This window comes from Gnatocerus cornutus, chromosome 1 (assembly GCF_029298725.1).
Source record: "Gnatocerus cornutus isolate USDA-ARS CGAHR chromosome 1, icGnaCorn1.1, whole genome shotgun sequence".
In the NCBI taxonomy this organism is placed as follows: Eukaryota; Metazoa; Arthropoda; class Insecta; order Coleoptera; family Tenebrionidae; genus Gnatocerus; species Gnatocerus cornutus.
Genome location: NC_142233.1, coordinates 10,585,592 through 10,833,027, shown reverse-complemented (window position 1 = coordinate 10,833,027; position 247,436 = coordinate 10,585,592). Strand labels below are relative to the sequence as shown.

General features: G+C 32.3%; 23 protein-coding genes and 1 non-coding gene across 38 annotated transcripts; 13 read left to right on the top strand and 11 right to left on the bottom strand.

Annotated features, from left to right (window-relative positions):
- Positions 1–18,577: 18,577 nt before the first annotated feature.
- On the top strand, positions 18,578–20,584 carry LOC148180336 (cytochrome P450 6k1-like). Its single transcript, XM_088049231.1, has 3 exons — positions 18,578–19,904; positions 19,953–20,198; positions 20,385–20,584. Exons 1-3 carry the CDS (start codon positions 18,983–18,985, stop codon positions 20,549–20,551), a joined length of 1,335 nt encoding a protein of 444 aa, XP_087905357.1. The 5' UTR covers positions 18,578–18,982; the 3' UTR covers positions 20,552–20,584.
- Positions 20,585–20,661: 77 nt separating this feature from the next.
- Positions 20,662–27,374, bottom strand: LOC148180335 (O-acyltransferase like protein-like). The gene is made up of 11 exons (XM_088049220.1): positions 27,291–27,374; positions 27,078–27,223; positions 26,814–27,028; positions 26,494–26,761; positions 26,271–26,446; positions 26,049–26,220; positions 24,556–24,749; positions 24,353–24,497; positions 24,124–24,295; positions 20,984–21,126; positions 20,662–20,936 (listed from the first exon to the last, which is right to left on the bottom strand). The coding sequence occupies exons 1-11, from the start codon at positions 27,361–27,363 to the stop codon at positions 20,787–20,789; spliced, it is 1,854 nt and encodes a 617-aa protein (XP_087905346.1). The 5' UTR covers positions 27,364–27,374; the 3' UTR covers positions 20,662–20,786.
- Positions 27,375–31,622: 4,248 nt separating this feature from the next.
- On the top strand, positions 31,623–32,563 carry Psf3 (DNA replication complex GINS protein Psf3). The gene is made up of 3 exons (XM_088030825.1): positions 31,623–31,869; positions 31,922–32,190; positions 32,238–32,563. Exons 1-3 carry the CDS (start codon positions 31,764–31,766, stop codon positions 32,460–32,462), a joined length of 600 nt encoding a protein of 199 aa, XP_087886951.1. The 5' UTR covers positions 31,623–31,763; the 3' UTR covers positions 32,463–32,563.
- On the bottom strand, positions 32,561–73,420 carry Hnf4 (Hepatocyte nuclear factor 4). Of its 9 annotated transcripts, none has more exons than XM_088030753.1 (10): positions 73,175–73,420; positions 46,852–47,062; positions 42,659–42,753; positions 42,468–42,601; positions 42,256–42,411; positions 42,056–42,176; positions 38,194–38,346; positions 37,829–38,065; positions 37,040–37,069; positions 32,561–33,804 (listed from the first exon to the last, which is right to left on the bottom strand). In XM_088030753.1, exons 1-10 carry the CDS (start codon positions 73,296–73,298, stop codon positions 33,509–33,511), a joined length of 1,557 nt encoding a protein of 518 aa, XP_087886879.1. In that variant the 5' UTR covers positions 73,299–73,420; the 3' UTR covers positions 32,561–33,508. The 9 variants fall into 9 exon arrangements, with proteins under 9 accessions (XP_087886879.1, XP_087886894.1, XP_087886902.1 ...); XM_088030768.1 differs by having other exon boundaries at positions 32,561–33,792; XM_088030776.1 differs by having other exon boundaries at positions 38,194–38,331.
- A 6,380-nt stretch (positions 73,421–79,800) lies between these two features.
- On the top strand, positions 79,801–79,919 carry LOC148180332 (5S ribosomal RNA). The gene has a single exon (XR_015771745.1). It is a non-coding gene; the product is annotated as a 5S ribosomal RNA (ribosomal RNA).
- A 1,415-nt stretch (positions 79,920–81,334) lies between these two features.
- On the top strand, positions 81,335–83,012 carry Prosalpha3 (proteasome alpha3 subunit). The gene is made up of 7 exons (XM_088035481.1): positions 81,335–81,463; positions 81,618–81,660; positions 81,711–81,873; positions 81,925–82,091; positions 82,138–82,268; positions 82,321–82,444; positions 82,818–83,012. Exons 1-7 carry the CDS (start codon positions 81,461–81,463, stop codon positions 82,961–82,963), a joined length of 777 nt encoding a protein of 258 aa, XP_087891607.1. The 5' UTR covers positions 81,335–81,460; the 3' UTR covers positions 82,964–83,012.
- A 62-nt stretch (positions 83,013–83,074) lies between these two features.
- blw (ATP synthase subunit alpha blw, mitochondrial) lies at positions 83,075–87,351 on the top strand. The gene is made up of 7 exons (XM_088041432.1): positions 83,075–83,259; positions 83,575–83,811; positions 85,574–85,727; positions 85,777–85,963; positions 86,014–86,332; positions 86,384–86,961; positions 87,014–87,351. The coding sequence occupies exons 1-7, from the start codon at positions 83,194–83,196 to the stop codon at positions 87,126–87,128; spliced, it is 1,656 nt and encodes a 551-aa protein (XP_087897558.1). The 5' UTR covers positions 83,075–83,193; the 3' UTR covers positions 87,129–87,351.
- A 4,946-nt stretch (positions 87,352–92,297) lies between these two features.
- On the bottom strand, positions 92,298–113,425 carry LOC148180328 (tetratricopeptide repeat protein 37). The gene is made up of 17 exons (XM_088050104.1): positions 113,342–113,425; positions 110,209–110,441; positions 109,967–110,159; positions 109,329–109,913; positions 108,989–109,279; positions 108,760–108,936; positions 107,407–107,567; positions 104,402–104,537; positions 104,168–104,352; positions 103,721–104,115; positions 103,482–103,669; positions 103,220–103,427; positions 93,302–93,559; positions 93,101–93,254; positions 92,874–93,048; positions 92,633–92,821; positions 92,298–92,583 (listed from the first exon to the last, which is right to left on the bottom strand). Exons 1-17 carry the CDS (start codon positions 113,423–113,425, stop codon positions 92,344–92,346), a joined length of 3,852 nt encoding a protein of 1,283 aa, XP_087906230.1. The 3' UTR covers positions 92,298–92,343.
- LOC148180329 (uncharacterized) lies at positions 100,164–101,257 on the top strand. The gene is made up of 5 exons (XM_088048534.1): positions 100,164–100,290; positions 100,343–100,477; positions 100,525–100,831; positions 100,980–101,111; positions 101,164–101,257. The coding sequence occupies exons 1-5, from the start codon at positions 100,164–100,166 to the stop codon at positions 101,255–101,257; spliced, it is 795 nt and encodes a 264-aa protein (XP_087904660.1).
- A 194-nt stretch (positions 113,426–113,619) lies between the features above and the next one.
- HSPC300 (hematopoietic stem/progenitor cell protein 300) lies at positions 113,620–114,169 on the top strand. Its single transcript, XM_088050108.1, has 4 exons — positions 113,620–113,700; positions 113,744–113,874; positions 113,927–114,009; positions 114,063–114,169. Exons 2-4 carry the CDS (start codon positions 113,757–113,759, stop codon positions 114,087–114,089), a joined length of 228 nt encoding a protein of 75 aa, XP_087906234.1. The 5' UTR covers positions 113,620–113,700; positions 113,744–113,756; the 3' UTR covers positions 114,090–114,169.
- On the top strand, positions 114,122–114,714 carry LOC148180326 (ATP synthase subunit s, mitochondrial). Its single transcript, XM_088050107.1, has one exon. It carries the CDS (start codon positions 114,122–114,124, stop codon positions 114,686–114,688), a length of 567 nt encoding a protein of 188 aa, XP_087906233.1. The 3' UTR covers positions 114,689–114,714.
- On the bottom strand, positions 114,703–118,864 carry Not11 (CCR4-NOT transcription complex subunit 11). Its single transcript, XM_088050105.1, has 8 exons — positions 118,778–118,864; positions 118,631–118,722; positions 118,434–118,579; positions 118,256–118,381; positions 118,040–118,206; positions 115,485–115,617; positions 115,231–115,440; positions 114,703–115,185 (listed from the first exon to the last, which is right to left on the bottom strand). Exons 1-8 carry the CDS (start codon positions 118,813–118,815, stop codon positions 114,727–114,729), a joined length of 1,371 nt encoding a protein of 456 aa, XP_087906231.1. The 5' UTR covers positions 118,816–118,864; the 3' UTR covers positions 114,703–114,726.
- A 135-nt stretch (positions 118,865–118,999) lies between these two features.
- LOC148180324 (nucleosomal histone kinase 1-like) lies at positions 119,000–123,313 on the top strand. The gene is made up of 5 exons (XM_088050106.1): positions 119,000–119,378; positions 119,424–119,620; positions 122,215–122,434; positions 122,487–122,660; positions 122,708–123,313. Exons 1-5 carry the CDS (start codon positions 119,108–119,110, stop codon positions 123,184–123,186), a joined length of 1,341 nt encoding a protein of 446 aa, XP_087906232.1. The 5' UTR covers positions 119,000–119,107; the 3' UTR covers positions 123,187–123,313.
- Positions 123,314–124,487: 1,174 nt separating this feature from the next.
- LOC148180323 (uncharacterized) lies at positions 124,488–131,013 on the top strand. Of its 3 annotated transcripts, XM_088047334.1 has the most exons (10): positions 124,488–125,149; positions 125,209–125,356; positions 125,405–125,537; positions 125,585–125,760; positions 125,807–125,969; positions 126,018–126,154; positions 126,265–126,553; positions 126,611–126,880; positions 129,577–129,704; positions 129,751–131,013. In XM_088047334.1, the coding sequence occupies exons 1-10, from the start codon at positions 124,860–124,862 to the stop codon at positions 130,453–130,455; spliced, it is 2,439 nt and encodes an 812-aa protein (XP_087903460.1). In that variant the 5' UTR covers positions 124,488–124,859; the 3' UTR covers positions 130,456–131,013. The 3 variants fall into 3 exon arrangements, with proteins under 3 accessions (XP_087903460.1, XP_087903451.1, XP_087903441.1); XM_088047325.1 differs by having other exon boundaries at positions 125,807–126,154; positions 129,580–129,704; XM_088047315.1 differs by having other exon boundaries at positions 125,807–126,154.
- A 6,284-nt stretch (positions 131,014–137,297) lies between these two features.
- On the bottom strand, positions 137,298–137,885 carry LOC148180322 (uncharacterized). Its single transcript, XM_088036481.1, has 2 exons — positions 137,681–137,885; positions 137,298–137,626 (listed from the first exon to the last, which is right to left on the bottom strand). The coding sequence occupies exons 1-2, from the start codon at positions 137,883–137,885 to the stop codon at positions 137,298–137,300; spliced, it is 534 nt and encodes a 177-aa protein (XP_087892607.1).
- Positions 137,886–138,066: 181 nt separating this feature from the next.
- On the bottom strand, positions 138,067–138,704 carry LOC148180321 (uncharacterized). Its single transcript, XM_088036356.1, has 3 exons — positions 138,490–138,704; positions 138,175–138,444; positions 138,067–138,124 (listed from the first exon to the last, which is right to left on the bottom strand). The coding sequence occupies exons 1-3, from the start codon at positions 138,702–138,704 to the stop codon at positions 138,067–138,069; spliced, it is 543 nt and encodes a 180-aa protein (XP_087892482.1).
- A 3,797-nt stretch (positions 138,705–142,501) lies between these two features.
- LOC148180320 (juvenile hormone esterase-like) lies at positions 142,502–145,352 on the bottom strand. The gene is made up of 8 exons (XM_088030044.1): positions 145,264–145,352; positions 145,011–145,146; positions 144,827–144,964; positions 144,616–144,778; positions 144,193–144,569; positions 143,636–143,971; positions 143,441–143,588; positions 142,502–143,275 (listed from the first exon to the last, which is right to left on the bottom strand). The coding sequence occupies exons 1-8, from the start codon at positions 145,272–145,274 to the stop codon at positions 142,968–142,970; spliced, it is 1,617 nt and encodes a 538-aa protein (XP_087886170.1). The 5' UTR covers positions 145,275–145,352; the 3' UTR covers positions 142,502–142,967.
- A 2,998-nt stretch (positions 145,353–148,350) lies between these two features.
- LOC148180318 (uncharacterized) lies at positions 148,351–190,238 on the bottom strand. Of its 5 annotated transcripts, none has more exons than XM_088050120.1 (12): positions 190,048–190,238; positions 179,411–179,455; positions 170,784–170,981; positions 165,092–165,310; positions 164,326–164,631; positions 163,203–163,312; positions 155,500–155,630; positions 154,305–154,460; positions 149,700–149,907; positions 149,473–149,653; positions 149,028–149,417; positions 148,351–148,977 (listed from the first exon to the last, which is right to left on the bottom strand). In XM_088050120.1, exons 1-12 carry the CDS (start codon positions 190,117–190,119, stop codon positions 148,786–148,788), a joined length of 2,208 nt encoding a protein of 735 aa, XP_087906246.1. In that variant the 5' UTR covers positions 190,120–190,238; the 3' UTR covers positions 148,351–148,785. The 5 variants fall into 5 exon arrangements, with proteins under 5 accessions (XP_087906246.1, XP_087906247.1, XP_087906248.1 ...); XM_088050121.1 differs by having other exon boundaries at positions 154,305–154,427; XM_088050122.1 differs by lacking the exon at positions 154,305–154,460.
- On the top strand, positions 159,290–161,660 carry LOC148180319 (vanin-like protein 1). Its single transcript, XM_088037583.1, has 4 exons — positions 159,290–159,395; positions 159,491–160,076; positions 160,123–160,546; positions 160,589–161,660. Exons 1-4 carry the CDS (start codon positions 159,339–159,341, stop codon positions 160,989–160,991), a joined length of 1,470 nt encoding a protein of 489 aa, XP_087893709.1. The 5' UTR covers positions 159,290–159,338; the 3' UTR covers positions 160,992–161,660.
- A 4,224-nt stretch (positions 190,239–194,462) lies between the features above and the next one.
- Positions 194,463–205,161, bottom strand: LOC148180317 (uncharacterized). The gene is made up of 19 exons (XM_088036238.1): positions 205,067–205,161; positions 203,617–203,730; positions 203,423–203,568; positions 203,215–203,377; positions 202,845–203,165; positions 201,473–201,610; positions 201,295–201,431; positions 201,086–201,251; positions 200,944–201,035; positions 199,901–200,302; positions 199,763–199,856; positions 198,753–198,829; positions 198,250–198,707; positions 198,063–198,198; positions 197,687–198,013; positions 197,499–197,633; positions 197,298–197,446; positions 197,113–197,248; positions 194,463–194,546 (listed from the first exon to the last, which is right to left on the bottom strand). The coding sequence occupies exons 1-19, from the start codon at positions 205,143–205,145 to the stop codon at positions 194,463–194,465; spliced, it is 3,354 nt and encodes a 1,117-aa protein (XP_087892364.1). The 5' UTR covers positions 205,146–205,161.
- Positions 205,162–208,497: 3,336 nt separating this feature from the next.
- LOC148180316 (uncharacterized) lies at positions 208,498–211,676 on the bottom strand. The gene is made up of 3 exons (XM_088044463.1): positions 211,624–211,676; positions 211,265–211,324; positions 208,498–211,065 (listed from the first exon to the last, which is right to left on the bottom strand). Exons 1-3 carry the CDS (start codon positions 211,633–211,635, stop codon positions 208,984–208,986), a joined length of 2,154 nt encoding a protein of 717 aa, XP_087900589.1. The 5' UTR covers positions 211,636–211,676; the 3' UTR covers positions 208,498–208,983.
- A 2,388-nt stretch (positions 211,677–214,064) lies between these two features.
- LOC148180315 (uncharacterized) lies at positions 214,065–221,360 on the top strand. The gene is made up of 17 exons (XM_088039602.1): positions 214,065–214,192; positions 214,344–214,670; positions 214,718–214,838; positions 214,886–215,181; positions 215,235–215,543; positions 215,591–215,711; positions 218,230–218,584; positions 218,635–218,749; positions 218,800–218,919; positions 218,968–219,153; positions 219,205–219,477; positions 219,527–219,751; positions 219,804–219,948; positions 219,997–220,276; positions 220,322–220,533; positions 220,584–220,689; positions 220,742–221,360. Exons 1-17 carry the CDS (start codon positions 214,147–214,149, stop codon positions 220,907–220,909), a joined length of 3,405 nt encoding a protein of 1,134 aa, XP_087895728.1. The 5' UTR covers positions 214,065–214,146; the 3' UTR covers positions 220,910–221,360.
- Positions 221,361–223,751: 2,391 nt separating this feature from the next.
- Positions 223,752–231,712, top strand: LOC148180314 (uncharacterized). The gene is made up of 17 exons (XM_088049771.1): positions 223,752–223,879; positions 224,045–224,371; positions 224,419–224,539; positions 224,587–224,882; positions 224,936–225,244; positions 225,292–225,412; positions 228,867–229,227; positions 229,275–229,392; positions 229,442–229,561; positions 229,607–229,792; positions 229,835–230,107; positions 230,157–230,381; positions 230,434–230,578; positions 230,627–230,906; positions 230,952–231,163; positions 231,214–231,319; positions 231,374–231,712. Exons 1-17 carry the CDS (start codon positions 223,822–223,824, stop codon positions 231,539–231,541), a joined length of 3,426 nt encoding a protein of 1,141 aa, XP_087905897.1. The 5' UTR covers positions 223,752–223,821; the 3' UTR covers positions 231,542–231,712.
- Positions 231,713–237,696: 5,984 nt separating this feature from the next.
- On the bottom strand, positions 237,697–245,627 carry LOC148180313 (solute carrier family 22 member 1-like). The gene is made up of 8 exons (XM_088046867.1): positions 245,296–245,627; positions 241,061–241,283; positions 240,904–241,010; positions 239,073–239,227; positions 238,751–238,865; positions 238,210–238,703; positions 237,978–238,159; positions 237,697–237,928 (listed from the first exon to the last, which is right to left on the bottom strand). The coding sequence occupies exons 1-8, from the start codon at positions 245,451–245,453 to the stop codon at positions 237,755–237,757; spliced, it is 1,608 nt and encodes a 535-aa protein (XP_087902993.1). The 5' UTR covers positions 245,454–245,627; the 3' UTR covers positions 237,697–237,754.
- Between the last annotated feature and the right edge of the window lie 1,809 nt (positions 245,628–247,436).

Here is a 247,436-nt window from a genome sequence, read left to right as displayed (position 1 = left end):
GGCTTACCTTGGCGCTGGCAATCGGCAGTTATTTATAAGCATGGAGTGAAAAACACACAACCGTTCTTCGTGACTTACGGCCAGTTTCATAATCTAATTTAAAAGCTCCTTTAGCTTAAAGGGACTTTTAACTCAAAAATTTTGTTTCATAATCTTAAATGTTCCTTTAAATCCTCCTTGAACTTAAAGGACCGACATCGACCATTTAACTGCTAAAAGGCGCCTTTAAAGCAATTCTAACCTCAAAAACTGCTCACATTTGTGCGTTCGGATCTACTAATTCTTTGATACATCTACGTAAACTGACTTTTTAGTTAATACAAATTAAACATTTAATATTTATAATTTCTAGAACCAACCGGTTGGCACTCTTCATTAAACTTGTTTAAAAATGTATTAAATAGAAAATGCTGTTTCCTTCAACTTTTTGTCTTTATTGGCTGACCATCGAACAAATCTAAAAGATCCGATCTACGATGAGACATTTTCATAAAATTTTGGTCTCACATAACGAAAATCATTGTGAAAAGTATGAAATTTGTTCGTCTTGCTGTTTATAAGATAATCGGAATACTAAAACTAGCCTCAAATAGCTAAAAACATCCCTTGCATTTTTGCTACAAATGTTGAAATTAAAAACAGGTGCCATAAATTTATTATTCCAACACTACATACAAGTTCAAACCTGTACTTAGTAGCTATGTAAAAAAAAATTCACTTACTACTATCCATACTCAAACAGAATTTTCAAAGTTCCCGGTTGATTATACGAACATTAACACGAAACTCCCTATTTTTAGTGAAGTTTAGAATGTGATTTCCCCTAAAAGCGCTTTTAGTTAAAAATTCGTCTGTCACTGTTTATGAAACAGCGGGCCGCTTTAAAGGAGCTGTTAGCGTAAAGGTACCTTTTGTTAAAGGCGCTTTTAAGGCCCGATTATGAAACTGGCCCTTAACGGATGGCGCTAACGACTCGTGTTTTTCGGTCGAAATTTGACGATGATTGACGGAAGCGGTCGAGTGCTTACGATCGCGCGAGTGTGCCTACTTTTCATTCAATTACAATCGCTCTCATTACCCGACCGCTCCCATTACCCCGCGTTCCCCTACATTTTGTATGCCTTAGGACGCCACACTATCAATGATTAAATAGCTATTTTTGTTACGAGTACAGTTTTTGCGGACTAATAGTTACTGTTTACAAACGAGGCGTAGCCAAAGTTTCGTTTTAATGTTTTATAATGTATGTATGTACATAGCTGCCTTAATTTGTAAATGAGCACAAGTTTTATTTACACAGTTCGTTATTCGTTTTCGTACGTGGATTTTGATTCTGCGTAAATGAGCTTCAATAACGCCAGTTTTCTCCAAAAATAAGCAAGAAATCGACAATCAAATTTTCGACTTCTAGAAAGTCGAATTCTCAGCAAACAAAATACGAGAAAAACCGGTGAAAACTACATCTCTCTCTGTCCTAGTTTCCGAGATATGGAAAAGCAACGATATTTTCGAACCTTCAAAAGTTTGGTCTTTTAGCGACTACCCAAAATTTTAATCGGTTATAAGTCAGTTATTTGTTGCCATACGGATAAAAGTAAAACAGTTTTGGATTCTCTACGAAATTCTGAGTTAAATGAGAACCAATAAGTTTGCTTTACACATAAACAAAATACTGAATAAAAACTGTTCTTTCTGGAGCGATTTTCATAGAACTTTGTTGGGGCAAAAACGACGTTAAATACATACGTTTATAAAGGACAGTTCGAGATTTATCAATTGGCCAAATATCAGATGGGTAGGTTAAATAGTTTACGAGTGGCGGTCAAAAAACGAAATACCCAAAAAAATACATTGATTAAGTCGAATTTTTTTTCACGAAAAAAATGGACAATAGAATTTTGCATTTTTGAGAGCGAACTCTAAAGCTAATAAGCGTAAGAAAAATGATGGCGCAGACTGTTTCTTTTTATCTGTCATAGTTTCAAAGGTATTAAAGTTTAGAAAATGTGGAACTGAAAATTCACAATCCAAAACTTTGCTTGGCCATAACTCAGTTACTTGTTATCTTACTTGGATTTGATATCTGCGTGAAATTCTGCGTAAAATGAGGCCCAAAAATGCAAATTTACTCCAAAAATAAGCGATAAATGGGCTTAAGAAGATTTACATAGTTCTAGTCATTATTTTTTTTGCCTTATTAGTTGTCATCTCAAGTTTTTGAGATTAAGTCTAAAAACGACTTGTTTTAGTCCGTAAAATAGCTATTTTTAGAGCTTATGCCTATAAACAATTATTGCGTCAGTATTTAAAATGTAAAAAAAATAAAGTTTAGTTTCCATACTTATGATGTCACAATTGAAAATTTTTATGACTTTATAATAAAAATTGATTAAATTGATTTCCACAAAAACTCAAAAATAACCAAAAATACTAGCAAGTTTTAGATTGTCAGATTTAATACAACGTGTTTATAAATGTTTCTAGCATCAAGGGTGACTATGAAATGTCAAAGAAATTTGCCGATTTTTACAAATGTGGGTTTCGATTTGTCAACTGACATTTGCAGTTAACCTCAAATATGAAGCAAAGTAAGTTTTGAGAAATAAACTGGTCTAGTTGTGGTTTAAAACATAAAAATCAAAAACTTGGACACAAAACCATAACTAAAACGTCATTGAAGTAAGTAACATTATAAATAATTTTTCTGATAGTTATATTTACTATGAAAACAAAGCGGCACAATAGTGTACGACAAGAATTCCAAAGCCACGCTTGATGCTAGAAACATTTATAAACACCTTGTTTAACTGTGTTAAATTTTTCTCTGTTTTGTTTTAAATCTTATGTTTATTGCATTTAAAATTTAAAAAGAACCTGAATGTTGAAAGCAAGAAAATAAAAAAAATTTGAAAATTAAACCAAAATGACAAATCCGACGAATTTGAAGATTCTGAAAAACAACTCAAGAAATGTAACAAAACTGAGGTACTTTAAGATTTCCAAAAAACCTAAAGAGTTGAAATTGTCTAATGGAAATGAAAAGAAATAGGAGAAATTAATAAAATTCAAACGAATTAATAGTAAGATTCACAGGATCCAAAAGTTGAAGGGATTTCAAAAACCCGAAACCAAATAGTTTAAATAATTTGTTTTTTAAATTTACTTCCCGTACAACTTTACATACCTGTACATTATTATTTATCTTAAAAATGTTTGCGTTTTCCAGCATTTCCTAAAACTCCTCCTTTCCAGGATAAATCTAAACTGGTTGGACTTCCTAGTCGTCTTCCTCTACCTACTTTACGTCGTTGTATACATAATTTCCAAGGCCAAAGTGGATATTAAGTTTGGCTTGTGGTGTTTAGACCTGGTGATGAATCTTCTTCTACTGCTGAGACTTTCAAGAATTCTATTATACTTTAGACTGGGCGTCTTTACACATAAAATTCTGACTTCACTATCTCGTTACTGGGCCATAAAAGAAGACCAACACAGAGCTCTAGCGTACGAAATTGGAAGATCAACCATCACAGGCGAAGCAAACGTTTTGAAATCTCTTCAGAAGTTGGTCGATAACAACAAACTCAGAAGTGAACTAAGAGAACGAATTGAATGTGATAGAGGCATTTTGACAAGAAAATTGGGTTTGGTGCAGATTGAGTCGCCGTGGGTTACCACAAGAGTGAAGACAAAAATGGCTGTTAGGATAGTCCTTAACGCTCTTAAATATGAAATTACAGCACTAAAACTCGCAGGTTGAAGTTTTAAGTATGTTTTACATACTTATTGTGTTTCCAGGCTGGGTCGATGATTTTGAACATCACCAATTGCTCGCCGCTCTCGCCGAAAACCACACGATCATTTTTCCCGCGATTAAGATAGTGGAACCGTCGTCACCAAAAACCATCTTCAGAGAACAAGCTTACATGGGCGGAAACGACGAGCTTATCGAATTCCTGTTTGAAAATATTTCTTGCAGGAAATTCGATCCCGGTAATATCGTGTACCAACAAGGAGACGTGGTCGATGGCATCTGCATTCTCATAACAGGTCTTGTACACTTGCGTGCAAATGTATCGGGCCATTTTGAAAATTTCACTTCAACTGAAAAATTTTCTAAAACAAATATGTCAGTTTTGAACAAAAAGGGCATTATTTGAAAGATTGTTTTCTTCTGTTTAAGATGACAAAAAAATTCAAAGTTAATTTTATTAATAAACATATTACTATCTTTTAAAGTAAAAATGTTCAATTTTTTCACTGTTAGAAATCCGATTTCATGCCTTTTTTAGGCTGAAAATGCGTAGCAAACCATTTTGTGGTAACTTCTATTTGACGCGTTTGACATATCAAACAGGCAAAAAATAACACTGATCAGCAATGATTTTGTTGCCCTTAGGGCCGCTTTTACAAAGCAGGTATAAATTGAGAATAGCATTATTCCTTATATTATTCCTTCCTGGAAATGGGTTTTACAATCAGTGGTTAGCTCGTAGAATAGATAAACTTGAGTATAACCATGGGTATTTCCAGTGGCAAATTCAAAAAAGCTCTATAATTTTGCATCAAAATTGGCGTCTAAAAAATAATGATTTGCATGAGACATTTTTAATTTTTTTGCAACTTTTGTGTTTTCTGATATAAACTTATCCAAAAAATATAATAGAGAATGTATAAAGAAACCAAAAATAACCAGCAAGTTAAAAAAAATTAAATATACAAAAATTATTAGAAAAATTAAGATACAAATACTCAAAGATTTCGAGGAACTTTATCTAAAGCAAATGAAGATAAACTCCAAATAGAGAATGTAAACGAATTTAAAAAAGATGAATGATCTAGTAAGATTTGTACAAATGTGTAAAATATGTACGATTTGAAATTGCAAATTAGGAAAAAAAATAATCATATTTAAATTTAAAGAATAGTAAATAAATAAATAAATAAATAAATAAATTTAGTGAAGTGGAAGTTAGAAAACCTTGTTGAATTTTAAATAATCTTGGATAGATAAATAATATCTGAAAAGTTCTAAAAAAGGAGGAAACTGAGAATATATTTATAGCCATAAATAGGTTAATATTATAAATAAACCTGAATAAAGGTATGTTAGCAATATTTTTTCTAGATTTTTTTACGCTTTTTTAATTTCACATAACAAAAAAATTATACGTGATACAAAGTTATTGAGACAAAGGTGTTGTTTAGTACTTTGCTTAGATTTCAAAACACCAACTTTCAAAAAAGGTACTCAAAATTAATTTCAATTTATCGAACAGTGTAATTAATTACATCCAATTGATTCATTGAAGCTACAAAAGTCTGCTTGTACATATTAGGATCATGGTTCCAGTCGCATCACGTGAATACGATTAGTTGTAGAACGAATTCTATTTTGAATTAACCTCAACAAATTTCCAAATGTCTCATTAGGTTAAACGGAACCTTCAAATTTTTTATCATTTTCAATAACTAATTTTTCTTATAAATACATACGTAAAAATCAATCTACAAACCGTTTAGGGCCTCGTACTTATGAAAGTTGTTCGACAATTTCCTCATCATCATCCGAATCAAATATTGGTACATCATTTATCAACATTTTGTGATTTTAATAATTGCAAACCAAAACGTAAACCGTCTTTGTCCCGTTCATTTGACAAAGAAAATTGAATAAAACTTGGGGAATTTTATTTCCAATGTTACTAATTTCGCTTATCTCCGGTATAGCTAACCTAGACCGAAAAAGTACCTACTTGTAAAATTGGTCACCATTTATACCAGGAATTAACCGGGAGTATAAAATTATGCCTAGGATAACTACCCTGAGCTTATACGGTTTATGCCTGATTTGTAAAAGCGGCCCTTATGTAAGAGTAGTTTCGAATACTTCTATGCCAACAATTTAGGAAACTATACATGGTTTTGCAAGATTGGCTCTGATTTTTTTTTCAATTTTCATATTTTACTAAAAATCGGTGAAATTGAGAAAAAAATAACAAGTATATTTTTAAATATCTTTTTTATTGAAAATTATTACAAATTGTTTCGTTTGAGTAGTTAATTAATGTACATAGAAGTTGAAAAAGAAAAAAAATATAAAACACATGTTAAACTTTAATAAAACGCATTTTATAAGCGCGTCTTTTATATTTTTTTAGAAACAATCTCTGTTTAAAGATCAGCAGTAATCTGCCATCAAGTGACGATTTCATCTACCCTGATACCATTTTTTCATCAGTTTTAGAATGGTGAAAGCCTTTTCCCTGTTCTTCACTATAATTTCCTAGATTCTCAGGAAATCTATCTAGATGACTAGAGAAAGTGTAACTTTATGCCCATATTTACTGAAAATCTTGAAGCATTCCAACTTTTGTTGATCACGTGGCACGCACAAAGCGAATTTTAACACGATAATAAACACTTTATTATAATTCGTGTTCTGAAGAGCCGCCTCAAAGTCTAAATCATTAAAAATATAAAATACGCCAAAATCATAAAAACCAGAGCTAATTCAATACTTCCAAGAATATATTTGAAAACTATGCTCTTGAAAATATAGAAATCCACATAGATATTCAGGGCAACAAAAATTTTTCAAATCTTTCAAATGGTACCATTTTTCCTAAATTCGAATAAGTCGTTTTTGAATCATTTTCATTTGAAATTAAATTTTTTAAGTGGCCCGATACATTTGCACGCAAGTGTAGTCAATTTTTGAAGTTCAATATCTCTCTATTTTTTTCAGGAATGTTTAAAATATTATTTGAGCCTGTTCAAAGCGTGACTGACCGCTTAAAGAGAATGGGGTACTTACCAGTAATGGAGCATGTTGGTGGAGTCGTTGCGTGCGAGAAAAAGTCCTTGGAGTACGCTCTTCCCGGAAATAGCTTGGGAGAGCTCTCAGCTGTTACCGGAAGGCAGTACGATGGAACTTTAGTAGCTGAAAAACACAGCGAGGTCTATCTGATCAGTCGGGATCTCTTGAAGAGGGGGATGGAAATGGATAATGATCCTGTTTTAGGGTAACTAACCAAAACTATACATTTTTTATTACGGTTTGCTTTGGAAAACAAAAAGTGAGTAGACGTATGTTGTAATGTAAGCAAGCTGTCAATTGATAATTGTCAAAATTAACACCTTTTAAATAACACCAAGTTTTAATTCAAAGCAATGTAAAACAAAAATGTAAAGAAAATTTTAAGAGAATCTGCAAAAAATGTACACTGGCGGCCTTTAGTTTGGAAACACCAAAATTTTTCTAATGTAAAAACGTTGGTTACTTGTCAAGCTTGTCAATTTTATAAAAATAAAAATTTTATAAAAATATGCCTCGAAACCTTACAGAAGCAGCAAAAGTACGAGCCATCAGTAAATCAGAAGAGACGAATTGCTTAAGACGAATTGCAAGAGACCTAAACGTTAGCCACAGCTGCATTTCAAAAATCATAAAGAAGTGGAGATTACAGCATACAGTGGCACGTGCTAGAATTCCTGGCAGACCAAAAATTTCGACCAACGTGGAAGATGCAGCCTTGGTTGACCACATCGACCAGGAGCCTTTTTCAAGTGCTGTAAAAGCTCGCCAAGAAACTAATTTTCCAGGTTCTGTAAGAACCGCTAGAAAAAGAATTAAAACAGCAGGTTTGGCTAATAGGGCGGCAGCTAGAAAGCCATTTTTAACTGAGGCGCATAAGGAAAACAGAGTCGGATTTGCTCTTCAGTACTTGAATGAAGGTGTAGACTTTAATTTTTTCCGTTCAATGATAAAAAGGCTAACGATACTTATACAATAGAGAAAATTCAAAATTTCCAGTGAACTCGATTAGCTTGGTGTTTCCAAATTAAAGGCCGCCAGTGTAAGTAGCACTTCATTGTTTTGCCGCTTTGTTTTAATAGTGAATATAACTAAAGGCTATTTTTCCTGCAGAGATTATTTTGTAGGCGCCAAATTTAAAATGCGTCTCTGTGATTAGTTGCACAATGCTGATTTTTTAAAATTTCTGCCGAATATCAAACAATTGTCACTAACTTGTTTTTGTTATTTCATTACAAATTAGCAGGTATTCTATTATAACTTATAATTTTCATCAACATATTTTGCTATTATTATTACCTTTATATTGAGTTGTGGAGCCATTTATTAATCAAAATTGACGTGTATCCACTACAGGTATCTAACTTATTATAACATATTTTCCAAACCCGTTGATGTTTAAAATTGTCTGCAGACAAATAATCTATAGAACAGTTTTTTTTAATTGACTTTGCTTTACGATTGAGGTTAACTACAAATGTCAGTTGAAAAAGTCTAAACTCACATTTATAGAGGATCTAAGGAACATCTATGCAGTTATAGAAAATTTAAAGACTCTATAATAATAAATATGTAGAATTTAAGGGAAATCGAAAGGAAGCCAAAGACTCAAAAAGAACCTACGGAAAATCTAAACAGAATTAACAGGATTAAAAATAAAATTAACAAGATCTATTAAACCCAAAGAAAATCTGAAAAATTTTAACAGAACTGGAGATTTTCTAGAAATTTGAGATGAATTTCAAAGAAAATCTAAAAAGTATATAGGTTAAAACTATTAATTAATTAGTTTGGCACCTACCATACGTTTTATCCGAAAATAAGAGTTGGGCGTATTGTAAAAGCCTGACGAACATTTTATAATTATGAAACTAGTGTTTTAATACAACGGGTTAATCAAGATAGTTTATTATCAAGACGCCTATGACATATCGTGTTATTAAACTACTCTTACAACTGTGAAAGTGACAGTTTAAATCCAAAAGTTTGTTTCAAAGAAAAATTGTAACACAGTGCAGACACAACCAAAATCTTCAACTCGCACAATTTGACACCATTTAACATTTTATGACAACTTTTCCATTTTTAGCCTTAGAACTGTGACTTTGACAACCACGTATGATTCAGTAAAGGCGGTTTGACATTAACACATTTTTTCTCAAATTTTTGCGAATAAAAACTTGAGAATTTTGCTTTCAAATTGTCGTTCAAGATTTGTCACAAGATTAATGCAGAAATTTTTTTCTGTTCGCTAACCTGTAAAATTAGCGGTTTGGGGGTTTCTTCTCTTCACTTGGCGCATTTTACTACGCAAAATTGCGAAAAATTATTTTCTTCAATTTCGCTGTTTGTCACGAAAATATTTGTTTGAAAATAAAAAGAAAAAATGTGATCATGTCAACCCTATTCAACTTTCCGAACAAATTCATAGCCGTCTTGATGACAAATTATCTTGATGGCCCGTTATTATTGGCCGATGGTGGAATGATTCTTTGCTCCTAGCTTTGAATCCAGACTATGGAAAAAGATCTTCTATCACAAAGCAGTTGCTGTTCTAATGAATGTAGCCCATTATCGCTCGTTGGCGTACGTCGATATGAAATATGTCATAGAGCGTGCGTTTGTCCCTGACATGTCCAATTACAAAGCCTTCGTCATGATCGAAATGATACAGGATGCCATTCTCATGCAAGGAATTGCTGTCGATCACAACAACAAGGAAACGTTTATAGCCCCAAGTTATATTCCCAGGTCTAAATGAAACATTTTTCTTTGTACTTTTTAAACTGAGAATTTTAGAACCGTTCAAAAGTTACTTCTGCCTTACAATGGTTTCAATAATGCAATTGAGAAAATCGAAACGAAGCTTGTAATCGTCCCTGCGAAGGATCATAATGAATACGACATTATGCTAGCAGAAGAAAAAGTGGCCGATTTGGTGAGCTATGCTCCGGACAAATCTCTGCATCACTTCATTGAAGAGTCAACGCAGAAGTGGGTAAAACAAACGAAAATTAAAGCTGAAGAAGATTTCAAACATCGGTTTTTGAAAATGACAGCCAAGGAGGAGATGAAAAGGAAATCATCGTTTGTGAGTCTTATGAATTGTGGTGTATAAATAATCTTTTTGGATTAGTTTTCTAGCAATTTACCGCAATTATAGAAGAATGAAACAAGTCTTTGTATGTAGTTATACTTATTGTTGAATAAACACAAACAAAATAACAAAAAAAAAGGACAAAATTATGTTGTTATTTTTGCAAAAAGTTGCCAAATTTCTACTGTTTTACGCACAAGATGTGGTTTGTCTAACAAGGTTGTCAACGTCGTCATTGAGTATAAAAATTTTAATACTCAAGGACGTCGTGAACATCCATTTCGCACGAGTAGGAAACAAGATTTTTTCTACAATCGCAGCAAAATCGAGAAAAACTTAAAGATAAGCAAATTCCACGATTGTATTCATTACACAGTGTTATTCACATAAGATGACGAGCCTGTTGACAATCAAATGCAACATAAAATTGCAACAAACTCACAGATCAGACTTCACCATCCACCACGATACCCACAACAATATACAGGTGTCCGGAAAGTCGCGCACCACCGTGAAACTGTATCATCAGACAATGTCATAGATCATCGAAAAAATGTTAAAAAAAATCCATGTCTTTATTTTTTCGAGGTATGATGGATTGAAGAGGCAAAGTTGGATGCGAAAATTAACGATTTCTGTGCAATAATTTTACGTTCAAATGAATTTGTTACCTAATGGACATTTTGCGCAAAGGCATGGCGCAAAGAAAATCAGAAAAATCCTGTAAGAAATGCCTGAAAACCGTTAAGAAGATTTTTTAATCAACAATCTCGTTCACGAACCGACCTGACTAACGCCAACAATACAACAGCAATGTTACTATGGCTTTGAATACTGGAAATTTAAATTATGGGGGTACAGTTCTGCAATGTTGCCATTTGCGCAATTTTCTTTTGGTTCTCCTGCGAAAATAGATAGTCTGGATTTTTTTTTTACATTTTTTGGTGATCTGGGAAATCACCCAATTCAAGGTGGTGCGCCACTTTCCGGACAACTGTATCTAGAATGCTTTTAAATTCTCAATGTATCTTTCTAATTTTTTGTTTTTCAATAAGATTTTGTGAAAGTTTCTACGATTATGCCACTCATCTTGCACTTCGACATCATTAGAATATAGGTAGTACCCCCATTCTCTCCATAACACGCACGATATTTAAAGTAAGCAAATTCAAAACTCCCGCCACCCACCCTGTTGGTAGGCCTGCTTACTGGCGGTTCTGTCATTCTTCATTTTCGTGCCATAACACGTTCACGTTTTTTTCCCGAGTTTTGAAGAAATTAGCCAACAAACGTTAGGCAATGGGAAAATATCGTAAAAGAAGACATCGTGGCCACAGTTCGAGTTGCAGTCCGTTCACAGGAACGAGAGAGAACAGCGAACTCGATCAGAAATTTCATCGCCTAGAAAAAGAGGAGTTGCAGCATTTTCAGGAATATTCGGCCTTCCTTGGCCTTGAATGAACGCAATTGCGCTTTCTTCTGATGGAGAATTGCGTTGCAACTTGCAGGTGTTCTTATTGGTTGCAGTGTACGTTTTTGTATGACCTAGCAGCGTTGTCTGAGGTGACCTTTCTTCACGTTGCGCTTTCTTCTTATGGGGAAATGCGCTGCAAAATTGCTGATTTTCCTGCTGATTGCGGAGTACGTTTTACGTTACTGAGATTATCTTCTTCAGAGTTGCTTTCTTATAGAGAATTGCGTTGCAACTTGCAGGTTATTCTGCTGGTTGCGGTACGTTACTGAGACTATCCTAACGGATGAGGTGAGCCCGAGGATGCGCCTGTTTAGAGCAAGAAGTGTTGTCACTTCTTGTGCAGATTCCAGTTGGGGCGTCAACGATAGGTGATCCTGTTCATGCAAATTTGTCGGCGCGTTGGGCCTCTATTCTAACACAAGGTTTGCCTTCTGTATCTCGCTCCACTTTGGTCCCAAATACCCATTGGATGGTAATTGTCCTTTGTTCAACGCGCAAAAATCCAATCCAGAATCAGTCGTCTGTGTCCCTGAAAGGGTAATCTATTGCGACACTCGTTAAGCTGGACTTCAAGTTCAGATGAGGCGGCCCTCTTCAATACCAAACGGTTTTATACCACCTTTTGCAAAAGGGGGGGGGGGGCGACAATGATGTGCAGATTATAGGATGATTATCGGATGCAGCTCGCCTTTTGGCAAATGTAATTACACTCAAATCTGCTTTCCGTCTAGAATTAATTCTCAAACGTTAAAAAGTCGAATCTCGTTCCCATTTTTGGCAATAATCTTGAAGAACGACTTTTAGGAAACAAAAACACTTGGAAAGACGGCCTCTCCAAGGGATCTGACTTTGTCAAGGCGTCCTTAAAACTGCCGAGGTTCATACCAGCACTGGTCATCCCGTTTGGGCACACCAATCAGAAATGGACGAAGAATTTTTACCCAAGAAAACACAATTTAAACGATCCGAACCACAGAAGACCAGTCACGGAGGTTTGAGATTAGCAGTGGCGGCCTCCACTGTAAGATTTGCCGAACGATTGCAGTCTTTTATTGATGCTTGACAGTCAATCACCAGCAACTAGACAAATTTGTCGTTGATTTGGGGTTTTAAAATCCTTTTTTTCTTAATCTCCTACACCAAGGTCATCTTCTGCTGAAAGATTGATGTCTTTCTCAGAAAATCAAGCGACTTTGGTCGCAGTTAATGTTATTAAAGAAGGGTGTTATAAATTTATAACCAAGTAAACCAAACCAGTTGAAGTACAATTCGTTACTACTGTTTTACAGTCTGTAAGCCTAATGGTTCTCAGCGACGAATTTTAAATTTAAAACACTTAAGCATTAGGTATTTGCCCTAAGTTGCTTCTTAGCTTCAATTGATCTAATGGTTGCATATTTCCTTGTTTGATTATTCACACTGATAGGCGATTTCTTCGCTTTTGTTCAAATGGAAAACTATGAATATTCGCCTTTACCCTTTAGGTTAGCGTTGGCTTCTTAGCTGTTCAACAAGTTAAAAACTTGTTGTTCTTTGTCAGTTTTATAATAAGATGACTTATTGCTCTTTGATGACACGATGAATCTTGCTCTGGTATCTCCAAGACTGCTAGAATCTTTCAGATTTCTAATTAATATTAAAAAATCAAGTCCATCCTGCAAGGTCGTGAAAATTTTTAGGAATTCTTTTGAATTCGGAACGAATGACTGTAGAGTTGCAACCGGAAAAGAGGATCAAAGTTAGAGCTAGAGTTTTCAAAGAAACTTTCTTGCACAATTAGAGAATATACTAGATTGTACACCCGTCTGTACAGCTGTACAGTATGGCTGGCTTAATACAAGGTACATGGAAAGAGCGAAGGTTTAGCCCTTCAACAATTTTGAGATAAATATGACGCTCGCATGTTGTTTATCTCCCTCTTTAACAGACGATTATCTTAAGTGGCAGCTTAAAGTTTCTCTATCAGACTGTCAAATAAAGTCGTTTGACTTTTCAACTGAGATTTACTCTGATGCCTCGTGGACCGACTGGTGAGTTGTAAATGGAAATTAATGGGCGTTTAGACATTGGATGAAGAAAAAGAAGTGTCACTTCCATTATCTTGAATTCCTAGCACCTTTTGGTCTAAGGTGGTTAGCTTCCAAATCACGTCATGCAAAAATTTATTAAGGCTTGACAACGCCACCGCCGCTGTTAATATAAATAGGATGGGTGGTATTCAATTTCCATTACTTTCTAAATTATCCAGAAGGATTCACAATTTTGTGAGCAGCAGAACTATGGATCTTTGCTTCTTATGCAAGCTCTTTAAATAATGCCATGGCTGTTTAGGAGTCCAGAGGGATACTTGCATTAACAAAATGGTAGCTTCTATTTCCAGTTCAACATACAAACAATGGCGTGGCGTGGAAGAAATGTAGTCACGGAGCCACTTTTGCGTTAAACGTTATAGTGAAATCAGTAGACAATGTTTTGTCCTTTCTGACATACGAATTTAAGACGGATTTTCGTACGGGAGTCTTAACAGTTTCAATTCGGCTTTGGCCTTTCTTTTTACTCCTAAATTAGGGGAGAATCACAGGATTAAACTTTTTTTTTTTTTTAAGCATATCTATCACTTGAGGTCATCAAGTCCTAAGTAGGATAAAGTTTGGATCTCAGTGTTGCCTTAGCACACCTTCGCACAATTTCATTAAACGCAGACATATCTCTCTGTTTTTTAACATTGAAGCTTGCACTTCACCAAACGGAGAAGATAAGACGTTTTGTTTTCGTCTTTTTTCCAACTTTCCAAAAGAATGCCTCTTTCGCTACAATTAGTCGAGCCATAAAGGATGTTTTGGAAACAGCAGGTGTTGACGCCTCTATTTTCTGGGCAAATGCCGCTTCAGCCTTTAGGAAAGGATTATTCTTAGGATGGTCCAAAAATCCGTTGTGTGCGGCATTATAACCGTTCTATTATGTAAAATAGATGTGGTTCTTTTGCTAAGATTGTTTTAAATTATCCCTAATATACGTTTATATTAGGTTAGCCTTGTCATTGGTGACACTGACAGAGTTTATTTTCATCTTTTACGTTTACCGATATTTATTCCAGTTTTAAATTGAGAATGGAATAAATAAAAGTCGAGTCGCAACGTACTTTAAACATCTACCTATATTCTAATGATGTCGAAGTGCAAGATGAGTGGCATAATTAACAAGATCAAACGAACTTACCAAGTGAAGTTCGATCTTGATTATGCTATCATCTTGCACAACGACATCACTCCCACCCTTTGCATCTTCAAAAAGATGCAACCCTGATCTTCCCAAGTTGCGACATCGAAGACTTTAAAATAATGACAGAACCGCCAGTAAGCAGGCCTACCAACAGGGTGGGTGGCGGGAGTTTTGAATTTGCTTACTTTAAATATCGTGCGTGTTATGGAGAGAATGGGGGTACTACCTATATTCTAATGATGTCGTTGTGCAAGATGATAGCATAATCAAGATCGAACTTCACTTGGTAAGTTCGTTTGATCTTGTTAATTATCTAAGACTTTGTAGGATTCTTTTTAGAATCCTCTAAACAATCGAGGAATGATTTAATAATTTCAAAATTTTTCTAGAATGCTAAAAAATTCAGGACTTCCAGAATTCTCTAGAATTATTAGAATTAAATGAACGAGAGAGACATTAGTATTCTCTGGGTGCTTGAAGAAGAATGCTTCATTTAATTGACTATTTATAGGATTAGGATTCATTGAAATAGAAGATAATCAGATTTTTGAGAATATTTTCTCTTTTCCTAAAACTCTATCAGATTCTCTAGACGCTTGACATTTTGAATTTTCTTACATATGGAATATTCTTCAAAATTAGATATTTTTTCAAGAATTTTTAGGCAAAGTTTCGTGAAAAAAGTCGACCTTATTGTATCTGCTCTAAAGGATTAGAATTAGAAGGTCTTATTTTCAAGCACAGCACAGCAATACAGGTGTCCCAGAACGCTTGCACTTCCTTTTAATGGGGAATTCTCCATCAAAATCTGAGTTGATTGACGTATCGCACATTGTTCAGACCCTTACAGTTTTTGAGTTATAAGCACTTTGAGTTGGCCAATCACAGCCCATAAATCGTTAGATAGCATTCTGTTGCTACATTACCTGCGAAATTTTTTCCTTAAATTGCACGAAGGTGCGCTGTGAATGGCCAACTTTAAATGCTTCTAACTTAAATGCAAGGTGTTTTATAAATGTTTCTAGCATCAAGGGTGGCTCTGGAATTCCTGTCATGCACTATTTTGCCGCTTTGTTATTATAGTGAATATAACTAGCTTGAAAATTATTCATGTCACTTCCGTTAATGACACTTTAGTTACGGTTTTATGATTTTTTAGGTTTCAAACCATAATAGAACAGTTTGTTTTTCAAAACTTACTTTGCTCCATGATCGAAGTTAACCACAAATGTCAGTTGAAAAATCTAAACCCACATTTCTAATGAGTGGCCAATTTCTTTGACATTTTATAGCCACTATTGATGCTAGAAACATTTATAAACACCTTGTACTTACTATAAATGCCTGAACATTGTGCGATACGGCAATCAACTAAGATTTTTATAGAGAATTTCTCAGTAAAATAAAGTGCGAGCGTTCTGGGACACCTGTATTTAAGTAATTAAATTGCCTATCCCAGATGCTGGAACCTTTTTACTTTGCTCTAGTTGTGATAGAATAGAGCAATTTTTAGAGTTGCAATTTCCGAAATAAGATCGGTCTGTAATTCAATGTCTTACGGCGACCAATGAAAGACGGCGGAAGAATTGAAGTAGCCAATACCGTAACAAAGTTAGATACACCACACAGAATGCAGGTAAGAATATTGCTGGTCGTTTATTCAGAAATTAAATTCCATTGTTTATTTTTGTTTAAAATTCCTCAAAATATTTAATGGTGGCATAAAGGACCCTAGCAGCAACCACTGAAATAGTCTGGACGGCCAACAAAAGCTCAAAAACTCTTTTTAAAACCACCATTTGACATTTGACAGATGAAAAGTTAAGAAATAAGTAAAGTGCGCTGACGTTGCACTGAATTTCTTAATTCGCTGTCTTTTTGAATATTTTATATTATATTTTAAGTTTATATACTTTTTAGAAAGACAATGTAAAACAAGGTGTTTATAAATGTTTCTAGCATCAAGAATGGCTATGAAATGTCAAAGAAATTTGCCGCTCGTTACAAATGTTGGTTTAGATTTGTCAACTGACATTTGCAGTTAACCTCAACCATAGAACAAAGTCAATTTTGACAAAAAACTGTTCTAGTTATGGTTGGAATTCTGAAAATCAAAAAATTTAAACAGGAAATGGTAACTAAAACGTCGTTAGCGTGAGTAGCATTGTAAGTGTAGTTAAACATATAATGCATTCACGATCTTTTTAGACCGCGGCAAGCCATGGAAATCTAGTAACTTGGTTGGTAGTCAACCTTTGTGAGCCAAAGTTTCCTGAAAATGATTGACATTTGTTCTGTCGATTGGAGTTGTCACCTTTTTTTGGTTATGAATTGTGTCTGAAACCTTTCCTCTGTTGCCAGTTTGAACCGAACATTCAGAACTTGATAATTTTATTAAATTTTTATCTAAAATTTTGAAATTATTTTTCAACAAATGCAATATTAATCATAATGGAAGACATTACTGCTGCTAGTACATTCCATTGGCAAGAAGTTTACCATTCTCAAGAAGCAATTCTGCCAGGTCTTGATTCTAGTCATAAAACCTTAAAAAAGTTTATTTGATCGAATTAGCATTTGAGCCAGGGTTTTATGTTATGGAATCTCACACTAAAAGCAAACTTTGGCGAATTTCGTTAACTAAAAAGTGCAGCAATTTAGAATTTGAATTGTTTTTGTTTACATAAAGTCTTGTGATCGTTCACTTCTCTGTGTTTGTAACTCATAGACTTAATAATTTTGAAAAGTGTTGTTTTCTCGGCATAAAATTCTAATTGTTGCCGCTTATCAGCCAAAACTTTTCATCTTTGGTGTCCAGAACATTGGAAACGGTTGCACGCCGCATCTAAAAATATTTTGAAAACAAACGTCTATGGGACCTTGTACCTTACAAAGAATATATTTGTAACACCTCAGATCGTTTGTTCCCGTCTTAAATCAAGGCGATCTTTTTGAAACTGCAAATAGCACATTTTTTGTTCGAAAACGAAATCACTTTAGGCATTTTATTGCAATATTTTGAAGATAATGCCTTTAAACTGTTACTTTCACGATTAAAAGGAAACACACGATTTTTCCGGTATCAGAAAAGTGGCAAACTTGCATGCATGAAAGACACATGTCAGATGTGACAGTGAAAAAACTACCTCTGTCAGTCATTGTAGCCAACAAAAAGAAAAAAAAACATGGCCTACTCTGGTCTAAAAAGATCGTGAATGCATTATAGTTATATTCACTATAAAAAAACACGGCAAAATAGTGCATGACAAGAATTCTAGAGCCACTCTTGATGTTAGAAACATTTATAAACACTTTGTATAAAGGTTTAACAGCCATAGATCCAAGTTTTTTTAATATTTCAAATAATACATGCAATTTGCTAGCAACAAGATGCTTGGATATTTTGATCCTTAAAGACATTATACATAAGGTTCAGTTTTAAACCAACTTTTTCAAGTAGGAAAGGAACGTTCGCGCTTGGTGTAACGTCATCACTACTGGACCTTATTCACAAAGATTCTAAAAATTCATTGCGTTTTTCCGATTCTCTTACTAAAAAACTTGTCAATTGCTTGTGAAGACATCTATTAACTAAAATTGGCATGTAACCATTACAGGTATCTAATTTATCTCTTTCAAATCCTGTTGATTTCCAAAATTGTTTTTAGTAAATCGGTAAATTTTCTGCAGGAAAAGTCTCTCAGATTTTTTTGGACTCTTTTAGGATGTTCCAGGATTCTCCAGACTACTCCAAGAAGTTCAAGATTTCTTTAAAATCTCCAGGAATTATTGGAAAAACCACCCTAATTACCTCAGACTACAAAAATCTGGGAAAAAGTTCGGTACCTACCCAAACCAAACAAATAAGTTAAAAATTTAAACAATCGTTCGCCAAGATTAGAAATCAAGATAATGCTAATCCGTTTAATTACACTTATCAAAATATTCACTCAAGGTCTACAGCATAAACCAGTTTCCATTGTGGAGAAAAACATTATGTTCTAGTCACGTTGTTTCAGTACTGTTCGGTACTTCCGCAGTGTCCATTTTATTCCTCCTTTTTCATAACAATTGATTACAGCATAATTAAACAGTTTGTTTTACGTCGACGACACATGAAGCTGCAAATTCAACAATATCGAGTTTCTATTTGATGTTATTTCGCAAGAACGTGAACTGTGTTACATAAGTGAAGGTGAAAACCACCTGTTTTGACTGCAACCTGCAGTAGGTTATTTACCTGCACTGGCAAGCGTGTCATCGTGTGAAAAGATAAGTTTTTGATGATAACTTAACAGTGAATGTCGCCTAAAAAGTGTCACGTGCTGGCATGTGCTGCTCCAATTAACACTGTGTCGTAAATTCCACCAAAATGGATGAAGATTGGGTGATATATTCGGCAACTTCTTTTACATTTGTTGTAATTTTCGCGTTTTGTTACATCCGTCACATCCTTACGTTTTTCGAAAGAAACAAGATTCAACACGTGTCAACACCAAGTTTCCCTTTTGGTAATGTGTACGATGTAGTTTCGCAAAGAACGCCGATGTTTATGCAACTATGGAAGTTTCACAACAAATTGAAGAGGAAGGACAGTGCCATCGGAGGTTTTTACGTCTTCACAAAACCTGTGCTTCTCGTGGTGAAGTCTGAAGAGGTACAAGCTATTCTTTCCACGAATAAATCGAGCTCGTTTGATGATCTTAGTCTCTCCCCTTCCGACTGTTTAAATAATATTGACAAGGAGTTAAGCGAGAAGTTACAAGAGAGGATTTTTAAAAGTGTTGACAGGATGTGGTCCAAAGTACTACCACAAGAAGACGATGAAGTAAATATCACCAATATTATGAATAAACTGGTGGGAGTAACAGTACAAGAACTCTTTGGTGGTACCTTAGAGTGGCCCGAAACTAAGTTTGCCAAGTTGGGAAAACAGAATTTTGTTTCTTTACTACGAGAGTTCCTGTGTATAAATCACCCACAATTGAAGAAGATGTTTTCGCGAAACGGAGAATACGACGTTTTCAATAAACTGGTTAAAGACAACTTGGCGGAAAACCTCTTGGAGGTGCTCACACAAAAGCACCTTTCGCATGAAGAAAAAGTGGATTTTCTTCAATCTGTGATTTACGAACTGAAGACTGTTAACAATTTAATGTTGTTTATACTCTTTGAGTTGAGCATCAATGAAGAAATTCAGGACGAACTTAGACACGAACTTACCAAGTTTAAGAAGACTGAAGCTGCTTGTAAAGAATTCATCACACTTCCGTACTTAGAAGCTGTCATTGCTGGTAATTCACCATTTATTTGTTTATAGTCTTCTAATTTTGTCGTTTTAGAAAGTCTGAGGAAGTACCCTTCTCAACCCTTCATTGGTAAAATCAGTAAGACAGATTATTGCAATGGTAATGTGCACATGCCCAGCGGCACTCCTTTGTTTGTGTCAGTTTTTGGGATCCATCATGATAAACAGAACTACACGGATCCAGAGATCTTTGATCCCGACAGGTTTTTTGAAGAAAATTTGAAGTTTATCAAGTCTGAAAAGTACATTCCTTTTGGATGCAGAGATGAAAATTCTTTCGGTATGAACAATATAGTTTTTCTACGATTGTGAAACGTGTTCAATAGAAAAAGCACAGTGCAGAACTCGCATGGAATGTCCATTTCCCACTCGTTTGAATTGCCGTACTTGCGGGGAAATGAGTATCATTCCATGCTCGTTGTACAATATACTATTTAACGACTATTCTAACAATTTTGAATTTTAGGATGCAAGTTTATGAAATTAATGATGAAAATGGTACTCGCTGGACTAATCCTTAAGTTCAAATTTTCGCTCGGGAAGAAATCTCCGAAACAACTGGATTTTGATGCTTCTTGTTTTGAATCCTTGAAGCTGAAGAAAGATATATTCTTGAAAGTTCATAAATTGTAATGTACAAATGATTAATAAATTTATTGTTGTTAATTTAGATTAAAATTTTATTGCCATTAACATTTACAATCCATAATAATTATTTTTTGTCATAAAATGTTTATTAACCAATGAGGGATTTATGTATTTAGCATTATTTTTTTGTAATGTGCACTCAATATGTGATAAAATAATAAATAATAAATATCGACGTTTTATGTGGTAATAAACTTATTCTTGATTTATATTATTTACATTATTTTATCTTATGATCGGATTTAATTTTTCTAACACTATACTTAAAAACTAACATGTTTTGGAGTTGTGTCGCTGGCATTTCCAGCAATAAATGCAGAAAAAATCCACAAATAAACGAAAGAAGTGTATCCTGTACCGACGCAGTAAGCTACAATGAAATTTATTTATTTTAAGACAAATTCATTTTTTACTTACCAAAACATAATCTGAAATAAAAACTGGTTTGGTTGTCAAAGCAGTCCTGGAAAATACTATCGCCAAGTGTCCTACATAAGTACAATACGTAAAGTTTCCCAAAAATATAGCGGGTTTCCACTCAAATATTCTCTTCAGGAATCCTACAAATTTTACAGGTGTTATAGATTAAATATTTAACATGTGACTGTTTTTCCGCCTATCAAACCAGCAAATTAGTTGCTAGATCGCAATTAGATTATCGTGTAAACCGGGCTTCTATAAAATATAACATCGTAGGTGGAACAAACCCTGTTTCCGTTTTCTGTTTCCGATTTAAGCTCAGAAATTGATTCTTTCAACTCTACTGGCTCTGTAAAATTGTTCACTGCCAAATCCTAGCTATAAGTTTAAATCTTCTGTTTTACAAATGTTATGGTCTTTTGTAGAAACCCTGTATACCTAGTCGGTGCCAAAAGCAAGAAACGAACAGCTGTTGATTTCAATGGGTAAAAACTAAAAGTACTTAAATTTTCTGATTTGAAATGAAATTTACATACGTCAAGTTAACCTTATTTTTAATTCCACAATTAGGTAGTATTTTACAAAAAAATACGACGTTGGTGATTTTTTAATTGTCGCAAATGTCGTAAATGACTATAAATAAAAATTTACATCGGAGTAAATAGTTATTTGTGATATGTAAACTAAAAATGTTAAACTGCTTACAAACAAGTACTTATAAATTTCAAATTAGTGTAAATATAAAATATATATAAAAACGTCACAAACTAATGTATAATATGAATTATGCAGAGTGTCCCAGAACGCTCACACATTCTTTTAATGGGAAATTCTCCATCTAAAACTGAATTGATTGCAGTGTTCAGGCTTTTATAGTATTCAAGCATTTACAGTTGACCATTTACAATGTATCGACGTGCAATTTAAGAATAAATATTCGCAGGTAAATAACAAAATGCAACTTACAGTGCTTGCATCTCAAAAATTGTAAGGGCCTGAACATTGTGCAACACAAAAATTAACTCATATTTTGGTAGAAAATTGTCGGTTAAAAGAAAGTGCGAGCGTTCTGGGACACCTATGTATGTTTAAAAAATAAAACATAGAAACCTAAATTATTTATAAAACATTATCAATATTTCATATAGTGGACAAATAACAAAAATTAGGTTTTATAAACAACTACATCACTAACCACGTCGCCAAATTTCGTTGTTATCAGCTGAAGGGTTATTGGATACAGTTTTGTACGGCATACGTGGTTTATTTGACATTATTTCGAAGACAAAATAATTAAATTTAACCACTTACACCAACAATAAAATAATATCAGTCAAGAAAAGTAAAAAAATAATATTTTTATTGAGGTATTTTGATTTTTCAAAATTAAGTGGGTTTATAATAAATCTGGATGTATTTTACTTAGACAATTGCGTTGACAATGTGAGCAATTTTTAAAATAAAGTTCTTTGTTCATTTATTAGGTTAAGGACTCGGTCATATTTAATGTTTATTTAAAATAACTTAAAGTTTATTACTAAAAAAAAACATCAATATTAGTGAAAACCAATGGAAAAACAAAAACAAACACGTAAAATAATATTGCTTGTTTCAATAAGAATTGAGAAACTAAAAGAAAATGACAGTGGTATAACTAAATCTTATTTTTCCTGCAGAGACTTTTTTATAGGCGCCAAATAAAAAATGCGGCTCTGTAATTGGTCGTTTAGCAGAGCTGATTTTTTAAACTCCTGCGGAATGTTAAACAAGAACTGTCACATTATAGCATCAGCTATAAATATGGTGTTGTTACACAACAGGTATTTCATTATAACCTTATGTTTTTCATCATTATATTTTAAGATTAGTATAAAACGTGTGATCTGCTTGTAGAAACATATGTTAACCAAAATTGACATGTATCCACTACAGGTGTATCAAACTTTTTCTTTGCAAGTCGGTAAATGCTTTGCAGGAAAAATTACGTAGAGTTTGGACTGCATGACTTTCATTTAATAGGGTAGAACATGGACCATATTGTTTCTTCTATTTTAGATACATATGTATACAGAGTGTTAGGTAATGTGATGGGCACACATCACATACAGGTGTTAAAGTCGACCGTGAAAATTAATTGAAAGTTTTTTTTTTATTTTCTTCACTTGTTGAATGGCTATATACAACAATTTGCAAAGTTCTGCGGAACTGATAATGAAACTCATCTTTTAATTAATCAACTTCAAGTTTCAACCCGCGACACAGGGGCAAACAAAGTTTTGTATAAATTAACCCAAAATTTAATTTTACCTTACTGCTGCTACAAGCAGAGGAACAAATTATAAACTAGAATGTTTGCTGACATTCTATTGACGGAGAAATAGTCACATGTCATTTTAACACGGAGAGAAATATTTTTAAACAGATTTATTCAATTATTTAGTTTCTGTAAACCGGGACTTGAATTTTAAATTTTTGGATATGATAATATAAGTAGAGGAGAGGGGGGCATAGTGGGGAACTTAACAATCAATTAGTCACGCATCGTAAAATAATAGGAATTAACAAAATTTTTTTACTAAATATCATAGTAATGATACTATCGATACTATACGAATGATTTTTGTTGTACTTTTTTTGATTACAATAAAAAACTTACGACATGTGAGCATTAATTTGGAAAATGGGATTTGGCCCGCTTTGCCCCGCATATAGGGGTAAAATGGGGTACCCTATGGGACAATCAAATTTTTGAATAACTGTGTACTTACTTAGAAAAAGTAACATTTTAAAATTACTTAGTCATCAACGCTTATTGCACATAAATGAGTTGGTTCATCATATTTAGCCACTACATTTGTATGACTAAATTTAAAAAAAACTTTCTCCTTAACTTCGCGAATTTTTTAACGAAAACACTGAATTTCACATTTTGTTTTATAAAACATATAGGTTTTCACACTTCGTTTTATAAAACACACATGGTCATTGGTCAACTGTCAACTGACAACCAATCAAAACATGCTATTCGACTTTTTTCAGGGCGTTTGATTTGAGCAGCAGCAGTGTTGCCCCGCTACGTCCCGGTACCCCACTATGCCCCCCTCTCCCCTACCTAAGTATAAAATTTTCTAACTTACCCCCAATTTTTTGCGACATTCCAAAAATTCCAATTCCAAACCCTAGAGAGTACATCGGTCGTACCACACCAGCTAGAATGATTGAGGTAACTTTACTGTACTCGTAATTACAAACAATTATGGCTGTTAGAGGTAAACCAATTGTGGAAATCCACCAGAAAATAACTGAAGCCTAAAAACGACAAAGTAACATACATTTGCTTGATTTAAAGAAAAAGTAACTTTATACATTACTGGTAAAGACAGGTTTGTCTTCTAGCCTGAAATAGATATAACCAAAAATCAGGCCTAAGAAGTACGACGCCATGTTTACATATGTTGAGGTGTAACCAGCATTAAACTCCCAAATAAGAAACGGAAAGTTTTTGGTATTTCTAAAACATATGTTAAATATTAAAATTAAATGGCCAAACGATTGAAAAGAATGCTTACTCTGGTGTAAGCCTGAAGATTATATCAAGATCATACCAATAAGTAATGAGAGATTGAATAATGATACTAAGAACGAAACATGCTATGAAGAAAACCATTTTATGCTTCTTTGTTTTCATAGCGATTGATAACAAAATTAGAGATAAAACGTAAAGTTGAGTGTCTGCAGATAGGTACCAACTAGTAAAGTAGCACTGGAAATAAGTGGTAATTTGTAAGAAATTATAAACACTAGTCAACAAATTTTGGAATAAAAATTGTATTGGCAAATTGGAAAGTGGCCCAATGATTTAGAAATCTTTTTTTAGATTCTAATGTACAAAAATTTATTTTTTCTGAAAGCTGAGCGAAAGTACTATTTTGACGACGAAAATGAACATTGAAAAGTTTTTCAAAAAATTAAGACTTTTTGTTATTTTTTTGCAATTACATAAAAACAAAATTACAAAATCGTAATTTCTAGGCACATATTTAGTTTTAAAATGGCTTTAATGCTACCGCAGCCCATAATCATACATTTTAAAAGACTTCTTGATGATAATCAGTTTTTAGTTTGCTTATGGACTAAATAAACTAGAAGGTGGAAATCTTTGAAAGGAATTTTTCAAAATTTTCTGGGAAACACAATGGGCACAATTAAACACAAATACTTGCCAATCTGTTGGAAAATTAGAAAAAAATGGAGAAAGTTAATAAAATGTTTTTTTTTTTACTTACTTAACTTCTAAACTCCAAAAGATAATAACGTGGTTTACAGCGCATTAGAAAGCAACGTTTATTGTGACGTATTTCATTGAAAAATCAAAGTAGCAATTTTGGAGTTCTATGCAAAATTATATATATTTTTTTTAAATGTTAGGTTTTTGGAAAGTTTTATTATTTTTTCTCAAATGTCTTGCGAAATAATTACTTTTATAACGACTTCTATAGTTTGTTGGAAACCTTATTTAATTACTTTTTCAATGATGTTTAATAAAGTTTTATGATTTTGCAAGTTGTTAAACAAAACTGAAAAAAACAAAAGTGTACCCGGTGTACAAAAAGAAAATCTTATTTTAAACGACCTCTGATGATAATCCAAAACTGTTAATTCTGCGTTAAATGAGCACCAATAACTTTAGTATGACAGAATTAGGTTTTCAGAGGATCTTTTCGGGGTAATTTTTAGCCAACTTTTTAGTGCGAAAATGATGTTTAATACCGTTATTTACATCATTGAAAGAGCAGGACGAAATCTATCAACTGGCCAAAAATCAGATCCGTAGGTTAAATAGTTTACGAGTGGCTGTCAAAAAACCGAAAATTCTAAATTTTTCAATAGTTTGAGTCGGAGCTAAAAAGGGCGAGAAAAAAACTATTTTAAACGGATTCAAAATAAGGAGGCAATTTTACTTTAGAAATGACTTTTTGTCCAAAATTTGTTGACTAGTATAACTAACCTGAAACAGGTCGTTCAACACAATTTAGATTTTCAAAGGCACAGTATAACTTACCAATTCGTGATGCCGATAGTGGTTATTTAAAAATAGAAGAGTTATCCACCCGTTTTGTCTACAACGTTGGTACTCCTTATCGGAATAAGATTCTTTAACAGGACCTGAAAAAAAGCGGAAAATCCATACACTGCTGGCAAGGCATACTGTCGTTAAAACAGGTGGAATAATCCTGCAATCGAAATATTACGGTAAAAGAATTTCTTCAATTTTGTTACTCACCGTAAATACCTATTTATCGAGGTAATAATTGAGTATTTGACAACACTAATATTTCTATTGCGTTGAAAAACTGTAAAGGTTTGGTATGATAAGAGCCATCCTGAGATTAAAAAAAATGTCTGAACAAGAAACAAGAACAGATTTCTAATGGAATGTCTTATGAAATTCAATGGTATCTAAAAAGAAGTTTGTAGACATTTTCAAAGAATATTGAGAACTTTACGTCTTCAAGATATTTCGTATTGTTGATATAACCTCCAGCAAAACTGTTAAATGTATGACAAAATATAATCCAAACAGTCGTATAAAAGCGTACTCCTTGGATGCATCTTAATTTTCCAAAATCATCATTATGATACGTTTTGATGCATTTCTTAAAATTGTGATAAATTGAAAATAATATAACATAGGGGTTTCCTTCTCTGTTTTTCGTAAAAATGTGGTAACAAGTTGCAAAAATAATTACGAAGGAGTAAAAAATTATAACTGTCCTATAACGAAATTTTAAAAATTCAAAATTTGTAATCCCAACTGGATACTTACAACCAAATTATATCAAACGTGGTGGCATCGTATTTGAAACTCGTGCAATCTAAATCGGATATTGTCAAGTTTAAACCTTTGCTTCTGAGCTTTTCGGTGTAAATGTTTGTCACAATTTCACTAAGAGAAGTGTTGTCGAGATTAAAACTGTCGTTGATGCAAATTGCATGAAAGAGTTCATCGTGATTATAATGTCTTTTAGACTTTTTGGTTTCCTACAAAATCACAGAAATTAGAGTTTTAGTGGGAGCGAAATTTTTTTACCTCGATAAGTTTCCATATTTTGGAAGGATTCTCTGGATCTAAAGGTTTCAGTTTCAAACATGATCTACAGAATATTTTGTTTTCTGTCATGCATTTTTCGTAAGGATCGATCGAAAATATTGGTGGCAAAACTGCGTATTCATCTTCTAAAATTATTTTAATATTTATGACAAAAAGCAAAACTTTATAAATGTAGAAAAAATTAGTTTTTACCTGAAATATTGATGTCACCACTTGCATTTATAACAACACTGAAAACAAATACTATCACATATGAAACAAACATTTTTAATATGTGTGTCTACAACGAGGAATTAAAATAGGTATGTGTTATAAAGAAGTGTCGTGTCAGCGATTTTCGTCATTTACACAATCATTTCTATTCAGTAAGTTAATTATTATTATTATTATTATAGATAGTTAGGTCTGATATCATAGAATTGATATCGCGAAAAACAAACATGTTTTTGTAAAAACTAGTAGTAAATTACTTCTACTATTTTTGCGGCAGGACCGGCACTAGACATTTTCTCGACCTGTGCAGAAAAGAATAAAAATGCATCTCTCCACAATTTGTCTTGTCTTTAATAGTTCTTTAGCACGTAGTTCAAAGATTTATAGAAAAACAAATCCAATTGCCACTGTTCTATCATTTTTGAACCAAAATGTATACAGGGTGAACTTATTCAACATTTTATTGAAAAACTACAAACAATAATAATACAAATCGAATGAAAATATCATTTTAATTTTGTAAACACTTAAAATTCTGTTTTCAAAATATCTAAGTAAACGTAAAAATAAAAGATCTGGTCAAAAGCGCCTCTTTAATTTGGAAAATAATATGCAGTTTGTGTTTTATAGGGAATTAATTTGTAAATAACACACTGTAAAGTAAATAACTTTCTTATTTTTCCATATTTTTTTATCATGGACTAACATAACATTAAATTTTGCGTTGATCTCACTCACCTATTTGCAACCAAAATTTAGGAAAAAGAAATATTTTAATTTTAATTGTAACTAATACCATGAGTAACTGTTCCAATGTAAAAAACAGCTCTATTTACGTTTTAGCAAATTTCCAAAAAAATCTGTTGCCAACACAAAATGTTGCAACTTTTCCTTTTGAATCATTAAACCGAATTCAAGATTTATTTTTAGCAATAAACTGTGTTAAAAGTAAAAAAAAAACTGAAACGTTGTACAGTCAGTTTAGATTGCAAGCACAAATCTTCTTGGTTGCAAGTATTTCTTTATTTAAGGTTGAAATCTTGAAGAATTAACTTTGGAAGAGTTGGCATTATTGTCCCCCTCGAATTTGATATTTGTCATTTTTTAATGATAAGTTCTTTGCATCAACGTTACGTAATTAATAATAAAATTAGTGCGAGCCCTTAAACATTCCAAATAAAGTGAACTTTTCCTCAGATACCAATGCTGCTTAAAAACGGTAACAAACAATTTGAATTTTGATACTTATACAGGTGTCCCAGAACTCGGGCCCCAGAGAGCAAGAGAGGGTGCCGACAGCAATACAACAAAAATTGACTAAGTTTAATAGTATTCTAATAAAAAGTTAACAATCAATCCTGACAGCTTATTCGAGAAGTGAAGTAAAAGACCATCCCAATTTCTTACGCAACAACAGTGTTCAACTGACCAACAGATGATAGAGGTGCGTCAAGTTTGAGCATCATACATCGCAAAAAAAAATTCAAACATCTGCCATAATTTTGTGCTAATTCTGTGCTAATTTGTGCTGCGATTCTTAAATTCTGTGCTCTTTTCGTTTTCGAGTTATGCGAGAAACAAGAATGATGCTCAAACTTGACGATGAGCATCATATGTCATCAAAATTAATCAAACTAGTCTTATAATTTTGTGCTATTCTGTGCAAATTTGTGCTGTAATTTTTAAATTATGTGCTCTTTTGGTTTTTTAGCTATTGCCAAAACAAAAATGATGCTCAAACTTGACGCTGAGCATCATAAGTCACGAAAATTGATCTAATTGGTCTTATAATTTCGTGCTAATTTGGTGCTAATTAGTGCTGCAATTTTTAAGTTCTTTGCTCTTTTCGAACTTTATGAATTGTTTATATAGGGATTCAACTAAGATGATCCATGTACACTCTCCTAAAAGGCCAAAATATTGATTTCAATGGCTTCTGGATTCCAAAGAATATTTTTTTAATTGTTTTCAATCCGAGTCTGTTTAAAAAAATATCGAAAACTGTCGCTGCTGAATGAACTTTTGCTAATTAAACTAGGTACATAAACACTAAACAGTAAAAGGCTTAGAACTAAAAAGCTCGTTATTATAATGTCCCTTGATGAACGTATTTTAAAAGTAAAAAACTACTGCCACTCTAATCAACACGAATGACAAATCAAATTTAAGTTGTTGAATCTTGCATACGTAGATTTATTATTTAGTTTAATGTGAAAATATTATTTAGAATTTATAATACGTTTAAATCTGTATTTTGGGTTTCCTTCTATTCTCTGTATGTTTTTTTAAATAACTCGAAATCTTCTCGACGCTTCTTCAAAGAAAGTTCGTTGAAATCTGTATTTTGGGTTGCCTTCGATTCCTAGTATCTTTTTTGAAATAAGTCAAAATCGAAAAAAACACTGAATTTGGAAATTGCATCACTAATTAGCACAGAATTAGCACAAAATTATGGCATTTTAATTAATCTGTATCGCGATGTATAATGCTCAAACTTGACGCACACCTATTTTTGTTTTTGAAATAACTCAAAGACGAAAAGAGCACAGAACTCAAAAATTGCAGCACAAATTACCACAGAATTAGCACAAAATTATAAGACCAATTTCATCAATTTTCTTGACTTATGATGCTCAGCGTCAAGTTTGAGCATCAATTTTGTTTTGGTAATAACTTAAAAACCCAAAGAGCAAAGAATTAATCACAGAATTAGCACGAAATTAACTAGTTTGATTCATTTCGATGACATATGATGCTTAGCGTCTATGTTCGCCTTATCTCGAATATTTTTGGAGTTTAAAAATTATAGTTTTAAAATTTTGGTTCAGAATTGTTGCCTCCATAAGCCCTGCTTTACCCTTCATGATAATCAAATGACTTTAGCGTTCAAAACACTTTGACCGCGACTGTAACATCGCCATTGCAGAATTTGTAACACGACGAAATTACACAATTTTACACGGCTTTTAATTCTTAAGGAGAAAATTAGGGGAAAATTTAATGTTACGAGTTTTGAGGTTCACACTTTGTCAATGTGTTAATAATGTTAATAATTGATAATTAATTAACAATAATAATTAATTAAAATTTTGTTGTAAAAGAGATTTCAACAGATATTTAACAAGTTTTGGCCATCTTGCGCAGAACGATTAGCTTCTACGCATATCACAGTTGCGTCAAGGACAATTTCTTGTGCTACCAACTGTTACCGATAAGAATCGCTAGCGACTGCTGCCACCTTAACTTTTTAATGTGTGGACCAATAATAATAATTAACTATAGTATATTCTATATTTGTAGGTGAAGTTTCTTTGTAAGATTGTAAGACATGTTGTAAATACTGTTAGAATTAACCCCAGACCTCAAATTTACGTAATCCGGGCATGTCCCCTACCTAGAAAAGCTGGTTTATACAGGTGTCCTAGAACTCGTGACCCAGAAAAAACGGGCTTATGGACGCAACAATTCTGAACCAAGATTTAAAAACAAATTTTTTTTTTTTAAATCGGTAACTACGAACACATATTTACCATCATCCATTGGTCAAGTGAACATTACACTCTCGTTGCTTAGGAAATTGGGAGAGCCTTTTGCTCCACCTCTAGAATAAGCTTTCGGGATTGGTTGTTAATTTTTTATCCTTTCTCGAATACTAATAAACTTTCACAATTTTTGGTTTGAAATTTACTACCTGTATTGGTGTCGGCACCTCCCCTTGTTTTCTAAGTCATGAGTTCTGGGACAGCCTGTAGATATGTATTACATAATGTATGTTTAAAAGTCAAAATAAATATTTGTGCATATTTTTCGTTCCAAATTGTGCTTTTATTTGTGATATTAAAGACATTTAGACCTATGTGTATAAACCACCATTTCACATTTCAGTGTTTGCTGTTAGGATTCATTGTGTCTACAGTTGGTATAATTCTGAACAAACAACAATAAAGAATTTCATTTGATACACTTTGGCTTCTGATTGGTCAATCAGCAACATTATTTTCAATTGCATTACTCTATTGCCTATTTAATTTCTTTTTCGATTTTTCTCATTAACTGTTATAACATGCTTAATTAACATTGTAGGTTTATTACAGCACTATATCGTTAATTTCAATCTAAAATCTATAAATTGTTTTTTTATAGCGGTAGTAAAATGGATCGAAAATCTAGAATAGACAGTGTCATAAATATGTATAGAAAAAAAGGATAAAATAAAGTCGATTTTTATCAAGAAATTTTGCTTAAGGAGAAAAGTTTGAACTTGGCGCTTTGTGTGACGTCACACTATACTTCATGTCATGCAGCCAATCACAGCTGTTGTTGATTCCAACCGCGTCGTGTCAACATAACCTTAAATAATTTCGAAAGAGCTTGCAAGACGGAAAATTAGTTCACGATTAAAACCGAATTAAAAAAACAATACAAAATTGTGCTTTAAGTGAAATTGGTGCTATGCCGTTACCAGCTGGATATTATCCCAATTACTTCTCAATCGATGATATTTTAGCCACACAAGAACGAATTTCGTGCACGTTTCTCCAAGATGTACCAAAATTAGGTAAGACCCGCTCAAAACCCACTTTGTATCGTATTAATTTCATTTATTTTAGGACAACTGAATCCAACTGAAGAAGAAACCATTTTAAAATCTGGCACAACTTTGGAACTACCAATGTGGCTAGCTCTTGAAATTGCCACAACTCGTCAACCTTTAGTAACTCCATCTTTGCCAAAAGTCTTCAATAACGTGTATTCGGAAATTTTAAAAGCCGATCCTTGTGCTGTAGATTTGCATAAGTTTGGCTCTCATTTTTATGACTTGGGTTTTCATGCTAAACAACTTGATACTAGAGGAGTTGTAGCTGATGTTCTCTTGGAGGTAAGAGACAATTCACCTTGAAGTGGAGATTTAGAAGTTTGTTTTAGACGTTTACACAGAGATTTCGCCGTGTTATGGATTTAACTGATGTCACACTGGATCCTTCTTTATTACAAAGATTAGATTCGCTAGAAAAAGGGATATTTAAAAGCTCCAATCATGCTAAAATGAAGTTGGCTTCTTGGTTGATGGTTTCAGAAGCACCGTTAGAAGCAGCGACGATGGTTACCAACCACAAAAAAAGAAAAAGAGTGGATGATGATCTCTTTTGATGGTTGCTGAAAATGTATGTTAGATGTAAAAACAGAATGTATAAAAGAAGATGTTCAAGATCACGTAAGTTTTATCTAGGTATAATAAATATTTACAATAACTTTTTAAAAATGTTTATTGATATAAAAAATATTTGCCACCTCCAGCTTGTGTATGTTTACCTACACACATAATATGAATTTTGCATTGAAATGGCATTAATTTAGACAACTTAAAGTGCTTTAAAATAGGCGCAACTTAATATCAAAAAATTGAAATTAACAACAATAATATGTAACAAGTAAACATACAAACACCTAGTACAGAAAAATAACAATGAGACCTAAAATAATTGGTACCAAAACAAAACTCTATTTGCCACCATAATATAAAAAAATACAAACTAAATAAAAGAAAACAAATTAGGTTAAATTACCCTTACTTAGCACACATCGAGGGTGAGTGACCTCGATGACAACCAAACAACCGTTAAAATATGATAAAATGATATTACCACGTAATGTATCTTCCACCACATGAATTTAAATATTAAATCATTAATGGAAGAACCCCACAAATCGTCTAAACTAACTTAAAATTACGTCTATCATTTAATTTATACAATATACAAAGGGCTATCAGAACTTGGCAACTGTAACATGTAATTTATTAAGTGTACTTTGACAGACGTTGCCAAAATCGATCACCTTCTATGTAAAAATGTAAATATATTTTGTTCTTAAAAATTGAGCAATTACGTCTTTGTTTTAAAATATCAATATCATTTTAAATTATGACTACCATAACTGGCAAGCAATAAAAACTCTATAAACCAATTAACTATTGGTCTGTACAGTTCATTTCACAGCCTCTGTATACTTTATTACATCAGTTGTAAGGCACTGTGATTTTAGAACAAGTTACAACTTATGGAAGACTATAATATGTCACACTCTGGTAACGACAACGGTGTGATGACTAATAAATAAAATTTCACCAACACGAAAGCAAGAATATTACCCTGTAAATACTTTCTGATTAAACACTGAAATTAAATATTCCTTGTTTAGAATGTATGTTGCTCCACTTCTTGAATGGGTTCTTGTTTGAATGCCATATAGGAATTTTCATCTATTGGTGTAATGTCCCTCATGATTAAAACGTTGGATGACGATGTATTTGACGGGCTTGAAATGTTGCCGTTGATGAGATGGTCGGTGGGACTGTTACACTGTGTGGTTGTAGGTGATGTGACAGGACTATCTGTTGAATCACTGGTACCTTGATAACTGTTGACGTTGTTGGCGTTGGCGGCCGTCATCATTGTTGGATTTGCCTCTATGCTGGTACCTAGAACCGAGTCTATATTTTAATTAGTTGCATTCAAAGTTTTAATGTTAATAGGGAATGATAGTGTGTGGAATGGGGATGAAAGTGTGCTTTATCATCATTATGATATTAATTTTTAAATATAAACCTACACGAAACTTGAATGTTAATTTAGTTTCATACAAGGTGTTTATAAATGTTTCTAGCAAAGCGTGGCTTTGGAATTCCTGTCGTACACTATTTTGCCGCTTTATTTTCATGGTGAATATAACCATCTTGAAAATTATTCATAATGTTACTTACTTCAATGGCGTTTTAGTTACGGTTTTGCGCCCAAGTTTTCGGTTTTCAGGTTTTAAACCACAATTCGAACAGTTTATTTTTCAAAACTTACTTTGCTTCATGTTTGAGGTTAACTGCAAATGTCAGTTGACAAATCGAAACCCACATTTATAATGAGCGGCATATTTCTTTGACATTTCATAGCCACCCTTGATGCTAGAAACATTTATAAACACGTTGTATATCGGATATTCATTTAAATGTCTCCTTAAGTTATCCCCGACTTCTTTTGATCAATTCTGACGCTGTCAGTTGTTAAAATGAGTCGTAGTCGTGTTATTAACGTTTTCTTTTATTTTTCATACATTATATCCTTTTTTAACATTTGTAATAAATTTTGATATTTTTTTTTTTTGTAAATTGGTTTGAATAAATTGTAAATTTTATTAGACTACCAAGAAGAACGACATCAAAAAGAAAGAATTACGTACAGGCGTTAAAAAAAAACGTATTTTTGGTCTTTACTTTTGAAATTAGAACTTTAATATGACAGTCAATCTCGACAAATTTATTTATAATCGCGTCAGGAATGAAGAAAATAAAAATCTTAGTTCATAAATTCAAAAATTTCTAAAAATTCTTCTATTTAAATATTTGATTTAAATTTTTGTAAATTGGTTCTTTTGCTAGAACAGACAAGAGGAACAACGAGTATAAATTTCGTTATTGTGATACCAAAAATGAAGGTATTACAGAGTGTTGAAAAAATTTGATAAACTAAGTTAAGTTCTCCTAAAAAGTCTCTAAAAAATTCGTATTTTCTGGCAATTTTTTTTCTAAATTAGTACTTTTAATAAGACAAATTTCCTTAAAATACCTTCAAGCATGAAGAAATGGCAAGATTTTAAATTTTGTTTTGTTTTTAGTAAATATACTATCGCGGAATCAAAATTTCGAACATCACTTTTTGACATGGCAATGTAAATCAAGCTTTATTGTCATTGTGAGTGACATATGACTGACATAGCAAATTTCTGACACTTGCTGAGTCTTTTATAAATTTTAAGGTTATAAAGACAAAGGACAGTTTACAATTTTTAAACATCAATCAATTTGATGTTCGAAATTTTGTTTCCGCGATAGTAATAGTAGTATAAATCGAAAATTTCTAAAAATTTGTCTCATTGATATAATTTTTTTCAAATTGATAAACATACAAGGAACAGATACAATCAATATGTAAAAAATTCTCTTTATGACACCAGTAATGAAGCAGTTACAGCTGTTTTGATGACATTTTCGCAGTTCCCAAGATAAAATTTCGAAAAATTCTTACTTTCGATCTACAAATTTTCTAAATTAGCGCTTTTAATAAGACTGTCAAGAGTGATGATACTCTCGAGAAATTTCGTCAAAATCGCACCAAGAATAAAGAAATTATAAGGGCTTAAAGTTGATGAATTTTGTACTTTTTTTCTAGTTTGTAAATCGAAATTTTCTAGAAATTCCTCTATTTGATCTGAAATTTTGTAAATTTGTGGTATTACTAGAAATGACACGAGAAAAGACAAATTTTGTTCTTGTGGAAGGAATTACAGGGTGTTGAAAAATTTGATTAGTTTCTCGCAGTTCTCCAAATGAAAATTCCAAAAATTCATATTTTCGGGCAAAATTTTTGGTGACAATCTTAACAAATTAAAATTAAAATCGCACTATGAATGAAGATATTACTATTTCTTAAAAATATTTAACAAATCTTGTAATTTTTTTTAGTTTATAAATCTCAAAATTTCCAAAAATTCGTTTATTCAATCTAAATTTTTGTAAATTAGTGGCGTTAATAAAACGGGCAAGAAAAAAAACCTGTATAAATTTCGTATTTAGGACACCAAAAATAAAGGAATTACAGGATGTTGAAAAAAGTTGATTAGCTTTTGGCACTTTCAAATATTCAGAAATTGATATTTTCGATTTAAATTTTTCTAAATTGGCACTTTTAATAAGACAGTAGAGTCATAACCTCGAGAAATTTTGTTAAAATTGCTTTAAGAAAGTAGAATTTACAAGATATTTAACAATCTGGTAAATTTTAATATTTTAGTTTTTGGTTCCCATAAATCGAAATTTTCAAAAAATTCGTCTATGGATTTAATTTTTTGTAAATTGATGGTTTTACTAGGACAGACAAGAGGCACAACGTGTATAGACTTCGTTCTTGTGACACCAAAACTGAAGGAATTACAGTGTGTTGAAAAAATGTGATCACCCCTTTTTTTTAGTTTTCCAAATTAAATTTCCAAAAATTCATATTTTGGGTCTGAATTTTAGTGATAATCTTGACAAATTTCGTTAAAATCGCACCATGAATGAAGAAATTACAATTTCTTAGAAATGCTTGGTAAATTTTGTAATTTTTATTTAGTTTGTAAATCTAAAAAAATTCTAAAAATTCGTGTAGTCGATCTAAATTTTTGTAAATTGATGGTTTTACTAGAACGTATAAATTTCGTTTTTGTGACAATAAAAGTGTTGAAAAAATTTGGTTTTGACACTCCTCCAAATAAAATTTCCAAACATTCGTATTACTAAATACGTTTACAAATTTGATTTAAATTTTTGTAAATTGTATAAATCATATAATTTGGCTTGCAAGCCCAAAATTGGATGATATTCGTCAACCACTCTGTATAATTCACTAACTCAAATCCACGAAAATACCTAAAATATAAATAACAGTCACTAAAAAGGTGAGCAGAAAGTTACGACATTAGAGCAGGTCATGCAAATATTTCTAGTTTCTCTAGCCAAAACTATTTAAAAATGTGTCATAAACTTTCATTCTAAGAGGTTCTTTGTGTACCAGCAGTGCTCAAAATGTCATGAGTGGTGCCCATACGTTACAATGTTACATTTTGACGTTTTTAAGTGTAATCAAAGACACGTCGAAATCTTCATGGTCTGCTCTAATCCTGAAACTTTTGCTCACCTGTTAAATGTCCTGCCTCGGCGGACAGAGCTGGAAAGAGAGAAATTTATTATTCATTTAACTTTTTTAAGGAAATTGTTAGTAAAACCCAGTGAATTATCCAAAATTTGTACGTGCAAAAATTTTAATTAGTTTTTCGCTCTTACTCATAGTGCTTAATTATATTTAATTCAATTACTTAATTAATAAAACCCAATCAATAACGAATTTTAATATCAAACTTGTTTTGAAGTTCAGCCATTCCATTCAAACGGAACAATTCTCACTGGCATTTTTCCGTTTCTAATTTTTAAAGGAAATCATATCTAAAATGAAGTCTTGACGAACTAAAATTAGATTGTTTGTTAACTTCTCGAATAAAATATCGATGACGTAAAGACAGTTTATATTTAAACAGGTGATTTTGAAATACTCTCTTTGATGTTTTCATAACAACTGGCTGCTTGTGAAATTTGAATTATATCATTTAATTAATCTCATTAATGAGTTACTCGAAAGCTAAATATATACAAAAATCCAAATATTTTGTTTGTGTGATTCTCAATGTTCAATGAATGAAGACAATTAAGTAACAACTTCAAAATGAATGAGATTCCAACTTCAACATACAAGTGCAAGCAAAACTGGCAGCTCTATACTTTTACTAGTGTTCCTGCTGGTTGCAAAAGGTGCCATTTCCCACACGCTAGTAAAAAAACGCTTTTTTTCAACATGCAAGTTCGTGTAAGCAGTTAGTGCCTTTGTATGATATGTTAGATGCCAACCAGTTAAAACCTCTGCAGATATTACCTCCTAACAACATCTCCTGCAACAAGCTGTCGATGTGTGCTACACCGAACAGCTTTGCGAATTGAATTTGTTCAATCATTTGCCACGTGATTGATTGGAGAGCAGGAAGTGTCAGTAATAGTTCCCCAAATCTCCCTCTGCTATCGTACTGCCGATCACTGATGTAATCTTCTAGATTGATCTGTATTTGATATCGCAGGGCCTTAATTCTTGCCGGCTCGCTCAGTCCTTTGGCATCTAAAAAAGGATAATTAAATCAAAACGAAGAAGATTTGTAATAACTTAGAAACAGCGTTCTATTTTTAAGATTCTAGACAAACACTTGAAGCATATCTCGTTATCTGATTAAAATAAACATTACTTACTTGGATCAAAAAACACTATGGCCTTGAGGCAAGCGAATTCAGTGTCATCCACCTGGACTTCTGTCATGGGTTTGACGAGTTCATCCATTATTCTGCTACCAACACGTGAGATATCCAAATCGGGAGAAACTCTCGAGTCTGTCAACATCATCACTGCATTGGAACATTGTCCATTTAATTAAGGTCGGCCTTCATGTTCGTACATTTTTTAAAATTTCCACCAACAAAATCATTCAATTAAAGAAACACTGTTGCATCATGCGGATTAAAATTAATTCCATCATTTCGTTATGTTTCAACGGTTCTTATGAATCATTCATGCGATATAATATTTATAATAAAATAACAGATTGTAGTTTCATCCTTAAGTGGAACAAAACAGTTTTATTTCTTTGTACCATAAAAACTATGAATGGCAACTACGACACTATTCTGAACATGCAAAATGATGTGAATATCACTATGACGGAATAAATGTACGAACATGCTTAACCCTTATTAATTAAAACAATACTTATGATTCGTCATGAGATTTATGATAATAGTATAAATATGATGAAAATAACTCCCATTGAACATAATAATTTAGTGTTAAAATGATAAAACGAAATGTTACAAACAACAAAACACCCATGAAAATCATACACGCTCCTAAATATTGTCTTTTTACAGTAGCCCAAACCACAATTTTTATACCGACTACCATTTTAAAAGCATAACAGCAAATAGTTGCTAAAACAGTTTTTATGTCTTTTATGTTGGTAGCTCTATCGACTTTAAATTCCAGAATTGCCGTGACGATTTTTTTGTGTTTAATATCAAACTGCCGAAAAGTGAGACCACAGTGAGACATTGGGTACCAATAAATTTAGAATTTCTTCAAACGATCAGTTTTAAGTTGTAATTATCTTTCAGCTTGTTTTGCTTGTGTTGTTGCCTTTTTATATAACTAACTGCACTTGTTTTCTTTAAGGGAATCGATTATTCTGTGACGAATTTTAATTTTGCACTATTTTGAAATGTTAGCAAATTTTGGGGTAAATCAGAGTTTAACCCAGAAGCGGATTAAAGGTTGATTGGACCCATTAAAAAAAGATTCAATCTTAAGGTTCTGTTTAAATTTTGTAAGTTTTCTTTAGATGTTTTTAGATTATCTAGAAGAACCTTTACTTTTGATTCTGGTTAATTCTGGAGGTGTCGCCAGAAACTTGCATGAAATCCTCACTCAATATTCGTCGAAAAATCAACTAAATTTGAAGCAAAATAACAATTTTTTCTATATACCGACGGTTTTTGAGGCTGAATTCGCAAAAAAGAGGTCTAAATGCATTAAATAATGAGTTCTTATTAAAATTCAACGGTTAATTCTGGAGAAATCGGCTGAAATGTGCTTGAAATCCTCAAAATTCTTTGAAAAATCAACTATGTAGATTTGAAGCTAATGACAATTTGCTTTATAAACAAATGAGGCTCTCTACCTGCAAAAGAAGATATCGAAATGCATAAAATAATGAAGAAGTATCTATATTTTTGGATATCTTTACATTACATTCTCCTTGTGCTCTAGCTTCTATTTTGATTTTGTCTGTCTTGTCTATAATTTTCTTTTGATTTTTTTATAGTTTCTGGTTCTTTTTAAGTTAACTTTAGATCCCCACTAATTTCTTTAATTACAATTTTCGTTTCAGACTTCTATTAAATTCTCACCTTTTGTATAGATTTAAATTTTTATTGATTTTTCTTTAAATTTGCTGTTTTCTTAATTTTTTGATATTTTCTTTTTAATTTTCGACAATTTCACTTTAAACTTTAGATTCAGTCTGGGATTAATCCTTTTTGGATTCTTTTTAGACCCTCTCTAAAATCCGACGAATTCTCCGTAGTTTTTAAACATTCTTACACTTTATGTTCTTCGATTTCCTCTCATTTTTAGATTCTCTGTACTCTTTTCGATTTTTTTACATCCTTTTTATTTTGTTACATCATTGAATTCTTTTTGATTATTTACATTTACTTTACATTCTTTCAATTCTCTTTAGATTATTCCTATATTTTCTAAATATTATATGAGATTCTGTTTACATTATCTTCAGATTCCTCGGCTTTGTGTCTTCAAGATTTTTTTAGACTACAAAATTATTAATTGAATTTTCTTCAAATTACGTTAAATTCTATCCCGATTTTCATTGTATTATCAAGATTTTTTATCTATAATTTCATTTCTTAATTGTTTTTAAGAGTCTACTTCGTTTTAGATTACTTAAGATCCTTTCTAATTTCTAATTCTGTCAGTCCTGTGAATTTTATTTATATTCCGTCCAATTCTCCTTAGATTTTCTGAACTTTCTTCAGATTTTTTCTCAAATTCTGTTAAAATTTTCTAGATTCTTCTTGGATTTTATATTCATTTCCTTTAGATTGTAGACAAATTCTCTTTCAAATTTTCGTAGATCCACTTCAGTTTGTTTAGAGTTCCTTCGGATTCTTCTTATATTTTTCTTAAATTCCGTTTCCGAGTCTCTAGATTTTCTACACTTATCCAGATTCTCCAGATTTCCATACATTCTTTCCAATTTTTCTTAGAATATCAAATTTCTCTTTATATTTTCCCTACATTCTCTATATATTCTCTTTGTATTTTCTCTAAATTTGTGCAAACTCTTTTTAGACTATTATTTTTACATTTTCGGTGTATTGTTTTTGTTTTCAATTTTGAAAAAAAAGGGCAAAGTTGGGATTTTGCGGACCCTTACTAAGTTAGCGCTCAAAAGTTTTTCTAATTATGCCACAATTTTTTTAATTAATATTATTAATCCATCAAGTATCGTCTTATAAATTACTTACAATTTGTTTTTAACAAAAAACATGTTAAAAGATAAAATAATGCGCAAAAGACTGCTTATTTTAAATCCGTCAGAAGTACATAATCCACCTAATCTAGATAAAAAAAAATTGAGGAAAAAGTTTGCTTTGATTGATTAATTTTAAATAGGATCAAATTCAAAATATAATGAGTTTAGAATTTTTTTTTTCGAAAATTCACCCTTCGAATGGTTAACGGGTCTTTTACGAGTTTTGGGACTTTCAATCATTCAATTCTTCTACAATCGGTACATAAAATTGTAAAAAACTCATGTTTTATCAACTTGGTGAATACTTATTATTTTATATTTTTTTATTAAAAAACTGAAATCGATAAATAATTTTAGTACATACATTAAAAATTTAAATAGTTAATTAAATTTTGTGGTTAATATGAGTCGGTCAGATATCAGAATTACCAATATACAGAGTGTTCATTTATATGTTCACCCCTGAACATGATTGCATATGCAACACATTATACAGACCATAAGCAACTTCAAACAAAACAAAAATAAAATTGTTCAAATTTTTGTAATTTTTTGTCGAAGTTTGAACAATAGCACTTCAAACCCAATATTAGCAGAGTCAGTTTTTTGAGAACTCAAAACATCGCTCATAGAAGATTTGACTACTAGAAGTGATTTGGCACAATTTTTGCCATAATCATTCCTGCCTATACGTTAGTTATTATTTACTTATTATAACAAAGGATAAAGTGGTTTGTGGAACGTAAAATGTGTTATCTACACAGAAAACAGATAAAATGAACGCCTTGTATAATTCAAATCATGGATACATTTTGTAAACACCCCGTAAAACTGATATCTAGAAACAACATGCTTGAAAAACTATAAAACACTTGTTTAGTCCCTGTTTTGTTTACGTAAATCCCAGCACGTGAAAAACAATAACAGTCATTACAATCAAGCAATAACAATTAACGACACATGCACAACCAAAGAGGAGCTCTACATATTTGGTTTGCAAATTAGCTCACCTGGACTATGTTTGGTAATAATGCAATTATTTCCAAGAAGAAGAACGTCCTTCAGGTGCATAGAACGTCGGGCAAGACCCAAAAGTAAATGTTCTCCTGCATGTGCTCGCAGTAGTGCCACCTAAAGGAATAAACCAACATTAACTACCGTACTTACAAAACGGTATTAAATCAGATATGCAATAATGAAAATATCAAACCTGATCATCTAATTGAAGTTCAGTAAAGGCTGGAATGTATTTGGCCCACTCGACTAAAATTAAAAGTTGTTGTTTCATCGAATCACATACGTCATTTATGCTAGCTAGTTGCCTATTTGATAAATCGTAATCGTTAACAGGAGCTGGCCCCATTTGCTGTAACAGATTCGTTTAAACATCAATTAGTTACAATGTGAGGGTGCGTTACACACTTCTAATGCTGCTCCCACTTGACGAGACAACATTTCGGCATTCAATAAGGAACTAACGGAAAGGCCATTATTTTGACTACTTTCTTCATAACTTGGTCGCCGACAGCTTATTCTATCTCTTTCATTTTGTACAGCTGCAACAATCAACGGTTTTATACAAACAGAACACAATGCGTCATTTCGATTTTTACCTTCTTTCTTCATTCCTGCTTTGAAACACTTCCGCAAACGGCAGTATCTACATTGATTCCTTTTGTCTTTGTCTACGATACAATTTCGACTAAACCTGCAAATAAAAACGGCTTAATTAAGCTTCGTTTCCAAATTAGAAAAAATAGCGTAATAAACTTGTTTGATCACTCGTGCGGCGTGGAAATTCCATCCGTATTCAAGTACATAGATTTGTATCTTCATTACCTTCAGTAAATGTCTTTTTCAAGTTTTATGCAGTTATCATAAGCAAGTACAAGTAATTACTTAGTAAAACAATGAATTATCATTTATTTTTTCTTTTAAGGAGGAAACGTACTTTGTTTATATTATTAGATTTTGTTTTTATGTTATCTGTCTTATCTCCCATTAAATTAATCTCTACAAGACTCTCAAAGGCCAGTATAACATGGCTGTGATCTTATTTATCCATTTGTGTTAAAATATTGCTCAAATTTTCGTTAATTTGAATGAGTAATAACAACAGGGTCAATGTTATGCTCTGTCTGACTTGGTGAGACAATTAGCAAATTCACAGTTCTTTGAAAAAGTCTTCTAATCAATTAATATGCATTGAGTTCTGGAAAAATTATACCGCAGAATATTCCGCTTCTTCTCTTATCGTTTTTGATTTCCAGAAAATACTTATCAATCGCTTGTATCCTGTTATACCTTTTTTTACTTCATTTCAAAACCTTTTGTTCCCACACTAATTCAACATGCATAAATGAAACAATGCAAGTTATTTTGGATTGAAAATACGACAAACATCCAACCAGACTTGTTTTTCGTTTCATTGTGTTGTATTTAAATACAGCAAACACAGAAATCTAAAATTGATTTCTTTTTGATTTGCGTAACAGAATTTATTATGGACGCGTTGAGGTACAGAGGTGTATGTTGATATTAGCTTAGTTATTGAAAATAAAGTATTCTCGAGTAACAAATTTTGCTAGCATGTATAAAAAACGGAAATATATTAAAAAGAAATTCTGTTGTAATGAGCTGAAAGTGTCAACAAACTATCCGCACGTGTCGCTCTAAATGCTTTGATATTAATGAAGAATTGTATGACGATTTTGACAATTTTGTGACATTTCAGTTCTTGACAATTTTGTGACATTTCAGTTCTGTACAGTCCAAATTGAGAAGACGTATGTCGTAGTGTAAGCAGCCAAATGTCGCTTGTCAAAGATGTCATTAATTATTGGATGAAATTATACCAATGCGGTAATTAATGTCCATAAATAATTGTCTTTAGAGGCCTTCAACGGCTTTACGCACAACAACACAATTATTTCGTAATATAACGTCAACTTTTTACAGTTGCCTGTATAGAATGTTCAAACTAAGACATACGTTTTGTGAAATTCACATTGCAGAACTGTCACTTTCCAAATGACACTTGGCATTAAATTTAATTAGTAATGAATTGCCAGAACAGTTCTCCAGATGTTTTAAAATAATTTAGTGTTTGAATTAAAATAACAATTTGTAATATAAACAACAATAAACTACAAAATATAATTGACTAGCATTAAAAAATTCATCAATGGCGACTCACATCAACTTTTACCGAGAATTTCCTTACTTGTTAAGCTCATCAAACTTTTAAATGAGTACACACTTGCACTGCGTTTAAATTAAGCTTCTTTGGGGTGATTCCTTAATTGGAAGATGTTTTCTGTTCATTTGCAGAATAAAATATCATGAGATCAAAAAAAAACTCGTTTTTAAAGTTATGTCTGATAGAAAAAACTGTGTTTTGTTTCAAAGTGAGATTTTGTGGAAATTTTACAAACATCAATAATAATGACAATTATTAAAGTATGTTCACATTAGTATTTCTTGACAGATCTTATTCAAAATTATACAAATATTCACTCATATTTTACACTTTGTTGCATTTCAAGACAGTTTTCCTATAAAAATTTTAAATTTGGCAGCTGCCAAAGCAACAATTAAGGACATATGTCATTCTGTTGCACTGTATGGAATCGTTATTAACATTCGAGCAACTATAAGTAGGATTTTACGGAACGTTTGCAGCATTTGTCAGTGAGCCATAAAATTCTTATCGTGCCAGATTTGTAAAAAGCATTTTGATCGATACATTGTTAAATGTTATTTGCAATGATCAATTCTTCTAATAGATGGCGCCACAACAATATATTTTTACTTTTATTTTGAAAGTGGAAAAATCATCTTGAATAGTAAAATAACTTGCGTAAGTAATATCTTTATTGTGGTAAATTCCTTCTAAATGTCCCTGTACCATCTGACTTTTTTGCCGCACTGCTAGAGCTTTTTACGCATTGTCAGATTACGGTTGGTGCGATTGAATAATGTACTTTGAAATTGAAGAGATCAAAAAGTAAAATGCAGTAAAGTAATGAGCATAGGCGTAGATAGGGTTTGAGAGAAAAAGAGGGCAAATGTAGATAACATAATATTCTTATTTTTGACATCCTTATAAACGGTGCAAAATTATAGATTCATTAAAACTTGATTAGAATTAAGTTAATTAAGTGTGGGAACCTACTATTGTGAACATCTAATTTAAAGTTGGGAAACTGCCCCCTTGGCTGCATGTATAATAATTTCATACTGCACATTGTTATATCAAATGACAAAACAAAAAGTCTAAATGTATTTTTTTCATATTGGTAGCCTTGTTATCCATATAACAGTTTCAAATTTTTTACCAGAATAGTTCAAATGACGCTTTATTACAATAATAAGAAATGCCTCAAAACCGCTAGGGTGACAATTGATGTTTTACCTCTAAACTGTCATTTAAATACCCAAGGCTAACAACAAATTTCAAATTATTAAGACTTCTAGTCATAAACCTTATTTTTCCTGAAAAGAATTTTTTGTAGGCGCCAAATGTAAAATATGGTTCTGTTACAGCTGCGGTACACAATGCTGATTTTTTTAAACTCCTGAAATTCCTGCGGAATGTCAAACAAGAACTGTGACTGGAGTCAAATTGTAGGAGCAATAGACTTGTTTTTGTTATTTTCAAAGCATATTTGCAGGCATTTCATTATGTTTATGATTATTATATTGTATTTTGCGATTACTAAAAACTTGTCAGTTGCTTGTGGAGCCATGTATTAATCAAAATTGACATGTATCCATTACAGGTATCAAACTTATTCTTTTCAAATCCTGCTAAAATTTCTAAAATTGCTCCTTGAAAAATCAAGTTTTGAAACATCAATGACGATTAAGTATGTTTCACGTTATTTATATTGACATGCGTAAAAATGGTGAAAAATCATCTCCAAAATACAATGACCTCTTGTGTGCTAACGGGTGTTCAATTAAAAAAGTCATCAAGTTAAACGCCTGTCTGTTATTAGCCCATACTATCATCGCATTTGACATTTGACCGACAGAACTGTTATCTTTCATTTTCTATGCATCGAGCCCAAAATATTAAATATCGTTAATATCGTTGTCTAGATTTTTTCGACCATATCAAATTGTTTACGAAAAAGTAATGTCATTTTGATGACTTTTTCAACTGAACACCCGTTACCAAAAATTACACAAATGTCAATAATTTAGTAATAACGCACTATAATCTCGTCATTATTGTTATCGCTTCACGTACTACCTATAATTTATTTATGGAAGAAGGAGCGATGGGAATATCCTAGAACAAATTCGGAAATCCCATCTCTTCGTCTACACAAGTGAACGTAAACTGTTGAAATTAGCATCATTTACTTGACCTTCCAATTATATTTTAAATCCACCTTGAAATAATAAACTTCGAAAAGGAATACGTTTATAAAAGCCGAGTTTCTCGTAATAGCAAACGAATATTTAATGTTGTCGTTTCGCCGGTTGTTCGTAAAGACATGTTTAGCCAACAAGAACTAGGTAAATGTAATAAAAAAGTTATTATTCAGTCGATCATTAACAGCAACATCATCGTAAACACTCTTTATCAAATACATGAAATTATCATCATAATTACTACCAGCGCAAGGTAACGTTCATCCATTACCGCATAATTATTTCTCAGCAAAAATTTGCCCAGTTACATTGACGCAAGGTCGTTAATAAAAACTCGTCAATTTTGCTTCGACATCGTGACTCTTGAAAACAATATTACATAAAGAATTCATTAGAAATTATCCTCATTAAGGAAGTTGATTACCTGCATGTGTACAAATGATTCTTTCTAACGGAACGTCTGAAGAATCCTTTACAACCGTCGCATGATGCAGCTCCGTAATGTTTTCCGGTTGCTCTATCACCACAAATGGCACAGTGTTGTTGAGTTAGAGATATCACCCCTGCCGAGCCGGAGTTGCTCAGCGTTGTCGTTAGCGAGTTGTTACTCGCTGCCATGGTCATTTCCGAATCTGCTAAAACAAAAATGAGGATGTTAAAAAAATATTTTAAAATGGAGATAGTATCGGATGTTCATTATATTTCCCCATCCATTCGGTACGTCATTTTGATTGTCGTAGCTTGACTCGGACACTGTCAGTGACAGTTGACAAAACTAAATTGCGTTATTCATTTTTCCTGTGTATTTCCCCCATTTAATTAACCAGAGAGAAAATTTAAATGAACACCCGTTACCAGAGAAGGCAGTTTGATAGAACTATTTTTTTAGGCGATTTAAACTGAAAATGGAATTTTTAGGTCTCAAAAGCGGCCTAAAAGTAAATCTTTTCTGGCCGCAAACATTTTTGGCCGATCTATGGTGGCGCCATCTATGCATAGTTTTGCATATTACATCAAGATGCCGACATTACCCCCAATTTTATAATTATTTGGGTAAAACCAAATCGACAAACTGCTGTAAAGTGCAACAAAGACGTGTTGAATTATTGAAAATGAACATGTCTAGCAGTGCTGCTGCAACAACATCAAAGAGCACATTAAATCTAATTCATACAAATTGTGAAGCTACACATGCCGAAACGGCAAATGTAAATAAGAAAATATGAACTTTTCTGAAGGATTAATAAATATTTACAATTATTCAGTTGTAATAAATGATTAAATCAATAAATCATAATTAAAAATTCATTAACTTGTAAATTTAATGGTTTCGCCTAAAAATCTTGTGTGTAACACGGCCAAAAAGAAACACTTTTTGGCCTTGGTACACAAATAACTATTTTTTAAACTTACAATTACTTCACTCTAGGCTGCTAATAATAATACTTTTATACAATCATTAAAGTGCTTTATCAGAAATCATTGTTTTATTGTCAATCATAAATATTTCTAGATTATGCTATTTAGAGTCAACAAGTTGGTCGTGGAGCTTGGAAAATTACCGCCAATTTTTTGATAAATTTCAAGTTGGTATTTCCAGCTAGATCAAATAATTACAACAATAGCATAGGCTAAGAAAAAAACGCATAATCTAGACCATGTTGGTAGCATTGCCATTTTTGCGTTTTAGCACTGTCATAAAACAGCAATGACATGTTACGTCAGTTTTCAGAATGTAGATATGGACGTATCACAGACATACGTTCTTTTTTTACTTCTAAATTGTGAAGCTGCGATCTGTAATATATTTGAGACTTGTCAATAAATAGGCAAGTTACATAACCGCCAATGTTGAAATAGCGGCTATGTGACCATGGCTCTAAACAAACGTAATTTTAAGATGTATTCATAACTTTTTTATAACAACAGTTGAGTTAACCGTTTAGTTGTAAATAATTTAAGTTTTTGTTACCTTCACTGCTAAAGAAATCGTTTGAAGTCAATATTTCGCAATATTTAATGGCAAGTTGTATTTATAATTTTTTTAGTTTTTGCTTCACTATCATGTGACATCCTGTGTGTTAAAAATGCCCACGTGGAAATATAGACGATTACAAAACACATCAAGTTAACATTGGATCTTGGCGCACGTGTCTTTTTTTGCCAGTTGTCTGTCAGTCGTGGCAATGAAAAACTGCAAATTTGGGTGTTTTGCAGCCATTTAGATAGAAAGTTTTTAGTTATAATACGTAATTTAGGACCTATCCGTAGCAATTAAGAATCCGACATACGTTTGGCTGTCTAAAAATTGTCATATCCTGGGCTAATGTGGTTCTAATATAAAAGCGGTGACTTTGTAACATGAAACATGTTGGTAGCTTTGTTTGTCTTTTTGACAGTTACAAGTTAAAAGTGTTTTATTCTATACCAGAGCTCATTACTATCGGCCTACTCATTAAAAAGTTAAGTTGGCAGCAGCCCCTAGCGATTTTTATCAATAATAGTTGGCAGCAATAGCGTTTAACCTTGATCTAACTGTGGCATGCGCAGAAGCTAATCGTCTTTCGCAAGATTGCCAAAACTTGTTAAATCTTTATTGAAATCTTTCTTTTGCAGCAAATTTTTAATTAAATATTGATTAATACACTCAACTCTGACAACGTGTTAACCTTAAAAATCGCTACATTTTATTTTCCCATAATTTTTTCCCTAACGAATTGAAAGCCTGATTTACACCCAAGAATTTTCGAAAATTTACACAGGAGAGTGAACTGATAGCAATGAGCCGCACTTTATAAATATTTTTGTGACAGATTTGGTAGCAATCAGAGCCTCCCATATTAAAATAAAAAACGTGTAGTGGAAAACATCCCTACTTTTAAGGAACTTAAACAGTGTAAAAACAAAGTAACTGCGATGTTTTTGTTAGGTTGGTAGCATTTTCGAAGATGTGTTTTAAATTTCATTTCGAGCATTTATATAATTCGACCTATTTTTTATCATTTAGGTATTGTTACTAAACCTTCAACATTATTTAAATACTTCAACATTAGTGTCGATTATTCAATAACGTGATTGATTACAAATAGTGGGAATCCTTAACCTAAAAAAATGGATGAAGAAATGTCAAAAATTACAAAGACTGTCAGGAATGCCAACTTTATCAACAATTTCTGGTGTTTTAGGATGTGATATAAAATGGGGGTTCACAATTTGAATGTTTTACGAACGCAACAGAAATAAAATTTTAACAGAATGACCCTAAATGGGCTGTTAAAATCAAAGTAATGTGCGATCATTCAAAACGTCAATTAAGCGGGCCGTGACTTTGTTTCATAATTTGGTAACACTGAAAAAACAATTAAAAAATTACACCTGGAATGGCACTTCGTTTTCTTACATAGCTTACATATCAGCTCAAATGGGTTTAAACGTCCGTCGTCGAGAATGACATTCCGTGTCGTTGAAAGTCATGGCCTGCTTGATTTTTTTTAAATGCTCACTCGGTACAATTCAAATGATTTATACGATAATTTACATATTTGTTGGTAATAATCATTTCAGTTTTAGCGCCTATTTTATAATTTACCACCTGATTTTCAAATACATTTTTGCCGATAGTTGTCATGATTATTTATTGTTGTAATCAACCTTGTCTTCACATTATTTAAACACTAGGGTCGAGTATGAAAGCAATAAATATCTTTAATCCGTTTTAAACCGGGAATCCTTAACCCACAAACGACATGAAGAAGTACCTGTCAAAAATTACCAGGATTGCCAACTGATCTATTATTTCTACTGTCAACTTCATCGAGCCTACAAATTTTATCTCGCATTATTTAGATTATTTTACTTCTATAATTAAACAGGCAATCAACAGATATGCTACATATTTTCTGAGATAACCAAGTGCAAAAACCCAGTAATCAAAGGCACGACACGTAGTTTACAATATAGTAATATAGATAACCACTTCAAAAACGATTGTGTATCACGTAGCTTGTTGGAAATGTAGACAAGTACTATGCAGGAGCTTTAATGTATAAGTAAAAAGCCGATGTTCCAAACAGTCAGTTAATTGTCAAATGTCTCACGGGTCGATTTCAAGTCACTGCGTTAACGCAAATTTGCAACCGTTGCCAAGGTATGAGCAATGTGATTGGCGTTGCTATGTTGCAAATGGGATTTGCAGTAACGCAGGTCACACTTGAAATCGACCCCTCAATGACCAAGTGACTGGGAATATTGAAATAGGTTGGTAGACACTGCATATTTGACAGTTTGACGTGGCGCCAATGTTTCAAACTACTTTATCTCGAGACAATTACTTAAGCTGATGTAGATCTAAGATTGCTAGATTGTTTTTTTTTCTTAAATTGAAAAACATATTGTTCAGCTTAGATGTCTATCGTGAACATTACCGTCTTTACAATTATTTTTTTATCTTAGCTATCGTAGTTTTCTCGAGATTTTTAATTTATTTCAGAATAAGTGGAGAAGGCAATGTCCAACGGACACACCTCCATTACAGCAGGAAAAACATGCTTTATCTTGCTTAAAAGTATTGTTTAATGTTTTTTTCCTATAATCGAGCCAAGTGTGAAAAATTACACATCGAAGTGATTGTATTGTCTGATAGATCGTCTTCGATTTGTTATCATTGTAGAAATTAGAGGTCACACGTTATAAATTGACAGTAGTGGGAAATAATTGCGCCCAATTTTGAACATTTTGCACCCGAATACATGCGAAAGCTTCCTGTTGCTTGTACTTTTACTCTTAAAATTTAGGAATTCCATGGGGAAAATGTATCAAAAAGTTTTTAAAAACCGGTTTTTTTTTTCGAGATTTGCTTCATTTTTTCGCAAATTTGGCAAAAAATTAGTGCAAGTTGTTAAGAAAAACTCGGCCCTGTGTAATTTGACCACAACACCCTCGTGTTTTTCTCTGGGTGCGTTTAGAACAGAATTTTAATCAAATACAAATTTTTTTTGATCGCTCCATCAGTTCTTAAAGAAATGAACGGAATTTGTGTATGAATGGAATTCAAATTAGACAACAGTTTTACCGTAAACTCAACTCAAAAGTACTTAATTGATGCTGAATATAAATGACTGATCAAGGTGTAATGTAGAAATGAGATGGAAAGTGTGTAACGGACCATTATCTAACTACACGTTCTTTAAGTGCATGCAATTCCATCGGAAATTGTTCTCATGATTTCAAGCTGAGTGCGCAAATGCACACATTATCAGATTTTACAACGAAAATCAACTCAAAGAAATTTATTACACAACTAATTTCACTACTATGAATTTCATTTCATTTCCAACTAACTTGTGAGCGAATACTGTAAGCAAATAAACAAATGTAAATATTTGTTGGGATTATAGGTATTTATTTTACGCACGATTTTACGGTGTGATTTGTTGCAAACTCATGCCAATTTTTGGAAAACGGATTCTGTGTAAACTGCCCACATAAAGTCATTAATTCTGATTGGTTTAAAGAAAAAAGATTACGCGCCATATAGTCACCTACTTTTATAATTCGCCATAAAAAAGTAGTATTTCAGGTACGGTATAAATAGGTAATTACTTGCTTGTAAAAAATTAATAACCTCTACGTACTGGAAAATTTCAGCATATATAAATATGACGCCAATGAAAACCAGAATAGCAATAAAAACAATTAAATAAATTAACCAGAATTGTATTGCAGTGACAATTAATAGACTGAATATTGTAGCCATTAAGTACTACACCTAATAGACGATAATTACCTTTATTTTAAATACAGGCAGTTGTAGATAATCGAGGAGCTTTTACGTTTTTAAGTCATGCGGTATATTTTTCTACCTTGATACGATTTTTAAAAGACATTTGATTACAGGGAATAGACGAAAAATATGAACTGCGTAAGTCCATGAATTTTGTGTACAAACTTTGTTTACAACGAGAAACAATTTCTTCATGACGTTAAATTATTCTGAATTAGTTTAAATTATAGTGGACACACTGGTCTGCATTTGTGTACACTATTATATTGTAATTTGCAGGTTATATCGTATGATCACACATTTTTCATGAAGGAAACTCATAAGAAACAAAATTTCATTTGCAACTGTAAAATCAGTCATAACTGTCAAGAAAATTTGACAGTTCTACCGCACACGTTTTCGGAACTTTAGTTTTTCAAGGCTGCTTTGATTTACACTAATTGGATCATCAAAATGAAAGATAAAGATTGGCCTTTGCTTTTTTTGTCCTTATTGCCATGGTTACTACGACATTAAGATTGAATAAAAATGATCAGTGGCGTTGAATTTTGAATTCTGTTGGCAATTCTGTCTCACTCTGTTTCTACGTTGTTTTTTAGATCGTATGGTATATCATAGATCCACTTGAGTATATTTAGTTTTACTCTTTATTAAGTACCAAATTGCTTTTCACAAAGACAATAGGTATACAGATTACAATATAATATTATCGATATCCTTATCTTTGTCAGTTCTTATCAGTTACCCAGAATGACAAACAAATGAACTTTCCCCTCTTGAAAAGAAAAATGAGAGATTATTGGTCTTACATTAGGACGAATGCCAATAATAAATCAACTGAAATTTAATATATCTTGACATTGGGAAGATAAAAGATGAGATGTCGAAGAATATGATAAATCTACAATTTTCTTCATTCTCTATTGGATAAGTTACAGATAAGATGGCACCGTATCATCTCTCTTTCAGCGGTTTTTGTAGATTTTATTAAGACTGCATGCATGTAAACGAGGTTATTTAAATCGACAGCAAAACTCTCAGTTTTACAACAATAAATCACTTGACAGAAACAAAAGACGGTTTCTTCAATCAAAGACATGACTTGAAATTCCAAAGCCAACTATGAATGAGTTTTGTTTTTGATCGCAGAGTATCACGTCAGTGTTCATTTTTGAAGCATTTATTTGCAACATATTAAATGAAAATTACACAAAATATTTGACGTGACACTTTTCACATTTCAACGCTTGCTTTGATCACCTCTTGGTGTCTTGACGTAATCCGAAAATGAGCTCAGAGATTAGACACAGGTCAGGGTTTTCAAAAACTTGTTCGTTCCTCACACTTTATTTGTGCCAAAAAATCTGTGTATTTATAAATAGTATTTATCATTCTCTGAGAAACTATTGAAAAATCTAAAATTCTCTTAAAGTATGAAGCTTTATTTATGTCAAAAAAGTGAATGTTTATTTTGTAATGCTCCACAGCTCATGGCATTTATTTTCTGGTTTCTTGAGAATGCACCTGAATTTAAACACGTTAATTAATCAATACTGGGAAACATATGTACGATGGTATTCATTGTGCGTACGAAATACCGTTGGACTTGTTAATAGTCATTTAGGATCGTTATAAGAATAAATTGTTATACAAATTGTCGATAATTAAATGTTCAATCGCAATCTGCGGCGTTCGAAATACTCCACTTGCCAATTATTTTCCGCAGTTAAGACAGTCAACACACTAAAAACAGCTTCAAAGTAGGCTTTGGAACGAGTTTTGTCACGAAGGTGACTTCTAAATGTCACATTTTGAAAAATTCTGTTCAGAGGTTGTAATTCTTAATGTCTACAAGTAACCAACTTTACATAAACAATATCTCTAATTGAAAAAATAATTTTAGCAGTCACGGTAATTAAGCAGCTTCTTAAATTACGTGAAACAAATAACCATATAATTTTAAGAGAACACAAAATTCATGTGGTGCTTAATAGCAACAGAATCGTGCAACCAAACTTCTCTAACTATTTTTTACAATTAAAATCAACCTTCATTCAATGTTTCATGGTTAGACATCTGTCAGGTGTCAATGCTTCTAGAAACAAATTAGGCTAAAAAGGAATTGTTATTTCACTTGGCTAATTATACCAGTGCATGTGTCTTCAGAAATGTTTGCATTCGTATTGAAATGTCCGGTAAAAATGTATATGTAGGCCATGCAAATAGTAACGTTAAAAATTCGGTCGGTGTTAGTTACGACATGCAATTTTTACCAAAGCCAAAACTGCGAATTCGAATTTTGAAATTCTTGGGACTATTATTTTACCATCAACGTAACGAGTCTGCTCATAATTAAATCTAAATATGTAAAACAATTGTTGTATAAAACATTTACGTATGTTTCGTAATCTTCTTGTCATTAATTACTATTTACTAAAGATAATACCTACTCCTAATAATGATAATTTATGATCTAATACACCTTGTATTGATATGTTGTGTTGGCAGCACTATTAGGGACTTTTTTCCAATCGGTAATGTAATGTAGTACCAACCTTATTTTTATAGAAATAATTATGCAAAATTGTTATACGATAAGGTTACAATAAACTTGGCGAACAATTTGCAAAAGCTGTCTAATATGATAAGAAACACGTAAACAATGCTATCATTGAAAATCAATTAGTGATCAACCTCACCGAAAGCTTGCTTGAAAAACAAATCTGTTGGCAGCTCTGTCTTTTATGTCAGATTGTCAAAGCGTATTTTTAATAGTTTGAGGTTAAATATATTCATTGCCATATGTATATTCTAAAATTCAAACTGGTTAACTAGCAGGGCTGCAATTGACATAAGTTAATTTAATCATTTTAAAAATTTTTGCTTCTCGTGATGTTAACCCAAAATCTACGGGTTAAAATATATTTGCATATATTTTGATTATACTCAATGCAGTTTTAATGTAAATATTTTTCAACAATGGTAATTAAATTAGCACCACCATGCGAATCAATTTCGTGCTTTGAAGAAATCTATCAAAATTACTTAACATTTAACACAAGTGTCTCCAATCTTATTTTTTATCGAATTCTTGTAATTATTTCTATCACAAGAATGAGCAGTGAAAATCGCAATCAGTAATTGAATGCAGGAGATGCATATAATTGATTATCATGCTTGAATACCGTGTAATTAATTCAGTTCAATAAATTATCACAACATCCGACAAAAAAAAAGTTTGTTTGGTGTTGTCGGAAAGTAGAAAGTACCAAAACAAAATGAAGAATTCAAATTTTGCGCCATGTAAATCTTTAACAAACGTAATTTGACGATGATTTTGATTGAAGTACACTTGCGATCATGGAATTTTGGACAATTGCAACTGTCATTTCGCATGTTTCGTTGTGTTAAAGCAGCAATTATACTAACGTTCTTGACAACATAGTATGATACGTGTTTATAAATGTTTCTAGCATCAAGGGTGGCTGTGAAATGTCAAAGACATTTGCCGATCATTACAAATGTGGGTTTCGATTTGTCAACTGACATTTGCAGTTAACCTCAAACATGAAGCAAAGTAAGTTTTGAGAAATAACATTATAAATAATTTTCGTGACAGTTATATTCACAATAGTGTACAATTCCAAAGCCACGCTTGATGCTAGAAACATTTATAAACACCTTGTATAATATCTTGCCCGAAATTCTATGACCCCATGTGTATCTACCTGTCTGACGTTTTGTCATCTCAAATTCAAAATTAGCAATTATCAAAATGTCAAAGTGACAGAAACGATTTTTTCAGTCATGCGTTGAAATTGCATACGACACCAAAAGTGAATTTGTGAACCAAATTGTCATAGTATTTGGTGATTTTTATTTTACGAGGTCATTTTTGTTTCCAAGATAACCTCAATTCTTTAACGAAAAAAATATAAAAAAATAAATTAAAAACTGGGCGAGCTAAAAAAGTTGAACGAGAGGATCTCAAGTTCAATAACGAATGAAAATGAATTGAAAATAAATCAACAGTCGAAAATTTTTACACGTCGGTGTCTACTCGGACACCATTCTTTTTGGACCACACTTTATGTTTGACAAATTTAGCGACGAAAATCCTCGTTCAGTGGTCACTTTGGGAAAAACGATACCAATAAGACCAATACCTCATTGTTTGCTCAAAATACGATAAGATAGTATGAAAATTTCAATAACGCAATGCTATCTCCATGGAAACAACCACTCAGGTTGTAGGTTACAGCGGTGCCATAAAAGTTTAGCTTTGCCATAATCCCAAGTTTATTGTACCCTAATTAGGAACGATTTAAAGACAACCTATATTAATTTGCATCAATAAAAGCAATTACTGATCAATAACGCGTCAAGACAGTTTTACCCAGGCGGATTCTAATAAAACAATAGATTAGGTAAACGTGATATTGCTATCATGGGTTAACCAACCTGACATTGCGTCTTACTCAACTTTAATCGAAATTGGATGTCATTGAAGTGTGAATCATATCATTGTATATAAAGAAGTGGAAAATTTGAGGCATTGTCTATTTAAATCGTTGTTTTCTTTCAATCGATATATCTTGAGAATGACAGATAATTTATTTGCCCGTGTTTCTTTATTCTTACCTTGTAAAAGCACTAATTAAAAAGCCACTTGTTTTACACATTTCAAAGTCAAGTCAAGTAAATTATATCAAAACAGCGGAAAAATAAATATTCATAAGTCATGCAGTGTCGTCTTGTCATTGATAACCACATTAAACTTGAGTCATAATTATTGTTTTCTAAATTTAAAAGTTCAGATAAATCCCACACGAAATCACGTGAATAGCATCACTTCGGTAGTTTTCATCCCATGCGATGTACTAATTACAAAAAACAACGCATTTAAATGCTAAAATAACCAGTTCTAGCTGCAACGGCAATTCTAGGAGAGTTTCAACTCTCTTCAGACTGCGGGTGTATTTAAAAACAGTTAAGTCAATTACAATTCAAGTAGTTCAGAGTCCAAACTCAATTCGGAGTTTCCTTGTGGTAGGTTCGGTTTGACTTTTGGACACTCTATAAAGGTTCGCCGCGATTTTATACCATTACCATTCTCCTAACTACGCGGTTAATCGTATTCGTGACGTTTATCAAAGCTGTGACGAAACCGTTACGTCATGTCACGCCCCTGCTTTTGAAAGTAATACGGAGCGACGATGCTGGATGGAATTTTGACCCGGACAGGTGTATCAGTCTGCAAAAATTATTGATAAGACGGCGTGAACTTTAGCACGCATCGTCATCTGTGAATTCTCCGAAAATTCAAGGAAGTGAGACACATAATGACGCATAGATAACTGGTAGTTCTGCTGCTACCATAAATATTCAAAATGTGGAATTTTATGCTAACGCAACTGACGTGAAAAAATATAACTTCAAACATTCGAAAGCGACGTCTGTGGATATTTTTAACGAGCCAAGCGTACATTTCCATAACTCTATTTACGAAGAGCAAGTTTGATAAGTATTAAACTAACAATAATTCATTGTTCTCTTAGATAACTGTAAGATATCATTACCATTTGACTGCGGAATGTCTGAGTGACAAATTAATTTCAACTATTCTTGAGGTAAAAAAAACTTATTCATCTTCTTACGTAATGTTTGAAGTTTTCGAATAACAAAGCAAACATAATTTGAAAGACGTTTTATTAGTTATTATTACTATTACACACGTTTTCTGAAGCCTTCGAATATAATTTGTCCGAGTTTTTGCTCCGGCATAAATTTATTTTATAATTCAATTTAAATGTAAAACCCGAATGACTACTCTTCACAATAACAATTCACCATCATTTTGATAAACCAATTAAGTGGAATTTCCCAGCGGTTTCGTTACAAAAAAGTGGAGATCTCCAAACTGGTTCCGTGATGTAGCTCAAAATATTTATTCGATGCAGTGATATTTGCCCTCCTATCAATATTGACTTGCATATAATGGCAATGCGACAACGTCAAGAAATTCTTTACTAATTTAATATTTAAACTACGTAATCTGAGAGTAAGCAGAATGTCTTGTTTCAACTCAACTTGTGTAGATAATAATAAGAATGTTTGCTTTCATTTGAAGGGAATAAACTAAAAAAAACGTTGTTGCGAGCTCGTTACAATTTCACAATGTCTTTTTTTGCTTTTAAGCATGTTGGTAGCTCTGGTTGTTCTGTCAAAACTTTTGTGTGACAATTCTGTTAACTGTTATCATGCTGGCAGCATTGAAACGTTTCCGTATCCGATCATATCTGAAGGTTACATTTTTTGCATTTTTTCATGTTGGTAGCCGTGTTCGCTTTCAAATTTGACTTTCGAAAGTTCTGATTGGTCAAGAATGATATTTTTCCGAATCAATCGTAAACTGACGGCTGAACTGTCTAAACGCCGTTTTTATTGGCCTGCGTTGAATTTAATTTGCAAAAACGACTAATGAAGGATCATTAAGTCTCAATGAAAGTTCTTGTAAATTAGTAAATGGGACCTTGACTTTAAAATGAATCTGTTGCACAGGATTTCGTTGATTGAAATAAAAACAAAGTTGGTAACACTAATGCTTTTTTGACAGATGGATGACAGATTCTATGATACAGAGATGTAAAGATCCAAAATGTTAGGTTAAAATGTCATTAGTTAAAGAATTGAGGTGGTAGTTAAGGTTGCAAATGTCCTCTCTGGCAGTTATTTGTTTATTTCAGTTTGCAATCTTGATTCACTAACTTCAGCAGTTTTAAGATGACAAAGTTGGTATCCCAGAAATTGACAGTTGACCATTTTGACACAAAATTTGTTGTGTATTTAGGTTACGTAATAACGTCGTTCCATGTGAAGAGAAATTGTAACTGCTTAAAACGGTAACAAAGAAATTTTGAAATATTACATTGATATAACTTACATGATCGTTATTTGTATTACAAAACCCCAATTTACATCGCCTTTGCAACATTTGCAACATTTGCAACAATCACAAACTACACGATGATAATTTTACAATTTGTGACCTTGAGTGGCTGTGATTTGTAAAGCCTACTATCAAGACATGACAAATTTTTAAAACCTCTTTTTGATACCAACTTTATTTATAGATATAAGCTTCATAGAATACCTGATCTTAAAATGTTTGACACATGAGGGAGATAATTTCATTATGCAATTTTTTATTTCATCTCGATATTTTATCTTGACAGCACTTCGAAAACTACTTAAATTTAATTAAAAAACACTGAACTGTGTCTGGTACGTAGTAAACCTCGATATTATTGTTAATTTACTTCGAATTGGGTGAAAAACCATCGAATTATAAAAAAAATAAATGGCTATATAATTTTTTTTATGAGTAGGCAATGAAAGAGAGAGATGGACACAGAAATCATGTCTGAGCGAAGCATAATTCAAATTTCCCGCTTAAACTAATCCCAAAATGAAAATAATAAACACTGATTTCAACGCCTACTATGAAAAAAAGTGGCTCGCATTACATTTCTTTGACAGCTGAAGGTTTAATTAACTGAAATATACGATTCTTGAAATGAAAGTTCTACCAACATAAAAAAAAATCAACGCCCCCTTGGCTAACATTGACGCCAAATTCTATTTATTTCTTCTAATGTGGTAAATACGTCTGGCACATCCTGGAGAAGCCAATAAATTATGTAGAAAAAATGAGGTAATTAATCCCGCAGTGTAACATAACAAAATAAATACGACGAAGACTGTTAAAACAAGGAATAAAAAATTGACTGAGCTACAAATGTGTAATACTGTAATCACCCCTTACACCATTTTTTTTGTAATGTCAAAAATAGAACGCTAATTTAATACGCAAACGTTTATTAGGTATTCTTCGCGTAAAAAGGCAGGTAAAACTATTAATTTTTACATACTAATTTTAGGTCTTTTGAACTACTTTATTGTAGTTTCGGGACAAGTTATCTTGCAAGACTTTGTTGTACTAACACTAAGTACAACATACACCGTACAGATACAGAAGAAACGCGTTATTTACAGTAAAACTTAAACAATCTAATCAATCATTTTAAAGTGCATATGCATGCCCATTATGTTATGAAGGACGAATTTAAGCCTACTGTAATTAACCAGACACTTAAACTCCTTTATGAAAATGTCATTTAAAAAGTTTTTTCGGACCATTAGGTAGGTTTTGCGTAATTATAATGGAAATTGCTAGTAATTAAATATTATTCTTGAAAAAAAATCGCATTCAAACAAGTGCACCTAATGACTGAAATTTATACAATATGCACGTGGAAACAATGTGTTGAACTGTAAATGTTAATTGTAGGTGTTTAAAGACATAAAATTTGCCAAAAGGAAGAAGGATTTTCACTCCCTCATATTTAGAAACGAAATATTGATTTTTTTTAAATGTCACACCATTTCTTCACAATTTTGAGGTTATGAAGTGAACTGTCAAACAACAGAGCTGCCAACATTTGTAAAAATCAAAGGCCTTTTCAACTTTTGTTGACATGAACTATTTTAAATTGTCTTTATGACTTGATAACGACACAAATACTGTTTACGACGTATATGTAGACTTGCTTTAAAAACGACGGGCATACTGTGAATTTATACATTAAAAATTGTATTTTTTCAATTCATGAATATTTTAGAATAAAAATAAATGGTTATTTACCTGCCCCCATGAATGTTAACAATTATTATGAACATTTGAACTCTTTTTTCACTTGTTAAATACACACAAACAATCTTTATTCAGCCAAACTTTTTATTTGTAATACGGTTATAATTGCTGACTATGCATCTATCATTTTCAATGTGATAACATGATTTTCTGTATTCTTATTGATGTCCGGGTCACTGACCCGAATTTGATTAATTCCTAAAATTGTGACTGTAAAATTTAAGTGTAGGTAAATTTAAAACTGTCATAAAATTAACGCATATTGCGTCACGAAATTAAATATTGTTTAGCAGATCCTTTAACACAATTAACTATTTCCAGAAGTAATGTCAACATTGTCATGGGCATTCTATACAGTTTTTTTTATCATAAAAAGTCCTGCTGAAGATTTTTATCTCAATTTATTTCATAAAAAATTAAACAGGTTTTTGATTTCTCGCAGAAAACTTTATATTTTTCATTTTCTGTGTGTAACTTGATATCAATTTTACGGGCAATTCAAAAATAGAATAACATACAGTAGACTCTCGATAATTTGAAACTCAAGGGACCTGGCGAAAAGTTCAAATTATCGAGAGTTCAAAATATAGTGTGATTCAAATAATCGAGAGAAAGGGAAGAAAAACATTCAAATAAACGGGAGTTTAAAGGCAAACAGACAATAGTTAGAATAAGCAAAACAATCAGAGATGAGAGCGAAAAAATTGTAAAATCTGATTTTAACGTTGCAATTGAATTTTACGAAGGGCTTCAAATTAACGAGAATTCGGGAGGGAAAAATTCAAATTATAGTGTTGGTGAGAAAAAAGTTCTCGATTTTAGAATCACGGTTAAAATTTCCAACTTTCTATGTAGATAATATTATCAAAAATTTGGAAAAAAATTAATGCAGACCTCAGTTACGCCTCGGTTTGTATACTATTTTATTTACAATCATGACTAAAACATATAAAGGCTTCATTTTTCAATTTTCAGAAATCCATCGGATTAAAGAATTTTGAAATTTTTTTAAAAATTTTAGAAAAATTAAATTGCAAACCTCGGTACGCCTCGGTTTGTATACTATTTTATTCACAATCATGACTAAAATTGATAATAAATCATTTTTCAACTTTCTAAAATCTATCACATCAAATTATTCTGAAAAATTTAGAAAAAAAACTCAAAACTTGGAAAACGTTTGATAAATTAATAAATTAACTTATATGTGATCGGAATGGTAGGTATTTAAGCTCAAAAACTTAAAATTTGGTATTTCGAACAGAGATGCTACTTAAATTTCAATAATTACGGTATAAATAGGTTGGTATTCCTAGTTTGCAGGTATTGGAAGTAAGAAGAGTTGTAAATTATACGAACTCTACGAAATTGCTGAACTAATGTCAAGTTCGCTTGTCATCTCTGTGTTTTCTGTGTTAAAAGTGTTTGTTCTGGCAGTTTGAGATTAATTATGAATTGACGTTTCACTAATAACAAGACGGAAATGTCAAAAATTGGTCCAATACTACCAACGTTGAAATAATAGAATGCCTACTAGAATAGCATGGATATGACTTTAGACAGACGTCAGTAGGCTCCAGGCGTGTGAAACCGCCGAACGGGAATGCAGATAAATCGGTGACTGTTCTACTGACAGTCATATCCTATTAATTAGTAATTAATTGCCTACGTCGTCACTAACTGCTCAATTTGCTTTAGGTCGGTTTACTTTGGTAAAAGTCTATTCGCACCTCATGACAGTGGCACTTAATTTTTAGTTCATTTAAATTGCAAAAATGCCAAGTGTCAGCAGGTGAAAAAAATTAGATTTGAATACTTAAACAGATGATCTGAAGGTAAATGAGTTGGGCTTTTACCTTTCCCAATAGTAAAATATGTAATTTTTGTGACAATTAAAAGATCGAAAGGGGTAAAATGAAGATTCTCCTGCCGGTTACAAATGCAGCTCTGTCACGACATCGCATTCGTAGTTAACATATCACGAATGTTATTAAATTGGTGTTATAAAATTTATCTGCCATTCGTGCTTATAATAGACAGGACATGTATAAAGCCATCATATAAACATCAGTCAATATCTTAAACTGATCTTTTAATCTTGCCTAAGAAAACATGAGCATTTACTGTATTTACGTTAAATAAAAGTAAATGGTAAAAAAAGTGTCCGTTTTTCCGAGGTAATAAATCTCAACGATGCAGTTTTCGAATAAAAAAAATGTCACGTGCGACTTAAAATAGAATTTTCTTCCAGAAATAACGCTGGACTTTGGTCAATCATTGCATAACAAAGTGAATCTCCGGAATCCCTCAGTGATGACATGACGTTTCGCTCGGTTAGGCCGCGTGTTACCATTTTTTCGGAAAAGCGCGCGCATATTTGACTTTCCGGGCAATAAATTCAGTTTCGATGTTTATTTCAATAAACAAGGAGCTAAATTTCTAATCAGCCTTGTCCTTGATAGTTAAACAATCATGTAGTTAAGTGCAATTATAATGATTTTCTACTTACACAGCAAGTACTAAAGTTTCGAAGTTGAGGTCTTTGCATTGTAAACAGCGAAATAATACGAAAAGTAATGAAAAAAATACCTTCATATAATCCCATATCAGCTGTGTTTGAATTATAGTTTCAACACTGGGACTGTCCACGCTGTTATTCACTTAAAAAACTTGGCTGTTGCTTTCCAAACAGTTCTGATAAGTCTATAAATATCAGTTGCTCCCTTGTTGTTTGGTAGCTGGCTTAGGTCACTAGATTACAGCGACACCATCATAAAAACCATTAACAGAGGCGTGTATTTCACATCGAATTTAAAAGTATTCTGCCAAGTCACCGCCGTCACCGCACCACACACTCACCGCAAACTGCGTATAATCGCAGCGTATTCGTTCGTAACTTACGAAGTGTGCTCGATGTTTGTTCGCATTTCTTGGTGATACGTTAGCACGGGGACGACCCACCAGTTTTGTTCATTTATCAGTACAAGTGTTATGACGTCAGACTCGACAACCAATAACAGACTGTGTAATCAATTACAGGACTCGAAATTCTGTGGTACCACTGTATTTTTCAAAAGTTATTTCCGCACCTGTTGATACACCTTGCTCGAAATAGCTTGCAGTTTCTATTAACTAGAAATGTTCAATTATATACCCACCGCTGGCTAAAAATAGGTCATTTACAGGAGAAGCGTCCAAACAAATATAAATCTACCTCGAGTTAGGTAACTAAATAAATAATCTCCCAATTGCTAGACTTGTCGATTTTCAAATTTGTGTAGTGTTGCGACACACACATCTCCACTTCCTTGTATTATTTTGAAATTTATTTTCATAGTGATAACGTGATTAGTTGATAACGATGATGTGATGTACAGCTGGGAGTGCCTAATAATAATAAGTTATGATCAACTTTTGACAAACAGTCCTCTTAAAATTTGATAGGTTACTTTTAATAACATATTTGTAACTTCTTTGTTTTTGCATCAATGGTAATCAATATCCATCTTTCAAATGTTTTAATATAGACCAACAAAAACAAATCTGGTACAAGTTCGGAATTAACACTTCTTTAACAAACTTACTACACACTTTTATTCATATAACATAATTATACTATACCTCTAATATTATAAATGAGGCGAATTTAATAGGTTGGCATCCCTGAGTAGTTGGCGTTCATTTATCTGTTCACATTTTACTTTTTTGTGTAGGCAACACATTTTACGTTCCACAGACCACTTCGTCGTATTTTTTCTAATAAATGGTAACTATTTTACGCAATAATTACGGCAAAATTTGTGACAAATCACTTATGACAATTGAATTTTCTGAAAGACCTGACCTGACCTGACATCTGAAAGATTTTATCCATTCTTTGTAAAAAAAGCATTTAACAAAAGAAAATTTTAATCTTTTACTACAGGTGTCCCAGACCTCTCACTCCAGAGAGAAATGGCTTATGGAGGAAACAATTCTGAACCAAAATTTCGAAATACAGTTTTTTAGCTCAAAAAATAACCGATTTAAAAAAGAAAAAACAGTAGCCAATCTCGAAACTGAACAGAATTTGAAAATCGGTAATACTAGTCAGACGAACATTACACACTCGTTGGCTAAGCTAAGAAATTGGGATGACCTTTTTCTCCACCTCTAGAATAAGCTTTCGGGATTGGTTCTTAATTTTTTATCCTTTCTCGAATACTATTAAACTTAATCAATTTTTGTTTTGAAATTAGCCATCTGTGTTGCTGTTCGCACCTTCCTTGCTCTCTGGGGCACGAGTTCTAGGACAGTCTGTATATTTTAGTAAATTTGTGAGGCTCATTTGGCGTTTGACGTCTTTGTTGTCATTTTCGTCGTGAAATCTTCTACTATGATCACTTATTTTTCAAAAATAGTGTTTTTAGTGACATTTTTTATAATGTGTATTATAGATTGCCTATGCAAAAAAAATTCGGGCATGACTGATAAAATGGACCCTCTGTATTGCCATACTTTACAGTATCGCTATTGTTTTGATTCAGAGGTGATGGCAACTTTTATTTTGTCTGACATCACTTAAAAAACTTTGAAAGGAAAACAATTTTGTCGGCTTAGGTCGTTAAGTTACTAAATCCATTTTTTAACCGAGGTCGAGAAATTTTAATTTTTTACATATTTATTGTCAAATCTGGGATTTGAAAATTTGAGGAATGAAAATAGAATGTTTTTTAATTCTGAAATAATAACACATAAAAGGATTTAACGCTGTACCATGCTGTTATCCTTTTTGTAAAATTGAAAACACATTTTGTTTAAAAATGGACTTAGCAGCTTAAGCTGACGATTTACTCCTTTACATACAGGTGTCCGGAAAGTCGCGCACCACCTTGAAAGAGAGTAAGTGGGAAAAATGTCTAAAAAAGTCTCTCTTGTTTTGTTTTCGCAAACAAAATAAAGAAAATTGGCAACATTGCTGAACTGCGCACTCAATAATTTAAATTTCTTTTTGCACTACATTTTTCCACCTAATGCATTGAAATTTGAAATTATTGATCTTGACTTTTTACTTTTGACTAAATTTTCACTTTTTAATTCATCATAATATTTTGAAAAATAAAAGATTTTTTACATTTACATTTTTCTGTTACTTATGATACAGTGTCACGATGGAGCGCGACTTTCCGAACATTCTGTATAATGAAATGTTTCCATAGAAAAGCATTTTCATAACTAGAAGTTAAATTCAAACAAAATAAAATGGGGATTTGATTGTAACATTGTTATTTCGTTTTTTTTTTTAATTTCAGCAAATCCTTATAGGCAACCAAAAATACAACTGCAAGTTTTTGTAACTCGTCAAAAGTTCAAAAGTGGCATTTTCGAATCTTGTAATTGATAGTGCACAACAAAATAATTCTAATTTTATTTTAAAAGTGGAAAAATTGTCTTGAATAATAATTTTTTTTTGTGTAAATAACACAGCATGCTATCTGCATAATTTAAACGAAATATTTTAGTTTTTTTGTAAGCTTACATTACAGAATAAATCTTAAGTCCATCTTGTGGTACGTAATACTTTCTAATTATTTTTTTTGAAACGTCAAAAAATAGATTTTCGTTTATCTTAATTATCAAGGGAAAAGTTTCACTTTTGTGTTTAAGCAGATAAAGCACTTAATACATATGCATACAGCTCTACCGCAACTATAAAAATATTTCTATTGCACTGTGATTCTCCACGAATATTTTTTTTAAGTAAAAGAGAGTAATTTTCTTAAACTACACAATCATTTAAAAAATATATCGTATATGTCGTTCTGACCAAAAATTGCTTGTGTGCTTCGCCTTCACTACGTTCGACTAGACACTCGAACAGACCCACACAACGGTTTTTTTTGCTGATATAATGTATATATTATGATATAATATACTATTTTTTTGACTAAAAATGTAACAATTTTTAAATGTGTCTTTAGCATAATTAAATATTTATCAACGATAATGGTTACGAAATTTATAATTTACAAAAGTAAGCCATCTAAACAGACGTAAAAGATTCAAACTAGGCTTCTGTACTGCCATTTAAAAAATTAAATTATTACTGTAAACGTAAACGCTATTTTAATTTTTTTCTTGCATTTTTTTGGTGTATGAGCAGTGACATGAAGAATCTAGAATAAATTCTGGGTATAAAATAAATTTCTATTATAGAATACTTCCGGTGTCAGCGACACGTAGAAGTGGTAAATCTTCTTAAGCGCCACATTCGAGCTTTTATCAGCCAAGGACTTTTTTATTTGACAAAATCGAAAACTTTGAGCGTTTTGGAGAATAATAGAAATTATATTATTGTCAATAACAGAAGAAATATCTTAGATTGTCAGTTCTTTTTAAAAATAGAGTTAGACCATTTAATTGTAATGATTACTAATCCCTTCCTAAATGAGATTATGCGGGTAGTCAAAATAAAGTTAACAAGATTGAAATCTATTAGGTCATGGGGTTCTGACCCACCGGTTTTAAGCAAATAATTTACTCAAACACAACATATTTATTCGTACTAATTTTCATCATGTGCGATACATAAATATTTACGTGCTCTCTTTACTATTCATTCTTTGCCAATGCTTAATACATACATGTAGTTTTGTCGCGATTAAATATTGCAATAGTTTATTTATTTTAAGAAATAATAAAAACGAACTTGACTTCAACGCAACCCAAAATACTTGACTAGAATGACCCAGTAATTTGCTGGCTTATAACTTTCAAAGCAAACCGCTAGCCGGGTAGTCCCAGTCCATTTGTCACTATCAAAAATATAATGCCAAGACAGATAATTTTCGCGCTTATCTCTCGGGAGGCAACCAAATATAAAATTTTGTATACATTTTTATTGTTTATAAAATGTTATCGTATTACTTGAATGTTTTAACGGTTTTTTGGTGAAATGTTTTTTTACGACTTGAGAACAGTAAATTTCCAGAAAATCCCACTTTCTATCAAAATCTGTCAACTGCAATTGACAAGTACTTAATACATATGAGATAAAATGAAAAAAAGAAATCTTGACAAAAATACTTGTAATAAGTTGTGATTTGATAAGTGATAAGATTATTTCAACAAGCTCTGAATGCGAGACGTCCACAAGCATTGCAAAAATTTAATTGTATTACAATGTCTCTGACATGAACGAATGAAAAAAATTCCAAGAGTTGTTTATCAAAGCTTGGAAACTTTCGTTACTTTACAAATAACGCCGTTGATTAATTATCTAACACAAACATTACTTGCAATCTTTAAGTTTACGATGACTAAATGAATTATTGTTGTGATTTCATTTACTTATAGAGTTATTGCAAAACTTGATTCACATTTTTTTATTACAATACATACAGAATATCTTCAAAATAGTACATATTTAAAGAAGTAAAAAAGACTGTAAATTATATATTTTATCAACCAAATTACCAGTCAACCAATAAATTCAGGCAAAAAGAAGTAGAATTCACGACTGATTCTGAATCCGAAGCCCGCCAGGTCAGGACTCAGAGGTATTTGTAAAATTACGTAATAATGTAATTATTTTGAGTACATAATTTTGACACATAATTAAATTTTATAAAGCAATTGTGGTTTAACAGTAGATAATAAAGTAACAAGTAGTATGCGTTCCAGCCTTGAGAAGTTTTTACACGTGTTGTATACTATACCTTTTCTATGACACCGAATCAAAACCATAAGAATTGAAAGTTAGATATACATATTGCAGTACAAAAATTGAGCATAAACATTCATTTAATTTTTGGAAGAAATCTTTAATTAATTCTTGATAGATGTTAATACTTACTATTATTGGCGACACCGAAATGTAAACGATTTTTTCTACTCCTGTTATAGTAATCTACAAATTACAAACGGTTGTCCTTCAAAGTAAATCCATGGTTACACACACTGCAATGTAATGACCAGTGGGTAATATATATAATTACATAATAGTACAGAGGAATAGCAGTTGCTGTGGATGCCATAAAAAATTGTCAAAATTGACATTTGCAATTTGTATTGGTGTGTTTCATCATGATCAGTGACTCCGAGTGTGAACTACAAGCTACACCCTCAAAATTGCGGCACAAGCAGTTAGTGCAACTGATAATCTTATGTCGAAAATGTCAAAAGAGCGGTTTGAGTCGGTGTATAGCAAGTTAATGACCTGACGTGCGGGCGGCGGAGTGCAGTCCTTCTCCAAGAGTGTTTTACTAGCGTATTTTGGCAAGTTAAAATAAGATTTCAAACCTGCTTCGTCCCTATGGGCTTTTTATTCAATGTTGAGACTACGTTAACCTTCAAACACGTCGTTACTATTGCAAATTACGAGAAATTACGGGAATTCTTGATGAGACAATCGGATGGATTCAAGTAATTCATAGTTTACTATAACAGGAGTTGAAAAACATTGTGAAATTGTTCATAATTTGTGAAAATGGTTCTTTGTTCTTGTTGAGTTGTTTCTTATAATAATGTTTGAATTAACAATGTCTTAATAAAAATCATGTAAAATTCAACTTTAGGTGTAATTTATCAAAAATTTCACGGCTGCGGGAAAGCAAGTCGTAGAAAAAGTATAGTACGCAACTCGGGGGTAAGGCCAATTACGCTCTCGTGGAATTATAGCGCTCGGCTTCGCCTCGCGTACAATTTTTCCCCTCATGCGTAATTGGCTTCTTACCCCACACGTTGCGTAATGTACTATTTTCGTTGTCTTGTATTTTCCTCTTAATTTCTATAATGTAAATCAGACTTTGAGCATTGGAGTTCTTCTCTAAACATTTTATATTAGTTATACAACTCTTACTAATCAGTAGCCACTATTCTTAGCGACCGGTTTTCTTCAAGTTTTGAAATGTTTTTCGACTACAATTTAATGTTTAGCCGAATTTAACTAACTACTGTCACTGTCAGAAGTGCGCTTCGAATTCAAAGTGAAAATTACGCTAGACAATTTTGCCGTACACATTTCATTGTTGTCAATAGCCAACACTAGTGTCCCGACCCAAAATCCGCTATTAATTATGAAGTTATAAAAATTATTTTTTGTACATGTAGAGGAAACAGAGCGCTTCAAATTAAGGTAATCAGTTTTAATCTAGTGCTAACCATATGTGATTTAAATGCCGAAAACTACGTTTTTTAAAAATCAAAATTCAGAAATCGGTGGCAAACTTAACCTATTATGTTCCTTTTATCCCCAAAAACATGAAAATGATATAAAAATGTGAATTAAAAAATGTGCTAACGAGATATTTAATAATTCTTAAAAATTTTTTTAATTACCGACAGATTTCAGGATCTTCAAAATTGTCTTTGATTTCATAGCCGCCGATGATTTCGTAGCTTTTGGAAATGTTAGCTTGGTTTTTGCTTTTTTTCTTGGAAACTGGACCTGCTAGACGGTTCATTTTCAGCGAACGCATGTTAGACTGGACGCTTTATAAAATGCCATTAATTTTATATGAATTACATTTAAATTAATCATTTTTAAGAAAAGTGTGTCGTTTGTCTGTCATCAAATTAATTTTTACCACTTCAGTTTTCTTAGTTTATAAACATCCGTTTACAAATAACAAAGATATTGGGCTTGAAAGTCTTTTGTACGCCACCTGATGTAGATATTATCTTTTTTACAAATAAGTTATATGACATTTTTTATTATGCAGCAACTGGGAGCTTTCGTTAGCCTTTTCTTTGAAAGTGCATGTTCCCCTAAGTCTCACTTTTATAAAAATTCCGCAAACTGCACTGCGTTGAAGGGTGAAAACGCCAACATCGAAACATCCAATAGGAATGCAACAAAAACTGTACTGGCCGGTTTTTACACAGAATTCCTTGTTTTGACGCGATGATTCGTTTTCGTGAATATGCTATATACTAGAGCTCGTTATTATAGGTATACTTATTAAAAAGTAAATTTCGCAGCAGCTTCTAGCAATTTTAATTATTAATGACAGTTGGTAGCTTAAGCGTTTGACTTTGACGTATCTGTGACATGCGTAGAAGCTAATCGTCTTGCGCAAATTTACCTAAATTTGTTTAATTTTTTTTTGAAACATACCTTTTATTAATTATTAATTAATTTGAAATCAAAAATTGTCACAGTCGGATTAGGTTGCAAGTGTCCACTTTGACATTTATTTCTTTATTATTTAAGGTTGAAATCGTGATAAATGAACTTCCAAGATTACAAGGTTGGCATCATTTCCCTCCAGAATTTGACCTTTGCCAATTTTGACAAGAAAATTGTTGTGAATTAAGCTTACGTAATCCATTAGGGTGAGCTCTTTGACATGTTCCAAGTGAACTGAAATTTTGTTTCGATGCGACTGAAAATAAAAATTTTAAAAAAATTTGTGACCTTGGGTGGACATTTGCAACCTAAACTAACTGTACACCCAAGAGTTTTCGAAAATTTACACAGTAGAGTGGACCGATTAGCAATGGGGTCTACTTTAAATACATATACTAATGATTTGGGAACTGTTAAATGGCCGGAACTGTACGAATATGCTTATTGTTGTCCGATGATTTTAATGCAATTACTTTACAACAGATTTGTTTGTTTTGGTGCCGATAGTTTTGTTATTCTTGTTTATTTATTCCTCGAAAAAGTTTTCAAGTTCTGATAATTTTCCCGCATTTATGATTTTTTATTTCAAATTATCTCCTCGTGCTCGTGCTTAAAAACACTCTTGCAACATCGTTCCGTTTTGCCGTCTAGATGTCTAGCATAATAATATACTAATTCAATTCTCAGACTATATTTTCCATATTACAACATTAGAATGACGTTATTATAGGTTTAAAAATCATACTAGTCCAAGCTTCATTTTTGAACGATTTTCAGTGACTTTTATTTAGACACCAAAAATCGTACTGGAATGAGAAGTCACCGAAAATCGTTTAAGAATGGCTCATTTCAAAATCATTTTTGGTGTCAGAAAAAAAACTCAGCAAAATCGATTAAGAATGAAGGTTATATGTGTTGGGTGTTAACTTGACTTTTGGAGAAAATTTTTTAATATTACATAATCGCAATATACCGAGAGATCAAAAAAAATCCATTCTCAGTTGGCTTTGAAATTTCAAGTCATGTCTTTGATTGAAGGAACAGTCTTTTGTTTCTGTCAAGAAATTTGACGTTGTCAAACTGGAAAATTGTGAAACTTTTAATGAACGATTTTGACAACACTGTCATGTTTAATTCATATTGCAAAAAGTTCTCTTATGAAAAACATTTTCAGACAGTTTTTATCTTATAACCGTAAAATTGGCAGCTGTCAAGTGGCAATTAAGGACACGCTGTGAAATTTCACAGGTAACAAGATGAGTTTTTATTTGATCTCTCGATATAAAATAATACCTAAAACTCATTGCAGAAGACAAATTCAGTACTCGTTCGTTCGACCACTTGTGCTGGAATATACCCCATTTTGCAACTTGTTTTTCACAGAAAAGCCGGTTCGTACTTTATAAGCCAAAGGGTGGAAAATCTGACTAAATCGGGATATAAAAAAATTTGCAATTTCGCTTTCTAACAATAAGCTGTCTTCAGTTTTGCTTAAAATATAATAAATGACATCCTTTTTCTGGGCTTATCGTAATTTATCTTATCATCTCATTGTTTTATATTGCTTAATACAATTAAATACGCTCGAGAGTATAAAAAATAAACTTGGCAACAAATTATGTAAAAAGGTTTAAATTGTGTGCAATACTCAAATCATGACCCCATATTACAAAATAACGTTTTGATTTACATAAGTCATATGATTGAATAATCTGATTTTCATTTTGCAAGAGTCTAATCTGTTCTGTTCCAAGAAACATTTAGGATTTAAGGAAACAAATTCACAAGAACAATTATTTATTATTAATTATTAATTATTAATTCAATTATTTATCCTGCAAATTTTCAACACTACTTTGTTTTGACTTTTTGAGGTAGTGGTCTTCAAATAAGTCCAGAATGTAATTGGTATCCACGAGCCTGATTTAAATCAAACCAATTAGTTTTGAGTATAATCCTAAACTGTAAACAATCAGAAAATGTTTGTTCATAAAGCAAAGTAGGTCACTTAAAACACAATTTAAGACAATTCGTTCGTTGATATAAAAATACGTGAAGTGGAGCACGAGGCAAAATTTACTTCAATTCACTTTTTATTAGTTTTGTGTTAACATTTTTATTAAAAGAAACTAGTTTGTACTCACCCAGTATATGTAAAAAATTTTCATCCAGCCTTATGGTACTGCTAAGCAAATAATCGGTGCCATCGACTTCACCATCCGAAACGGATATTTCTCCGGGGCTCGTGGAACAGTACGAGGATGGCATACTGATAACTAAGAAATGCACTACCAAACACTTAATTTTGCACAACCTACTTAAAACTGCACAGGACTTTATTGGTCATTCTCTTCAGCGTCTCTAAAATGACTAAGTCTGTCATTAAAATCCAATCCGAAATATTTTTAGAGGCGGATTGTTTATGTAGGAGAATACTACTTATCTTTAAGATAACTATATAAAGAATTGTTGCGATAGCTATTTTTGAAGCGGTAATGCTTGAATCGCAAACAACATGTTATTCTAGGATTAAAAATATACACGTGTATGAGGTTCCGAAGTAGTAAACGAAGAAACTAATTAATTAAACTTTATTTAAACGGTTATTACTTTTGTCAATTGTGGTAAGACTCTAATAACTCTAACTTTAAAAATAATTCTTTGTTATCAGTTGATTAATACTATAAAATGATTTTGCATAAAATTTGTATAAAGATTACGAAAGTAATGTCAAAAACGAGACCATTTTTGTAGGTCAAAGTTTATTTTTTCCAGTCTAGGACGAACGGTGAAATTTTACCCGGATTTAATTAAATTAAATGTTATCTACAGTTGGTTTCCAGACAACTTTCCAGACTTGCAATAAATTAGATCTGTATTTGACAACAATTTTTTTTTGTAAAATCGTCAATTTAATGTAATCGGTAGCATTAATTAGGAAATTTTGAGAACAAATTGAAGTCATTTTAAAATAAAATTGCCGCTTTTGATTCTGAATTCGAAACCCGTTTCGCTTTATCAGGACAGGGCTTAAACATGTTTTTCTGATGAAATTTTACTTCCGTAAGTTTTAGAGAAATATTGAAGAAAACAAATTTAGGATTTATTTACTAGAATCTAAAAAATCATTTTTTAAGAGTTTTGACCCGATAGAGCAAGACGGACGACCAATTCTACTTCAGAAAATTCTATTCTCTTTTCTACTACATATTAAATTTTGTTGACCAGTGTAGCTTATTAATATGCATCTTCAAAGTTATTTAAGATACAAGTTTAAAATGACATTCTTTATTAGGTAAGTACATTAGTGGTTGGTTTAAAACACAAGTTTACGAGTGTTTTTAAAAGCCACAAATACCATGAAGAGTCTTTTTAAACGTGTATCTTACAACATTTTATCTACGATTGTTCTCCATTTCTAATTTATAAAAAAAAGTTAATTAGAAACCAAATGGTAGAATACATAAAATTTGTCAGCTAATTGGTCGTATCTAAACAGAAAGTTTGCAACCTGAACTAAACGGCTACTTTTTGAACTAAAATCTATTCAAAAACATCTACTTTTTGCACGATTTTAGATAAAATTAGTTTTTTTTCTACTGTGGAACTGTTGAAAAGTTTTTAATTTGCCATAGTTCACATTTGACAATTTCCTTTCACCAGTCAAGTATGTATATTATGTAATTGATAAAATAATTATTTATTTTACTAAATTATATCAAAGAAATCGCTCAAAGATACATATTTACAATTTTGCGCGGTGTCCCACAGTATCAAAAATCAACTGTCATTTAATAGTCATAACTTGACCTTGGAAATACAATTAATTGCGGTTAGCTACTTTTATGGGTGCCATAGCTTAGATTAAATACTATTTAAAAGAGAAATCAGAAGTTATTTATTTATTACCTCATTTTTCTTGCAGAGAATTTACCGATTTATGAAGGAGCATTTTTAGAAAGCAGCAAAATTTGAAGGGAATAAGTTAGATTCTTGTTGTGGAAGTTTACGGCTCGATAGCAACGTTTGGGGCATTTGCTAGAGAGCCGTAAAATTATTGCAATGCGAGACCTGTCTACTAAAAGCTTTTTGGCCGATAGACCATTCAAACCAGATTTAACAATATTGATTTGACTATTTTTTACCAGTGTCGTTAACAATTTTTGAATCTTTTAATAGATGGCGACACAACAATTTTTATTTTGATGCTAAAAGTGGAAAAAATTACTTGAATATTTGTAAATAACATTTTGGCGTAAAATTTTTATGTTGGTCCAAATTGCTTTTTTTCTAAATGAACCTGAATGGCTAATATAATCTGACAATTTTGCCGCATTGCAGGAGCATTTTACGCACTGCCAATGCTGACTAAAAGTTTTTACCAAAAGTTTAAACACTGCAAGAAGCTAAAAATAAAAGCATTTTGCATAGTTTTGCAGAGTCAAAAATCATAATTTCTTGAGACTATCGTGAAAAATATAATAGATTTTTCTCAAAAAATGTGTTTGTTTTTTTACCACTATTATAACCGTCGCTGTCATCTTCCTTTTGTGTTCCTAATTTCAATTTATCATCATCCTGTTACTTTTATTCCATCTAGGTATCTCATTTTCGCTAAAGTTTGTATAGCAGCCTCCACCTGCAAATATAATTTCATGCATTTAGTTCTGTTTGTTTCTTTGGCATTGGGATCCTAATTTTAGTGTTTCCAACTTTTTCCTTACATTTTTTGCTTCGTCTGGTAAGTACTGCTAAAAATAGACTAGCGCTAGAACACATTCCTGTATTCCTCTTATTTTGATTTTGAATTCTTTGTAATTCTTCATTTTTTTTGTGTTTTTTGTCTATTTCTTACTGTCTTTCCCACCTTTCTTTTTTAGACTTTTTATGTTTTTTTTTTCTTACTCAGTCAAAGACAGTTTCTTCTATATCTGAAAATATGTAAGCAAGTACTTTATATTTATACAGGGTGTACCTACAATAGATTTTAAAACATTGATATTATTAAATATTTTTGCTACAATGGATATACAGGATATCTCAGAGTTTGTAACTCAGAGAAAAATGGCTTATGGAGACAATTCTCAATCAAAATTTTGAAACAAAAATTTCTTAGCTCAAAAAATAATCAAGTAAAGACGAAAAAACGGTAGTCAATCCTGAAGCTGGACAGAATTTGAAAATCGGTAACTACGGACACATACTATCATCCATTGGTCAAGTGAACATTACACTCTCGTTGCCTAGGAAATTGAGATGGCATTCCACTTTTAGAATAAGCTTCCGGGATTGGTTGTTAATTTTTTATCCTTTCTCGAATACTATTAAACTTAATCAATTATTGTATTAAAATTTACGATCTGTATTGTTGTCGGCACCTTCCCTTGTTCTCTGGGTCATGAGTTAACTCAGTTCTGGGACACCTGTATAAAGTTGACATTTTAGGCACTAATGCGTAAAAGTGACACAAGAGTGTGTAATAGTTATTTAGGTACAAAAGGTCGAAAGAAACATATATAGGTACTCCCCAGTTCGTCTAACAGCGTAATCGATATTTCGGCCAGAGATGCGTACAACGTTTTATGCACAAAGCAATTCATTAAAAGATCCTGAAAATATAAAATGTGTTTCCACTTTTTGATTTTTTTGACAGGTAAGTCTAATAAAGTTATTCTTATTATTTTTCGTTTTACGACCAAGTGGGCTTTCGGTAACTTTTACAGTCTGCTAAGTATTTGCTCTATCTTCATCTGAGTAATTTAAACGAGAATGGCGTAAGTTTGGAAATATGTTTGAACATTCAGTTCAAATGTTGACAGTAAACACGTTTTAACAAGTTTTAGTCATGGTGAAAATTAAAGACATTTGCTGTTTACATTTTCTGTAAAATTTTACGAAAAACTAAATACAGGGTGTTCAAAAAATGGCGGACCAACTGTTCACTACGTGAATCTTCAGATAATAACTAGTAGCTAAATTAAGTTTTTTCAATTATTGAGTGCTTCGTTGGAAATCTACAGCCACTTAAAGGGGCGCTAATTATGGCACAAATTTTTCCTTATAATGAACTCAAAGTTTACAAAATTCTACTAGAGTTCATGTTTTGGGTGACATTTACATACTTACAGTCTTTAAATGCCTTAAATGTTGATGCAAAACGTTATTTTGCACTTTTAAAATTAAGCTCAAAAGCGCAAAATTAATCTGGCAACATTTCACTTCAAGAATTCAGTAATTAATTGTTGCCTAGTGCCTGACAATGACCATTTTTTTAGAAAAGTCAAACATTTTTTAGGTGTCACAAACTAGAGGTGTTTATTTCTCTAAAGATGTATAATTTTGCTGAATATACCGACACGTGAAGGAAACAGTCGAGAAGCAGTAAAGGGCAGTAAGGCTTGTGAATTTTCTAACTGGCAAATTCCCTCCAAAAATACTTTTCAACGAGTTTATCAACAGGTACGTGAGACGGGCCGATTGGAACCAAATTTATCAGCATCATGGAGGACCCAGGACTATTCGCACACCAAGAAGAGAACAAATGGTTCTTGATCTACTTTGTGACTTTTACTGGTCAGGTGTATCAAAATTAATTGCAAACCATAGCAACCAATTACATGATTTATTAATAATTGTAACTACCAAAGTGTTGCTCTGGTCTCAAAATTATACTCCTAATAATTACCGAAAGAATTGAACACTGTTGCCGTTTTTCGCAATATTTAAAGTTATTTTGCTCCCTTACAAAGCTTCAAATAAAAATTTTAAACAGCATTTCCAATTCACAGCGTCTTTTAGAGTTTGACTTGATATTTTCGAATACCTTTATAACCACAAAAGTCTTTAAAGAAAAAAAGTAATGCGGAAATACGGCTAAAAATAATCTTAAAATATGCATTTTTTGAAGAAATTGCGTTTCTAAAGAATTAATAGCTCCACGAAGAATAAAATTTCGGCTCCATTTGAGTGAAAAATCTTGCGATTTTCTCGAGGTTTCTTCACCATTGACTGCAAACTTTTCAAAATATTATTACAGAAACATGTAATTACGAAAACAAATTAAAACCGTAAATGCTGACTTGTTTTTGTCGGCCAAATGTGCAGGTAAACAAATTGACGAATGACTCATCAGCTTCAACTTCACATCATAAACCGATTAGTTTGAAAAATCTTGTTTTGAAAGTAGTAATGAATTGTTTTTATCGAAAAAGTAAATAAATATGTCATTGGATGATTAATCGTTAAAAGAAAAACGGAAATAAAGGTCTGATGCATGCAATTTTTAGACGGAAAAATAAGTGGCACATCCGTATCTTCCTTGCAATAAATGGTTTGCAATTGTAATCAATTAAATGTCACCCAGATGAGTAAATACTCATTTGTCATTCGTTAGTAATGTTTGTTTAATTAAAGAATATTTTAAATCACGTTTCATTCACTCTCAAATCACGTTTTAAGTCTGTTTAGAATTTTATAAGATGCATTTCAATGTTTACTCGAAATTATCTCTTATTTAAAAACTTGGAAATTACATTGAATCGCAGTTATAAATGGGTGGCTCAGAGGAAAAATGAACCAAGTCCATAAATTAAAATGTTTGCATTAATATATGCATCAATCAAAAGTTTATTTGGTGTTTGAACCAAAAATGTTATCTGGCCTTAAGACAAGAATTCAAATTCAAATATTTTTTACATAGTGAAAACAATAAAAAAATACGACTAAATTCTGAGTAAAACAAGTTTAAATGAGTGCATTTTTAAATTTACTCAAATGGACTTGGTCCACTTTTCCTCTGAACCCCCCAAATATAGGTGTATTATTACAGAGTGGACTAATGGAAATTAAAGCTGGAATAAATATGATGTTGAATTCAAATTTGTAAATCACTAGTTAGTGTAACTTTAGCAATTTTACTTACAACGAGTGGGCACGAAGTTTTACAATTTTTGAGAGTTTGAAGAGCCCCGGGTCGATTAAAAACTAAATTTATATTTAAAAGAGACTTTTTTTGAACCAAGATCACACATAGGCAGTATTCAGAGATCGGCCATACCACGTTGAAAGCATCTTTTCTCGTTTATTTGACATTGACATATTTTTTTTTTGTTGAAGAGTCACATTTAAAGGAATTCTGATTCCAAATGTGAAGCTCGTTGTTGCGTTAGATGAAGACTAAACAATTTTTTTAAATATTTTTCACATACCTACACTAAACAGAACCTAAGGAAAATCTAAAGAGACTGAAGAGAATTAAAGAAATATTCAAATATGTACAATAAATATATGCACAATAATTCAATAATTAGAGAAAATCAACATAAAATTTAACCAAAATTGAAGAAAATGGAAAGCAATTTAGAGAATAGAACCGAATTTAAGGAAAATTCAGAGAAAAAAAAATCTGAATAGAACTAGAGTCTAAAGACAACTATGATAAAAATATAAATTAAATATGTTTCTAAAAACTGTTTGTCAATCTGTATAGGTAATTATTTTTTAACATTTTAAAGGGTTGTTTTAAATTCTGAGATTTTTATACTTCTGTCCTCTCCATATTTCCGAGATTTTTCAAATTTTTAGATGTTCTGATTTTTTTTGACATTTTTTGAAATTTTCGAAATGTTAATTTTTTTCCAACGCATCCACCATTTAGAATAATTGCAGTTATTGTAATTTTTTGAAGTTTCAAGGCTTATCTGGATCTATAAAAGTTTAATTTATGATAAAAAACGGTTGCTTTTGAACCAAGATCACACCTTAATGAACAGGCAACGGCCACACCACGTTGAAAACACCGTTTCTCGTCTGATCAGCGAAGTTAAGCAACGTCGGGCGCGGATAGTACTTGGATGGGTGACCGCTTGGGAACACCGCGTGTCGTTGCCTCATTTTTTTTTTAACTGACCTGACCTGACCTGACGGGACGAAATTTTAATTATGTTGATAGCACGTCTCTTATGTCACTTTGACATGGTTTGCTTCGGATTTGAGCTAACGATAAAACTTCGAATTTTAAAAATTGTTTTATCGAAAATCTATATTTGAACGATTATAAAAATGCATGAGAATAAAAAAAATGCGAAACCAAACCTAACCAAAATCAAAAATAAGTGAACAAGTTGAGTGTCCTATTTAAAGTTTTCCAAAATTCTGGAGATTTGTTAGCTCCCGCCACAGCGCCTCCTAAAATCGAAATTATTGAAACTTTTAGGAATTTGTAACTTTTTTAAAACAGTAGAACCTCGATTCGAGTGTGTATGTTCGCTCGATTGGTGTAGTTTAGTAACATTTAAATCACTGTTTCCGAGAACAAATGATTAAAGTTTTCTGCAGAAATCGATGTGCGCCACTGGATTGTTGGGGGTGGGTCAGTTCCAATACCAATGTCAGTCAAGACCGCCGAAAAGTTGAGAATAAAAACCCTAATAAAAAGTCATTCTTTAATAAGAGCGGCTGGTCATGAACAGACTTTTTATACGTGTATAAATATATCTTACAACGTTTTGAATACGATTGTTTTCCAGTTCTAATTTATAAAAAAAGTTAATAGAAATAAGTAAAAAGTAAAAAGTACAAAAGGCATACTGAAGTATCTTGTTAAGACCATAAAACAAGAACGAATAGATGCAAGAGCGTTAACTTAAGTTGTTTACCGTTTTTTTGGGGGTTTTAAACCAATAAGACACGAACGCAATACAAAATTTTATTTGCAACCGCAACAGCAAATTCAGAATGACTCTTTTTATAGTTTACTTGTACACATTTGTGAAATATGGCGGGAAGATATGATTGGCCTAGATAAATTGTCATTTGGTAGTTCAGGTAATGGGTTACGAAGGATGCTCCATTGGTTAGTATTTAGAACTTGAGAAAGCAACTTTAGATCTATGGCCTAAAGACGCATATGAAAAGTAGTTTGCTGAGTTTAGCACTTGAAGAACATAAAAAAGCCATCAGCAAGTACCATCAGCAATAAACAAAGATTAATAAAAATAAATTGTTTTATGAAAATACCAATGTTAATCCCGTAAGATCTTTCTTTCTAAACAGTAGTATTATGGCCTTACAATGTCTCGGATATCAAATACAAAATTTTAGCCAAATAGTCCATAATACAACAAAACTGGATCATAAGTGAACACTAAATTAACCCTTTTATGGATTTCATTCTAAAACAGAAAACTGCGATTTAAAATGTTAACTTTCTCTTAAAAATTGTTGCATTAACGTTAGTCCGGCTTGCAAAGTTAGATGAATCACTCTGTATATTTTTTATTTGAATTTCCCGGGCTAGACGCTGAATTTTAGTTGGCCGATTGATTTATGTTGGTATTAGTTTGACAGTTAAGCAGTGGCAAAATTCCGAATCATTTTGTTTTAGTTGCAAAAGCCGAGTAAAGAATTGAAAATACGCGGATTTCTTCAGAATGGTATGTATTTAAAAACAACCCATTTTTACATTTTGCAAAATTTTCATTGATACTAACAGTAAAAAATATAATTTTCATTACTTTTACATTGAGGTTATGTTTTTGTTTCATGCACTGTCATCTTCTCGAATATTTCATAATAATTATATTTCAGGCTCGCCGGTATGATACAAGAACAACAATATTTTCTCCAGAAGGTATTAATTCATTCAAACTCAAGAAATGTAATAAAACGGTTTAATTTCAGGGAGATTATATCAAGTTGAATATGCCATGGAAGCCATTAGTCATGCAGGCACTTGCTTAGGAATTCTAGCTAATGATGGCATCCTTCTTGCTGCTGAACGACGAAACACCAATAAGCTGCTAGATGAGGTTTTCACCTCTGAAAAAATCTACAAACTTAATGAGTACTGAGATCAACAAATCACTCGATTTTTCTATTAAAATGTGAATTTTAGTGACATGGTTTGCAGTGTGGCTGGTATTACTTCAGACGCCAACGTCCTAACAAATGAACTTCGCCTTATTGGACAGAGATATCTGTTTCAGTATGGAGAGTCAATTCCCTGTGAACAACTGGTTTCATGGCTTTGTGATGTTAAGCAAGCCTATACACAATATGGAGGTTTGTATTCATGGAAATATCACTTTTGGGTACATTTTTACTGTAGGAAAACGTCCTTTTGGTGTCTCTATTTTGTATATGGGCTGGGACAAACATTATGGGTACCAACTGTACCAGTCAGATCCCAGTGGGAATTACAGTGGATGGAAAGCCACGTGCATTGGAAATAACAGCGCGGTAAGTTAAAATAGAATGGCTGTTTGTATGTGCGCTTATTAATTTTTTTCAGGCTGCTATATCCAGTTTAAAACAAGAGTATAAAGAAGGTGACATGACCCTTGAAGACGCCAAGAGTCTAGCCGTTAAAGTGCTTGTTAAAACTTTGGATATGACTAAGCTTACTTCAGAGAAAGGTATGTAAAAACAAATTTTAAGTAATGTTATTTAAGTATATTATTTTACGAATATATTATGAATTATTATTGTACGAGGATGAAAATTAATTTTAATCATACAAGTGCAATAATACCTTGATAATATGAGTTAAATACTACATTTTATTTTCAATCATAATTTTTTATTTTTATCTATGACTACTTATTGAAATAAGTGTTATTAATTTAATTTTTGGAGTGCGGAACATTTCAACTAGTCTACACATTTATATGTGACTTGTTCAGAAGTATTGTAAGCGAATTATTTATTAAATGGTTGTAGATAAAATTACTTGTAAGATATTTTAATGGTTCCTGAAAACATGAGAAATTAATCTTTTTTTTGTTTTAGTTGAAATGGCTACTCTTACTCGCGTCAACAACAAAACCATAATTCGCATCCTCACAAGCAAAGAAGTTGAAGCTTTAATCAACCATCATGAAAAGAAAGAGGCTGAAGCTGAAGCCTCAAAGAAGGAACAGAAGGGTTCATCTTAAATGTATTTTGCGTATCTTTATATTAATGATTATAAAACTTTCTCATTTCTATGCGTTCGTTTTTTATCCCGAACTTTTAAATTTGGCGCTCTTTTTCAAACGTCACGTTCATAGATGTCGCTAGGATCGCACTTCCGCAAAGGATTGTGGGAGTGGGGTTCCGACAACTTTTCGTAGCCGTGGTCGTCTGTGGTGCTCCATTTGCCGTGTTTGTCACAAATCGATTAAAAATGTCGTTCCTCTCAGCGCGACTGGCGACCACCGTCGCAAGACGTTTCCCGAACAATGCTGCACAGGTAAATTTTTGTTAAATCCTCGGCGATGTAGTCTTTACGTAACACGTCCATGACTGCGATTCCACCCGGTCACCTACAGTAAAAAAAAGTCCTCCCAATTATTGTAATTTTAGCACCCTCAGCGCTCTGGTTTGCAGAAAATGTTTCATTGCATTCAGTTTTCTGCATTTCGAAGGTATTGAAAGCATCGGAGAAGGAATTAAAATGGATCTGTTATGTAATCATGTGCTTAGCCATCGTGAACTTTATAACCACTGAAGTTCAAATAAAAAATCAGTTTCAAAGATTAAGATGTAATAATGAATTGATTTTTAGGTCGCTGGTGTGGTCTTCCCTGCTGCATCAACAGGAGCCCGCAAAATTCATGTTACCCCTAATAATCGTGGTGCTGAAATCTCCTCCATCCTTGAGGAACGCATTTTGGGGGCTGCGCCAAAAGCCGATCTCGATGAAACTGGCCGAGTACTGAGCATTGGTGACGGTATTGCCCGTGTCTATGGGTTGAAGAACATTCAGGCTGATGAGATGGTGGAATTCTCATCTGGACTTAAGGTATTGATTAAAGAAGATTGCAGTTATTTGGGGTTTATAGGAAGCGTGTCATAATAACCATTATTTAATATACAGAACTAAAATCGTAGAGTTTAGGGGAAACACCTGAATCAGATAGTCGTCTTAAATTCAAGCATTTCATGTTATTGTGGCTGCATGTCACATGTTTGCTTATGTCTTTACCTGATGTTGAAATCTTGAGGTATTAATAACTTTGGTATTTTTAATACGACAAGGTTGGTACCCCCAGGTTTACATTACGGCCTGCTGTTTTGTTAAAAAATTGAGTACTGATTTGGGGAAGTTACCACTTTGGGTGTTCTTATTATAACATATTATAAATTTAAAATTTATTATAAAATAAAGCAAAAAAGTCAAATTTTAGACAAATTTGGAAGTTTCAGCGATGTAGCAATGAAATTTGGGAAGTTTACTACTTTGGAGGGTCTTGGTTTAATTGTGCAGAATTACAATATGAAGACAGAAAAAGACAAATTTTGCAAATATTGGTTCTCAATTGGCTAAAAAATTGATCGTTTTTTATTATAGGCTGTAATTTTAGTAGTTTCAACGATAGAACAGTTTTTTTGTGGAAGGTACAACTTAGGGTTTCTTTATTAACTGAACAGAATCTCAAAATTATTGAGCAAAGAATACAAGTTGGAAGTTGTAGTTTTAGATATGTAGATTCAGAAATTTCGATCAATTTATATTATAGCCTGTAATTTTGGTACTTTCAGCAATAGCGAAATGAAATTTTGAGAGAATACCACTGTTAATCTTAATAATTCTTCCAAACCAGCAAATTATAGACCTGAAGAGTCAAATTTTAGTGTTTTTCTTTTTTAATAGAATGGTACAAAAATTTCTATTATTTTTTATTGATAAAATTATAGAACAAAACAAATTTTACAAAATTTCGTTTTTTGATCTCTAAAATATCATTTTTCTCTGTAATTTGCCCCTTGGGGTTTTCTCGTGTACAAAATTATAAAATTATAGAGAAAAAAAGATAAATTTTTGAATTTTTCGTATTTGGAAGGGGTCAAAAATTTCAGATTTTATGTTTTATTATGGTCTGTAATCCTGGAAGTTTCAGCGATTTCGCAATAAAAATTAAATTTATTGGAGTTACTACTCGGGGGTTTTCGTATTAAATTATAGAGCCGAGAATACAAATTTTGGAAATTTTTGTTTTTAGATTGAACTGTAATGGCCCAAAAATTTCCTTTTCATTAACTGTGAGGAATTATAAAATCATAGAGCAAAAAAGCAAAATTTTTCAAAATTTCGTTTTTTGATGAATAAAATATCCAATCAAGTTTTTATAGTCTCTTATTTTGGAAATTTTAACCATATAGCAATGATGTTTGGGGAAATTACTACTTGGAGTCTTCTTATTAAGTGTACAAAATCACAAAAAAAAACAAATTTTAGAAATTTTTGGTTTTGGAAGGGGCCAAAATTGGATTATATCTTGTCATTGTGATAGATTCAATATATCAATGAAATTTGGAGAGATTACAAATTTGTCCATTGTGATTAACTGTGCAGAATCAAAAATTTATGAGCAAAAAGAGAAATTTTGTTTTTAGAATGAAATAAAAGCATTAAAAAAATGTTGATAAAGACATTTTTATAGGACTTGGAATTGATTAAGTACCAAAAAGTGCCTGCAATATTAGAAACATGACGGAGGACCGGTTATTTTCATGCTCGTAATTGTTGCAAAATATTTCATAATTTTTAACGTAATTTTCAGGGTATGGCTCTCAACTTGGAACCCGACAACGTCGGTGTTGTAGTATTCGGTAACGACAAACTCATCAAGGAAGGCGACATCGTCAAACGTACCGGAGCTATCGTCGACGTTCCAGTCGGTGATCAAATTTTGGGACGTGTGGTAGACGCTTTGGGTACGACCGCCTCCTCCAATGTTAACAATCCTTCATGTGCCACTTCTAGGTAACCCCATTGATGGTAAAGGCCCCATCAACACCAAACAACGTTTCCGTGTGGGTATCAAAGCCCCCGGCATCATCCCCCGTATCTCTGTAAGGGAGCCCATGCAAACTGGTATTAAAGCCGTCGATTCCCTTGTCCCCATCGGTCGTGGTCAACGTGAATTGATCATTGGTGACCGTCAAACAGGGTTTGTATTTCGTTAAGTGTCTGTGGTTGGTACTTATGACGATGATTTAGTAAAACCGCTCTCGCCATCGACACCATCATCAACCAGAAGCGTTTCAACGATGCCGATGATGAAAAGAAGAAGTTGTACTGTATCTACGTCGCTATTGGTCAGAAGAGATCAACTGTGGCCCAGATCTTGAAACGTCTAACAGATTCTGGAGCCATCAACTACACCATCATTGTCTCTGCCACCGCTTCCGACGCCGCTCCTTTGCAGTATTTGGCCCCATACTCTGGATGCGCCATGGGTGAATACTTCAGAGATAATGGAAAACACGCTCTCATCATCTACGACGATTTGTCCAAACAAGCCGTGGCTTACCGTCAAGTAAGCTCAAGCTACTTAAACTGTTCCATTGATAATTTTTTGAAATTTTAGATGTCTCTGCTGTTGCGTCGTCCTCCAGGTCGTGAGGCTTACCCAGGAGACGTATTCTACCTCCACTCCCGTTTACTTGAACGTGCCGCCAAGATGTCCGAAGCCCACGGTGGAGGTTCTTTGACCGCTTTGCCCATCATTGAAACCCAAGCCGGTGATGTGTCAGCTTACATTCCTACCAACGTGATCTCCATTACCGATGGCCAGATCTTCTTGGAAACTGAATTGTTCTACAAAGGTATTCGTCCTGCCATCAACGTCGGTTTGTCCGTATCCCGTGTAGGATCCGCTGCCCAAACCAAAGCCATGAAGCAAGTCGCCGGTTCCATGAAACTGGAGTTGGCTCAGTACCGTGAAGTAGCAGCTTTCGCCCAGTTCGGTTCCGATTTGGACGCTGCCACTCAACAACTTTTGAATCGTGGTGTTCGTCTCACTGAATTGCTTAAACAGGGACAGTATGTACCTATGGCCATTGAGGAGCAAGTCGCTGTCATCTACTGTGGTGTAAGAGGACATCTTGATAAGTTGGATCCTTCAAAGATCACTGTATTCGAAAAAGAGTTCTCTCAATTCATCAAGTGAGTAGAAATTTATTTTTGGAAGTAACAAATTTTGATGAATTCCTTCTAGGACGAACCACCAAGGCATCCTTCAAAGCATCGCCAAAGAAGGCAAAATCACAGATGAGACAGATGCGCAATTGAAGAAGCTTGTAACAGATTTCATCTCGAGTTTCTCTGGTTAAATTAGTTACATTTTTCTTAACATGTTATTTTTCGTTGAAAGTCTTGATGATTTTCAACCAAAAATAAGGTTCTAAAAACACTAGATTAAGTTCATAGACTCATTGGCAAAATTCAATGTAAACAAGAATTATATCCAACATTTCTACTTTTAATTGTACAGCGTTTTGTTTTATTATCGTTGGCCACAGTGAACCGAAAATATATGATAATTTATTATCTAAACATGATTTTATTTAAACCTCTAAAGTATTGATTAAGATGACTGTAAACTTTGTATTGTGTTGAACGAATATGTTGTCAATAAATGACCATCGTTTTCCGAAGTTTTGCAAGCATTTTAGTAGAAATATTATGTACAAAAACTAGTAAAAGTGACTAAAAAAATCTGAACTTCTAAGCATCTCAGGATTGATCAAAAATCTATTAGGGCTCTTGCCTAATTGTTGCATTTTTGGATGTCCACCCACTAGCCACCCTGAACCGAAGATGTAAACGCACCCCGTTATACCCCCGTTACCATTTTCTCAGTGACGTTTGTGCAAGAAAGTGGACCATAGTTTTTCACAGAAAGTTTTGAAAATAAAATTATCGGTGCGCTGCTGAAAAAGTCGAGTAAATAAGGGCAAACTGAGTCATAATGAACCTTGCACTTGACGTCGCGTCTGTCTATGCAAACTTATAGTGGTCGATTGGAAGGCGGGGTTAGATACTTGGAACTGTTTTCTGGTCAAAACGTCCTTTTTTTGTGTACCACTCGAAAAAAAGTGAATGCGACGTAAATAATTTACAGATTCTTAAAAAAGGTTGGTTGAACTCACGGGCGCATCTGAAAGTTGAGCTCACCGGCCCCATTAAAATTCAAACCTTTTTTGGATTGTCTAAATTTTCCTTGCTTTCTCTTCTAATTATCTAGTTTCGATATACATTTTCTCTCAATGGTTCTTTCGATTCTCTCTTAGTCCTTATACAGGGTGTCCCAAAACAGGCGTGCCAAATTATTATTACGTTGGTGGTGAAGGTTCTAAAAACCCGAGATAAGTGTTAAAAAAATTCAATCTGTTGTAGTTTTTAAGATACATGGTTCCAAAGAGACACATTTGAAACTTTTATTTTTATGTTTGAAATTATTATGAGTATTAGAGCTCCTGCATTGGGTTCTGTTAACACCTTTGAATGATATAAGATGCTTTTGAGCGTAATTTATTACATTGTTTCTTGTATTTTCAGAAGATTTAGGTGTCGATTTCACCTGAAAAATCATTTGACAACATTGCTTTTCCACCCCACGTCATAACCATAATAATCAAAATTTTCATTGTTAGTGGAAGTCAATGTTGTGTATGTCAAAAAGAGCTGTCAGTGTTTTCCTTCTCTAAAATTTGCGGTATTTGCTGTTCTAAAATGGAAAAAGTAAGTGGTTTGGCATGAGCGATTTGTATATGAATTTGGCAGAAGTAAAAGCGATAACATGAAGCCCTGACTGGTCTTATGTAGCTCTTCAAAATCTGGTTTTGTTCTGAGTTGTGGCAATCCTTGATTCATAGTAAAATGGCATCTAAATGAACATTTTACGGACATTTTGCTCTAATGAAACAAAAATGTCATGAAACTATTTCATCGTGGATCGGAACCTTTGGTGTTTCCAGCGTTTTCTAGTAAAATTTCAATATTTATTTCTTTGGTATTATTATTATATCACCCCAGTCACTATTACTGTGCATTGTCTATTCGTCAGTGAATGTGTTTCTTGTTTTACGTTGATAATAAAAGTTTTCATTGCTGAAAATTGTTAAGCTTTAGAAACGAAGCGTAATAAAACAAGAAATACTTGTTGTTAGTCTTTGAGAATTACCTCTACCATTTTAAATATAGTTTTTCTGAGATTTATTATGTAAAAATGCATTAAAAAGAGCATTCAGTTTTAGAAGGTTTAAAGCACATGTTCAAAGTTCCGACCATTGGCTTGAAGACACCTATTCACCCTTCTAATTTTATTTAACTAAACATCTTCTAACATCTCGGGCGTTACTGCATTAGCAGCCATTGTGATTCTTTCCAAGAGTTCTTCTCTCCTTTCTGGCACAGTGGCATAAACCATTTGTTTCGCATGTCCCCGAAAGAAAAAATCCAATGGATTGAGATCCGGCGATCGGGCCGGCCAATAAACAGAACCTGCTCGGGCGATCCATTTTTGAGGAAAATTTGTATTTAGTCATTCACGTACTGGACCAGCATGGTGAGTTGGTGCACCGTCCAATTGGAACCACATTTGGCGCAACATATTTAGAGGTAAATCATCGAAAAAAAGTTTGATTGTTATTTAGGAAATCTAAAAAATTTTAGTGATTTGGAAAAATGAAAGGACCGACAAGCGATTTCCTAAAATTCCGGCCTACATATTAACTGAAAACTTCTGCTGGTGTTTACTTGCTCTAAACACATGAGGGTTTTCAATGAACCAGTAATGATAATTGTGATAATTGAAAACTCCTTCTCGCGTAAATGTTTCTTCATCAGTCCATGACACATTACGCACACTAAATTCAGGATTTTGATTCTGTTGATCCATCACCCAGTTGCAAGAATTCAACCTTCGATTATAATCGTCAGGTTCCAGAGCTTGAACTCGTGTATAAGGGTGCAATCTCTTGGTCCTCAAGATTCTTTCTATTAAGCTAGAATTGACTTCTACTTCTTGAGCAATTTGGCGAATGCTTTTATTTGAAAATTCTTTAACCTGATCAAGAACAACTTCTTCAAGTTAAGGGATCCTTGTGGTTTTTGGTCTCCCACTATCATGATTTTCTCCCAAATCGATCTCTAATACTAGGTATAATTCATTTTAAAATGCTTCAAAATTTGGCTTTTGGCTTTTGACTTTTTAAATGTCGAATTTTGCTCCTTCATTGTTCCTTCTAATTTCTATGGATACAAAAGAAATGTGTAGGTGGGTACAATATTCTTATGTATCATGTTGCCAAATTTACTCTTAGAACTTTATTCTTAGAAAACTCTGAATATGAAAATGAATTTTTTTAACTATTTTTCTCGAGCTGCTGGGACCCTAATTGACAACGTACCGACACTTTGGCACGCTTGTTTTGGGACAGCCTGTAGAATCATTAGATTCCTTAGACACTCTAGGCTATTTGATTCTTTAGATTGATGAGATTTTTTATGCAGGTGTCTTAGAACGCTTCCACTTCCTTTTAACGGGAAATTTTCCATCAAAATCCGAGTTGACTGCCGTATCGCACAATGTTCAGGCATTTATAGTATTAAAGTTACAAGCATTTAAAGTTGACCATAGCGCATCTTCGTGCAATTTAAGAAACAATTTTTACAAGAGAATGTTATCTAGCGATTTATGGTCTATGATTGGCCAACTTGAAGTGCTTGCAATTCAAAAACTGTAAGGGCCTGAACATTATGCAAATCCACTCAGATTTTGATGAAGAATTCCTCATTGAAAAGAAGTGCGAACGTTCTGGGACATCTGTATTCTTTGAACTTTTTCAATCACTCTCTACATTTAACCATAGATTCCTTTTTTAGATTTCCCCTAATATTTCTTAAACTTCCTAAACACTACATGCTCGACTTTTTAGATTATTAAGATTTTTTAGATTCCTTGTTAGATTCTTTAGACTTTTTAGATTCTACCTTGCATTCCTCTTTTAGATTCGTCCTTAGATTTCTTAAATTCCTTGGATTCCTTAGACTTCTTAGATTCTTCCATAGACTCATCTTTTAGTTTTCTTCTTAGACTTTTAGAACTCTTTAGACATTTTAGACTTCTTATATTCCACGTTACAAACCTTTTTACATTATTTAGACTCTTGAGATTTTTTAGATTCCTCTTTTAGATCTCTCCTTAAACTCTTTAGATTTCATTTTTAGATCCTTCCTTAGATTATACTTCTTTTAAATTCCTCATCCTTAAATTCCCTGGGTTTCTTAGGCTGTTTAGATTCTTTCGATCTCTAGTTTTTTTAGAATCTTTAGATTTATTCCTCTTTAAGGCTTCATCTTTAGATTCTTCTTTTAGACTCCTATTGTAGATTCCTTCTTCTATTCTTTAGGCTCCTTCGATTCTTTTTTAGATTCCTTGGATTTTCCAGACCTTTAGATTGTTCTAAGGCTCTTTAGAATCCCGTTTTTTAGGGCTTTTAGACTCCCTCCTTAGATTCCTTACACTCTTTAAACTCCAATTTTAGATTCCTTGGATTAGTTTTTTTTAATTTCTTCAGAATCTTCTTTAGGCTTTACATTTAGATTCTATAGATTCCTTAGACTCTTTAGACTTTTAAGTTTTTTTATACTCCTTAGATTCTTTAGACATTTTAGACTTTTTAGAATCTTTAGATTCATTTCTCTTTTAGATTCCTCAGATTCTATTTAGACCCTTTCGATTTTTTAGAATCCTCTAGATTTCATATGCTCTTTAAAATCTTCTTTTAGATGCCTGTCTTTTGGATTCCTTATATTTCTTGGAAGTTTAGGCTGTTTAAACTCTTAAGGCTCTTTAGCTTCCTCTTTTAGCTTTTAATGTCCTCCTTAGATTCCTTAGAGTCTTGACATTTCTCTTTAGATTTCTTAAACTCTATAAACTCCTTAAATTTTTCTTTAGATCCCTTAAGTTCTTTAGACTCCTCTTTTAGATTTATCCTTAGATTCCTTAGTCTTTTAGATACCTTAGATTTTTTTTAATTTCTTCTTAATTTCCTTCAACTGTTTAGTCTACATGAGATTCCTCCGTACAATCCATAAATTCTCGTCAGATTTTTTTCTTCAATTTTGTTTATATTTTTGCTAAATTGTCCTTACATTGTTTAGATCTATAGATTGACTGAACATTCTACTTTTTCCTCAAATTCGTTCGACTCTCATTGTGTATTCTAAATTTTATTTAAATCTTTTATTACTGTTTACATTTTTAGATTTTCAAATTTTTGCTTTGATTCTTCTGAGTACTTATTATGTTTAATTTCGGTAAATTCTCTTTGAATTTTCTAGATTTGTTACAGACTTTTTTTGGATTTCTCTAGAACTTTATTTTTTAGATTTTATTTTCTGTCGAGCCTATGCATTTTCTTTTTAGATATTATACAAAATTGGACGCACACCATAAAAACCGTAAATTAAGATTTTAAACTTACAACACATGATTAATAGAAAAAAGCATTTTATTGTAGAGAAAACACAACATAAAACCTAACAAGAAATTCCTTGTAGCCACTTAACTAAATCTTCTCGCTTACACAAACTCTCTGTAAAACTGAAAATATTTTTCACGTTAGTTTTTGTTAGTTTTGAAATCTTTGATAAAATAACAGTAAGGATAGCCCAAGCTTCTGCCAAATCGGGATAACAGTGTACCGCCTTTTGAGCCATCAAAAGGGCATCTTGTTTATCACCGGTAAGGAAGAGAGATAAAGCAACCAAAGGTAAAACCTGAAAGACGAGGATGAAATAACAATTTTGTAATATTGTTCGAACTTACTTTTCTAACATCCATGGTGCACTGCCCCAATTTCATTGCCATTTGTGCACACTTTGCCGCGGCTTTTGATGACGCTTTACCTTTATTCACTCGCATTAAAATTAACGACAAAGTCAACCAAATCTGCGCTTGATCTGGATATTTATGAATGATTCTGCTAACTTCACGGGTTGCAGTTTTACCATCTTCCTATAAGAAAACAAATAAACAAAACAAAACTTAATACAAAAATATAACGCACTCTTAACAAATAGAAGTATCCCGAAAGAGCGGCGAGGTGTTGTATACAGTCTCTTCTATTCTTAAAAGCCTGAAGTTCACTTAGAACAAGTTGGGCTAAATTAAAATCGTTGTGAAGTAAACCTAGAGCTAGAGTAGCGTAAAAACCCCACGGAGATGGATTTTCTAGTCGGATACTAAAATAATTCGTCTTAAAATAGCGATTTTCAACACGTCAATACGAATTACCTTTGGAAAAGCAAAGTTTTCGCCGCTTCTGAACCTTCAAACATGTACGCCATTGACGCTAAAGCTGTTAGAAGATCGGACTGATATTGGGAATCATCAGATAACCAATGTAACGTCGATTCGTACACTTCGTAAGATTCCTTGTACCGTTTATCTGAAAACTTCGGTTAAATTTCAAGAGGATTATTTCTTAAAGTAAACCTTTGAATAGGGCAAGAGCTAATCCACTGCTACTGTTGAACGTTGCGGCGTCAATTTTCGCAAATACGTCCACTGCTTGGGAGTATTTATGCAGGTGGGCCAGTAATCGACCATAGTTGACTCTAGCCAAGTCAAGGGATTCTTTTTTGGACAAATTTACGGAGATTTTGAATGCTTCGGCAGCTCCTGATTTTAATCCGAGGCGTTCTTTGAAAATGCCGAGCATATTCCATCCTGTTTCGTCGCGTGGATTGTGTTCTGAAATCAAAGAGGCAAAGGGGTATACAGGGTGTTCAAAAAATGGCGGACCAACTATTCACTACGTGAATCTTCAGATAATAACTAGTAGCTCAATTAAGTTTTTTCAATTATTGAGTGCTTCGTTGGAAATCTACAGCCACTTAAAGGGGCGCTAATTATGGCACAAATTTTTCCTTATAATGAACTCAAGGTTTACAAAATTCTACTAGAGTTCATGTTTTGGGTGATATTTACATACCTAAATGCCTTAAATGCCTTAAATGTTGATGCAAAACGTTATTTTGCACTTTTAAAATTAAGCTCAAAAGCGCAAAATTAATCTGGCAACATTTCACTTCAAGAATTCAGTAATTAATTGTTGCCTAGTGCCTGACAATGACCATTTTTTTAGAAAAGTCAAACATTTTTTAGGTGTCACAAACTAGAGGAGTTTATTTCTCTAAAGATGTATAATTTTGCTGAATATACCGACACCTGAAGGAAACAGTCGAGAAGCAGTAAGGGGGAGTAAGGCTTGTGAATTTCCTAACTGGCAAAATCCCTCCAAGAATACTTTTTAACGAGTTTATTAACAGGTACGTGAGATGGGCCGATTGAAACCAAATTTATCAGGATCATGGAGGACCCCAGACTATTCGCACACCAAGAAGAGAACAAATGGTTCTTGATCTGCTTTGTGACTTTTACTGGTCAGGTGTTATCAAAATTAATTGCAAACCATAGTAACCAATTACATGATTTATTAATAATTGTAACTACCAAAGTGTTGCTCTGGTCTCAAAATTATACTCCTAATAATTACCGAAAGAATTGAACACTGTTGCCGTTTTTCGCAATATTAAAAGTTATTTTGCTCCCTTACAAAGCTTCAAATAAAAATTTTAAACAGCATTTCCAATTCACAGCGTCTTAGAGTTTGACGTTCTTATCAGTTGGTCCGCTATTTTTTGAACACCTGTATACAGGTGATTTTTTAAAACGGCAGGCGTTGTAGAATTTTTATTTATAACCCGATTTCAAAAATTTAAAAAACAAATTAAATTGTTTTTAATTTACTATAAACTGATGATTTTAAAATTTTTCTAAATGTCTTAGTATCTTTTGGGCGATACTCAACTTTCTTATTTTAAATTGGAACCCATATTTTTTTTTTCATAATTTGGAAGATATTAATTTTCTTGATTCAGAAATGTGCAATATGTTCTACTTTTACCAAAAATATTTTTAAAAAACTTATCAAAATTGAAACAAAAATAAGCAATAAAGTTTAATAAAATCTAGGTGCATGGTGTCAAATAAAAGAATGCCGTTATTGTAATGTCAAAAAGCAGCAAATAACAGAAAGGATCGGCATTTTTTTTTTGAAATTATTAATAACAAAAGACAATAATAATTACAAATCAGAAAAAACAACTACCTAATTTAATTAAAATACTGTTGAAACGCCATCCCGTTTTTTTCATTGCACAATTGACACCTACGAGAAATGCATTGTGCATTGTAAGGTGTAGCTTGTTGAAAGAAAACTTGTTCTTTCTGTTATTTGCTGCTTTTTGACACTACAATAACGATATTGTGTTATTTGACATCACGCACCTAGATTTTATTAACTTTTAATGCCTAAATTTTTTCATTTTTGATATTTTTTTTTAATATTTTTTGTAAAAGTAGAACATATTACACATTTCTGAATCAAGAAAATTAATATCTTCTAAATTATGAAAAAAAAAATATGGGTGTCAATTTAAAATAAGAAAGTTGAGTATCGCCCAAAAGATACTAAGACATTTAGAAAAATTTTAAAATCATCAGTTTATAGTAAATTAAAAACCATTTAATTTGTTTTTTTAATTTTTGAAATCGGTTCATAAACAAAAATTCTACCACGCCTGCCGTTTTTTAAAAATCATCTGTATATTCGCAAAATCAAGTTTTACAAATGTAAAAAAAACCCCGACTGATTAGTTGTTAATCAACGACAAATTAAAATGACTGAACGACAGAGTATGAACGATGAAAAGAGGTGAATGTCAGACGTTAATAATAATAGCGACAAATAATATGTGATCGACAATTATTAATGTTTTCAACGACTGTTAATGTTTTCTTTGACAGAATGGCTAAAATCGGCGACAAACAAACTTCACCTAACAACAAGTAAATGAATTACCAGTCGTGCAATCTATTAAAAACGGCAAACTAATGTTTTCCAACTGTCGTGCAAGATATTTTGAAAATTTGTTTGTCTGATTTTGAGTTTTTTTCTATCTCCTACGATCGGCCGTTTGCTGGTTTTATTTTGTTGTTGTGCTGTGGCTGTCGAGAAATTAAAATTTATGTAGTTAAAAAATTGTTTAGTCTGCCATTGTTGCATTCTGTCGTTGAAGTTATTAAACAACCAGGTGGAATCAATTAATTGCCTGGAGAATATCTTTATTGTCTTGATAAATATAACTTGCCGCCCGCTTTTTTATTTTACTGGGAAATAAAATTTCACGTCGTTCAATCTTTTATTTTGTCGTTCTATATAAATAGTGTCTTGCAACTGATAATTTGACTACAACTATTTTTAAAAATTATTAAATATCTTGTTACCACATCTTTTAATTCACATGTTTGTATCATTTTCATGCTTAACATAGCAGGTTAAGTTTGCCACAGATTTCTCAACTTTGATTTTTGAAAAACGTAGTTTTTGGCGTTTAAATCGTTTAAAACATGGTTAGCTCTAGATTACAACTGATTACAGGCAATTTCTGAGTTGCGTAAAAGATAAGCTAAGTTTTCTAACTTTAATCACCCCCGTTAACATCACAGCTAGTTCAGTATTTTATTCCTTTGTTTCCAGATCATTTCCACGCGGCCTTGTGATTGGTCAACTTTGTCATGTCTTTTCTTGATTTCTGTTGAGTTGGAACCTTTTTTTCAGCAATTAACATTACCAGCTTTTCCCGATATGCCCGATTTTCGGCTATGCATGACTTCTGGGACACCTGTATATTCACGTCGGCACCTCTGATAGAACATTAGTTTATTGAAGAACAGAAAATAAGGTAAGAATTGTTATTAATTTTTGTGTGTTTTGCTGGTTTCTTCTGTTGTTTATTTAACTCAAAACTCATGGAAGCGGCTGCCCTATTTAATGTGGCTGAATACACTAGGTACGTACGTAACTTTTTATGCATTTCTTTATCTGTTACAGAAAAACAATTGTTCAAAAGCGGTTTAACGTTGATATTCGATTGCTTGACGAATTAAAAATTTGCCAGTTCAATAGAAGGAAAAGATAAAACATGTTTGAAGAATCTGGCACTGTTTCCATAAATAACGGAGGAGAAAGCGAATTGATTGTCAAGGATATCAACAAAAGATTCACAACTGTTTTTACTCATTTTCAGAATGGTCACCTGCCAGTGCAGGTGATTGATTAAATTGACGAGAGAACGGTGGAATTAGTGCTCCACATTCTTACGTTTGTCAGAATAAGATTTAGAAGTGCTACTCATTCATCAGCTTTTAGAAGGGCTCTTGGAAATTTGGCCGAAAATGATTATAGGTCTCTTTCTATAAAGGGTTCCCCAAACGTCCATTTCGTCAACGGACTTAAATATGCTGGGGTCAACAAGTGAATTTTAAGGTGTATCACCCATTTATTATTGCTGAAGCTGAAGAGAGTAACAACTTATCTTTATTGATAATATATACAAGATGATATATACAAGTGGTAACTTAGGTGTTAGTGAGAAGTAGGGCGAGCGCCCTCTTAGAGATTGAATCTAAAGTAGGATGGACACTAGGGGTCGCCATCCTGCGGAAGACACTAGCAGTTCCAAGGTCACTACATTATAATTAGCCATTTATTATAAATAATTAATTTATCCACTTATTTTGTAGAATAAAATTAATAAAGTTGTTAATATAGTTTTATTTATGTCAAGAACATAAATATTTTTTGATAATTGCAATTTTAGTCAATTCTAATAGGTTTTATGATTCATTTGTTCAATCTATAACAACATTTGAAATGTTTGATTCTAAATATTAAAAAAAAATGTTGAATAATCTAATGTGAATTTGTTTTACCGAAATTGGATTCACCTTTGGAAAAACTGAGTAAAAATTTTTAAAAAAGTGTTTGTGATTTAAAGGTAAATTTGTTTTGCCGAAATCGTATTCCAGTGTGTTGAAGTGACCCGACAGAAAAACGGGTGCAATTCGCCCCCCGTATTATTCGTCCCGGTGTGATCTTTGATAATAATTGAAAAATGATTTATACAAGGTCCGGCAACACCTAAAATTGTCTTTAATTCTAAAGATAAAATTTTGAAAATTTGCATAACGTTTATAGTTGACAAAGCTTTAAAAGCATTTCTTTTTTTTATCACGATTTGTTGGGCGTCGCGACGCCTAAGAAGTATAATTTTTAGCGATTTTTGAGTTTTTGCGGAAATATGCACGAATTCAATTTTTTTTCAAGATAACCGTGACACAAATATTTGAGTTTTTGTTTTAATCTAATGCAAATTGTGTTTAAAATTTGCGAAAAAAACGCTGCTTTATCAAGTTAGTTTTCAAAATTATGACGACGCAGTGGCAGACTACGTTTACACCAAAATTTCACAAGTCACTTCATTCTCCTGTATGAAGGTCAATTTTGATTAATTTGGGCATGTTGCACTTTTTGGACATTAGAAATCGTTAATTAACATCGACAAAGCGACAATTTCACCAAGTAAGACTTTTGTTACAATCTAAAGAGAACCAAAGGATAGATGTCATTTGTGACACGAGATGTTGACAGATGGGTGTAAACGTAGTTCCCAATTTTGTCGTAATGAAATTGGAAACAAACTTGATAAAACAGCATTTTTTTGTCAAATTTTGAATTCAATTTGCATTAAATCTAAAATGATACTTTGAACACATTTATACTGAAAAACAATTAAATTAGGGGTTGAATTTACAAACCCTCAAAATTAACTAAAAATTACATTTTTAAGGTGTCGCGACGCCAAAACCATGAGTGATAAAAAACAAATTTTTGTGTCAGCTTCTAGAGCTTTGTCAACGTTGAGCGTACACAAATTTTCAAAATTTTATCTTTAAAATTAAAGATGAATTTGGGGGTGGACACAAGTGTTGCCGGACCCTGTATAATTTTACTTAAAATTGATACCTGCAACATAAGAATCTGACGAAGAATAAAATAATTAATATCATTGTTTTAAAAATATTCTAAATCGTTTTCAAAAATCGAAAAAAAAATGTCTTTTTAAGAACAAACATTTGCAAGTGAATTTTTAACTTTTAACTCTGTCCGTTTCCGTAATATATTAAGAAGAACATTTTAATGATCAGATGCATAGAACGTCTGAAAAATAACCTTGAATGAGTGCATTCGTTTCCTGCAATACAGTAGAACCTCGATTATCCGGGTGCGGATTATCCGTGCAAGGGAGTTTGTCAGATTATCCGTACCTCGATTATCTGTGCCTTACAGAAAACACATAAATCGAAGACCATCTACTTCGTACTTTTGCTTCCAATGTTAGAAAACTTAAAATTTGGAATTTCGAGTAGTTTAATGAGATTTAAGTCAGTGCAGAGAGCAAAAACAAAATTATGAGTTAAAATTTTTTGAAAATCTTTGAATAGTAATGTTCGCATGCTTTAAAGAAATGCTTCTATTATTGTTACAGCGGATGTAAACAAAGCTTTCATGGACAAATTTGTGGGGGCGAATTTTCAAGGGGGCGAAATAACTGGGGACGAATTAACCGAGAAACGAATTGACTGTCGGGGGCAAATTGTCCCTAAATCAGAAAAACAGGGTAAATTTCTGAAAATTTTAACTTTTAAAAAAAGTACTGAATAAATGGTAATTTCCTCAAAAAAATGAAAAAAATCTTAAACACAATGCAAAATTCTTAATTTTGAGTGTTTTTGAAAGCGAAATTTGTTTGGACGAATCCGTGTTCTTGTTTGAAAAAACGGGTTATTTTCCTTGAAATGTTGACTTTTTGGAATGGTTACATTTGGAAAAACCGTAAATTTCTCAAAAATTTAACTTTATTAGAAATGAATAACATTGCAAAATGACTAAAAAAGAGCCTTACTAGAAATCAGAAATAAATCTTTGAACATTGTACGATTTTGAAGAAGAATTCCGCATTAAAAAAAATGCAAGCGTCCTAAGACAACTGTATAAAACGCACCCCAATTTTGGCTTCGCAAAAACAGTCAAAAAGTGCGTGAATTTGTATTAAAATACGCATTTTCACACTGAAATTCCACATGAATTTAATAAGATTACCACAGAAGAAGGTTAATTCCTTGATTCTTCGTCAATATGCCCCCATGTGATTTTCCAAATTAAAAAAAAGAGAAACCGTTTTTGTGTATTTTATCACTTTGACACGTTTATCTTAACTAGAATTCAGTGTAGGTAAATAATTAAGGAGGTGACATACATTAACCTTCTTTCAGACACTGCTAAAATCAAAAGTGGTTCGCTGGTAACAACTAAAACAAACAAAATTGTACCATATAAAAGAAAATAGAAAACTCGTAGGAACAGTTCCGTAAAATTTTGTGACGTGCAATGTGGAAAAGTGTTTTTCTGTTTTTGACATTCTTTACTGTGTGTTACTGCCAGTTTAACACTAGTAACATCGTGTTCTATCATAAGAGGAAACCGGAACACCATGACTATTACCACGGATTGTTGTGTACAGAAAAATTAACAACATATTTATATACATAATTAATAAAATGTTTTAGATGGAGGTGGACTTCTCTACTACATTACTTTTATTGCAATTAAAATAAAAGTGGCGTTGGTGATTGCCACTATATTAACAGTTTTCATAGTGGCTGGTAAAGTCATAGGTCTCATCAAATTAGCTGAACATATGAGTAAGTACCTAAAAAAGTAACCACAAATGTAAAAGCGCCATTTTTAGAATCATATGATCATGATAAGCATGATCATGTTGTCGTGCCTCATTCACCAGTGATCCAAGATTTTTCTCCACACCAATCTCACCCACCCGTTTTCCAAGATTACTCTCCGCATCAGTTTCAATCGCCCGCATTTCAAGATTATTCTCCTCATCAACCGACATTTTATAATAATGGGCCGGAACAGCCACATTTTCCGGGAATGAATGATGGACAGTATTATGATTCGCCACCACCGAACGCGTTTGGAAGAAGTTCTAATAATCTCGTGGATAGCTATTACGACGTGTTTCTACAAATGATCCGCAAGTATAAATAATAAACTTTGGAGTTAACTTCGTTAGTGTAAATGTGTCTTTTAATATTGTTTTTTACATCAAAATTAATGGATTGATTTACATTATCGAAGGAAAAACGTGAAAAATATAAAACATTTTAAGTAAATATGTCTTTCCAGATTCAATACAACGGATGCCATTTTCAAAGAAATGAAATTGGAATCTCCTGAGTGTAGAAAAAAATTTGTATGCATGACAGAATACAACTTACAGAAAAGTAGGGTCCTGTTCAACATTCTTCAGTTCTTTAGGTAAATTTAAATATTTTACTCGTTCGTAAAAATGTGAAACTGCTTGTTGTAGAGACCAGAGTTATGACAAGTATAAACCAACTTCAAGAATAAAATCGATGGACGACTGTGAGAGATTATACGAAAATTGTGACCGACCCATATAAAAGTATTTACAGAAATTTATATTTATTTTATTTATTAATAAAAATATTTTGAAATATCTAATATCTATAATCCCAAATCCTCTAATAAACTGGTCTATTACACACTCATTTGATAGTATCCTAATCTCTCTAGAGACCTAAATTAAAATCATGTTTTTAAAATTATGTTGGTTAAATTGCAACGGCAGGGTTTTGAATAAGAGTTTTTTATGGGATAACTCTTTAAATTTTTTAGATTCCTTTTTAAGATTTCTCGTTAATTCCTAAGGCTCTTTAGAGATTTCTCGTTAAATTTCTTGTTTACTCATAAAGCTTTCTTCCTTTTTCTTTCGATTTTTTTTACATTTTCCAAATTCTTCTAGGAATACTCGTTAAATATTTTTGAAATCTTCTGTAAAATTTAATTAATCTAAATTTTTAATGCTTCTCTAATCTAATTAACTAAAATTAGAAAAAAATAGCTACACCTACATTCTCACCAAATTATCAAATTTTCTATTTTAATTAAATACCCCATTTTCAAAAAGACTATCTATTTTTTAAATTAATTAAACAATAAATCTAAAAAATTAAGTAAAAGTAATCAAATTAAAGCAGTTCATGTAATTATTCTAATTTGTCCAGTTTACAAATTAATTTAAATTAATTACATCAAATTTTGAACTTAAATTCATCAGAATTAGTCTGATTTTTCGTTCCTAAAAGAATCAATGTACGTTTGGAAATTAATAAAAAGTAAACAAATTAAAACAGTCCGACATAATTTTTCAATAAAAGCGAGTTCCTGTTTCCAAAAATCCAAAATTAAAATTATAATTTAAAACTAAATTCCTAATTTATAATTCACGTTTTCAATTCCATTAAACGAAGGAATCCCAACCGAATTAACAAATTTAAATTCAAATTACCCCATTTCTACAAAATTTTTACCACATATTAATTAGAATTATTTATCTAATTTTCGTGGCTTTACAGACTAAATACTAATTGTTCATTTTTTGTAATTATTGAATTCTAATATAATTAGAAGAATCCGTCGTAATTTTGCGACAAATTTATTTTATTAGAATAATTTTTTGTTATTCAATTGTTTAAATAGTTTTCTTTCTTTAAATTCTATAGAAGATATTAATCTTAAAACTGAAAAGATATCAAACTCGAAAACACTGAAACCACTAAAACCAAATCACTAAAGACACTAACCGATTTTTAGAATTATGTTGGCACTATTGAATTTGCCCTTTGGATGCATCTTCTCCTTTCTTCCACTTTAAATTTTTCTTTTTTTTGTAACGTAAAATTATTATTAGGCGACTTTAAAATTAAAAGTGGAATTTTTAGGCCTCAAAAGCGGCCTAAAAGTAAGTCTTTTCTGGCCGCAAACATTTCTGACCGATCTATGGTGGCGCCATCTATCCATAGTTTTGCATATTACATCAAGATACCGACATTATTTCAATTTTATAATTATTTGGGTAAAATCAAATCGACAAACTGCTGTAAAGTGCAACAAAGACGTGATTCATAAATATTTCCAATTATTCAGTTGTTATAAATGATTAAATCAATAAATCATAAATCAAAATTTATGAACTTGTAAATTTAATGATGTCGCCTAAAAAACTTGTGTGTATCACGGCCAAAAAGTGCCATTATGCCCTCGCCTTGTTTTTGGCCTCGGCCATTAAAAAAAGGCTCGGTCAAAGAAGAAACACTTTTTGGCCTTGGTACACAAATAACTATTTTTTTTTATATTTTTTTAACATTGAACCTAAACGCACCAGCGCTGAAGAGGCACAAGCCTAAAGTGGCGCTTTCAACAGTATGTAATAGCATTTTTGTCTGATTTGTTTACATGTACAGCCGTTGAATAAATTACTTTCAAACTAAAACCAACTAACTATTGAATTTAATTAAAACTTCATAATAACTTCAAAGTGTCAAAAACTCCAACAAACTTACCAGTATACCAAGTCATAGCATCGCAAGCCACTGGAATGGCATGCATGTTATGGATGGAGTATATTATGGCATCCGGTGCTGCCTTCTTAAGTGTCTTACAAATCCAGTACGCATAACCCAAAGCTCCTTGATTATGGAACCCTAGTTGAGTACTATGTCGGAATAAGTCCATCGCGTCCTCGTGCGCCAAACGTTCGGCAAGAAGAGCCTGTTTATTAAAAAGAAGTGTTAAAAGATAGTCATACGTTGAATTGAATCTCACCTGACCGATCCAACTGTTTACATAATTTGGATCAGCTCTTTGAGCCTGAGAATATGCCTCGTTTGCAAGTTTATAATCTTCCAACATAAAATATAACGAGCCCAAGTTGCACCAAGCCACAGCGCTGTTGTTGTCGGCTATAACAGCTTTAATGAAGGAGTGCTGGGCCAAACTAAAATTCGGTGGATCTACAACAAGACATCACATAAAATTATGGAAATAATTCAATGTTAAATTACCAAGACACATTGCGACGTTTCCTAACAAATTCCAATGTTGCCAATAAGTAGCATTGTTCGACGTACAATACTGAGCAATTATTTGAGCTTTATTGATAAGTTGTTGGGAAAGCTCGCGATCATTCGTTTTCCGCGAATGCGACAAGTAGCAACTTGCCAAGTCATGCCAAATAAGAGCATTGTCTTCAAGACATCCAATACTTCTGTAATAGCATTTCGCCGCCAAATTAAATAAAGCTTCTTTTTTTAAATTAGATACTCCGTTTGTTGTTTCTTCCATAAAAGAAGCGACAACGTCGAGATGACAATATTTTTCAGGTAATTCGGTAACCAAGAGACAAGCGTCGCCCAACAACTTCCACAGACATCCTAAATTGTTTCTTTGTTGGATTGCACTACAAAGATGTTGATATAAAAAATGAAGATGAGAAAGTAGTGAATATTTACATAATTAAATGATTCGCAGACACTTGAGCATGGTCTCTGGAGGTACCTAAACGCTGATTCTTAAAGCAATCTTTTGCTTGAAGGAGACTAGTTTCAGCCATACCCTTTAGAGCAGGTACGTATAAATTGTTTGATTTTAAGATTTGTTGAAAGACGGAACTTGCTTCGGTGAATTCGCCAAGAATCTGAATTTATATTAAAATAACATAAAAAATTGGTACCAAGAATAATAACCTGTTTAATTGTTGCCGTTTGTAAGAGTGGATATAAAGTATCTTCACACATCGATGAAACTTTTTCGTAGCATTTTAATGCGGAAGTGTATGCGCCTTTGGCTAAATAAGCGTCCGCCAGGGATTCCCAACAATTGCTAAAAAATAAAATAAGTAACGGGGATAATAAAATCCATAAAATTATCGCATGAAATTATGATACGAATTACGTACGTAAGATTTTATCTGTTGATGTGACTCAACAAATTTTGTAAAATTTTGTAAAAAACTTGTACTGGAGAAGTGGAGAGGGGTCGTGATTCCGAATTTAAAGTCCGTTTTGCAGGTCCGAATTCAAAAATATTCTTCAAAAAATGTTTTGAAAAGCCAACCTAATAAGCTTATAAACTAATCGCTAGAGTTAGTACTTCCCATGACATTTATAGAAAAAAATTGTCATGTTAAAAAAAACGCAGTTTTTTGTGATTTGCGTATCGTTGGTTAAGAGTGTTAACCTGCTAACTCCACTTTTAGTCATATTCGGAATTTTCGTCTATTTTAATTTTAAATGATGTTGCACATCGCTGCGAAAAACATTTTACTAATATTTGACTCTAAAGAGTAAAATGTTGATGATACGAATAACTGCTAACTCCAGAGTTTGCGGTTGAGCCCGAATTGCTGCTATCTCCAGTAACAACGAATTTGTGTCCACGTGGATATTTTTGTGGTTTTAAAAATTGTTCTTTGTAGTTTGCAAAATAGTTAATAATTAATTTGTTTTTAAAAATTAGCTTAAAGATAAGGGCACTGTTTATAATATAAAGATTTAACAGGGCATAAGGAGACATTGTTTTACGTGTTTAAAAAAATAATTTTTTCTCCGAACGTCACAAAAAGTCACTACTTTTTAGTCGTTTTTAGACTAAAGTAAAGTAGGCAATTTTGTTATAAGTAATGAACAGCGCTCGTTGACATGGAAACACTTTTGCTGCCTAGGCAGAAATAGTACTTTTTGTGACGGTTACTATTTGAGACTTACATTTTGTATAGCACTTGCACGATCTTAACTTTGAAACTCTTTGAAACCAATATTTTTCACAGTAAATGTCATCAATGACAACTACATGCATAGCTATCCATGTTTTTAGTTTAATTTGCGTTCACTCATTGTCGGTTTTGGAACTGAATTTAACGTTTGGAGAAAAAGTAGTATTTGTTATTTGGCCGAAAAGTGGCTTTACTGTCTCGCAATTTTGCATACGCTCGGCTACGCTACGCTTCGCCTCGCTACTGCAATTTAATTGCTCGACAAAAAGTACCACTTTTCTGCCGTATAACAAAATCTACTATTAGATGACTATAACAGTTGGTTCTTATAATATTTATTTAAATAAGAGTCACAAAAAAGTTTTATTACTGTCAAGGACCTCTACGTCTTAATATTGATTTTTTTATGACGTGACATACATAATTTTTTCTGTAAGTGTTAATAATAATTATTACAACAAGATATTCATTTTTAATTTTGTAATTATTACTATAGTTTGTACGGTGAGAGATTGAATGACAGAAAAGTCACTAAATCTACGCGATAAAAAGTGTACCAAACGCGCGAAATTTAAAATAACAAAATAACCCCAGTTATTGACAACCCTGTCAACCCATTTCGCGTAGGAATTTAGTGTTTTTAGTGTATTTTGTAGCATAATTTGCTACCAACCTATATGTCAACTGTCGAAATATCCCAATCTCTCACCGGATAAACTATACTACTACTATTATTAAATTTTCCCAATACAACTAATAAAACGTTGTTCAATAAATATTTGAAGTTAATTTTATTTGTGGCTTTTATATTCAGAAAACCTGCTAACTCCTAAATTTAAAAAAATCACACAAAGGGCGCAGGCTCCAATCTACAATGCTATAAAGTATTAATTTGGGAGTTATTTTTAAATTATTACTATGTATAATTCGTAGCCGAATAGTATTAACCCGTTCGTAATTTGAGTTCTTTTATAAATCTATTTTTAATAAAATTCTTAAGTTTTTCTTACCTCCTGTAAAATTTGCGTTACTGGAGTTAGCAGTTAACAAACTCAAGAATTATTACACATATTTTTCATTGCAATGCATCATAGAAAAGACTGAGATCTTGCCTTTTTGACAAGCTGACAAATGCATTGCTATCTTTCTTTTTTCTCTTCTAGGCAAAAAAGTATCAAAAACCTTTCGTTTTTCTCAAATAACTTGACAAAAACTTACTTTCCCAGCAACTTCTATAGTTCGTTAAAAAGCTTATTTAAATTATGTAAATTAATGTATCATAGAGTTGCAAGATTTCGCAAGTTGTTAAGCAAAATTAAAGAAAACAAAAATAAATGTGGTGTACTAAAAAAAATATTTTACAAATATGTGTGAGTCCTGACCTGATCAGAATCAGAAGGCAATTCTACCTTAGAAATGAGTCTCCACTGATCCAGTACAAAATTCGTCCAATTTTTTTTTCGCCAAATTCAATAACTCAATAACGTTATAATGACATTCTAGTAATTAAAAATATGAACAAGGTGTTTATAAATGTTTCTACCATCAAGGGTGGCTCTGGAATTCCTGTCGTACACTATTTTGCCGCTTTGTTTTCATAGTGAATATAACTATCTTGAAAATTGTTTATAATGTTATTTACGTCAATGACGTTTCAGTTACAGTTTTGTGTCCAAGTTTTTGATTTTCTGGTTTTAAACCACAACTAGAACAGTTTATTTCTCAAAACTTACTTTGCTCCATGTTTGAGGTTAATTGCAAATGTCAGTTGAAAAATCGAAATCCACATTTGTAATGAGCGGCAAATTTCTTTGACATTTCATAGCCACCCTTGATGCTAGAAACATTTATAAACATCTTGAACAATTTAGTTCTAAACGAGTATGAAGTGAATTAATTTACGTCATTCAAAGTGAATAAAAGAAGCAGAATTTAAAAAGTCTTTAAATTAATTGTCGTAAGTGAGAATAAACTTACATGTTATTCTCATCGATTCGTATAACAAATCTTAAGTTTCCGATGGCTTTATCGTAGTCTTGTTGCTCCAAATAATGTAAACCTAACTGCATCCAAGCCCATGCATTTTTTTTGTTGATGACTCCTCCGGTAAGAGCTTGTAAAAGAAGTAAATTTGCGTCCTATAAAAAAATAAAGTAAAATTTTTATGTTCCTTTTTTTAGAAAAGATCTATTGAACAAATCCGTTATTTAACTGAATTTTTATGTTCGTTTTTTAGAAAAGACCTATTGAACAAATCCGTTATTTAACTGAAGTTAATTCAAAAGAGAAAAAAAACACAAGAAGTAAAAAATTAAACAAGATAAGAGTTAACCCTTCATCAGTCATCAGTTTTAACTTTTTCTCCTTTAGAATTTTTTATATTTGAATTTTATACAGTTGACTCTCAATAACTCAAAATTTCCGATTATTTGAACTATACGCTGGGTCTCTTCCTTGTATTGGATAATTCAAATAAAACGTGTGAATTTATGACTCTTTAAAACGAATTTTTCTTGGAGTCGAAAACAAAGAGATTGATGAGACATGAAAGTTCAATAATTCGAACAAAGACTTTTTCACGCTTATACAGGGTCCGGCAACACTTGTGTCCACCCCCAAAATCGTCTTTAATTTGAAAGATAAAATTTTGGAAATTTGCATACGCTTATAGTTGACAAAGCTCTAGAAGCTGACGCGAAAATTTATTTTTTATCACTGATAGTTTTGGCGTCGCGGCGCGTTAAAAATGTAATTTTTAGGTAATTGAAAGGTTTGTGAAATTAAAGACGATTTTGGGGGTGGACACAAGTGTTGCCGGACCCTGTATAATTGAAATTCAATTCAAAGCATGTATCTACAGTTCACCAAACGATCTAGTGTGAATATTGCTTTGACTTTTTAAATCGTTTACAGCCACCTTACCGAAAACCCCTTATATAATCATCCTTAAGTGATTGGGTCTGAACCGCAATAAATATTTTCTACCCGCTGGTCAGTCTTACAAATCAAAACAATGCAATTCCCCAAAATACGTCTAGTCTAGCGCTTCATTTCAATGCAGATAAGACCCAACCACTTGAGGATGTTTATGTTTATGGGAGTTTGCGGTAAGGTGGCTGTAAACGATTTAAAAAGTCAAAGCCATAACCGCACTAGATCGTTTGGTAAACTGTATTCTATGTAGTAAATATGCCATTGTAAGAATTTAAGTATTTCAGAACTTAAGACAAAAAATCGAAACTATAAAAAATTCAAGGTACACTAGAGGGAAGGAAAAAAGATGACAAAAATGATCAAAAAAAATTACTGACATAGGAATAATTAACTTACCCAATTCTTCAATTTTCTATAAATTTTACTCAGTTCTATACCAGCTTCTGAAGACCGAGTATTTAACTTGAACGACTTTTCGTAACACCTTCTAGCCTTATCCAAATCATTGGCATTTTTATAATAATTCCCCAATAAGAGGAAACACTTGTGGTTAGAACTATCGAATTTCGCAGCCTAGAAAATATTCAAGTACTTTTAATAACCCAAATTTATTGTATTTTAAAACCTTCAAATATGGAACCAAACTCTTGTCATATTTTTTCAATTCCCAATATAACAAACCAATTTGAAGCCACCATTCCGCCAGCTCCACGTTGTCTTTTTCAAGCAAATCTAATGCTTCTTGGTGCTTATTTTCTTTAGCAAGGAGTTGAGCAGTCAATAATTTTCTTACAATATCATTATCACTGCTTTTTTGTAAATCTGCCAAAAGCATTTCAGCCTGAGCAAAATTCTGAAGACCAATATTGGCGCGAATGATGTGACAAAGACACGACTGTTTTGCTTCTTCATTTATCTAAAATTAGTTAATGAAGTTATTCAAGTAACGAAAACAAGAAATTTACCGTTTCGTATAATTTCACAGCCTTCTTCAAATCTTCTGTCTCGTCAGACCTCGATAATGCCTCCACCATAAAAACTTCAGCAATGCTTTTCAGTTTCTGCTTTGAATCTGACTGTAGAAACTTATCAATTTTATTGGCAGCTTGGATTGCTTCAGTAAACAGATTTAACTTAATACAACATTTTAATAGTAAGATCCAAGCCAATTGTAGCCCCGGCAGCAAGTTAACAACTTGATCTAATAACTCCTTAGCTTCAACTACTTTCGCGTGTTGTAGAAGTAAGATACTCTTTGTGAACAAAGCTGTCGCATTCTGCGGTTCTACTTTTAACAACTCGTCGCTATAATTTGTCATGGTTTCTTCTTCTTCACTTATAATATCCAACTCAACGTAAATTTCGTTGAAGATTTTGCATGTCCATTTTAAAGATATAGAGTCCGACTGGAAAATATCATGCATTTTCTTTGCATGCGTGAAGAGATCATCTCGTCTGTCGGATTTGTACAACAAATTTAAAAAGTCTGCGTAGTATTTAACACAGACGGTTTTTTGGTCATTTAAAACTATTTTTAAACTTTCTTCATACTAAAGAAAAACGTAAAAGAACAGTATGTTGAAAGTGCTTAAGGGAAACTTACAATTAACGTTAAATCCGTTGATAAATTCTTGTCTTTTGATAAAATCTCAACTAGCAAACTAGCCAGTTCTGTTATATTTGTACACTTTTCACTCTTAAGTAACGAATAAACCGCTGCTGCAATTTCTTCTGTATTTTCCACATCGCATAAATTGCACAACTTTTGGGCACACTCAAGCAGCTTTTTTTCGACACTGCAAAGAATTGCATAAAAACTACATCAAAGTAAGAATGGTAACTTACGCGTCAGTCTTAAATAACGCAATGTACGCTTTAATTAAGTCGTTTTTAGTTTCCTTGGTGTTAAGTTTTTCGTAATAATTTATTAATCCATTCCAACCTAACGAATTTGAAGCGTTTGTTTTAACTGAATTTTGAAAGGCGTCCAACGCTTTAGCACTGTGGCCCAATTCTTGTAGGGAGACTCCTAGGAACACCAGTGCCATGTAATTATCACTTTCTTCTCGAAGAATTTGCTGCAATATAAAATTAATATAATTATTTTTTAATTATACAGGATGGTTTGTGTTTTGTGCCACTTAAAACTGTAGAATAATAGCATCATAATTCAATGGAAATGTATTTATTCAAAACTCGTCAATAAAATAGTCCATTATTCACTCATTTGAGACAAATAAAGTAAAATCGTTACATTTTCATGACAACAACGAACGTACAACTTCATAAATGTTAATTATTAATTTGTCTTTGCTATCATTTCTGTTAATTTTTACTGCTTTAATTGCAACTAAAAGAAGTTTTGGATAAAATATTGCATTTTATTCGAGTATAATGGCACATTTTGTTCACGAAAAAATCAGTTGTATGAGAGGTTGTTGAGTGAATAAAATGTCATTAGACTCGAATATAATACAATATTTTAGCCAAAACTGCTGTTAATTGCAAATCATTAGCAGAATCGATAGAAATCACACTCAACTTTGCACTTTTTTATAATAATATCAAGTTTTAAATATTCAAATAAATAAATAGTTAGTAGATAAATATATTTCATGTTATTATACATACATATGTAGTATAAGTCAATTTAATGATTAAAATTATAAACAGAGATAACATAAAGTAAAGAAAATAAATGAAAGTACGTAAATGAAATAACTCAAAAAATCAGTAAATGAATAAATAATTAACAAAGTAATAACCCATCAAATACCAAAAAAAACAAATTTCATCTAAATTTCTTGCATCGATATCTTCCAAAAAGTAAAATGCGTTCCTAAATGAATAGTATAGGTGTCTAACTTTGTTTGCTATTTCATTTAAAAATCTAATACAGCAATAATTAATTCCATCTTAAGTTCTTGTGAGTTTTAATGATTTATAGCTGATATCTGAAGTACAACTGTGAGTACGATTGTAATAGGTGTGAAAGGCGTTTAACATTGGGCAGAGATGCATAAAATATCTTTATAAAGTAAATATTATTATAAATATAAAAGTAAATATATTTAAAAAAAAATCCTCAAAAAAAACAAGGTTTAATTCAAACTCATAAAAAAAGAAAATGAAAGGAAACTAAAAATTTAGATAAAATTCATCTAACAAGACCATAAGGAACTTGAAAATACATGAAATACTAAACAATTTAAAGAGAATCTGTAAAAACACCTCTAAAGTAAATTCAAAAAAACTTTGAAAAATATAAAGAAAATTCAGTGACAGAAAACTGAAAGATCTAAAAAGAAATCTATGGAAAAATTTATCCAGGCGCAATCAAGATCCAACGGCTAAATCTAGAGAAATCGGCAGAAATATGCATGAAATCTAAGAGCAATCTAGGCGCAATCTAGGAAGTGTAAACAGAATTTGAAGAAAATCTAAAGCATATAAAAAGAATTGGACCAAATCCAAAGAGAATTCAGAGGATCAACAGATTTTAGAGTGGGGGATCTGAAAATAATCCAAAACTTACTAAAGAGTAAAGACAATTCAACGAAAATCTAGAAAGCAATTTATAAGAAATCTTGAAAATCATTGAAATCGAAATACAATTTAAGTAAAATTCAATCAGAAGGTTTAGAGAATCCAAAGACAATTCAATAACGATTGCTAGAAAAAATTTAAAAAGCGAAAATTTAAACAGCTCTAAAGCATCTGAGAAAAAGTATAAGAAATATTTGTCATAGAGTACTTAGAAAACTTAAGAAAATCGAAAGTGAATTTAAAAAATCCAAAGACAAAAAAGAATTTAAGGTTCAAAAAAATGTATGGACTTAAACAACATACAGATAAAGAATAGAAAAGAATACACCTATTTATATGCAGTCTATCAAATAATATAAATCGAAAAATTTTAGAGAATTCATCTCCATTAAAAAATTTTGGAATTATTAATTTATGAAATTCAGCACTAAAAAGATTTAAGCAAAATCTAGGAAATCATACACAATCTTAAATAAATTTAAGAGGCACAACCAGCGTGAAATTTTGAAAAAAAATCGATTTTTTTTCATATTTCGATAGTCTATATCTACATAACATACAAAAATTTCAAATAAATATTTTAAAAAGTTGTTGAGTTACAGCTATTAACTAATAAGATATCTTTAAACGCACTTTTCTCGAAACTACATTTTTCAAATTTGCTGCTGTTGTAACACAAAGACAAATCATCCAATCGCCTTGAAATTATTTTTGTTTAATTTTGTATGTTTCTCTGTATGACGACCGTCCACTTTTTCAATCGAATGAAAATGTAATTTTGTCGGGCCAAAAATCATCAAATTTTCGAGTGAAATTCGAGATTTTTTGTCAAAACTTCGCCATTTTGTGAAATTTCAAAATTTTTCCAATATCGACGATCATCGTACAGGAAATATCTTCTACTTTAATAATTTTTTATTTATTTTTTTTATTTCAACCACGCTGAAGGCTGCAATCACTGCAGCAGTGGAGAGTCTTTTTTAGTGGCTTTGAAGGTAAGTAATAACACAGCCAGAAATAAATATTATTAATTGAAAATTCCAATTTTTCTTCATTATTTATGTAAAAATATATCCTCTAAATTTGAAAACATTTCATGCAGTAGTTTTCTTTAAAAAAAAATCCCAAAAATCATCTTTTTTTACACAGTTGTACAAACTCTATACACAAGTTTAACAAGAATCATCTTGAGGAAAAGAAAATCTGGGATTTAACACTAGGAGAATCTTGCAAATAAAAATACAATACTAAAAAAATAATCTGAAAAAAATAAAATAATTTAGAGTGTTCAGAAACTTTAAAGAGAATTAATAAAGGTTTTAGAAGTAAACCTAGAGAATTTTATATAAAATTAGTACGCATTTTAAAGAGGCCTAATATTTTTCGACCTTATTCCGTCTCTACCTGACGATTCATAAAATTATCACAATACCTTACAAAGCTTCATGGCAGTTTCATAATTCTTGTTTTTTATGGCTTCTCGAGCTTCCTTCAGTACCACTTTTATATCCTTCATTCTTAAAATGGGTCTTGCAAGTGCCGAAATGTTGAAATTTGCAGTGTTTTTAATTACCGCCCATACGAAAGACACTTAAACATTTTTAAAACAAATCGAACATCACAGACACATCCTCAGTTGTAAGCCAATAATTTTCGATAAAATCGTAAGATATTTTCAAGATTAGAGGGTAAAAGTGAGGTTAATTCAAAAGTCAACAAACTAGAAAATGCAGAGTAGCCAACCGAGCAATGAGAAAAAGCACTAAAAAAGTGACAGATGGCATGAAGGGAGTGAGTTCATTGCAAGTTTATTTATAATTGTTGCGCCCCACAGTTTGTTTTTGGAAATGGCAACACCACGAGAAGCTGTTCCGAAACCGATCCAACAAGACTGGGTAAACAGAGAATACATTGAAGTAATTACCGTCAGCATTAAAAAAATCACCGACTTCCTCAACTCATTTGGTAAAAAGGTAAATTTCCACGAACGTCAGTGTGACAGGACTTTGTTTTTTAGATCTCTCGTGCCGTTCAAAATTGGCAGTGTTAAATGAAAAATTGACAACATTGGAAAGGAAGATCGACTATTTGGAAGCTTGTGTAAGTTTCTCATTTTTATTTTTAATTAATTGTAATATTTACTGTGTTTGAAGGTCACAAAAGGTGAAACTTTAACGTAAAACCGTATGCTGTTTCTACGCCCCTTAATAACATGTTTCCACAATGTATAAAGACTGTTTATAAACCTCTTAATATCCCACGTCGGAGTTTGTTTTACTGGTTAAATATAGTTTTCAATCGGGTGGATGAAGACCGAAGGAAAGAAGTAGGACCTGATCGTTCATGCGCGGAGTGGTTACTCCGGAATGGAGCGTTTGTCAAGTGGAACAATGCACCGGAGTTTTTAAAAGATTACAATAAACTTCCACCAAAAAACTTCACCTTGGCTATTGTAGAAGTGGATGCTTCTGAAGCAAGTATCATGCATTATGGTTTTTCACACTTTGTAGGATGTAATAGTATCAAAAAAATCAACTTCCATAAATGTTACTACTTGGAGAATCGCGCACTGAAAGAATTAGCTCCTCTGAAAAACTCTTTGGAATATTTAAAAATTAGTGAATGCATGAATATCAGTGACACTGGTCTGCTGTATCTTACTGAACTAAACAAATTAAATGAGTTAATTTTAGTTGACTTACCTTATGTTAAAGATAAGACGAAGACTGTTAGTCAGTTACAAACGGCTTTACCTAAATGTAACATACAATTTAAATAAAAAAAATAAAACAATTTTAAAATCAACGTGCAAAATGGTTATCCTTCTAGTTTGTTTTTACTGTTTGTCGTTGGTGATGAAACAAGACCGATTTCACCAGATTCAAGTTGTTTTAACAGTCGAAATAAAGCAGCAGCTTCTCTAATTCTACTAAACTCAATGCAGAAGGCTTGTACTTCTATAAACAATTCTTGAACGTTAATAATTTTGTTTCTTATTAACGACTGTAAAAATACGCAAACGAGACGGACCAACCGATTCTGCATATACCTGTCTTTAATTGTTTCACACGTCGATATACAATTAGAAATGTATAAATGTACAAATTCCGTGGGAAGATCCACTGTTGTCGTCAGTCTGTTTACAACTTCCATTGAATGCAGTGACATCTCCATATTCACTAAAACACTGAAGTACTCAGTGATCTGTTTAGATTGCATGAGCTTTAAAAGAACTTCAATGGCAATAAGAGGGTTGTTTTCCACCAACTCTGGGAGCTATAATATCAATTTTAGATCATTTATTTGGTATTCAGTATTCACCTTTGATGGGGTGAGTCCAATGTGATACACCAATTTAAAATCACTTTCTAGTTCTCCCAGTAACTGCTGTTGCTGTTGTAATGACAGCGCCGACTTGTAAGCTTTGTTCATCAATTGTCTAGCTTCTTGTCCTGCAGTGTCGGGAACACACATTGTCACGTCATAAGCCACAGAGTGTTCTTTGGGATTCGTTACGTTCAACCATACAAGCTTAAAAGACATTAAAACCAAGGAAATTTGAAGAACAAACTTACTTCATCTTGGGTGTTTAGTAGCGGTGGCGCAAGTGTTACAAACTCTGGTCTGTAAATTTTGTTCATGTAGGCGTTTTCGCCTGTTGCAATTCTTTTTATTAAAGTTTCGTATTCTTGGACATCTGTACAGTAACTGAAATGAACTAGATAAAGTCGCGATGTTGAAAGATAATAATAGTGCATATTATACAGGTAGTCCGCGATGGGCTTGACATTATTTTAAAGTAACCGGAAATTAACTGAATAAATCTCACACACTATATTATTTTCTAATTAAAGGCGCGGTTTTGAATAGACTCGGACTGAGTGAGAACCGTATGAAATTTCGAGTAATCGCTAGAAGACTGAAATTTTGAAGCTTCGGAAATGTCGGTGGTCCATATGTATCCGGAATTACGAGACATAAGAAAAATTATGGTTTCCGGGATCGTTTTTTGCGCCCTTTTTTCCCTTAGAATCGGTTCTCATAAAAAATTGGAACTCACAATGAAAAATTTTGAATTTTTGTACTTTGATCGCCACTCGTATACTAATTGATCTATGGATCTGATATTTGGCCAGTTGATAAACTTTATGCTGCTCTATCTTTCGGTTGAGATAAACTCAAAAGTATTAAACGTCCTTTTCGCTCCGAAAAAGGTTCTTGAAAATGACCCCGAAAACACCCTCTAAAAATCTATTTTGGTCGATATCTATTTTATTTGTTAAAACCTTCAGCAGTCTGGTGGGGTCTGACAGACCCAGAGGTGGAAAAAAAAGCGTTGCTCTCTCTAAACTAATTGACTCAAAAGCTTAAATTCCTTATAGTTGCTTATTTTGACTCATTCTAACTACTGTCTTTTTTGTTCCGGCATTGTCGGTGCAAAAATATAAAATTTGTAATAAAATATATTGACCGGGCCTCTCCAGACCACACCAGACTGAAGACGCGATATTATTTCTTCCTGATTTCAAAAGTTGTCTATATTGTTTTCTAACTCTAAATGTATTATTTTTTTGAGTCACATGCGTATTTTTAACTTTTGGATTTTTTATAAATTGTAACCATAAAAAAATAGACTTTGAACGTGAAAAATGTACTTTTTCGTTTTTGGAAAAAAGTGCCGTTTCAAAAAAAGAATTTTTTTTCGAATGTTGAAAGGAAAATTGATTATCTAAGTAATAATGACTTATACAGTGAATATATTTGCATAGAAATCATAGAATCCATTATTTTGTGCGTTTGTTCACTTTTAAATTGATATTTATTGATTTGGAAGTTTATCATATTTTCACGTTGTAAAATATAAAATATGTTTTTTAATCTACTAAATACAATCTTCTAATTTACAATGTTTTACATCATTTTCAAGCAAATTGCAGTATTGAATTTTATTCTAAGCCTAAAAATTAACAGACTAATATTGTCCGGCTGAGCTAGCAGACTACTGGAAAGTTAAGAAAATTCATGTTATATGGGTTCATTTTACGCAGAATTCAAAGCGAGCCTTATTTTTCCGTGTGGCAACAAATAACAGAATTTTCCAAGTTTCGAAAATGTCGGTGCTCCATATTTCCGGAAATACGACAGATAGAAAGATTCAGTTTTCAAAATAGTTGTTCTCGCTTAGTGTCTGCTCTTAGACATTCAAAATTCGATGGTCATGTTTTTTGGGTAAAAAAAATGCAACTCAAACGACAAAAATTTTTGAATTTTTGATCCCCACAAGTATATTATTTGACCAACCGATGTGAGATTTGGCCAGTTGATAGACCCTGAGCTGCTCTTTCGATTAATGTAAACTGAAAAGTATTAAAAAAATTTTTGGCTCCGAAAAAGCTTTTTGAAAATGACCTCAAAAACAGCCGTGAAAGTCTATTTTATTTGTAAAGGAAATTTATGTTGTAGGGGCTCATTTTACGCAGAATTTCACGCTAAATCCAAAACTGTCCTTATTTTTCCCGTACGTCAACAAATAACTAAATTAGAAATGACTCAAACGATGGTTTTTTGATCGCGCCACTCGTATCCTATCGACCTATCGATCTGAATAGATCAAAATGACACTTTTTTCTCACATGCTTACCAAAGTTATAAATATTTTTTAATTAATAATATATGGGCTGTTCCATTTAAAATATAAGTAAGTGTCAAGAAAATATAAATCTTTTCATTCGACTCTCGTCTTATCCGCTTACTTTTGTCTCCAAAATTTCAAATTCCCATCGTTTGTAGTTTTTGAGCTCATCGTGGACCACCTGTATTAATTTTAATGACAGTAGAAGGCCATATTACACGTGGAAGTTAAAAAACAAGATGTTAAGTGAGTTTTTTACTCATCCATGCTTAATATAGCCATTATATCCGAATTAAATACTATGCTTTATACAACAAGCGTTTCAGCGTTATTGTCTATAGTTACGAGTAAATGTTAATTTTGACCAAGATTCCCATAGTGTAACTATGATTATAGCCACGGCAGCTTATATTTTCACGTGTTGGAATATCATGTCATTATACCTCTACTACCACAGAGATAATGCATCTATTTTTTAACCATTGTAGATAAAAGTACCTATTAGATTTTTCAGGTAGAGATAACATCACAGGAATGCCAGTCTTGCAGGTTTGTGGTAGTTCAGATTGTTTTTCTGCCAACAACAATTCCACCATTGAGAAGTCAGTTGGTTGAAACGACCCAACATCTGAATTCACAACTTGTGTTGCTGTTTTTTTGAGTATCTGAAATAAATTTATTAGAATATTCCAAATAAAAGAAAAACAGGCTTACAGCATCTCTTGGCACTTCTGATAACAACTGAGTTAAAAAATATTTCTCGGGTGGCGATAATCTGGGTAATTGGCCGGGGTATTCTAATTTTGGGGCTCCTACATTACTCTGATGTTCTGGGGGGTGCTACACAAAAATAAAAATGAAATAAGAGAGAAGGGGGGTTTCTAGAACATACCAGGAGGTGTACAAAAACATTCGCAAATGGAATATTTGCGAAAGATTCGCCCCTGTATAGCTCATATAGCAGTGTTATTGCTACCAACTTCTGTTCAGGCTCCTTCAAAAGATCTTGCTGCAGTAGCACAATTAAAAAGTTTCCCACTAAAATAAAATCATATAATGTAATTCATCGTTAGTTGAATGTTCCAAAACCTTTAAAATAGTCAGCCGGCTCAAATTTTTTGTGTAATTCGTTAGAAAGGCCCTCCAGTGTTTGTGATTTTACTTTTCCTTCCTCCAGAATACTAAAACGAAGATGTTACATTTTTATAGAATGTATACTTGACTTGTAAGCTTTACTCTAATAAAATTTCACATTGCTCCACACTCAAAGCCATTTTAAATTCAAATTTCACTTTATTGTCACTGAGAAGATTGACAGGCGATTGACAGCTCTGACATCAAAATAATTAAGGTTATGTGACAGTGACAGCGATTGCATTGCAGTGACACCTATGCCAGTTTCCCAATTTTAATTTTGAAAATGTTTTATTGCCATTTGATTGCCAATTTAATTGCAAATTATCAAAAATTGTAGTGAAAGTGTAAATTGTGTTGATTTTGTACTTACTCTGTCGAAATTGTTTAAATATTTTGTGTTTTTCCAAGTGTCTTTATTAACCTTAAAAAATGGATAAAGTGAAAAAACCTCGTAAAAAGGCCACTGGTTATAAAATGCCGGATCCTATTCTTCCAGGAGAGATTTTCACCGACGTCTCTAAAAAGCAGTGGCGTTTAGGAACATCAATTGGAAAAGGGGGATTTGGGGAAATCTACTCTGCCTGCGAAGCTACAAGCACATCTTCTAAATATCCATTCGTTATTAAAGTTGAACCTCACGGAAATGGCCCCTTATTTGTAGAAATGCATTTTTATATGAAAAATGCGAAACAAGCTGATAGTATGTTGTTTATAAAATCATATTGCATCTAACACTGATTTTTAGTTGAGACTTTTATGAAGAAACACAAGTTGAAATCATTTGGAATGCCAGCGTATTTGGGGTCTGGCTCACACGAAATTGGGGCTACTAAATACAGATTTATTGTTATGGAAAAATTTGGAAAGGATATTGATAAGTTAAGGAAGGAAAATAATGGCGCCTTATCTGCAAGTACTGTGTTTCAACTGGCATGGCAAATTGTAAGTGGTTTAATTTAGAAACTTCACATAAAAAATATTGATCCACCATTTTTGTATCTTTCCCATTTTTAATATGTAAAAAAGTACCATTTTGATGTTTATCTGCATCCTATCAAAGTGTCTTTATTAACTTTTTTGGCAGAAAGACCATTTCTAGATTATAGCATCGGAATGATCTTAATCTGTGTTTAAAAATGATAGTAGAACAACCTTTATTTTTAAACAATCTTCAGTGACTTTCATTCAGACACCAAAAAACGAGAATGAAAAGGCACTAGAAATTATTTAATAATGGCTCATTCCAACACCATTTTTGGGGTCAGAATGAAAAGTCAATAAAGATCGTTTAGGGACGTAGGGCGTAGGTAATGTGCCAACTTGCCTGGTAGAGCTTCGAAATAAAAACCGTAATAAAAAATAGTATCTATAACTCGTATCCTGCAGCTTTGTTTAGAGTATATATACTATTGAGATCAGATTCTTGATGAGTTTTTGGTTTCCGAATCCCAATCCAAAGGAACGTTTAAAGAAAATCTAGAGAGAATATAAAGATTCTAATATTAAGAAGATCATAAGTATAATCTTATATTCAGAAAACCTAATGAAATCTCAAAGACTTTTAAAAAGAATATAAGAAAAAAATTGCAGATTGTTCAAACAATTAAGAAATGGAAAGGATTTCCAACTACTTTAAGAAAATTTATGGAAAGGCAAGAAACTAAACTTGGAGACATCAATTGTCCATAGAATATGACGAAAATATGGCAAGATTTTAAAGAAAATTAACACGAGGACAAGTTTAAAAGAAAACAGAAATTAAGGTAAATAATTAAAATCTAACGATAATAATTCAAGTGGAGTCCAACGGGAGTTTAGAGAAAATACTGGGACTCAAGACGATTTACGAAGAAGAAAACCAAGGAACATTTTTAAATGAGAAAATCAATACATACAAATTACAAGTAAAATCTAAAAATTTTAAAGTTAATCTAAAAAGAAATTCTATACAATCGAAAATTTATGGAAAATTATAAAAAAATTAAGTAATCGAATCTAAATTTAATAATTTAATAATTTGTCTAGAAGAAATTATAACTTTAAAACAGATCTAAAGTGTCTGAGCAAATATAAAGAGTAGCTAGTCAATCTAAAAATGGTTAAAGAAAATACCAGAAAAAGAGAGAATTTAAACAATATAAGAAATAATCTAAAGAGACTCAAGAGAATTTCAGGAGAATGTAAAGAATGATCTGAAGATGCATAATCTGAAGAAGCTCAAAATATAATTTAAGGACAATTTAAAAACTTTAAACATAATTTGATTTTAGTATAAACAGAATTTATAGAGAAATTATTAGAGATTCTAAAGTCTACATAAAAGGACTAGAGACTATAATGAAAATTTAGCATCAAGAGAATATTGCAATTACAATGAGAATTAAATTAACAAAATAAAATTTAAGGAAAACTTAAAGAGAATTTAAAGAAAACTGTCTAACTAACAATAAATATCTGAAGAAAATCTAGAGACTCTAAAAAGAAGATTAGAAAATCTTAAAGGAGAATTAAAATTGAATTCAAATAATTTAAGACAAATCTATAAAACCTACAATGTAAAATGATTCAAAACAATATATACAATCTAGAAATGAAAGAAAATCGAAGCATCTAAGCATTCTAATGAATTTAAAATGTAACAATTACTTAAATTTATAAAACTTTAAGGGTATAAATAGATGAAAAAGAATCCAAAGATAGTCTGGAAAATCTATGGAGAATTAGTCTAAAACAAGGTTATATAAAATCGAGGGAGAATCTGACCGAAAATGTAAGAAGAATATAAATAGCAATAAGAATTTATAGACGGTCTAGAAAATATTAAAAATTCAGATAGTATAAAAAAAAATTAAAAAGAACGAGGGACTATAAAGACAATTAAGAAAAATCAAAAGAACAATTATACAGGCTGTGTACAATGCATGTACAAAAAGAGTGTGATAATTCGTTGTCACAAATTGAGCCTATTAAGAGAAAAAAATTTTAATAAAACTGTTTTCGTTTTCGAGATAAAATTACACCAAAATTTTAATAAATTTGCTTACTTGTGCGCCGGTGATTTCAAAGTAAACAAAAAATTGAGTTACTGGCTGCTTAGGAAACAAGTCATTTCAGGTACGTTTTTTGCTAGTGGTGTAGAAAATACGTGGATTGGCGTTAATTTTACTTTGTCAGTTTTTGATTTAAAAATTGCTTTTTCAAACAGGGAAAATCAAGAGAGAATGTGACAATTTACGAGAAGAATGTACCAAATAAATACCTTTACATCTGAGTTTATGTAACTAATGTTCCTCACAGACCATTTATTGTTCGAAATTGTTTTTTTTATGTCGGTAATACTACAAATAGCCCCCGCCTATTGTTTACAATTATTAAAGAGACCTGTTAGGGCCAGCTCAAACTCCTGATTCCAAATCCCATCAAGCATGTATGGAAGATTCCTCAGCTACGTGTTTTTAAAAACCAATTTTTGTATTATGGTACCACAGTAACTCAACTACCTGTTGCATTTTGGTAACTTAATTTTTTTTTCTTAGACTTACGTTTTGGAATATATTCACGAATTCGGTTACGTTCATGCTGACATCAAAGGGGGTAACATTCTCATGGGAACCACACCTGCGACAAAAAACCAATCTTATCTTCTCGACTTTGGTTTAGCAACGAAATTTAGTACCGACAAAGAATTTAAACCAAATCCCAAGAAGGCTCATGACGGAACTATTGAGTACCTCAGTCGTGATGCTCACTCTGGAGGTAATGTTTAACTATGTATGTTATAATGTCGTGATATTAAATTAATTTACAGTGCCAACAAGAAGAGGAGACTTTGAAATTCTTGGATACAATCTAATTCACTGGTTAGGAGGGACTTTACCGTGGGAGCGTGCTTTAAGTGATCCTAAAGTTGTCCAACAAAAGAAGGAAGAAAATATGGCTGACATTCCAAAATTTGTAAAAACGTGTCTTACAAAAAATAATGGTAACGTTCTTTACTGTTATTTTTCAAAATTGATAATTGTTTTCCAGAATCTCTTGTTAAGTTCCTACAGTATTGTAATAAGCTAAAGTTTAACGAAGTACCTGACTATAAAAAAATTCGTGCTTTATTCGAGTCAGAAATACAGAAAAACGACGCTTTCCCAAATGGTGTAATGGAATTTAGCAGCCCTAAAAAGCGAAATGTTCAAAAAGTGGTGAGGGTTGAAGATGACGACGTCGAAATGACCAAACCATCTATAAAAAAAGAGAAGAAACAGAAAGAGAATCAATATGTTGTTAACCAAACAAGTGAAATCATGACTGATGCCATGAAAGAAATTTTAGCGAGGCGAAGAGAAAAAGAAGCGGATAAAAAGAGGAAACCCACTACCAAAAAAGAAAAATTGAATGGGGATGTGGTCAACAGTAACAAACTCGAGGGTTATAATGCGGAAATGTTGGAAGTGTATGCACGAAAAATAAGGAACGAGACGAAAAAAAAAGGAAGGAAAGACTTGCTATGCTAAGACGTTAATTTCCATGGGTTAATTATTACGAGAAATAGAGAGTCGAAGACTTGTAAGCACCGGCGAAAAAGGTGTACTTTTTAGTGTATTTTTGTATAATTTTGATTAATAAAGTTTTTTGCAAAAGTATGGAAATGTTTCTATATGTATTAAACAAGGTGTTTATTTCTAGCATCAAGGGTGGCTTTGGATACTTTGGAATTCCTGTCATGCACTATTTTGCCTCTTTGTTTTTATAGTGAATATAACTATCTTGAAAATTATTGATAGTCATTTACGTCAAGGACGTTTCAGTTACGGTTTTGTGTCCAAGTTTATGATTTTCAGGTTTCAAACCACCAACTAAAACAGTTTTCTTATATAGAAACTGCTATTATGGTTCCAAATTTCTAGTCGAGATTCATGTAACCGAGCAATTTTTATATGGAAATAACCACTGTTTTTGTTCATACTAATACATGGATTTTTTGTATTGAGCAGGTCAGATTAGATTTTTTTTTAATTTTCTCACATATTTTGTATAAATAATTTTGTTTCAACTCTTCATCAATTGTCTTAGATATTTTTTAGATCCTTGAAATCTCTTAAAGTTTTTCTAGAATTTGCTTAAGATTACTCTTTTAGAGTCTGCAATGAGTTTCAGATTATTTAATTTTACTTAATCCGAAACTTGATTGTAGTAAACACCACCGCAAATTAGTTTACAATAAAAAACCATTAATCAGATTTCTCACGGGCGAACTGATAACGCAGTTGTTTTTATGGTTTTTTGTTTTTTGATTTTATACCTTTTCAATGGTAGGTGGGCGACTTGTCGAAATATGGGGAGGGGGAGGAATGGCTTTTAAAAAAACCCATAAAAAAATTCATTAAGAAAAATTGTTGCAAATGGTGAGTTCTCAAACTTACCAGTTTATTTTTGTGTGCACTCATTTCCATAACACCCTGTATTTTTTTACATTATTTTTAAACTTTACAACATTTTGCATCAACGATGACACGAATTTTGCAATATGCACGAATTTTTCTTATTTTTTAAATTTTAAATTTGCTCAAGAAAAAATTGAAAATTGATGCCGCAATGTTGGTTGCCTATACACATAAGAATAATATTTTTAAAACGATTTAACAAAAACACTAATGGCAACTAATTATATTTTAATGAGCTTCTTTAGAAAATACAATTAGGATAATTACTAAAGAGCAAGCAATGTTTAAAATTTTATAAATTATAAATTCAACTCAACGTCGCGTCCTCTGAAAACACCGCCTCGTCCAGTGTCCGGAAAATCTCCTTGTTTTTGACATGTGAGTGGATTGGTTATGGTAGTTTATGATTATGGTTGTCGTTGTCGGCTTATTGTTGATTTTTATCAAAACTGAACGTTTCCTTCAGACTCCGACGTTTTTCAGGAGCAAACAACAAACCTTTTAGGTTATATTACCGAACACCACCCGTTTGAGCAACCGCCGAGGAAGAAGGCATAAATGTAACCTCCAGTTCTACTTAGAAAGATCTCTGGCATTTTTGCTTACAATTAGCGAATGCCACAGCTGTGGCAATAATTAACTTGGCCCAGTAGTGTACAGCTTTGAGACAAAATGTTAACAATAACAACAAGCTTGATGAGATTACTGTGGCAAACATCAAAGTGAATGCAAAGTTGGCAAATATGGGGTCACAAGTTGAGGAATTCAATGTTATACAGTTTGAGAAACGACTAACTGCTTTAAAGGACTCGCAGGAAAATATAAATGCTTGTTGCAAGTGGTGTTTGGAAAACAGGCAGCATCATAAAAAAATTGTTTGTTCTTGGTTAAATGTGTTAAAAAGAGTGAAAGTTGAACAGAGACTGAACTTATTCTACCTAGCTAATGATGTTATTCAGTATAGTAAGAGGAAACAGTTTGAGTTTGTTGATAGTTGGGGCACAGCTCTACAGAAGGCCACAACCTTGGTCCGGTAAGGAAAAAAACAACACACTGTATAATCCTAATGAGTCTTTCATGTTTGTTTTGTAGTGACGATAAAGTGAAGCACAAAATCGTCAGGATTTTTAATATATGGCAGCAAAGAGGTGTTTATAATGAAGAATTCATATCTGATTTGTGTGGACTCATTAGTGTGGTTCCTACAGCGTCTAAAAGTGATGAGCCCCATGAGTTTCAGGTTTGTCTACACTAAATTGAATATTCTTAATTAACTGTCGTGTTTCAGTCAAATTATGTAATTAACAAAATCAAACAGTGCTCCAAATTAGAAAATGAAACAGATCTGAAGTTAAAGGTTTTAAAGGAGCACAACCCAAAAATCCAGCTTGAGACTGAAACTCTCTGCGTTTCTTTAAAAGGTACTTATAAAATACTAACGTAATTTGGTTAAAACGACGGATTTTAGAACGTGCCCACGTTGATGATGTAGAAAAGGAGTTAGAAATTTACGTTAAACACTTAGAAGGGTATATCAACGCTCTGAAAACTGAAATAAAATGTAGAATTACAAATATTTCCGTCTTGAAGCAGGCCAACAACCATTTAGACAAAGACAAAAGAGATGTTAAAGTGGTCGCTACTGTAAGTATGAAAATATTGCTTTCTTTATTTTAAAACCATTTTTCAGGCATACAAAGTTTTTGGTAATAAAGTTAAGTCATTCCAAAGAAAACTAGAGGAACACAAGGCTACATTAGCCAGTCCTGTTCCATCACCAGATATTAACGCCCCTTCACCTAGTCCTGATTGTGATATAGAGTTGCCTGATGACAATGATATCAAATCAAAAAGTAAAAATCGAGCGTGTGAATTGATGGTTTTTATAATGGAATTTTCAGATTCTGGTGTTGATTACAATCCTGCAGTGTCGTTTACAGCGGGGTACTATAATCCTGTGCCTCCACCCACAACAGAAGCTCAAAACTTTGTTGCTAATGGTTACACAAGTTTTATAGGTTCGAATTTTAATGTAGAGGTAAGTTTCTTTTATTAATAGTGTGTTTTATACAAATTTTTATCTACACCTAAGTAAGAAGTGTAGGAATTTTGAGTGTTTTGTATATTAAATCCGATTTTTTTTTCTAGAATTTGAACGCTTCGTCTCTCTTCACCAACACTCAAACATCAACAAACCCTAGTTTAACAGATGTAACAAACAGCAACTACAGCTTAAATGTTGACATGTCTAACGTACTGCAATCTATAAGTCAACCTCCACCTCCCCCAATTGAGACACCTACAGAATCGGCACCCTTTCAATATCAAGAAGGAGGTCATTTGCCTTTATTACCACCACCGATGCCTCCGTTCAGTGCCAAATCGGACTATGATCATCCTTATCATAGTTACAATCCTGCAGATAAAGGAAATTATGGTAAGAACAACAAACTATATATTAAATATTAAAATAAAAAAATATTCAAAATTGCAGGCTTTGAACCTGGTGTGGGATCATTTGATCCTCCAAATGGAGCAAATCCGTTTTCGTCTTCTGAAGAATATAATCCAGAGCAGGAACCGGATACGTGGGAACCAGATGCTAGTTGGACACAACAACATATTGATACCGACACGCCGGAAAGTCCGCCCATTTTTGAAAAAGAGGGGTATATTGAAGGAATTGAATATCATGATAATAATGTTACGAGTGGAGCGGCTGATGTTGATCACAGGATTCTTCATACTTTGTCTTCTGAGCTTGGTGAGCTGCGTTTCCATAAAAAAAATTCTGTTGACATGAGCTTTATAATTTGAGTTCTGTTGGTAGTCCGATTGTTAATAACGCCTTTTTGAGGTTAATCATTAAGGATATTGGATAAAATGTCATTTTATACGTACTTTTGACTTCAACATTGTACAATTGTGAATATCGACTAAAAACTTCAGATTCGCAGAAAAATCTTCTTTCACAAATAACATTTTGATATGATTCCATTTATGTGTTATTTATTTTCTGAACATATTTATTGTTCGTAAAAGTTTGGAATTGCCTGTTAATTTTACGTTTAAAAACTGACTGTATGAAGCATATGAATTGAGAAAACATACGGCACCAAATGTTGTAGGAGTGAGAGTGAGATAGAGAGAAGGCCGTTAGTCGTAGCTTATTGGCATCGACTTAGAAGTTATGACATCACAAATCCGACTGTGGAGGCGCGTATTCAAATGCCCATTATTTAAAATTCTTTTTGAGATAAATCATCTGCGAAAAACAGACAGATATTCATTTTTAATGTTTTTATAGACTTAACAAATACATTTTATAAAATAAAAATTAAAAATCCACTAGCCTACTAAGCTGGAATTATTTTAATTTGCTATGCATTTGGCGGCTTCTTACTTGAAAACTGTCAAATTTCTTAAATATTTAGGTTTTTATTCGTCAAAACTGCTGCGGCGCGGTGTTAGTTACATGATTTATTTTTCTCAGAGCCGACTGCGAATGGAAATTTAATCAATCGCACGATATTATTGAACAAATCTTTTTTTAAATAATTTTTGAGAATTTAAACACGTTTTTTTATTTGAGTGACCACCATGTCAGTTTTTCTAAATTATTCATTTTCCTAAAATTTTGTGGTTTCTAATAATAACTGAATTAGCTACCGACCGTTTAGCACAAATTAAAGTTTACAGCTGTGTTTAAATTGGTAATTTCGCCAATTTTTTTGCAAAATCTTTAAAATCGCGGAGATTACATAATTTAATAAAAAATTAGGATTTTTTTTTGTTTTTTCTAAAGATTAAGTTTTCTTAAATATGCCTTTTTCCCTACAATTTGATGAACTAGTTACATAATTGTAGGATGAAGTTATCGAATTTTTCTAATGTTGGTCTTAAAGACGAACCCAAAACTTAATTTTTTTTATTAAATTCTGTAATTTAAATTCTTTTTGGGATAAATCATCTGCGAAAAAGAAACGGATATGTATTTTTAATGTTTTTATAGACTCAACTCAAATTTAAATTACAGAATTTATTTAAAAAAATGTATTTTGAATTTGTTTAATAAAAAAATCGAAATTTTTCATAATTCTGTAATTTAGGAGTGTTATTTAGGCACATTTTAAGTAACAAGTCCCTCAAATTTTACTCCTTTGACTTTAAAATTGTCGGGTTTACAGAATGTATTAAAACATTTTGGATTTTGGATTCTCAATTCAAACTTTTTGTTTCAAAATTCTGTAATTTAATAGACTCAGTGTAGGCATCTAAAGTATTTTTTTTTGGCTTTAAAACTGTTGGATTTTTAGAATTTAATCGAAAGTTTTGGATTTAGAGATTGTACTCCTGATGAAAATTTCTAAAATTCGTTCCTTGTTCTAAAATAAATTATTAGTGCACTCAATAATAATATCTAAAACAATTAGTTTACTAAATTTTGTTGCGTAATCTCTAAAACTCGCGGACAAATGTTCTATAAAATTTTGGTTTTCAGATTAATTTTTCAAATAAAAACTTATAAAATTTTGTGCACTTAATAGTCGCATCTAAAGTCATTAATCTACCAAATTTCGTGACATTCACTTTAAAAATGTCGAACTTTCAGAATTTATGATCTAAAATTTTGGGTTTGTCTCTGGAATGAAAAATTTTCAAATGCCTGCTTTTTGTTCTGAAATCCGGTAATTTAGTACACTTAATAGTTGTGTTGAAAGTCCACCAAACTTCGTGACATTCATTTTAAAAACTTACAGAATATAGGTAATCGAAAATTTTGTATTTTGAGTTTGACGCCGGAATGAAAAAATCTACTTTTTTTACAGTTGGTACTAAGATTCTGGAATTTAGTACGTCCAATAGTCATATTTAAAGCAATTAGTTGTCCAAATTTCATTGAATTATTGTTAACACTGCCAGACAAATCTACTAGAAAAAGTTGAAATATGAATTTCTAAAAATTTTACTCCTTGTTTTAAAATTCTATAATTTGGTACATTTAATATTCATATCTAAGTCAACCAAATTTTATCACTATAAAATTAAACGACCTTTAAAAGTATTAGTATTTCGAAAGAAAAAATATTTTCGGAATTTTAAAAAGTTAAGTTTTATAATTACATTTGTAATTTTGGTGGATTTGGTGCTATTGCAACGAAGTTTAGTACGGTTATTATTTCAGATCCGTTTATTAATTGTGTCTAATTACAAAATTACAGGAATTAATAGGCGAATTTTTAAAACTCAAATTATTAGAAGTAACTAATTTTCGGTTATATTCTGCAATTTTGGTAATTTTAAAATAATGCGATGAAATTTAGAGAGTTATTGGTTTTACACATTTATTAACTGTGCTAAATTACGAATTTTTAGGGCAAAATACACGAATTTAAAAAGTTGTAATCTTTAGAAATAAAAAAAAGTAATCATCCGTTTTATGTACTTTTCATTTCTCAGAAGACGCACGAAGACGAGGTAAAGACGTGGATCATCGAAACTTAATCAGTTTGACCGGCTCTCCCGCGGACACAAATTCAAACATTTCTTCTCAATCAAACATTTGGAACACATCAGGCGCTGATAAGGTAACAGTCGGACAGTTCATCCCCTGTTATTAATAATTTTCTTAAGGACTACCGGACAGACGTGCAGTCAGGTGTAGATCAAGATTATAGATTACCGCCCTTCAACATTGAGCAATTAAAATTACCTCCCCCACCACCTCCGCCGCCTAAATCGATGATGGGTTCTAATCAGTTTATTAAAAAACAGATTCCTTCTCCGAGGAAATTGGTGGATAACATCGAAAGCATCGACATGGAGTTAAGTGAAGATGAAAGTGAGGAGCATCAAGAGCACCGCGAAAATCTAAAAGTTGTAGTGGATCACGATAATAGAATGCGGAACAGTTCGATTTTAAAACCGCCGCCTCCGTTTCCAGATCTTCCGGACGATGTAGATGCGAATACTTTTCTTGATGATCTCGATAATGAACTCAACTCGAATGAATTTACCGCGAATTTACAGGACCCCGATCCTATGCCGAATATGGATCAACCGCCGCCTCATATGTCGCCGCATATGATGCCTCCACATCTGCAATCTAATAATTGGATACCAAAACAAAACTGTAATGTGAATTATAACTTTCGTAGAGGACACAGAGGAAGTGCAGTGTATAATAATCGTGTTATTCAACGGGGTAGAGGACGTGGAAATTATGGATTTCGGGGAGCTAGTAACTTTAGAGGTCGGGGTTTTGGTAGAGGTGCACCAAACAGAATGCATCACAAGGTGCGAGGTAATATGAGAGGACATTATCAAGGAGGTTTTTGAACATTTTTTGCAACAATATGTACATTATTATTAGTGCAGGACAGGTTGTAACGAGCAGTTTTGCTTAAACTTTTCACAAAAAAATGTATAATAGACTTAGTACTTCTGTAAACAGAGTTACATGAAAATATAGTGTAGCATACAACTTTGTTAGTTTACTAACAAGATCTTTACGAATAAATCTTTGTTTAAAATTTAAACATGCAAACAAAAAAACATTCAAATTTCATCGTTTTTGTATAAACTTGTACAAATCTATTTTAATAGTATATTGCCATAAAATTGGAAAATATTTAGTTGTTGCCTTTAAAATCTATAGGGCACTATTTTGCCTTTTGTGTGAATTGATTGTAATATAAAATATCTTGTTTTTACTTAAGTCAATCATATATACAGTACCTGAGAAACTTTTGTCCATTTACTGCGGTTTTTCTTTATTAGACTGAGTTGTTTTTTTTTATTCGTACTGTATTCGCTGATCTTAATGTATCTGAGGTTTTATATTATAATCTGCATTAAGGATTGTCACTCGTCTAAATAAATTGTCATTTAGAGTTATGTTATTGATTAAATTTTTTTATTGTGTGAGATTTAGTTGTTCAACGAATTTATTGGCTAAAAATAGTCGATATTAGAGACCGTGTAACGGTTCACTATCTTTCGAGCGGCACACAGAAAATAGTATATTGTATAACAAGTGTTGAAAATGGAAGATTTCACACGAGTTTTGCAGAATTGAGCCACGAGCCGTAGGCGAGTGGCTTAAGCAAACTAGTGTGAAATCGAATTTTCAACACGTGTTGTACACGATATTTTTCCGACGACCACAAAAATCGCAGAGTTAATATTTATTTTTTTAATTAAAGTTTATGGTTTACGCTCTTCCACTTGCTAATAACGGTACAAAAACACGTCAAGTTACCTCTGGTCAAGTTAAAACTTAAAATGTCATTCGGCAGAGCACCTAGCCGCGGACAAAATAATTATGCCGTTGCGCCGAAAGTTAGATACCGATAATGCCCGATCTGCGTCAACCTGTGTGCAATATAAAAACACACAGTTGTCGGCCAATCAGAGATCTCAAATTTTTCATTGCACACGGGTATGCGCTTCGTTCGTTTTCGCACTGAAATTGTGTGCAATTTTAAATTTTCACTCGAGAAAAGTGTATGAAATGTGGCATATTTTATAGTGGTCGTCGGAAAAGCATATTTTCGTCGACTTTTGCGCTGCGCGTTCTGTCCCAAATGTGGTTCCTACCATCTAAGTTTACACAGAAAGACGTCTTCTCCAGTGGCGCACCAATAAAATAAATAAATAAATAAGAAACTCAACTGCAATAAACGATAGAATCGGCGATCGCTAGGCGCGCTACCTCATAAAATGGGTATAACTTTTTTATTTATGAAGTGCCAAGAAATGTTTTTTAAAATCTTGTACACAACAAAACGTAAAATAAGTTACGCTTTAAATTTTTTGGCAAATATACGAGAAGTTTATTAAGTTTAATTTTTTTTTGTTTTTAAAATGTTTTTTTTGGGAAAAAATAATTATTTTCTTTAATTTAATTTATTTAAATACTCATTCTATAGGTGTTTATGTAGTGAATAGGTCACTAAAAGTCCATTTTTGTATCTTTTGTAGTTTGCAAGAAAAATGCATTTTTCTAATTCGCTGCAAAAAAGTTTGAATCTTCATAACTTTATCAAAAATGATTATTCAAAATAATATTATTATAAAAAATCGCTTCGAAATTCGAAAAATTAATTTTGGGTGGTCCGGTTGTGAAATTTTTACTCATCTGCCAAGTTTTTTACTTATATACACTCGGGGACACAAAATCTTTGACGTTTGAGTGTAGTCTTGTGCATTATTGTCATTGTCATTACTTATGTATTACTCAAAGTATTGACAAATTGCAGATTTTGAACTATTATGACTAAAGTATTAAAGAATATTAAATAAGAATAGTCTCTTTAGTTCAGAATGGTATGATTTACAGTCAGGTGCCTGCAATACTGGAAATATCGAAAATAGGGAAAATGCACATTTTTGAATTTCGACGAAAATCGATAGTTTTCATGTCGTATAATATGATGTCGCTAGTGGAAAAATTGCAAAAAAAATGTTTATAATTTTTGAAGCGCCTTTAAAAGTCCGATTCGAGCGAGATTGGAAAACATACCTATCAGCGAGGCTAGCTTTGTGACGTCACATCTCAGCTTCGCTTTTAGCGAAGCCGTGCGTTTGTTGTATTACTCTAATTCGATTGCCGTCTTTATAATTGAAAATGGGGTCAAAACAGTGGTGTTTTGTGCCAGAATGTAAAAGTGCTAGTATTAATGCACCCGAAAAAATATTTATAACAGTTCCTTAAGACAATAAGAAGAAAAAAATGCTTTTCCGCCGCGAGATGTTCGATGTCTGATGTTTCTATAAAGTGTAATATTTTAAATTTATTGTAATTAATTATGATATTACCCATGATACATGTAGGTATTACATTTTTTTATTGACTTTAACTCTAGTCCACATGCTACCTACACTGACTTTATTTATTAAAGTGCTTTATACAAACTTAAAAACAATGAATTTTTTGCTTAAACTGAAGATTTTTGTTATATCCGAAACAACTGTCAATTGTACATTTTCTTAAAGACTTGAAGCGTTGGGGGTTTTAATAAAAAAAAAAATCCTTTGGCCTAACGAAAAAACTATTCGAAGAAATTTACCAATTTAGTTGCGACTTTTATTCTATAGAGTAGTCTACAGTATATGTCCCCGAATTAAATTTGCAAAAGGAAAAAAAAACTTTATTTTTAATTTTACGCATAAATCACGGAATAATAGTTTATGCTTAAATTAAAACTTATCAGAATGTGTTTCTAAAATCGTAAAAAACAAAAACTAACAAAGAACTTTTTTATTTTTAATTTTGCAACAAATGCCAAAAGAATAAAATTTATTCCTTAATTTAAACCAATTTTAAATATTTGATTAACCTACACCTCTTTCAGCACATAGTTCAATAATTCTAACTCGTAATTCGACTGTTTCGAATTTTATCGGATGCAACTGCATTTATTATCCGAGTTTTTAATACTGACCCATTATTGAGTAAATTTTGCTTTAATCTTTAATGCACTATTTGATATTTTGAATTCACAGACTACTATTATGTACTTACGATTAGAAAATTCAATAAATAAAAATATGAAAAAATTGATTTTAAGAGTACAAACTAATAATTTTGAAATTTTAATTGCAGATTTATCTGTTTTGAATTAAGCAAAAATGTTATTCCGTTGTCATTTTTTTGTAAAATGTAAAATAACTTTTTTTTCTCTCTTGTGAACTCAATCCGAGGACATACTGTATAGTGGATTGTATAGAAATTAAAAATTAAAAAAACAACAAAAGCTTTGGATCAGTTATTGTTATTAATTTAGTCTGATTATAAAAAATCCAATACAGTAAACCACCTATTTAATTTCTACCAAATTATTGAATTATAAATTTTCTTGCGGATACGGAGAGCGTATTTTTCATACGAATCATTTCCGAATATAGAAAAAAATAGGTGGTTATTATATCGTACATAAATAAAATTCAATCAAATCAAAATAGATCAAAATGTAAAAGCATATTTTTTCTACAAAGGTGTCATGAGAGAGACAGAAATAATAAATCTGACTATGTATTTGTAGAAATTATCGTTAATAATGCGATAAATGCGCCCGCCGACCGAGAATGATGCAAAGCAAAAATGTGAATAAACGTGTGAAAGTATACCGGTTGAATAAGAAACATCAACATAATAATTATAATTGTATTTCTCTTGGATAATAAAAATCCAACCATTCATTGTAAACTGACATATCAAGTTAAAGAAAGATGTAGTTACCGCGACACTTTCACAGCAAAGTTAGGATTTCTTGATAAAAAATCCCATATCATTCGCACATCTACGTGTCTCAAATTTTGTGTGTCGGCTTTTTGAAATCCCGTTTCCATTGTGTATAAATTCTTTTGCAAAAACAACCATAAATTGCAACGCTGGTGTTAAACAAATGTTCTGCACACGGAATTCTATCAGTAGGCGGAGCGTGCAACTGAGATGTGACGTCAAACCAATGAAAAAGTGTTTTAGCTCCCGCCTGAATATTTAAATTTCTTTAGCCAATTTTGGCAAAACCGTCATGTATTTTTCAAAAATTTTTGCACCACTGCGTTATTTGAACAATATTCTACAAAATTTGGTACAAAAACATATAGGTTACATTTTTTGCATTCTCCCTATTCCATTGTGCACCCGATCTCCTAAACGACCAATCATAGAGTCGCATTTTAAATTTGGCGTCTACAAACAATTCTCTGCAGGAAAATAGAAGTTTAGTTTACAAGTTTTTGTGGCATGACATATTTCTAAAGTGAAATTGCCTCGTATTTTCCACCGACGACCGAGCAGGTTTTAGAGACATTTTTCAAATATTTTTTTCTGAAATTTACGGCATAAGTAGATATGTTTTCAGTTTTATTTATTTCAATTGCTAGAGAAGCAATTCATAGTTATTTATTGTGTAAGTGAGAGAAATGCGACCCTATATGTACAGTGGCAGCCAAAATAAAATGGTACAAGCCTGGACGAATGAATTATACTTTATACAGGGTGTCCCAGAACTTGCGCCCCAGAGAAAAAGGGCTTATGGAGGCAACAATTCTGAACCAAAATTTCAAAACTATAATTTTTTAACTCAAAAAATAACCGAGATAAGACAAAAAAACTGTAGCCAATCCTGAAGCTGAACAGAATTTGAAAATTGGTAACTATGGACACATACTATCATCCATTGGTCAGATGAATATTAGACTCTCGTTGCCTAGGAAATTGGGATGGCCGTTTACTCCACTTCTCGAATAAGCTTTCGGGATTAGTAGTCAATTTTTGTTTTAAAATTTACCATCTGTATTGCTGTCGGCACCCTCCCTTGCTCTATTTTTTCAAAAATTGAGCTGTGTATAACAAGCTTTAAAAGTAGGCATAATGTTGCAATTACTGTAGAAGTGTAGACTACTTATATGGTGATTTGCTTATTTTCTTTACATTGTAGACATAGCTTACCTATTGTAGGTTAATAAATTATTTAGGTCGTTATGATAACATTCTACTAGTAGTTCAATTGTTTAATTTTGGAATTACAATGTCGTCCAAAACCGGAATTTGGATTCCAGTATCTTTGTTATAGGTGATTTTAAAATAGATTTTAAAATCTATTACAGCTTTTGTAAATGAAGGAAGTAGGCAGGTTTCGTTTTTTAAATTCCTCTCATTTAAAAAAAAAAGACATTGATTCCAATTTTCATGCTACGCCAATGATTACTAAGGTTACTAAGGTTACTAAGGTTACTATGCATAGGTGCATTATTAACGAACAAAATGCTATACGTTGTTGTTAAGGTTATTTTTCCGGAGATCGTTTGTTTTTAGGTACTATTAATGCTGAAATCATCTATTAAAGTGGGTTATTAATGAATAATTTAATGTGTTTATTATAGGCAACCAATTACACACGCAATTGAATAAACTCAATAATGATCTGAAGACGCGGCTCTGAAGGCCCTGGATCTGTTTGTTTACTTATATCAAATCAAAACGACGATTTTTAGACTTCACATAGAGACTTCTATAGTTTGTACAATGAGAGTTTGAATGACAGAAAAGTCACTAAATCTACGCAATAAAAAGTGTACCACACACCATAATATTTGGTTTAACTCCGCCTACCTTTTGGGCCAATTGAATTTTAGCTGGAAGTCTGATTCACTCTGCAAAATTTTGATAGTTCGTCGATATTTGCTAAAAGTCGGGGTAGAAATGTCCACACATTAGAAGATGAAACACCATCAAAATGGACGAAACTTTCACGATTAATTGAATTCTGGCAAAACCGCAAATCTTCTTGACATGTGTGACACTTGAGCCGTTAAATTTTTGATTATGTTGATTATATTATTTCTTGATTCGACAAATTCAAATCGTCATTTGTTCATGTGGGCGGGGTTAAACCAAAGTTATAAAATTCCGACTATAGTTAAAGTCAATGCTGTCAACCCATTTTGCGTAGGAATTTAGTGTTTTTAGTGTATTTTGTAGCATAATTTGCTACCAACCTATATGTCAAGTGTCGAAATCTCCAAATCTCTCACCGGATATGCTATAGTTCGATAGAGATTGTTTGGAATTACACTCAATTTTGACAACTGCACATCTATCATACACATCACCTCACTTTAGTTTTTGTATATTTGGTTGCATAACCACCTTTGTAGCAATTTTTTTTAGTGAATTTTTCAATATTCAATCACCGGAAGAGTTTTGTAACTAACTCTATGGTTAACCTTTTCACTGCGCAATGTTTTTTGGAAAATTTTGTAACTCTGCGCGGTTTGTTAGCTCTTGCGACAATATACGTTCCGAGCGAGTTAAAACGAACATTATTAAATACATGAAAATTAATTTGACATAAAGAATCTAAAGGATCTAAAAGTACGAAAGGATCGAAAATATCGAAAATATCTAGAGGATGTAAAGGATCTTAGGGATCAAAAGGATTTAAAGGATCTAAAGGGATCTAAAGAACGCTGGGAACGTAAAGATTGTGAAGGATCTAATAAAGGACGCAGGGACCGTAAAGAACGTAAAGATTCTAAATGATCTGAAAAACGTAAACAAACTGAAGAAGAAAAGAAAAAAACTTCTAAACAAATTCAATTCAGCAAAAGTGCAATTTTATTACATAAATGTGTATTACTCTTACAAGAGGCCACAAAAAGTTTCAAATTCAATGTAGACGCACCACTTCAGTTCGTTCAACCTTCTCAATACCATCAAGAGGCGCCCGTTTCTTTAAATGTGGTTCGTGGGTTAGATATTCGTACGCATTTTCAACATTTTCTGATTTTTCGTTTTCAATTAGATCCAATTTAATGTCCTTCGTGTCATGCCGGATATATTCACTCACACTTGTTGAAAGGATCTTATTAATTTTCGTCGAAGTATCCCAATCATTGCCCAACAAGTTATTTTCTTTGAAAACGATGTCGACGCCTAAATCTGGATGGTTTCGAATGACACCTTTGTGGGTAGATTGTCTAAACCTCACACTCGAATCTGGAATTGTTTGAATTTGTGCTTAAAGTATGGAAAGTGGAGTTGCAAACTTACCAGCAAAAGAGGACTTTGGTTGCACTTTCATTGGAGGAAGGTTGAGCTTTTTGATGATTGCAGTAACTTCGAGGATTAGTAAGCAGTAGAAAACACACATTAGTAAGTTGATGAAGGTTTCCATCATGAAATTTGGAGATGAGTAGATGTGGACCATCACAGTGTGTTGTAGGAGTTTGAGGCCTTTCTGTAAGGCAGAATTCATTGTAAAATTTTGATTGACAAGACCGAAGTGAAGTTTGGTAGATTGATTGAAACACGCGAAGACAGATGTGGCAAGAAAACGCACACGTTATTAAACAAGAAGGAAACAGTTAAATATTAAATCATTTATTAGAAGTATAAATTGTCCAGTATCTGTTTTAATAATCTTTTGGGAGTCTTCTCTAAATGTCAACACCTTTCAATGATTGAAACGTTTTACTGATCTTATCCATCGTGTTTCTAAAAATTATTAATTAGTGTTAAATGTAACAGATAATTATTATGAGCACCGTTTGATTAAAACGCAGTCGCTATATTCTCCTTTGGTCTTCTCCAACTGAGATCTCAATTTTTCCGTGTCTAGACAGGCTCTACATAACACACCGTTCCAAGTTTGCACACTTTTATCGCTTACTTCAACAATTTTTCCCTCTCCAGGTGTCTCCCAACATTTCGCATTCTTACTAGGGTCTTCAATGTTTTTAAAAATGAACTGATTGCTTTTGGCAAACTCTAGTTGTCGCTCTAGATGTGTCACTTTGCGTCGTTCGTGCTCTAATCTAACATTAAAATTGTAATTAAAGTTATTATCAGGAAGAACTTACTCTAGATCACTCTTTTCCACTTGTTTTGTCAGTTTGTTTTGACAGGACTCTAATTCTATAATTTTGGTTTGGAGTAATCTAATTTCGTCTGCCAATGAGTAATCGTTTGTTTCTTTAGGACTGTTTGCGTTATCAAGACGGATTTTGTTGAAATTCTTTTTTTGTGGCTTGTCCGGTGGTTTTGAAGGAACATTGCTATTTTTGTTATCTGTCATGTTCAACGTTGAGGAAAAAACAAAATGTGTTACGGTAACTCAAAAATTTTTTGGCATGCGAATGAGGATGGTCATTTCTACGTAGAAGAATTTTTTGGAATCCACGGAATCCCTGTAGGTACGCCACTTCCTCGTTTTCCACATACCAAACTTCGGATTACAAGTAGGACTATTTACCTCTTATCGAGTTTGCGGAAATTGTTCTGAGTAGAAATGACCATTTTGCAGGAGTTTAACACTTTACTTTTCTTATTCATAAATAAACTAAAATTTACTTTCGCAAAATACAAAACAAATAATTTGACAAAACTTTGCAATGTCAATGTCAATGTAACCGGGCAACGTAAGGTTGGATAAAAAAGTATGTCGTGTAACGAGTGAGAAAGTTTGCGATTTCTAGGAAGAGAAACATGCTTAGTAGTGCTGTAATCTTTTTGAATAGAAATGACTAATTTTTTACATTCTTTACACATCAGAGGCGTATTATGGTTAATTAAGGGACTAGGAACATTACAAAATATATATATTTAAATAAAATAAGGTTGTATGTACTAGTACTTACCTTAAGATTGCTCTACCTATATTTTTTATACATTTTCTTTAGATTGTTTTCCCGGTATTGTAGCCAATGATGGTAAACTATCGTGGAATCTGTAGGAGCAAGATCTTCCTAAATTGCGATTTGAATCGAAAATTAGCTGAAATATAGTGTGGAAATTAATAAAAAATATGCCGTTCTTGATTTTATACCTTCAAATTTATGCATTTAGGGGTGTTTAAAAATGGAAATTTTTATATCTTCTAGCAGAAGACCTTTACATAGTAAAAAATCTATAAAATCAACGTAACGATGTCAAATTTAGCACATACATACACACATATATATTGTTTCTTGAATTCTCTAGGTTTACTTATGATTTTTTTGGATTTCCTTAAAATTCTGGCTTTGCTTTAGATTTCATAGATTTTTCTACCCTCTGTATACATATTCACGGGGAATGAGTTTTTGTGCATCTTCTCAATGTTCTCTTTAGAACATTTTCAAAATTCTCTTAATTAATGTTTTGAGGTTTTCTAGATTTTTTCTAGTTTTTTTTACTTTCAATACTTTATCGATAATTCTCAAATTCTAGATTCTTTTTAAGTTCAAAGATTTTCTTTAGATTATCTATAATTTTTAATTTTTCATTCTCCTCAAATATATTTAAGGTTAACTAAATTTTCTGATTTACGTTTAGAATTTTTTCTCGTCTTTTCTAAATTTTCAATGGATGGTCTAAATTGTCTGGAACCTTCTAGATTTTTTCTACATTTTCTAGTGTTTATGTTTTTTGAATGTTCCTCAAATTCTCTCTCAATTCTTTTTTGTGTTTACAAATTGTTTTGGATTTTCTCTAGATTGTGCATAAATTCTTTGTAACATTTTTTAGGATCGGGGAAGAGCACCGAATATTGGATACTTTAAAAAATATATTAAAACTATTTGCTCTTAAATTGAATCAATTAAATTATTATTTATATTGAGTTTGAAATGTTTACTTTATGATTAATACGTTTAAATTTCAAAAAATACACTATTTTTATTTTATCGGCAACTATGTATTTTTTTATAAATTTGATGCTTTACAAAAAGGTTTCCTAATACAGGATATCCAATAATGGGTATTAAAGATCCGTATATGGGATATTCAATAATAGGACCCAAACATAAAAATAAAAATATTGTTTTTATTTATTGACTTCAAAAGTTAATTGTATTTTAATAAACAAGTAATTGAAAATTAGTCGTAATAATTAATAAAAATCTAGTCAACGACGTCCTTCAATACAAGGTGTTTATAAATGTTTCCAGCATCAAGGTCGTTCTTGAATTTCTGGCGTGCACTACTTGCCGCTTTGTTTTCATAGTGAATATAACTATCTTGAAAATTATTTATACTGTTACTAACATCAACGACGATTCAGTGTCCAAATTTTTGATTATCAGGTTTCAAACCAGAACTAGTTCAGTTTTCTTCTCAAAACTTTGCTCTATGATTAACTACAAATATCAATTGCAAAATCTAAACCTACATTTACAGTATGTCCCCGGATTGATTCACAAGAGGGAAAACAACTTTATTTTTCATTTTACAGAAAAATGACAAAGGAATAATATTTTTTGCTTAATTTAAAATAAATAAATCTTTAATTAAAACTTTAATATTATCAAGCTGTGTTCTGGAAATCGAAAAAAACAAAAAATAACGAAGAACTTTTTTATTTTAATTTAGCAAAAAATGTCAAAGGAATGAAATTTGTTTCTTAACTCAAACCAATTTCTACTATTTGATTGGCCCATTACCTGTTTTAGCACATAGTTCAATTCTAACTCGTAATTTTTTCGACTGTTTCGATTTTTCTCAATTATTGTTAAGGATGCATTTTTTTTCCAATTTTTTAATACTTATACATTATTAGGAAAATTTTTCTTTAATCTTTAACGCACTATTTGATTTTGTGAATCCACAGCCTGCTATTATTTGAATACGATTACAAAATTTAATAAATAAAAATAATGAAAAAATTAATTTTAAGAGTACAAACTTATAATTTTGAAATTTTAATTGCAGATTTATCTGTTTTGAAATAAGCAAAAAATGTTATTCTTTTGTCATTTTTTTGTAAAATGAAAAATAAACTTTTTTTCCCTCTTGTGAACTCAATCCGGGGACATACTGTATAATGATCGGTAAATTTCTTTGGCATTTCGTAGCCACCCTTGATGCTAGAAACATTTATAAACACCTTGTATAACATTCAATTACATGGTTACTTAATATTGGATGTCAAATATTGAGGGCACCAAAGTATCCAATATTAGGGATTTATCATACTTTGTTTCGGAGAGAAAAATTCCGTATTCATTATGCCAGAATATTATTTTTTATTGATTTTTACTATAAATCAAACATACAGCAAACATTAAATATGATTTACTTACCCAATAACTCAAATTGTATAATAAATAAACGTATTTAACTCGCGCAAACAAAATACTCAAATTAGTATGAAAGACTTTCGTGTTGTTATTTTTGCTATATTGGAAAACTGACACGTGCGAGGAGTCTAGGACCTAAAATCTTGTCAAACCGCAGCCTATGACGTAGAGGTAACTAATGGCTCGCCTTTCCAAACACAGTTAGAGTGGTATCCAATATTAGGCAACCATCCCATATTTGGTGCTCTTCCCCTACTTACCTCAAATTTTCCTTAAATAATATTTATAAACATACAGGGTGTTAGGTAACGTAATGGTTCTGGAGGCTGCCGGGAAAAATAACTATTCGTAGTTTTTTTTTTGTGTTTTCCTCAACCGTTTAATAGCTAGAAGTGTTTGTTTGTAACCAAACAGAGGTCAATTTGTAAAGGATCACCGAATTTTGAATCAAAGTCATACTGAGAATTTCTTTCTTTCTTTGACAACTGACATTTATTTTATACCAGTGACGTAGTTAGTTCGTAATTGAGAAAAGTAACTAATTTTCCGGTCCATAAAGCCATCGTTGTTACAGCGGTGACATGTTTGTATTGATCAAAATGATGACCATTTTGAACATTTGGTTTTCCCAACTTTTTGCAAACACAACTGCACTACTATTCCTTTCTCTTATTGGCGCCACTGATTTCAGTTAGAAAATATTCATTGGCTCGAAAGACTACTTGGATTTTCGCAAAATTCGAAATTGGATTAAATGAATCTAATAGAACAAATTTAAAGGCTTGTAGCTTTAAATATAACGAAGAAATTAAAGTAATTACAGAATTCAAAACAGTTTATTTTTCTTGATTAGCCCTTAGCCTATGGCCGTAACGTTACTTAACCCGTATAGGAGTACATGTGTATTGTCCGGTATTGTTTATATTTTTTTGGAATTTCTCTAGCTCATCTTTAGATTATATTAATTTTTGTGCTGATTATCTAGATTCTGTTTATTTTCAAAACATTTTTAATTTTGTATTTTCGAACAACCTTTATTAAATACATACATGTATTTACGTAGAGAATAAAATTGTCGATCAAAAGGGATCATTTTTTTAGAATTTTAATTTTTAGGGTCAACCAGCATTCCTAAATGAAAAAAATATAATATTTTGGATATTTAGAAAATTCAATCCAAAATCAAAACGTTTCCAACTCTTTATTAAAATTTTGTATGCAACAGCACATTTACCGACTTTCGTAATTTTTGGTATTTTTTATTTGAATGTTTGATGCCAAAATCAGAGCTTACTGGCAGGATTTGTGTTAAATATATCTTTCCAAAACAACATTCTGTCCGCGTCAGGATTGGTGCCAGTTAGCAGCTTATTTCCTATTTCAAGAAAATTCATTTTCTGATGTGTTACTGGTTCCCACTCTATGTTAAGAACACACGTGAACTCTTTGTTATTTGGATCGCCATATTTGGCAAAATTTGTCCATAACTTTGTATATCTTGTCACAGCAAGTTGTTCAGGACTATGTTGTTCAAATTCAGGTGTGAGCGCGTTTTTAAATAGGTATCCCAAGTCGTCTCCATGGCACGTACCTGAAATTTTACATCTTTTAATTGGCTGGCATTTTGCAAACGTGTGTCTGGACTTGACGCTAATTTGTCAAATCAATGACACATGTCGGTGAATGTCAGATATCAAGACATACTTCAACTAGATAAATAATAATTTTATAGCTATATTTGATCTTCAGCTCTTACCAGGTTCGGTAATTCCTGCAATCTTCTTCATCATATTTAAATTAGTTTCAAGAGACATTCTGTATAGATAAATCGGGGCGTACGATGTGTTTAAATGAAGATGTACAGCCTCCAAGATTTCTCTCACAAAAAAGTTGTCTGACTCCAACTAAAAAAACTCCATAGAATTTCATTTTAACCTAATCCTAATCTTACTAAGTAATACTTGTCTTTGTTGATTGTTGATGGAGTCTCGTTGCCGTAATAAAATTCTTTAATTTGACGAGCAATTTGTTGAGATGTAGAAGAATCACGTTGCATGTTAAGAAAAAAAGGAATTGATTTCTGGAAATCGGTATGAGGTTTAAATGGTTTTGGTTTCTGCATAGCTTCTCCCAGCATTCCTTCCCTGTTTGTGTAACCAATTATGATGGGAACATGATTGTACTTGCCGGATTTAATTATTGTTTTTGGGTCTTCAGATATGAAGGCTCCTTTCAGGTTTCTTTCGATGACCGGGCCATGTGGTCTTACCACAGAAACATCTAGTTCCTAAAGAGTTATATTTAATTTATCTGTGTACGGCTGATTTTTTTGTACAGGCAACACATTTTACGTTCCACCAACTATTTTTATAAATTACAAGCCATGCAAAAATAATTTTTTGAGTGAAATTGCCTACGGTGTGTATAATGTGTTGCCTATGATGTGCATAGTGTGTTGTCTACAGAACAATGAACCCTTTGTATGTATAGTGTACGAAAGAAACTCACATCAGGGAGTTTTGACGCGGCTTTGTATATTTCTTTCGGGGTAAGACTTTGTAGTACTTTTAGGATATCTCTCTCTTTGAACGACTTTAACCCCAACACTTGTGCGAGTTCGCGAGCACATCTTCTTCCTCTAGCCCAATTATTCAAAGCGCACCCACTTTGCATAATAGCCTTATGAAACAACCCTCTAGCCAAAGGAGACAGGATGAGATAATGCACAGCTGCACCTCCAGCACTTTCGCCAAAAATGGTAACATTGTTTGGATTCCCATCAAAGAATGTTATGTTTTCTTGTACCCATTTCAAAGCCATTACCATGTCTTTAAGTCCTGCATTTCCTGGTACATCCAAACTTGGATCCTCAAGACTGAGAAACCCTTCAAAATGGTTTGAAGACATGTTAAGTAATAATTAAGTGGTTACCAAAAAGTCCAATTCTGTAATTAATCGTAACTAAAACGATATCTTCGTTCATGAGAAATTCAGGTCCGTAAACGATCGAGCTTCCTGAACCGGAAGTGAAAGCTCCACCATGGATCCAGACCATGACGGGTTTCTTACGGGGGCGAGTGGCATTGCTGGGTAACTAGAATAGAATAAAGAAGAAATTCTTTAAGTTTGATGTAGATCGTACTGTGGGTGTATAAACGTTGAGAGTTAGACAATCTTCACTTCCTTGTAATGTTTTTAGTACGGGATTGAAATGAAAGCAGTCACTTCCTTCTTCCGTTGCGTCTTTTATTCCGGACCATGGCACTGGAGGAACTGGTGCCTGCAAGAAGTTAGATAGATATAAACTTACTTTTGAATAGAACTACTTTGAATCGAAGGACGCCAAGTGGAGGTTTTGCATAGGGAATTCCTTGAAAACTGTAGAATTTTCGGTTATGGCTGCTCGTGCCAGTTTTTCCACGGAGAACTCCCGTTGAAATTTTCACAGTGGGTTGTTCCATTCTAAAAATGTTAAGTCACTGGAATTATTATAACAGTTCTATTTTATACTTGGAATTTTTAAATTATAATCGCAATAATAATCACAGAACACGTACACAAATTTAAAAAACTACGTACGAGGTGTACATGATTAAGAAAAGTTGTTGTTTTCACGTCTCGGCTTATCTTTTGCGAGTATGTAGGTTCATTTATTTTGTAGAAGTTCAAAGTTCAAAGAATACTTACTAAAGGTGCGTTTACACGGACGATTGATAAATTTGTGACAAACAAAAACCATTACATAACTTTTTTAATTCTTTTGATACCAGACATTTTTTAGATTATCCTGTTTCTTCATTGTTCTAAACTGCTTTTTTAATATAATGGATTCATCAAATTTCTTTCGTTTTTTGTTATTTGAATTTCGTGGATTTTTTGAATATTCAGAATTATTCAGATTTATTAATAAATTTTTGCAATTTTTGAAGTAAGATGACTTGGGATAAGTGCGAACGTGGGGTAAGATCGAACGAGGCTAGTTGCATCCACATGCAGACAGCAACATGGTTGTAGCGGGGTGTCCACGTTTGAAATTGTCTTTCACAGTTACCATCATAACTGCTATTCTACTGGAAAGTTCTTTGCGTTGAAATTAATATTTTGTTGATTTTTTGTTGCGAAAATAAATTCGAACGTCCCAGGTAGCAGAGTTAAGTCTAATGTGTCTAATTAAGTTCGAATTTGCACCGATTTTGCAATAATTTATTGTTTCTTGATTCATTCCCTTCAAATTGACTTTATATAAATAGGTGCACTATATCAGTAACTTAAGTAACCTTTGTACATATCAAAGTTATCATTGCTTAAATTTAGTTAAAATTGGTTCATAATTTTATTCAGTAGAGACTGAGAATTCTTAACGAGTCTAAATTACGTTCGAACTTGCTCCAATTCACCTTATGTAATTATTTTTCGTTTTTTTATCCGACTTTTTTAATTTTTGCAATGTCGAATTTATATTTTATTTATTAGTTTCTTTTATTAATTTTATTTTTTTTATCTACTCGATTTTTAACGTTTGTGTTTCTTTAATTTTCTCCAATTCGTATCTTCAATTTGGAAAACTACTATTCTACTATTATTCATATGCCATATTTTATTATTGTTTTTTGTTGTAGTAGTTTTTATTCAATGCTTCTAAATGAATAATTGCATTAAATTTTATTGCTTTATTATTAAAACTAGAATTTACAGAACGTAATAATATTGACTGATATAAAATATAAAAAAAAAAAATTTTTTTTGTTTTAAAATTTTATAATTTAGAGTACCTCAAAGGAATTACAGCAAATCTCATTACTCCATCGTTGAAACTGCAGAATTTACAAAATTTAACAGAAAATTTTGAATTTTGAGTTCGTTATTCAAATGAATGAAATCTTGCCATTTTGTTCTTGAATTTTATAATTTTGAACATTCATTATATGTTTCTAAAGGAATAAATTAGTTCTTTAAATTTTACTACTACATTGTTAAAACTATCAAAATTATAGAATTTTATAGAAATTTTTTAATTTTGAGATCGTCATTTAAATGAAATTGTTCAAAATTCTACCTTTTTTGTTTTAAAATTATTTGAAACACTTGTTGAGTGACTCTAATAAAGGAATGAGTTTACTAAATTGCATTGCTTTATTATTAGTACTGTTAAATTTACAGAACTTGATAGAAAACTATTATGAGTTTATTCTTGAAAACCTAAATTTTATAATTCTTTCTTTTGTTGTATGTTTTTTAATTTAGAACACTTATTCAATGCTTCTAAAAGAATAATTACATTTAATTTCATTGCTTTATTGTTAAAACTGAAGAATATTGTGAATATACAGGATAGAGTTTATTATTATTTTTTTAAATTCTACTTTTCTAAACTTTCGTTATGTATAACACATATTCAGTGTTTTTAAAGAAATGATTTCATTAAATTTCATAGCTATAACGGTAATACTGCACAATTTACAAAATTTAGGTTTTTTTTTATTAAAATTTTCAAAATTCTACTTTTTTGTTGTGGAACTTAATTATGAGAAACACTTGTTGAGTGTCTCTAAAGGATTGATTCCACTATATTGCATTGTCTTATTGTTATAACGCAACGGTCTTATGTAAAATATTATAGAAAACTTTGAGTTCGTCATTAAAATGCCAAATTTTAAAATTCTTCCTTTTTATTGTAAATTTGTTTAAATTAGAACACTAATGTAATGCTTTTAAAAGAATAATTTCACCAAGTTTTATTGCTTTATTGTTAAAACTGTAGAATTTAAAAATTCTAAATTTTGAGTTTGTTCTCCCAATACCAATTTTTTTGTAGAATGTTTTTTTATTTAAATTTAATCAATGCTTCTAATAAAATAGTTAGTTGAACGTAATTTTATTGTGATATCGTTAAAACTGCAAAATTTACAGAATTTAATAAAAAAAATGGGAATTTTGAGTTCGTTCTTATAATGAAAACTTCTAAAATTGTTTATTTTTGTTTACAAAATTTATGATTTATGACGATTTCACTAAGTTGCCTGGTTTTATGGTTAAAAGTGCTGCATTTGCAGAATTTAATAGAAATATTTGAGTTCTCGAATAGAAAATTTAAAAAAAATAACTTTATGTGGTTTGTCTTTTAAATGAAAATTTCGAAAAATAGTAGATTTTGTCATACGGCAGAAAAGTGGTACTTTTTGTCGAGGCGAAGCGTAGCGTTTACTGCGAGAAATAGTGGTTTCAAAGGCTTTCAAAGTTAGTGCCATACAAAATGGAAGTCTCAAATAAAAACAATCACAAAAAGTACTTTTTATGCCTAGGGAGAAAAAATGTTTTCTTGACAACGGCCGCTTTTCATTATTTATAACAAAACTTTCTACTTTATTGTCTAAAAACGACTAAAAGTAGTGACTTTTTGTGACGTTTGGAGAAAACAATTTTTGTTCTAAAGTACATTTTGAAATTTTATTAAAGAAATAAATCTACCAAATTTAATTACTTCTACTTTGAAACTACCGAACTTACTAGTTGTATAAAAAATATAATTCTATTTATTTCCGTATTTTTAAACCTTTCATCAACAATAAAGTTGATTGGATCACTTAAAAATCCTTACATAGTTTTTAATTTTTTTTTAATTTGAATCATAAAACAAAAAATTAGAAGTAAAAAATAACAAAGGTAAACATTGTTATAAGTGTATATTTATTAAAACAATTAGAACAAAACAGAAAGTTAATTAAATAGGAAAAATAATTGTCTTGCATGTTGAACAATTGTATTAAAAGCACGTGTCCACCGATAAAAATTATCTTATGTTCATATTTAAAAGTGTTTTTGTATTATTTCACATATTTTGCGGCAGTTTTTTCAAATAAACAGTTGGTGCCAATGCTACCAATCCACAAAATAAAATTTGATTTCTTCGAATTGTACACAAAAACTTAATTTGGATGCACGGTTTTTATGATTTCAATAGAATCAGAATCAGTTTTATCTAACCGTGCACGTACCAACAAACTGATTATCTCTAAATTCCTATTAAAAAGTGTATTTTTACCATTGGCACCAACTTTATGTAGATATTAGAGATTTAAATTATATAACGTAAATATTTTTTTATTCCTCTGCTTCCTCGACTTCTTCAGCTTCTTCAGCCGGTGGAACATCTTCACTTTCAGGTGCAGCTGATTCTTCAGCAGGAACATCGTCGGCAACTTCTTCACTTGGAACTTCAGTCACACCGGCATCCTCTTGCGGTTCTGTGACTTCTTCCACAACTGGCTCAGCTTCTTCAGCTGGCGCTGCGCTCTACAATGAAATTATTTTTACAAGAATTTTTTCCATTTAGTTTTTCATACCTGTTCAGTTTCTTCTTGAGCTGCCGCTGCTAATTCAGCTTCTTGTTTGGCTAACTCAGCCAATTCTTGTTCTTGCCGTTCTAGTTCAGCTAGTTCAGCTTCTTGGCGGGCAAGTTCCGCTAGTTCAGCCTCTCTTTGGGCTTTTTCTTTCTCTTCTCTTTCTTTACGTTCAATTTCAGCACGCTCGGCTTCTTGTCTTGCTAATTCCGCAAGTTCTTCCGCCTGTCGTGCCAACTCCGCTTCTTTTTCTTCTTCGGCTTGTCTGGCGATTTCTTCTAGGCGAAGGAGTTGTTTACGTTCTTCTTCAGCTTTCGCTTCTTCTTCCAGACGCCTTTGCTCCTCCTGGCGAAGTCTTTCTTCTTCCTGTTGGCGGGCTTTTTCTATTTCAGCCTGTAAGAGATAAAATTGTTCTTCATCTCAAACTGTCAAATTGTATTGATTTTACCTGCTTTGCAAGTTCCTCTTGACGAGTCTTCTCTGCTTGTCTCTCTAGGTCCGCTGCACGTTCTGCAGCGGCTTGAGCTGCAAGCTGTTCTTGACGCGCTAGTTCGGCTTTTCTTGCGGCTTCAGCCTCTGCTTCTTTTTTGGCTTGAAGCTCCTTCCGTGCCTTTTCTTCAGCTATGGCTCTGTTAAAATGCAATGAGTTTATGACTACAAAACTGTGATGCATACTTTTCTTCAGCAAGTCGGGCTTCTTCCTTTAACTGCTTGGATTTCAAAGCGGTATCGACTTTAGGAAGAGGCTTGTCATCAGTTTCATAGATTTTCGCAAGGCGGGCTGCTCTTGCTTCCCTCAAATCTTTAATTTCTTGACCGACGGGGTCTTCAATGGGTTTGTGCACCGAGAAGATTCTCGATGGACGACTTGACGACAAGGGAACTGCAAACGTGCGAAAAAGTTAAAAGGGGGTTGTGGACTTTTGGAACGAAGCAGTAATTGTCTAATATTGTGAAATTAAACATGTAAAAGTCATTAGACAAGTACAATCTTTACAAGCTAGAGAAGTTAGAATATTAAAAGTTTCAGTTTAGTTATTGTGATTATTTATAATTTTTTGTCTTAAACTTACGTAAACGATGCTTTTGGTGTCCGTCGCTCCACGCCATGGATTTTACAGGCTTTATTTACGGTAGTTTGTTTAAAAGACTTAATTTATGGTTAGCAAAAAATCACCCATTATTGCTAGAAATAGGCAATAATAAAAAATAAATAAAAATATCAAAAACGTATAGTGTGACCCTGAAAGAGACTACAAGAGATATTTCGCATAACAGCAAGAGTTTGTTAAGAAGCAACTAAATAAAACAAGTTATGATAAAATAAAATTTATTTATTGAACATAACATAAAAAAGTAAGTAAGTACATGGAAAATAAGTGTCCTAAAGTCACAGTAGCAAAGTTAATGTGTGCTTTCTAACACAGGTCTGCAATTGGGTTTGTATACAATTTTTTGTACATGTTTCTTTATTAGTGTTGTAATTGTGTACTTACGTTTTATTTTATCAAAACCTACAATTTTGATGAAATTTAATACGGACCTGTGTACAGTATACAGTGTGTTCTGTGTGTACAAAAAAGTGGAATTAACAAGCCAGTTTAGGCAGTGATCGTGCTTTAGAAACCTAAAAGATTAATAAAAATCGTTTTTCAAAGCGAAATCGACAATGACGTTAATAAAACCAACTTCCAAGATCCATTTTAAAACAAATTTCAAATCTCCAACTTAAGTATTAGATGTATTATCAAACAAAATCGACTTATTTTAAGTATTAAAAAGCGTGGGATATCGTAATTGCACATATTTTTGCGTCGCGTTCAAAAAAAGGAGTCAGCAGTAGATTATTCGGTAATTTCAACAATTTTCTGTTTTTCTTCTACATTTCCAACTGCAAAGAAAAACCAATAAAATCAATAGAAGCTTGTTAGCACAAGGATTGCGAATTTGCCCATTTTAGCCGTTGATAGTGAACTGTTGATTAGGCTAAATGCGAATGTGCAATTATCAAAATTAGCAACATCTATTTTGATTTTTGAAATACTTAAATGATCATCATGCACCTTTTTTGACATTTTCCGAAAATTTAAATTTTAAATTGGAATTCTGGAAAATTTTTAATCATAATAAAAGAAATAGCCTTGGAATATTCCATTTTACAAAATCTTGGAATATTTTGCGCTAACATCTGCTCGAAAATTATCCGAAATCTTGGCCAGATATTTATAAGATGTATCACACGTGTAATAAAATTGCATGCAATTCTAATTCTGTTTTAACTTGAAACCTTGTTTTGTGTCTTTAGTTGTTTAAATTATTCTCTTCCAGTACAATAAAATTAAACGAAAAGGAATGTGTTTACTCTGCCGGAAAGAGTGTTCGAAAGTGTTCCAACAACTGGAGCACGTGTCAAAAAATGTCAAAAAAAAATTAAACAACTATTTTGAAATATCTGGCAACTCCGTGTTGAACTATAATTATGTAGCGGACTAAAAATATGAAATTTAAACAGGATCTGCAATTCGCAGGTGTTGGTAATTTTTTCGCATAAAAAATATGTTTTCATTTACGATCATTTGATGATTAGCTTAAAATTAGGTTCGAGGCAGTTTAATACTGACTATATTACATTTGTGGGGGCAAAGTGAGCCCTGAAATGAACTGTCAATTTAAGTTTTGACAATAATGTTTGTTTCGTTGTAAAAATTCAGTTTGTTTGTCAAAGAATTTAATGATTTTTATTATTGATTCATGTTAATATTTTAACTTGTACACAAAATACACTGACGTAAAATCATAATCATCATAATCACTGTCTTCTAACTTGTTTGTTTCTATATTTTTTAATACATTTTTATTAATAAAAATTTGTCGTACTGTTTCAGTAACTCGCATGTTATGGGCCTTTATTTGCTCGGTTGATTTGTTCCACTACTTCTATGAGTTTTGAAAAATAAGTTAAAAATGCTTTTCATTTTATAGCTTACGAAGTGGAGCAACATCTATCTTTTGGTTTTGGATGAGTTCCAACTGACTACATTTCTTTGGGGCCATTCTTTGAATTTTTGACAAATTAAAATAGTTTAAACGATTTTGTCTTTACTTATGATCTTATTTAAAGAGCTTCGTCCAATTAGGCTTCTTCAGTCGTTAATATTTCAATGCAAAGTTTTTTTTTTATCCGACGATGTATTTTTAAAATGTTGGAAACTATGCCAACTCGGAATATGCGTCAATTTCATTCATAACGTTGAATTTTTTTATAAAACTTTAATTTACGTTTTCGCTTTTCAGCTATACATTTGTGGTCATGGAGTTTACGATGTCAAAATATTGTAAAATTAAATTTTTTGTTATAAATTGCCCAAAATTTCAAGACCGCTTCAGTATTTTTTAGTGCACGCACTTTTGATAGAATGAAAAAATGGAGAAAATGAAGAAAATGGAGGAATAAAGGAAGTAATTTAAGAAACGTGTGTTATGTTTGTGTGCTTATCTAGAACAAGTACAGGAAAGTTTTTCTCTCAATAGTGTCGCGCCATATAGATACACTTTAAGTTTTGTTCTTATTTTAACTGTCAAAAAATAACATTAATGCCCGAAATTCCGTGCTCGCAATTTTACTAAAATCCAATGTTATTAGTTCATTTTTTTTTGTCGTGAGCTATTACTTTTACTACTATTACTTTCAAAATTGAATTCAAAATAAAAGAGTTGTTAAAATTAGTCGAGAATTCAGAAAATTTTGGAAAAAAATCGCTAAAATTTGACGAAAACGGGCGTTTACACTTGGCAAACAAGCTAATTCCCGTCAAATGAAAAGTTTTATACGCACAATTACAACAAAACAGTTTCGTTACTATAAGAACTAAAGTACGCCTTACAGTAACAAATTTTCTGAAGTTATCAAATCAGCAGGTTGTAACTACCGTACTGGAATCGATTATTTATTATTGATAGAGCTTGAAAAGAATTACTTAGGTATATTCGCACAAGTGGAAATATTGGTATTTCGATTGAATCGTTTCTTAATTTTTATGATTACGATTGTGGATCAAAATGAGAGCGACGTACACTTTTGCTCATAAAATTTTGGCCTAAGTCGACCGTTAAATGGGAAATGACCTTTATGTTTCTCATGAACCGTCAACATTGAAGTTTTGAAACGACAACCATAATGACATTAAAGTATGATTCACATGAGTTTTTTTTGCCATAACATATTCTTACATGAAAAAAAGTGCTTATAAAGTAATGATTTTTTTTTATTTAATATAGGCAATATTGGGTCCAATCACCTTTGAAAAATATTGCTTTTGTAATTTCTGACTTATTCAAGAAGATTCTCTGATTATAAATTTGGCCATGCGGTTTGAGAATGTTGTTTGTCGGTGTTAAAACAGCAGTTTTCGATTTTTTTTGAATACAATTTTTCCTCATTAAAAAAAAATGCACCGTTGCCGGCTCGGACAGTGAAGGTTTTGTTTAGTGTGGCGTGAATGAATTTTTAAAATATTTATGACCACTACAGATCATTGTTTTTTTTAGGATGAATTTAGCTACAAACATTGGCAGACTCTTGTGCGACGTAAAACGCTAAAATTACGTCATGTATTGTAATAACATAAAGATGAAATCTATTTAAGAAAACAAAGGCTTCGAAAATTAAAATTTGTTGGTACTCCTGCCTATAACGTGAAACTAACTCTAGAAATTTGACAGTTGAGGTGATAAAACTTAATAAATAGCAGTGTTACCAACGCAAAGTCAATTATATTAATGTAACAGCCAACGAGGTGTGACTTGGAGTAATTCTGGCAATGATTATGACAGTTATGATTATGATGTTATGAGAACAAAACAGAAATAGTAAGCAGGAGCAAAAAGTGTGGGGAATAAAAGAGGTCATGAAAATGTTTGGGCTGCTTTGACGACACTTTAAAACATCAAAGAAAAGCAAAATGTAAAACAGTTCCAAAGGAAAAAATCTTCCAGATTTCTTCAGGCTGCATGATGACCACATGAAATGACATGCATACACATAACCGGGTGTCTCAAACTCAATTATATGGATATTTTATTAATAAATCTACTACTGCATACAAATACATTCTAGTTTATTTACAATGAGGTATTAAAGTATAATTTATTTAGACGTGTAATGAGTATTAAGAATAGTGGATTTGTTATGTCCGCGAATGTAGTGTTAGGTGCTACCTCTAACTAAGCGTGCATATTTAATTCTTTCTAGGAGCTGAATTTTAAGCTTTTCTTTTATACCTTCTTTGGGATGTGCTTTTTCTTCTCGAAATTTGTTTATATAATAGCTTAACAACTGGATATCATTTCTTATTGCATCCTCATAAATCGTCAATGGACGACGACGACTGTAGCTTTTGTCCCCTGCATATGAGACACACGATAGATGACCTTGGCCTGTGGTAGTCAAACTCAAGGTAAGTCACACAGTCACACAACACAGCAATTTTGTTAATGCCTTTGAGCACTACCATTCAAAGCGCCAAAGATGGTGCAAGCTGCTCGACGATGAGTTTCGTTCCATTTGAAAGAGTTGGTTCGATTCACCGGTGAAGTGCAGGATTAAAAGTGCTGTTATCTTGCTTAGGGAACGATTGATAGCTACTTTATTCTAAATTGACTATGATTTAAGGAAAATATGACAGAAAGAAAACACAAAACAATAAAAAGTTACATAAATGACGATTTTCTTTATATCAGCGCTGAAAATGTTCTGTAAAATGTGACCAATAAAGCGTTTTTAGTAACCAGTCTTGAAAATAGGCTTCTGGACGCCAGCATATTGTTAAATCAGTTTCTGAACATAGTACTTCATAACTCCTTTCTATGCATATCAATTGAGAAAACATACGCCCCTAAATGTTGTATGAGTATGAGAGAGATAGAGAGATCGACATTACTCGTAGCTTTTTGGTACACTGGTTTGTGACCAATTGTGCACTTAGGTAGGAGTCATGACGTCACAAATCTGACCGTAGAGACACGTATTCAAATCTCCATTATATAAACTTTTTTCTGGCATAAATCACGTATAAATATATAAATAAGTCCAGTAGCCTATTAGAACAAGTTTAGCTCCGTAATGTACAAAAAAAAAAATTGGAGACAAAAATTTTGGGTTGTGTATGAAATAAAAACCAAAAACAACAGAAACTTGATGTGTTTTCCTTTTCAATTCTAAATTATTCGAAAATGATTCTGGGATTGATTGTTAGCCACTGTGGTAATTTTTTTCTTTTCTCTACTGTTACTACAAGATCCTATCTATTACTAAAATGTTTGTTAGAATACTGATGATTTATAATACTCCACTATTTGTAGAAACCACATTTATTAGTTCAAGTTTCAGACTACAGTTTGTCGAACAGCTGTTATATGAGCAAATATAAGCAGATAGCGTAGAAGCAAAAATATCACAAAACTTTTCGAAACTCACCAATATACTTTTTAACAGGTTCCGTGTAATATGTAGCGTATTGAATTTTTGATGTCGGTGATACTGTCAGTAATTTGTGGATGTAAGTGTCATTGCTGTATTTAGCTGGTAGAGACTTGAAATCCCCGTATCTGTAAAATACATTCAGTTACACATAAAGAAGTTTATAGTTGAGTAAATAAAATAAACCACTACGAGATGTGTGATATAATGTATGTAATGTTCCACGGGATTGCGAAACATACATATAAAAATATCATGGGAATTGGGATTTTATTTTTCCCTGTTCTCCCAAACTTTTAAATTAAATTCGGCTAATGAAGGATTGTGCTTTAGGAGATTTTTAAACTGAGAGCTATTAGTCAAAAAATCAAGTTACAAAATGTAAAATTTAAAATTTTCCGTTCGATATTTCGATGGTTGCATAACTGACCAATGATGTGATTGGATAATGTTGCTTTGTGTCTAAATTACTTTTTTTACTAGAAATATGCGATTCCAAAGCAAATTTATTATATCTGGCACTTTCCACGCACAGGTAACTTTAAAAAGTAAGTTTCTATAAAATTTCGAGCGGGAGTTTTTCATGTTAGGTATTAGTCAATGTTCAACAATTCGTGGAACGCCCGGTACAATTAAAAAAGAAGAAAATAATTTGAACAAGATTAAAGCAGTTTTAGTTTTGATTTAAAAAATAATTGAATCCTGTGGGAAAGTGATTTGGGTTGCAAATAAAAGACGCAACTTAACTTGTAGAAATACTTGGTACACATTGGATTCGTTGTTTCTATAAATAGATATTATATGTATATGGTTAGAAATTTCTTATTGGATCGGATGCTTGTCAAAACTTAAATTTAATTCAATAAATCTTTGTTTAGCTAACAATACTAACATTTTTTCATTTTTGTAAACATTTGTTTCACTGGCATTTTGCCGTATTCTGGACTCCAATTCTTAAATAGGTTGCTGTAAATGTTTTTCCTAATTTGTATTTTAAACATTCCTAAGTTGCTATGGAAACAAAGCTATTCTAACATTCCTTATCGAAATGGATATTCAAGCACTGAAAACAAATACAAAAATAGCGAAAATAGCTTTGCTACAAGAACAAATTAGGAAAAATAGTATAAAAACCTCGTTCATAAGGCCATTAAGGCACTCATCCATCATAAAACTCGCGGCTTTGCCGCTCGATTTATAAACTTGTTTTCATAATGTTTTAATATACTATTTTGCCACCGTTTTTATGGAAAATTACTTTAACAACAAATTAGTTTGGCCGTTGCAAGAAGTTTTAGATACTATTTTTCCTTTTATTTTAAATTTCAGTTAAGCTAGTATTGAAATTGGAACGAAATAAACTTTATTTTTAAACAATTTTTAGTGACTTTTCATTCCAGCACGATTTTTAGTGCCAGAATGAAAGTCACTAAAATCGTTTAAATTGAAGCTGATTTTTGAACTATTGAATAACGTCATTCTAAAGCAGTAATATAGAAAATGCATTTAGTTTTTTATAGACGATAATTTTTGAACTATAAAACACGCGTTGTCTTTAGTATACAGGGCGTTAGGTAATATTACGGCGATAGCGAAAGGAGTGATGGAGGCAGCCGTGAAAAGTAATGTTCCGAAGTTTTTTTCGGGTTTTCTTGTACCGTTTAACAGCGTTTAAGAGTTCAATATTTTTTTAGGCAGCAATTTGAGGTCGTAGAAAAAGTGTAGTATGTAACACGTTTATAAATCACATTTAACACCCGTACTTTAATTACTCACTCCGATCGTGTCTTAATAATTAACTTGTGACTAAAGGCACGTTTATACAACTTGTTACTTGTTAATATACTATTTTATAAAGAATTAGGAAGACAAAAATTTAACAAATGATTATTACTCACACTAATTAACCAATTTTAGAAAAAAAAATGTATTGAAAAAGTGAAATTTATTGTGGAATGGCCTTCTGATTCCGAATCTGAAGTCCGTTTTGTTCAATCATTCAATTTTTGGAAAAATAAGAGTATGTTCCAAAAACACGCTACTTTTAGTGATTTTTATATAAAATTTTGTATGTACTCGTATGTCAAGAATTATTACATCGATTTTTAATTTTTATGCATCATTGCAAAAACCGAAATCTTGTCTTTTATACGCGCTGACAAACGCATTGCTATCTCTTACTCTTGGTTACAAGACAAAAACATTGAAACATTAAAAAAAATGCAACTTTTTGTTATTTTCTGGCAATTTCATTAAAAAATCGATGCCATATTGTTTACAAAATCGTAATTTCTAAGCACATATTAAGTTTTATAAATGACTTTTCCGACGATCGTTTTTTAATGTTTAAATTAACAAAAAATGTATTTTTAAAAATTGAACGTTAATGCGCGTTGTAGGAGACTGCAAGTAATGCGACAGTTATGTTATTATCTCGACAGCGTGGCAGCTAGCTTGGCAGTGAATTTTGATGGTCAAAAAAATTAAAAGTTTGAGGATGTTTGGTTGCATAATCAATTTTATTAATATTTTTCTAAATAGCTTTTGGCGATTGTCGAGGATCGTCGGAAAAATATTGTAACAACACGTGCTCTAATGGCGACTAACAATCTCGGCAATTTTTAATTTCACACGCTTCTTACAGTCGCTCGTGTAATTAAAATCCTTTGAACCTTAATCGCTATCATTACACAACTTGTTGGTTAAATAACTACTAATGCTCTCACAGCCCTGAATAACGTTGCTGTCTCTCCAAAATCTAAATTTACTTTGAACGTTTGACCAGTGACGACATTATTGTACACTTTTCCAACCGCATTAGAAACCGTTGCAAAGATAATGAATCATGTCAAAACCTTTTATTATAGATATTTACATAACAAGTACGGAAAGTGACCAATTTCGCACGAGTGTAAATGTAGATGCACGAGACGCCAGCCGAGTGCAGATATTACACGAGTGCAAGAAAGACACTTTCCGACGAGTTATGTACACTATTTTTCCTACGACCTTTCATCATCAGGAAGAAACCATAAGTTTCGACAATAGTTCATTTCTTATCTATTCTAAATGTCATTTTTCTACAACCTCATAAAAAAGTGACGTATGCCACATATTTAGATGGTTTATGTTTTGGTACATCCATTTCTGAAAGTAAAAGTCACTAGTGTGATATGAATATATCCGCAAAGACCTGTCCAAACTGATTTGTCAAAAACGACCTAACCAATTCATTTTTATCATTATGCATGTAACAACATTGCATGTTGCATGACTGATTTGTCAAAAACGACCTAACCAATTCATTTTTATCGTTATGCATGTTGTTTTACAGTGAATCGTCTAGATATTTGAGACAAAAATTCAGGAGTTACATTTGTATTTGAAAATAACTGTCAATTTTGACAGGTCTGTGCGGATATATTCATATCATACTAGTGACTTTTACTTTCGGAAATGGATGTACGAAAACATCAACTTTCGGAGTCATTTAACCGTGTGAAAAATGCCACTTTCATATGGGGTCGTAAGAAAACGTCATTTTATTATCAGTTTCCCGCAAAATTGCATCAATCATTCTCATCGCGATGCGTTTAAACAAAGAACAAGATATTACTGCGTTATTTTTAATTTCCCTTTATTGACTTTAAGGTTTTAATATTAAACCCTCAGTCTTAATCATCGTCATGAAATTCCAGTAACACGTTCAAATAGAGTAGGTAACAATTACTTTATCACTTCTCTTATCGTGTTATCTAAAAAAATGCGTTTTTTTTATAAATCTAGATCTTTCAAATTAGTCGCAGTTCGGCGTCAGTTGAATTCAAACGCGTAAAATGGCAAAACTGTTCTTAGCAGCGCTTCTCTTGGTCTTGTACCATACAACAGCACAGGTGAGTCTTTTTTCCTATTTATTGCGTCTTATCACCAAACTGGGTGTTGCTTTGGACTTTGATATGATCGTCTACGTCTTTACTGATACTTCCAGGCGTACAAAGTTGCGGTGGTTGAATACTACCCCGTGGCCAACCCCAACACCACCGAGGATCATACAGACATGATGCTCAAGAATTTGAACGAATTCAGAAGTCATGCTAAAGCGGCATCGAGCCAAGGAGCCAATCTCGTGGTTTTCCCCGAGTACGGTTTGACGACAATCGTTGACACCCCTGAAGACTTTGCCATAGAGATCAACGAAAACAACAAAATAATCAAAGAGCTGAAATTCATAGCGATTGAGATGTCGCTTTACATTGTGGTAAACTTGATCGAAAAGCTTCAAGACTCGAGCAAATCGACCAAGTACTTCAACACCAACTTGGTTTTCGATAGAACTGGTAATATTGTTCACAAGTACCGCAAAATCAATCTTAACTCCAAAAACGACAAGAAGATCACTTCTGGAGAACCAAACCAACCGTTGACGTTCACGACCGACTTTGCTGTCACGTTTGGGATGTTCACCGGTGACGACATTCTTCATGACAATCCATCAAGGAGGGTACTCAACAGTACTGAAGTCACTGACATCATTTACCCCACGGCCTGGCGCAACTCTCTTCCATTCTTCTCTGGTGAATTTCCCAGAAAATTTTACTTGAAACCAACTCGAGTTTCTAGCTCTCAGTGTCCAACGCGGGTACTCCTTGGCGTATGGTGTTAACCTCCTGGCGGCTGACCACGGAAAACCTGCTGCTTCTATTGGTGGTAGCGGGATTTACCTCTCCTCTGGAAACTCCGCGGAGCTTTACATCAGCAACTCGCCCAGTAGCAAGCGACTTGTGCAAGATGTTACAAAAATTTTGAAACGTGAAGACAGAACGATGTGTAGTACTATAGCACCTCAAAGACTTCCTGGGTCTTTGAGGAAAACCAACGTCACAAACTACCCCGTTCTGAGAGCCTTCAAATCGAGCGATTTCAAAGGAAAGGACGTGGATCTGTCTCAGAAGGAATCAAAATACGACATTTGCTACGACGACTTCTGCTGCCGCTTTGATATATTTTTGAAGACCACCAGTGTGTCAAGTTCAGACTTCTACAAGTAAGACAAAGGAAAGTAAAGTCTTTTCTAATATTTTTTTAGAGTTGTAGCCTTCCAAGGTTTGATCACGCTCGACGACACCGAGCACAACGTCCGTATCTGCAGTCTTCTGGCTTGTGAAGACAGTTCTATTGACAGTTGTGGAAACAAACGAGACAGTATCGGCACAAGATTTACGGAGATTACAGTTAGAGGAAACGTGAAGAACGAAGACGGGACCTTCTACGTCCCGTCAACTCTAGACACGTATTTGCTGCCAATCCGCGACACAACTTTCTGTAACACGCAGAATGCAACAAACTCAACTTATGTGCAGTTGACCACGTTACAGTCCAAAGAAAACGTCATTGCTTTTGGTTTCATTGGAAAGACTTCTTCCGCGGCGTCCATCCAAGTCTTGGGGCTCTTCTTCCTGACAGTTCTAGCTAAGTTGATCGCGCTATAGTCACTAAATTGACAATAAATTGTAACAGTTAAGTAACAGTTAAGTTAATTGAAATGTTTGTAGAGTTGTAACTTCAAATGAGTTTGGCGATATCAACTCAATTTTTCTTCTAATTTTATATTTGACTCGTTTGCCGAAAAATAGGTGCCGACTTTCAAAGTATCGGTTTAGATGGCTATGTATGTAGTTGTCATTGTGAAAAATATTGGTTTCAACTGTGTTTCAACGAGTTTCAAAGTTAAGACCGTGCAAGTGCCATACAAAATGTAAGTCTCAAATAGTAACCGTCACAAAGTGTTTTTATGTAAACGAGCACTTTTCATTATTTATAACAAAATTGCTTACATTACTGTCTAAAAACCCTTATTAAAAAAGACTTTTTGTGACGTTTGGAGAAAATAGTACAATGGGTGGAGTGAATATAAGTGTAGTAAACGCCTTTACTTACAATTCTCTACTAAACACTTAGAAAAGAGTGAACAAAATTTAAGGTTTAGCTTAATCTAATAAATTGTAGTAATTAGTTTTAGATTGATCTAGTTTTTCCAGCCAACGCTTAAAATATGTGAATAAAAACAAGTTAACACTGATAATTTTAAGCAATAACTGTAAATTTTTGTAGCATGCCTTTGTCTATGCTAAAAATTAAAAGTTGTTTCAGTTTTGACAGTTATGGCAGTGTTTATGCCCGTTAGACAACCAAAACATTATTATGAAAGAACTTCTTGCAGACCCAGCGAATTATAAAAAGCTATATCAATTTTCCGAAAATACAGTTATGTGGTTAGCAAACCATTTCTTAGGGGAGAGTGATGAACGCGAGGGGGTGCACTGACGCCCAAAAAAAAGATGGAAATATTTTTACGATTTTTGAGTGATCCAGGTTTTCAAATGAGTATTGGTCGCGAAGAAGGTGTGCAAAACAGTTAGTGCTGTATTAACGAAAATATCAGAAAAAGCACATTTGTGGGTGAAATTTCCAACAGGTCGTACCATGGACGAGCAGCACCAGATATGGATTACAAAGTATCAGTTTCCAAGTGCAAGAATCGGTCATTCGTACAATAGTACAATAGTACATACAGTATGACTTACATAATTTTACCACAATGACGAACTTTAAATGCAACCCCTAATTAAGAAATGTGAATTTTTGTGTAGTTTGGACGTAGTCAAATTTAAAGACTATTTTGATTTTAACTAAGAAATTGAGAGAGTTAGGCCATATTACATCAAAATTCTACTATAAATAAACATCATACCGACTCTTTCATCAATGGATTATTCTTTAATACAAGAAAAAACTAATTAGACGTTTTTCCTGTAGAGAATTTACCGATTTACAAAGGAGCAATTTGAAAACTTAAGGTGGCTCGGGAGTGACAAAAATCCTTTTTTTCGCTTTTTTGCCACTTTTTTTTCAAATAATATCAACTTGTTATACATCAAACTGTGTATTTTTTCAATTTGTAGGGAGGATGTTATGTAATAACTTGGTTCACTTTTTTATAACAATATAAGAGCAAAAAAAAACGTGTTTTTTTCGCTTTTTTACTATTTTTTGGCTATTAATTTTAAACTAATATGGACATGTTTTACATCAAAATGTGTATTTTTTTATTTTGTAGGAAGGATGGTATGTTATAACTTGGTTCAGTTTTTTGTATGGTAATTAAAGCAAAAAAACAGGTTTTTAACCATGTTTTTTCATAATTTATACCCTAAATCTTCATAGAATGTTACAAAAATTTGTAGGATTTGAATGGGATAAGTTAGATACCTGTAGTGGATACATTCATTTTTATTTATACAAGCAACTGTTTTTCTACTAATCGCAAAATGCTAATTTGAACTGAAATTAACAAAAAATGTTGATGATGCTGATGAGCCCACAAGTTTGAGAAAATGTGTCATTCCGCAGGAATATCAGTAGTTTAAAAAAAAAAAAATCAGCATTGCGTAACTCGCTTTGCTGATGACCAATCACATCACAGTCGCATTTTGCATTTGGTGCTTACAAAAACTGTTTGCAAAAAAAATGAGGTTTAGTTCGTTAGAGTCGTAAAGTAGTGAGAATAATCCTGTTTATGTAAGTACTGCATGTTGTGTCATTTTTTAGACATTTTAGACAAGTTATTGACTGTTATTGGTTTTGCACAAATTATAAATTACCTATAAAATGCAATAATTACGAATAATGAAAAATTTTACCTATTTAAGGGAGTGATAGGCCATGATCTGATTCTAGGTACGGGAAGATGAACTTGTTTCAAAAGAGACGCCGTCTGTGCTCGAATTAGCCTCGTTTCATCATCAAAAATCTGAAATTGTCATAAATTATTATCTGATATTACACATTAAAGTGCACTAAACTAAAATAATCTGTACCTGTAACACTAAGTTAAAATGGAATTAGTCGGTTTATTTATTAGGAATATTATTAATAATGCTAATGCCTTGAATGAACAGCATTATTTAACAATTATTTAAAGAAACCTGTTAAATAATATAGGAGTAATTATTTAAAAGATTTCCATTCGTTTACTAGCGCTAGTGCTAGGATCAAATATCAAATTATTTGGATTCTTACTTTTAAAATACAATAATAAACAAAGCAATAATGTACTTAATCGTGTTTTTAATTAATTTAGTAGAATATAAAAATATAAGATAATTTTTTTTCGATTCGAAGTAAAAATAATAACTATTGGTTTAATATGAGGTGCGGTAATAGTAGAAATTTTATATACACTGCATATTCACCTTAGTATACCTGAAATCTAGTTTTTTTTCTATGTCGAAATTTTAATAAACCACTATAAAATCAAAACTTTAAATAATAACTATTTTGTGTTAAAAAATCATATTGGAACAAACTTCATTTTTAATCGATTTTTGTGACTTTAATAATGGCTCATTTCAATACGATTTTTGGTGTCAGAATAAAATCAATTAAAATTGTTTAAGAATTAAGCCGTAAATAGTATCTAAAACTCGTTGCAAAAGTTAATTCCAGCACTTCGCTCGCGGCTCGTCCGAATTTCGAACTCGTGCAGGAATATAGCCTATTCTGCAGCTTGTTTTGAAATATACTGTTCTGGTTGGGTGTGTTTTTGCCAGCGTTTTATCAAATAGTTCGAATAATCGAATTTAAATTTTATTATTAAAATACTACTCCTATTAATTTTGTAACGATCTTTGATACGATTTTTTTAAAAACGATTTGGCCTATTAAATATGTAAAAAATAACCACGTGTAAGAATTCCAAATAAATTTGAGTTCATCCCAACACTGAATGAGAGTAACATTTTATAACATAGATTTTATACTTACATTCGAAAAATATCTGAAATAATAAGGAGATTGATTTAATATTGAGCTATAGCAAAGAGGCAAATATTTTGACCAATAATATGATCGTCTTGGGGACCAACTGTCTAAAAACACATATCTCGAAATGGGGTTGTACCAAGAATAACAAATTGGAGAGTGATATCCACCACGATGATGACAATAATAACACTTAATTGCGTTATCAAGACTATAAGTCCGTGGTCGAGTATCTACATATTTGTAATAGTGGTAATTATTGAGCCACCTGTAATATGAACCATAAAGTCGAACAAGTGGGTCGATACTCTGGAAATAAATTTTATTTCGTTATGGATTTAAGTTTGTTAGTGATTGAAACAAGAATAGTACAGTTAACTTTAATGCAAGTAATTCCAAATTATGCTTTACGCTACAGATGCTAGTGGAGCGGTCTTTTCTCTATTCTGCTTTAATTTATATTCTCTACCCAATGAAAAGAAATCTTGTATTTGTGTACATCTGTAGAATATACATATTATTGTGTATGCTGCTTCTGGCGAGTATACTGAAATCGATACATCAGTTTAGACTAATATTTTTCAAGTTTTATCAAAACAGCCAATGTTAAAACCGCAGTTTTTGTGAATATTCAGCCTGAGCGCTAAGCACATTCACAGCATCTTGATCTTAAGCGAGATTAGTATTTTGAATGAAATATGTACTTCGAGACAAAGCAGTAGTAATGTATATGTATAAAATTAAATTTGTTATTAACACATATACTTACACGTTCTAATTTATAAGATAATGGTAAATCAAGAGATCGAATTACTCGAGAAGTTGGCCAGTAAGAATGATAATAAGGAGTATAAGGAGTATAATATGGCCATATATCGTCATATGAAGTATACGGACGTGTTATTCTATAGAAGTTGTAGTAGCGAGAAGGATTATATTCAGCATGATACTTTAATCCACTGATTGGATTTCTAACATAAACGTATCTCTGAAAAAACAAATGGACATTACAAGTATTGTTTGATGGTGTTTTTGACTGCTTAATAATAATCATTATTATTGTTAATAAAGATACGACGTAAAAAAACCGCATGTCGAATTTTCATACAAATAAAAAATCTTTATAAAATACGTAACATTAAAAATGTATGCAGTGGACAAAAATGAAAATCTCTCTAGTGAAAAATTTGTTTTTTACTATTACCGCTCTTCATATTTTGTTTTATGACGAAATAGTTAGTGAAATCTGTAGTTACAAACGCAATAATATACGAGTATCATATACAGGTTGTCCGGAAAGTGGCGCACCACTTTGAAAGGGGGTATTTGGCTGGTTCTCTACCAAAAAAAAGTAAAATAAAAAATCTGGACTCTTTGTTTTTCTAGAAGAACCAAAAAAAAATAGGAAAATGACAACATTACTGAACTGATCCCTCAATAATTTAAATTTTCAGTATTCAAAGGCATAGTAACGTTGTTGGCGTTAGTCAGGTCAGGTCAGGTCAGTTCATGAACGAGTAATGTAACTAGGGTTTCATGTGAACGATGTCACACTGATCGAGATTGTTGATTCAAAAATCCTGTTAACAGTTTTCAGGCATTTCTTACAAGATTTACCCGATTTTTTTGCACCATTCCTTTGCGCCTTCATTTGAACCTAAAATTATTGCACAGAAATCGTTAATTTTTACATTAAACTTTTGCTTTTCAATCCATCATATCTCGAAAATTTTAACATTTTTTCAGTGATCTATGACATTTTCCGATGATACAGTATCACGGCGGTTCGCGACTTTCCGGACACCTGTATAGGGTGATGAAAAAAAAGCGCTCATGCTACCTATCATGTTGCAGCTAATAATTTCCTGAGCCCAAAAATGAAAACCAAAACGAAATTTGTGCTTTTATAACTAAGATAGAAGCTTTCTTTTATAATTTTCCTTTGAAAAAAAATTCATATTATAAAAAGTAACAAGTTTAAATTAATTTTGCTTTAATTTCTGAGATGGTTTAATTGAAAAGGACATGATACATGGTACTTCTACTTATGGGCACCTTTTTTCATCACCCTGTAATTCCAGTTTATCTGTTCAAGCCTAGTCAAGACTGTGTATGATTAATTATTATACAGGGTCCGGCAACACTTGTGTCCACCCCCAAAATCGTCTTTATTTTTAAAGATAAAATTTTGAAAATTTGCATACGCTCACAGTTGACAAAGCTCTAGAAGCTGACGTAAAAATTTGTTTTTTATCATTGATAGCTTTGGCGTCGCGACGCCTTAAAAATGTAATTGTTAGGTAATTGTGAGGGTTTGTGATATCAACCCCTAATTTAATTTTTTTTCAATATAAATATGTTAAAAATATCTGAGTTGTTATTTTAGATTCAATGCAAATTGGTTTCAAAATTTGAGAAAAAAATGCTGTTTTATCAAGTTAGTTTCCAAGTTTATTACGTCAAAATTGGGAACTACGTTTACACCCATCTGTCAACATCTTGTGTCACAAATGACATCTATCCTTTGGCTCGCTTTAGATTGTAACAAAAGTCTTACTTGGTGAAATTGTCACTTTGTCGATGTTAATTAACGATTTCTGGTGTCCATAAAGTGCAACATGTACGTGTTAATCAAAATTAACCTTTATAAAAGTGAGTGAAGTGACTTGTGAAATTTTGGTGTAAACGTAGATTGCCGCTGCACTGTCATAATTTTGAAAACTAACTTGATAAAACAACGTTTTTTTCGCAAATTTTAAACACAATTTGCATTAGATTGAAATAAAAACTCAGATATTTGTACCACAGTTATGTTGAAAAAAAAATAAATTCGCGAATATTTCCGCAAAAACTCAAAAATCGCTAAAAATTATACTTCTTAGGCGTCGCGACGCCAACCATACCGTGATAAAAAACAAATTTTTGCGTCAGCTTCTAGAGCTTTGTCAACTATAAGCGAATGCAAATTTTCAAAATTTTATCTTTAAAATTAAAGACGATTTTGGGGGTGGACACAAGTGTTGCCGGACCCTGTATATTTCTGGAAAATATTGTGCTTTGTATTTTAGTTACTATGCCACAATAGTTTTTTTGCATAAAACGCATCCTGAAAAAATACCGAAAACGGGAAGAAAATTGTAAAAAAATATAAATAAATTACGTATATAAAATGAAAATAATATTTTGAGTGAAGTTGTTCTTGATATGTGAAACGTGTTGCCTATACCGACATTTCCGGGTGTGATTAGATAAAATGGGCATCTAGAAAAAATCGATAAAATATGAAAAGTCTTGAAAAACTATAAAAAAATCTATTTCTAAATGAGCAATTGCAGTGAAAACTCTTACTGTTTCAATCGTCCATTTTTTGTTTTTATGGGTACCAAAATTACAAATTTATTGTCCCTCGTCGTGCATGTCTGTGTTTTGCCAAAATCAAAACGTGAAAGGATAAAATTTAAGTATGTGATATTATCAATATTTCTATTGGTTTGCATTCATTTTTTAAAATTTTGTCAATTGAGATTATCAAGAAACGTTTTATATCGTCGAAATAATTATACAGGGTGTTCTAGAACTCATGACCCAGAGAACAAGGGGAGGTGCCGACAGTATTACATATGGTAAATTTCAAAACAAAAATTGCTTAAGTTGCGAAATAGGATAAAAAATTAACAACCAATCTTGAAAGCTTATTCTAGAGGTGAAGTAAAATCCCATCCCAATTTCCTAGGCAACGAGAGAGTAATGTTCACTTGACCAATGGATGATGGTATGTGTCCATAGTTACCGATTTTCAAATTCTGTTCAGTTTTGGGATTGGCTACCGTTTTATCGTTTTAACTCAATTAATTTTTAAGCAAAAAAAAATTTGTTATGAAATTTTGGTTCAGAATTGTTGCCTCCATTAGGCCGTTTTTTCTGGATCACGAATTCTGGGACACCCTGTATAGCTTTACTTTGCAAAAGATGGAGTAATTTTTTACTCGTTTCGTATGGATGGTAAGATGGAGAAAATAAGGTTTATGCACAAAATTTATCTTGGGAGAACTTAATAAAATTGTTTAAGATACAATTGTAGTATTTAGCTTTTAGCGAGTCGGTACTAACTTTTGGAGAATTTGTAAAATGGTAGGAATATCCAAAAATTAAAATTCAAAGTTTAACATAGACAAAATGAGATTTAAAAAAAGACAAAAAACAAGATAAATATTATAAACAACTTTTCTCCCATTTTCGAGCACTATGATGTATACTGCATAAGTATGTAAATTTGATTAAACTAATATGCGATTGTAGCTGATAGCGGTCTTCAATAAAGCAATATTTGAAAAAACCAACTATTTAATTTGTGTAATAAGTAAAAATATAATATACAGGTGTAAACGAAACTTACAATGTTGTTGCGAAAATTGCCAAAAATAAACTTTACTTCAACATTTTAAAAATTCGTTTATTTCACCAAGCTCATTCTTTTTATTTGGTAAAATTGTACGTATCTGAAAATGATAATAATTTATATATAATTTATTTAATGAATAACTGGATTTACAAATATTTTCATTAGCGAAACTGGAGCAGTTCTTGAGTTTTTCAAAACGTATGAAAATTCACGTTTAACAGGTGGTTCTAATCTTAATAGTAACTATCTTAATCCTAGAACGGTTAAGTTGGTGAAACGTCATTGAAGTGTCTCTGTCATCAAATAATATTTTTTTATCGAATAAATTTCAGAGTTTTGACAAGAAATTAACAGGAGAACTCTTGAAACTGTGCGTGCTTTAAGAAATTTCTCAAAACATCGGAGCGAATTAAAAAACGTTGCTTTAATGTAACTCTTAAAGTACTGAAACACTCACTTCGTTATATACAGGGTGTCCCAAAACTCGTGACCCAGAGGAAAAAGGCTTATGGAGGCAACAATTCTGAACCAAATTTCGAAACAAAAATTTTCTAGCTCAAAAAATAATCGAGTTTAGACGAAAATACGGCAGCCAATCTCGAAGCAGAACAGTATTTGAAAATCGGACAAATACTACTATTCATTGGTCAGATGAACATTTAACTCTTGTTGCCTAGGATATTTTACTCCATCTCTAGAATAAGCTTCCGAGATTGGTTTTTAAATTTTTATCCTTTCTCAAATACTATTAAAATTAATCAATTTTTGTTTCGAATTTTATCATCGGTATTGCAGTCGGCACTCTCCCTTGCTTTATGGGCCATGAGTTTTGGGACACTCTGTATATTGATTGTTAGAAAAAAAAAGTTAACAAACTAAAATATTTTTTGAAATGTTAGATAGGAGAATAAAACACGGTAATTCGTTAACACTCTGTATACAGGGTCCGGCAACAATTGTATCCACCCCAAAATCATCTTTAATTTCAAAGATACAATTTTGAAAATTTGCATACGCTCATAGTTGACAAAGCTCTAGAAGTTGACGCAAACATTTGTTTTTTATCAGCGATAGTTTTGGCGTCGCGACGCCCTAAAAATGTGATTTTAAGCTAATTGTGAGGTTTTGTGAAATCAACCGCTAATTTAATTTCTTTTTAATATAAATGTGTTAAAAATATTTCAGTTGTCATTTTAGATTTAATGCTAATTGTATTCAAAATTTGAGGATAAAATGCTGTTTTATCAAGTTTACACCCAACTGTCAACATCTTGTGTCAAATGTCTTCTATCCTTTGGTTCGCTTTAGATTGTAACACAAGTATTACTTGGTGAAATTGTCGCTTTGTCGATGTTAATTAACGATTTTTGGTGTCCATAAAGAGCAACATGCTCGAGTTAATCAAAATTGACCATCATAAGAGTAAATGAAGTGACTTGTGAAATTTTGGTGTAAACGTAAACTTTGAAAATAAACTTGATAAATCAGCGTTTTTTTCGCAAAATTTTAAACACAATTTGCATTAGATTTAAATTAAAATCTTAAATATTTGTATTACCGTTATGTTGAAAAAATTTGAATTTGTGAGTACTTTCGCTAAAACTCAAAAATCGCAATAAATTTTACTTCTTCGGCGCCGCGACGCCAAAACTAGCGGTAAAAGAAACAATTTTTTTTGTCAGCTTCTAGAGCTTTGTCAATTATAAGCGTAAGCAAATTTTCAAAATTTTATCTTTAAAATTAAGACGATTTTGGGGGGTGAACACAAGTGTTGCCGGACCCTGTATAACTTATACCAACAAAAGATAAGTTAAACATGATTCAATAAATTTAAAATACATAGTAATGTGAGGCTTGGTTGGAAAATCATCTATAGCTATTTTGAAAGAACACAATATTTACTTCAAAACAAAACCACAAAAATAAAAACGTGTATAAAAACTGCATAAATAAATAAAAATTGAGCTAAATAATAAATAGAAATAAAATAAAAAAAATAGTTTCAGTAGAACACAATTAAATGTTTGTCACTTTTATCTTTAATAACATTTCAACTTACCACAGAAGAATCAGAATTGAGGTACCGGTTAGTTGGTGAATATGCTACCCATGGTCGAACTTTGTTTTCAATCCAATCATACTCTCGGTTAAGAATTGAAGGTCGTGTTGAATAAACTTTTGGTGGAAGAGTCACAACTGTCAGTCTTTTATGTCCAACATAAGGAACTATCCTATCGTAGGTGTGTACGACATGAACCTACAAAAAAACAAATAGCAAAAGTAAGTAATTGAAAAAACGAACTCAAAATTATATGAAGTTGGTTAATGTTGCAAATGTCGACCCAAAGTTCCAAAGTCATAAACGTTATAATTTTTATCGTGTAATTCGTTTCTGTTGCAAATGTTGCAATGACGGTGTTATGTGAATTGAGTTTTGGGGTACAAAAAACGATCGTAAAAGATCTGTCATTGTAATGTGTCGAAATTCAATTTGTTTGTTATCGTATCTGAAAGAAATTTGACTTCAGTTGGAACATCTTTAAAGGCTCGCACTAATTAATTACGTGACTTTGATACACAGCAAATTTTATGTCAATATTGACAAATGTCAATCAAGCCCGGATTAAGAAAATTAGAGGCCCTGGGCTAAATCGTAAAAGGGGGTCCATCGATAAAATTATGCAAAAAAAGCACCCTTAGCCCTCCCCTTAGTCCGGACTTGATGTCAATGGAGAGACAATGATGCCAACCTACCAAAAATAATTCATCAACATTTCAACCTAAATTGATTGTACAACTATTATTTATTTATAATATGTTTTTTGTTCTTTTGTGCAAAAACAAGTTACCAGCGGATAATCCAAATAATATAAACAAAGACAAAATAAATTCTAACAGAAATATTTACATTAATATTCCCGGATGTTCATATTGTTTTTGTACGAGATTTATCGCTTACTAGACAGATAAATCTTGAATCTAGTTTTTACGTCATATTGGCAACTGATCAAAAATGTATTACTCATCTTTTAAATTTGTAGCGAGAGAATAGTACGATCCACTTTATTTTGATCGCTTATACTTTGCTCAAATGTCAGTTTAAAAAAAACCTGTGATGATATACAGGGTGTATTAGGCAACTAGACATTTTTTTTATTAAAAAAATACTCTGTTGAGGGTCTGAAACCGTTAAAAATGGATATTTGCTCTATTTGCTCAACTGTTGTTGCGAGGCCGTTAAAGTTAAGGTGCATGTTGCAAAATCACCACTCAGATAGCTAAAAACAAAAAGTTCAGCTGCAGGCTGGTGAAATACCCTTAAAACACTGATTTTTAGAACTTAATTATAAAAAATATATAAAAGCTTATTAGTTCTGACAAATTCTTTTAGGAATAGACTTATTTAGACTAAGGGAAGTCAAAAGTGAAAAAAATAACTTGAACATTTTTTTGTTTCAATCTTTCTCTAGGCAACAGTTTTAATTCTGCACTCAACGGTGAATCGAACCAACTTTTCCGAATGGATCGAATCTTATCGTTGACTTTAACTGATAAAGGATGCATTTGTAGGCAAAGTTAACTGGCTGTGGTTTTTGAGCATTTCGAAAACTAGAAAAGGAAGTAACACGTCATATTTTTTAAGATTAAACCGGATTAAACAAACAAGTTGCACTAGTATCTATTATGAAGAATCTAAATAAGAAAGTTGACTTTGTAAATAAATGTTGCTCTCGGCCAAGTTCAGATCCTTGAGGAACACCACTTGTTACATTTAGATTGTTGTTATATTTTAGGCTCTATTAATAAGTACATACAGGTGAACCCGAATAATGTGCAAAGATTTTAACCACAATATCAGACACCGCTGTAGATAATGATTCTGTAAAAAAATCGAAATTTGAATGGGGCTAAACCCCTCCGGATTACCCGTTATTAGACACTTATGGGACTGTTTCCCAAAGACTTAAAAACTCTTCGAACAAAAAACGTTTACGTTCGCTCTTATCGGATGTGTTTAACTTTTACTTAGTAACAGATTTTAAACAGAACACATTTCAAAAACCGAATTTGGCAAAAAATGAATTTGTTTGAAATAAATGGGGTCTTCAAAAGAGCCAATCTTTATCTTGATTGGTTCGTAAGGTGAGTTTTTCAAACCCGTTTTGTGGACTAAACTGAAATTTTAATTAAAAACGAAATTATAAAAAATTACCTGAAGTTATTACAAAATATGACAAAATGCCCTCCAGGGACAATCCACAATGTCATCAATCACGCGTAAATTCAGTTTCACCCGTAAACAAAACATTTTTTATTTTATAACATTAGGTTTATCGCAGCACTTTTAAAGAAATCGCTGGCAAAGAAAATAATTATAATTTGAACAATTTGGCACTGTAAAACTCAAATTAACTTTTTGATTTAAGGGGATATCGAACAAATTTCAGTATAGGGCAAATTCAATGTATTTTTTCAAACACAATTACATAGAAATGCGGGTAAGGTACCATAAATCAATTTTGTAACCGAAGGGATAGTTTACAACTGAAGTTTTTCCATAAACACACAAAATCTTTTTGCCTGAAACAAAATTTTTTTCTTTTATTCAAACCGAATGTAGCTTTGAGGATAATCATTTCAAAATTTTGAACTTTATATCTGATGAATTAGGATTTTAAATTGTTTTAGAATAATTTAGGTGATAAATATTTGTCTCTATCATCTTTATTTTTTAAGGGAATCTTGAACAAATTTCAATATAGGGCAAATTCAATGTATTTTTCCAAACACGATTACTCGAAAACTATTTGAGTGAATTGCTTTTTGTTTTTTTGCATATGAATCTGTTCAACGTGCACTATGTTAAATGCTATATATAATTTTTGTAAAGTGAATATTTAATTTTTGATTAATTAAATACGAAAACTTGGCTGAAAGCAAAATAATTTCTAGCATTCCACATGCAAATTTGCGTTAACGCAGTGACTTGAAATCGACCCGTAAGTCGCTACAAGTGAAATCTTGTTCGGAACATGACGCTAAGAAGAGTTTTATGGAACGACAATTTGCAAGAGTTAGAAAACGAATTACAAGGGGTTTGCATGCCGACATGGAAGTCCTCGGATTACTGTAGCTAACTATCTATTAATGTTTAAATAAAATTTTACTTGTTTTCCAGACTTTTATTACAAACCAAAATAGCAACTAAATTTTTTGTTTAATTTAGTTTAGTTCTAAAAATGTGCCATTATTGTTTCTCTCAAAATCGCTCAATAGACTTTCAGCAATGCTTGTATAAAAAATTACTATTTTGTCTTGTATTCTGAAGTATATTTGCATACGAAAAAAAAATTTAAATTTGTTTTAACTTTGTCATCAAATACGTGACTTTATTTTTAAAATAAAAGCAATTTCAAAGTTACCAAACGACTACAACAAGATTTAAAGAACAATCGATATAAACAGAATATTTCCCGGCGCATCCACCATTTTTTAATTAATAATATGGTTTAAAATCATCACACCTGGTATACACAATAATTTAATTGAAATTATCTTAATCGCTATTTTTTCTGAGGCATACTCTAAAGTAGAATTTATTTGAACAAGCAATAGTATGTAACTTGGCATTTCAAATTAAAAGTTGTCGGGCGCCCAATGCCAATTTCCGAAGTACTTCTTATCCGAGTTGGCCCAGAATATCGACAAAAAGAGTTGTTTAATAAAAAATAAAATTGGGGGGTCCTAAGTTAAGAGGGAAAAATGTCCACTCAAGGTCACAAATTCTAAAATTATCATCATGTAATTCGTTCCTATTGCAAATGTTGCGACGGTTATGTGAATTGAGGTTGGGGTACAAAAGATAATTGTGTAAGTTTGTTACCGTTTTTAAACAGTAGTGACATCTGACAAACATTTTACTTTACTTGGAGCAGTTAAAGACTTTTTTTTGTAATTTTGATGCACAGCAATTTTCATGTCAAAAAATTGACAAATGTCATTTTTGTTTCCCACATTTTTGTTATCAATTTTTTTTCTTCGTACACTTTTAAGCGTTATAAAATAAGAAATATTTTAAGTGCAAAGAGCCTCTAGTGTAGAGGTAGTTAGGCATCTCTTAAAATTAGAAATAAACAATACACGGTTGGTTTTACATTTTCCACCAGATAGTTAGAGCATTACACTGGGTGACAAGGTTTTGGTACCCTCAAAACCGTTATGTGCAATAAGTACTGTAATGGTACGACTTTGCGATCGCGAACGGAATTTTTTCGGACATAATTTTGTTGAAACTGTACATTTTGTCACCGCGACAAGTGTTGCAGTTAACACGTGTTTCCCATCTGGAGACGGTGTCCGAACCTTTTGGGTTTGGCCTGCATTCCTCTTGTCCCTTCCGGGAGCAGGTAGAACTGGAAGACGCTCTTTGCGTCCAGCCAGATGTGGTAATTTTCCATTCAATCGTGCTTCGATGACGCGTTAATTGAAATGAGTAAATTAAATGATTTAAGTTTCAAAGACATGTACAGCAATTGGAGTCGTAGAAGAACTACGTGCATGTAGAGCGTAGCATGACCTTCTCTTCTTTCGGATTAGCGATTAATTAATTAAATTAATTATTTAATCGTTTATTCCAGTAGTTCTAATAGTGCTTGCATTTGAACTAGTAGGAACAGCATGGAAACAAAGAGTACTAAGTGTAACATAAATTGCATCAGCGTAGTGCGATTACTAATTAATTAATTAGTAATTAATTCGCGCCGAATGCTTTGAAAGCTCCATTGCTGCAGGATGTATCTTTCTTACAGGTTCGCGACAAACTGTTTCGTTTGGTACGACTGTACCAATTGATGTAACAAAATTAATTGTAATTAATTTAATTAGATAAGCAGGGAGATCTGAGTTGAAATGTTAATTCAAAAAAACCACAGATTGATCGTGTTGCCATTGTGGTACTCGGAGAAGATCTAATTAAGTTTAAACCTTTTTTTTTGTAATTTTTGAACATTGGTCGATCATCGTCAATCAATCAAAAATCAATCGAACAATTTGAAAGAGACACCAACAAAACATAAGTTAATTCGGGAGAACTTGAACAGCCAATAGGGAACAGCGTCCCCTTTGGAAGGGTAGTGCTGATTGGTCGAAAGATAGCGTCGGGTACGACCGAGCTTTTAAAAAGGGCTGAAACTGAAGATTTCGGGTCATTCGATTCTAATTCGAACTCGGGATTCTGAATTCGATGTTGGTTCCTTTTCACGATTCGAATTCTGATTCTTCTACAAGATTCTAATTCTGATTCTTCTACACGATTCGATTCATTCGATTTGTTATTTGTGAAGTGATTGTGCAATTTGCCACGTAAGTCTGATCACACTTCCTTTTCATTTTTGTTTGTTTATAAATTTTATCGCTAGGATGAGATTTTACCTGATTTGGGGTCTCCCATTTAAAGCGATGACGAAATGAAACAATCAGTTAGGGTGAAGCCAACGCGAATATAATTCGTTAGATAGGGCGAAGCCTTCGAAACAATAAGCCAATAGATTTGCTAAAACCTCGAAGCGATCACAAGCCTTAATTAGGGTGAAGCCTTCGGGAAAGTTAAACAAATTAGCTAGGGTGAAGCCTACGCGAAAGATTGAGTCAATTAGGGTGAAGCCTTCCGGAAATTCATTAGCTAGGAGAAGAACCATGCATTATCTTACGAGTACCGCCAGCTCGAGATGATGACGCCACGAATATTCGGCGCCATTTAGTACTTGCAGTGTGATGTTCTAATTCTCGTTAATTAATTCATAGATTAATTAACACAATCATTTTAAGTTCACAATTTTCGTGCAGTCGTCAGAACTATGAGTTCTGTTTTTTTTTGATTCAACAATCAAAATTTATTCTGAGACTAATTTTTCTTGTCTCATTTTCATTGATTCCCTCCATTTTATGCTCCTTCTGAGTGCGAGGCGATCAACAATAAATGATCAGATTTTATTCTAGCGTTCACAAGAATTCCGATTCTAATTTTTCTAACAATGCTTCTGACGCTATGAATATTTTGATTTGTCAAACAATCGTACGCTAAGGCGTTTGACTGGAGCTTGCTCGTCAATTTACTCGATTTTATTGACTTCTGACCATTTACAATAGAGAGAATTAATTGATTACAATGTAATTCCAATCAAAAACAATTTTCCTAGAACTTGTCACCAAGGTGCAATTCTAGATGCATTAATTGAGACCGGATTAATCAGCGCTGCTTAGCAAGTCCGATAGTCTCCATGTCAAAACGCATTCATAGTCAAAATATTTGACTGCAACTTTATTTGTGCATTTTGATCCTGAATCAAACAACACCTAAACCTAATGGCACTAAAAGGTTCTGCACAGTTGTGAGCGTACAGGTCCGAGCCTCTGATTGCCGCCTTACGTATCTTCTGGCCAACCGTTTACTCTTTAGCCGCCTCTGATTGCCGCCACTGGCCGCCTCAGACTGCCGCTACTGGCCGCCGCTTATTGCCGCCGCCACACCGTGTCGCTTTGCCAGGCGAAAAACTGAACATCCAAATAATCAGTACCTTAATGTTACGCGAAAGCTGTAACTCCTTTGCACATCCACAAAATGCGAAACTCTCCAAAACTCTATTGTAGTACAATTTCAAATTTATTCAATTTGGATTCTAATTAATCATCAAGTTCAAGTGTCTTTCTGACACGGCTATTTTCCACGACTGTACACGTGATTAATTTAATTTAAGTTAATTTTGACTTTCGAAGTCCGATTCTGTTTGAGTCTCATGCAAATCCATTTGCAGATTTAATTCCATTCGAGACCAAACCAAATTCTATTTTTTTTTTCTCAAAGTTTTAATTTAACGTCATATACTTTGAGGATTGAACATTGCAAGTCACACGATGCTCTGATATTCCAGAGAAGGCGATTGCGACTGAAAACACACGCAGAACGAGAAAAAAAAAGCTAAAGGAGCAATAATCCAAAACTCTTAAGTTCCGATCAGTTCAAATTTTCTAAGAATTGCGACAGAGTGGTGTCTCCGACAAAGCGTTTGATTTGAAACAGTTTAAATAATTGACGGCCAAAACTCAAATCATTTTGATTTGATTTTGTTAATAAACAATAATTGAAAGAATTTCTTTGTGTTTCATTTGTCTTGTAAACTGCGGCCTCACTGAATTTGGGGTTACATAACATAAATGATTTAGAATTTGATTCTAAATATTTCTTTTCTTTCTTTCTGAGCAAAAACACAACGTACATTTGGGGTCCATTTCAACTATAACATCATAATCATCAAGGCATGGATAAGGGCATTTTTCGATTTTTTTCAATTTGGTGCCGTGACCAGGATTTCCAAGGGTCACAAGTTAGGGCATCAGATACAAACCCACCATTTTGATGACACCAAAAGACTTCCAAGGATGGCAGCAGCAATTTATTTCAGTACCCACATTTTTATAAGACAAATGCCGTTTACCGCAAGTCTCTGTCACGTCGCGTTTAGAAGTTATAGGGATGTCTTTTTAAGAATAACAATTTTTAAATTTAATTTTTAAATCAAGTGGGTTATGAGTATATTGCAAGTATTAAACCTTTTTGTTTTCAAAATAAAAATTATTACACAGCTCAAGTAGAATTCATTCAAAATGAGTGTAAAAAGCACGAATTTTTGTGAGTGTAAAAATTGGCATCAAAATAGGCGGTCCAAACCAATTATGATTTGCATAGATTTTCATCATTTTTTTTGAATTCTTTTTTTTTCTCATATACAGGTGTCTCAGATCTGATGGTCCAGAGAGCAATAGTTATTTATGTATTAAGGGCATTATGTGGATGTTTATGTTCGAGGGCAACTAGATTACAAGGTCGAGGGCCTTTCTATTGTCTTACCAATAGAAAATTTTGATTTTTCAAAAATAAATAATTTCTCCACAAATACAAATTTCTGTTCTTGAATCTACGTAAAGACTTTACAAAAAATACTTCGCATGTCGTTTTGTATTAGTTTAATCATTATAATTACTAATTTCTAATTTAATTACTAACCTCAAAAAACACGCGCGCACAGTGGAGCATGGCTAGCTATGCAACGCAGCGAACTGCAAAGCATGAATGTGTTACAGCCTCAAAAGGGAGAATTAAGGACAAAAAAATCATTACAACCAGTTTATTTATTCAGTTACCTTTTGAATTTGACTGTTTGGTGATAATTAAATTTAAATTCAATTTGAATATAGCGGGCAAAGAAAGCAAGTCGCTGTTTGTTGTGAGGTTGCCATGACACCTTAATGTCCTAGGGCGTAATTGTACTTCTAACATACCGCACATCCTAGCCATGAAGAGCCAATAATTAAACGGTAAGACATTAAACAATTAAATAGTCCAATTCAATTGCTTGCAAATGCTTGAAGAAAAAATGGTGTAAGTATATTATTCCGAGCAGAATTGCTTTTTGGATTTTATTCAGATTGCTTTGCCGCAATCACCTGGATTCAATACCAAAGCCTAATTTCTACTCCTAGTAATATAATGTATTATTTTATTCTATTTTTAATACATTGTGGCTTTTATACACCTACTTATAAGATACTCTTTTGCACCTTTAGGACAAAAAGAGTACTTTTTGACATATTTTTTTTGACGTCTAAAAATTAAAAATATATACTTACTTTACCAAGTCCTGGTAGAATTCTTATTTGACGAGACAATGGACTCTATGTGGTGAAACAAGCGGGAAGGAACCATAGAAAAGAAAGTCATTATTAGAAATGTGTAAAAAGTGGCCACATTTTTGCTTAGTTTAGTCACTTTTACATAATTTTCTTTAGATTATTTTGCATTCAGGATTTTAAGCTTTTTATTTATCACATTGGGTTTTTACTTATTTTTTTTTATTCTGAAGACAATTTATGTCATTTTTATATTTATTTTAGAACAATTTAATTTGTTTTTTTTTTATTTACTACTATTTTGATTAAAGATTGGAAAGCAGAAAAAGCAAATATAAAAAAGAAATAGAATTTTTTGAAATGGAAAATCAAAGACATGTAAGCCAACAGACAGTGTAAAAGAAAGCATGAAAATTATACTAAATCCAACACTATAACAAATCACACAAAAATTAAGAAGTGAATCACATTATAACATTACCATGCATAAATTTAATTCTTTCTCAATTTTTTTGTATTTTACAATTAGTGTAGAAAAATGTCATAATAAGTGATTTGTCTACATTTTTTTAACTTGAATGTAGAAAATATTTGTGTTTGTTTTGCGACTAACTGATTTATTTTTCATATTCAGTGCTTGTATTGATTGGTTGAGAATTAAATAATACAATATTTAAATTCATTATTATTATTAAAGTAAAATGTATTTACAGTATAATACATTTAATTAAACAGAACATCAAAATAAATAAAATACGGGATATACATTTAAATAGAATTTCTTCTTTTGGTACGAATTTCTAAAAATATTTTACTATATTACTTTACTATAAAAATTAAAAACGATTAGTTATTTTAATTACGTACGTTTTTATAATAAAGTTTTACATGGATTTCTCCAAACTTAATTAAATTTAAAAAGTCCTATAAAATAAATAAGAGTAATTCTAAGTTTTTATTGTTAGTTGAAAATTCAAACGACAGATTTACTAAATTCAAAACTCTGTGAGATTAATTATTGTTTTGTGAAAACGTCTCCTAATTATTATTATTACTAAAATACTTATGATAAGTCATTAAACCGTTTCAAAGTCAACCAATAAAATTTATTATATTAGATCAGAAACGCATACGGTTTACTTTTTGGCTTTCCATCAGATCTATTTTGAGCCAAATGAAATTGTTTTAATTTATTTTTTGGTTATTGGTTAACTTTAAAAAAAAAGTGAGTTTACAAAACTACTACTATCAGTGATGTGTTTGGTGGTTAGAATCCATTTTATTAGCCATTTAACAGTACAGAAAAAATAGTTAATACAGAAAGATGTTAGTTAAGACTATAGTTAAGTATTACAATGACCTTCTCGTCGTTCAAAGAATAAATCAATCATTTAGACGCGGTAAGAATAATGGCGGTAAGAAGTTCCGCCTGGAAGTCTCCCAGAAGTGCTAGAGCTGTAACTGGAGTGATATCCTCCAGGTCCGTCACCACTGCTACGCGAAGAGCGCTCAGTGCTGTAAGAATAAGAGCCTGGTCCAGCATTGGAACTGCGATTTACGGATTCTGATGTCGAATACGAGCGAGTGGTTGGACGAGAATAAGGATCACCAGAGCGATTGGATTCTACGTTGGACGAATATGAGTAAGAATACACTTCTTCAGCAGCTCTGTTGGCACGGCTGGGTGAGTCTGTTACCAGGTAGTGTCGTGGACTCTGAGGACAATAATAGCCGCTCAAAATAGCCATATCTCCGTGTTGGGGTTAAAATCAATCTACAGTTTTTACGATTTTTACGGATGAGATCTGTGGAAGGTCTTGTTTAACTACTTTAAGAGCGCATATACATTTTATTTTTTTTAGAAGTACAACATGTTATGAACGATATGAACTAAAGAAACTATTTTTAATGTATATACCTTCTTTTGAAAAATTTATCGTGCACTGTTAGTTATGCAACTTACGCAAGATTGACAAATCAAAGTAAACAATTCTGTGAAAAATAAATGTCTGAACATTTTGGATTTTGGTCGGCAGTCGAGCAAAAAATTTATTGTAGTCGTAGTTAACTTTCTATTCTGCCGTTTAAAAAAAATTACAAAAAAGTACCCCTAGTAATACAAATTATTGGTATTATAAATTTTTACATACCTAAAAACAGGTAATAATAATAATAGTATGTAAATACATATACAGGGTCCGGCAACACTTGTGTCCACCCCCAAAATCGTCTTTAATTTTAACGAGAAAATTTTGAAAATTTGCATACGCTCACAGTTGACAAAGCTCTAGAAGCTAACGCAAAAATTTGTTTTTTATCACTCATAGTTTTGGCGTCGCGACGCCTTAAAAATCTAATTTTTAGGTAATTGTGAGGATTTGTGATATCAACCCCTAATTAAATTTTTTCTCAATATAAATGTGTTAAAAATATCTCAGTTGTTATTTTAAATTGAATGCAAATTGTCTTTAAAATTTGAGAAAAAAATGCTGTTTTATCAAGTTAGTTTCCAATTTCATTACGTCAAAATTGGGAACTACGTTTACACCGGTCTGTCAACATCTTGTGTCACAAATGACATCTATCTTTTGGCTCGCTTTAGATTGTAACAAAAGTCTTACTTGATGAAATTGTTGCTTTATCAATGTTAATTAATGATTTCTGGTGTCCATAAAGTGCAACATGCCCGTGTTAATCAAAATTAACTTTTATAAGAGTGAATGAAGTGACTTGTGAAATTTTGGTGTAAACGTAGTTTGCCGCTGCGCTGTCATAATTTTGAAAACTAACTTGATAAAACAGCGTTTTTTTCGCAAATTTTAAACACAATTTGCATTAGATTTAAAATAAAAACTCAGATGTTTGTATCACAGTTATGTTGAAAAAAAATTGAATTCGCGAATATTTCCGCAAAAACTCAAAAATTGCTAAAAATTATACTTCTTAGGCGTCGCGACGCCAACCAAACCGTGATAAAAAATAAATTTTTGCGTCACCTTCTAGAGCTTTGTCAACTATGAGCGTACAAAAATTTTCATAATTGTAACTTTAAAATTAAAGACGATTTTGGGGGTGGACACAAGTGTTGCCGGACCCTGTATACGATGAAAAATAATTGGTACCTAAATCTCATTTTTCTTGCATAGAATTTTCTATAGCTGTCAAATTTAATTTACTGTGGTTACTATGGTGGACACTGAATCTTGGACAGTACTTTCCTGTCATTTCAAAAAATCTTAATGTAATCCTATCTTTATTGTCATTATGATTGACGTTAATACAAAAGTCAAATTTTGAAAACGTTTTTCTGCAATATGGCACCAATAAAAATTGATGCGCAGCCACAAGGAAGTGCGAATTGGTTTTGTGCTATAACACTTGGTCACGGGCCAAGAGTTTTGGAGTCGCATGGTTTTATTATTGCTAAAATGTCAAAATTACAACTGAGTCAAAAATTAAAAGTTTGGGTATTAACAAACTTCCGTAAAGCCCGGTTTAGAAATTATGACAATTAATTGACAATTCTGTCCAAGATTCAGTGTCCACCATAGTACACAATGCTATTAAAGAAAGCTTTTAGGATTTTAGGATTAGTAAAAAATTTTACAATTGCTTATGGAGCCATCTATTAAACAAAATTGACAAGTATCAGCTACAGGTATCTAATTTATCTCTTAAATACCGCTGATTTCTAAAAATTCTTTTTTGTAAGTTGGTAAACTTTCTGCAGGTAAATGACGTATAGTTGACATTTTTACAAAATATCACGTCATAATTTTTCTCCAACATAAGTCGGCTTAGGTTCCAAGTTCGCTTTAACAGTTATTTTTTTATTTAAGGGTAGAATTTTGATGAATTTTGGAAATTTTAAGATAACAAGGTTGGCATCATTGTCTTTCAGAAATTGTCCATTTTTTTGTGAATTATGGTTCTGTAATTATACAGAAAGCCGTTAAAAATATTCCAAGTGAAAACAGAACCTAATTTACCTTACATCGCCATTGCAATATTTAAAATCACTAAAAATTGTTTAAGAATAAACCGTTCTGGTATGATTTTTGAACCTATTAAATAAGCGTTTCAAAAACCAGTAAAACTCATCACTAGAGTCAGTTACTTCCATGATATTTTTATAAGTAAAGTGCAACTCATTGCTGTCAGTCCACTCTCCTGTGCCAATTTTCTCAAATGCTTGGGATTGTAAGTGTAAATCAAGCTTTCGATATTTTAGGGAGAAAATTAGGGAAAAATTGAATGTTGTGAGTTTTAGGGTTAACACGTTGTCAAAGTCGAGTATATTAATAATTAATTAATAAAAAATTTTCTGTAAAAGAGAGAAATCTTGGGCAACGCTAGGGTTGCTGGCAAGTAAACTTTTTAATGAGTGGACTGATATAGATTTTTTATTGTAGTGCATCATTGAAAAGACTGCGTCCAAAATGGTAATTTTCAGGTACATTCAGGTGCGGAAACTCGCGCACCACCGCGAAACTGTATCATCGGACAATGCCATATATCACCGGAAAAATATTTTAAAAAATCCATGTCTTCAATTTTTCGAGATATGATGGATTGAAGAGGCACAGTTTGATGCGAAAATTAACGATTTCTGTGCAATAATTTTACGTTCAAATGAATTTGTTACCTAAAGGACATTTTGTACAAAGGCATGGTGCAAAGAAAATCGGAAAAATCTTGTAAGAAATGCCTGAAAACTGTTAACAAGATTTTTGAATCAACAATCTCGATCAGTGTGGCATCGTTCACTTGAAACCATAGTTACATTACTCGTTCATGAGCCGACCTGACTAACGCCAACAATACAACAGCAACGTTACTACGGCTTTGAATACTGGAAATTTAATTTATGGGGGGTACAGTTCTACAATGTTGCCATTTTCCTAATTGTCTTTTGCTCCTCCTGCTAAAACAGAGAGTCTGGATTTTTTTTAACATTTTTTTGGTACTCTGGGGCACGCACCCAATTACCCCCTTTCGGGGTGGCGCGTTACTTTCCGGACACCTGTTGTATATTAAGTTTTAATAGGTGTTTAACTGTATAAATAAATAAAGATGATTTATTTTACGAACAAATACTTTGACGCATGAAATTTGTTTATTTACCTGTATGATACATTTTTTTTGTAATATTGCAAAACTTAAAAAAAATATTGTTAGGTATCCTTTTTCGTGAGCTAATTTTTGTATTTCTGACAATAAATTAGATTCTGCAACTGTAGTTTCGAGCAGAACAACTTGTGAGATGCTTTTTTTGGTATTTTATCATTTCTAACTCTAATGAATCGGCAAATTGTAGAATTAGTTTGAAGAATCAGAGATTTTCCAAACAAGCCATCCGTAGAAATAAAAATTTTAATGGGAGTGCGAATTTTAATTATTTATTTCTTTATTCGCGTTGTCAAAAGCAATGTGTGTAAAGTGTTGCTGTAAACATTTTATTCATGCTTTTTATTAAAGTATTGTTTGAATAATGAGATTTCTTATGTAAAGTGAGCATTTTATCAGCAGGAATTAGAATAAAACTTTTGGACAAACACCTCTACTTTGATAATAGTTTTTCACTGCTCCAGTATAGGTACTTTTAATCTTTTATATTAGAAAGTATTCTACAACCTACACTGTTGTATCTGTATCTAGAATTTTTCCTAATTTTAGAACAGACCTTATTCCGCTCTTTCAACGTGTCATCATGATATAAAGCTCAAGGTTCAAATTCAATTTGTTATTTACATTGGGGTAAGTGGATCATTGGTTGATCTACAAAACTGTTTTATTTTTAGGATGACCCGAATTCAATACATTTTTGTTCACTCAATATTGCTTTTAGTAAATAAATAGCAGAATTACATAAAGTAGTTCATTTGAAAAAATCCGGTGAATCAAAGTTACACTACCTTGGAAAACAGTTCCCGTCGGATCAGGCGGCATTTGCTAGAGAGCCATAAAATCCTTACAGTGTGAGATTTGTAAAAAGCTCATATAAACCAGAATTAGCAATGTTGATCTGATTCTAATAGGAAGTTCCACAATAAAATTTTTATTTTGATTTTTAAATGTAAAACAAAATATGGATAATAAAATGACTTGTGTAAATAATATGTTGGTGTATAATTTTTATTAAAGTAAAAATTGTTTTCCTAAATGTTAGAGTTCGTCTGTGTACAATTAAAAAGTGTGCTTTTGCAATTTAATTTAATTTAAAAACCCAAAAAGTTATATCAAATTTCAGTGGTTTTAATAGGTGTTTAAGAGTTGTATCTAAATAGGAGTACCTACATATTTGTATTTGTATTAATTTATTTACAACACAATATTGTATTAAGATCAGATGTGGCGTAAGCTGCGGACGAGTTCAATTCATTTTTGAAAAAAAAAAATTTAATTTATATTCAGATTTTTTTTATATTAAAGAGAATATGATTTGATTTACACATACAGGATGTTGCTGAACTCGCGCCCCAGAGAGAAAAGGCTTATGGAGGCAAGAACCAAAAATTCGAAACGAAAATTTTTTAGCTCAAAAAATAGTCGAGTTAAGACGAAAAAACGGTAGCCAATCCTGAAGCTGAACAGAATTTGAAAATCGGTAACTATGGACACAAACTATCCTTCATTGGTCAGATGAACATTACACTGTCGTTGCCTAGAAAATTGGGTTGGTCTTTTACTCCACTTCTGGAATAAGCTTTTGGGATTGGTTATTAATTTTTTATCCCTTCTCGAATACTATTAAAGTTAGTCAATTTTTGTCTTGAAATTTACTATCTGTATTGCTGTCGGCACCCTCCCTTGCTCTCTGGGGCGCGAGTTTTGGGACACTTGTATACAGGGTCCGGCAATACTTGTGTCCACCCCCAAAATCGTCTTTAATTTTAAAGATAAAATTTTGAAAATTTGCATGCGCTCATAGTTGACAAAGCTCTAGAAGCTGATGCCAAAATTTGTTTTTTATCACTGATAGTTTTGGCGTCGCGACGCCTCAATAATGTAATTTTTAGTTAATTGTGAGGGTTTGTGAAATCAACCCCTAATTTAATTTTTTTTCAATATAAATGTGTTAAAAATATCTTAGTTGTTATTTTAGATTCAATGCAAATTGCCTTTAAAATTTGAGAAAAAACTGCTGTTTTATCAAGTTAGTTTCCAATTTCATTACTTTTAAGTTGAGAAATACGTTTACACCCATCTGTCAGCATCTTGTGTCACAAATGACATATATTCTTTAGCTCGCTTTAGATTGTAACAAAAGTCTTACTTGGTGAAATTGTCGCTTTGTCGATGTTAATTAACGATTTCTGGTGTCTATAAAGTGCAACATGCCCGATCCCAATCGACTGCGACAGCCAACTCCAGGAGTCTTTTGTCGCTGAACACGCTAGTATTGTAATGATTCCACACATGGAAAAGCAGATTCTTGCCGCTTACCGCAATGATCCAAAAATTAGCACACAAAACTTGGATCGTCAGTGAGATTTGCGTCTTTCTATAATGAGCAAGCTGCTTAAAAGAGGCAAAATTGACATTACTTGTTACTTGACAATGTCAGTTACGAGGTTTCGAACGTATCTAAGCTATACAAATAGAAATCGAAATAGTTGCACAATTAAGTTTTATAAGTTTTCTTAGATTTTGAAATTTTTTTTTGCTTAAATTAACTACAGTCGATTTCCGATAATTACAATTTTTTTATTCACACCAAACCTGTAAATTTAACACTCGTTGAGTTTAACTCATAATGAAAAAGAGAGCGTTAATGACACCCATTAACGCATCCTTTTTCAGACAAACTGATTCATTAATATCGACATTAATAAGAGGTCAACGATAAAAATATTTAACTTCAAATTTTGCTTTAAAGTTTGAGAGTGTAAAATTGTCCACAATTTGAAAAATATGCCAAATCGTGGTTATGCGTTCAAGTAATTGTTTCTCCAGAGCACACTGGATGTTTTTACTTATGCCCTTATAGAAACCCTGTAGAAGATTTTTGATAATATTAATAAGATCTGTAGTAATCTGGGCCTCTAAGGAAACAATCCAACCACTGTTGTACACAGATCCAATGAAAAAAAATTAAAAAATTAATAAAAAAAAAGGTTGTCACTCAAATGTATAAAACAACATTCGTATTTATTGGTGTACAAAGTGTTCTAGGATTTATAAAAAAAATAAATCAACATTGTTAAGCATTCATCCTAATCAGAAGTATAATGTCAAATTTATACCCAAATGACCAAATTTTAAACACATGAAATTACGAGAATTAGTCATCAATAAAAATACTACACTTCACGACACTTTTTTTGTAGCTCCATGGTTCTCCAAAGTGATCTTTATATTATCTTAGAACACGACGTAGGTACATGACAATTTTTTTAAATTAGAAGAATAGTTCAGGCTTTTAAACCCTTAAGATTAAAAATGATTTGTTAATTGTGTCGAGTTTGTCAACCAATCTATTAAACACAATTTTGCACTGCACTGCTTATAGATTGAAGGTGATATACTTCTCGAAGTTTTAGTTAAATGGTAGAGAGTTAAAACAAATAGATTTCAGAACAATAGTTAAAAAAATACTAAAAAATTAAAATAAAGCAGGAGGAGTTTTCATATCGAGGTAACATGCAAAAATGTCATTGTTATTATCCTTATGACAGTTTTAAAATGTCACCTGGATATCCAGTAGAGTTTTTTATAACTGTAAGCGCTACAATATAATATGAAAAATTTATGCAATCCAATAACATTAACATGAAATAAAAAGATACTTGTCTGTGAAATACCGGGCTTCTATAAAGAATATAACATAATTGCAATCATAGTTGCGTTGCAATCAAGTGAAAATGTGCCGCTTTTTGAATACGTGATCTCTACTAGAGTAAGAAACGTCAAGTATCAAAATTTGACATTGTTGACAGTTGTCTCTATGCTTTTACAAGAACTGAAATCAACCTTGTTTCAGCTTCAGTCACTTTCAACGCAGAAATTGATTTTTTCACCTGTATATCGTTTTTTAATTCGTGCGTTATTTCTAATTAAAACACTGTAAAATTGTTCACTATTTCAGAGATAAGTGGCAAATCATGAATATGCGTTCAAGTCTTCTTGACTGGATGTTAGTCTTTTATTGAAGCCCTGTATGTTAAAGTTTCCACTATCAAACTTATTTGATTGTTTTGATATATTTTTATGATGACACCTCATTTACTGATGGTTATTTATAGAACAAGTAATTAGTGCCAAATGAGCGATTTTTTTATAACTTGACCGTGCACTCGCACAGTATTTACATTAAAATTTTTAAGTGTAAATCCAGTTTTACATAATTGCAGTTATTAAATATGCTGACTCAAATATTATTTAACCACTAGAATTTATATTTACTTTGATTTTTTAATCTTAGTTAGCGCATTTATAGGCACAGTTGCAATTCATGACAAACATGAGGAATTGTGAAACTTCAGTCAGTGACGCCAAAAATTTTCGGCGAGGGTTCGGTTTCACGAAATTCCTAGTCTTTTCAACACCACAGAAAATCACAGTCAGTTTATACTAACCCTGCCTTTCTAATAAAGGCATCGTGAACTGTAATTTTCTGTCACAACTAACTACCTAACACAGGCATAATTTTGTTCAATTCGTTCATTTCTATCCATGCAAGTCGACAATAACAAACACAAATATTGCGGAAATATTTTAATTGTAAAAGACATTAATTCACATTTTTATGATTCTATGCTAATAGAAAATTTTCGTCAATACGTTACGCTTAGACTACATTCTAGATATTAAAAATAAAAATGCGCCAGTCTAGCAAAGCTACTGGAAAAATGCATCTTTTGCAAAAATACTATAAAGGTTAGTCTAAATGCAAAAAGCCACAAATGCTTCTAAATATCGTTCGCTCATACCTACATCGCTTTTAAAAAAGGTTAGATTCGTAAATAATTCTACGTTTGTACGGTAAATTGGCATTCTCGGCAACTTTGTGAAGTCTCGGTAAAAGCACATCCATCGAGTCTACAGGACGCGTCTCTTTTAGCGACATTAGAATTTTTTCTCTGTTGATATCACGCGCGGACATATATGGTAGAGGTGGATCAACAAGAACTTTCGGTTTGATTTTGTTCCGTTCCGATGCAGAAAGAATATTTTTACGGTCGGGTCTAAACACTTCTTCTCTGGTTTTCTTTTTGCCGAAAGCTGTAACCGGATCGGGCACCAGGCTTGGTCTTGGAACAAAAGGCACTTTCTCCCACGGAATCTCGCGTTTCTGGAAGTATGGAACTGTTAATGCCATACCGTTTGTTGTTAAATCGAATTGCTATCCGAAGATGACAAAGTGAATAAAATTTTGTATACCTAATCGACGCGCGGGCTAAATTTGGTGAGAGCGAAGTTGTGCTGAAACGTAATCTGAACGGATTCAGCGTGTGCAAAACCAAGTTATAAATGTTTCCAAAGGGACAAGCATCACGGATCATCGAAAAAATACGGACAAAACATGGAGAAGAAGCAGAACAGAACATTTTTTTAAAGATATTTATAAGCATTTGTTGTGTATTAGATATTTATAGCTCATGTTTTCCATGCAAAGTAAATTTCTTTCAACTTACCGAAGTGGTGTACGTCGAGTATGATGGGCGATATGGCCTCCTGGTGGTGTAGAAGTCGGATTCGTAAACCATCTTGATGGTTAAGTTTCGAGTTGACGACGATGGGTAGGATAGATCGGCGTCTCGTTGCCTGATGAACTAGACTGATTTAAAATTACTCGGCCCAGGATTTTAAACGTTACACCAACATAACATTCCGAGTGAGTTATTTATAAAACGTGAATCGAGTATATGATTGTGTACTTATTTTTGATGTTTTTGTTAATTTTGACGTAGGTGTTGGTCAAAACGATGCCACATTCGTAGAGGGGGTTTCTTCGAATTGACGCGATTCATAAAAACGTGTTTATCAGTGCCAAATGTCCGGCCATATATGCACAGTTTGTGCGCGTATTTTTTTACTTTTAAATAAATTGGAGTAAACGCAAAAAACGGGGGTAAACACTATTAGGGTCAAACGTCAAGGATTATATTTTGATTCGCATTTAGGTCATCCAAAAAATATGTTGTTTGATACTGGCAATTTTTCAAGTTTCACAATTTTACTGCATTCGTTTTGCAATCGGCTTGCAATTTTTAATTACTTACGGAATGTAATGCCCATAAAATAAAGAATCTGAGCAATACATCTAATCATTAATGTGGTCGCTTATTTTTTAATATGAAATAAGTAGAATAATAAGTATAAATAAACTAACACGAAAAGTTTTATAATATAAAATTTAGGTCATTCTTTTGAGCAATCTATGGTATGTTCTACTTTTAAGGGGATGTCTAACAAATCGTAACGGTAAATTCTGCTGCAAATAATGACGTGTAGAAAATTTTAATCCAAATTTTGACAGTCAAAAGTATTGTATAACCATCTTGCTTCAACACCCAACATTTATTGGCGGAACTCCTTTAGTGAGGACCGGTAGTGAATTCATACCCGACCGTAATAAAAGCATAAATAAATATTTCTTTTAAACCGCAATTCTGGTCGGAGATACAAGCTTTGACACCAGTGTTGATATTTCGAATGTTCTCATATCCACTCCTGTTTCATGTAAAATTGCAGAATAATAAATAAATAAGTATTTTTTTAGAAATTAAATGTTTAATACAAAATTATATGTTACATAGTTAATAAATAATAAAATAAATAATAAATAGTTAATAAATAAATAAAAAAAATCCCAAAAAGTGCCTTGTTACAATCATAACAAAAAATAATAAAAATAATTTTTAAATTCGTTTATAAAAGAGAATTTGTTTCCAACAAAAATTCTTGATTTATAATTGCTGGTAGCAAATGTTCAGCGTAAAACAATGCCAACTTTGGAAGCATTTCAAAGCAAAATTTTGTATCTTTGGAAATTCTTTCGAATAAAATGCCGCGGGGAGTAAATATTGTAAAAAAACAAACTTCACGTTCAGTAATGTACAGCTGACCCTGGACTTGGTAATAATAATTATGTTTACGATTTAAAGTCATTTTGCCATCTATTATAGAGCAAAAATTTATTTTTTTCTTCAAAATTGCTTCCTCTGGAGTTAAATGTCTTGCACCGTATGGGCATTTCACTTCCACAATGGCGCTACTGCCTATCAATCCATCCGGTGATGCACCCAGAAATGGGTGTATTTTGTCAATTATTAGTCCACACGGTCTAATTCGCAGACCAGGATGATCCTCCTGAAGCACCAATTCCAATCGTTCAATGGCTTTATATTCGTTTTCACTCCCATATCTTGTAGCCACGTTACCTGCAAATTTTGGTTTTAGAATTCTATTTACGGTGTTACTTCTACTTGTTGTTGGCCGCAATTTACAAATAAGTCCAAAATTTGACGATGTCAACCTTTTTGTTCTTTCTTCGAACCATAATGAATTGTTACGTTGGCCTTCTGTATGTTTCATTATAAAGTCTCGTTCTAGGGATCTCTTTCTGAGGTGATCTAAAAACAGTTTTTTCCGCCTGTTATAATCTTCAGGATTGGATTCACAAAGATCTGGCTGATCGGCGTTTGGCCCGTAATCGGCATCTGGCTTTCCGTGGTTTTGATTAGAGCGATATTTTTTTGTTTGTTTTTTCTTCATACGAAGTTGTAATTTTTGTTTCACAAATTTTTGTGTGTAAAATTCTGATTTGCCATTCTTAATAGCATTCAAGTAATCGTAACGTAACATCCTTTACTTTTAACTGTTGTTTTGTGAGAAAACAAGGGAAAAGTAAATCAATCGATTTCCATCTATTAGTAAGGTCGGGGAGTAAAATAAGAAAAAATAGAAGAAGTGCGTTTTTCGTTATTTACGTCTAAAAACAGTTGTGAATGTTATTAATAATATAAATTTATTGGTGAAATTAATAGAATCAACGACAGCAAACAATTACAGATAAATTTAATGCGTAATTTAGTTATTAATGCGCGATCTATACTGATGATTGGTATTGTATAAAATAAAAAAGCGCGAGTATAACGCATTTCTAGTATTATTAAGAAAACAAATCAAAAAAATTCCAAATTGAAAATCGCCATTTACTTTTGAGTAACAGTAAGTAGGATTAAACGGCTCAACAGCAATGTTGAGCCGTTTGAGCCGCAGGTATATGTGGCATTTGCTGGTGAGACGTACAATTCTTACAGTGCGACATTTGTAAAAAGATTTTTCGCGGATTAATCTGACAAATTTGACAAACCTTTGATAATTTTAAAATCTGCTGAAAAATGAAATTAATTTTATTTGAATCTTGTAACGTGGAAATCATCCTAAATAACGAACCAACTTCTTTGAATAATACTTAGATGTATGTATAATCTTTGTTTCTTTCCTTTTAAATGTTCCTGAGCGGCTAGTAAGTGTAATTTGACTTTTTGCCGCACTGATTCAGAAAAATGTATCTGAAATTTCGAGTACAGTAGAACCTCACTAATTCGTCTTACGCTAGACCGACTCTCCGGGTAATCCGTGCTTTTAGCCGTTCCGCTCTACGCCTTGGTTCTACTGTATTTTGATTGATTGCCAAATTTCAATTTTTCTTTTGTATACAATTTTGATTTCGGAGTTATTTAAGGGAAATTATTCCTGCAGAAGAAAAATGGCATTCATCATTTCACTCGGATTTTAATGAAGAATGTTTTTTGTTGATCTACTCATCAAAAATTAACGTTCTATGGGAAAGAATTTTTATCAAGAAAGGCGTAAAATGTGTACCACTTTTTAGAAGTTATAGTTGCTCTAGCGCATAAAAAATAGAAGTTTAGAGATCACCACAAAAATTCGATTCACGAGCGTTAATCGAATTTTTCTGGTGATCGTTTGATAATCGATAATTGAGCGATTTTATTATTATTAATTGTCTATTAACCATAGAGTTAATTACAAATTTTTTCGGTGATCGAATCTTGAAAAATTCACCAAAAAAAGACAATTGGTACAAAAGTGGTTGTGCAACCAAATATACAAAGCCTAAAGTGAAGCCAAACGATGTCTATCGAACTGGAAGTCTCTAACTGAAGTCTAAAAATCGTCGTTTTGATTTAGTTTAGTATTAGTAATCAAACAAATCCAGTGCTTTCAGAACAGTCTCTTCAGATCATATTATTTAACTTATTGATTTGCGTGTATAATTGGTTGCCCATAAAAAACACATTAAATCATTTATTAATAGTCCACTTTAATGCATGATTTCAACCGCCTCTTATATTTATCTTTTTATTTTATGTATCCATTTTATTTCTACTATAGCTCTATTATTATTAAATTATTATTATCTAATGCTATAAGACTTTAGTCAGGATGTAGTGGAACCTTTGTCTATGCAGTCATTGTAAAAAATCGTATCCAAACTTGGTTTGTTCTTTCGTCGTTGGTATTCGTTGTCAAAACTTAACGAATTTATTTTTGACGTTAAACTTTTTAGGCCACACACTTAGATTTGTCTTTATCGGAAACAGGAAATTTTGTAAAATTGTCCATGAAATGTGTATTTTGTGTTGCATTTGATTGTCGTCAGGCTCGTCATCTTATGTAAATAATTCTCGAAAAATCGTCGTTGATTGAATTTGGGCCTTTAGATCATTATTGGATTGCGTGTACAATTGGTTGCCTTCAATAAAGTCATTAAATCATTTATTAATAGCCCACTTTAATGCAAGATTTCAGCCGAAAAATCGTGCATTAATAGAACCCAAAAACTAACGATTACCAGAAATGAAAGCAATTGAGCGATTCTATTATTATTAATCGCCTATTAACCAACTTGTTTGTTTTTATTAAAGTTATTAAAGTTTAATTATTAAAACAAAACTAGTATATTTTTAAACTTATAGCCTAATTTTTTTATTGGGTTAAAGGATACATTTACAAAGTAAAAATTAGTATTTTAAAAAATGTAATATTTCCATATAATTTTTAACACAACTTATCGTTAAAGTTTTTCGGCGATCTGATAATATCTCGTATGGTTTTCAATATAAACCTTCATACAAGAATACAAAGACTTCAACTGTTTCTGAAAAAATAATTAAAAAAAAGTTAGATAAAAACAATCGAAATACAGGTGGACCAACGAAAACGAATCAGAGGCGTTTTAGGGCATTTACCCATAGATTTTAAAAAAACGCTGAGAGGTCAATTTTGGTTGGTAGGGGAACATACAACACACGTAATTATATCTATAATCAACCCCCTTTGGGGTGTGATATTAATTCCCATAATTTTTAAAGATAGATACAGGACATGGCACTTTTTTGGAAAAACCCATTGAAGAGCTTTACGGTGGTGTACGCATTTTTTATTGTTTCTAACGCCTATAAAAATTATTAGAACTACACGCCTATACAAATTATTAGAACTACACAATTTCGATCAATCTACGTATCAGCATGACAAAACATTAAAATAAAACTAAAATCCCTACATTTAATTTAAAAAAAAAACAAACTTTTGGTATATCTCATCTAAGGGGTGAAAATCACCCTAAAAATTCAAATATGCAAGAATAATTACAAGAAGAACAAAACAGAGTGAATATTTTAGGACAAATCAACTTTTTCTTCATACAAAAACCATTTTTCTTATGGTTTCAGTGAATAATATGGATTGTATTTTAAAATAGTGACTGAGTTTACGTATTTTGTTGATTTTATTGTTTTTTTTTTCATTTTTTCAAAATAGGTATAGAACATTTTTATGAAAGAGCTATTAAAATGCTTTTTGGTAATATATGCATTTTTATTTGATTGCAACTCGCCATCACATCATAGAAAAACATACATCACAAATAATTATACCTTTTTACATTCTCTCTGATGGGAAAAATTAATTCTATTAATTTTTAAAGATAGATATATGACATGGCACCTCTTTAGAAAGGTCAATTGAAGAGCTTTATGGTGGTATATGATTTTTTTTCTAGCCCCTATTAATTATTTTTATAGGGGCTAGAAATATACCACCGTAAAGCTCTTCAATTGCCTTTCAAAAAAGGTGCCATGTGATATACAGGTGTTTCTGAGATGCTTGGCCAAACTTTACCAGCATAATCTACCAGTCATACAGATTTAAAAAAACCAAAAATGTTAAGTTCAAAAATGTTTAATTCTCGAGTTATTAAAATCTTAAAATAGTAGAAAAATTTTCACGGAGTGTACTTTTAAATAAATGACAAACCAAAATCAGTAACGTATGATCCCATTTTAGTAAATGTTTTATTTGTCATTCACAACTGTCAATGTGACATCAAATTAATCTTACTTTTATAATACTTAAATGCTCAAAATGTCTTCCCTCAGCAACAATACATCCATTACATCGTCTTATTATTGATTAACGAACACGTTCCAATACTTCAGGAGTATTTCGAATTGACTGGAAAGCCTGTGTGATGGGTTGCTGATGAATCTGACGAGTTGGTATTGGGGTACGATAAACAGTTTCTTCAAGATGTCCCCACAAGTAAAAATCAAGAGGATTGCAGTCTGGAAAAAGTGCAGGCCATCGCACTGGTCCTCTACGGCCAATCCAGCGGTGGGGATAATTAACATTAAAAAATTGCGGACATTAATGCTAAAATGCGCAGGGGCTCCATCATGCATTAACCACAACTGTCTGCGCGTCTCCAAAGGTACATCCTGAAGGAGTACCGGCAAGTCATTTTCTAAAAATTGTCTATGTTACTCTTTTTAATGTTGGCGGAAGAAAAAATGGTCCAATAAAAAAAATCTCCAGCAATACCTCCCCACAGGTTGCACGAGAATTGTTGCTGATGTCGAGATTCATTAATAAAGTGAGGGTTTTCATCTGCCGAACGATGATTGTTGTGAAAATGAACTATGCGGTGTCTCGCTTCAGGACGTTCTTCAATCGCTTCTAGAACTTCGACTTCCAAAGTAGGTGTTCAAACAGTTCTCTATACACCTCTATCAGCAGCAGCATGAACAAAAGATCCTGTTTCTTGAAGTCTGCGGTGAATTTCAGAAAAAGTACCTTTGGCGGGTACAACTCTTGCGTCGAGCTTTACGAGTGTTCCCATCAGCTTTTTCGTAAACATAGTGAATATCAGCCATTTCGTGAATTGTGTATTGGTTCATTTTGTAATTCTTTTGCACACAATTACAAAATATTAATCCGTCAAAAAAATTAAATTTTTACTAGAGATGTTGATTCTTTTTATAACTAAAAACGCTCCTAGGTAACAAACTGAATCTACTATTAAAGTCATTGTTAAAAAGTACACTCCGCGAATAAACTACTGCTACTTTTAAATGTTAATAACTCAAGAACGAGACCTTTTTGAACTTGACATTATAGGTTTAATTTACTCTGTATGACTTGTAAAAGATGCTGTTAAAGTTGGGCCAAGCATTTCAGAAACACCCTGTATCTAACTTTGAAAATTAGTAGAATTAATTTTACCCCTTAGAAAAAGTTGAATGTAAAAAGGTATAAGTATTGGTGATGTATGTTCTCCTCCCAATTAAAACTGACCTGTCTCAGCGTTTTTTGAAAATCTACGGGAAAATTCCTGAAAACGCCTCTGTTTCGTTTTCATTGGCCCACCCTGTATATTAACTCACATGGCAGTTTATGAATTTTCTTCCACTTTTCCTTGCAACCCGTATCGTATTGTACATATCAACTTCCAGCTCTTTGTCGTATTTTTCTACAAGGTTTGACAGCACTGTATAGAAGCCGCATGCAATGAATCCATTACTAAATACAAGACAAAATGTTATTGAGTCTTCAAATTTAAGAAACTTACCTGCAACTGACTAAAATGTCTTGCTCGCCTAAACTGCTTCCTTGAACATGTTTTACAAACTTAAGAAGTGCTTCTATAGAATCTGGAAACGAGTTCTGTGGCTTCCAACATTTAAATACGTGAATTAAAATGATCATATTGTAGACTATCTACAAAAAATCAAATTATATATTAATTTAATTGTGTTTATAATGGTTTTACCTCTCTAGAGTCTCTTCTGAAAACAAGCAATGATATTTCGAATTGTGTCCAATACGCTTCAAGTACAACGCTCTTTTGTCGAACATCATAAATTTCTGTTGTTGTCAACACTCTAGAACTAGGCAGCGAGCAGGTCTTGTATTGTAGGAAAAATAATTATTTGCAAACCACAATTTTATGATTAATACCTTGTTTAAAAATACGAGATGTTGAATAGATTTGTTACCAATCAACTTCCAAAGCTGGGTCCAGTCTTGTTCTTTTGGTTCCTCCACTATGAAGTATTTTGAAATGTCACCATAGCGAGGTACTAACGCTGGTTGCAAGCCATGAGAAGCTTCTTGTTTGCTTCCGACATTTTGAAATAGATTTTCGTACGATTGCAAAAAATCCAGATAATTGAGTTGTTTTTCTGCTGTTTTGGTATCAATGAGTGCTCCATTGGGTGTTTTAAATGGATTTCTCTCTTCCATGATGTACTCACAAGCAATCAAATGACTGAGCATGTAATATTTCTAGAAAATAACAAGACAAACTTTTGTGGTTTAATTTCGGGAAACTTACCAATTTGTGTACCATAAAAGGTCTCTGTTTTCGTAAGGATTTTATTAATTCATAAAAGTTAATTTTATTTTTAATTTTAGCCATTTGTAATGCTAGGTCACATAGAATTAGAGTTCCGGTTCGACCACAACCGTTGCTAAAACCTTGTTTCAATAGTTAAAGCCCTTTTAAGTTGAGAGATACTAACCCAGAGTGAACAAGAATTGGATTCAAACTCTTTTCGTAGAACTTTCTCATCAATTTTACCACCGGCAGGGCATTAATCGGATAAAATGTTTCCACATTTTCCGAGTTCCACTTTAAATGGAGCTGAGTAACAGTTCGAGTGTCGCTTCTATAACTGACTTCAAGTTTTCGACAAATGTAAGATTCGTACACAGTTTGGCTAGTCATTACTATAATTATGTTACCACATTCAAAAATCTCATTTTCTCGTGGAGGCCAATATTCTGCAACGTAGTCTCTAAAACACAGATGATGCTTCCTTTGGAATCGGCTTGTAAAATTTACCATTTTATTTTCAATCAAGCTTGTAGTCATTACTATTAATTCCACGTTTTCTTGCCAAATCATTCTCCAGAAATTTCTTAGAGTGTAAAATTTTGGTCCTTGGCAAGCAATGTAGGCGTTTCTGCGGTCAAATCCCTGAAAATTATTTTGATTATGTTTCTTGATGAATTGGAATTTTACCATAATGTAGCTAGCATTGATGAATTCATCTGTTGCCACGTCTTGAAGTACATTTAAAATTATCCTGTTGGTGTCATCTAAAAATTGTAATTTTTAATTAACATTTCCAAAAATAGTTCTTCTACAAACTCATTTAAGTCCCTAAAATAAGTCTTTTTTGGACTTAATCTCAAAAAGTTGTCGTGACAACTTATAAAGCATAGTGGTTCGATACAACAATTAAACAACTTTATTAGATGTAATCTTCGCGTTTTCCGATTTTTTTTCAGAATTTTGTATTTTATGTTGGGGTAGGTACGTCTCATCCGTAAACAAAATTGATTAGTCCGCAAAAACTATATTTTAGGTACTTTTCTATAATAATATGTATTTTCGAATTTGGACTGCAAACTCCTCTCAATACACAGTGTTCAGTGTGCTTTTAGGTATGTACAAGATGTTTATAAATGTTTCTAGCATCAAAGGTGGCTCTGGAAATTCTGTCATACACCATTTTGCCGCTTTGTTTTTATAGTGAATGTAACTATTTTGAAATTTATTTACATCAACGACTTTTCAGTTACGGTTTTGTGTCCAAGTTTATGATTTTCAGATTTCAAACCACAACTAGAGAAGTTTTATTTTCAAAAAATACTTTGCTCCATAATTGAGGTTAACTACTGTACAAATGTCAGTTGAAGTATTTAAACCCACATTTGTAATGAGCGGCAAATTTCTTTGACATTTCATAGCCACCCTTGCTACTAGAAACATTTATAAACATCTTCTACTAGTAAAAGGTACTAAATAAAAGTCAATAAATATTAAAGAACTTTTGGGTTGGCTAGTAATATTAATGCGTTATTGGATTTATGCGTTTTGGATTGGCATAATTTCGTCGGTATGTTCAGCGGAATAAGCATGAACCTCAACATTGTGTTGGTAATTGAAAGTTCGAGTTAATTCAAGAAATTAAAATATTTGGGATTTATCATAAAATGCTTGCTTACCAATTATAAAAATATACTCACATGGCACAAACTTGTTTCGATTTCGATTCTTGTTTATATTTTCAGCTTGGAAAGCTACGGAACAAGATTTGGTTTGATCGACTTCTGAAAGAGACTAAACTGCTGTTAAGTTTTTGCTACAATTTTAAAAATGTTTACATTAAATTGCAACTTTAAGTCGTTCTTTAAAACATGTTTTATTTGCTCTTGAAAGTGTTCCATTTGAATATCTTTACTGTCATCTTCATTCCAAACTTCCAAGAGAATACTTTCTTCCACAGTGTTAATAAAAGTGTTATTATTTCGAGTTTCCTTTGCATGAATTCGGATAAAATAAAATGCAATGTATACAGAAATTAAGGCTATAAGAACTGCAACGAAAATTAAAATTTGTAGAATATCCGCTTGTTTCTTGCAAGCTCCTGATGTTATTCGTTTTGCGTACGTTCTGTTTAAATACACGTCGTACAATTTTACGGAATAACCCACACAAAAATTCTGGAAATCGACGTATGTTAAGACTGTTTGCTTTTTCTCCGACATGATTGAATCTTGAATGCACTGGAGTAGAAGAATTGTACAACTTTTTTATTTATTTTTTTTACAAATTCTCGAATCTAGAATGAGCTCTGAGATGCGTCGAAGGAAAAGTAAGACGACCAATGTTACAATCAAACAAATTAGGGTTGGAGTGCGAAGGGTGCAAGAGTAAGCTTGAATCAGTACAGTACTACATACAGGGTGTTTTTGAAGTACACTACCAAAAATTAAAAACGCTTTTTTGCAGCCTTAAGGAGTCGAATTGACTGTTTTAATTTTTTTCTAACGATAAAAAAACACCTTTTACCACTTACTTGGAATGCCACTGATAAAATATCCACCAGAAACAACAAACCTTGGATTGTTGCTAAGCAATCAAGATTATATTCTTTAATCTAGTGGCGAACTGGAAATTTTGACCAAATATTTAATTAATTTTATCTCGAAAACGAAAAGACTTTTACATACAGCATTTTTTATCAATTTATTTTACTTGTCTTTACTAATTACCGTGTTTTGTTTGGTAGTGTATTTTAAAAACACCTGTATATGGATGTTAACACCTTGACAACCCCGCAAGAAATGAGTTAAAAGCTGTTGAAGGGAATTTGGCCATTGCTCATTAATTTCTCTAAGCTCATCCTAGCTTCGACAATCTGTACCTCGTATTCCCAATGGAAATAATTTGTGGTATTTCTGTTATTCCAATTCTCTACTTTGATTGTCCTATTTTCGCAAACAACGTCAAAAATATCTGAAATTTTTAATAAGAAAATTTCTAGATTTTCCAAAATAGGTACCAACCTGTTTGAGGTAAAAGAGCAGGCGCATCGTGGTAGGTAAGATTTTTTACAAACAATTTAATTTTGATTGATTTTGTTCCTGTAAAGTTCAGTTTTATATATTTATGTGGAGTGTATTTTGTGTACGGTAATAAATCTGTATAATTTTTAAAGTTGATTTGATGGTCCTAAAATATTTGTTGAAGTTATGATAACATTTGACTATTCTACCTGTAAATATCGAATCTGGTAAAAATCTGGTCTTGCCTCATCTGCCCCATAAGGAACGTCTTCCATTGTAATAAAGAAAGTATTGTTTATCACTGGAAGGACCATGGCAGGAGGCCAAAGCATCACCGGAAATTTCTCTAATTTTCATTTTAAATTTTAAAATTCTGTTTAAACCTACCACTACAGTTCGTTCCAAAATACTTTTTTCTACACAGACTACATCGGCCTTCAGAATGGACTTCACAGTTCTCGAATTTGTTCTGTTTTTGTCCTGGCTTCTCGTCCTTTTTGTCGTTTAAAACGTTCTCAGGAAAGTCTAAGGTAAGAAATATTAAAATAATTGTTATTTGTCTACGACCATTTAGCAATTCGCTTATATCTTCTCTATTAAACACATAACGACGCTATAATTAGGTGCTATGTAATAATGAAATTTGTCAGTTCTGATTGGCTAAAATTCATTTAATAATGACCACAATGGTTTTTCAAAAGGAGCAAAGTGTGCCAAAAATGATTCAATTCTCATGTAATTAATATAAGCTTCGTAAATTGCTCGTTAAATAATATACTATTATTATACAAAGTGTTTATAAATGTTTCTAGCAACTCCATGATTGAGGTTAACTACAAATGTCAGTTGAAAAAATCTAAACTCTCATTTGTAAAAAGCGGCAAGTTTTTTTGACATTTCATAGCCACTCTAGCTCGATGTTAAAAACATTTATAAACATCTTGTACGATTACTATAAAGGACCGCTTTAACCACTGAGTGAAAATAGTGTAGTTAATACATTAGTGGCGCAATCTTTATCGTTTTGTGTAATACACAATTTTTCTTATTGCAAGTTTGGAAGAACACATTTCATTGCATTTTGAGACCCATAAAGCACACTTTAAAGTTTGTCATTGCAAAATAGTATATTATGAAACGTGTTTCATAATGAACATTTTGCCGCACGCACGTTTTTAGGACACGACGAGCGCAGCGAGGAGTGTCATAAAGTAGTAAGTGCGGCAAAATGCATTATGAACAAGTATCATACGCTATTTTTTCTATTTCGCCTTATTTTAAACGAAAAAACTTGATTTCGAAATCTAGGGAATTTTAAGGTAGTTGGCAATTGCAAAATATTCAGGGAAAAAAATCGAAGTAGCCAAATCTAATTTCAGTCAGTTTGACAGATGTGACGTTTTGAGGTTACCGGAGCGCAAGAGAGCCAAGAGAGCGAAGATGTTGATCATGATCATGATGGTTCTCTTGCATCCAAAGAGTTTTTCTCTGATAAATTATTAAGCCAAGTGCAACAAGAAATAATAGTGTATTGATCGATTTATCATGGTTTTTTAAAACCAAAATCTAAATTGTCAACGTTAACGGTAGGATGACGGTTTGTCTACTGCAAACCTAAGAAAAATATAAGTTCCTGGAAATATTGGCACGAGATTAGTCCATTACGATACCGAAATACGCTCAAACGCGTATCGAAATATCTTCATTATGAACGCGAAATAGAAAAAATACTTTTTTTTAACGACATTTAATTGCATACTTGCATCTTCAGCTACCATGATATCATCTACAGCCCAATAGCCTTTTTGTGAATTTTGACATCCACGAATGAAAACAACATCCACCGTTCCATTGATTTTTGCTGTTATATCAACATATTTCCATTTTTTATAACCTTTTTCACTCTGAAAACCATTCATCGTTTTATGGGAAATGTTAATTTTGTCTTTGAGGAACTCTATTGTTAGAAAGCAGTTTTCTGATATAGATACAAACAAAGAAATATGTACATCACCATGGGCGGTAATATTAAAATAACTATCGTATCTAGAGTTAACTTTTTCTGACACTTGGAAATTATCTAAAACAGCAAATTATAAGAACTGAAGGAAGTAGGATTGTATGTATACAATTATGCACTTTTAAAATTGTGCGATCATTTTCAGAAAAAAATAATTCAGGTAGAAATGTTTTGTCGTAAATTTTAAAATTTATTCCATCTGTGATTTCGAAGCTATGGGGTTTTCTCTTTAAACTGTAATTGAACCATTGACATTCCTGATTCTTTATTAACTAAAAAAAAGATGTTTTAATTTTGTTTTGGTTTTATTTACTTACATTAATGTTGAAAGGTAACGAAATAGGCTCTATTTTCATAAAATTTTTTGTAGCCACAGCAAACGTAGAGTTTTCATAAGCACAAATGGAAAAAGATACTACGTTATCTCTAATGAAAAAGCCATTTCCATCCACATTTGGAAAAGCTAAAAAATGGTGTGTAACGTTTACGTCTATAATTTAGTAATATCTACTCGTCCAGCGCCGGTCTGTAATGAAAAGAAACGAAGATCCATTGGTGCAACTGTTGGCAAGGTGCCAGTCATTTTGAGTCCAGTTTTGAAGTTCAATATTTTTCCATGCAAGAGCTAAAACATCAAAATTTTAGTTAAGGAACGTCTTAATCTAAGTTTATATACTCGTGCAAATCTTGGTCAAGTTTTGAAATAGAATTTTAAAATTTACCACATTTTTGCGAAAAAGTGGGGTAAAATAATAATAGTAATAATAATTGCTCAAACCAACGTACAATTGAAAATAAGCGTAAAATCATTTTTCTCCTTGGGAACTTTCATAGGGCCCGATTTAAGTCAGTGATGCAAAATTGCGTTGTCGCAATTGCTAAGGTATGATTGGGGTTGCTAAGGCTCAACTCTGATTTTGCAATGCCGCAATTTGAAATTTAAAACAATTTTTTTTATCAATTGATATTTTGTTGTGTTTTTGCCAGTTTAAAAGATGTATGTGAGTTTGGTTTGGAGTGTTTTTTATTCGCATTGCACTAGTAGTTCCAGGAAAAAATTACCCTAGTTTATGCTCTAAACGCAAAAATAGAAATTGGCATTAAAAATGCTTCAAAAAAATATAATGGATTCTAAATCAGATCAAGTGAATTGCAGAAATTTTCTACGACTCATTTGACACTTCTTCAGATGAAGTGTTTCTTGTCGAAAAACATTCTTCTTTAGTAAATTAAGTACCTTTCTTTTCCAGTGGTCGAAGGATTGTGGATATTGGTCACCTGTTCACAGCGTTGAAATCTATTAAAGATGACGCGTGTAATTGTAGTTTTTACGATGTTGAAGATTGAAAGGCGTATTTTCGTACAAGTGTGCTGTACTTAATCGCCATGGGTGTAGGACAGGTTTAATTCTCGGAGTTTTGTTCAGCGTTGGATGTTTCTCCAATTGGCAAAAAAACAAAATAGTGGAATCTAAAGTGTTTTCAAATAGAAAATATTTCGGGCGGAAAAAGTAAAGATTGTCCACTACAAGCAAAGATATGTAATTTGAGGAAAGATATTTTGAATGGCCCACAACATATTTTTGACAATTACGAAGAAATCTAGCAGAGAAAAATTCAAAAAGTAAAGTCTGCTTCCACGTCGACCTGAAAATTCCGAAGGGAAGAAGACCCCTTTGGTTTGAACACATTATTTTCGAACAACGAATCGAAAGAATCGTTAAGCAGAATGGCCGAGAACAGATCTGATGTTGATAACACCTTTTTAACAAGGATTAGGATACGTATGAGAATGAAATAAAAGTCAGCAACAAGGTTTTTTCTAACACAAATGAACTGAATAATAATCATAAACAGCTGATCAGATTTGAAACTTTGAAAATCATCGCTTCGAAAACATCTGTTTTAAAACGTGTAATATAAATCAAGTACATAATAGGTATACTTTAACTATGTACTTACTTTTCTGAGAAGATTCAAACATTTCTTCAGAAAATATTTGTATCACAAAATATAAGCACACAAACACCTTTTTTAGCATTATTGTGCTTTACTTTTGTAAGTATACTAATCTAGTCAGCACTTTCAATATTACTTATATTTTCTCATAATGATAAGATAGAGTTAAGTCAGTGGCGGCTCGTGACCGCTTGGCAAAGCCCATTGGAAATTATACCAAAATTTGATATGTTAATATGGTTAAATTTTGCTTTGATTTCACTATAAAATTTAATATCGCCAAAAAATCTTTAAAATCAGCACAATTATCTGAAGTGTACGAAAAGAAAAGTCGATTGAAATGCTGCTATAAGAACGTTTTTTTCTTAAATTAGGAGACTTTCAAATTTTTCTTTTATCTTCAAACAATAAAAATAAAAAAAATGTAGCCATGTATCTCATGTTTTCTGGATTCTTTTTAAGGCCTAGGTGTAATCACAAGTTACCTGTTACATACTGGGCACAATTACACCCATAGTACAGATTAATTCGGATAATAGTAGATTTTGTCATACGGCAGAAAAGTGGTACTTTTTGTCGAGCAATTAAATTGCAGTAACGAGGCGAAGCGTAGCGTAGCCGAGCGTATGCAAAATTGCGAGACAGTATAGCCACTTTTCGGCCAAATAACAACTACTTTTTCTCCAAACGTTAATTTCAGTTCCACGAGCGATAATGAGTGAACGCAAATTGTAGTTGTCATTGATAACATTTACTGTGAAAAATATTGATTTCAAAGTTAAGATCGTGCAAAATGTAAGTCTCAAATAGTAGTCGTCACAAAAAGTACTTTTTGTGCCTAGGCTGCAAAAGTTTTCCATGTCAACGAGCGCTTTTCATTACTTATAACAAAATTGTCTACTTTACTGTCTAAAAACGACTAAAAAATAGTGACTTTTTGTGACGTTTGGAGAAAAAAGTAATTATTCGTCCTGCAGGATTGCATTGAATATTACAGTAAAGATTGTATTCGTTCGTGAGAACTACGATCAGTTTTATTCCTACCGAAATAATGACGAAGATTACCGAGCCGATAGGATCGTCTTGGGAGAGTACCAGATTTGTGCTTCGGTTGAGACGTTTAACGCGTGTTTAGCGCAAGCGTCGCAAGCCAGACTTCGCGAGAACCTCGCACGCAAAATGAATCTAATGAAGTTCAAAATTATGAGCCTCATATCTTTCAAACAACGAACGGAAATCGAAATTTTTTCAAGGGATATGAGTATAATAGGTGATGTTTAATGCTGAAATTAATTAATATTATAATAATTATTTTAATAAGAATATGATTTTCCAGATACGAAAGGGCTCAGCCTCAAATGGCGAGACGCCACTGAGTTAAGTGTACTTCTGTAAACTTTTATTATAGGTGCAAAATAAACAGTAAATATCAATGCCAGTAAAATAAAGTTAATTACTTAGTAGATATGAATTCAGTTAGTAGTTATGTTATAGTATAACTTACGTTACCCTTAGGAACGAGGTTTATAACATAAATAACATCCCTACATAACCCACTGTTGTGCTTTTTCAATAGCAACCGTGTCAATGACATTGTTAAAAATGAGTGTTATTATGGAAATATTCCGGAAAATTGAAAAAAATGTTGTAGGTATGGCACTCCTGGGTTATTAGTAGTGTTTTAGATATCACCTACTCGATGTATTTATCTGAAGCTAAACATCTCATTTTCATCATTGGCAAGCTTAAAATACAAATAAGATAAAACCAGATTTACGACAATGTTTGCTCGGTAAACAATTATATACTTAAAAGCCAGAAAAATTCTATTACTGAAGAGGAATAAATTTAAATACGAGGGGCTTTGTGTCGAAATTTTCCTGACGATTTTTGTATTACACGTTTTTTCGAAAATCGCATAAATCTCAAAATTTTCAAGCAAAATGTTCACTTGTCAAAGTCACATTTTGTAAATTTGACAAATCGACAGCTAACGTAAAGTTTCAAATTACGACCGTAAAACTTCAACTATAGAGGCTTTTTGGTATCGAGTCTATTAGTCCCTTATAGCAGTAAATTTTGATTTTTCCGTAGATAAATTGAAACGATGTTTATATGAGAATTCAACTCACCATAGGTTCCACCTATCAGAAACTTTAATTTTTTCAAATCAACCAATCACAACAAACTTTTTCTGGAAATTTCACGAGTGCAATTTTCAGTGACAATTCCACGCGAAAATACCACGCGAGCTGTCAGTTGCTTGTCAGTTCGTTGAATTCTCATGACGAATATAACTCGGGGGCTCGAAATTGTGGAAAATTTTTCCTCCAGTACTCGTAGTTTGTTTCTCCGGACAATTGGCACTCGTTCGCTTTGCTCACTCGTGAATTGATCGTCGAAAAAACTACTCGTCTGTCGGAAAAATTTCCGACAATTTCGAGCCCACTCGTTATATTACTTATGACAATTCGACACTGCCCGAACAAACCCAGTTTCACCTTCAAGTCATCCAAAAAGGGAACGAGCAGATAAGGAACGTAACTCTTGTGATTGATACCACTTGGCACTTTTTATTAGGATTTTTACGTTACGCAGAGAAAAACAAATCTAAAACACACTTTATTGGCATTATGATTGATGTTCAAATCTTCAAAGTTGAGTTTTTAGGGGGAATATAAAAGTTATTTCACATTTGACCGTTGAAATTGTCCAACATTTCATGACCAAAATTTTAGCGAACTATGATTAAATTTCAGTTGGAAAAATTGGGGGTCGACTTGGCATGGAACGCCCTAAAATAACCCATTTGTACTATTCCGGTCAATAGTCTTTGATCGTCAATGCTACTTAAATGACATTAAATTTAAACGAAGCTGCAAGAAAAGTAATTTTTTTTCACTCGTTCGTAATCATTATCAGCATTGTCACCATGCATTTTAAACTAACACTGTCAATACTTTTTGATTTGCTTTGTAGATGATGGTTTTGCTATTTGCCTTAAAAACAACCTTTCAGAGGCAAAAAGGTTTTCTTATATTTATCAAGAGCAGATAAAAAATGAACCTGTCATTTCTTTCATTGACGTTATTCCTCGAATTGTTTTGAATCTCAAAGTCTTTTGATTGTTATAAAGAGTAAGGCACTCTTTATGTATTTCATAATTATTTCTGTCCTTTTTGACAAAATTCATTAGATTTTTGCCCATCAAATTGACAGTAATGTATTTAATGAAAATAGACACTAATGCACGGAAATATTTAAAATGTCAATACAATGACGAAAATTAAATTTGAAATCAGAACAAGGGTAATCGTAATTTATTAGGAGTATTATTTTATATGTAAAATTAGATAAAATTAAAAATCAATAATTTGACTCTTTATAGTGGTCAACTTCTCTAGACACCACTTCATACCCATTCAGATCCTTCATTTGCTGTAAAAACACATCTTCAAATTTCGATTTGACTGCATATTCAACTAATGTCCACCCCAATAAACCACCCTGCTCCAAAACATCAGTATCTTTGACAAAGTCTGACAAAAATTTCACAATTTCTTTTTCATTCACGTTGCTTTGTACAGTTTCAATTCCGCCATCGTTATCAACTCCATTTTTTGATCCAAGCAAAAAAGCGACATGCAAAGCAGTGTTGTCACCTTTATCCTTGTCATCAAAATGATTTTTTGCTAAAAATTTTACTTTTTCTAAGTCTCGTTGAAGAACCGCCAAATGAAGAGGACAATCTTCAGCAAGTGCGTAGCAGCAAAACAGTTTGATAGAATCATTCTCAGGATTCAGAATAAAACTTAATTTTTCTTTTTGGATGGATTTCAGATTATCCGTTATCCATTTGGAGATAAAATATTCACCAATAATTCTATATCTGAAGGAGAACCCATTGTGGTCGTTCACTACTAAACCAAGAAGTCGTGAGTTTCATCAAAGTATTGAGGAGAAACAGTATTCAAAGGCGCTAAAGTATCGGCCTGTAGAGCTAAGTTTTTATAAACTGCCATAACAATGTTGTTCACAACAAAATTGTAGGCTTTTATGGAATCACAACTTATTTTTGCCAAGTTATGTTGTAGTTTTTCTTTTACAAATATTTTGAAAACTTGAGAAACATTCAAAATGTTTTCCACATCAATATCCGTCAAAATGTATAAAAACAGTGGCATTTTTAAAACCTCATCAAATTTTTCGTTGAACCACGTGCTTTTCACTCTTGTAAGAGCATCTTCATTTACTCCCGCGTTTCTCAGACGTTTGTTCACATATTCTTCTTGATCTTCCTTATCGGTGCCTTCAAGAGTGTAAAAAAGAGCTGTCTCAAATCTCTTCTCCAAATCATCTTGTTCTTTTCCCGTACAAGACACCCAAATTTTGTAGTTTTCTTCAGACAACTTTACGATTAGTTTGCACGCTTTGTTGTACAACTCCACTGTTAACTTATCCAGTTCATCAAACACGAAAAAGACTCTATTTTTTACGGTAAAACAATCACATATACGATGCTTTGGTATCAACTCTTTTAGTTCTGGAACGTTTTGCGACAAAGTAATAAAAACGACCCATAAAGTCGTCGGGCAGCAAGAAGCTAAATATCTTAGCATAGTAGTTTTGCCACTTCCTGGTTCACCAACTAGGAATTTCAAACCACCATCGAATATTAAACGTGTGCTTGTACCATCAGAAGTACCGTTGCAGTGAAAGTTTTCTGAATCTACTCGTAATAGAGTTCTTGGGATGAAAAGTTTTGGAAGACTTGGTAAATTGCCACCAAACGAAAGACCTTGGAAGAGATCGTCCACGGTGATAAACTCATCTATATCAGTATCAGACTGCTTTTTAAAGTCTTCGATTACCATAGGAGTACGTCCTTGAAGAGATATCTTAAAGTGCTGTGTGAACTTCTGGTACAGTTTTGGATTAGCTTTTTGGAGATCTCCAAGGTTTTGAAATACATCCCATTTTGAAAAATCTACATCTATAGCGTCTCCGACCAACACCAATTTTATTCTGCGCTGCATTGTGGCCAAAAGTGGTACCAAGGACGCAATAATTTGTTTGGATTCTTCTGCAACGTGTAGAAACAAAGGTCTGGTAAAATTACAATTTCGATGAATTTTCTTTGTAATTTCCGCTTCCTTGTTTTTGCGACTTTTGAAGACAGTTCCCCAGTTCTGTTGAATAAAATAATTTGTAGCAGAATTCAGAACTGTTAAGTCAAACGCAGCAATGGCTTCTTCAACTAGGTTATAAGATTGATCTTTCACAGCTTCCATGTCCATAAGGAAATCTTCTAGTAGTAAAAATATAAGAATTAACACCACTTGATCTCTGTTGATTTTTGGTTCTCCATATTTCATGTAACGTAAATTCTCAAAAAAGTTGATGTAACAGACACTTGTTTTTATATCGGAGGAAAACTGTTTCACAAAAATCCTTGTTATAGCATTCCGAGTTTCATCGGCATTCTTCTGACCCGAAAGTAGGTAGAAATTTCGAAAGAAACTCTCATTATCATCGGAAATACAACGAAACTGGTAAATTTCTTGATTGTTCTTCAAGTTAAATGGGCACTCCGTTGGTACAACACGGAATTCATCGACTTTATCAATATCTGAGAATATTGCATTTGTGTACAAAATCAACTTGCAGTCGTTTGGAAAATCGTGCTTCTTGTAAGCTTGAGCGAATTCATCGATGTCGAAACTTTTTCCTTTCGTTTTCTTGTAATGATTTCTTCCAGAAAATTCTTGTCGTGCATTGAGGATGTGTCTTCCTTCAACACGATGCTTTAATTGTACCGCAAAGTGGTCTGTGTTGCTTTTCGTTTTAACTGAGATTATGATATCGTCGAATTTTTGAAAACTGCGTGGATTAACATTAATGGTAAAGTCTTCTACGTCTGAGCGAAAGGCTAATTCGAGAGCAAAGAGTGCTGGCACTAGTTTTTCGTACTCAAATCCTCGATTGATGATGCCACATATTGGCTGGAAGATAAATTAATTTTCATCAATATGGATAAAATAAGAAATGAAGTATTTGGAAAAAATCTTCATTTGGCAGTTCAAAACGAATTTATGCAAAGAAAAAAGTGAAAAATTAAAAAAAACAAAAATCATTTGTTTTCGTGAAATGAATTATAGTGCACAATAAATTGGTTAACATAATAAATCTTCTGTTTCTTACCTTCTTTTCTCCAACGTTCCTGTGGCTTTTATTTTTCTTTGTTCCAGGCACTTTCGTTATCTACAAAATTATATTATGAGAATTTCTTTTGTGTGTTAGAATTTATAACATGCACATATTTCTAGGTATATTATTTTGAATTTTAAGCTATAAAATCAACGTTTTTTATAAATACTTTTGGAATAATTAAAATTAACAAACAAGTAGAAAATTGCTTATAAATTTTACTTTTAATGCCTATCTTATAATCTTATAAATTACGATACTAAAATAAAATTAAATAAAAACACCAATATTACACGTCAATATGTAATTAAATTCAAAATTACATAAAGTTACTTAAATCGAATTTAACTTACTACTTGATTCATCTTGCAACGGAGTTGACAATGTGTTTATTAAGTTAGATATCAAACACGCGGTTAGACTAAGATACAAAGTTATTGTTTGTTAAAAGATTAGATACTTTATCTTATCAGTTTTATCACTTATCAATAATCTTGTTCTTATTATATTTTCCCTCTACCAATTCAAGTCTGTAGTAGATACAGGATGTCCCGAAAGTGACGCACCAACGTGAAACTGTATCATCGGACAATGCCATAGATCACCGGAAAAATGTTAAAAAAAATCCATGTCTTCAATTTTTCTAGATATGATAGATTTAAGAGGAAAAGTTTGATGCGAAAATTAACGATTTCTGTGCAATAATTTTACGTTCAAATAAATTTGTTACCCAAAGAACATTTTGCGCAAAGGCATGGTGCAAAAAAAATCGGAAAAATCTTGTAAGAAATGCCTAAAAACTGTTAAGAAAATGTTTGAATTAACAATCTCGATCAGTGTGGCATCGTTCACGTGAAACCATAGTTACAATACTCGTTCATGAGCCGACCTGACTAACGCCAACAATACAACAGCAACGTTACTATGGCTTTGACTACTGGAAATTTAAATTATAGGGGGGTACACTTCTGCAATGTTGCCATTTTCCTAATTTTCTTTTACTCCTCCTGCGAAAACAGAGAGTCTGGAAGTTTTTTTAACATTTTTTTGGTACTCTGGAGGACCACCCAGTTACCCCCTTTTAAGGTGGTGCGTCACTTTTGGGACACCCTGTATAAATGTTTTATTATATTCTCAAAAGCATTAATTAAGAGCAAATTTTTGTAAATCGGTACAAATTTTGTGACTTTCATACATACCAAAAGAAGAAGGAAGAGTGTAGAACAAAGTTGATTTTCCTCTAGATTGTCTTTTCAATTTTTCAACAATTTTGCCGTTAGTTTTCCTCTTAATTTCCAATTCCTAGTTCTCTTCCATGTTTTTTTTATTTTTAGTTCAGCTGTCCTCTACATTCTCTTCAATATTTTTCTCCGAATTCTCTTCAACATTCTTCTCTTTAATACCATCCAGATTATTCTACAGATTTTCTTTTAGGTCCATTTTTGATCTTTCTCCCATTAGATTTATCTATTCTCCATAATTCTTTTTTTGATTTATCTTTACATTTTCTTCTGGATTGTTTTCAGAATCTCTTTTGCATCTTATAGGTTCTTCGATTTTCCTTTAATTTGTTTTTTAGATTTCGCTCTAGATTATCCAAGAGAGATTCTACTGCAAAACATAGTTCAAAGAAAAATGCATAGAATTTGTAAAAATTATAAGTACATTCTCAACTAAATTCTTCATTTTTTAATTGTGCAATCTTATTTAGATTCTCTTCTAAATTGTCATTTTAATTTCTTAACAATTTGGTCGTTAGATTCTCCTCTTAATGCCATTTTAAATTCTCTTCATATTTTTTAAATTGTTCTTTAGATTTTTTAGGCGTTTTTAAATTCTTCTTTTTTATATTTCCTTTTTAGTCTCCTTTACAGTCGCTTTTTGATTGTGTAAATCTTATTATACATATTCTTAGTTCTTCTCTTAATTCTCCCATTTTTTTTAATGTCAATTTAGACAGAAACACTCAAATTAACTTGCAATAATTACAGATTCAAAATTATTCTAAATATCTCAGCCACTGCCTGTCCCAGGAAAGACACATCCTTCAGACAAATATTCACATATCCTGTTAAAAATTGGGTATACTTAAAACGGAACTCTTAAAAGATATGAGAGGAAAGTTGTATGTACAGGGTGGCTCATGTTTTATAAAATGACATAACTCTTAACTAATGAAAATTTAAAATAAAGTAAAATTAACATTTTTAAGACAAGGATGGCGCTAGTAATGTCACATCATCCTTACCTATTCAAGAAATTATATTTTAAATTTTAGAAAAATCTGTTTATATCGTAATTAACAAAGATATTGGGCCCGAAAGTCTTACCCTGTATATCTTTTTTTAATGGCGAAGCTGAATATTTCCTTCCCATTGGCCAATGTTTTCATTTTTACCACAAATAATTGTAGAGTTCCTTCTTGCAGTGAACTGTGACAAAATTCACACATCAAAATACAATCTCATAAAAATTTTGTTTTCTTAACTTGGGATATAAAGTTTGTAAATTCAAAACAGCGAATTTTTCACGGAAGGAAACGATTTCTTTTAATTTGATTTTATAGACTTTAGAAACAAACAATTAAATACATATAAGACACACAAAAAGTGGTGAATAAGATATGATTGTTTTAATTAAAAACAACAAATTAGAAAATGGTCAGTTATTGATGAGTTTCCAAGGTTTTTCTCACCAAAAATGAATGATATTTAAATTCAATATAATAATTTTAATTTTTAAACAAGTTTTATTACGTAATCAAACTAAAATTAGCATTGTAAAACCAAGTTAGTTTACGGAAAGATATCCAACAATGATATCCAAGTATTATCCGAAATAGCAACTTGATTTCTTTTATTTTTTCACTAATAATCATGTGGTTGCCCTTTACATGTTTTCTTTTGGAATTGTCATTTAGTTGTAAGTAAACACTTTTATATTAATACTTAAAAGATTGTATCGTCGAATTCTTTAACCTTCGCTTTATACTTAATGTTTATTTAAATTACTGTTCTTGAACTTCTTCTTTTTATGGTAATTATTGTAATTGTTTTGATGTTATTTCATTTAGATCAACATGAAAATCAAACTTCACAAGTTACCACCACTTTCAGGGGTGTGAAGACTTCATTTGCACACGTGGATTTGTTATGTACTGACTCTAATATTTTCTCGTGTCGGCAATTTCAATGCGTCGCATTGTCAGATCTAAACACGAAAATTTCCTGGTTTTATCAATCATCTCCGAGTGATTTTGATGAGATAACAGGAAATGCGACGTTTGAAAATGCTTCATCACGTTTGATCTTGAGAAACGATTCTTCTGGATATCTTACTTGCGTTGCCGAAAATGAACTAGGGCAGGTTAACAAGACGTGGGTGGTTTCTTCAGCAAATCGTAAGTTTTTTTTTACTTTTTGTAGTGATTAAGTGAAAGAGTTTTAGGACCAAATCACGTTTTTGTACAATTAACTATTAAAAATTTCTATTACAATATTGTTGAAGAAGAAGTTTTTTTATACTGGCGACTAGCAGTGGAAGGTCGTCCATCTCCAACATTTTTACTGTAAGTGGACTGTTTATATCGTAAATTTATGCAATTTATTAACACAGAATGGTGAAAAATGAAGAACTGAATTGTAATGTGGAGTACAAAGAAAATAAAAAAGTTGAAACAGGACAAAATGTTAAAACGGATTTCAAAGACAAACAAATTAAAATGGATAAAAAAGACGATGAATTATACTCTTGTAACATGACTTTTACAGATGGATCGTTACTGACTGTAAGATTGACAAGTATGAACTATTCATACTCATATTTGGCAAATTCCATTCTATTGGTATCTAATGAACATGAAAATACAACGTTTAAAATGAACTACGAACTAAAGAATATTTTTGAATTAGGTATGTATTTTTAACTTTAAATCGTTTTTTAAATTTGATTCAATTTTATAAAGAGAGTTTTGAAAATGTCACCACGTCCTTCAACGGTTCTTCCGAATCCTCAATCATCTTGTTGTGTCATAGTCGAAATATCTCCACTTGCCGCCACTTCCAGTGTTTGCCAATGTCGAATCAACCTGTGAAAATTTCTTGGCTCTTTCAACCATACAAAAATGGTTCCATTGAAATTGAAGAAAATGGGATTTTTGAAAATGTTTCATCGTTTCTAGCTCTAAAGGACGAGGACTGTGGTCACCTCACGTGTTTGGTGGAAAGCGATACTGGTCAGGTCAAGAAAACTTTTATCTTACCTCCAATCAATCGTAAGAGGTTAATTATGAGTTTTACGGGGTGCATAATAGAGTTTTAGGTCCAAATCAAGTTTTTATACGTTTTGTTATTTTGGAGTATGATTATAAATTTGATGACAATGGAGTGACATTTTTTTGGACTTTGCGAGGTGAAGGGAAGCCAACTCCTACAACCCGCCTGTAAGTCACCCGTTTTCATTTTTAGTCGAATATTATAAATATAATGTCGCAGTTCTTCATTTTCATTTCTTTCTGAGGTGGTCTTTTTTCTCACCATTTCCAATATTGAGATAATTTTATGAGATTCCATAGTCTACATGATCTTACCTAACTAGCTTATTTATTATGTTTTAATTTTCTGACTTATTCTTGTTTTTTTTAAGGTCTATTAACTTATTGGTTAGTTCTTCTTCTTCATTTCTTGTCGTGTGTCTTGGCGCTTCCAAATGTCATTCGTGAAATTTTTATTTCCCCGATGTTGAATATTGAATGTTGAATATTTTTAGTCGAGCTTGAGAATGAAAATTTCTAAAATTTGTGTTTTTTGCCCTTTGATTTAGCGATTAAACGACTCAAAAATTTTAATTTATCCAAGTTTATGATTCAAAAATTGTCAGACAAAATTTACTAAAAAATGCTGGATATTTTTGGTTCAGTTTAAAAATGGTGTCATTTGCTTTTTGATTTGGTTAAGTCAGTAAACGATTAAAAAAAGCAATCTACCTAAGTCTAATAGCTATAACACTAAAATTGACAGGTTTGATATTTTTGGTTATGCTTGAAAAAAAAAAATAAAGATTCGTATTTTTTCCTTTATGATTTAACAATTCGGTAAATTTAATAAACAACTTAAAAATTGCAGTCTGTTTATAACACCTAAATTGCGACTTTTAATTAAAAATATTAGATATTTTTAGTTCAACTTGCAAATATAAATTTCTAAAATGTATGTTATTGGATCTCTCTGTAATTTAACAATTTGGTTGAGTTAAGAGAGAATTCAAAAACAGTAATTATGCCAAGTTTGACAGTTAGTTATAACGCTAAAATCGTCGAAGTTGATTTCGGTTCAGTTGCATTGTCAAAAAGAGTGAAAGAGTCCTTTTGTTATCAAGATAAAATTACAGAAAAATTTCTGATTTAAAAGTGAACAAATTCAGTTGCTGGTTGCTTAAGCCAAAGATTAGAGAACTTAGTTCTCTAATCTTTGAGAACTTAGTTCTCCAATCTTTGCTTAAGCTATGGTTTCCTAAGAAAACGGTGGCGTAATGGAGTGGCCGTAACAAAGCGGCAATGACGTCATAATTACGGCGAAAAAAGCGTTCTTTCGTGGCGGTGGGTTTGGGTGTAAAGTCAGAAAATGTAAAAGATAAAGTCATTACTGGTGTGTTTTCTTCAGAAAAAAAATCCGAAGAATCGAATGAATTTGACTTATTCAAAATGCGTCTGAAAAAGGTGCTTATGAAATTTTGAATATTTTCGGGTAACTTTAGTGTTATTTAGTTACATTTTGATCTAAATAAAGGAGAACAGGTGTAAAAACCATATAAATTATAAACACGGGAAACCAACTACGCCTGAACAAAATTTGTGTATTTTGGTTACTACTTTTTTCAGACAAATTTTTCGCTGAAAACTTACTCATGGAAATTATTTTTTGTATTTTTTAAAAGATTTGATACCAATTAATCATTAAAAAAATACTTATACTGCCAAAAAAACGTATGACGTATGCGGTCTCGTTTGACTTTGTAAAAATTGAGATTGCGGTATTTGCCGCTGAGATGACGATATTTTTAATCTCGATTTGCTAGTTTTGTACTTATTTTAGTTGAAATACAGTCTTAATTTGCAAGGTACTACAATTTGTACAACTTCAAGTTGATATTTCAATTTTTAGGAATTTGTTTAATTAATTTTAATTAAATTTTGGTGTTAAGAAAACCACAGCAATGCGTTTATACAGAATGAATTTTTGACCGTCATATTACGGCACCGTTCTTTTAGGAAACCGTAGCTCTAGGAAACAAGTCATTCCATTTTGCTAGTGGTGTAGGAAGTACGTGAATTTCTGTTAACTTTACCTTGTCAGTTTTTGATTTACAAATTGGTTTTTCATACTTCATACTCTTTCTGGAATAGCGTGGAACTGGTTGGTACATAAATGCATTTCAAAAATACCTGTATGTGTATTATGTATTTTTGGTTCTCTTAAAAATGAAAATATAAACTGTTCAGTTTTGCCCTAAAATTTTGTAATTTAGCACTCGAAACCCCGAAATTTTTCTGCTGTATGATTAAAACTGACGAAGTAACAGAATCTAACAACAAATGTTTGTTCATTATTACAATGTCCCTCTTTTCTTTGCAGTTTTTATCTATTTGGCTTATAGCTTCTTCTCCTTTTCTTCTTTTTTCTCTTATTCTTTCTTTCTAAAGTATCTGTTTATTTATTTTTTTGAATGTCTTTAGCACAATTTAGGTTCATCCAGATGTGCTGCTCAATTAGTTAAATTTTACTAAGTATGTGTGACTTTACTTTTTTTTCTCTGCATCTTCTTATTCTGGTCAGCTCTTCTATTTTTTTTTGTTAATCTGGACTTTATACTTTCAAGAATTCTTAGTACTTTTTGTTCTGTGTATCTCTCCAAGATCTGTTATTTTCGTTCTTCATCCTCACTCTTATTATTTGTCGTAGGAAAGTAAATAACGAGACTGTGCCTTGTGGTGTACAATACAGCAAAACTGAAAACATCTCCTGCCGCAAAAAAATAACAAATCGCTTAAATACTAGTTACATATTATCACTATCTGTAACTACCTCAACGTTTGACCTAGAAACTTCGTTTTATTTGATAGCCTGGAACAAGTATGAAAATGTAACAATTAGTCTTAACTACAACATTACCACAATAAATAGTTTTAACACTTTTATGGAAGTCGAGAATGTAGGAAGGAACGTGTTCGTAAAGTGTTTTGCTTACGTCACTACACCCTGCACTATAACTTGGAACTATGAAGGTGTCCAAAACTCAACATTGCCTCTTAATAATGTACGTCATTCTTCTTCTGAAGAATTAAACTGCTAGGGTTGCTTTTTAAGGTTACTCATACTTCTTCCAATGATTCATGTTGGTTGACGGTTGAAATTGCTCCGCCTATAGATGGTGTTGTGGAATGTTTCATTGGATCTATCAACATTCGCCAAAGAGTCCAAAGTAAATCTAAATTTACATGTTAAAACTATTAGTGAAACATCTATTTCTAGGTATAGAGGAGAGTATGATTCTTTACCAAGATGGTGCTACTCTGGTTTGTCAAGTGGATGCTTTATTTCACTATAACGATATATCCTGGGATACTAACAGCTCGGATGTGGATCTTGAAAGTAAATTTCTACAACTTTAGAAGTTTCTCTATATTTTTGTTACTTTAGCTGCTGCCTTTCAAAGCGGCACTCAAAATCGGATTTTAAGCTACTATTCAACACTTGTTTTACCTGATGATTTGGTAAAAAAATTACATAATACAGTTTTTTGGTGTGAAGTGGAATGTAATAACAACAACGCATTTGACAGCAGAGAAATCGTTTTTTCGCCAGACCCCAAACGAATGGACCAAGGTATTTATAGAGGAAGTAGTTATAAGGTAAAAAACTGAATTAAAATTGTAGACAAGTCAACAGACCAAAAACCGCAGAAATGGCCATATTACGTAATTGGCATCTTAATCATAATGATTTTAAGCACGTCTATTTTCGTGGTTATCAAGCTCCTGCGACATAGAAGATTTCAAAAAAAAGTAGAAGAACTAAATCTTGCTGATTTAACTTCGTTCGAAAAAGGTGCCTTGGATCAAATGAATGCCAACTTAACGATTGACGACCAAGCAGATTTGTTACCTTACGACAAAAGGTTTGAATTTCCTGCCGAACAGCTAAAGTTAGGTGTACGAAACTGCACTTGAAATTCTTATATTACTCTCATTTCTAACAGGAGAGCAAATAGGATCAGGTGCTTTTGGAGTAGTTAGAAAAGCAGAAGCTTCAAATATCAGTAAAACTGAACCAGTAACCACAGTGGCGGTGAAAATGGTCAATAAAACTTTTGGAGACGCTTACATAAAAAATCTTGTTTCTGAACTCAAAATTATGATACACTTAGGGAAACATGTCAACATTGTGAATCTTTTAGGCGCTTGTACCAAACAAATTCGGAAAAGTAGGTACTTCTATTAATTGTTGGTTTTCTGGTTACAATTCTCAATTCTTAGGAGAACTCTTGGTGATAGTTGAATACTGCCGTTTTGGAAACTTGCGAGAGTACATTTTGAGCCATAAACACAACTTTATTGATCAAATAAACAAGAAGAATGGTCAGATTGATTTTACAATTGGATCGGAAATTTTAGGACCAAAGTAAGTCTTTTGTGACAAAATCGACTCTTGATAAACGTTACTTTATAGTTACGTGAAATTGTTGCACCATTGTGATCTACAAAAAGTCGTTGATTTGTCTCCTGAGGAAAATTATCTTGATGTCAACACGCCTATCACTACAAGAGATCTTCTTCTGTGGTCGTTCCAAGTGGCTTGTGGAATGGAATATTTGTCTTCTCGTAAAGTAATTCATGGAGATCTTGCCGTTAGAAACATTCTCTTAACGGAGGACAATGTTGTGAAAATTTGTGATTTTGGCTTATCGAAAAACTTGTATCAGAAGAATATTTACAAAAAAACAGGAGATGTAAATTCCACGAGACTATGAACTGCTCTTTATTATTTCTTGTAGGATTTACTGCCGGTAAAGTGGTTAGCTATTGAAACTATAACTGACAACATCTTTTCAATACAGTCAGATGTGTGGTCTTTTGGTGTTGTCATGTGGGAATTATTTTCTTTAGCTCGAACTCCGTATTTTGGAATGGACTTCAATAAAAGCTTTTGTGACAAACTCTTAAATGGGTACAGAATGGAAGCGCCGCAATATGCAAACCTGGAGATGTAAGACTTTTATTTTAACACAGTCACTCAAAAATTAACACGATTTGCAGTTATGACATTATGCTAAAATGCTGGAACGCAGAACCAATTGAAAGACCGTCTTTCACGGAACTGGTGAAAAAAATTAGTTGCATTTTAAACCCATCAATAGTGGAAGTTAGTACTGTATTAGGGCATCAATAATAATAGTTATTTTTTTGTATTTTAGTATTATCTTCAAATGAATTCTGATTATGTTGAGATAAATGCTCGAAGATTTAAGGAAGCGGATTCTGACTATCTTGCGATGGTTAGCGCTCCAAACTATAACAATTCTATGCCGTGTTATCAAAATGTTCAAGCGTCAGCAAGTGAAAAGAATGATACGTGTATGTAAAGACTTTTTAGATAGATTCAGTGTATTTATGAATGTTTTTTTTTATTCGATGTTTTAAGAAACTCCTTAAAGCATGATTTAATGTCCGTTTAGACTGCTAAGCTATAGTTAAATTTCTTAGATATAGGTTTGGATGTTTATTACCATTGTTGTAATAATTTGCTAGAATTACTAGTTCCTAAGGCTACATTTAATTTTAATGGTCGTTTTTTTGTTCATAACTAATACTTATAAATTAACTAAACATTCAAAAATTGGCCCATCGTATTTTTAAAGAAAGTCTTTCTGCAAATTATTTATTTTCTTAATTTTCGCGGGCTTCAAATTGGCAGTTTTCTGTAGAGATGATTTTTTATCCAACTTCTCTTCCATTCACTTCTAATTTTTAGCTCCGTTGTACATTTTTTTCAGCATTTTTCTGTAAATTGTCTTCAACATTATCCTCTTAACTACTATCCAAATTATTCTTTAGACTCTCTTTCAGGTTCATTTTTTGATTCTTCACTCTTTATATTCTTTTTTTCTATATTCTGTTTTTTATTCTCTTTTTCATTTTTTTCTGAATTATCGTTCAGTTCTTTTTTAAATCTTTTAGATTTCTTTTTAATTTGTTTTTGTGAATTCGCTTTAGATTATTCTCTAGATTCACTTGTAAGACATTCAAAGTTCGAAGAAAAATGTATAGAATTTAGAATAAAACTACATGAGTAAATTCTCAAATTTTCTTTGTGGATTGTACATTCTCATTCAAATACACCTTTAGATTGTCTTTTTAATTCCCTAACAATTTTGCTTTTAGATTTTCTTCTTAATATTATTTTTGAATCCTCTTACTATTCTCATCTTCATTTCTTTTAGAATATACTTTAGATTTTTTTTTTTTTTTTAATTGTTCTTTCTATAAATTGTCGTTGGTTCTTCTTTTACAATCGCTTGTGGATTGTCAGATCTCATTTTACATATTCCAGGTTCTTTTCTAAATTTTCTTTTGCTTTTTTTACTTGGATTTTTTTTTTAGACTCTCCGGTAAATTGGGCTCACTTTGATGTTAAACGATAATTGAAAGGAATGGATTCTTAACAAAATCTTCTGTAGATAATAATGCTTTAGCTTTGGATTTTCTTTTAGATCCGCCTCACGACAGTTTTCTTAATTCTCCAATAATTTCTTTTTTCTACAACCGTCAAAAAAAGGTGACATTTGCACACCATTTACAGTGCGTGAAGTAACTGTTTTGCGCACTAGACTAAAAAAAAAACGAAAAAACACTGTGACAAAATAATGTCAAAGTTTATTTTCTTTTAAATTACAAAGGCCATAATTTAATTTATAACAATAATAAGCTCTGTACTTCCTGTAGATTTCAATGTACTCCGAATTTGAAACACTAAAAGTTCTTTCGCAGTGATTTTTACTATCCGGAACATTAACAATCAAAACGGTCCCAACATCTTGAATGCCATCAACAGTCATTTTCATCAGTTCTTCTCGACGACAAGCGCTACTCCCAAAATTAAAGCTGACATTCAGAGTGGTTTTCAGCATGGAAAAAGTACTCTATAAAGTTGGTGGTTTTACCTTCCTGCACTTCTCTTCTAAATATGATAGTAAGACGTTTTCTGTAACTTGCAATACGTTTTTCCTCGTGCACCATTCTCGAAATTGCATGTAGGCTTTCTCCTACATCGGTTTTGATTCACCAGGGAGAAGATTGGATATCGCAGCAGCAGCAACTGCTTCCACATCGTCGTCTTCGCTAGTAAAATCCATTGTTTGCACTCCAAAAGTGGAAAAACGCCAAAAAACGGTTTTTTGTTTATGAAAACAACAAGTGCATTTCCTTAGATACGCGCGACGCTGATAACTCTAATTTCTGCAATTTTTTTACAGGAGGAGTTTTATTCGATTACTAGCGGTTGTAGAAAAAAAATGGTTTGTATTTCGTGGCTCATTCGTGTTTTTATGGCGCTTTCGAATGCCTTTACGGTCTCGACCTATCGGTCTCGACCAAAATTAGCATTCTTAAGCGCCATTAAAAAAACACTCATTTTGCGCTCTTAATACAAAAATAACTATTTTAGATTATCTTCTCATTTTTCTTCTAGATTCTTCTTAAAATTATTTTAATATTAGATTAACTTGCAACATCTAGTTCAAAAGATAGAAAATTAATCAGTAACCGCATTGAATCTCACACCTTCCAAATTTTTTTTCAAATATTTTAGTCAACATTAAAAAAGTCTGTTCCAGAAAAGACCCACCTTTCGATGAATACTCACAAATCCTGTTAGATTAACATTGATATTGGGTAATTTTAAAACGGAAGCGTTAGAAGATCTGCCAGGTAATAGCACTTGGGAAATTTTGAATCTTTTTAAATGGCGTAGTTGACAATCGAACTCTTCCCATGATATGCTCAACATCCCACAAAATGGAATCGTCTCGATTTTGCGTTTCTCTTTCAATGGATTGGAATGAATGATAAATTGCAAATATCAGAAGAAACTTTCATAATAATTTTTGTTTTATAATCTTTGAGTACAAAAAACAATTAGCTTGCGGAAGAAACGTCGATTTTTTTATGGAAAGAACCAATTTCGTTCGTTTAAACTTCTCAGACTTTTGAAACAAACAATTATAACACACAAGAAATGGTAAATAAAATATTACTGTTACTTTTTTAATTAAAAAAAAGATTTTAGAAAATGGTCAGTGTTTTTACGACATTGAAGAGTTTTCATCGATTTTTTCCACCAAGAATGAATGTTATTAAAATTCAATATAATTATTTCAATTTTTCAACACGTTTTATTATGTAATCAACTAAAATTAGCATTGTATAAACCAAGTTAGTTTGCGAATAGATATCCAGCAATGATATCCAAGTATTGTCCGAAATAGTTTTCTTTTTTATGCTAATAGTTATGTGGTTGTATTTTATATGTTTGTTATTGGAATTGTCTCATAGTTGTAAGTAAACATTTTTATATTACTTAAAATATTAAATCGTGAAAACCTTAACCTTTGCTTGATTCTCAATGTTTTTGCTTCAGGCTTGAGTTGTTAAAACCACTGTCCTTGAACTTTTCCTTTGTATAGTAGACATTGCAATTGTTTTCATGTAATTTCATCTAGCTCAACATGAAAATCAAACTTCACAAGTTACCACCACCTTCAGGGGTTTGAAGACTTCATTTGCACACGCGGACTTGTTATGTACTGACCCTAATATTTCCTCGTGTCGGCAATTTCAATGCGTCGCATTGTCAGATCTAAACACGAATATTTCCTGGTTTTATCAATCATCTCCGAACGATTTTTATGAAATAACAGAAAATGCGACGTTTGAAGATGCTTCATCAGGTTTGATCTTAAGAAATGATTCTACTGGATATCTTACTTGCGTTGCCGAAAATGAACTAGGGCAGGTTAATAAGACGTGGATGGTTTCATCAGCAAATCGTAAGTTTTTTTTTACTTTTTGTAGTGACCAAATGAAAGAGTTTTAGGACCAAATCACGTTTTTGTACGTTTGACCATTAAAAATTTCTATTACAATATTATTGACGAAGAAGTTTTTTTATATTGGCGACTAGCAGTGGAAGGTCGTCCATCTCCAACATTTTTACTGTAAGTGGACTGTTTATATTGTAAATTTATGCAATTTATTAATACAGAATGGTGAAAAATGAAGAAGTGAATTGTAATGTGGAGTACAAAGAAAATAAAAAAGTTGAAACAAGACAAAGGGTTAAAACGGATTTCAAAGAGGAACAAACTAAAATGGATGAAAAAGACGATGAATTATACTCTTGTAACATGACTTTTACAGATGGATCGTTACTGACTGTAAGATTGACAAGTATGAACTATTCATACTCAGATTTGGCAAATTCCATTCTATTGGTATCTGATGAACATGAAAATACAACGTTTAAAATGAACTACGAACTAAAGAATATTTTTGAATTAGGTATGTATTTTTAACTTTAAATCGTTTTTTAAATTTGATTCAATTTTATAAAGAGAGTTTTGAAAATGTCACCACGTCCCTCAACGGTTCTTCCGAAACCTCAATCATCTTGTTGTGTCATAGTCGAAATATCTCCACTTGCCGCCACTTCCAGTGTTTGCCAATGTCGAATCAACTTGTGAAAATTTCTTGGCTTTTTCAACCCTACAAAAATAATTCCATTGAAATTAAAGAAAATGGGATTTTTGAAAATGTGTCATCATTTCTCACGTTAAAGGACGAGGACTGCGGTTACCTCACATGTTTGGTTGAAAGCGATACTGGTCAGATCAATAAAACTTTTACCTTAGTTCCAATCAATCGTAAGAGGTTAATTATGAGTTTTACGAGGTGTATAATGGAGTTTTAGGTCCAAATCAAGTTTTTATACGTTTCGTTATTGTGGAGTACGACTATAAGTTTGATGAAAATGGAGTGACATTTTTTTGGATCTTGCGTGGTGAAGGAGAGCCAACTCCTACAACACGCCTGTAAGTCACTTGTTTTCCTTTTTATTTATTTGTTATGTTATAAATATGGCAGGTCTACAGATTGTGCAGGCCCTTTGCTTTTATTGTCTTGATAAGCTTTTTACACTATTTTCTGTTCCTTGTAACTAAGTTTTTCATCTTCATCTTTTCCTGGGGCGCTTTTTTTTTTCTCATCAGTTCCGCCTTCAAAACATTTTTCTAAGAGTTAATCCACTTGATATTTTTTTATTACACAACCAGCTTATTCATTGTGCTTTAATTTTCTGACTGATTCTTGTTTTCATGGAAAGGTTTCATCTTTTTTTCTAAAATTTGTATTGTTTGTTTTATAATTTGGTAATTTGGTTGAGTTAAGCAACGACGCAAATACATATAGTAAGCTATCCAAAATTGTTAGCTATAGCACTTAAACTATCAGATTAACAAATTTTAGTAAAAAATGTTGGATGTTTTTGATTTCGCTGAAAAATTAAAATTTCCTAAATTCGTATTCTTTGTTTTATGATTTAACGATTTCATTTAACTAATAAATGACCCAAAAAGTGCAATGTGGCTTAAGTTTGACAGCTATTTGACAACACTTAAAATGTCAGATTTGCGAATTTTACAAAAAAAACGTTGCAAATTGTTGATTTGTGATTTAACAATTTGTTCGAGCAATGAATGGACTCAAAAATAGCAATCTAGCTACGTTAAATATAGCTATAATACTAAAGTTGTGGTAGTTGAATTTTTAGTAGGAAATGTTGAATATTTTCATTCAGCATGAAAATGAAAATTTCTACCATTTGTACTTTTTGCTCAATCATTTAAGGATTTAGATGAGTTAATACTCGACTCAAAACTACAGTCAGCCCAAGTTTGACAAAGTTTGTTGAATATTTGTATTTCTGCTTAAAAAGAAAATTTTTAATAGTAGATTTTGTTATACGGCAGAAAAGTGGTACTTTTTGTCGAGCCATTAACTTGTAGTAGCGAGGCGAAGCGTAGCGAGGCGAAGCGTAGCGAGCGTATGCAAAATTACGAGACAGCAAAAGCCACTTCTCGGCTAAATAACAAATACTACTTTTTCTCCAAACGAAAGATTTAGTTCCACAACCGGCAATGAGTAAACGCATTAATAACATTTACTGAGAAAAATATTGGCTTCACAGACTTTCAAAGTTAAAATCATGCAAGTGTTATTCAAAATGGAGGTCACAAATAGTTATTTGTTTCACTAGGCTAGAAAATGGTCATTTGGAAATGCAAGAAAAGTATTGAAATCCGAGCATTTCCAAAACATTTTCTAGCCGTGTCAAACACGAAATTTTGTGCGCCGACAATTATTAATAGTTATAATTAATAGTTCGTACAGTGAGAGTTTGAAAGACACAAAAGTCACTATATCTACGCAATAAAAAGTGTACCATACGCGCGAAATTTAAAATGACAAAATAACCTTAGGGCTGCGTTCATAAAAATCACTCTGTGTAAAATGTGACACAAAAGCGTTCATAAAGATACGCAATGCTTTCTGTCACGCGACTTTGAGCGTTCGAAAATCGCCGGACTCAGAAACCGGATAAAAAACGCTCCGCATGCGCAATGAGTTGGATTTCAAATGCACGTCAAATGTTTGTTGCCATAAATCATTGTTTCTTAACCTTTCAAGTAAGCCGCACCTCTTAGAACCTGAAAACAGGTCTCCGCACCCCGTTGAAAATTGTGCTTCAATTTTTTGTTTAAGAAAAATACATTTTTTAAAAATTAGAAAAATGAGGATAAATGAAAATCAACTTTCCGAAACTTTGATCGGCCATACCTTAGTTATCTGTTAAGTTAACTTAAGTTTACTCTAAAAAATACGCGAGATATTGATATCGGAAATTTGGCATAGTTTTAGTCATAAATTTTCGCAAAAATTGCGTTTTGTATGTAGGTGATGTACCAATTTGTCGAACATTTAAATAACCAAAGAAACCGTTCATAAACGCAACAACACTCTGGCGAATCTCAGTGTTAATCCCATCACTCTGACGTCACGTGCTCCAACAGACTTTATGAACACACCCCAGTTACTGACAACCCTGTCAACCCATTTCGCGTAGGAATTTAGTGTTTTTAGTCTATTTTGCAGCATAATTTGCTACCAACCTATATGTCAACTGTCGAAATCTCCCAATCTCTCACCGGATATACTATATCTGTTTTGACTTTTGGTTTGAATTTGAAATGTCATTCCCTCATTTAGGAGAATTCCATCAGCTGGAAAATAGAGGTTGGTAACACCCCATTCAAATCAAACGATTGCAGATTAATTTAAATTAAAATGTGTTTTAGCAATTTTTTGTGGTATCTTTGCTTCATTAATCTACCTTTATTATTTTCGAAGGTCATTGGCCTCCAAATCAAATCAAATTGACACAATTGACATTTATGAGCAATGCCAACTTGCAAAATAAAACCAACTATTCGAAATGTCACGTTTGACTGCCTAGACATTTAAAAGGTGATTTTCTTGCCGCTAATGAGTATCACAAATCTCATGAAAAGTGACGGAGGCGCACAAAAGTTCTTTTTTTGTCTAGGCAGAAAAAGTGTTTCCTTGACAACGGGCGCTTTTCATTTCTTATAACAAAATTGCCTACTTTATTGTCTAAAAACGATTAAAAATAGTGACTTTTTGTGACGTTTTGAGAAAGATTATGTTTTTTGTTTTATGGTTTAACAATTTGGTCAAATTAATAAAAAACACAAAAACAACAATTTGCGCAAGGTTGACAGTTATAGCACTAAAATTCTTGGGGTTGCCAATTTTCATACTCCCCTATAAAAGAGTGGACATTTTTGGTTCAACTTGCATATGAAAGTTTCTACAATTTGTATTTTTTACTTATGATCTAAAAAAGTTAATAAACGATTGCTATGACACTAAAATTCTGAATTACAAAATCTTGTATGAATAGTACAGACTGTTCCAAGACGCTCGCTCTTTCCTTTAATGAGAAATTCTGATTGTCGTATCGTACAATGTTTACAAGCATTTATAATATTATAGTTACAAGCAATTAAAGTTAACCATTCGCAACCCATCTTCATGAAATTTAAGAAATAAATTTTCGCAGGTTTTTTAGCAATAGAATGTTATCTAGCGATATTTTTTTTCTAATTTAATAGGAGTAAAATTTCATTTGAAAATACAAATTTCAAAAAAATTCTAATGGATTGGACATTTTATCGAGTTTTACTATGTTGTGTGGATCTTCTTTTTTCAGCTCTATATCTTCTTTTCTAATCAGCTATTCCATTTCTTCTTTATTAATCTTTAATTAATTCTGGCATTTTAAATATCTTTTACGACTAGGTAATTTACTAGGTTATTTTCTTAATATCTCCCTCTAAAACTGGAATCTTTGTTCTTTATCTATGATTTGCTCTTATTCAGTTATTACGCCTAATTTATTTGTCGTAGGAAAGTAAATGACGAGTCTGTGCCTTGTGCTGTACAATACAGCAAAACTGAAAAAATCTCCTGCCGCAAGAAATTAACAGATCGTTTAGAAGGTGGTTACATGTTATCACTATCCGTTACTCGAAATATTTCAACGTTTGACCTAGAAACTTCGTTTTATTTGGTAGCCTGGAACGAGTACGAGAATGTAACAATTAGTCTTGACTATAACATCACCACAATAAATAGTTTTAACACTTTCATAGTAGCCGAGATTGTCGGAAGGAACGTGTTGGTAAAGTGTTTTGCTTACGTTACTATACCCTGCGCTATGACTTGGAAGTATGACGATTTCCAAAACAACACATTGGATTTTAACATTGTGCGTAATTCCTCTGAAGAATTCAACTGCTAGAATTGCTCTTTAAGGTCGCTTTTTCTTCTTCCAATGATTCATGTTTGTCGTCGGTTGAAATTGCTCCCCCTATGGACGGTGTTGTGGAATGTATCGTTGGAGAGTCTAGCAAAGTTCGTCAAAGAGTCCAAAGTAGATCAAAATTTACACATTAAAACTGTCAGAAAAACATCTTTTGTAGGTATAAATGAGAGCATGATTCTTTACCAAGATGGTGCCACTCTGGTTTGTCAAGTGGATGCTTCTTTTCACGATAACAAAGTCTTCTGGGGGACTAACAACTCAGACGTGGATTTGCACGGTAAATTCATACAACTTGAGAGGTTTTTCTACTTTGTTATTTTAGATGCTGCTTTTCAAAGCGATACTCAAAATAGAATTTTGAGCTACTATTCAGCACTTGTATTATCTGATGATTTGGTCGAAAATTTAAATGACACAGTTTTTTGGTGTAAAGTGGAAAATAAACACTTCTACTCATTTGACAGCAGAGAAATACTTTTTTCGCCTGATTTAACAGCAATGAACCAAGGTATAAAACAAGTAGAAGGTAAAAACTAAATTAAAATTGTAGGCAAGTCAACAGACCAAGAAACCCAAAAATGGCCGTACTACGTAATTGCCTTCTCAATCATAATGATTTTAAGCACGTCTTTTTTTGTGGTAATCAAGCTCCGCCGTTACAGAAGATTCCAAAAAGAAGTAGAAGAATTATATTTTGCTGATTTAACTACTTTTGAAAAAGGTGCTTTGGATCAGATGAATGCCAATTTAACTATTGATGACCAAGCAGATTTGTTGCCCTACGACAAGAGGTTTGAGTTTCCCGTCGAACATCTAAAGTTAGGTGGACGAAAATATTCTTAAAATTCTTGTGTTACTCTCATTTATGACAGGAGAACAAATAGGATCTGGTGCTTTTGGAGTAGTCAGAAAAGCAGAAGCTTCAAATATCTGTGAAACTGAACCAGCAACCACAGTGGCGGTGAAAATGGTCAATAGAACATTTGGAGACGCTTACATAAAAAATCTTGTTTCCGAACTCAAAATTATGATACACTTAGGGAAACATGTCAACATTGTGAATCTTTTAGGCGCTTGTACCAAACAAATTCGGAAAAGTAGGTACTTCTATTAATTGTTGGTTTTCTGGTAACAATTCTCAATTCTTAGGAGAACTCTTGGTGATAGTTGAATACTGCCGTTTTGGAAACTTGCGAGAGTACATTTTGAGCCATAAACACAACTTTATTGATCAAATAAACAAGAAGAATGGTCAGATTGATTTTACGATTGGATCGGAAATTTTAGGACCAAAGTAAGTCTTTTGTGACAAAATCGACTCTTGATAAACGTTACTTTATAGTTACGTGAAATTGTTGCACCATTGTGATCTACAAAAAGTCGTTGATTTGTCTCCTGAGGAAAATTATCTTGATGTCAACACGCCTATCACTACAAGAGATCTTCTTCTGTGGTCGTTCCAAGTGGCTTGTGGAATGGAATATTTGTCTTCTCGTAAAGTAATTCATGGAGATCTTGCCGTTAGAAACATTCTCTTAACGGAGGACAATGTTGTGAAAATTTGTGATTTTGGCCTATCGAAAAACTTGTATCAGAAGAATATTTACAAAAAAACAGGAGATGTAAATTCCACGAGACTATGAACTCCTCTTTATTATTTCTTGTAGGATTTACTGCCGGTAAAGTGGTTAGCTATTGAAACTATAACTGACAACATCTTTTCAATACAGTCAGATGTGTGGTCTTTTGGTGTTGTCATGTGGGAATTATATTCTTTAGCTCGAACTCCGTATTTTGGAATGGACTTCAGTAAAAGCTTTTGTGACAAACTTTTAAATGGATACAGAATGGAAGCGCCGCAATATGCAAACCAGGAGATGTAAGACTTTTATTTTAACACAGTCACTCAAAAATTAACACGATTTGCAGTTATGACATTATGCTAAAATGCTGGAACGCGGAACCAATAGAAAGGCCGTCTTTCACGGAACTGGTGAAAAAAATTAGTTGCATTTTAAACCCATCAATAGTGGAAGTTAGTACTGTATACTAGTGTATCAATAATGTTAGTTATTTTTTTGTATTTTAGTATTATCTTCAAATGAATTCTGATTATGTTGAGATAAATGCTCGAAGATTTAAGGAAGCGGATTCTGACTATCTTGCGATGGTTAGCGCTCCAAACTTTAACAATTTTGTGCCGTGTTATCAAAATGTCCAGGCGTCTGCAAGTGAGAAGAATGATACGTCTGTGTAAATATTTTAGTGAATTTATGAATGTTTTGTTTTATTCGATGCTTTAAGAGTTAAATGATTCAATTGTGTTTCAATTGTTTCTAATGCTTTAAGAAACTTCTTAAAACACTGTTTTGTGAGTTGGTACTTCTGTCAAACCTATACAATTAATTCAATAAAAGCATCATTTGATGACAGTTGATTCTTGAATTACGATTCAACTTAACCGATCTAGGAAAATGCCCCTAAATGGAAACTTCGAATTTATGTTTTCAAAAAACACCTGAAAATAATGTGGCTACAAAAAGACTAGTCAAAGAATTTCAAACTGCAATTTATTTTTTATATTAAATTTCCTGTATATTTCATTTATTTTGAATATCACATTTCAAAGTCTTAATTTATGAAAATTGTGGAGCTTAACCGCAATTTTGAGAAGATTTATGTATTGAATTGAATCACGAAAGGGTTTTTAGGTGTTCTAGTACTCGTTTATGTTCATTTCTAAAGCTGTATCCTTATATGTTTACAACAACAGGTTTTATTTGTATTTAAGGTTTCTTTTTTATATTTGTCAAGCTAGATATTAGATTTCTCAAATATCCCTTCGGATTTTGTGTGTTTTGGAAACTTCAAATATATTTTCATTATCCACCTTTTAGTCTTGATTGTTTTTGGTGTTTTGAAGGTTTTTTTTTGGTTTTGTCTAGGCATTTGGACCACTCGATGCAAGAGAAACTTTTTCGAGCAATTTCCATTTCATGTGCAGACGGAATTTGTCATTTGCTTGTCCACCAATCGAATTGGTTTTAGGTACTTCGTTCAAATTGGGATTTTCAGTCTGACTACGTTTCTGGAATTCTATGACGATAACTTTTAAGGTTCCTTGCATGCTTCTGATTGAAAGAAAATCATAGTGCCTAAACGGCTTAAGATATTTGATTGAAATTTTCAGGATTTATATAATTTAAGCTGTTTTATCTTATTATGTAAAAAAAATATTTTTTTTTGAGTATCAGAAATATAGATTTTAGAAAAATGCCAATTAATACGTTAAGATAAAAGCAATTTTTAGATATTTTTTTAATTTGTGACTAAAACATTCTTTAAAAACAATATAAAGATATATGTATAGGGTGTTTGGTGAGTAAAGCACCAAACTGTAACAGCAGCGTTATGAAGGTATCTGTCAACGTGGGCTAAACAATTTTGCAATGGTCCTGAGATTAGAATAAATCATTTCTTATAGCGGCGTTTATACAGGCTGTCCGAAAAGTGGCGCACCACCTTGAAAGGGGGTAATAGGGTGGTCCTCCAGAGTACCAAAAAAATGTTAAAAAAAATTTCAGACTCTCTATTTTCGCAGGAAGACCAAAAGAAAATTAGGAAAATGGCAACATTGCTGAACTTTTCCTCCAATAATTTACATTTCTAGTATTCAAAGCCGTGGTAACGTTGCCGTTATATTATTAACGTTAGTCAGGTCGGGTCATGATAGAGTAATGTAACTATGGTTTCACGTGAACGATGCCACACTGATCAAGATTGTTGATTCAAAAACCTTGTTAACAGTTTTCAGGCATTTCTTGCAAGATTTTTCCGATTTTCTTTGCACCATGCCTTTGCGCAAAATGTCCTTTAGGTAGCAAATTTATTTAAATGTAAAATTATTGCACAGAAATCGTTAATTTTTGCACCAAACTTTGCCTTTTTAATCCATCATATCTCGAAAAATTGAAGACATGGATTTTTTTTAACATTTTTCCGGTGATCTATGGCATTGTCCGATGATACAGTTTCACGGTGGTGCGCGACTTTCCGGACAGCCTGTATAAACGCCGCTTTAAGAAATGATTTATTCTTATATCTTGCTTTAGGTCGGAACAAAAGACAATTTGATTGGTTTTATAATTTTGTATACAATTTATTTTTCGAATTAAATATTCAGTTTTATGTACATTTGTGCCGCCACTGACTAATCATGTCAAATGTAACAATTGTTTGACACTCTCGTTTTTATCAAAATCAAACTACTATGTTTTCAGTCAGATCTTTAATTATTTCTGATTGGTCAACTTTACAAGCTTATAACTTTTACAATAAAAGGAAAAAAAAATAAACTTTTCACTTAAACCTCTTTTTCTGTATGCTTCTTGATTCTCCAGGTAAGAGTTGGTGCTTTACTTACCAAACATCCTGTATGTCATATATAAAATTTTATATAAACAGTAGGCAGAAAATATCAAAATAAAAAAATAACAAGTAATATTATACAGGGTCTATCAGAACTGGCGGACCAAAATCATCCCATGGATAAATGATCTTCTGCAGATAAAGAGAAAATTGTTTAAAAAAATCCATTCTTGTTGGCTTTTAAAATAAGAACGGTTTTAATTGACCAATCGTGTTGTAGATGTAAAATTACCTTAAAACATATATTTTTTACCATAGAAACCTATTTAATTGTTGCAAAAAATAATTGACTGTTATGTCATAACAAAGTATTTCTGACAATTAGACAGTCATTCCAAACGTTGATTTGTGGTTTCATTGTATTTAATAATTAATTATGTTTACCCCGGAAGAATATTTTGATATGGTCTTGTTGTATGGAGAGTGTAATCGCAGTGCAACAGCTACTATCCAGCAATACGCACTTCGTTTTCCAAATAGGGAACAGCCTAGCCGAAATGTTATTTTAAGATTAGTACAGAGAGGAAGAGAATCTGGTAATTTAAAAGTATGCAGAAGGGAGGTTGGGGGTGCCCCAAGAACTGCGAGAACCGTGGACAACGAGGAAGCGGTTATTGAGATTTTTGAAGAGGAACCTGAAACGAGCATTAGTATTGTGGCCAGAAATCTTGAAATGTCCACCTCTTCTGTTCAACGTATTCTTGAAGACGAACGAATGCACCCATTTCATTTCATTATACTAAAGTGCAATGTCTTACGCCGGAAGATTATCCTCTAAGAGTGGAGTTTTGTACTTGGCTTCTGCGGGAACATGAAGCAAATGAGAACTTCGTCAAAAACATATTGTTTACAGACGAATCTTGCTTTCAAAAAGATGGATTTTTCAATCAAAGAAATTTTCATGTTTGGGGGCGAGATAATCCGCACGTCTTCAGGCAAAGTAATCCCCAGCAAAGATTTTCTGTCAATCTTTGGGCTGGAATTTTTGGGAACGCCATAGTAAATTGTTTTGAGAACAAGTTAAAGTTTGAGTTTATTATTTCATTTTGTTGGTCTTAAAATAAACTTGTCAATTTTTATGAGAAGACGTCACCTAAAAAATTACGTCAGTGTAACAACAATGCAAAAATATTTAAGATGCATCCATAGTTACAAATAAAGCAGGAAAAGCTAATTTTCAGGTAATTTAACATCAGCAACACGATTGGTTAGTTTAAATTGTTCATTTTCTGATCACTATTAAAGATGGATTTTTTTAAACATTTTTCCAATTATTCCCAGAAGATTGTGAATACATCGTTTCATTTTGGTCCGCTAGTTCTGATAGACCCTGTATATAAATGGTGTTCATCTTCGTCATCGTCATCATTTTCATCATCGTTATCATTTTCGTCATTGTCATTGTCATCGTCGTCATCGTCGTTGTTGTCGTCATTGTCATCATTGTCATCATGGTCAGTTTCGTCATCAGTATCCTCTTCTTTTTCTTGTTCGCTGGTGTTCTCTATTAAATCTAAAACACTTGGATTCGTAATTTTTCATACAGGGGCACTTTTTCCTTTAAAATCAGTAATATAATTTATGGTGATCAACTGCAGGTAGTAAGAAATTCTTCCCAAATATTTACGTACAGCAAAAACAAATTGTAACAATTGTAACAAATTGTAAACTCGTGATCCAGAGAAAAAAGGCTTATGAAGGCAACAACTCTGAATCAAAATTTCGAAACAAAAATTTTCTAGCTCAAAAAATAATCGAGTTAAGACAACAAAACGGTAGCCAATCCGGAAGTAGAACAGAATTTGAAAATCGGTAACTATGGACACATACTATCGTCCATTGGTCAGACTCTCGTTGCCTAGGAATTTGGATGGCTATTTACGCCACATCGAGAATAAGCTTTCGGGATTGGTTGTTAATTTTTTGTTCTTTCTCAAATACTATTAAACTTAATCAATTTTTATTTTGAAATTTACCATCTGTATTGCAGTCGGCACCCTCCCTTGCTCGTGAATCATGAGTTCTGGGACACTTTGTATTTAAGTGGACCAGTGGTGTTTGTGGTAAAAAAGGGTGTATATACAGGGTGTTCAAAAAATGGCGGACCAACTATTCACTACGTGAATCTTCAGATAATAACTAATAGCTAAATTAAGTTTTTTCCATTATTGAGTGCTTCGTTGGAAATCTACAGCCACTTAAAGGGGCGCTAATTATGGCACAAATTTTTCCTTATAATGAACTCAAGGTTTACAAAATTCAACTAGAGTTCATGTTTTGGGTGACATTTACATACTTACAGTCTTTAAATGCCTTAAATGTTGATACAAAACGTTATTTTGCACTTTTAAAATTAAGCTCAAAATTGCAAAATTAATCTGGCAACATTTCACTTCAAGAATTCAGTAATTAATTGTTGCCTAGCGCCTGACAATGACCATTTTTTTAGAAAAGTCAAACATTTTTTAGGTGTTACAAACTAGAGGAGTTTATTTCTCTAAAGATGTATAATTTTGCTGAATATACCGACACCTGAAGGAAACAGTCGAGAAGCAGTAAGGGGCAGTAAGGCTTGTGAATTTCCTAACTGGCAAATTCCCTCCAAGAATACTTTTCAACGAGTTTACCAACAGGTACGTGAAATGGGCCGATTGGAACCAAATTTATCAGGATCATGTAGGACCCAAGACTATTCGCACACCAAGAAGAGAACAAATGGTTCTTGATCTACTTTGTGACTTTACTGGTCAGGTGTTATCAAATTTAATTGCAAACCATAGTAACCAGTTACATGATTTATTAATAATTGTAACTACCAAAGTGTTGCTCTGGTCTCAAAATTATATTCCTAATACTATCGCGGAATCAAAATTTCGAACATCACTTTTTGAAATGGCAATGTAAATCAAGCTTTATTGTCATTGTGACTGACATACAAAGCAAATTTCTGACACTTGCTGAGTCTTTTATAAATTTTAAGGTTATAAAGACAAAGGACAATTTACAATTTTTAAACATCAATCAATTTGATGTTCGAAATTTTGTTTCCGCGATAGTAATTACCGAAAGAATTGAACACTGTTGCCGTTTTTCGCAATATTTAAAGTTATTTTGCTCCCGTACAGAGCTTCAAATAAAAATTTTAAACAGCATTTCCAATTCACAGCGTCTTAGAGTTTGACGTTCTTATCAGTTGGTCCGCTATTTTTTGAACACTCTGTATAAAAAGAAAAAATCGTTACAAAACTTTAATATTGGAAGGACAAGTAACCGCTTAGACACTGGCAATGCGCGCCTCCGAGCGCACGGCATATCAGCACATCTAAACAGTTTTCTTCGATTTTCAGGAATATGGGCAAGTATGTGCACCCAAATTTAATTACTTTGTATACTAGAAACCCTAAAAAACATTTTGGTATAAAAATCTTGATGTAGACTCGGGTAGATTAAAACGTAAATTTGACTTAAAATTTAAAAATACCTAAAAAAAGTGCATTCTTAAAATATTTTTTACGGCTTTTGCATTCAAGATTTTATAAATATTTTTTTATGAAGCTCAAATCAAAAGCTTTTCAACGATGTATATGTTGTTATGTATGTGCCAACTGATCAGCAAAAAACAAGCGGCGAAACTGTCCGGCAATTTAGAGCATTCACTGCGTGATTAAAATGTATGCCATTTTAGCGAATTTAACGGTCTATTATTTTTAAACGGCTTTGTGAATAATTCTAAAATTAAGACAATATCTGGTGCCCATTTAGAACATGCACTTGTGTTAATAGTACTCGATACAAAAATGTCGATTTTTTTATTTAAATAGTTATTATCCCGATTAACAATATGTTCTGGGTCGATCTTTGTGCTGGAAGGTGATTCCTAGTTTTCTATTTAGTCAATTTGAACACACATAAATTAATTGTTCTTGCAGTTCCACTGACTTTTATTTCTAATTTTAATTTAATCCGTAAGTAAAATTCTCAAAATTGAAAATTTAAATAACATTTCTTTATTTTTAGGATATGTGTGACATCAAAAAATCAACTACAAATTTGGTGATAATTCCGTCTTGGTCTTCTTTTTTCCTATATTAATCGCTTCTTCCACAGTGTCCGGTAATTTCAAATTTAAAGTTTCCGGAAAAAGAAGAGACAATAGTCCAGCGATGGTTGACATTGCTGCGAACATTATAATGGGCAAGGGTTCCCAAATTTGAGCCTACATATTAAATTGTAAAGAGAAAAGTTTATGGTATATGATTCTTTACCAATATTGGGGTCTGAGGCGCTACCATTGATCCTATTCTTCCAAATGTCGAACAGGAACCCATCATGGAGTGTCGTAAGGGTGTTGGAAATAGCTCACTGGTTATTATGTAAATCACTGTAAACGCTATTGTGGTGCCAAATTTACCCAGCATCCACATTGCAAGAGCGACGTTGTGATAATCTACAAAAGAGAAATAAACTTTGGTGCTTCTAAAAATTCAAACTTGGTACTTTTGGGAATGAAGAAGTAAATTGCGCAAGATAATCCAGTAATAAAGTATGATCCACTAAGCGACCACTTTCTTCCAATTCTGTCCACAACATGTACACAGGCAAAGTACGCTGGAATTTCTATCAAAGCAGTTAAAATGAAGTCCAAGTACCCATTGCCAGCCAATGCCACCGAATTTAAAGTTAATCCATAAAAAAGGAACGCACAAGTTATCCAACAAAAAACACAGTTGATGAGCCGTAAGAACAAAACTTTCGACTGAAAAACCTTGCCGATGGAGTCCTTGGATTGATTTTCACTTTGGTTCTCTTCCACAAGTTTATTCAAAGAATTTTCACTTATGGTTCTCCCGTTAACTTGGGCTGCTTTTCGTAGAACTTCTTTTGCTTCTTCCACTTTTCCTTTACTTAAATACCATCGCACGGATTCTGGGACGATCCAGAAGTAGAAAAATAAAAGCATCGGTGGCCCGTACAAGATGTAAATAACTGGCCTAAGATTATTCATGTGAGAAGAATTGTGATACATGGAATTACCTACCTCCAGGCTTTGAACACCCATGCGGATCCAGCCGCAAAAATTTCGCCCAAAGCATAACAAGCACTGATAAGTGTTCCGGTTAAGACCCTCTTTTTAGGACCGACAAGTTCCACTCCTGGGAAACAACAGAATAATGAAATTAGTTTTTATTCAAAATTTAGATACCTTAATTTACAATGCTCTTAAAATTTTTGGGAAAGCTCGATCAAAATGAAAATGGAATGAAAGTGGACAAGTTTTCATTTCATTTTTAAAACATTTCAAACAAGCCATCTACTTTTGTCAAGTTGAGACAAAACAGCAGATTACAATTGGTACGTACCCATGATAAATCCACATATGTAGCTTCCTGCACCAAAAGCAGCATCAAGAAATTCGAGAATTACAAACCAAAGATAAGAAGGTGCAATAGTGCGAAGCAAGCCACAGATCCCACAGAAAATTAGTCCCAAAATAAAAACAACTTTTCGTCCGTATCTTCAAAGTGAGAAAATATTAGCATATGAGTGTACAAGACATAGAATTAAACTACGAACTACACAGTCACCTAGGTAGTAAATGATTCAAAAACAGTCAACACAACAGAATATGTTCAATGTTCACATTTTATTTCGTTTAGTAGCAAAAGTTAAGCTCTTGTCGTGAAGCGTAAGTTGAGAGTAAAGTAGAACTGGTTGTAATTCAGATACTGGCCTCGCCTCAATTGTTTTTGCCTCGCCTCAGCAACATTCGGTCTTCATCCTCATGCACGGGAGCATTTTTGTACACTGAAGCTAGCAGTTGCAGATGCAAATATTTTTTATTTGTTGAGTTAATGGATATCTTATAGGGACTAAAAACTTTATTTTGAGATAATATTTATGATGTGCCATAAAATTTTCAAAATTTTGGTAGAAAGTAGGTATAATATTTTTCTTCAAGCGTAACATAATGTATTATGATCTATAACATCCCATACAGAAGTGAGGTTTTGTTTCACAGTTAAACAATATTCACATTACTTTACTAATACAATAATGTTAGTTACTAAAAACATCACATTGTCGCTATGGTCGTGCAATTTAAGACCAATTTGAAGTTTCTGTTCATCTGTCATTTTTGTCCGTCAGTGAGATGAACACTGCAGTGTCGACTTAATTCAAGCCCAAATCTCTATAAAAGTTACGAAAGACTCTCTTTGGTGTTAATTTAAGCGTAAATATTAATAAAAATGGGAACAGCTCTTTCAAACGGTATTTTAAATATAATTTATTAAATAGAGACGACAAATCTTGCGGCGGCAATTCATATTGAAAATGCTTGAAGAAAAAATAGTATACATTGTTCGGAGCAGAATCGCTTTTTATATTTCATTCATATTGCATTGCCTCGGCCGCAATTGTTATTTTCTACTCTTAACAATATAATGTACTATTCTTGGACATGATTTTTTGACATTTAAAAAAAAATTAAACTAAATCATATTTTGTTATCATTTTTGTGGTTTCAAAACTTCTAAATTGATTTTTCAAGTATCACATAAATGTCATTTCACATGTGACAGTTGGATTGCCCAAGTTTCCGTGACCGCAAGTCTACTAGGAATATGCAATAAAATATTAGCTACATAATTCTTGACGTAACACTTTTCAGTTATTCCAAAGTATTTAAACAGCTTGTCAGGGTAAAGCCAAACAAAACAACTGTCGTAAAGAAATTTTTGACCTCTCAAAGATAACAATCACTCACAGCCATCCTCAAGCTTCATGCCTGCGTTTACATTCAACGATTTACTTGTGCAAATTGGCAAGAAAATGTGCCTTAAGGTGCAAGTAAAGGAAGCGTTAAAATGGCGGTGACATGTTTCCTCAATAATGATGTTTCAATCATCTACAGGTGTCCTAGAACGCTCGCAATTGCTTTTAAACGGAAAATCTGAGATTATGTGCGACTCAAAAATCAGCTCAGATTTTTATTAAGAATTTTCAAATTAAAATAAAGTGCGAGCATTCTTTAAAATATGTATGTTAATTTATTAGAATTTTGGGTGATTAAGATTTGCAATTTGCCATGTCAATACCAAAAATCAGTTAACATTATGAAGTATGAAGTAGAAATGAAACAAAATGTAGCTACACTTATTACAGTTTTGTTAGCTTATGTTCTTTACATACTTGTCAGATATAAAGCCTGAAATCAATAAACCAACAAATTGTCCCACATTGTTTATAGTTCCTACTAGAGTCAATTTCCATAAATTATCTTCACACTGAAGACCATACTGAAATTTGACGTAAAGCCGACAATGGTTTTATTAAAAAAACTACTTACATCTTGTAAAATGCTATTTTCTTTGGTTTTATAAACAAAAGAGTCACACCTAACAGTACCAACCGTAAAATCTGTTGGTTTGGTACAGTTTTCAAAGCTGCTTCCATTATTTATTGTGTATCTCATGCATTTCGATGGAGCTTCGTGTGCAAATGGTACGGCATTTGGCAGCCAGGGTGGTTCAAATTCTGGGTTTGTACTGTCACATTCTGGAACTTTGCACCTGGAAACAAAAGAGATAACATTATGAGATGAGAGTAAAATACATACAGGGGTCCGGAAAGTGGCGTACCACCTTGAAAGAGGGTAATTGGGTGGTCTCCCCAAGTACCAAAAAAATTAAAAAAAAAAAAATTTCACACTCTCTGCTTTTGCAGGCCCAAAATAAAATTAGGAAAGTGGCAACATTGCTGAACTGTTTCCCCAATAGTTTAAATTTCCAGTATTCAAAGCCACAGTATAACATGAACGAGTAATGTAACTATGCCACATTTATCAACATTGTTGATTCAAAAATCTTGTTACCAGTTTTCAGCCATTTTTCAAAAGATTTTTCTGATTTTTTTGCACCATGCCTTTACGCAAAATGTCTTTTAAATAATAAATAAAAGTAAAATTATTGCACTGAAATCGTTAATTTTGGCATTAAACTTTTACTCTTCAATCCATCATAGCTCGAAAAATTGAAAACATGTTTTTTTTTAAGATTTTTCCGCTGATCTATGGCATTGTCCAATGATACAGTATCACGGTGGTGCGCGACTTTCCAGACAGCCTGTATTTGACATTGAATAAATCGTTTATTAAAATTAATGGGTAATTTAAAAGTTTGGTTCCCGACCAAATCCTTAAAATTTTCCACGAAAAATCAAATATCTAATCGAAATTTATTTAAGAGTAAACACAGTTTTTCCATACCGTTCGTCCTTGCAATTTCTCACAATTTATTGTTGTATGTTTGTGTTAATTTGCTCTACTTATGTAATTTGAGATGAAAAATAATTTCTTATAAATTTTAATATTAAGATTTTCTGCAATGTTCGAAGAATTTATACTAAAGCAAATATTACTTAAATTCTGTACACAAGGTCTAATAACGTTGTGTAACCTATATAAAAAATTAACAATTGCAGTGTAATAGTGGTGGGAAGTTTACCAATCGATTTTTTTTATCTGTTTATTTACTCGGATTAAGCTTGATGATTTATGATGAAATGACAAACAAGTTTAAGGGCATAAAAACATCAAAAAGTCTAGACATCGCTTACAGCGCAAAAACTGTTTTGGAAAAAAGCTCAACTAACAATAAGGTAAACGTAAAGTCCGTTTTTTTATTAAAAAACACCAACACCGCACTCTCCCAGCACTTTACAACCGGCAACATCGTCGATGGTGACTTTTTGGTGATAAAATCAAATAGGTTAGCTGCTTAATTGACAATTTGATTACACAAAACGGCCTTTCAGACTGTGGCGAGTCTTTTCACTATTAAATTCTTTGATTTGCAATCCAACAGGCTGTAAAAGAAACGTTTTTAACGAAAACACTGCCTAATTTTCAGAAATGTCAAAAATGTGACAACTATTTTCCCACCAAAAATCTCCCTAGGCAACGTTGCCGGCTGTAATGCAGGGGAAAATTGCGGTGTTGGTAATTTAAAAAAAAAAACGGACTTTACATACCAGTGTATAACTTTGTACAAATGGCTAACAATACAGGTGTCCCAGAACTCACGCCCCAGAGATCAAAGGAGGGTGTTGACAGCAAACAGATGGTAAATTTTAAAACAAAAATTGAACATTCGATATAGTCACCCTGTCTGGAAACATTTTTTTTTTAAGTTGCTTTTATCAAAAATGTTGATTATATCGAAATAAGTAGACAATATTTTAAAAATAATATTCTGGTATCTCTATGTACAGGTGTCCGGAAAGTGGCGCACCAACTTGAAAGGCGGTAGTTGAGTGGTCCTCCAGAGTACTAAAAAAATGTTAAAAAAAATTCCAGACTCTCTGTTTTCACAGGAAGACCAAAAGAAAATTAGGAAAATGGCAACATTGCTGAACTTTTTCTCCAATCATTTAAAGTTCTAGTATTTAAAGCCATAGTAACGTTGCGGTTGTATTGTTGGCGTTAGTCGTGTCGGCTCATGAACGAGTAACGTAACTATGGTTTCAAGTGAACAATGCCACACTGATGGAGATTGTTGATTCAAAAACTTTGTCAACATTTTTCAGGCATTTCTTGCAAGATTTTTCCGATTTTCTTTGCACCATGCTTTTGCGCAAAATGTCCTTTATGTAACAAATTCATTTAAACGTAAAATTATTGCACAGAAATCGTTAATTTTCGCATCAAACTTTGCCTCTTCAATCCATCATACCTCGAAAAATTGAAGACAAAGATTTTTTTTAACATTTTTCCGATGATCTATGGCATTGTCCGATGATACAGTTTCCGCGACACGCGACTTTCCGGACACCTGTATATGCAGTCACAGAAAGGACAAAAGAGCTTGTCTAGTGTCTTAGTGTTAGTAGACAAACTGCGAAAAATTAACAATAAATCCAAGAAACAAATATTAAAGAAATACCTTGCAAATACTAATATAGAAAACTACGAAGAATAATTTTTAAAATATATTCTACTTTATAATGAACAATTATTTCTATATCTTTTGGTTTTGTAATTTTTTGTTAACAAGTTGACATGATCAGGAGCTTCAATAATTATAAATGGGCTATCTCTTTTTTCGTAAAGGTTTTAGAGTTTTTTGGATGACACCCATCTGATTTTTGCTTTTAAAGTTACCGTAACTTTGAAGTATTGATGTATTGACGTCATTTTTAATCAAAAGAGTAGTCCTCAGCATCGAGCTCGACTTGGGAAGAATTAAATCAGAAAATGCATTATCAGCCGCTTTTATAATTTCTTCTGGGTCTACATCAGTATCATCGTTCATTTTAACAAAGTATTCTTCTGGCTTCTTCCATTTCTAACATTGCATCCATTTTTTATTATATGCTGATCTAAAAGAGTAAATAAAAAAAATGTTCTAAAGAATAAGGTTTTTGTAAACCTCATTATTCGGTTCTTTGTACCGTTCATCAATGTGGAACTGGAAGAATATGTTGTTTTTTCCTATATATTTATCTTCTGCTTCTCTTGTTGTATTTGCAAGTGGGACACTTTTTTCACTAATTTTTAAAATAACTGAGAACTGGTCAAAACTTAAAATCAACTTTAGCGCCAAGTTCTCTTTATTTCTTCACATTCTTCAATTTCTTTGTTTACCCATTGTTATTACGAAATATGTGTACAGTGTGGTACAGACTTTGACACAAGATCCATATTATGCGGTAAAAAAAAGTCAGCCTCAGTTGGCTTTAACATTCGAAATCATGTGTTTGAAGCAACAGTCTTTTATATTGATGTCACACTGAGATTAATCACACCAAAAACATCTTCTCATGCATTTTATGTTACTGCTTTTCAAGAAAAATTCCTTCTTAGCCTCAAAATTGACAGGTGTAAACGTACAACTAAAAACATTATTTGGAATTTCAAATGATATGTAATTAAAAGGCGATATCCTACTATTGCTTTCTGGGTTTATTCGAAACTTGCTTATATGTTAATGTGCCTACATTGAACTGTTTAATTATAATTTTTCATAATACAAACTAATAACAAGAATGATCTTTGAGGATTTATGGTCTGACGATTATAAATTAAGTTTAGACAACTTGATAATGCTATGACACAAATACGATGTTGTTTATGAAATTAATTTGTTACCTAACTACTTTGGAAACTATTTAATTAAAATTAACTGGAACTGTATATATTAATTAATTTAAATTGAGTAATTAATTATTACAAAGTTCAGAATTACGCTTTGTCTCAAGTGGTAATTGGTTGTAAATTAATTGTAATTATAAATTAACCGATGATGAAAAAACATATCTAAATAACATGTTAAAATGTGTACAAAAACCAAATATTTTTTAAATGGGCGAATATGTTTTAAAACCCTTTATGAAGGAATCAGCTGTGTTTCAGGACGTAGGATGCTGAGCGCTAAAATCAATAATGACATGACCCAACACCAGCTCTCTTCCCTTTATTCACGACGTTTATTGATATAAGTATCAAATTCTATTTGTTTAGATAAAATCTCACAAGTGAATCTCAAGAGCTATATGTTCACTAATTTAATTAGTAATTTGTGTTACCTGTATTCTAAATCCATAGCAGTAAACACAAAAGCTACGTGAACTCCAGAATGTAGAATAACACCAAAACATACTAAACCGAACATAAAAGATTGATATTTTCCAAAGTCTCCCAATTGAATTAAAATAGCATCTAAAGAATTGTCCACAGATGACATTGTCACTAATTTATGTTTGATTATTTAAGAACGATGAAAATGTAACAAAGGTAATCACTGCTAATCACTGTATTTTTACCTTAGCCAATTATCACAAACAATTTTAACACGAAATTTCGAGCGAGTCTCTGTTGCGACTACATTTCATGAACTAAAGACGATGTAACATAAGCGACCTCTATTTATTATTTCGATATTATGGAACGCCTTTGTAATAATACCACAGGAAGACCGTTAATTTAATATGCAAAGTGTCACGATAAACGTGTTTAAAAATTATTGTAAGGTTCACAGTAAATAAACATTTGCTAAAGTTATAAATTAGTCTGGCGTACAGAGACACCAATAAAGAGTTAAAATATTTCGTGTTTATATTGCTCTTGCTGATGGTTACATGTCATTTTTATTTATTCATCTTTTCCATCAAAAGTAAAAATTAAAATTAAAAATCATTTTTCTCCCTATGTAAACAAATAACCATTTATTTTACATTTTTTAATATTATAAGGAAGTAAACACCAATGGTGGTGGTACATTGTTACCTTTAAGTCTTTTGCTTAATGCTTTTGCTCATTGCTTAAGTTCAGGAAGGTCGCAAAATGTCGGGATTGTAAGACGAAACCCTAAAAAATAATTTTCGAGTCTTTGACACATTTGACAGTTGTTAAATGCTTTTTATTATTGTTTTTCGCATTTTGTCCAATAATAGTCATTTTAATGAGATCAAAATCGTTTAGTAATTTTCTACTTTACACCGTAGCAACATTTTATATTATAGCAACGATAATAATAATACTTTTATAAATGAAATTATTTATTTTGATTATGGCTATAAAAATAAAAAATTTAATTATTTAAGTTAGAAAAATGTTCGAAGCTCGATTTCATTATCTCCATATTTTTAAAATTGTTTTTTTCCACAACATGAGCCACTGGAGAATGCCAAGATCTAGTTTCAAGTTTTTACAAATCGTTTTCTTCTTTCGGTATATGCGAAACTGTCGGAGTAGTTGAAGTCGACGATTGGACATTGAGCTGAACTTGATTTGTCAATTCTGTCTGCTGAAAGATTTTTTTCAAAATTTAAACCTTGTTCTCCACACTTTCTTCTACAAATCCTTCAGTTACGCTACTGCTACGCCACCCTCCATGTCTTTTCAACATAAGCACATCCACCCCACTGTCGGTCGGTGAGAAAATAAGTTGCTGACGTTCTTTGGAACAATGGCTTGTGTAGCTAGCAACGCCTGGAAGATGCAAATATTCTGCAATTTTCCGAGGCATTTTTGCGAAAGTATTTATGCTACTGGTGGTGACGTGACGTTTTTATAATACATACATGAAAAAACTTCCGTGGTTAGCGTTCCTTGGTCCTAAGCGAACGTATTTCATATACATACAGGATGTGTCGTAAGTCGCGGATAAACTTGACGAATTCATAAAGGCCGGTCTTAAAAAAGCATAAAAACGTGGTTTTAAAAACAAGAAGATAAATATCTTTTTATCAGGAAGTTTAACTTTAAAGAAAGCTGTAACCATAATAATGAAGTTTTAAAGCATTTGCAACGAATGCAACCAATTTTAATAATTAAAACGTCATTAGTATTGGATATTGAAAGTGTTAAATTTCAAAAAAAGGTTGTATGTACAACATGGCAACACCGTATAATAACATCTTTGTTAAAAACATATGAAACTACGGAAACTGCAAAATTTGATTTACAATAGTCAATGGAATTGACTTTTGTTAGATTTTTATTTTCTTGTTGGCATACATTCACATGGTAGAATTTTCTGCAAACGAGTCTTGTGCAATGTACCTAGTGCTTGGGAAATGCGATGGAAATCATGCATCATTTATTAATTCGAAATTCAGAAATGCAAGTTACTAAGTAAAAGATTTATTAAAATCAATTTTTATAGGTACACAGGTAGTAACAGTGTTGCCAAATTAGCTTAATAATTCTACTCAATATCTCAAGA

Bases quoted from the DNA above. Each gene is read 5' to 3' on its own strand.
- LOC148180336 (XM_088049231.1), top strand. From the start codon at position 18,983: ATGGATGAAGATTGGGTGATATATTCGGCAACTTCTTTTACATTTGTT. The intron at 19,905-19,952 runs GTAATTCACCAT...TTGTCGTTTTAG, and splicing joins CTTAGAAGCTGTCATTGCTG to AAAGTCTGAGGAAGTACCCT. The intron at 20,199-20,384 runs GTATGAACAATA...TTTGAATTTTAG, and splicing joins CAGAGATGAAAATTCTTTCG to GATGCAAGTTTATGAAATTA.
- LOC148180335 (XM_088049220.1), bottom strand. From the start codon at position 27,363: ATGTTTGTTTCATATGTGATAGTATTTGTTTTCAGTGTTGTTATAAAT. The intron at 26,221-26,270 runs GTGAGTAACAAA...TTTCGATTGCAG, and splicing joins TCGATAAATAGGTATTTACG to GATTATTCCACCTGTTTTAA. The intron at 20,937-20,983 runs GTAAGTAAAAAA...ATTTCATTGTAG, and splicing joins TTATTTCAGATTATGTTTTG to CTTACTGCGTCGGTACAGGA.
- Psf3 (XM_088030825.1), top strand. From the start codon at position 31,764: ATGCCGTTACCAGCTGGATATTATCCCAATTACTTCTCAATCGATGAT. The intron at 31,870-31,921 runs GTAAGACCCGCT...CATTTATTTTAG, and splicing joins CCAAGATGTACCAAAATTAG to GACAACTGAATCCAACTGAA. The intron at 32,191-32,237 runs GTAAGAGACAAT...AGTTTGTTTTAG, and splicing joins TAGCTGATGTTCTCTTGGAG to ACGTTTACACAGAGATTTCG.
- Hnf4 (XM_088030753.1), bottom strand. From the start codon at position 73,298: ATGCCATCCTCGTACTGTTCCACGAGCCCCGGAGAAATATCCGTTTCG. The intron at 47,063-73,174 runs GTGAGTACAAAC...TTTTTGTTTTAG, and splicing joins AAATTTTTTACATATACTGG to CAGATTCGGAAATGACCATG. The intron at 38,347-42,055 runs GTGAGCTAATTT...GTTCCAATGCAG, and splicing joins TATTACCAAACATAGTCCAG to TGATGATGTTGACAGACTCG.
- Prosalpha3 (XM_088035481.1), top strand. The intron at 81,874-81,924 runs GTACTGAGATCA...TGTGAATTTTAG, and splicing joins AAAATCTACAAACTTAATGA to TGACATGGTTTGCAGTGTGG. The intron at 82,092-82,137 runs GTTTGTATTCAT...TTTTTACTGTAG, and splicing joins AGCCTATACACAATATGGAG to GAAAACGTCCTTTTGGTGTC.
- blw (XM_088041432.1), top strand. From the start codon at position 83,194: ATGTCGTTCCTCTCAGCGCGACTGGCGACCACCGTCGCAAGACGTTTC. The intron at 83,260-83,574 runs GTAAATTTTTGT...ATTGATTTTTAG, and splicing joins TCCCGAACAATGCTGCACAG to GTCGCTGGTGTGGTCTTCCC. The intron at 85,964-86,013 runs GTTTGTATTTCG...ACGATGATTTAG, and splicing joins ATTGGTGACCGTCAAACAGG to TAAAACCGCTCTCGCCATCG.
- LOC148180329 (XM_088048534.1), top strand. From the start codon at position 100,164: ATGTGGAAAAGTGTTTTTCTGTTTTTGACATTCTTTACTGTGTGTTAC. The intron at 100,291-100,342 runs GTACAGAAAAAT...AAAATGTTTTAG, and splicing joins CTATTACCACGGATTGTTGT to ATGGAGGTGGACTTCTCTAC. The intron at 101,112-101,163 runs GTAAATTTAAAT...TGCTTGTTGTAG, and splicing joins AACATTCTTCAGTTCTTTAG to AGACCAGAGTTATGACAAGT.
- LOC148180328 (XM_088050104.1), bottom strand. From the start codon at position 113,425: ATGAAGGATATAAAAGTGGTACTGAAGGAAGCTCGAGAAGCCATAAAA. The intron at 104,353-104,401 runs GTTATTATTCTT...ATATAAATTCAG, and splicing joins AAACGGCAACAATTAAACAG to ATTCTTGGCGAATTCACCGA. The intron at 103,428-103,481 runs GTGAGATTCAAT...TTTAATAAACAG, and splicing joins TAAACAGTTGGATCGGTCAG to GCTCTTCTTGCCGAACGTTT.
- HSPC300 (XM_088050108.1), top strand. From the start codon at position 113,757: ATGGCAACACCACGAGAAGCTGTTCCGAAACCGATCCAACAAGACTGG. The intron at 113,875-113,926 runs GTAAAAAGGTAA...TTTGTTTTTTAG, and splicing joins CGACTTCCTCAACTCATTTG to ATCTCTCGTGCCGTTCAAAA. The intron at 114,010-114,062 runs GTAAGTTTCTCA...CTGTGTTTGAAG, and splicing joins TCGACTATTTGGAAGCTTGT to GTCACAAAAGGTGAAACTTT.
- LOC148180326 (XM_088050107.1), top strand. From the start codon at position 114,122: ATGTTTCCACAATGTATAAAGACTGTTTATAAACCTCTTAATATCCCA.
- Not11 (XM_088050105.1), bottom strand. From the start codon at position 118,815: ATGGCTTTGAGTGTGGAGCAATGTGAAATTTTATTAGA. The intron at 118,382-118,433 runs GTATGTTCTAGA...ATTTTTGTGTAG, and splicing joins ATGTTTTTGTACACCTCCTG to CACCCCCCAGAACATCAGAG. The intron at 115,186-115,230 runs GTGAATACTGAA...TTGATATTATAG, and splicing joins TTGGACTCACCCCATCAAAG to CTCCCAGAGTTGGTGGAAAA.
- LOC148180324 (XM_088050106.1), top strand. From the start codon at position 119,108: ATGGATAAAGTGAAAAAACCTCGTAAAAAGGCCACTGGTTATAAAATG. The intron at 119,379-119,423 runs GTATGTTGTTTA...ACTGATTTTTAG, and splicing joins AAATGCGAAACAAGCTGATA to TTGAGACTTTTATGAAGAAA. The intron at 122,661-122,707 runs GTAACGTTCTTT...ATTGTTTTCCAG, and splicing joins GTGTCTTACAAAAAATAATG to AATCTCTTGTTAAGTTCCTA.
- LOC148180323 (XM_088047315.1), top strand. From the start codon at position 124,860: ATGGGGTCACAAGTTGAGGAATTCAATGTTATACAGTTTGAGAAACGA. The intron at 125,150-125,208 runs GTAAGGAAAAAA...TTTGTTTTGTAG, and splicing joins AAGGCCACAACCTTGGTCCG to TGACGATAAAGTGAAGCACA. The intron at 125,761-125,806 runs GTAAGTATGAAA...ACCATTTTTCAG, and splicing joins ATGTTAAAGTGGTCGCTACT to GCATACAAAGTTTTTGGTAA.
- LOC148180322 (XM_088036481.1), bottom strand. From the start codon at position 137,885: ATGAATTCTGCCTTACAGAAAGGCCTCAAACTCCTACAACACACTGTG. The intron at 137,627-137,680 runs GTAAGTTTGCAA...AAACAATTCCAG, and splicing joins ACCAAAGTCCTCTTTTGCTG to ATTCGAGTGTGAGGTTTAGA.
- LOC148180321 (XM_088036356.1), bottom strand. From the start codon at position 138,704: ATGACAGATAACAAAAATAGCAATGTTCCTTCAAAACCACCGGACAAG. The intron at 138,445-138,489 runs GTAAGTTCTTCC...TTTTAATGTTAG, and splicing joins GTGGAAAAGAGTGATCTAGA to ATTAGAGCACGAACGACGCA. The intron at 138,125-138,174 runs GTGCTCATAATA...AATAATTTTTAG, and splicing joins GACTGCGTTTTAATCAAACG to AAACACGATGGATAAGATCA.
- LOC148180320 (XM_088030044.1), bottom strand. The intron at 143,589-143,635 runs GTAAGATTAGGA...GAGTTTTTTTAG, and splicing joins ACAAAGACAAGTATTACTTA to TTGGAGTCAGACAACTTTTT. The intron at 143,276-143,440 runs GTAAGAGCTGAA...GTAAAATTTCAG, and splicing joins TGCAGGAATTACCGAACCTG to GTACGTGCCATGGAGACGAC.
- LOC148180319 (XM_088037583.1), top strand. From the start codon at position 159,339: ATGGCAAAACTGTTCTTAGCAGCGCTTCTCTTGGTCTTGTACCATACA. The intron at 159,396-159,490 runs GTGAGTCTTTTT...TGATACTTCCAG, and splicing joins TGTACCATACAACAGCACAG to GCGTACAAAGTTGCGGTGGT. The intron at 160,077-160,122 runs GTGAATTTCCCA...TCGAGTTTCTAG, and splicing joins CTCTCTTCCATTCTTCTCTG to CTCTCAGTGTCCAACGCGGG.
- LOC148180318 (XM_088050120.1), bottom strand. From the start codon at position 190,119: ATGGTTTACGAATCCGACTTCTACACCACCAGGAGGCCATATCGCCCA. The intron at 179,456-190,047 runs GTAAGTTGAAAG...TTCACCACATAG, and splicing joins ACTCGACGTACACCACTTCG to AGTCCATTGTCTCGTCAAAT. The intron at 154,461-155,499 runs GTGAGTTTCGAA...TGACTACCACAG, and splicing joins ACCTGTTAAAAAGTATATTG to GCCAAGGTCATCTATCGTGT.
- LOC148180317 (XM_088036238.1), bottom strand. From the start codon at position 205,145: ATGCTAAAAAAGGTGTTTGTGTGCTTATATTTTGTGATACAAATATTT. The intron at 203,731-205,066 runs GTAAGTACATAG...TTGATGTTTTAG, and splicing joins GTTTGAATCTTCTCAGAAAA to CTCTTGCATGGAAAAATATT. The intron at 201,611-202,844 runs GTATGCAATTAA...TTCTTACCTTAG, and splicing joins CATGGTAGCTGAAGATGCAA to ACTTTCCTGAGAACGTTTTA.
- LOC148180316 (XM_088044463.1), bottom strand. The intron at 211,066-211,264 runs GTAAGAAACAGA...TTTATCTTCCAG, and splicing joins GGAACGTTGGAGAAAAGAAG to CCAATATGTGGCATCATCAA.
- LOC148180315 (XM_088039602.1), top strand. From the start codon at position 214,147: ATGTGGTTGCCCTTTACATGTTTTCTTTTGGAATTGTCATTTAGTT. The intron at 215,712-218,229 runs GTAAGTCACCCG...TATTTGTCGTAG, and splicing joins CCAACTCCTACAACCCGCCT to GAAAGTAAATAACGAGACTG. The intron at 220,277-220,321 runs GTAAATTCCACG...TATTTCTTGTAG, and splicing joins TTTACAAAAAAACAGGAGAT to GATTTACTGCCGGTAAAGTG.
- LOC148180314 (XM_088049771.1), top strand. From the start codon at position 223,822: ATGCTAATAGTTATGTGGTTGTATTTTATATGTTTGTTATTGGAATTG. The intron at 224,883-224,935 runs GTATGTATTTTT...AATTTTATAAAG, and splicing joins AAAGAATATTTTTGAATTAG to AGAGTTTTGAAAATGTCACC. The intron at 229,562-229,606 runs GTAAATTCATAC...TTGTTATTTTAG, and splicing joins CTCAGACGTGGATTTGCACG to ATGCTGCTTTTCAAAGCGAT.
- LOC148180313 (XM_088046867.1), bottom strand. From the start codon at position 245,453: ATGTCATCTGTGGACAATTCTTTAGATGCTATTTTAATTCAATTGGGA. The intron at 241,011-241,060 runs GTAAGTAGTTTT...GTCAAATTTCAG, and splicing joins AAAATAGCATTTTACAAGAT to TATGGTCTTCAGTGTGAAGA. The intron at 238,160-238,209 runs GTACCAAGTTTG...TCTCTTTTGTAG, and splicing joins TTACTTCTTCATTCCCAAAA to ATTATCACAACGTCGCTCTT.